Source organism: Thalassophryne amazonica, chromosome 2 (assembly GCF_902500255.1).
Source record: "Thalassophryne amazonica chromosome 2, fThaAma1.1, whole genome shotgun sequence".
NCBI lineage: Eukaryota > Metazoa > Chordata > Actinopteri > Batrachoidiformes > Batrachoididae > Thalassophryne > Thalassophryne amazonica.
In genome coordinates, this window is record NC_047104.1 from 141,244,240 (window position 1) to 141,508,719 (window position 264,480).

Here is a 264,480-nt window from a genome sequence, read left to right on the forward strand (position 1 = left end):
CGCGACGACAGGCACGAACCACCGGATCATTTCTAAATGGATGGCTGTGTGGAGCTGGGGCCGTCGTGTGCACTTTCTCTGGTTATCACAAGAGCTGGACATCAACGATTTTCTGGCAGATTTCACTTTTAACAAGAGATTTTGTCGTGGAAAGCCGCGCGGAGGCTTTGTGCGTCACAACCAATTCGCTGTTCGAGCGAGACAAAGAACGCCTCCGTTTCGGCGTGTCAGAGGACGGACATGCCCAGCTCTCCACAATTTCTCTTATAACTCACTCGACTGGTAAGCATTGAAAGCCGAGATAGGCATGTCGCAACTTGTCCTCTGGCACGCTGAAACGGAGGTGTTCCTCTGTCTCGCTTCCAAAGCGAATCGGTCGTGACACGCGAAGCCTCCGCGCGGCTTTCCATGACAAAATCTTTTGTTAAAAGTGAAATCTGCCGGAAAATGGCTGATGTCCAGCTCTTGTGATAACCAGAGAAAGAGCACAGGATGGTCTCGTATCCACAGAGCCATCCATTTAGAAATGGTCCGGTGGCTTGTGCCACGTCTTCGCAGCTCGGAGCGCGGTGCGCCGAGCGTCCTTAAAGGGGTCCTTAAAGCTGTACTAACAGACCTTATTCTCTGTGAAGCCTGTAAAATTTTCACCAAAAGCCAGATACATTTTTCAGAATGGTTTCCAGGTGCCAGTCTCTAACAGCTTCTGAAAAAATTCTGATGGAAAAAAACCCCAAATCATTCCGCCATTTCCAGACAATGAAAATCCGACGATGGGGCGGGACCACTCCTCCCACAAGGAGTGCTCACAGACGAATGACGTCACCGACAGGCATGGAAAAACTCACGCATGCGCACGAGGGTTCAAGCTTGTCTCACGTGAAAACATATGAATCAAATCCATATAGTTTAAAAATAAATAAAAAGGTACGATACTTTATGGACAGACCTCGTATATATTGGTATCAGCTCAGTGTTTACTCTTCCTGTGGGTAGCACACTATAACATGATCATTTTCATGCAAATTTAATTTTCATAATGAAGGGTGCATTCTGTCCTCAAAACAAAACAAAAAAAAGACAAAACAAAAAACCGAAACAAAACAGATTATCACTTTTTTAAAATCAAGTTTCATCCAGTTATTTTCTCTGGGAAACATTCTTGTCTTGCACATGTCAGTAGAGGCGGGCGGATCAATCCTAATATCGATACCAACGCTGGTATTCATATTGAACGATCCTCATGTAAAAAGATTGATACTCAAGCTTTTTTCTCTCCCGCACACACTGACTGCTGTGCACGCAGATTCATCAAAGTCTACTCTCTGTCTGTAAGAGCAGCGCTGCGCTCTGTCACACAACACGGAGCAACGCAGCCTCTCACCTCTGGTCTTTTGTTGTTGCGCCATCACGTGACTCAGCAGCGCCAGCCAATTTTGTTGTAGTGTGTTAATTTTGTTGTATTGTGGTTTGTCAGCCCTCTACCTCAGGAGATTTTGTTTTAAGTTGTGTTGAGTGATATTTTTTAAACAAAAATGTTGATTGTGATAAAGAATTTAGTTGTCACGTACAATGTTTGGCAAAATTCTACCCTAGGTTGTTTGGATCTTTTGGATCTATGAAGCTTAAATATGAAAAGGTATCGGTATCGATATCGGCGATACTGGGCCTGTCTTCACTTGGTATCGGAACAATACCAAAAATCCCGGTATCGCCCACCTTTACATGTCAGGAACATTGTTCAAAATGCAATCAGACATCCAACATAATCCTCATGTTGCACCTGAAACTCTACAATACTGAAGAAATTTAGAAAGTCATAGGACACAAATCCAAATATTGCTGACAACATGTCGTCCTATATGTGAACACAGAAACTGCAACACAATCCTGGAATGAAAGGATCACCTGTGGCGCCCTCCATATGAGCAGCTCTTTTAATTATGTTTGAATTATCTTTCATTACCTTGCACACTGGCAGAAGCGCTACATGTTGTAATCGCTCAGTTTTGTCTATTGGTGTCCAAAATGACTCGGAAACAGTTGAGCAGATTTTCACCAAAGCTGGTTGAAATATTCCTTGTTTGAGGGTTTTCACTTCTGGGTCATCTTGATCAAGGTTGTCAAAGTCACTCACTCCCTCATCGTCAACCACTTACTGCAATTAAGGGTAGCGGTGGGTTGGAGCCTATCCCAGCAGTCATAGGACGTGAGGCGGGGTACACCCTGCACAGGATGCCAGTCTGTCGCAGGGCCACATATAGACAGACAAACATTCACACCTGCGCACACACCTACGGACAATTTAAAGTTTCCAATCCAGTAAACCTGTATTTCATTGGGTTTGGGATGACGCCGGAGCACCTGGAGGGAACCCACACAAACACTGGGAGAACATGCAAACTCCACACAGAAAGGTCACAGGAGGGAATCAATCCCATGACCTTCTTGCTGTGAGGCAACAGTGCTAACCACTAAGCCGCCGTGCTGCCAGGTCATCAAAATATTGTCTGAAAAAAAAAACCCCTCAGCATTTTATAGGATATCTAGGGTTCAATAGACGATGTAAAGTTTATATTAATCCGTACATAATTTGTAACAGAATAGTATGAGTGCTGTTACAATGACGTGACAAAGACATCATGAAATTGTGCCAGAATTGACTGAAACACACATTTTCTTGGCTCATACATTACATGAAATCACGAATCAGCCACCCATCAAAGCTGACTGTAGCATCATGTGAGCATGTATGTATATCAATCAATCAATCAATTTTATTTATATAGTGCCAAATCACAACAAACAGTTGCCCCAAGGCGCTTTATATTGTAAGGCAAGGCCATACAATAATTACAGAAAAACCCCAACGGTCAAAACGACCCCCTGTGAGCAAGCACTTGGCGACAGTGGGAAGGAAAAACTCCCTTTTAACAGGAAGAAACCTCCAGCAGAACCAGGCTCAGGGAGGGGCAGTCTTCTGCTAGGACTGGTTGGGGCTGAGGGAGAGAACCAGGAAAAAGACATGCTGTGGAGGGGAGCAGAGATCAATCACTAATGATTAAATGCAGAGTGGTGCATACAGAGCAAAAAGAGAAAGAAACACTCAGTGCATCATGGGAACCTCCCAGCAGTCTAGGTCTATAGCAGCATAACTAGGGGATGGTTCAGGGTCACCTGATCCAGCCCTAACTATAAGCTTTAGCAAAAAGGAAAGTTTTAAGCCTAATCTTAAAAGTAGAGAGGGTGTCTGTCTCCCTGATCCGAATTGGGAGCTGGTTCCACAGGAGAGGAGCCTGAAAGCTGAAGGCTCTGCCTCCCATTCTACTCTTACAAACCCTAGGAACTACAAGTAAGCCTGCAGTCTGAGAGTGAAGCGCTCTATTGGGGTGATATGGTACTATGAGGTCCCTAAGATAAGATGGGACCTGATTATTCAAAACCTTATAAGTAAGAAGAAGAATTTTAAATTATATTCTAGAATTAACAGGAAGCCAATGAAGAGAGGCCAATATGGGTGAGATATGCTCTCTCCTTCTAGTCCCCGTTAGTACTCTAGCTGCAGCATTTTGAATTAACTGAAGGCTTTTCAGGGAACTTTTAGGACAACCTGATAATAATGAATTACAATAGTCCAGCCTAGAGGAAATAAATGCATGAATTAGTTTTTCAGCATCACTCTGAGACAAGACCTTTCTGATTTTAGAGATATTGCGTAAATGCAAAAAAGCAGTCCTACATATTTGTTTAATATGCGCATTGAATGACATATCCTGATCAAAAATGACTCCAAGATTTCTCACAGTATTACTAGAGGTCAGGGTAATGCCATCCAGAGTAAGGATCTGGTTAGACACCATGTTTCTAAGATTTGTGGGGCCAAGTACAGTAACGTCAGTTTTATCTGAGTTTAAAAGCAGGAAATTAGAGGTCATCCATGTCTTTATGTCTGTAAGACATTCCTGCAGTTTAGCTAATTGGTGTGTGTCCTCTGGCTTCATGGATAGATAAAGCTGGGTATCATCTGCGTAACAATGAAAATTTAAGCAATGCTTTCTACTAATACTGCCTAAGGGAAACATGTATAAAGTGAATAAAATTGGTCCTAGCACAGAACCTTGTGGAACTCCATAATTAATCTTAGTCTGTGAAGAAGATTCCCCATTTACATGAACAAATTGTAATCTATTAGATAAATATGATTCAAACCACCGCAGCGCAGTGCCTTTAATACCTATGGCATGCTCTAATCTCTGTAATAAAATTTTATGGTCAACAGTATCAAAAGCAGCACTGAGGTCTAACAGAACAAGCACAGAGATGAGTCCACTGTCTGAGGCCATGAGAAGATAATTTGTAACCTTCACTAATGCTGTTTCTGAATTCTACTTGTAAAACCTGACTGAAACTCTTCAAATAGACCATTCCTCTGCAGATGATCAGTTAGCTGTTTTACAACTACCCTTTCAAGAATTTTTGAGAGAAAAGGAAGGTTGGAGATTGGCCTATAATTAGCTAAGATATATAACCCCTTCAATCCATCCAGAGGTGGGAGTTGTATTTGTGCTGGCGACCCTCCTGTCCTGTGCACCAACAGCATTTCCTGTATATTTGTTTTGTGAATTGTTCTGTAATTTATGTTTGTAGCATGGCCCAAACAGAGGGTCACCCCTTTGAGTCTGGTCTGCTTGAGGTTTCTTCCTCAGAGGGAGTTTTTCCTTACCACTGGTGCTCTGGGGGTTAGTAAGGTTAGACCTTACTTGTGTGAAGCACCTTGAGGCAACTCTGTTGTGATTTGGCGCTATATAAATGAAAATAACTTGAAATTGAAAATTCAATGTCTTTGAGATTTTATTTTTTTATTTTAATGAATTTTATATATTTGATACTGTGTGTTTGCATGTATGGGGGGGGGGGGGGGGTTAGTAGTAGAGCCCGACCAATATGGATTTTTTGAGGCCAATGCCGATAACGATATTTGGATGAAAAAAAATGCAGATAATTGATAAAGCGGCTGATCTGCCGATAGCTGATAAATCAGCCAATATATATATATATATATATATATATATATATATATATATATATATATATATATATATATATATATATTTTTTTTTTTTTTTTTTTTTTTTTTTTTTTTTCAATGAATAAAATGTTTCTTTTTTGGACCCTTAACAAAAAAGGGTATGAGCTAAAAGCTGAAGCTTTGTCCTTATATTGAAAAACTTTATAACAGAGAAGAATTTTTAAGTTCAAAAAATGCAATCAAGAATTAAACCTTTGTGAAATTAGCAAATACATATCCTTAAAAAGAGTTGTGAAATACATCTGATCTTGTACCTGTTGTTGCTGCAACTTAGATATAGGTTCAGGATAAGGATATAGATAATTATAAACTTACTTGAATGCTTTTGTCAGCCGATCAGTGCAGTTTGACGGCGAACTACGGGGGCCACTGATGAACACATTTAAGCAGGGGTGTAAGCCGCTCTCAGTTGAATGGAGTCAGAGCTCCATTTACTGGACAAATGGTGCAAGGACATTTTACATTGCCGACAAATATTATTTCAGTAGCTGTTCTGTTTATGAGAAATTATCAGCGTTCTATCGGCAAAATTTTGGCCGATAGTGAGTATTTTGCAAAGAGCTTATATCTGCAGATAATATTGGCCGGCCGATATATCGGTCGGGCTCTAATTAGTAGGGCAAACACTCTCTAAAATCTAACCATTATATGTTTACTTGAAAAATAGCTGTCTTAGTTTCCTGGTGTACAATTAGTAACACCCACATTAAATAATAAAGTTTTGCTTAATTTGTGAACAACTTTTATCAAGCAAACGCAACATGTTTTATTTCACAGTGTTGCTGAAGAAGAACTATCTGTCCAAATAAAGATGTGAATGGAGTGGACAGATAGGAGGTACTGAATACTCCCGAAACATGCGACTTTGATTCGCTTGTAATAAGTAAATCTGGCAACACTACTTATAGCGTACTCTAACGCGCGCTGTGAAGCCTTTCGCGTCTTCCACACCGCAAACTTTTGCAGTTTTGAACCATTTTTTTGTGTGTTTGTTTTTTTTTTTTTTACACCCCTCTTATAATGATCTCATATATTCTGTTCACCGCGCTGGCACTTTTGGCAATGTTGCCGTTTCTCCTTTACGCGAGAAATCCTTATGTTTGGGAAGACATAAAGTACTTCGTCGTTGGCATTAAAGTCGCCATCCGCCTTTGCGAACTCAGCATTCGAAAACCTTTCTACGGTATTCTGGACTGTTTTCTGGACAAAGTGGCGAAACATCCTCATAAGAATTTCATCGTTTTTGAGGAGCGCTGCTACACTTACAGCCAAGCCGACAAAGAAAGCAACAAAGCGGCCAGAGCTCTGAGGACGCACGGCCACCTGGAGCAGGGAGACACGGTGGCCCTGTTCCTGGGAAACGAGCCTCTCTTCGTGTGGATCTGGCTCGCTGTGGCCAAGCTGGGATGTACAGCTGCTCTCCTCAACTACAACATCAGATCCAAATCTTTGCTGCACTGTTTCTCCTGCTGTGATGCCAAAGTGCTGGTGGCTGGTGCTGGTAAGACGCACACACACACACACTGGACCATGAGCCTCCTCCTTGACATTGAAGGCAAGAACAATCAGAGATTTCTGACGTCCACCAAATCCAGATCTGGATCACCTCTAAATTTCAGTGGAGTCTTCCATGGCCTATCTGTGGTGCAAATCCATGAAGTAGTTTTGATGTAATCCTTCAAAGCCTATACAAAGTGAAATCTTGATCCAGAATCCGGATCACTTCCAAAATTTAATGGAGTCTTCCATGGCCTAATATCTATCTGTGTTGAAAATTTCATCAAATTCCGCGCAGTAGTTTTGACATAATCTTGCTAGAAGACAGACAGACCGACAAATAAATAAACACTGATGATTTTATATTTTCTTTATGCATCAGATTGTGGCTCCTTTGATTAAAGTCATTCATATGTTCAAACTGTTAGTGTCATATCAGACATGGGGCCAAATACAAAAGTATTTGTATTTGAAAATACTTAAATACATTTTTTTGGAGTATTTGTATTTTCTGATTTTGAATTCAAAGTATTTGTATTTGTAATTCAAATACATCGCCGATCCCAAGTATTTCCAAATACTTTTCAAACTTGGGAATCTCTGCAACACCGTGTTGAGACACACCAGAAAACTATAAGCTCCGCGTTATTGTGATTGAGATACAATAATACAATATGCTGAGACGAGAAGATATGACATTTTATTATTGTTTTGTGATATGGTGGATACAAAAGGATGCAATATTGATGGAAACAGAATATATATTGTGATAGTTTGATTATTGCCTGTGATATTATAATAGTGAATTTGTGATAAAACATTCAATCCTTTACTTATCAATAGTATTTGGTCATGCTATTTTCACAATAAATTGTCACCGGTTTATCAGTTTTTGTGTTGATTTGTTGTTTATAGTTCATAGAAAGTATTTGTGTTTGAAATACTCAAAATATAAAGTATTTGTATTTGAAAAAGTACAAAGTATTTGTATTTGGAATTCGAAAATCTAAAGTATTTGTATTTAAATACAATGCAAAGTATTTGACCCCATGTCTGTGTAATATTATACTGTAGTAAGTCTCTTCAGCTGTCCTTCCTGACACACACACACACACACACACACACACACACACACAGGTTCCACATGTATATTTCATCAGATATATTTCATTAGTATCGGTCACGGACCCGTAGTGGTCCGCGGACCACTCTTTGAGAAAGGCTGCGCTCAGGGGACCTTGCTCACAGCTTTGCTTCCGACCCCGCCTTTTCTGTGTGGCGTTTGCTTGTTTGCCTGAGGGAAGGCCCACGTTTCACCTGACTGCAGCAGATAGGTGGTTATTTCAGAGATGTGGGAACGGATCAGTTGTCCAGCTGGGTGGTTGCCATCCAGGACCCAAGGTTGTTGTGTGGTTTCATGGATGGAGCAAAGTGCAGCATCATCGCATGCTTCCAGGCTTGACTTGAGTTGTCTTCTAACTGAGCTGTAGCTTTCAAACAAGAACCAAATCATCCAGCAAAATGTTCTGTGCAGCTTTTTGAAGGCACATACAGTCTTTAACATCAATGAAAAGGTAGATAGCAACTGAGATCAAGCTTCTCCAAAAAAAAAAAAAAAAACTTCTCCTCTATTGTGTCTGGGGATGAACACTGGCCTGATGTGCCGAAGTGTCGGTCAAAGATGGACGTTGGAATAGCTGCACAAGGATGCGCTTATGTCACTGTATACCTCCCTACTTAGATCACACTTGGACTACAGCCACTCCATCTGGACTCCATATCATAGCCAAGACATATCTGCTCAAAGAAGAGCAACCAAAAGTGCATGAAAATACACGACTTTTGCATACCAAAGACTCAAGCATGATACGATTAACACATAGAAGATTTGTACAACCCAGATTTGACAGCAACATTGTGGAGAGATAGGAGGTGTGAGAAGAGGAAATGTGTTAGGGTTAGGTGTTCGGGTGGAACCGAACAGTTTCAGACTGTGGATCCACACGCAGGGAGCTGGACAAGGAGAGGAGTTCAAAAGGAAAAAATATATTTATTTGCAATAAATAAATGAAATGCTGTGCTGGGATGCCTGCAGTATAGAGAGTGACCCGCCTCCTAGTGGTGAAATAAGGGAGGTGCAGTTTCCCAGGCCAGTCTTGTAAGGAATAATGTCAACTAAGGATTCTATGACAAGGGCCAGGTGGAACGCTCGCCTCAGCAACCAGGAACTAAGGAAGAAGACACACGGGGTGAGTGAAAAGCATTCGTAACGCTGTACTCCAAAACAGTCACAGTTCAACACAGGCTGCTTCAGGAAATGAAGTTCTCTTCTTAAGAAATAAAGTTCACTGTTCAGTAATTGTTCATCTATATACGTAAAGGGCTGTCTGTCTGTCTGTCTGGGATACTATATGTATTCTAAATCCTCATGACTTGGGGAACAAACTGGTACCATTTTTTTTTAAAAAGTTGAACTGAAAATTACCCCCAAAATAGCCGGCTGTGGGTGTGACCAGACAGGTTCAGATTTCCAGCCCTGTATATGTGTTGTCCATCTCTGTTTATTTAATCCCTTTTTTCAGCTACTTTATGTTCTCAACTGTTAAGCACCTGACTGTCCTATACAACCCAGTTTGCCTTCTTGTCTGAATACATTCATTTTATGTTTGTAAAATTGCAATGTAAAAACAGTGAAATACACCACTACTTCAATTTTGATTCATTGATATTTACATTTACTGTTACCTACCTTTTGTGTGTAATTTTGTTATAAATTTGATTGCAAAACAAAGTCTGCATGAAGGACTTCAAATGTATTTGTCTTTTAACCAAGTATTTCCACTTAGTTTGGGGAGTCCACCTCTTATAGTTCTGCTGGACAAACTTTAGCCCATTAACTATTATATTTATAAGACATCAGCATTACAAAAAAAAAAATGTTGGGCAGTTGTTTTGATTAAAATGATTGGCATTTGGCTTATGTCTAAACCAGGTTAACCCAGGCAGTGCCGGGTACCCCAGCTAGTAGTTTATAAGTTGTGCTCAAAGGTCAGAGGTCAAGTGCTGCATGTTGTAATGCAGTTCCAATTAAGCAGGACTTGATACAGCTGGGATCTCAATGGTTTGATATCAGAGTTTATGCAGTTATTAGGGAGCGTTCTTGGCACAGTTCTTTATCATAGCACAGTCACAAACAGGAACGAGTGAGAACGGGATCTCATTGTGATGAGAAGAACTTAAGTGGCGTGTAGTCAAGACAGCACTCTATGCCGAGAGCCAAGGAGTTCCCAAAGTGACGTAGCTGTGCTGGTAGTCACAGGATCCATGTCCGCTTGGAAGCTGTCCTGGAATAGTCTGGAACATCAGGAAAAGACAGTTTGCTCTAATACGGGAATTAGAGGGGGAGGTCAGCGTTATCTGAGCATAAGGTGCAGGAAGCTTCGGTGTTTTGAGCGCACAGCTGGAAGACGCGGTCAGGGGCATGGGACGGCAATCAGGTTTGGTCCTCCTGGTATCTGTCTGGATCATGGAAAGTAGGCTCTGAAAGCTGGCGAGGCAGAAACGAGGAAAGCAAGGCGACAAACAAGTCTCTGGCCAGGCTCTGAGAGCTTAGAGAGATGCATCTGGAGCTCATGGAAAGTCATTCAAGAATCTGGCAACTACTGAACGAAAAGTCAGGGTTTAAATCAGGGGTGGGCAATCATGTGCCATAAAGGGCCGAGACACTGCAGGTTTTCCATGCAACCAATCGCCTCAGCAGGTGATTTCATTAAAGATCAGGTGTTTCAGCAGGTGATTTCATTGACAACCAGGTGTTTATGTTCAGAGCAGAAGCTCATCAGCAACCCACCTGCTGAGGTGATTGGTTACACGGATAACCTGCAGTGTCTTGGCCCTGACGCCCACCCCTGGTTTAAATAGTCTGTCAGTAATCAATCACTATCTGATCCAGGTGTGGAAAATAAGAGGGTGCCATCTGGTGGAGAAACTAACACATGACAAGTTAAAAGACAGTTAAAACCAGGATCCATGGGAAATCCTGACAAATGACCTTAAACTTTAGGAGTCATAGAACTAATATCAGAAAATGCAGCCTGAGAAATAGGACAAACACAGGAAGAGCTTGATCAAAAATGTGGCGTCAGCATGTAGGTTGAACTCTTAAACATCCACTTGACAAACACTGGGAACATCATCCAGTGAAATACAGCACTGATGAGTAGCTGGGATCATATCAGCTAAATGGTGTATACATAAGTAGCTCCTCAGATTAGGACAAAGAGGTTTTGTAGAAAACATATGTCCAAAATACAACTGAAGATATTTTTTGTTACAAATTAATCTGCTTTCTGACACAGTCTTGCTTTTGACTGTGATAAACTCTAACTTTTGCTCTGTCCTTTCCTCTTTAACTGTCTTTCAGACCTGCGAGGAGCTATAGAGGAGGTGCTGCCGTCTTTGCGGCAGCAGGGCGTCCGTGTGTTCATCCTAACTGAGAGCTGTGATTCCGAGGGCTTAGAAAGTCTCTGCGACAAGATCGAGAAGGAGTCAGACCATCCTCTGTCACCTCAGCTCAGGTCCAACACCCATCTAAAGAGCCCTGCACTGTACATCTACACCTCAGGAACCACCGGTAACTTCACCACTACCTTTTCTCATCTGCATAAAATAAACAGTTTGTATTGCTGGTCTTGAGGTACATAGTCATGGCAGTAAAGAAGTGTTACAATGATATCTTGTAGGGCTTCCAAAAGCAGCAGTAATTCACCAATTGAGGGTTTGGATGTTGGCGAGTGTTCAGACTTACACTGGCACAACCTCTGATGACATCATCTATGTTTGTCTGCCTCTGTACCATGGTTCTGCCTTTCTGCTTGGACTTTGTGGAGCTATAAATAAAGGTAACTTCTGAGCATATTCCACTGTACGTAGGCTATGGACAGGATTGTTTACAGCACTGTATCACACAAAATTTTGCAGCGTCCATTAAATTCTCTCATCCTAGTCAAAACACTAGCAGCCATGTTCTTGGATAACTTGAAGACTCCTGACATTCGAGCTTAGAAAGTCACTAAATAAGACCACTGCTGCAGATACAAACGCTTTAGTTACTCTGTCAATATTAGTCATAAATTAGATTAGATAGAACTTTATTGATCCCTTGGAAAGACTCCCTCGGGGAAATTGAGGTTCCAGCAGCATTGTTTATGTAGCAGCACACAGGGCAAGAAGCACACAGTATCAAAAGTGAAAGTAAAAAAAAAAAACAGCTGCAATATAAATATCAGAAATACTGATCAAAACTGGTTTACTGGCCATTTCAATTTCAGTTTATTTCATTTATATAGCGCCAAATCACAACAAAATTGCCTCAAGGCGCTTTACACAAGTAAGGTCTAACCTTACCAACCCCTAGAGCAAGCACACAGGTGACAGTGGTAAGAAAAAACTCCCTCCGATGATTTGAGGAAGAAACCTCAAGCAGACCAGACTCAAAGGGGCGACTGTCTGCTTGGGCCATGCTGTCAACACAATAGACAGAACACATATACAGCAAATTTTGTGAGCCCATGCTGGTGTCCAGGACGGGAGGCCTGCAAAAGAAGACACCTACTTCCACTTCCGGATGGAGCCGCACCTCAAACAGAGAGAAAAAACAGAATCAGGCGGCAGAAAGACAACAAATACGGTATAATTTGTCAGCATTAAGCAACAAAGCTACTCCTGTCCCTCTCAGTCCCACAATAGACAGAATTGGTGTCATCCTTGCGGTGTAACAAAAATGAAAGTGTATTTTTTGTCACCTCTTTAATATCTTCTTCTTTGTCTTTCGGCTGTTCCCGTTAGGTGTCGCCACAGCAGATCAATTGTTTCCATCTCACCCTGTCCTCTGTATCTTCCTCTGTCACACCAACCACCTGCACGTCCTCTCTCAGCACATCCATGAACCTCCTATTTGGTCTCCCTCTTCTCCTCTTACCTGGTGGCTCCATCCTCAGCATCCTTCTCCCTATATACCCTGGGTCCCTCCTCTGCACATGTCCAAACCATCTCAATCTCGCCTCTCTGACTTTGTCTCCAAACCGTCCCACCTAAGCTGTCCCTCTGATATGTTCATTCCTAATCTTGTCCATTCTTGTCACTCCCAAAGAGAATCTCAACGTCTTCAGTTCTGCCACCTCCAGCTCTGCCTCCTGTCTTTTTGTTAGTGCCACCGTCTCTAAACCATACAACATAGCTGGTCTCACTACTGTTTTGTAAACTTTCCCCTTCACTCTTGCTGATATTCTTCGGTCACAAATCACTCCTGCCACCTTTCTCCACCCACTCCACCCTGCCTGTACTCTCTTCTTCACCTCTCTACCACACTCTCCATTACTTTGAACAGTTGACCCCAAATATTTAAACTCATCTACTTTCACCACTTCTACTCCTTGTAACTGCACTATTCCACTGGGCTCCCTCTCATTCACACACATGTACCGTATTTTCCGGACTATAAGTCGCACTTTTTTACATGTTTTGGCCTGGGGTGCGACCTATACTCCGGTGCGACTTATAAATGAAAAATATACCGGTAGGATCTCAATTAATTTACTGTAACAAAACAATTTTACGTGACAGAGTCGATCTATGTTTTAAAATGGTCACCGGAAAAGGAAATGCAATGCATCATGGGCACTGTAGTATGACGGCCATCCTATAGTTCACGCTGGTCGCGATAACCAATCAGAGAACAGAACTTTGGATGCGTATTCCTCACCTCACCCACAGCGTGTGAAGCTGACGAACACGGTGCTTGCTGTTATTCCGGCTTGGCGAACAGAACAGCTTCAACCCTTGGATATCAATGTGAGCAGAGTGTTTAAGTTGACGCTGAGAGCTGCGTGGGAGCATTGGGTGAGCGACGGCGGAGGATTAGCGTGTGCACTTGGAAGGAGCTGGCGTTGATGATTGTGAAAAGCGTTTGAAGCAGACGAACATGGTGTTTATTCCGGGACGGCTAACAAGACAGCTTCAACCCTTGGATATCAGTGTGAGCAGAGTTGACGCTGAGAGCTGCGTGGGAGCACTGAGCGACGGCGGAGGATTAGCGTCTGCACTTGGAAGGAGCTGGATCGACACCGCTGGGTGGTCATGAGCTGCGCAGGTAGGCGCTGCATGGTTCGGCTCGCAATGTGGTCCGCAAAATACAAACATATCCGTAGGTAAAATGCAGCTCACGAGAGGGCACTCGAGGCTTGTGTAACTGTTCCTGCGACTTCTGACTACCATAGAAAAATAAAAATTTTAACGTTACTGATAACATAACAAGACAATGGAGAAGGCCCGAAAAAATGCCACCAAAAAGAAAATCATACTCTGCAGATTACAAGTTGCGACTGGTGAAATATGCATCCGAAAACGGTAGCCGTCACAATATTATCATCTGAACTTTTCATGTTAACATACCTGTATGTCCATGGGACTTATAGTCCAGTGGACCTTATTTATGGTTTATTTTTCTTTATAATGGATAAAGTGGCTGGTGCGACTTATACTCCGGTGCGACTTATTTATGGTTTGTTTTTCTTTATAATGGATAAAGTGGCTGGTGCGACTTATACTCCGGTGCGACTTATAGTCCGGAAAATACGGTACTCAGTCTTGCTTCTACTGACTTTCATTCCGCTTCTCTTCAAAGCATATCTCCACTTCTCCAGACTAGACTCAACTTGCTCTCTACTCTCACTACAGATCACGGTGTCATCTGCAAACATCATAGTCCATGGGGACTCCTGTCTGATCTCATCTGTCAACCTGTCCATCACCACTGCAAACAAGAAAGGACTCAGAGCTGATCCTTGGTGTAACCCCACCTCCACCTTGAATGAGTCTGTCATTCCAACTGCGCATCTCACCGCTGTCACACTATTCTTGTACATGTCCTGCACTACCCTAACATACTTCTCTGCCACTCCAGACTTCCTCATACAATGCCACAACTCTTCTCTTGGCACCCTATCATAAGCTTTTTCTAAGTCCACAAACACACAATGTAACTCTTTCTGTCCTTCTCTGTACTTTTCCAACAGTATTCTCAGAGCAAACATTGCATCTGTAGTGCTCTTTCTCGGCATGAAACCATATTGCTGCTCACAGATCTTCACCTGTTTTCTAAGCCTAGCTTCTACTACTCTTTCCCATAACTTCATGCTGTGGCTGATCAGCTTTATGCCTCTGTAGTTACTGCAGCTCTGCACATCACCCTTGTTCTTGAAAATAGGAACCAGCACACTTCGTCTCCACTCCTCAGGCATCCTTGGGATGGAGAAGTGAGGGACTTTCCAAGATTTTATTAAACAATCTGGTTAGAAACTCTACTGCCATCTCTCCTAGACATTTCCATGCTTCCATTGGAATGTCATCTGGACCAACTGCCTTTCCACTCTTCATCCTCTTCATAGCAGCCCTCACTTCTTCCTTGCTAATCTCTTTTACTTCCTGATTTACTCTCACCACATCATCCAGCCTTTTCTCTCGCTCATTTTCTTTATTCATCAACTCTTCAAAATATTCCCTCCACCTTCTCAGCACACACTCCTCACTTGTCAGCACATTACCATGTGCATCTTTTACCACCCTAACCTGATGCACATCCTTTCCAGCTCTGTCCCTTTGTCTGGCCAATCGGTACAAGTCCTTTTCTCCTTCCTTACTATTCAACTTCTTGTACAGCTCGCAATATGCCTTTTCCTTTGCTTTTGCCACTTCTCTTCTCACCTTACGCCGCATCTCCTTGTACTCCTGTCTACTTTCTTCATCTCTCCGACTATCCCAAAACTTTTTCGCCAACCTCTTTCTCCTTATGCTTTCCTGGACCTCTTCATTCCACCACCACGTCTCCTTGTCTTCCTTCCACTGTCCAGATGTCATACCCAGTACTGCCCTAGCTGTCTCCCTCACCACATCTGCAGTACTTTTCCAGTTGTCCAAAATTGCTTCCCCTCCAACTAGTGCTTCTCTTACCTGCTCACTAAATTTCACACAACAGTCTTCCTCCTTCAGCTTCCACCATCTGATCCTTTGTTGAGCTCTCACTCGCTTCTTCTTCTTTACCTCTAAAGTCATCCTACAAACAACCATCCTATGCTGTCTAGTGACCCTCTCTCCTGCTACCACCTTACAGTCTGTGATTTCTTTTAGCTTGCATCTCCTCTAAAGAATGTAGGCCACCGTGCACCTTCCTCCTCTCTTATATGTTACCCTGTGCTCCTCCCTTTTCTTAAAGTAGGTATTCACCACAGCCATTTCCATCCTTTTTTCAAAATCAACTACCATCTGTCCTTCCCCATTCCTATCCTTGATACCATATCTACCCATTACGTCCTCATCACCTCTGTTCCCTTCACCAACATGCCCATTGAAGTCTGCTCCTATCACCACTCTTTCATGCTTGGGCACACTCTCCACCACCTCATCTAACACACTCCAGAAATCTTCTTTCTCCTTCATCTCACAACCTACCTGTGGGGCATATGCACTGATGATATTCATCATCACCCCTTCAATTTCCAACTTCACACTCATCACCCTGTCAGACACTCTCTTAACCTCCAACACACTTTTAACATACTCTTCCTTTAAAATGACCCCAACACCATTTCTCTTCCTGTCCTCACCATGGTACAACAACTTGTACCCACCGCTGATGCTCCTGCTCTTATTTCCCTTCCACTTGGTCTCTTGCACACACAATATGTCTACTTTTCTCCTCTCCATCATATCAGCCAGCTCTCTCCCTTTACCAGTCATACTACCAACATTCAAAGTCTCCACTCTCATTTCCACCCTTCTAGTTTTCTTCTTCTCCCGCTGTTCGTGGCAACGTTTTCCTCCTCTTCTTCGTCGTCTTCGCCCAGCAGTAGCCCAATTTCCACCGGCACCCTGTTGGGCAATGGCACCGGTGGCGGACGTTGTTAACCCTGGCCGCGACCAATCCGGTATGGGAATTCGATTCTGAGTCTGCATAGTTGGGTTGGCTTGTTTTACACCGGATGCCCTTCCTGACGCAACCCTCCTCATTTATCCGGGCTTGGGACCGGCACTCAGAATGTACTGGCTGCACACCCCATGTGGCTGAGTTTGTCACCTCTTTAATATGCACATCAAAATATAAGAACTGATCAAATATTACACCAAGATTTTTTCCCTCATTCACAGTCTTGACTCATACAGGCATCAAGAGATGTGATCCAACGACTGTCTCATTTTTCAAGATTACACCGGTGTTTTGGTGCGCATGCTTTAGTTTCTTTTTGTGTGTTACTTTTGTGATTTGCAACGGTTCCCAGATCTCTTTCACTCACACAGAGCTCACAAAATCAGGGGAACAACACAATTTTCAATTTCAATTTATTTTCATTTATATAGCGGCAAATCACAACAGAGTTGCCTCAAAGCGCTTCACACAGGCTAGGTCTAACGTTAGCAACCCCCAGAGCAACAGTGGTAAGGAAAAACTCCCTCTGAGGAAGAAACCTCAAGCAGACCAGACTCAAAGGGGTGAACTTCTGCTTGGGCCATGCTACAAACATAAATTACAGAACAATTCACGGACAAATATACAAGAAATGCTATTGGCGCACAGGACAGGAGGATCGCCAACACCAGTTGATTTGTTTCCCATTTTTCTCGAGCCTTCAGTGGATTTCTTGGGCATCTTGGCCAGTGGTGCCCTCACCAAGGCCCGTGCAGTGAAACGCTGTTGCGGCCACCGTACACCACTACCAGGAATATTTCTCTCCAATGTCCACTCTCACTTCAAATACTGATATCTAAGAAAGTAAAAAAGACTTGTTTAAAGAAAATTTGACTTAATTTTTGTCTAAATAGAAAAATAATTTTGGCAAGCATTTTTTTTAACATAAGAAAAAATGTCTTATTTTTGGGAAATTGCATCTCACTTTTTCTTAAGTTTTCCAGCTAATATCAAACTGTATTTAACTAGTAACAAGGAAAAACAATGGATTTCAAATCATCCAAGCAAAGGAAGAAAATTGTTTTCCTTATTTTAAGACAGAGGCTCATCTTAAAATAAGGATTCTGTCTAGTTTTAAAGTAGACCTGCATTGAAATAAATGCAGTCAGATCTTTGGACCAAAAAATGACTTATATTTACACATAAGATCCTTCTGAATGTAGTAAAGTAAATCTGCAAGCCCAGATCTGTCATTCAACGGAAAAATCTTCATTTGAAAATGACAAATTTACAGCTAACATGTAGCCCTCCGCAAATTGTCCCTCTCATCATGGACGCTGCCGAGACGTCAGGGACAAGACCCTCTCCCAGCATGCATTGTGCGCGCCAACTGTAATTTGTGGATTTATGTCAGTTTGCATCTGCACCTTTTTCTTGTCTTTATACGGAAGGATCTACTTTTTAAACTTTCATATTGTCTTGCTGTACGCTTGGTGAGTACACATTTCTTTTATTTGTGCTTGAAAATGATTTTTGTGGACTTTTTCATACGCCCGTTTGATTGAGTGGTGTCGCATTGAAAATCTACTGTCTTTCACCTCCGGTGTACCGTCGCGGGCTACGGAGGCGAGACCCGCAAAGAATTCAAGTCATTAAAAATATATAAACCTCTCTCAGTGGCCACGGAGCTCTGTGGCTCCGATTACCGAGACGTGCGGCGCTGCGGATTTTGCAGCAAGAAGTCTGTCCTTGCAGCAACAGGTGTCACTGCGCACACTGCATTAAAACGGCGAGCGTAGTCTCTGGACTTGTGCCAAGTTGGCTGCAACTCCATTCAATAGACAGAGAGGTGGTGCTGGCTGCACAGCAGACACGGGGGTGTGAGTGCCGCGGCAGCATTTAACGAGCGCATGCACTCGGTAAGCGTATCGGGGGCAGTGAGAGCGAGGCGTCGGGGAATAATGTCGCCCGCTGTCGATGCCGCCACTGATCTGAACCCCGGATCTGAGCAAGCAGAGCTGTATCTCACATTCATTGCAGCTTACTTTTGGATGGTGAAACCAGGATGTGTATAACAGTAACATTACTAAGAGATAAAATCAATTTCAATGCGGTATCGGACTGAAGGCGGGAACGCGTCGTCTTGTCACCGACGTCATGGAGATGATCCGGATGTACAAACTGTTTTCACAGAGGGCTAAATGTTAGCTGCAAATTTGTCATTTTTAAACGAATATTTCTCCGCTGAATTACAAATTTGGGCTTACAGATTTACATTACTGCATTCACAAGGGTCTTATAAATACATATCAGCTATTTCTTTTCTGAAATCTGACCACATTTATTTCAATGCAGGTCTCCTTTAAGGCACATTTTGATTATTCAGTGCGTAGACATTTTACTAGTTTTGAGAATTCTAACCAAGTAAATTTTTCTTACACCGTTGGCAGATTTTTTTTTTTTTTTTTTTTGCTTAATGCAAAAGAGTTTGATTAGATTTTGGCTTATTTTAAGAGGGATAGTTTTTGGCTCTGCAAAATAAAATGGACAAACTCAGAGGGATTTCACTACATCTGCAGTTTTGTGCTTCACGGAGACGTGACTTTGTGGATCGATTCTGGACTCTGTGGTGCAGCTGGCAGGCTTCCAACTTTCCAGAGTGGACGGAGACGCGGGACTCTCCGGCAAAACGAAGGGTGGTGGAATCTGTGTTTATGTCAATATGTGCTTGTAGTGTTGACTGTTAGCAGTAATTCAAGGGTTTTAATACAAACATTGCATTCACCATTTGGAAATTTAGGCAATTTGTGGAGAGGTGGGTGATACCGGGAATTTTGGTATTGATCCAATACCAAGTAAATACAGGCCCAGTATCGCCGATATCGATACCGATACTTTTTCATATTTAAGCTTCATAGATCCAAAGGATCCAAAAGACCTAGGATAGAATTTCGCCAAACATTGTACGTGACAACAAAATACTTTATTATTACAATCAACATTTTTGTTTAAAAAAATAATCACACAACACAAAATCTCCTGAGGTAGAGGGCTGACAAACCACAATACAAGGGTGCGCTGCTCCGTGTTGTGTGACACAGCGCAGCACTGCTCTTACAGACAGAGAGTAGACTTTGATGAATCTGCGTGTGCAGCAATCAGTGCGTGTGGAAGAAAAAAAGCTTGAGTATTGATCTTTTTACACGAGGATCATTCAATATCAATACCAGCGTTGGTATCAATATTATCGATATTAGGATCGATCTGCCCACCACTAGTAAATAGTGCCTCCATTTTCAGAGTCAGTAAATAAGTAAGTAAATATATAACTTCCTTCAGTTTCTCCCTTTTGTCGCTCCGGGTCACCAAAGCAGATTCAACAGGGACCTGCATGCTGATTTGGTTTTGTGTGCTAGATGCTCTTGCAACTCCACATTACATGGATAACGAGCAGGGATAGTCTTGAACAGAGAACCTTATACTCTGGAAACAAGCACAATAACCGCGTAGCCACCATGCCAGATATAACAATTATTATTAACGCAGCCTAATTTCTTTAAGTCAAGGGATGGATACATTAACATTTCCCAGTCACTGACGATGTCAGTTTCATTTACATCTAGGAAATCCCTTCGACTTCTCTCTTGTTTACTCGGGGTCGCTACAGCTGAGCTGAGGTGGATCTCCGTGTTGATTTGTCACAAGTTTTACGCTGCATGCCCTTCTCCACGCAACTCCACTTTTCCAGGGGTGTCCTTGAACCAGGACCCTTCTGATCTGGAAACAAGTACACTTGCTCCTCTTGGATTCATTTGCATCTACCATTAAGAAATATAAACAGTATGGTGTACAAACAGTATTGCCCAGAGTTCAGTCAAAAATACAGTAGTGTTCAGAGTAATAGTAGTGCTATGTGACTACAAAGATTAATCCAGGTTTTGAGTATATTTCTTATTGTTACATGGGAAACAAGGTACCAGTAGATTCAGTAGATTCTCACAAATCCAACAAGACCAAGCATTCATGATATGCACACTCTTAAGGCTATGAAATATGGCTATTAGTAAAAAAAAGAAAAACAAAAATAGAAAAGGGGGTGTTCACAATAATAGTAGTGTGGCATTCAGTCAGTGAGTTCATCAATTTTGTGGAACAAACAGGTGTGAATCAGGTGTCCCCTATTTAAGGATGAAGCCAGCACCCGTTGAACATGCTTTTCTCTTTGAAAGCCTGAGGAAAATGGGACGTTCAAGACATTGTTCAGAAGAACAGCGTAGTTTGATTAAAAAGAATGGAGAGGTGAAAACCTATACGCAGGTGCAAAAAAATATTGGCTGTTCATCTACAATGATCTCCAATGCTTTAAAATGGACAAAAAACAAACAAACAAACAAAAAACAAACAAACAGAAAACAGAAAACAACCATCAAAATGAATAGAAGAATAACCAGAATGGCAAAGGCTCACCCATTGATCAGCTCCAGGATGATCAAAGACAGTCTGGAGTTGCCTGTAAGTGCTGTGACAGTTAGAAGATGCCTGTGTGAAGCTAAATTATTTGCAAGAATCCCCCGCAAAGTCCCTCTGTTAAATAAAAGACGTGCAGAAGAGGTTACAATTTGCCAAAGAACACATCAACTGGACTAAAGAGAAATGGAGGAATATTTTGTGAACTGATGAGAGTAAAATTGTTCTTTTTGGGTCCAAGGGCCGCAGACAGTTTGTGAGACGACCCGCAAACTCTGAATTCAAGCCACAGTTCACAGTGAAGACAGTGAAGCATGGTGGTGCAAGCATCATGATATGGGCATGTTTCTCCTACTATGGTGTTGGGCCTATATATCGCGTATCAGGTATCATGGATCAGTTTGGATATGTCAGAATACTTGAAGAGGTCATGTTGCCTTATGCTGAAGAAGACATGCCCTTGAAATAGGTGTTTCAACAAGACAATGACCCCAAGCACACTAGTAAATGAGCAAAATCTTGGTTCCAAACCAACAAAATTAATGCCTCGCAGATGTGAAGAAATCATGAAAAACTGTGGTTATACAACTAAATACTAGTTTAGTGATTCACAGGATTGCTAAAAAAGCAGTTTGAATATAATAGTTTTGAGTTTGTAGCATCAACAGCAGATGCTACTATTATTGTGAACACCCCCTTTTCTACTTTTTTTACTAATAGCCCAATTTCATAGCCATAAAATAGTTTTGAGTTTGTAGCATCAACAGCAGATGCTACTATTATTGTGAACACCCCCTTTTCTACTTTTTTTTTTACTAATAGCCCAATTTCATAGCCTTAAGAGTGTGCATATCATGAATGCTTGGTCTTGTTGGATTTGTGAGAATCTACTGAATCTACTGGTACCTTGTTTCCCATGTAACAATAAAAAATATACTCAAAACCTGGATTAATGTTTTTAGTCACATAGCACTACTATTATTCTGAACACTACTGTAGTTTCTTACCACCATCCACCCTAATTACACAGACTGTAATCTGACCAATATGTATGTGATAATTTGAAGTTTACATTTCTGAAACATGCACTTCTTTTTTTTGTAGGTAACACCATTGTTTTAAAGCGAAAATTCTCTGCCTCTCAGTTCTGGAATGACTGTAGAAAGTACAATGTGACAGTCATTCAGTATATAGGAGAGATCATGCGCTACCTCTGCAACACACCAAAGGTAAGCCTCAGTATTCAAAACAACAGTTAGAGCCAGTGGTATTTTGCCTACCTATGGCTGGTCTCACATTGCCGGTTTTCGGACCTGATGGATGTCCGGATTTCAAATACGAGGTAATTGGGTCAGATTGGTCACAACAGCAGTCTAAAATTGTGTGCTGCACATTTATCACCAGATTACTGCCAATTATAAGCGGCATTGGCCATAGCACGATGTAGCTTATAAATGTATATTGTGATTCTTTGAACTGCACATGCATGAGAACGAAATAAACACCAAAGCCATCTGTAAAATTAAAGTAAAAGATGCATATGCACAAATTAGAATTTGATTAATCATGATGTCACGACAGTAATTTATGTTCAGAATTGCTATGATTGGTTGCAGTGTTCTACAACGCCACTATGAGCACCGGCTGCACACGTGACATGCCCTGTTTGAGTATTCGATTGTTTGTTTTTTCTTAGTGACTATTATAACCAGTCCGGTGCCAAAAACTGGCAGTGGGAGACCAGCTTAACTAACAGTATGTGGTGTATTAATGGCATTTATGGACCCTAAATGAGCAGAAGAGCTGAAATAAGTATTTATTATCCTTCTCATCCTTTCATCTCTCCATCAATCCTTTCAGAGAGACAATGACAGAGATCATAAAGTGCGACTTGCAATTGGAAACGGGACGAGAGCTGACTCCTGGACTGAATTTCTGCAGCGTTTTGGTGCCATTCGTGTCTATGAATTTTATGGGGCTACAGAAGGAAACGTTGCCTTTTTCAACTACATTGGGAAAATTGGCGCCATTGGTAGAGAGAATTTTTACCACAAAGTAAGAGGGGAATGAATAGATTCTCTTTTCAGTATTTAGATAGACAGACTTCATGCCAAGACTGTGTTTTATCCAATTTATAAAAGTATTTTGCGTGACAAGCTTCACAAGTTTAAGTTGCATTATTAAAATGTAAAATGTGTATTTGCAGAACTGTGAAATTAAGTATGTCCAGTGATTGTGTGTTTACACACACACACACACACACACACACACACACACACACACACACACACACACACACACACACACACACACACACACACACACACACACATACATATATACACACACAGTGGTGAGCACAGTCATACTAACTGCTAAATAGTGAAGCTACCTTTTTTGTTATATGCCATGAATACTTCCATCTACTGGATGGCCACACATTATACATGCTAAATCACACTTCACACTAAATCAAAAACAGAATTTTCAGTTTTTAAATTGCCTTTTTTTTTACAAATAAAAAATTACATATTTACAAATACAGATTTATTTGTTAAAACCAACACACGTTACAGTAACTTGTGTGTTGGTTTTACATATAAATAACCAATCAACCACTGATGACAGGAAGCTCATTTTCTCATAATGCCTTTTGACATGTGTGTCAGTAAACGCTCAAACCTTCAAAATTAGTGCATTACTTTAAAACTAAAAGATATAGCTGATATTTTCAGGAACAAAAATGATAGAGGTGACATTAATTTTGATAACTTGTCCGGAATTGGTTTGTTTAACATTTTAACCATAAGTCAAAACTGTGCATGACTCTATGACATGTCTGCAAGACTGTATGGCTGTGAAAATAAATTATCTTTTTTCCTCTCTCTCCTTCCTTTGTCTCTTGTCATCAGATCTCTTTTGCTGAGAGAAGGCTGATTGTAGACAGAAGCGCTGTCTTGTTGTTGTTTGTGATTGCCTTTGAATTTACCCAGAAGTATCAGTAGCTGCCAGTGTACTGGAGTCAATACTAAAAGTTATCAGTTTAGCTTTTAGCTGTAATTTCTGATAAATGTTTTAGGGGTTTATCAGTTTAGCTTTATAAAAGTTAACTTTTTACTTAGCGGATTAACAGTTATCGAAGCTAACTTTTTGGTTAGCTGTGCCCACCATTGTATATATGTGTATGTATGTATATATTCAGTGTATATTTCTTTATATGGATTCTAACTTAAATTTGCATTTATTCTTTCAGATTATGTTTCCATATGAAATAATAAAGTATGACACAGACAAAGAGGAGCCAGTCAGGGATCCTCAAGGATTCTGCATGAAAGTTCCTCGAGGTGAGTCTTCATGAAAAATCAGGATTATCATGCAACCAGCAGTTTTTATAGTTTTTGTGGTTCACTTAACTACAGGAGAGACTGGGTTGCTGATTGGCAAAATTCGAAAATCAGCACCTTTCACTGGCTATGCCAAGAATGAGCAGCAGACAGAGAAGAAGAAGCTGCGGGACGTGTTCGTGAAAGGAGATCTGTATTTTAACAGTGGAGACCTCTTAAAGGTAGACAACGATGGATTTATCTACTTTCAAGACCGCATTGGAGACACCTTCAGGTCAGTGGTTCTCCACTATCACCATTTTAGCATATGTGCCTGACACGGGTTTACATGACCATTATAATCAGATAACTGTTAGTAATCAGATAGCTGAAATAATCTGATTTCTCGCATTTACATCCACTTCAGTAATCCGGTAAATGGAAAAACCGGGTTTACGTGGTTTCACTTCATTAGGTTGATTTCTTTGGGAGTGGAGAAAGAAAAAAGTACAACTCCTGAAGAAAAACCATAGACTGAAAACAAGAGCTCTCTCTCTCTGTCTCTCTCTCTCAGTGTGGAGGTTCATGGAGTTGATGTCTTCGCTGCCTAAATATATGACATCATGGTTTTAGGAAACTCTGCTCAACTTTAATATATTTGCATATAGACCTCATAGTAGATCACCAAGAAATTTGCTGTTCAGAATGCTGAAACAACACACAGGGATGTTCAAGGACAGGTGTTCTGTCAATTTATTTATTTATTTTTTGGGGACACAACGGACTTTGTAAACTTTATTATCTGATGAAGGATGTCACGAGGTGTGACGCGACAGCAGCCCGCCCTGCTGCACCTCTGGAAATGACAACTGCTTTTACACATGTGCAGATGTAAAACAATGAAATAAATCTGATTTAAAGGTACACACTGTATGTACTGAAGAAATCGGAGTATTGGAGAGAAATCCAGATGTGTTAATGTCAAGCAATGTATATTTTTATTTTTGGTCCCGCTTGAAACTCAGCATTTAACACTTTTATTGTTTTTATCAGTGCAATATGCAGGTTGAAAACCAGAGAAAAAGAAAGGAAAAAGTAGAAAATGCAGATTAGAGCAAGAAACGGGTAATCTCATCTATATTTACCGCCACTATGAACTTCCTATTTTAATTTACAAAGAGTTTTAGCCTACAGTTTTCCAAATTCCAACTGCAATCTCCAAACTGTAATTTGACATTAGGTTTTTTTTAATCCAAAATTGTAACCTCCAAAAACTAAGAGTTTTTGAATATATATATATATATATATATATATATATATATATATATATATACAAGAATTTTCTATTTTACGATTCCACTACTTTTTTACATGCATTTCAGTTATTTTTAATTATGGATTTTATATACACATTAATTAAAGAAACACTTTAAAGATAAGAGTGTTTATTTCAAAGGGATCTTCATGTTTCCACTTCTATTATGAGATAAAATGCCATTATATCCATTATATGCCATTATATATATATATATATATATATATATATATATATATATATATATATGAATTGCTGGCTGTCTGAGTGGTGTCCAAAAAATGAGGTGGGCTTCATAGATAATTGGCAAAGCTTCTGGGGAAAACCTGGTCTTGTTAGGAGAGACGGCATCCATCCCACTTTGGATGGAGCAGCTCTCATTTCTAGAAATCTGGCTAATTTTCTTAAATCCTCCAAACCGTGACTATCCAGGGTTGGGACCAGGAAGCAGAGTTGTAGTCTTATACACCTCTCTGCAGCTTCTCTCCCCCTGCCATCCCCTCATTACCCCATCCCCGTAGAGACGGTGCCTGCTCCCAGACCACCAACAACCAGTAAAAATCTATTTAAGCATAAAAATTCAAAAAGAAAAAATAATATAGCACCTTCAACTGCACCACAGATTAAAACAGTTAAATGTGGTCTATTAAACATTAGGTCTCTCTCTTCTAAGTCCCTGTTGGTAAATGATATAATAATTGATCAACATATTGATTTATTCTGCCTTACAGAAACCTGGTTACAGCAGGATGAATATGTTAGTTTAAATGAGTCAACACCCCCGAGTCACACTAACTGTCAGAATGCTCGTAGCACGGGCCGAGGCGGAGGATTAGCAGCAATCTTCCATTCCAGCTTATTAATTAATCAAAAATCCAGACAGAGCTTTAATTCATTTGAAAGCTTGACTCTTAGTCTTGTCCATCCAAATTGGAAGTCCCAAAAACCAGTTTTATTTGTTATTATCTATCGTCCACCTGGTCGTTACTGTGAGTTTCTCTGTGAATTTTCAGACGTTTTGTCTGACTTAGTGCTTAGCTCAGATAAGATAATTATAGTGGGCAATTTTAACATCCACACAGATGCTGAGAATGACAGCCTCAACACTGCATTTAATCTATTATTAGACTCTATTGGCTTTGCTCAAAATGTAAATGAGTCCACCCACCACTTTAATCATATCTTAGATCTTGTTCTGACTTATGGTATGGAAATAGAAGACTTAACAGTATTCCCTGAAAACTCCCTTCTGTCTGATCATCTTTCTTTTCAGCACTGTAGCCAGGCTGACAAAGAGTCAGAGCTCTATTGAGCCGAGTATTCCTTTAACTTTAACTAGTAATGACTTCATGACTTTCTTTGCTAATAAAATTTTAACTATTAGAGAAAAAATTACTCATAACCATCCCAAAGACGTATCGTTTTCTTTGGCTGCTTTCAGTGATGCCGGTATTTGGTTAGACTCTTTCTCTCCAATTGTTCTGTCTGAGTTATTTTCATTAGTTACTTCCTCCAAACCATCAACATGTCTATTAGACCCCATTCCTACCAGGCTGCTCAAGGAAGCCCTACCATTATTTAATGCTTCAATCTTAAATATGATCAATCTATCTTTATTAGTTGGCTATGTACCACAGGCTTTTAAGGTGGCAGTAATTAAACCATTACTTAAAAAGCCATCACTTGACCCAGCTATCTTAGCTAATTATAGGCCAATCTCCAACCTTCCTTTTCTCTCAAAAATTCTTGAAAGGGTAGTTGTAAAACAGCTAACTGATCATCTGCAGAGGAATGGTCTATTTGAAGAGTTTCAGTCAGGTTTTAGAATTAATCATAGTACAGAAACAGCATTAGTGAAGGTTACAAATGATCTTCTTATGGCCTCAGACAGTGGACTTATCTCTGTGCTTGTTCTGTTAGACCTCAGTGCTGCTTTTGATACTGTTGACCATAAAATTTTATTACAGAGATTAGAGCATGCCATAGGTATTAAAGGCACTGCGCTGCGGTGGTAATACTGTGAGAAATCTTGGAGTCATTTTTGATCAGGATATGTCATTCAATGCGCATATTAAACAAATATGTAGGACTGCTTTTTTGCATTTGCGCAATATCTCTAAAATTAGAAAGGTCTTGTCTCAGAGTGATGCTGAAAAACTAATTCATCCATTTATTTCCTCTAGGCTGGACTGTTGTAATTCATTATTATCAGGTTGTCCTAAAAGTTCCCTGAAAAGCCTTAAGTTAATTCACAATGCTGCAGCTAGAGTACTAACGGGGACTAGAAGGAGAGAGCATATCTCACCCATATTGGCCTCTTTTCATTGGCTTCCTGTTAATTCTAGAATATAATTTAAAATTCTTCTTCTTACTTATAAGGTTTTGAATAATCAGGTCCCATCTTATCTTAGGGACCTCATAGTACCATATCACCCCAATAGAGCGCTTCGCTCTCAGACTGCAGGCTTACTTGTAGTTCCTAGGGTTTGTAAGAGTAGAATGGGAGGCAAAGCCTTCAGCTTTCAGGCTCCTGTCCTCTGGAACCAGCTCCCAATTCAGATCAGGGAGACAGACACCCTCTCTACTTTTAAGATTAGGCTTAAAACTTTCCTTTTTGCTAAAGCTTATTGTTAAGGCTGGATCAGGTGACCCTGAACCATCCCTTAGTTATGCTGCTATAGACTTAGACTGCTGGGGGGTTCCCATGATGCACTGAGTGTTTCTTTCTCTTTTTGCTCTGTATGCACCACTCTGCATTTAATCATTAGTGATCGATCTCTGCTCCCCTCCACAGCATGTCTTTTTCCTGGTTCTCTCCCTCAGCCCCAACCAGTCCCAGCAGAAGACTGCCCCTCCCTGAGCCTGGTTCTGCTGGAGGTTTCTTCCTGTTAAAAGGGAGTTTTTCCTTCCCACTGTTGCCAAGTGCTTGCTCACAGGGGGTCGTTTTGACCGTTGGGGTTTTTCTGTAATTATTGTATGGCCTTGCCTTACAATATAAGGCGCCTTGGGGCAACTGTTTGTTGTGATTTGGTGCTATATAAATAAATATAAATAAATTGATTTGATATCCATTTATTTAAGAATAAACCTAAATTAAAGTACAATATTTGTCTAAATGATCAAACAAAGATTCTGTCCAACTGAACATTTTTTATGCTGAAGTACAGCTTACAAACAAACAAATTTATTGACCAAACAAAAGTTTGGTGAATAAATCCGCCAACTAACTCAGGTTTGGATGAGTCTTGAATCAACTTTAACTAGACTCTTGCAGTGATACAAATATCCTGATCGTATTTAAGGACTATAGTTGTTAAAGTAACAAATAAATTACAAATTTTAGCTGGATGGGGAGCGTCGGTGCACAGCCAACGTCAGATCTCTCCAGAGATGTTAAATTGGACTCAGGTCTGGGCTCTAGCTGGGGCACTCAAGGACATTCACAGAGTTGTCTTGAAGTCACTTCTTTAATATCTTGGCTGTGTGCTTTGGGAAAGATGAACCGTCGCCCCAGTTGGACGTCAAGAGCACTCTGGAGCAGGTTTTCATCCAGGATGTCTCTGTACATTGCTGCATTCATCTTTCCCTCAATCCTGACTAGTCTCCCAGTTCCTGCCACTGAAAAACATCCCCACAGCATGATGCTGCCACCACCATGCTTCACTGTAGGGATGGTGCCTGGTTTTCTCCAAACATGACACCTGGAATACACACCAAAGAGTTCATCAGACAGAGACTTTGTCTCATCAGACCAGAGAATTTTGTTTCTCATGGTCTGAGAATCCTTCAGGTGCCTTTTGACAAACTCCAGGTGGGCTGTCATGTGCTTTTTACTAAGGAGTGTCTTCTGGCCACTCTACCATATAGGACTGATTGGTGGGTTGCTGCAGAGAAGGTTGTCCTTCTGGAAAGTTGTCCTCTCTCCATAGAGGAATGCTGGAGCCCTAACAGAGTGACCATCGTCCAAACTTCTTCCATTTACAGATGATGGAGTCCACTGTGATCATTGGGACCTTCAAAGCAGCAGAACGGTTTCTGTACCCTTCCACAGATTTGTGCCTTGAGAAAATCCTGTCTACAGACAATTCCTTTGACTTCATGCTTGGTTTGTGCTCTGACATGCACTGTCAGCTGTGGGAACGTATATGTAGACACATGTGTGTCTTTCCAAATCATGTCCATTCAAATTAATTTACCCCAGGTTGACTCCAATTAAGCTGTAGAAACATCTCAAGGATGATCAGTGGAAACAGGATGCACCTGAGCTCAGTGTTGAGCTTCATGGCAAAGGGTCTGACTTCTTAGTTTTGTTTTGTTTTTTTAATTTTGAATAAATCTGAAAACTCTCAAACTTTTTTCGCATTGTCATTACGGGGTACTGTGTGTAGAATTTTGAGGAATAGGGCTGTAAAAATGTGGAAAAAGTGAAGCACTGTAAATACTTTCGGAATGCATTGTATCTGCACATTTCAGTCGTGAAATCAGACTGTGCCATTTCCTTAGGTCAAAGCAGTACATATGTGTGAGATCCCTCACTTCCACAGGACCTGCCTCTCCTTCAAAAAACACTGGAACCAATAGTCTCTCTTCATCCACCCATTCATTACCAATGGGATTCTAAAGTTGAGGTTGAGCTTGATGGTAATTTACTCATATTGCAGGTACTTTGCTCATCTTACACAATGCTTGAAAGCATTTTCTGTTGGAGGGGAAATCATTACAAGCTTTGCCAGTCTTGATTGCATGCAAATAAAGTAATCTAGTGAAGTACTTGTAGGAATGATTTATGAGAATGAGAAGTTCAACTTTCCTGACTTGAGAGAGTGCCACAAAAACCTCATCATTATGCATTTTAACAACAGCAAAAATAGCTGATTTGCCTTCTGTTTTATAGATTATTCACCACATGAGCTTTTCCATTCTTAGTCCCAAGGGGTCTGAAACAAATCACATATTTGTTTTTTATCTAGAAGGAAACAAGAGGTCTTCTCTGGTGGTTCATTACTTAAATGTTGGGTCGAAGATTGATAATGGAATATACAAAATACAGGTTATTACTATGTCTGAAAGACAGAAAAAGGAAACAAAGTGGAACTACACATTGAATTGGCACAGGTTGCCCTTCCTGACGCAACTCCACATTACATGGAGAAATGTGTCAAGGGTGGGGTTTGGACCGGGAACCTTCCGCACTGAAACCAATTGCACTAACCACTTGGCCACCACCCTGCGCTCTTATTAGCTCCAAATAAGTAAAGAATGCGAGGCTGGCTCTTAACAGTTTCATTAAGAAAACCTTAGACCACATATATTGAAAAAGTGTTTTATGGTAATTTTTAATATGTTTAGATATGTACTTTGTTAAACCTATATTCACAACATAGTGCATGAAATTAGGGTCATTTTGACACTTATGAAGTGTACTGCTCAAAAATGATCCAGACATGCAATTTTTTCTGCTTTTTGGAGGATCTTTAAAAAGTGAAAACCCATGCACACAAATGCAAGCAAAACGAGCTTGAAACACTACAAATATTTTCACAACCATCTACGTATTTCATGATCAATAGAGCCCAAGGGTTAGGAAAAATATGGTTGTGATTATAAGGACAGTACCAAATGGACTCAGCACAACCGTCTGTTCCAGCTCTATTGCATATAACGCGGCAGTTTCTGGTAGGGATGCATCGATCCACAATTTTTCACTTCCGATCCGATCCCGATACCTGAATTCGGATATCTGCTGATACCAATACTTTTCCGATCCGATATCAGAGCTCTGTTTGCTTTAACATCCATCCATCCATCCATCCATTTTCTTCTGCTATATCCGGAGTCGGGTCACGGGGGCAGCAGCTCAAGCAAAGCCGCCCAGACCTCCCGATCCACACACACCTCCCCCGGCTCCTCCAGGGGAACCCCAAGGCGTTCCCAATCCAGCCGAGAGATGTAGTCCCTCCAGCGTGTCCTGGGTCTTCCCCGAGGCCTCCTCCCAATGGGACGTGCCCGGAACACCTCTCCAGCGAGGCATCCAGGGGGCATCCGGAAAAGATGCCCGAGCCACCTCAACTGACTCCTTTCGATGTGGAGGAGCAGCGGCTCGACTCCGAGCTCCTCCTGAGTGACTGAGCTCCTCACCCTATCTCTAAGGGAGCGCCCAGCCACCCTGCGGAGGAAACTCATCCCGGCCACTTGTACTCGCAATCTCGTTCTTTCGGTCATGAGCCAAATCTCATGACCATAGGTGAGGCTCGGAACGTAGATCGATAGGTAAATCGAGAGCTCTGCCCCCCTACTCAGCTCTCTCTTCACCACGACGGTCCGATACAGCGACCGCGTCACTGCAGATGCTGCACCGATCCGTCTATCGATCTCACGCTCCATCTGTCCCTCACTCGTGAACAAGACCCTGAGATACTTAAACTCCTCCACTTGAGGCAAGGACACTCCACTGACCTGAAGAGGGCAAAGCACCTTTTTCCGGTCGAGAACCATGGCCTCGGATTTGGAGGTGCTGATTTTCATCCCGGGCACTTCACACTCGGCTGCAAACCGCCCCAGTGCATGCTGAAGGTCCTGATTTGACGAAACCAACAGAACCACATCGTCCGCAAACAGCAGAGACGAGATTCTGTGGTTCCCAAACCAGACCCCCTCTACACCCTGGCTGCGCCTAGAAATTCTGTCCATAAAAATAATGAACAGAACCGGTGACAAAGGGCAGGCCTGGCGGAGGCCAACGTGCACTGGAAACAGGTTTGACTTACTACCGGCAATGTGAACCAAGCTCCTGCTGCAGTCGTACAGGGACCGGATAGCCCTTAGCAAAGGGCCCCGGACCCCATACTCCCAGAGCACTCCCCACAGGGTGCCCCGAGGGACACGGTTGAACGCCTTCTCCAGATCCACAAAACATATTGGGATTGAGGAGATCCTCGAAGTACTCCTTCCACCGCCCGACAACATCCCCAGTCAGGGTCAATAGCTCCCCACCCGCACCGTAAACAGTGCTGGTGGAGAGCTGCTTCTGCCTCCTGAGGCGTCGGACGGTTTGCCAGAATCTCTTCGAAGCTGACCGATAGTCCTCCTCCAAAGCCTCCCCTTTTATAGACTTAAAGAGAAAAGACAGAACTCTCTCCCTCTCTCTCTGCCTGTCTCTCGCTAGCTCTCTCTCTCACTCGCTTTCTCTCTCCCTCCGTCTCTTCACTTTTGGGAAACACGAAGCCTTTTAACTGTAAAATGTATCATCAGTGACGTTCACGGGCAGGATTTTAATGGAGACTTTTTTCCCTTTCAGCGGACAGAATCTCTGTTCAGGTTCTCCTTCTCGGCTGCATGCTGAGCTGGCATTTTACAGCCTCGGAACAGTGAAGTGGCTCACTTTTTAGCACACATTTTCAGTAACAATTCAGTTCATTTTTTGGAAAATTCGTGCTTGACGAACAGACAGTTTGAACCCAAGAGCCGGGCGGACATTTGCTGCTATCAGCATCTAGAACACTGCGGAAGAGAACTCTCTCAAACAGCCCAATTCCAGAACTCCCCCCTGCTAGGCACTAAAGAAACAGAGAGCAAACAACAGCAGTTGACAGGATTCACAGTGGCTCCTCTCTGGTATCGGAAAATGTCGCAGATTGGATCTGTATTTTCCAATATGTGAATTACGTCGGTATCGGAGCCTGATAGGTCCCATCCCTAGTTTGTGGATGGCACCTTGTGTGTTGCATCCACACAGTCAGAGAAAATGTGACGTGGCAGGATGATCTCAGTCAGATTTAGTGTGGTCACTGGAGACATTCTACTCTCCAGTACAACTGCAATAAGGTTAATAATATATGTGGATACAGTGTGGTTATGAATTTCAGTTTAATACCGAACACAACAATTGACCATCGGGGGGGGTCATTGAGCCACTCAGTGGATCTGTTCCTGCAGCAGAGTCCTTTCTGCATCACTTTGTAAATACTCAACAAAAATATAAACGCAACACTTTTGGTTTTGCTCCCATTTTGTATGAGATGAACTCAAAGATCTAAAACTTTTTCCACATACACAATATCACCATTTCCCGCAAATATTGTTCACAAACCAGTCGAAATCTGTGATAATGAGCACTTCTCCTTTGCTGAGATAATCCATCCCACCTCACAGGTGTGCCATATCAGGATGCTGATTAGACCATGATTAGTGCACAGGTGTGCCTTAGACTGCCCACAATAAAAGGCCACTCTGAAAGGTGCAGTTTTGTTTTATTGGGGGGGGGATACCAGTCAGTATCTGGTGTGACCACCATTTGCCTCATGCAGTGCAACACATCTCCTTCGCATCATCCGTGAATAGAACACCTCTCCAACGTGCCGAACGCCAGCGAATGTGAGCATTTGCCCACTCAAGTCGGTTATGACGACGAACTGGAGTCAGGTCGAGACCCCGATGAGGACGATGAGCATGCAGATGAGCTTCCCTGAGACGGTTTCTGACAGTTTGTGCAAAAATTCTTTGGTTATGCAAAGCGATTGTTCCAGCAGCTGTCCGAGTGGCTGGTCTCAGACGATCTTGGAGGTGAACATGCTGGATGTGGAGGTCCTGGGCTGGTGTGGTTACACGTGGTCTGCGATTGTGAGGCTGGTTGGATGTACTGCCAAATTCTCTGAAACGCCTTTGGAGACGGCTTATGGTAGAGAAATGAACATTCAATACACGAGCAACAGCTCTGGTTGACATTCCTGCTGTCAGCATGCCAATTGCACGCTCCCTCAAATCTTGCGACATCTGTGGCATTGTGCTGTGTGATAAAACTGCACCTTTCAGAGTGGCCTTTTATTGTGGGCAGTCTAAGGCACACCTGTGCACTAATCATGGTGTCTAATCAGCATCTTGATATGGCACACCTGTGAGGTGGGATGGATTATCTCAGCAAAGGAGAAGCGCTCAGTATCACAGATTTAGACTGGTTTGTGAACAATAATTGAGAGAAGTGGTGATATTGTGTATGTGGAAAAAGTTTTAGATCTTTGAGTTCATCTCATACAAAATGGGAGCAAAACCAAAAGTGTTGCGTTTATATTTTTGTTGAGTATACGTTAAAAAAAATACATGGATGACACAAGAAAGTGAAACTCTTTAATGCGAGGTGTAAATGGGGCTGTAGACATCAAGACAACTTATGAGTCCCCAGTGGATACAGGACATTGTCTTAATTTGAAAAAAATTCCCTGCTTTCCATCGCTGCTACATAAAGACTGCAGTAAGTGGCCCGGTGTGTTCTGTCTTTGTATTGTGTGCAGGTGGAAAGGTGAAAATGTGGCGACCACAGAGGTGGCTGATCTTTTGCACATGATAGACTGCATTGAGGAGGCTAATGTCTATGGCGTGACCATTCCAGGTAATATTTGGACATTTTCATCTGACCCCTGTATCAGTTTTACTCAAGTGGGACTTAATCCTCTGGCTCCCTCAGTGCATCCGGAGCAACACTTCTTCATATTTGTATTTATAAATCAGCAACAGAATGTCACAGAAACTTTGTTCAACCACTTCCTGAAACTGCATCTTAGTTGTAGTTTCAATCTTTTCTCGAGACAATACATCACTCCTTACCAATCCTAGAAGCTGGAAAATATCACATGATACAGCAAGTGCTGTGTTTGGGTTCTGATGTGATCACAAATGCAGAGAAGAAGGATATGTTCAAACAGTTTCCTTTAATCAAAGCCAATTTCAGTCCGAGGTCATACACAGGTGCCCACTGTTCAAAGCACAAAGTCCAAAAAATCAAACAGCAGGGTCAAAGGGCACAAAAGAATACAAGACATCCGACAAGGATGACATCAACATGAGTGATGTTACATGTTGTGCTGATGCTTCAAAGCGTGTGTTGAGTAATCCAGGAAGTGGTTCCACGATGTGCGTTTCAGGGCTTGTGTCATTTCAGATTAGTGACATCATTGATGACGTTGAGAAGCCTTGTGGTCCGGCTGCACCACGTGACTGGTTTGGGAAGTGGTTCAGATCTTGGTGTGAGGTTTTGACAGCAATATAAACCCCATAGATTCCCTTCAAAATGTGTGGTTGTAATAGAGGAGAGTTTTGGTCAGCTGAAATTGAGAGAGCTGATTGACTCAGTGGAGCTTGGAGAGGAGGAGGACAGGATTGCCTAAACCCAAACACAGTTGAAAAATTGTTAAATAAAAATGAATAAAATCTCCCCTGTACATTATTGTGCTCTTACAAATGCACAGTCACTGTCCTCTGCTTGCTTAAACAGGTGCCTTTTTCCAGAATGACACCACACATGTATATAACCATTATTATATTATGACTCTACACCACAATACAATTTTTGGCCAAATGGTTTACACATATCGGACACATTCACACAAAAAATACAGTTTATTATACAAGTATGTGATACCAATCATAATATAGTCACTAGAAAATACACTATATTGATGTAAACAAATGATATGGTCATATATTTTTCATTATTTGTAGTCATTCCCAACTGCCGCTACTGACACAAAATACAGAGCATCACATTACATGGATCACAGCTGTCTGTTTTACACACTTTGGCAAACAGGTGGTATTGTGTGCATATGAAGCCTTGAGAAATTCACCTTGTGTGAACCAATTTGCTGGAAAGCTTCAGTGCTATATGAAGCTTCAGCTCACCATCACTATATAAACATACAGAAAACATGAGGGTAAAAACAACTAACAAACCAGCAACCAGGAAGCTGAAAAGCAGAGTCAAAATAGACTGGGAGGTGATTACAATTGACTGCAGGTGCACTGATGGCTAAGTGAGTTGTGTGTGTGCGTGCTCACAGGTGTGAACGCAAACAGGAAGAAAGCAAACCAAATGAGAACAGACATGACTGTGTCAAAGTAAAGCAGGAAATAGGATAAACCTGACAAACCATTAGAATAAAACCAAAGTAGGACATTTACAAATAAACCTAACCCTCATTATCACGTAGAAAGAAGAGTGAAACAGATATACACTTAAAGAATAAACCAAAAGTAAAACAAATTTTCAAATTTCAAATGTATTTAAATTATATAGCGCCAAATCACAACAAAGTTGCCTCAAGGTGCTTCACACAGGTAAGGTCGAACCTTACCAAGCCCTAGAGCAAGCACGTAGGCGACAGTGGTAAGGAAAAACTCCCTCTGATGATTTGAGGAAGAAACCTCAAGCAGACCAGATTCAAAGGGGTGACCCTCTGCTTGGGCCATGCTACAGAGACAATTGACAAAACAATTAACAAAACTAATATACAAGAAATTTTGCTGGTGCACAGGATGGGAGGGTTGCAGAGGTAGACACAACGCCCATCTCTGGTTGGAGCCACACCTCAGACAGAGAGAAAAAACACAATCAGGCATCAGAAAGACAAATACAGTATAATTTGTCAGCATTAAGCAACAAGAAAAACAGAAGAAATACTAAGGTGATTGTCGATCACTAGCCCTAAGCTTCACTAAAACACTTTAGATAAAGTTGAGGCTGCGGCTCACTCCGTTTACTAATAAAATAAATTTAAAAGGTAAAAAGCATAGTAGCATACTATGCCAGTATGCTAGCCATATGAAAGGGAAAATTAGTGTGTCTTAAGTCTGGACTTGAAAGTCTCTACAGAATCTGACTGTTTTATTGATGCAGGGAGATCATTCCACAGAACAGGGGCACGATAAGAGAAAGCTCTATGACCTGCAGACCTTTTATTCACCTTAGAGACATGAAGTAGTCCTGCACCCTGATAACGCAGAGCCAGGGCCAGTACATAAGGTTTATTTAGGTCAGCTCGGTAGGGAGGTGCCAGTCTGTGAACAGTTTTATAGATTAGTAGCAGAACCTTAAAATCTGATCTCACAGGGACAGGAAGCCAGTGAAGAGATGCCAAAATGGGTGTAATGTGGTCAAACTTTCTGCTTCCTGACAAAAGTCTGGCAGCAGCATTTTGAGCCAATTGGAGAGCCCTAATGCTAGACTGTGGTAAACCAGACTGTGGTAAAACTACTAAAGAGTTACCCGAATGGACCCAGAAACAATTTGTAGAACACAAACTCAACCAAAACTGTAATTACATACAGACATCTTACATCTTCAGCCGCTTATCTGAGATTGAGTCGTGGGGGCAACAGCTCCAGCAGGGGACTTCAAAGTTCGCTGGAAACTGGAATTACTGTAGGATAAGTTCAACACTGAGAACGCACCACTAGATACCAAAAAACACCAGGGACAGAGTATGGATATGAACATGTGCGTCTCTTTTTACAATTTGCCACAGTGTGTGCCAATCTGGGAAACTCAGTAAAACATTCCATTAAACTCACAAAATCAAAAAGAACCTTCCCACTGACCTGAAAAAAAGTTTCACTTGAGTTTACTCTTCCACACAAATAAGATTTTTTCATCACTCAAGATGCCGGCACAGCAGTAGCTCGCAGCGGCCGCTCCGGATACAAAATGGGGCTTTTCGTTTATTTACGTGTGTTTTTCCTCAAGTTCTTTGGCACATGGACATAAGAACCACCTGTGTCCATGTGTACGACTGACAGACACTGCTGCACCACCGAAAACAAACAAGCAACACCGTAAATCATGAGCTGTGAAACACGCTGCATGGTTTCGGACTACTACGGCAACCAGACCCCCAACCCCCCCAGACCGTGGCCTCGCCTGAAGCCGGGGCCGACAGAGGGGGCACCGCAAGCGGTGTGCGCGACTATGGAAGCATGGCAAGCGGGCTGGAGTTCGTGCTAGGCTAAGACAAAGCCAACTTAACCAGCTCTCCCGTCCATCCAATGTCTGCTCCCTGGAGAATAAGATAGACTGCGTCCGACTTCAGAGAACCACAAGACGAGAATCTGGAGACTGTTGCGTCTTTGTCTTCACAGAGACGTGGCTGAGTGACAGAGTTCCCAAGGCCGCCATTCAGCTAGATGGACTAGCTGCGTTTCGAGCCGACAGAAACTTATCCCTGTGTGGTAAGACTCGCGGTGGAGGACTGTGTGTCTGCATCAACACAGAATGGTGCAAGAACTCTGTACTAGTCTCCAGTCACTGTTCATCTATGGTGGAGTTCATGGTTGTCAGATGCAGACCTTTTTATCTCCCGAGGGAATTTACCACAGTGCTGATCATCAGCGTTTCATCCCACCCGCCGCCAACGCTAAAGACGCGCTCTGTGAGCTGTACAGCACTATCAACGGACTGCAAAACACACACCCCGAGGGACTGGTTATTGTTGCTGGAGATTTCAACCATTTGAATCTCAAGTCAGTTCTCCCTAAATTCCACCAACATGTGAACTTTGCAACGAGAGGAGTGAACGCACTGGACGTCGTTTACACGAATGTTCCCACCGCGTACCGGGCAGAGCCCCGCCCTCACCTCAGATATTCAGATCACATCTCTGTTACGCTGATTCCAGCATACATGATGTGACTGTCTCCAAGACCATCATTGCACGTCCCAGTCAGAAGCCGTTGATGACTGCAGAGGTGCCTTGCTCTGCTGAAGTCTAGAGACTCTGCCTTCAAAGCAGGAGACAAGGCAGCTCTAAAAAAAGCAAGGGCCAAACTGTCCCGGGCCATCAGAGAGGCAAAGCGCGCACACAGTAAGAGCATCCACAGCCACTTCAGAGACAGCGGGGACACACGGCGCATGTGGCAGGGCATCCAGGCCATCACCAACTACAGGGAAACACCACCTGCCTGTGACAGTGAAGCCTCCCTTCCAGATGCGCTGAATGACTTCTACGCTCGTTTTGAGACACAGAACAGTGTGGCAGCGAGGAAGACCACCCCTCCTCCTGACTACCAGTTGTGCCTCACAGCAGCTGACGTGAGGAAAACTCTATGCAGAGTTGACCCACGGAAAGCTGCTGGACCAGACAACATTCCTGGTAGAGTGCTCAGGGAATGTGCAGTGAGCAGTGCCACCATTGCAACATGTCTCAAGGCAACCACCATCATACCTGTGCCAAAGAAGTCTTCAGTGTCCTGCCTCAATGACTACCATCCCGTCGCACTCACATCCATCATCATGAAGTGCTTCAAGAGGCTTGTCATGAGGCACATCAAGACCCTGCTGCCTCCTTCACTAGACCCACTGAAGTTTGCGTACCGTCCCAACCGCTCAACGGACAATGCCATAGCCACCACCCTTCACCTGGCGCTCACCCATCTGGACAACAGAGACACTTATGTTCGAATGCTGTTCATAGACTTTAGTCCAGCATTCAGCACAATCATTCCCCAGCACCTGATCAGGAAGCTGAACCTACTGGGCCTGAACACTACCCTCTGTAACTGGATCCTGGACTTCCTGACTGGGAGACCTCAGTCAGTGCGGATCGGACATAACACCTCCAGCACCACCATGCTGAGTACTGGGGCCCCCTGTCCACAATTTCTCGGATAGTCACACGACTGAAAAGCCACCGAATGCCGTCTGAATCTTCCGAATGGTGCAAGAGGTGGGCATGTCACAACATGTCCTGTGAGACTTCAACACAGAGGCGCTTTTGCTGCGCCATCAGCTTCGTGCCGATGAATTTTGCTGAAACTCTTTTCATGGCAAAATCTTCTGTCACAGTGGAATGTGCCGAAAAAGTGCTGATGTCCACCTCTTCCACAATTTCTCAGATAGTCACACGACGGTCCCACATCACCACTGCATTCACTTTGGAAATGATCCGGTCATTTCAGCGTGTTGATGGAAGCCCGGAGCGCGGCTCGCTCTCCACCGTTGTGTGGCCGTCTTTAAACCGGTTGTACCGCTCCTTAATCTGTGTGATGCCATAGCATCATCACCGAAAGCCGTCTGAATAATTTGAATGGTTTCCACCTGGCTGTCGCCCAGTTTCTGGCAAATTTGATGCAGTCGCGCTGCTCCAGTCGTTCCGCCATTTCCTTACAAAGAAAAAACGACGAGAGACTCCACCCATCTTCACACAAAGGCTGCTTACAAGCAAATGACACAGTCGACAGGCGTGAAAAAAATCACGCATGCGCACGGAGGTTCAAGGTTGGCTCATGCAGGCACACATGATTCAAATCCATCAGGTTTTTGAAAAAAATAAAAAGGACCGATACTTTTCTAACAGACCTCGTACATAAGTATTCACAACCTTTGCCAACCCAGTCTCACGGCAAGTCGTGATTCAGCAGCACGAAATATACATTAATCTATTGCTTCGTGATATTGCGACGAAAAGTGCCTCATTTTCATCACAGCAGCACAAATTCATTCTAATTAATTTCGTGATGGCTGCACGAAATTAAAAGTGAACCGCGGGGGGGAGTGGTTATGGTTAGGGTGGGGGGAAGGAGTAGGGTTAGATTATGGTTATGGTTGGGGGTAGGAGTCGGGTTAGTAATAGTGATTTAAAAAAAGAAGCCCCGTCACAAAAGTTTGACTCATTTCGTGATGTGAGCAGTAAAAAAAAAAAAAAAACAACAACAACAAAAAAAACGTGAGACTGGGCTGCCTTTGCTCAATACTTTGTTGATGCACCTTTGGCAGCAATTACAGCCTCAAGTCTTCTTGAATAATGTCACAAGCTTGGTGCACCTATTTTGGGCAGTTTTGCCCATTCCTCTTTGCAGCACCTCTCAAGCTCCATCAGTTTGAATGGGGAACGTTGGTACACAGCCATTTACAGATCTCTCCACAGATGTTCAGTTGGATTCAGGTCTGGGTTCTAGTGGTTAAGTGTTGGGTTTGAGACCAGAGGATCCTCAGTTCAAACCCCAGCCTGACCAGAAAATCAGTAAGGGCCCTTGGGCAAGCTCCTTAATCCCCTAGTTGTTCGCTGTGTGTAGTGAGCATCTTGCATGGCAGCACCCTGACATCAATGTGTGAGTGTGTCTGTGAGGCATCTATATAAATGCAGTCCATTTACCATTTTAGAGCAAAAAGATAGGTTCGATATTGATCTATAGTTTTCCAGTTGACTAGGGTCAAGGTTAGATTTCTTAAGTATTGGCTTAATCACTGTGAATTTTAAAAGATTTTGGAGCAGATCCAAAGGTTAGTGGCAGATTAGTAATTTCCAGTACAGTAGGCCCAAGTGTAGGCCATACGTCCTTAAACAGTTTAGTTGGTATCAGGTCAAAAAGACAGGTTGTGCATTTAGAGGAGGTTTTGTCAGCATACCCAGCAAAATAGTATAAAATGTAGTAAATCTTGTCCTATCACTGATAACGTCTCAATCCACCCTGGTATATACTGCTAGTTGAAGTTGTACAGTAATGGTGAAATCCTCTACACTTTGTCTAATCAGATCTTGAAGCTGTTTATGGTAATATCACATCTCCTAGACATTTATAGATCTGTGCAGAGTACTATAAAGTAAATGCAAATTTTTTAATATTATGGTTTGGCCTAAGCCATTCTAATTTCCATTCATATCCATAAGTTAGGTTGTTATTAGGTACATGAAAAAAATTAAGAAACTGCTGGATCATATTTTCCAAAGAAGATCTTATGGTCCTCTATCATGTCTCATCTAAGTCTTCTATAAACCAGCATTGACAGTTGTAACTTTCTTCATCATTCTGAATATGTAAAATCCTTAAAACATGGAATTAGTTTTGTTGCCCTACACTGTTAATTTTCCAGTAGAATAATAATTTTTTTTTTTTTAAACGTACTTCACTAACAGACCCAAAATTTATATGGTGAGGCTTAGACCTGTTCCATTGTTAATAATATCAATTTAAAAGGAGAGGAAACATGGTTCCATACTACACCAGTATTCTAGCCATAGATGAGGGAGAATAGATGCATTTTTAGTCTGAACTTGAATGCCTCTATGGAATCTGACCGTTTTTCTCTGCAACGAGATCTTTCCACAAAACATGTGCATAGTGGCCTGCTGACTTTTTTAACCTCAGGGATACAATCCAGTCCTGCGTTCTCAGAATGCAGATCATGGGCCGGTACATTGAATTCGGTACATGTAATTAGGTCAGCTAGGTAGGGAGGTGCTAGTCCATGAATAATGTTATGTTAGTAACAGAACCTTAAAATCTGAGCTCAAGCAGTTAGTGCGATTGCTTTTAAAGCAGAATGTTCCTGATTCAACACCACCCGTGCCCAGTCCCCAAGTAACGCAGCATTGCACCTGGTGTAAAACGTGTGTCAAATCAATATGCACATATGTCACTGCAATGTAGCTGAGACTCTACAATTATGTCATGACAACACCACTATGTAATGTAATGGTGACCATAAAGTGCCATTTTCACAACTTCGTACCAGCATAGAAACGTTTGCTGGCCAAGATCCAGAATGGGAACACCAACCCTGTTCCTGGAGATCAGCTGACCAGCTGACCGGCTTTCCAACTCTTCCTGCTCCACCCACTGCTAATTAAGTACATCAGATGTGTCAGCTAGTCAAGAGCTAGGAACACCAGACTCGACTAATGAGCAATGATTACAGCAAGTAGATATGGAAAAGTTACAGGGCAGGTGATGTCCAGCAGCAGGGTTGGCAGCCCCTTCCTAGACCTTACCCAACCCATGAGCAAACACACTAGTGACAGTGGTAAGTAAAAATTCCCTCAGGTGTTAACTTATTTATTGTTATAGGAAGAAACCTTAAGCAGACCATATTTAATTGGCTGACCAAAGTGCACATGTTAATGCAGTTGTGAAAGAACATTCTGTCGATATACATGATTGCAATTTGAGTCTGGTCTGCTTGAGGTTTCTTCCTCAAATCATCAGAGGGAGTTTTTCCTTACCACTGTTGCTCTGGGGGTTGGTAAGGTTACACCTTACTTGTGTGAAGCGCCTTGAGGCAACTTTGTTGTGATTTGCTGCTATATAAATGAAAATAAATTGAAAATTAAATTAAATGAAACTGCCAGCAATGATAAAATTCCCACAAGGTTCATGATGTGCACCTTGTTGAGTCGTTACTAGAAAGTGCCGCTTTTAAAATGACATCAGTGGATCTGAATGCCGCTGTGATAACAGCAGTAAACCCCCTCTGCAGGAACCAGGGGCTGTGTGTCATTATTACAGACCCCAGCACTCACAGATTATGGACATCAGTTTAATTATGGGGAAGACACACTAAGCTTGTCAAACACACACTGCTCTTTCTGTAGGCTCCAATGAAGCCACTGTATCTACCGGGGCCACCTACTTTTTTAATTTCTTGAACTTCTTAGTCATTTCAAAACAGTTCTGTTTTAAAACTCTCATTCTTGTATTATAACTCTGCTGTGGATTCCCTTAAAGCTCTTGTAGTTTATTCCTGTCATGATATGAACCACATGATTCCATATTGACAAGTTCTGCTTTGTTCTCACTTTGGCTTTTACATATTAGGTCATGAGGGAAGAATTGGAATGGCTGCACTGAAGCTGAAGGACAACATGGACTTTGACATGAAAGCTACATACCAACATATCAAAAAATACCTCCCCATCTATGCAAGACCACAATTCATTCGCATACAGGTAAAGTAGACCTTGTTGAGTTTATTCTCACATTATCACATCTTACAATTTCTCCAGAGAGATCTCTAGGTTTTTCCAGGCTCGACAGGAGATATAATTGCTCCAGCATGTTGAGTCTTCCTCTGAATTTCCTCTGGGTTTAATATGCCCTGAAAATCTCCAAAACAAGGCATCCATGAGGCATTCTTGTCAGATGCCCAAATGAACCAAGATGGTTCCTTTCAACGTGAAGTAGACATTGTTCCCTGAGTTCTTCTAGTGTCAGTGCTTCTCACTCTATCCCAAGAACCTACATGGGAAACTCATTTCTGCCTCATCTACCTGTTATTTTGGTCAAAATTATATAGACTTTTCCATAAATAATTGGGCAGTGATGTACTTTTATCTCTTTACACCACAGCAATTGAGTTAAAACTCCCCGTTTTTTTTACTCCTTAATATCTATATCATATCACTCCCCCACACCAAAATCTGTATCAGTCAGGCTCAGATAATGACTTTCATAGCCAGTTTTCTTTGTAGAAGTCGGTGGATGGATGTTATTGAAGTGCAGGAAGGGTGGACTCAATTTCAAGCAATAAACTGGCAGGATTAGGAAGGAAGAAGGAGATTTATTAAAATCTATTAATTAGTAGTGCATTGGTGGACATGACCAGCAGGGGGAGGACAAGCTAAAGTGTTGTGAGAAGATCAAGGCCAGGGTACATGAACCGCAAGGAAAACCACTTATATTAAGAGTGAAACATTGTCAAGTAAACAAGTCCAGTAGATCTGATTCAAAGTACCATGACCTGGATGAGTGAAGCATTATTCAGACTGCCAGTAAAAATCAGATTTATGTACAGTGGCTTGCAAAAGTATTGAGCCCCTTGGTATTTCATGCATTTTAATTTGTTTATGGCATTTTAAATACAAAAAGTAAATCAGGCTTCTCAGTATAAAAAATTCTAAAATGATCTTCCTTAAACTCAAACTGAAAGTAAATCTCTACAACCTGATATAAATTAATTAAAAATATAAAAGCCAAGATGATGGGTTGCATAAATAATCGGCCACTTTGGTATAATACCTGTAAATAATCAGTTTTATTGCCAGTTTTCTTCAGATGAGTCAGGGGATGGATACATGAACATTTCCAAGTCCCTGAATATGTCTTGGACTTTATTTGGGGGAGGTGATGGTCTAGTGGTTAAGGTGTTGGGCTTGAGTCCAGAAGATCATGGGTTCAAATCCCCACCTGAATGGAAAATCACTAAGGGCCCTTGGGCAAGGCTAAAGGCGGAGCAGAGGAGGATTTTCTTAAAAAGAAGACCTGAAAGTTCAGCTACAATTTGCCAGAAGGTACATCTGAGATGCAAGCCTAGATTTGATGTTTTAGTGACAGAAGACCCTCCTCTGTACCACTTCATCATGAAGCTGTATAACTGGAGATACAAAATGCAGAATTTGCACTGTGCACAATTTCTTCAATCACAGCCACAGCAGCCTAAAACTTTTTCTGGGTTGTCTGGGTGTCTTGGTGGTTTTCCTCACTGTTCTGCTTCTTGCACAGTCACTCAGTTTTTGAGAACTGTCTACTCCACACAGATTTCCCATAGAGTTCCATACTGTTTGTATTTCTTCATAACTGATGTAAATAATGTTCAAGACATATTCAGTGACTTGGAAATGTTCATGTATCCATCCCCTGACTTGTCTGAAGAAATCTGGAAATTAAACTGATTATTTACAGGTATTATACCAAAGGGGCTGATTACTTATGCAACCCATCATCTTGGCATTTATATTTGTAATTAATTTATATCAAGTTGTAGAGATTTGTTTTCAGTTTGAGTATAAGGAAGATAATTTTAGAAATTTTTATATTGAGAAGCCTGATTTACTTTTTGTATTTGAAACGCCATAAACAAATTAAAATGCGTGAAATACCAAGGGGCTGAACACTTTTGCAAGCCACTGTACATATTGGATTTGAATCTAATTCCATGCTGCACATTTGGAGAATAAAAAGATGCATGAAATTCATTTTTTCCAAATTCACTTCAAGCCTCATTCATAGGTAGTGTAAAATGCGACTCAAATCTCATTTTTGCAAATCTATTTTTGATTAAACGCACACATGAAATTCTGACACATTTTACACTACATGAAGCTCCACGTAAAGCTCCCCCTGTGAGTGGGGTCCGAGATGGTGGCATTCTTCTTCTCCTGCTGCTCATAGCCGGGTGACAGGAAAAAAGATTAAAAACAGAACCTTACACGCATGTATATACATGGCAGTGTTTCTGTTACTCAGTCTGTCCACATTGTTTGTCTTTGTTAAAGCCTTTTATTATACACTGCATGACTGTCTCTGGACGTGATATTTGTAGTGCACATTCAATTTGGACTTTTGTGTGTGTGCACATATTTTTTGCTATGGCTTGTGTGGCCATCAGACTGTCACCCAGCAGCTCACCTCATGTCATTTTATGACATATAAACTTAACAAAATAAATATACAAATAATCCCACCAGTTTTTATTATAATCCAGCACTGTGTAACTTGCAGAATTTGGAGGTTCAGACACAGGAAATCATTCACATGACTCTTTACATGTGTGTGACTTTCATTACTATAGCAACCAATGTGGATTAGACTGTACATGAGGACTGCAATACAGACAGAGATCACAACTGGTCACTTGCTAAATATAATGTGGACAGTCATCCTTATTCAATGATATCAGATTTGAATCAGCTTTACATCCAGTTTAAACTGGCATCCTGGCTACGAATGACATTTTAAGCATTAATATAGCACCTAACAACTATTTTCTTTGTAACTATTTAATGGATTAGTGGCAGTCTATGCAAAGAATGAAGCAACACTCCCTCTGTGCTTTGAGCTTTTCTATCCCATTCACATTTTCTGTCTTGCCGCACATGTATACTTAGTGCATGAGCTTTCAAAAAGTGCACATTTAGAGCATGCGAGTTCTCTCCTCTTAAACTGTTGACCATCGTGACATTTATGAGACAACAGTACTCTGTACTCAAGGCATAGTTATTGTTTTTAAAGAGGTTAAAAATACCTCTGACCAACAACATGAACTTACTATAATCCACATACATGGGTGATTCTTTAACTACGGGCACTATTGGCCTTGTAAATGTAATTTCCACCACACCATTGCCTTACAATATAAAGCGCCTTGGGGCAACTGTTTGTTGTGATTTGGCGCTATATACATGTGCTCTGATGTCACTGTTTATCTCCATAGAAACTACCCAAACAATCTTTCATACAAACTGTTTAAAGGGACATTACAGTGTTGTGGTGGAAATTACGACAATAGTGTGGGACAACTACATTTTGTTTAAAAAAAAATCACAACAGTTGTATGACATTGAATACCCCAATTATGTTTTGATTATTTTACTGATATTTTATTCAGAGATATTTTAAAACGTTAGAAAAAACGTTTTTTACCATTAATTTTTATCATTGAAGATCAAAAGTCTGGGTGTGGGACAAGCACAAAACGGCAATATTTGCATATAATGATGCTGAAAAAAGGTGAAAAAGGTCATCATAGACTACTAGAACAAATTTCTTAAAACACTTTCATTGTAAAGATAACTATAAAAGTGTGAAATTTCCCCTTTTTTCTGTTTTTCATACAATATGATCATAGGACATAATAAGTGCCCGTAGTCTAAGAATCACCCACATCTGGCTTTTTGCTCAGAGAGCTGTTGAAAGGCTCCAACTGCCATTCACTGTGCTCAGTTTGGAGGGGGTGGAGTGGATAAGGAAGGAGGCTTTGTTTATTTCTTGAAGTATGGCAAAAGTCTGACATCTGCTGGCATAAAAAAAAAAAATCATAGCTCTTTTAAGTGATACAAACGGTAAGGAAATATGTGCTAAATCTGGCATATGCAATTCTGTCCCAATTTCAGTACTCTCCCTTTGCCCTACCATTTTGTCCAGATGTGCAAAATAAAGGGAAAGCACAAATAAAATTGTGAATTCAGAGGAAAATTTGCAGGGGGTCTGGGGGGGCGCAACCCCCCATGGAGTTGGGGTTTAGGGCCCGCGGGGCCCCAGAAACCAAATTAATTTTGTATCTAATGATATATTTTCAGCATCTCCTGGAAGAAAAAAAATCTCAAAAGAAGTGCATATTAAAATGATCCTAGATTCAACCTTTCATATGAACTGTCAATGATCATGTTGAAATAACAGAATATGACATGGAAGTAGGACCTGGAATGATTTTCCTTTTAATTGTAAACCAAATTATACATTAACTCAGAACAATTAAACAACATGAAATTCATGAAGACTTGAAAAGACTTAAAGCATTTCAAAAACCACAGCTAAAGGTTGTAGAATATTTTGAAAATCATGGTAAAATATCAATAACATACCTTATAGTACAAAAGTCACTTATATTCTTGTGTAAATCCTTGTAAATCCATTCAAAGCCACAATGTCTTTTTTTTCCAATGAAAGAACGTCTACATTAATAAAAACTCAAATTATATTCTTGTGTAAATTCTTGTAAATCTATTCAAAGTCACAGTATCTTTTTTCTAATGAAAGAAAACCTACATTTGTTTTATCTTTCGGATGTTGCTGTTCATTTGGCTGCTCCCAGTTTTGTTCGGGGTCGCCACAGTGGATACAGCCAGATCCGCATCGGAAATTGGCACAGGTTTTACGCCGGATGCCCTTCTTGACGCAACTCCAGTTTTACCTGGAGAAACACACACAGCCGCTGGTGTTCCATAGAGGTCTCCCATTCAAGTACTAAGCAGATCCTGCTCTGCTTGGCTTATGGAATCTGACGGGATCAGACTAACACAGAGCAGACCGGCTGCTAATAACTGTAAATTCAAGCTAGCGCCAGTTCCATAGATTCTTGAGTCCATAAACCTTTTCACACAGTCTTTCTCTGCATGTTCTCTCTGTCCGACGTCGCCCGTGACACAGACATCCCGCAAAATTCTTCTTTTAAAAAAATAAAAATATGCGATGTCCACATGCTACTTTTAGCCTAAGAACAGCGTCTTAGGCTAAAAGCGGAAGGCACACAGCATCACCGTAGCAACCAACCAGTCCCGCTTTCCGACAATTGTTGTAATAGCCACACTTTGAGTAAGGCACTTTTCTCCATGGAGTTCCACGGATCCGTGGACACTGATTTGTATCTGTTATATAGACCGCATATAGTCCGGTATTTATAAAACTTGAACGATGTCATTAAAAAAAGAGAATGCTTTGCAATAGGCATTTTAAAAACTCAGTGCCAATGCAGAGTACAACACTAACCCCCCCCCATGACAAATTCCGCAAATCCTCTGAGTTTTCACAGCCCTGGTCTTAAGTGACCATGAAAGGGAGGAAAGCCACCAAGACACCCAGACAGTGATGAAGAGGAATGGATTTCTGTGTGGATGTGACAGGAGCAAGTATGAATGCAACTTTTTTTTTAATCTCTCTTGCATAGTCAGTTATACAGCTTTATAGTGGGGTAGCACAGAGAAAGAAAAAAGTCTTACTTGTAGTCAGTTGTGCAGACTAAAATAAATTTGTCCAAAACTTGATGATTTTCATAAGAATATGAAACACTTCCTACGTAGGACGTAAGTCTGTTAGCAATGGTGCTTATCCTCAGATTCAGTAAACATGAAGTGGATCAGAATTTACACTCCCCCTGGATAGGATGCCAGTCAGATGCAGGTTACTTCTACATCCAAGGTTGATACCCATTTACAGCTGGGTGGACTGGGACAATGCAGATGAAGTGTCTTGTCCACAGACAGACAGGTAGCAAGACTGGGAATCAAACTCAGGTATACTTATTGGTTGCCCAATTCCTTATCTACTGAGCTACTAAAATGAACTGGTAGATCTAGGTCTAATCTAGGTCCTTTTAAAATATGGCTCAAAAGTAAAATCAAATGACTACATAATGTTTACAACAGAGTATTTTAAATGTTCAGAACAGATCAAGGTAATATAATAAAACAAAATAAAATATGGTCTTTGGGGAGTGGCTAACAGTGGCTGTGGGTTCTTGGTTGGGTGATATTTGGTGCTTGTGAGTTCTTTATGGTAGAACATCTCCCAGCCACAGGCACTTATTGTGAAGGGAACATGGGCTTCGGATGGGTCGAAATGGGTTTAATTTTTTTCAAGTGTTTGTTTTGTGTTTGTGATTGCATTTGAATTTACCTAGCAGCCCCTGTGGCACTTACACTCTAAACTGGCTTAGCAGTAGCCGACACTGCACTGAGTCAATACTAAAAGTTAGCAGTAACTTCCGCTAAATTATTTTTGTGGTTTATCAGTTTAGCATTATAAAAGTTAACTCTTCACTTAGCGGTTTAATGGTTATCAAAGCTAACTTTTTGGTTATCTGTGCCCAAGGGTGCAATTTAGAACTAGAAATTGGGGGGACAAAGCGCGAGGCCTGCAGGGCCGAAGCCCATAGGCCGGGGGTCTAAGCCAACGGTTTCTAGGTAAGCTCAGATGCATTCTGAGCATCCAGAACAGTAATTTTAATGTTTTGAGAAGACCGTAAAGTGGACACCATTTGACTTATACAATTTGAAACTGTGGATATAAGTACTTTATTCTGAGAATAACCAGCATTGATTTTATTAACATCCTGGTGTAAATAAGGTATCACCACATGTTTAGAACTCAAAAAGAATGATAGGTTGAGTTCTCATTAAAACAACAACTGCAGTGTGGTGAAATGTATTCATAAATATGCATACTATATCGCATACTATTTTTTTTTTTCAAGATTTGTTTTTGCATAAGTTTGAAAAAACAACAGATCATAAGTTTAGGGTAAATTACTTATCATGAATTTAATTTTTGAAGTGGCACTAATGACAACACTTATACTGAACATAATTTCGCTTGCATAGACTGATTTTGGAGATCAAGCAATAATTGCAGATGGGCTTTCTGAGGTCCCAGATAGCTTTTCTGATTTTCTTTTCTAACTTTCAGAATTTAGTAAATTAGTATATGGTCCATTGATACTTATGTGTAGACACTAGTCCCTAGAGGCAACTATTTTTGGTTTCAAATCTGGGCAAATGCAGTCCCAGAAAATTCCAAATGTGACAAACAAGAAACAGGTGTTGTAAACAAGTCAATGCTGCTAAAAATACAAACTTGCAGAAACAAAGATACTATTCTGACATGGTTTTGCACATAAGACGGACATGGTTTGCACATAAGACTGGCATAGCATGTTTCAAGTACACACATATATGTCAGAAGGTGGTGGGGACATACCATATTCTGTCCCCCCTGGTTGAAAAGGTGTGTGTGTGTATGGGGGGGGCATGTTCCCCCTATCCCCCATCAAATTGCACCCATGGCTGTGCCCACCACTGTTTCTTGCCTGTGAGTGTTGAAGTCCATCCACAGAAATGAAACACACCTCCTGCATTTACTGTGTACTTATGTTTCTTTTACAAATCCTCTCTCTGACAGGATTCAATGCCAGTGACAGGAACATTTAAGCAAATGAAGGTTAAACTTGCAGAGGAGGGCTTCAATCCAGCAGCCATCATGGACCCTTTGTTCTTCTTGGAGGACAACAATGGCTACATTCCCATGACTCAGCAGAAATTTAACTCCATCTGCGATGGATCAATAAGACTCTGAATGACTCTTGTCTTGTTGCAAGATTGTTGCATGGTTAATAACAGAATTAGGTGAAACAGGTGCAAACTGGTTATAAACTTCTTCAGAAATTCATTTGAGCATTTATATGCATTTTCTGAGGTTTCTGTGTAGGCTCTCAGTTGTCCACAGTCATCGGCAAACAGCAGGTTACGGCTGATGGTGTTTTTCTCTTTGGTCAAGGCTTAGGAAAAAAAGGGGGGCACAAAACTGGGCAGTCTTTTTTACAATTAGGCTGTTTGTTTTTTTGTTGTTGTTTTTAACTACAACAGTATTATGTCACATAAATTCTTGGAAATAGAGTAATCGCCTCTGAATGAGCAGAGTACTTATTGTAAGGGGAAAAGTTCAATGTAGTCCATAAAGGAACTCCAGGTCGCAGAAAAGTCCTTGCTTCTTTTGCTTGTCTGGTATCTGAGCTTTTCCAGAGGCAGAAAGGAAAGCACCTCCCTCAACCACTGGAGAAACGATGGGAGTTTCTTTGCCTTCCAGTTCAAAAGAATCGGTCTGTGAGCAAGTAATGAAGCAAATGCCAAAGCATTCACCTGTAAATTTGTGACCTCACAATTCGGGGAGGCTATGCCGAAAATGGCTGTGTGGAAATCCGGGACTGTATGGTCTTTTTGCACATATGCGAGAATACCTCAAAAATACTGACTCAGTAACTGTTTAGACAGGGGCAAGCCCAAAACATATGTCCCACTGAAGCTGGGCTGTTACTGCATCTCAGGCAGGCAGAGTTTGTAGTGAGAAAAATTCTGGCAAGTTTGTCCTTTGAGTAGTGGAGACAATGGAGCACCTTAAATTGAATTAATCTGTGGCATACACACAATGAAGAGGTGTGTACTCGAGAAAAGCTGTCCCTCCACGCCTCCTCTGACAGCACCAAATCACTCTCCCATGCAGTTTTAGTTATCTCCCAGGATACCTGATTTAAAACCCTTATCAAAGTGTATATTGCCGAAACCTGTTTATTCTCAAAAGGCTTGAGCTCCAAGATGTTGTCTAATTGGCTTTTAGATCAAATCAATTTTATTTATATAGCGCCAAATCACAACAAACAGTTGCCCCAAGGCTCTTCATATTGCAAGGCAAAGCCATACAATAATTACAGAAAAACTCCAATTGTCAAAACGACACCCTGTGAGCAAGCACTTGGCGACAGTGGGAAGGAAAAACTCCCTTTTAACAGGAAGAAACCTCCAGCAGAACCAGGCTCAGGGAGGGGCAGTATTCTGCTGGGACTGATTGGGGCTGAGGGAGAGAACCAGGAAAAAGACATGCTGTGGAGGGGAGCAGAGATCGATCACTAATGATTAAATGCAGAGTGGTGCATACAGAGCAAAAAGAGAAAGAAACACTCAGTGCATCATGGGAACCCCCAGCAGTCTAAGTCTATAGCAGCATAACTAAGGGACGGTTCAGGGTCACCTGATCCAGCCCTAACTATAAGCTTTAGCAAAAAGGAAAGTTTTAAGCCTAATCTTAAAAGTAGGGTGTCTGTCTCCCTGATCTGAATTGGGAGCTGGTTCCAGAGGAGAGGAGCCTGAAAGCTGAAGGCTCTGCCTCCCATTCTACTCTTACAAACCCTAGGAACTACAAGTAAGCCTGCAGTCTGAGAGCGAAGCGCTCTATTGGGGTGATATGGTACTATGAGGTCCCTAAGATAAGATGGGACCTGATTATTCAATTCTATTCTAGAATTAACAGGAAGCCAATGAAGAGAGGCTAATACGGGTGAAATATGCTCTCTCCTTCTAGTTCCTGTCAGTACTCTAGCTGCAGCATTTTGAATTAACTGAAGGCTTTTCAGGGAACTTTTAGGACAACCTGATAATAATGAATTACAATAGTCCAGCCTAGAGGAAATAAATGCATGAATTAGTTTTTCAGCATCACTCTGAGACAAGACCTTTCTAATTTTAGAGATATTGCGCAAATGCAAAAAAGCAGTCCTACATATTTGTTTAATATGCGCATTGAATGACATATCCTGATCAAAAATGACTCCAAGATTTCTCACAGTATTACTAGAGGTCAGGGTAATGCCATCCAGAGTAAGGATCTGGTTAGACACCATGTTTCTAAGATTTGTGGGGCCAAGTACAATAACTTCAGTTTTATCTGAGTTTAAAAGCAGGAAATTAGAGGTCATCCATGTCTTTATGTCTGTAAGACAATCCTGCAGTTTAGCTAACTGGTGTGTGTCCTCTAGCTTCATGGATAGATACAGCTGAGTATCATCTGAGTAACAATGAAAATTTAAGCAATGCTGTCTAATAATACTGCCTAAGGGAAGCATGTATAAAGTGAATAAAATTGGTCCTAGCACAGAACCTTGTAGAACTCCATAATTAACCTTAGTCTGTGAAGACGATTCCCCATTTACATGAACAAATTGTAATCTATTAGATAAATATGATTCAAACCACCACAGCGCAGTGCCTTTAATACCTATGGCATGCTCTAATCTCTGTGATAAAATTTTATGGTCAACAGTATCAAAAGCAGCACTGAGGTCTAACAGAACAAGCACAGAGATGAGTCCACTGTCTGAGGCCATAAGAAGATCATTTGTAACCTTCACTAATGCTGTTTCTGTACTATGATGAATTCTAAACCCTGACTGAAACTCTTCAAATAGACCATTCCTCTGCAGATGATCAGTTAGCTATTTTACAACTACCCTTTCAAGAATTTTTGAGAGAAAAGGAAGGTTGGAGATTGGCCTATAATTAGCTAAGATAGCTGGGTCAAGTGATGGCTTTTTAAGTAATGGTTTAATTACTGCCACCTTAAAAGCCTGTGGTACATAGCCAACTAATAAAGACAGATTGATCATATTTAAGATCGAAGCATTAATTAATGGTAGGGCTTCCTTGAGCAGCCTGGTAAGAATGGGGTCTAATAGACATGTTGATGGTTTGGAGGAAGTAACTAATGAAAATAACTCAGACAGAACAATCGGAGAGAAAGAGTCTAACCAAATACCGGCATCATTGAAAGCAGCCAAGGAGAATGATATGTCTTTGGGATGGTTATGAGTAATTTTTTCTCTAATAGTTAAAATTTTATTAGCAAAGAAAGTCATGAAGTCATTACTAGTTAAAGTTAAAGGAATACTCGGCTCAATAGAGCTCTGACTCTTTGTCAGCCTGGCTACAGTGCTGAAAAGAAACCTGGGGTTGTTCTTATTTTCTTCAATTATTGATGAGTAGTAAGATGTCCTAGCTTTACGGAGGGCTTTTTTTTATAGAGCAACAGACTCTTTTTCCAGGCTAAGTGAAGATCTTCTAAATTAGTGAGACGCCATTTCCTCTCCAACTTACGGGTTATCTGCTTTAAGCTGCGAGTTTGTGAGTTATACCACGGAGTCAGGCACTTCTGATTTAAGGCTCTCTTTTTCAGAGGAGCTACAGCATCCAAAGTTGTCCTCAATGAGGATATAAAACTATTGACGAGATAATCTATCTCACTCACAGAGTTTAGGTAGCTACTCTGGCCTGTGTTGGTATATGGCATTGGAGAACATAAAGAAGGAATCATATCCTTACACCTAGTTACAGCTCTTTCTGAAAGACTTGTACTGTAATGAAACTTATTCCCCACTACTGGGTAGTCCATCAGAGTAAATGTAAATGTTATTAAGAAATGATCAGACAGAAGGGGGTTTTCAGGGAATACTGTTAAGTCTTCAATTTCCATACCATAAGTCAGAACAAGATCTAAGGTATGATTAAAGTGGTGGGTGGACTCTCTCTCCCTCAGCCCCAACCAGTCCTAGCAGAAGACTGCCTCTCCCTGAGCCTGGTTCTGCTGGAGGTTTCTTCCTGTTAAAAGGGAGTTTTTCCTTCCCACTGTAGCCAAGTCCTTGCTCACAGGGGGTCGTTTTGACCTTTGGGGTTTTAGATAATTATTGTATGGCCTTGCCTTACAATATAAAGCGCCTTGGGGCAACTGTTTGTTGTGATTTGGCGCTATATAAAAAATTGATTGATTGATTGATTGATTTACATTTTGAGCAAAGCCAATCGAGTCTAACAATAGATTAAATGCAGTGTTGAGGCTGTCATTCTCAGCATCTGTGTGGATGTTAAAATCGCCCACTATAATTATCTTATCTGAGCTAAGCACTAAGTCAGACAAAAGGTCCGAAAATTCACAGAGAAACTCACAGTAACGACCAGGAGGACGATAGATAACAACAAATAAAACTGGTTTTTGGGACTTCCAATTTGGATGGACAAGACTAAGAGACAAGCTTTCAAATGAATTAAAGCTCTGTCTGGGTTTTTGATTAATTAATAAGCTGGAGTGGAAGATTGCTGCTAATCCTCCGCCTCGGCCCGTGCTACGAGCATTCTAAGGTCACGCAGGTAACCATTAAACCAAGGTGAGCATGCCTTGGGAAGGCGTGTCCTCAAGAGAGGAGGCACAACCTTGTCCAGTGTGGCCTTGAGCGCTGAGTTCAAGCCATCCGCAAGACTATCTACTGATTGAATATTCTCTAACCCTGAGGCCAAAATTTCAGGCAGTCTGGCCTCAAGTTCTATCATAATTAAAGGAGTAATGCGTCGCCGCAAAGAAAGACAAGGCTTTCGATCCACTAGGCGCGGCAACATAAATGCACACTTAACAAATGAGTGGTCAGAGATCACCAAGGCAAGAGGCAAAATGTCAATGTTTGTGACAGCAAGGCCACGTGTGAGTACCAGATCAAGGGTATTTCCACTAATATGTGTTGAATCCTGAATACATTGCTGGAATCCCAGCGCATCCACAAGTTCCATAAATGACTTACAAAGGGGATCAGAGGGCTTATTTATGTGAATATTAAAATTAAAATTAAAGCTCTGTTTGGGTTTTTGATTAATTAATAAGCTGGAATGGAAGATTGCTGCTAATCCTCCGCCTCGGCCCATGCTACGAGCATTCTGGCAGTTAGTGTGACTCGGGGGTGTTGACTCATTTAAACTAACATATTCATCCTGCTGTAACCAGGTTTCTGTAAGGCAGAATAAATCAATATGTTGATCCATTATTATATTATTTACTGACAGGGACTTAGAAGAGAGAGATCTAATGTTTAATAGACCACATTTAACTGTTTTAGTCTGTGGTGCAGTTGAAGGTGCTATATTATTTTTTCTTTTTGAATTTTTATGCTCAAATAGATTTTTACTGGTTGTTGGTGGTCTGGGAGCAGGCACCGTCTCTACGGGGATGGGGTAATGAGGGGATGGCAGGGGGAGAGAAGCTGCAGCGAGGTGTGTAAGACTACAACTCTGCTTCCTGGTCCCAACCCTGGATAGTCACGGTTTGGAGGATTTAAGAAAATTGGCCAGATTTCTAGAAATGAGAGCTGCTCCATCCAAAGTGGGATGGATGCCGTCTCTCCTAACAAGACCAGGTTTTCCCCAGAAGCTTTGCCAATTATCTATGAAGCCCACCTCATTTTTTGACACCACTCAGACAGCCAGCAATTCAAGGAGAACATGCGGCTAAACATGTCACTCCCTGTCCGATTGGGGAGGGGCCCAGAGAAAACTACAGAGTCCGACATTGTTTTTGTAAAGTTACACACCGATTCAATATTAATTTTAGTGACCTCCGATTGGCGTAACCGAGTGTCATTACTGCCGACGTGAATTGCAATCTTACCAAATTTACGCTTAGCCTTAGCAAGCACTTTCAAATTTCCTTCAATGTCGCCTGCTCTGGCCCCCGGAAGACAATTGACTATGGTTGCTGGTGTCGCTAACTTCACATTTCTCAAAACAGAGTCGCCAATAACCAGAGTTTGATCCTCAGCGGGTGTGTCGCCGAGTGTGGAAAAACGGTTAGAGATGTGAACGGGTTGGCGGTGTACACGGGGCTTCTGTTTAGGACTACGCTTCCTCCTCACAGTCACCCAGTCGGCCTGCTCTCCCGGCTCCTCGGGATCTGCCAGGAGGGAACTAACGGCGGCTAAGCTACCTTGGTCCGCACCGACTACAGGGGCCTGGCTAGCTGTAGGATTTTCCAAGGTGCGGAGCCGAGTCTCCAATTCACTCAGCCTGGCCTCCAAAGCTACGAATAAGCTACACTTATTACAAGTACCATTACTGCTAAAGGAGGCCGAGGAATAACTAAACATTTCACACCCAGAGCAGAAAAGTGTGGGAGAGACAGGAGAAGCCGCCATGCTAAACCGGCTAAGAGCTAGTAGCTGCGCTAAGCTAGCGGATTCCTAAAAACACGCAAAGTGAATAATGTGTAAATAATTTAGAGGTGATTCAGCAGAGGGAGTGCTTTAGTTAAGGCACGTGAAGATTACACTGTGAAACAAATCATTATCTAGTTAACTAGATCAATCTAACTGCGCAGATTAAACAGCTAACAGATACAGCAATACACCACTGTGCTCCGGAACAGGAAGTGATAGTGGAGGAGTTTAAGTATCTCGGGGTCTTGTTCATGAGTGAGGGACGGATGGAGCGTGAGATTGATAGACGGATTGGTGCAGTATCTGCAGTGATACGGTCACTGTATCGGACCGTCGTGGTGAAGAGAGAGCTGAGTAGGGGGGCAAAGCTCTCGATTTACTGATCAATCTATGTTCCGATCCTCACCTATGGTCATGAGATTTGGCTCATGACCGAAAGAATGAGATTGCGAGTACAAGCGGCCGAGATGAGTTTCCTCCGCAGGGTGGCTGGGCGCTCCCTTAGAGATAGGGTGAGGAGCTCGGTCACTCGGGAGGAGCTCGGAGTCGAGCCGCTGCTCCTCCACGTCGAAAGGAGTCAGTTGAGGTGGCTCGGGCATCTTTTCCGGATGCCCCTGGACGCCTCGCTGGAGAGGTGTTCCGGGTACGTCCCATTGGGAGGAGGCCCCGGGAAGACCCAGGACATGCTGGAGGTACTACATCTCTCGGCTGGCTTGGGAACACCTTGGGTTTCCCCCGAAGGAGCTGGGGGAGGTGTGTGTGGATCGGGAGGTCTGGGCGGCTTTGCTTGAGCTGCTGCCCCCGCGACCCGACTCCGGATAAAGCGGAAGAAAATGGATGGATGGATGGATGGATGGCAGGTAAGGAAACGAGAACACTTTGTTAGTGAAACTGCGTACTTGGAGATATCTAAAGAAACAAGTGTTGTATAAATTGTGGTCTTTCCTGAGTGTCTGAAATGAGAATGTCATTTTGTAAACAAGTTACTGAAAATTGTCAATCCCTTACCATGCCAATGTTGAAATACATTATCCAACACAGACAGGGGGAAGAAGGGATTATTTGCTACTGTAAAAAACCAACTGCCCTGTTTTAATCCAAAATGTCTCCTGAACTGGAGCAGCATTTTGACGCAAAAAACTCACAGAGGAAAAAGACTTCAAGGAGCTTTCGCTTTCTCTACAAGTTTTCTGGGAAACATAAATTCTGTGAAAAAGGACACATTCTTACATCAGCCACCTAACTGACAGTGAAAGTGAGTTGATGCTGCGCCACAAACTTGAAAAAAGTTTTCAGCTTTGTAGCTAGCTAAAAGTTTTGGTAGGTATGGTGCGATATATGCTAATTAGGATCAATGTGATTTAACTACTAGTAAAGTAGAAGGTTAATTTACTTTCAGATATTTATTTCTTGCTATTTGTGCCATTTAAAGGCATACGAACGAAGTAGTCTGGCAGAATTAGCGTTAAAGTGTTGCTGTTGTTATTGTTGCTAACTAACTTCAGATGGCTGGAGACTCTTTAGGCACCTCTAAATATATTTTCTTCATTCTGGGGTTCGAATTCTTCCAAATAAATGATGCAATTAACCTATCTAGCTGTTGAAATGTTATCTTTGGTATAAATACTGGAATCATCTGAAAGAGACAGAGAAATCGGGGTAGCACTGTCATCTTCACAATGTTGATTCGGCCCACTAAAGAAATTGGCATTGCTGACCACTTCTTAAAATCTTCCGTGATATGTCCTACACCCCCCCACCCCCCCCACACAAAAAAGACTTTGTGCACTTCCTCAGGCCAGTGAAAAATCGCGTCGGAATTATGTACAGATGGATTATGGCGTAGTGGATTTGGTTTTGTGTGTGTGGGTGTTAGAAGAATTAGCACAGTCAGTTAGCTCGTTCAAATCGTTGTCCATCAGCAAAACAAACTCTGCCATGTTTAGCTAAACGCCACCCCCACTATTGTGTGAGTGTGCGAGGTTAGCAGTATGCAATGGTACAAAACGTATGGAACCAAATTTGCAAGGTACATTGGAACCACATTTGCACGCTAAATCCAACGCAACACAACACACACACGAATAACCCATGTCACGTGACATACAAAGCACCAATCAAATGACAAGGATCCATTTAGCCACTATATAAAATGGGATATTAGCAACAAGCAAAGGCAAGGTGAGTTTATTTATAGGGCACAATTCATACACAAGGCAATTCAAACTGCTTTACAGTTGCATAAATTTAGATATAATCAATTCATGGAAGGAGTATTTCGAGGATCTCCTCAATCCCATCGTCATGTCTTCCGAAGAGGAAGCAGAGACTGGGGACTCAGAGGCGGACTCATCCATTACCGAGGCCGAAGTCACCGAGGTGGTTAGAAAGCTCCTCGGTGGCAAGGCTCCTGGGGTGGATGAAATCCGTCCTGAGTACCTTAAGTCTCTGGATGTTGTGGGACTGTCTTGGCTGACACACCTCTGCAACATCGCATGGCGATCGGGGACAGTGCCTCTGGATTGGCAGACCGGGGCGGTGGTCCCTCTGTTTAAGAAGGGGGACCGGAGGGTGTGTTCCAACTATAGGGGGATCACACTCCTCATCCTCCCCGGTAAGGTCTATTCCAGAGTACTGGAGAGGAGATTTCGACCGATGGTCGAACCTCAGATTCAGGAGGAGCAGTGTGGTTTTCGTCCTGGTCGCAGCACACTGGACCAGCTCTACACACTCCATCAGGTGCTCGAGGGTTCATGAGAGTTCGCCCAACCAGTCCACATGTGTTTTGTGGATCTGGAGAAGGCGTTCGACCATGTCCCTCGGGGCACCCTGTGGGGAGTGCTCCGGGAGTACGGGGTCCGGGGTCCTTTGCTAAGGGTTATCCGGTCCCTGTACGACCGCAGCAGGAGCTTGGTTCGCATTGCCGTTAGTAAGTCAAACCTGTTTCCAGTGCACGTTGGCCTCCGCCAGGGCTGTCCTTTGTCACTGGTTCTGTTCATTATTTTTATGGACAGAATTTCTAGGCGCAGCCAGGGTGTAGAGGGGGTCTGGTTTGGGAACCACAGAATCTCATCTCTGCTGTTTGTGGACAATGTGGTTCTGTTGGCTTTGTCAAATCAGGACCTTCAGCGTGCACTGGGGCGGTTTGCAGCCGAGTGTGAAGCATCCGGGATGAAAATCAGCACCTCCAAATCCGAGGCCATGGTTCTCGACCGGAAAAAGGTGCTTTGCCCTCTTCAGGTCGGTGGAGTGTCCTTGCCTCAAGTGGAGGAGTTTAAGTATCTCGGGGTCTTGTTTACGAGTGAGGGATGGATGGAGCATGAGATCGATAGATGGATCGGTGCAGCATCTGCAGTATTGTGGTCGCTGTATCGGACCGTCGTGGTGAAGAGAGAGCTGAGTAGGGGGCAAAGCTCTCGATTTACCGATCGATCTACGTTTCGATCCTCACCTATGGTCATGAGATTTGGCTCATGACCGAAAGAACAAGATCGTGAGTACAAGCGGCCGAGATGAGTTTCCTCCGCAGGGTGGCTGGGCACTCCCTTAGAGATAGGGTGAGGAGCTCAGTCACTCGGGAGGAGCTCGGAGTCGAGCCGCTGCTCCTCCACGTCGAAAGGAGTCACTTGAGGTGGCTCAGGCATCTTTTCCAGATGCCCCCTGGATGCCTTGCTGGAGAGGTGTTCCGGGCACGTCCCATTGGGAGGAGGCCCCGGGGAAGACCCAGGACACGCTGGAGGGACTACATCTCTCGGCTGGCTTGGGAACGCCTTGGGGTTCCCCCGGAGGAGCTGGGGGAGGTGTGTGTGGATCTGGAGGTCTGGGCGGCTTTGCTTGAGCTGCTGCCCCCGCGACCCGACTCCGAATAAAGCGGAAGAAAATGGATGGATGGATGGATGGATATTCATAAAATCAATTCATAAAATCTAAATAATCATTAAAAATGACATTAAAAGGAAAAGGTGCAGATAAAATACTTTCAACTGTCATATGTACAGGTAAAATAAACCGTTTTCAGCCTGGATTTGAACATTGTCAGAGTTGAGGTCTGTCTAACCATTTCTGAAAGTTTGTTCTAGATTTTAGCTGCATAAAACAGAAACGCAGCCTCTCCGTGTTTAGTCCTGACTCTGGGAACCAACAGGAAACCACTTCCTGAGGTTCTCAGAGCCCAAGATGGTTCATATGGTTCTAATAGGTCACAGATGTACTTTGTGGCTAGATCATGAAAACAAGCAGAGCTGTTTTGAAATCTATTGTCTGAGTGACAGGAAGCCAGTGCAGAGACCTGAGCACTGGACTAATGTGGTCGTATTTCCTGGTTCTAGTCAGGACTCGAGCAGCAGCATTCTGAATGTACTGCAGCTGTCGTACAGTTCATTTAGAGAGGCCAGTGAGTAGGCCATTACAGTAATCTAATCTACTGGAGAGGAATGCATGAATTAATCTCTCCAAGTCTGGTTTAGACACTATGTTTCTAATCTTAGCAATGTTTTTCAGATGGTAAAAAGCTGTTGATGTTATTGATTTAATGTGGCTGTTTGGATTCAGGTCTGAGTCCATGATTACGCCTAGATTTCTGACCTGCTTTTTAGGTTTTAGAGACAGAGACTCAAGGTGACTGATAACACCTTCCCTTTCTTTCTGTGGCCCAAAAACAATGATCTCAGTTTTGTCTGAGTTTAGCTGGAGAAAGTTGTTTTGCATCCACACTTATCTGTTCAGTGCATCTACAGAGTGAATCTACAGGCCCATGTTCACCTTCCTTCAGTGACACATAGATCTGAGTGTCATCTGCATAATTGTGGTAGGACACATTGCTACATATTAGCTGAGCCAATGGAAGCATATATAGGTTGAACGGGGGGGGGGGGGGGGGGGGGGCCCAAAATAGCCCCTTGGGGAACTCCACAGGTCACAGCCATTTTGTCTGAGACCAGTGGTGGCGCCAGGAAATTTTTGTTGGGGGGGCTAGGGTAAAAGTTGGAGGAGCTCCACAAAATGTCTTTGAAATGAACAATATATAGTAAATTGCTTTATAAATACCAAGGTATATGTTTTAGTCACCCATGCTCCTCTAAAGTGTGGTATCAATGCACACACACATCACTTAGAATGATTGCAAGTTCAGTAAACTTGCACATAGGTATACAAATTGAATTCATTGAAATGGTGCTCAAGACAATGCATGGAATCAACCTTACACAAATTGTCTATATCAAAGATTTATTGCCAATTTAACACAGAGGTTTTGGCCGAAAAACAATATACAGCTTGTGTGTATTCTGTGTTAGTGCGCGGCTGTGGCCGACATGCTTAATGAATTCCTGTGCAAAAAGTAGTTCCCAGATAATTGTGATATATCCCTGTGAGATAAGTATATCTCATCTAAATCAATTCTAAAATTTACCAGTAATAAAATTATAAAGATAAGTGAAGTTTTAAGAGTGGCCGTAATAAATATTTAGGAAACCTAAATTTTTGGAGTATGGAGTAAAATTTGTCTCATTAATACTTGCAAATGCACAGAGGGTGATTTACAAATATCCTTTGATTTGTACACCTGCTTTGTGATCCTCAAACACAAATTTCTGATTTGTAACTTGTGTGTGGGTTTTTACAAATAAATGTTTATTTGCAAAACTGAAAATTCTGTTTGTGAAGGGTGATTCAACATCGGTGGATCACCGAACACACGTAATCATCACATTGCTCAGTTACACAATATTGAGACATTCTCAGCGTAAAACTGCAGTTGAGATCCACAAATATGTCAGTCGCTATTCACATTATTAGCAGAATTATTGGGGGGGGGGGGGGCTTAAGCCCCTCCAAGCCCCCCCTTGTCACCGCCACTGTCTGAGACATAGTTACCCATTTCAACAAAGTATATCCTGTCCTCCAGGTAGGACTTAAACCAGCATAGAGCAGTGCCTGAGATTCCCACCCAGTATTCTAACCTGTGTAGTAAGATCACATGGTTCACTGTGTCAAAAGCAGTGCTCACGTCCAGCAAAACCAGAACTGAGGCTTTACCTGCATCGGTGTTCAGGCGGATATCATTTATGACCTTGATTAAAGCTGTCTCAGTGCTGTGATGGGGTCTGAAACCTGACTGGAAAGTATGATACATTGTTTTGAAGGACAAAATTAGTAAGTTGTTGGCAGACTACTTTCTCCAGGACTTTACCCAAGAATGGCAGGTTTGAGATGGGTCAGTAGTTATTTAAAATTGTAACATCGAGACTGGTGTGTTAGTTTAGTCTTTGTTTCTCAGGTGGGATTGTAAATTATAAACTGATCTTTTTCCTGTTGGTAGGAATAATTAATGAGTTAAATTAAAGAGTACAGCTTGTCCTGCCTGAAGATTAATTAGATGTTGACCTTTGGACTTAGTAAATGGGCTTTGGTTAGGGCCCCTTCACACATAGCAGGAATAAGTACAAATCAGGTTGAATCACAGTGAACAGCTCATATGAGCAAACCACGAAAACATTGAGCCCGCGGGCAGGCGTGAATGATCCCACTGCAACGGTTTTGTGCACGCGACGGTGTCATGCATGAGTGGACGAAAAACCGTCACAGTGGGAACACAGTGCCAGCAGTTGGAGCATGTGTAACCACATCGCGCAGCTGCTGTTAAAAAAAACAACAAAAACATGCCACCACGGGATTTGAACCTGCAATTTACAAAAGCTCTGATTACCAGACGGAAACTTTACCACTGCCTTATTACAGGAGCATGAAATGGCTAAAATCAACAAAGTGATAAACATATTTTTTTTAAAAAAAAGAGAAAAAAGTGCCGTGATAACTGACCAAACAGTGTTTGTTACGGCGTATTTCTGCTGATACATGACTGAAAGTGGCGTATTTGTCGCACTGTTGGCGTGTCATATAGTCCTGCAGCACGCCACTCACATGACACGTGTGTCAGGCCGGCCCCACACGTCTGGCCCAACACGCGTGTCCTGTCAGACAGACAGATTGCCTGCTGCGTGTCCACATGTACTGATGGTCCGTTTCAGCTGGGACAGCCTGTCAGTGTGCGCGCGGTGCAAACTCTACAGCCCATGGCAAAAGCGATATATGTTTTTATGTATTTCCATGTGAGGACAGCAAGCACACACACTGCATTTTCGTCAAAACACGGTACATGTTCTGCAGCTGTGACGTCCAGGACCACAGATGTCAACAGCTGCTGCTGTTGGCAGCCAGCCACTCCTCCTGTCCAGTCAGCGCACAGACCAAGGTGTCACTCTGTGATCAGATGAGAAGTGCCTCACCTGCCAAGGGCAGGGTGGGGGCATATTTGGCATATTTTGACAGGCTCTGCAGTTTTGTGTCATAAAAATGTGACATTTTATTGAATTTTGCACAATCCACCAAACCAAGGAAAGCCAGCTCACCAAAATGATCAAACCTAGCCTTCATTTGACAGCTTATGTTATCCAGAATGTTACAGAACACTCATTTTTATTCATATGTAATGGACTGTCTGCTTCCACTCTCTGTCAGGCCAAGTGCGCGACATTTCTTCTGAAGTCGGTCATAGAAACTGTCAAATTCCAGTCTCATGCGCTCGGGAGTTGCAAAGGTGTGTGTGCAAGGCAATATTCAATGTCCATCCCTTTGTTTTGCAGCACTCTAATAAGTGCATTAGTTTAATTGAAAATGTCCTCATATGCCATAAGGAGAAAGCAGGTTGATGCTTTTGACAGCCACCGATCATATCCTACTGCCATTGTCAGCGTGTCATTATCCCAGCTGTCAGGATTTTCAATGATGATATGAAATACGAGGTCTGTCCGTAAAGTATAGGTCCTTTTTATTTTTTTCAAAAACTATATGGATTTCATTCATATGTTTTTACGTCAGACATGCTTGAACCCTCGTGCGCATGCGTGAGTTTTTCCACGCCTGTCGGTGACGTCATTCGCCTGTGAGCACTCCTTGTGGGAGGAGTCGTCCAGCCCCTCGTCGGAATTCCTTTGTCTGAGATGTTGCTGAGAGACTGGCGCTTTGTTTGATCAAACCTTTTTCAAAACCTGTGAGACACATCGAAGTGGACATGGTTTGAAAAATTAAGCTGGTTTTCAGTGAAAATTTTAACAGCTGATGAGAGATTTTGAGGTGATTCTGTCGCTTTAAGGACTTCCCACGGTGCGAGACGTCGTGCAGCGCTCTCAGGCAGCGTCATCAGCCTGTTTCAAGCTTAAAACCTCCACATTTCAGGCTCTGTTGATCCAGGACGTCGTGAGAGAACAGAGAAGTTTCAGAAGAAGTCGGTTTCAGCATTTTATCCGGATATTCCACTGTTAAAGGAGATTTTTTTAATGAAAGATGTGCGGGAGGATTGCAACGTCGGCTCGCAGCCGCCGCGACGCTCCGTCACAGGAAAAACACCTCCGTTGGAAGCCTTAAGGACAAGTTGGAACATCTCCAGCTGATAAACAATTTCTCATATACTCACTCCACTGAAAGCCATCAAAAGCCAACTGGATTTTAACAAATGGTTATCAACACGGAGGTGTTTTTCCTGTGCCGCCGCGTCGCGTCGGCTGCGTCCCGACGCGCGGACCCGTCCGCACGTCTTTCATTAAAAAAATCTCCTTTAACAGTGGAATATCCGGATAAAATGCTGAAACCGACTTCTTCTGAAACGTCTCTGTTCTCTCACGATGTCCTGGATCAATAGAGCCTGAAATGTGGAGGTTTTCAGCTTGAACAGGCTGATGACGCTGCCTGAGAGCGCTGAGCGACGTCTCACACCGTGGGAAGTCCTTAAAGCGACAGAATCACCTCAAAATCTCTCATCAGCCGTTAAAATTTTCACTGAAAACCAGCTTAATTTTTCAAACCGTGTCCACTTCGATGTGTCTCACAGGTTTAGAAAAAATTTTGATCAAACAAAGCGCCAGTCTCTCAGCAACTTCTCAGACAAAGGAATTCCGACGAGGGGCTGGACGACTCCTCCCACAAGGAGTGCTCACAGGCGAATGACGTCACCGGCAGGCGTGGAAAAACTCACGCATGCGCACGAGGGTGCAAGCATGTCTGACGTAAAAACATATGAATGAAATCCATATAGTTTTTGAAAAAAATAAAAAGGACCTATACTTTACGGACAGCCCTTGTATTGCATGCAGATCATTTTGGTGCATGCTTATTGTCTGCAGCAACCTGGAGTTAGAGTTCCTGGAGTTAGAGTTCCTGGAGTTAGAGATAGCCCTGCTCTGGTAAACTTGACAACTTGACACTTGACAACATCATCCAGCAAGTGGGTGTGTTTTATGAACTTGCTTAAAAATTACGATAGTCCCTCAGCTGTTTTAAAAAACGTGCGAGACTCAGGCATGCAACAGCACCAAGTTAAGCTTGCATGCATAATAGTGAGTAAACATGGCTTCAGGCACTCTTTCTTTAATTTTAGCTTGCACGCCATTAAGCTCTGAGGCCATTACAGTGGCGCCATCATAGGTCTGAGCTACAAGCTTTTCAACATTCCCAGGAGATACTCAGCAATAGCAGGAGCATGTCTGTCAGCACTCACGTCGTCCAAGCCCAAAAAATGCCTCCTTCACCTCACAGTCTGCTTCAGTTTTAGCCACATAGCACAATATGACAGAAATCTGAGCTTGGTTTGTAACATCTGTGGTCTCGTCTACTTCTACAGCAACAAATGGAGTTGCACTGATCTCCTTTTTAATGTCATTTCTAATGACATCACCGACTGCATCGATTAAATCATTCTGTATTCTATTTTACAAGCCAGAAAATACAGTGGATGTCTCCAAATGTTGAGCTAGCCTGTCTAAATTTCAGATAGTAAGTCCCTTCAGCTGCTCCCTTACACTCGGGGTCACCACAGCAAATCCGAGGTACAGATGTTCTTATTCCTTGTAAGATTTTAATAAATTCACAAAAAGATAAGTGCTTTGATTCACGTCTATGTTGTTACACAGATTTCCACCACACAAGACATATTTAGTAGTGTTCAGGTTACATTGGATTACTCACTCATCTTTGACCGCTTACTCCAATTAAGGGTCGGAATTAAGGGGGATTAAGGGGGAACCCATGCAAACATGGGGAGAACGTGAACAAGTCCACACAGAAAGGCTACAAGTGGGAATCCATCCCATGACCTTCTTGTTGTGAGGCAACAGTGCTAACAACTAATCTACCGTGCTGCCACATTGGATTACTGCAAAAATGTATTTTATCTCTCCCAGAATGCAGAGATAATGTGACCACCCCGTATGTCTGCTTGTGTGCAGGATATCTTAAAAATTGATAAATAAATAAATAAATAAATATGGTTTCAGTTCATTTTTTTTTTCTTTTTGGCTGGTGTTGTGCAACAGTGGTAATCTAGCTCTACTTCCAAACATTAGTTTATTAACATTTTAATGTAGGTTCTCTTGCCTTGTGATGTGACATCACAGACATGGATGGATGGTTGGATGGATGAGATTTATTGTCATTGTCATTACACTAGTGCAACAACTACTAGATTACATCCACACTCAAATTACCACAGACAAGATACAGCAATTAAATCACAATTTACTATTACTTGTTTACCGTAATAATGGCACACATCAGAATTAAGACAACACATATGCATTTCAATCAATCAATCAATCAACTTTTTTTTTATATAGCGCCAAATCACAACAAACAGTTGCCCCAAGGCGCTCTATATTGTAAGGCAAGGCCATACAATAATTATGAAAAACCCCAACGGTCAAAACGACCCCCTATGAGCAAGCACTTGGCTACAGTGGGAAGGAAAAACTCCCTTTTAACAGGAAGAAACCTCCAGCAGAACCAGGCTCAGGGAGGGGCAGTCTTCTGCTGAGACTGGTTGGGGCTGAGACATTGTTTATGTGCACTAAACTTGAAACAGTCCGTTTTCCGAATTGAGGCGATGTCAGTGTGGGTGAGCCACAGCAACATGTAGTTGCGCCGCCGCCAGCTTAGGGGGAAACGGGGACCTACAGCAGTTAAAACTGGATAGCACCCCGGAGGGGGAAAGGGGTGGCGTGAGCAGGGGCCGAGATGGTGTGTAGGATGAGGACAGGAGGGGGGTAGGTGGGAGCATGCTCTCAGTCTCTGTCCTTGTGTGAATCAGTTTCTGTCCGTGAGTACTGGAGTTGGAGAAGATAAGAAGGCAGCCGAATGTTCACCAAGGCCGTAGAAATTCTTCTGGAGGAAAACAACAGGGCATTTTGTCCTTCAGAGGCTGATAAGCCTGCCATGTTTATGGTTGAGCAGTGAAAAACACCTTTACAGCTTCACATGAACAACCAGATCCAGTTATGAATATTCTGTGGTCTCCGACATCTTCCTTTGCAAAGTGTGCATTTGCTCCAAGATGTTATCCATTTTGCGTCTGAGTTCAAGGGTTAACGCAATCTGAGAATGTATCGCCTTGCCCGACTCATTAATCATGATGGACAAGTGAGGGGTCCTGGTTCTGGTGGCAGCCGTCTTGCCAATTTTCCTGTAGGTCAGGACAGCACATAAGCCAATAAGTACCAGCCCTCCTACAATGAAACCAAATATAAATAAATCCTGGACGTCCTCCACAGAGAAAGGCGCAAAGCATGCGACACGCCAAGTCTCCCAGGCGTTAAGAACATAGCCCGCAGGGTAGGTTTCATCTGGGCATGTAGGGTCCCCCAGCCCTGATGTCCTTGTTGAAAAAATGGTGTCAATAGCATTCAGAGACCAGCTGATTGATTCCATCATTAATCCAATATAGTTTGAAGAATTCACAGTCTGGTGAAGTAGGGGACTTGGAGGTTGGAGCAGAGATAGAGGAGAGAGGAGGAGATGCAACTGCCCTCGCCGGAGTCCCAAGCATCTCTAGTTACCTGTGTCTTCTGTGGGTTGGTGGAAGTAATGGTTGTCACCTGAATTACTCTGTGTCGTTGTTGAGGGTGTTTGTTTGTAGAAAGATTAAAAAAAAATAAAAATAAAGAAGAATATAAAATCAAACCTTCACTGTGCCCTGTGATGGAATCACTACGATGACCAGTCCAAGATGGCGGCCGCATTTCTTGCACTTCAGCAACCAATGCGGTGTCTACTCTTTATAATGTCTCTGGGCTGGGGACCTTCTCAGCTGGGGAAAAGAGGCCATTAATCAGCAGCTAGTTGCTCCATTTCATTGGCTGAGAGCTCTTTGCACTGAGCGCTTCTGATTGGCTCACATAGATGCAAGCTATTTATAGTACTGGCTGGTTCCTTCCTCCTCTGTGCTCATTTTTATGCATTTTTTATTTTTGTCACATAAAATTCTATTCATAAATAGTTTTTAGCCCAAGTGTTAAGTGTTGTGGTAGAAGGGACTTAGTCAAGGAGGTGACCAAGAATCCAATGGCCACTCTATCAGAGCTCCAGTGTTCCTCTGTGGAGAGAGGAGAACCTTCCTGAAGGACAACCATCTCTACAGCAATCCACCAATCAGGCCTGTACGGTAGAGTGCAAACAAACAAAAAAAAAAAAGAAAGAAAATCCGCACACTTCAATGGGAGACATACTGGATTTATTCTCTCAATACAGTGTCACCTAATGGTTTAAATGAGGACTTTGATCTCAAGCCCTTCCTATGATTTTCAGGAATTGGGCTGTTTTAACTCCTATGGGTTGGTTTTTCATGATAAATGATATACTCTTATACCAACATTAGGAAATATGTTTTTATATGAAATGTGAATGTATTCTTGTGGGAGATGCGTGTTTCTGTGAAGGATGGTTATTGTTCAGTTTGTTCTTTTTTTCATTCCTTCCACTGCATACTTATGCCCATGTATGGCGTTTTTGTGTTGACAGCTGATGCTAATTAAGACACAGCTGGTGTGAATTATCTAGTTTATGAATACACTGTTTCTGCCATGCTTTTTCTACAGTTGCCTGAAGAAGACCTCAGGGTCCAAAACATTGCTTTTTTGGTCAATTAAAGATTTTGGGAGCTCTACCGGTGTGCCGATTTTCTTTCTTTTTTGTCTGATATTCTCAAATATCCTGCACCTGGTCTAATCAGGATTGGATGTGTGCACAAGACTAATTTTACTGTATGGTAGATTGGCCAGACGGAAGTCACTTCTTAGTAAAAGGCACATGACAACCCACCTGGAGTTTGCCAAAAGGCACCTGAAGGACTCTCAGACCATGAAAAACAAAATTCTCTGGTCTGATGTGACAAAGATTGAACTCTTTGGTGTGAATGCCAGACATCATGTTTGGAGGAAACCAGGCACTATCCCTACAGTGAAGCATGGTGGTGGCAGCATCATGTTGTGGGGATGTTTTTCAGCAGCAGGAACTGGGAGACTAGTCAGAATTGGGGGAAAGATGAATGCAGCAATGTACAGAGACATCCTGGATGAAAACCTGCTCCAGAGCGCTCTTGATCTCAGACTGGGGCAACGGTTCATCTATCAACAGGACAATGACCCTAAGCACACAGCCAAGATATCAAAGGAGTGACTTCAGAACAACTCTGTGAATGTCCTTGAGCAGCCAAGCCAGGAAGTGCAAGTAACAATAAAAATGCAAGTGATGGTAGAGTCAGGCAGGTGTAATTTAAACAGATAACAGCGTTAAAATGCAGGCTGGAATGTTATAGCAATAAAGCAATATACCTGATGTTGCACAAAAGAACTAGAAGGTGAAAAGTGCAACGCCTATAAAAAGTAATCAAATTCTTTGTGTGTCACAAGCTTTTGTGGTTTTGCAATGGTTTGTGAAAGGTGTGACCCCAGCCTGTTTAGAATGAGCAGCTCTAGTATCACCACCATGAAAAAGAAAACACATTAATAATAATAAGAAGAAGAAAAAACATATTTGAAGGCACACATGCCCAGATGTTCCCGCCCTGCTTTTCATTTGGAACAATTACACGAATAAACTATTTATTTACCCACGCACCCATCCATTGCGCATCGTGCCAGCCTGACTGTTCCCTACTCAACCCAATACATTTGCGCATCACATATGATTTGACCATTGATAGAATGAAAAACTTTCCTATTAACAAAAACAAATTCATCATGTGATGGCGCCTGTATAGCAATACGTGTGCAGTCAATAGCTCCGATGGATGTCGCTGCAAATTGCACTTTAATGTTGGAATGTGATGTACCCGGATGACATTCGGATGATTGCGTTACATACACCTGGCATGGCATGGCAGCACCTGTGTGGGCACAGACAACTGCCTGGCTCCTCGCTCTATTGTGCTCTTTGCTGGCCACAGTTCTGCATGCAACACCAGTAACACTGGCCTTGGTAATCGAGGTCAGCTTATGAGCCAATTATTGTCATTTGCAAGTAAATCCTTGTGTTCCCTCACAACCTGGTCTTATGGCGAGTCGTGATTCAGCAGCACGAAATATACATTAATCTATTGGTTTGTAATATTGTGAGGAAAGGTGCCTCATTTTCATCACGGCAGCACAAATTCATTCTAATACATTCCGTGATGGCTGCACGAAATTAAAAGTGAAGTGGGGGGTTGGAGTGGTTATGGTTAGGGTGGGGCAAGGAGTAGGATTAAGTTATGGTTAAGGCTGGGGTTGGGGGTAGGAGTAGGGTTAGGTTATGGTTAAGGTTGGGGTTGGGGGTAGGAGTAGGGTTAGGTTATGGTTAAGGTTGGGGTTGGGGGTAGGAGTAGGGTTAGTAATAGTGAGTTTAAAAAAACCCAGTCACGAAAATTTGACTCATTTCATAACAGGAGCACGAAAAAAAAAATGAGACTGGGTTGTCCCTGAATACATGCTCACATCGGATTGCACCATTTGCAAGGTCCTCTAACAACGCTAACACAGCCATTGTTAGTGCCATTTTACACATCACTTTGTGTATACTTTTATGTCTGCCTATATACAGTAGTGTTCAGAATAATAGTAGTGCTATGTGACTAAAAAGATTAATCCAGGTTTTGAGTATATTTTTATTGTTACATGGGAAACAAGGTACCAGTAGATTCAATAGAGTCTCACAAATCCAACAAGACCAAGCATTCATGATATGCACATGCTTAAGGCTATGAAATTGGGCTATTAGTAAAAAAAAAAGTAGAAAAGGGGGTGTTCACAATAATAGTAACATCTGCTGTTGACTCTACAAACTCAAAACTATTATGTTCAAACTGCTTTTTTAGCAAGCCTGTGAAGTATTTAGTTGTATAACCACAGTTTTTCATGTTTCTTCACATCTGCGAAGCATTAATTTTGTTGGTTTGGAACCAAGATTTTGCTCATTTACTCATGTGCTTGGGGTCATTGTCTGGTTGAAACATCCATTTCAAGGGCATGTCCTCTTCAGCATAAGGCAACATGACCTCTTCAAGTATTTTGACATATCCAAACTGATCCATGATACCTGGTATGCGATATATAGGCCCAACACCATAGTAGGAGAAACATGCCCATATCATGATGCTTGCACCACCATGCTTTACTGTCTTCACTGTGAACTTGAATTGAATTCAGAGTTTGGGGGTCGTCTCACAAACTGTCTGCAGCCCTTGGACCCAAAAAGAACAATTTTACTCTCATCAGTCCACAAAATATTCCTCCATTTCTCTTTAGGGCAGTTGATGTGTTCTTTGGCAAATTGTAACCTCGTCTGCACGTCTTTTATTTAACAGAGGGACTTCGCGGGGATTCTTGCAAATAAATTAGCTTCACACAAGCGTCTTATAACTGTCACAGCACTTACAGGTAACTCCAGACTGTCTTTGATCACCCTGGAGCTGATCAATGGGTGAGCCTTTGCCATTCTGGTTATTCTTCTATCCATTTTGATGGTTGTTTTCCGTTTTCCTCCACGCATCTCTAGTATTTTTGTCCATTTTAAAGCATTGGAGATCATTGTAGATGAACAGCCTATATTTTTTTGCACTTGCGTATACGTTTTCCCCTCTCCAATCAACTTTTTAATCAAACTACGCTGTTCTTCTGAACAATGTCTTGAACATCCTATTTTCCTCAGGCTTTCAAAGAGAAAAACATGTTCAACAGGTGCTGGCTTCATCCTTAAATAGGGGACACCTGATTCACACCCGTTTGTTCCACAAAATTGACGAACTCACTGACTGAATGCCACACTACTATTATTGTGAACACCCCCTTTTCTACTGTTTTTTACTAATAGCCCAATTTCATAGCCTTAACAGTGTGCATATCATAAATGCTTGGTCTTGTTGGATTTGTGAGAATCTACTGAATCTACTGGTACCTTGTTTCGCATGTAACAATAAGAAATATACTCAAAACCTGGATTAATCTTTTTAGTCACATAGCACTACTCTTATTCTGAACAGTACTGTAACTACATACACGTGGATGTGTTAATTATTCATAAGTGTGTCTCTGATGTGCACATCACTCTGATGACTTCATGTTTTCACACTATTCACTATTTCAAACTGAATTCTGTAGTATAATCAGCAGGACACCAGTGTTATGTGCAGTAAATTTTGTGTCACTACACCTTATGACTTTGATGCTGCTGAAAATTTAAACAATGAAAAATTCTCTAAATGTTTTTAAAATTAGTTTTTTTTTCAAACTGAGTTCTGTAGTGTAATCAGCAGGGTATCACTGTTGTGTGCAGTAAATTTTGTGTCACTACACCTTTTGACATTGATGCTATTGAAAATTTAAACAATAAAAACTTCTCCAAAATTTTTTAAAATGACTTTTTTTTCAAACTGAGTTCTGTAGTGTAATCAGCAGGGTATCACTGTTGTGTGCAGTAAATTTTGTGTCACTACATCTTATGACATTGATGCTATTGAAAATTTAAACAATAAAAACTTCTCCAAAATTTTTTAAAATGACTTTTTTTTCAAACTGATTTCTGTTGTGTAATCAGCAGGACACTAGTGTTATGTGCAGTAAATTTTGTGTCACTACACCTTATGACTTTGATGCTGCTGAAAATTTAAACAATGAAAAATTCTCTAAATGTTTTTAAAATTAGTTTTTTTTTTCAAACTGAGTTCTGTAGTGTAATCAGCAGGGTATCACTGTTGTGTGCAGTAAATTTTGTGTCACTACACCTTTTGACATTGATGCTATTGAAAATTTAAACAATAAAAACTTCTCCAAAATTTTTTAAAATGACTTTTTTCCAAACTGAGTTCTGTAGTGTAATCAGCAGGGTACCACTGTTGTGTGCAGTAAATTTTGTGTCACTACCCCTTATAACACTGATGCGATTGAAAATTCCAACAATAAAAAAAAAAAAAAAATTCTCCATTTACCCCCCCCCCCCCAATCTCTCTTCAGGTCATTTGTCTTGTTTTGGTGTGGGAGGGCTTTGTGGGTGGGCAGAAGGATTTGTGTGTGTATTGTGTTCTTTTTCTTGAAAAAAAGAGAAAAGTTATAAAGTATAAAAACAAACAAACAAACAAAAATATCCAAGATTTTTTTTAAAGTTACATTTTTCCAAACTGAGTTCTGTAGTGTAATCAGCAGGGTACCACTGTTGTGTGCAGTAAATTTTGTGTCACTACACCTTATGACATTGATGCTATTGAAAATTTAAACAATAAAAACTTCTCCAAAATTTTTTAAAATGACTTTTTTTCAAACTGAGTTCTGTAGTGTAATCAGCAGGGTACCACTGTTGTGTGCAGTAAATTTTGTGTCACTACACCTTTTGACATTGATGCTATTGAAAATTTAAACAATAAAAACTTCTCCAAAATTTTTTAAAATGACTTTTTTTCAAACTGAGTTCTGTAGTGTAATCAGCAGGGTACCACTGTTGTGTGCAGTAAATTTTGTGTCACTACACCTTATGACATTGATGCTATTGAAAATTTAAACAATAAAAACTTCTCCAAAATTTTTTTAAAATTACTTTTTTTTTCAAACTGAGTTCTGTAGTGTAATCAGCAGGGTACCACTGTTGTGTGCAGTAAATTTTGTGTCACTACTCCTTATAACACTGATGCGATTGAAAATTCCAACAATAAAAAAAAAAAAAAAAATTCTCCATTTACCCCCCCCCCCAATCTCTCTTCAGGTCATTTGTCTTGTTTTGGTGTGGGAGGGCTTTGTGGGTGGGCAGAAGGATTTGTGTGTGTATTGTGTTCTTTTTCTTGAAAAAAAGAGAAAAGTTATAAAGTATAAAAACAAACAAACAAACAAAAATATCCAAGATTTTTTTTAAAGTTACATTTTTCCAAACTGAGTTCTGTAGTGTAATCAGCAGGGTACCACTGTTGTGTGCAGTAAATTTTGTGTCACTACACCTTATGACATTGATGCTATTGAAAATTTAAACAATAAAAACTTCTCCAAAATTTTTTAAAATGACTTTTTTTCAAACTGAGTTCTGTAGTGTAATCAGCAGGGTACCACTGTTGTGTGCAGTAAATTTTGTGTCACTACACCTTTTGACATTGATGCTATTGAAAATTTAAACAATAAAAACTTCTCCAAAATTTTTTAAAATGACTTTTTTTCAAACTGAGTTCTGTAGTGTAATCAGCAGGGTACCACTGTTGTGTGCAGTAAATTTTGTGTCACTACACCTTATGACATTGATGCTATTGAAAATTTAAACAATAAAAACTTCTCCAAAATTTTTTTAAAATTACTTTTTTTTTTCAAACTGAGTTCTGTAGTGTAATCAGCAGGGTACCACTGTTGTGTGCAGTAAATTTTGTGTCACTACACCTTATGACATTGATGCTATTGAAAATTTAAACAATAAAAACTTCTCCAAAATTTTTTAAAATGACTTTTTTTCAAACTGAGTTCTGTAGTGTAATCAGCAGGGTACCACTGTTGTGTGCAGTAAATTTTGTGTCACTACACCTTATGACATTGATGCTATTGAAAATTTAAACAATAAAAACTTCTCCAAAATTTTTTTAAAATTACTTTTTTTTTCAAACTGAGTTCTGTAGTGTAATCAGCAGGGTACCACTGTTGTGTGCAGTAAATTTTGTGTCACTACACCTTATAACACTGATGCGATTGAAAATTCCAACAATTAAAAAAAAAAAAAAAATTCTCCATTTACCCCCCCCCCCCCCCCCAATCTCTCTTCAGGTCATTTGTCTTGTTTTGGTGTGGGAGGGCTTTGTGGGTGGGCAGAAGGATTTGTGTGTGTATTGTGTTCTTTTTCTTGAAAAAAAAAAGAAAAGTTATAAAGTATAAAAACAAACAAACAAACAAAAATATCCAAGATTTTTTTTTAAGTTACATTTTTCCAAACTGAGTTCTGTAGTGTAATCAGCAGGGTACCACTGTTGTGTGCAGTAAATTTTGTGTCACTACCCCTTATAACACTGATGCGATTGAAAATTCCAACAATAAAAAAAAAAAAAAAAATTCTCCATTTACCCCCCCCCCCCCCCCCCCCCCCCAATCTCTCTTCAGGTCATTTGTCTTGTTTTGGTGTGGGAGGGCTTTGTGGGTGGGCAGAAGGATTTGTGTGTGTATTGTGTTCTTTTTCTTGAAAAAAAGAGAAAAGTTATAAAGTATAAAAACAAACAAACAAACAAAAATATCCAAGATTTTTTTTTAAGTTACATTTTTCCAAACTGAGTTCTGTAGTGTAATCATCAGGGTACCACTTGTGTGCAGTAAATTTTGTGTCACTACACCTTATGACATTGATGCTATTGAAAATTTAAACAATAAAAACTCCAAAATTTTTTAAAATGACTTTTTTTCAAACTGAGTTCTGTAGTGTAATCAGCAGGGTACCACTGTTGTGTGCAGTAAATTTTGTGTCACTACACCTTTTGACATTGATGCTATTGAAAATTTAAACAATAAAAACTTCTCCAAAATTTTTTAAAATGACTTTTTTTCAAACTGAGTTCTGTAGTGTAATCAGCAGGGTATCACTGTTGTGTGCAGTAAATTTTGTGTCACTACACCTTTTGACATTGATGCTATTGAAAATTTAAACAATAAAAACTTCTCCAAAATTTTTTAAAATGACTTTTTTTCAAACTGAGTTCTGTAGTGTAATCAGCAGGGTACCACTGTTGTGTGCAGTAAATTTTGTGTCACTACACCTTATAACACTGATGCGATTGAAAATTCCAACAATTAAAAAAAAAAAAAAAATTCTCCATTTACCCCCCCCCCCCCCCCCCCCCAATCTCTCTTCAGGTCATTTGTCTTGTTTTGGTGTGGGAGGGCTTTGTGGGTGGGCAGAAGGATTTGTGTGTGTATTGTGTTCTTTTTCTTGAAAAAAAAAGAAAAGTTATAAAGTATAAAAACAAACAAACAAACAAAAATATCCAAGATTTTTTTTTAAGTTACATTTTTCCAAACTGAGTTCTGTAGTGTAATCAGCAGGGTACCACTGTTGTGTGCAGTAAATTTTGTGTCACTACACCTTATGACATTGATGCTATTGAAAATTTAAACAATAAAAACTTCTCCAAAATTTTTTTCAAATGAGTTTTTTTTTTTTTTCAAACTGAGTTCTGTAGTGTAATCAGCAGGGTATCACTGTTGTGTGCAGTAAATTGTGTGTCACTACACCTTATGACATTGATGCTATTGAAAATTTAAACAATAAAAACTTCTCCAAAATGTTTTAAAATGACTTTTTTTTCTTCAAACTGAGTTCTGTAGTGTAATCAGCAGGGTATCACTGTTGTGTGCAGTAAATTTTGTGTCACTACACCTTATGACATCGATGCTATTGAAAATTTAAACATTAAAAACTTCTCCAAAATTTTTTTAAAATTACTTTTTTTTTTCAAACTGAGTTCTGTAGTGTAATCAGCAGGGTACCACTGTTGTGTGCAGTAAATTTTGTGTCACTACACCTTATGACATTGATGCTATTGAAAATTTAAACAATAAAAACTTCTCCAAAATTTTTTTAAAATTACTTTTTTTTTCAAACTGAGTTCTGTAGTGTAATCAGCAGGGTACCACTGTTGTGTGCAGTAAATTTTGTCACTACTCCTTATAACACTGATGCGATTGAAAATTCCAACAATAAAAAAAAAAAAAAAAATTCTCCATTTACCCCCCCCCCCCCCAATCTCTCTTCAGGTCATTTGTCTTGTTTTGGTGTGGGAGGGCTTTGTGGGTGGGCAGAAGGATTTGTGTGTGTATTGTGTTCTTTTTCTTGAAAAAAAAAAGAAAAGTTATAAAGTATAAAAACAAACAAACAAACAAAAATATCCAAGATTTTTTTTTAAGTTACATTTTTCCAAACTGAGTTCTGTAGTGTAATCAGCAGGGTATCACTGTTGTGTGCAGTAAATTGTGTGTCACTACACCTTATGACATTGATGCTATTGAAAATTTAAACAATAAAAACTTCTCCAAAATGTTTTAAAATGACTTTTTTTTCTTCAAACTGAGTTCTGTAGTGTAATCAGCAGGGTATCACTGTTGTGTGCAGTAAATTTTGTGTCACTACACCTTATGACATTGATGCTATTGAAAATTTAAACAATAAAAACTTCTCCAAAATTTTTTTCAAATGAGTTTTTTTTTTTTTCTTCAAACTGAGTTCTGTAGTGTAATCAGCAGGGTACCACTGTTGTGTGCAGTAAATTTTGTGTCACTACACCTTATGACATTGATGCTATTGAAAATTTAAACAATAAAAACTTCTCCAAAATTTTTTAAAATGACTTTTTTCAAACTGAGTTCTGTAGTGTAATCAGCAGGGTACCACTGTTGTGTGCAGTAAATTTTGTGTCACTACACCTTATGACATTGATGCTATTGAAAATTTAAACAATAAAAACTTCTCCAAAATTTTTTAAAATGACTTTTTTTTTCAAACTGAGTTCTGTAGTGTAATCAGCAGGGTATCACTGTTGTGTGCAGTAAATTATGTCACTACACCTTATGACATTGATGCTATTGAAAATTTAAACAATAAAAACTTCTCCAAAATTTTTTTAAAATTACTTTTTTTTCAAACTGAGTTCTGTAGTGTAATCAGCAGGGTACCACTGTTGTGTGCAGTAAATTTTGTGTCACTACTCCTTATAACACTGATGCGATTGAAAATTCCAACAATAAAAAAAAAAAAAAAATTCTCCATTTACCCCCCCCCCCCCAATCTCTCTTCAGGTCATTTGTCTTGTTTTGGTGTGGGAGGGCTTTGTGGGTGGGCAGAAGGATTTGTGTGTGTATTGTGTTCTTTTTCTTGAAAAAAAAAGAAAAGTTATAAAGTATAAAAACAAACAAACAAACAAAAATATCCAAGATTTTTTTTAAAGTTACATTTTTCCAAACTGAGTTCTGTAGTGTAATCAGCAGGGTACCACTGTTGTGTGCAGTAAATTTTGTGTCACTACACCTTATGACATTGATGCTATTGAAAATTTAAACAATAAAAACTTCTCCAAAATTTTTTTCAAATGAGTTTGTTTTTTTTTTCAAACTGAGTTCTGTAGTGTAATCAGCAGGGTATCACTGTTGTGTGCAGTAAATTGTGTGTCACTACACCTTATGACATTGATGCTATTGAAAATTTAAACAATAAAAACTTCTCCAAAATTTTTTAAAATGACTTTTTTTTTCAAACTGAGTTCTGTAGTGTAATCAGCAGGGTATCACTGTTGTGTGCAGTAAATTTTGTGTCACTACACCTTCTGACATTGATGCTATTGAAAATTTAAACAATAAAAACTTCTCCAAAATTTTTTTCAAATGAGTTTGTTTTTTTTTTCAAACTGAGTTCTGTAGTGTAATCAGCAGGGTACCACTGTTGTGTGCAGTAAATTTTGTGTCACTACACCTTATGACATTGATGCTATTGAAAATTTAAACAATAAAAACTTCTCCAAAATTTTTTAAAATGACTTTTTTTCAAACTGAGTTCTGTAGTGTAATCAGCAGGGTACCACTGTTGTGTGCAGTAAATTTTGTGTCACTACACCTTATGACATTGATGCTATTGAAAATTTAAACAATAAAAACTTCTCCAAAATTTTTTAAAATGACTTTTTTTTTCAAACTGAGTTCTGTAGTGTAATCAGCAGGGTATCACTGTTGTGTGCAGTAAATTATGTCACTACACCTTATGACATTGATGCTATTGAAAATTTAAACAATAAAAACTTCTCCCAAATTTTTTTCAAATGAGTTTTTTTTTTTTTTTCAAACTGAGTTCTGTAGTGTAATCAGCAGGGTACCACTGTTGTGTGCAGTAAATTTTGTGTCACTACACCTTATGACATTGATGCTATTGAAAATTTAAACAATAAAAACTTCTCCAAAGTTTTTTTCAAATGAGTTTGTTTTTTTTTCAAACTGAGTTCTGTAGTGTAATCAGCAGGGTATCACTGTTGTGTGCAGTAAATTGTGTGTTACTACACCTTATGACATTGATGCTATTGAAAATTTAAACAATAAAAACTTCTCCAAAATTTTTTAAAATGACTTTTTTTTTCAAACTGAGTTCTGTAGTGTAATCAGCAGGGTATCACTGTTGTGTGCAGTAAATTTTGTGTCACTACACCTTATGACATTGATGCTATTGAAAATTTAAACAATAAAAACTTCTCCAAAATTTTTTTTCAAATGAGTTTTTTTTTTTTTTTTTCCAAACTGAGTTCTGTAGTGTAATCAGCAGGGTACCACTGTTGTGTGCAGTAAATTTTGTGTCACTACACCTTATGACATTGATGCTATTGAAAATTTAAACAATAAAAACTTCTCCAAAATTTTTTAAAATGACTTTTTTTCAAACTGAGTTCTGTAGTGTAATCAGCAGGGTACCACTGTTGTGTGCAGTAAATTTTGTGTCACTACACCTTATGACATTGATGCTATTGAAAATTTAAACAATAAAAACTTCTCCAAAATTTTTTAAAATGACTTTTTTTTTCAAACTGAGTTCTGTAGTGTAATCAGCAGGGTATCACTGTGTGCAGTAAATGTTGTGTCACTACACCTTCTGACATTGATGCTATTGAAAATTTAAACAATAAAAACTTCTCCAAAATTTTTTTCAAATGAGTTTGTTTTTTTTTCAAACTGAGTTCTGTAGTGTAATCAGCAGGGTACCACTGTTGTGTGCAGTAAATTTTGTGTCACTACACCTTATGACATTGATGCTATTGAAAATTTAAACAATAAAAACTTCTCCAAAGTTTTTTTCAAATGAGTTTGTTTTTTTTTTCAAACTGAGTTCTGTAGTGTAATCAGCAGGGTATCACTGTTGTGTGCAGTAAATTGTGTGTTACTACACCTTATGACATTGATGCTATTGAAAATTTAAACAATAAAAACTTCTCCAAAATTTTTTAAAATGACTTTTTTTTTTCAAACTGAGTTCTGTAGTGTAATCAGCAGGGTATCACTGTTGTGTGCAGTAAATTTTGTGTCACTACACCTTATGACATTGATGCTATTGAAAATTTAAACAATAAAAACTTCTCCAAAATTTTTTTCAAATGAGTTTTTTTTTTTTTTTTTTCCAAACTGAGTTCTGTAGTGTAATCAGCAGGGTACCACTGTTGTGTGCAGTAAATTTTGTGTCACTACACCTTATGACATTGATGCTATTGAAAATTTAAACAATAAAAACTTCTCCAAAATTTTTTAAAATGACTTTTTTTTCAAACTGAGTTCTGTAGTGTAATCAGCAGGGTACCACTGTTGTGTGCAGTAAATTTTGTGTCACTACACCTTATGACATTGATGCTATTGAAAATTTAAACAATAAAAACTTCTCCAAAATTTTTTAAAATGACTTTTTTTTTCAAACTGAGTTCTGTAGTGTAATCAGCAGGGTATCACTGTGTGCAGTAAATGTTGTGTCACTACACCTTCTGACATTGATGCTATTGAAAATTTAAACAATAAAAACTTCTCCAAAATTTTTTTCAAATGAGTTTGTTTTTTTTTTCAAACTGAGTTCTGTAGTGTAATCAGCAGGGTACCACTGTTGTGTGCAGTAAATTGTGTGTCACTACACCTTATGACATTGATGCTATTGAAAATTTAAACAATAAAAACTTCTCCAAAATTTTTTTCAAATGAGTTTGTTTTTTTTTCAAACTGAGTTCTGTAGTGTAATCAGCAGGGTATCACTGTTGTGTGCAGTAAATTGTGTGTTACTACACCTTATGACATTGATGCTATTGAAAATTTAAACAATAAAAACTTCTCCAAAATTTTTTAAAATGACTTTTTTTTCAAACTGAGTTCTGTAGTGTAATCAGCAGGGTATCACTGTTGTGTGCAGTAAATTTTGTGTCACTACACCTTATGACATTGATGCTATTGAAAATTTAAACAATAAAAACTTCTCCAAAATTTTTTCAAATGAGTTTTTTTTTTTTTTTTTCAAACTGAGTTCTGTAGTGTAATCAGCAGGGTACCACTGTTGTGTGCAGTAAATTTTGTGTCACTACACCTTATGACATTGATGCTATTGAAAATTTAAACAATAAAAACTTCTCCAAAATTTTTTAAAATGACTTTTTTTCAAACTGAGTTCTGTAGTGTAATCAGCAGGGTACCACTGTTGTGTGCAGTAAATTTTGTGTCACTACACCTTATGACATTGATGCTATTGAAAATTTAAACAATAAAAACTTCTCCAAAATTTTTTAAAATGACTTTTTTTTTTCAAACTGAGTTCTGTAGTGTAATCAGCAGGGTATCACTGTGTGCAGTAAATATTGTGTCACTACACCTTCTGACATTGATGCTATTGAAAATTTAAACAATAAAAACTTCTCCAAATTTTTTTTCAAATGAGTTTGTTTTTTTTTCAAACTGAGTTCTGTAGTGTAATCAGCAGGGTACCACTGTTGTGTGCAGTAAATTGTGTGTCACTACACCTTATGACATTGATGCTATTGAAAATTTAAACAATAAAAACTTCTCCAAAATTTTTTAAAATGACTTTTTTTTTCAAACTGAGTTCTGTAGTGTAATCAGCAGGGTATCACTGTTGTGTGCAGTAAATTTTGTGTCACTACACCTTATGACATTGATGCTATTGAAAATTTAAACAATAAAAACTTCTCCAAAATTTTTTTCAAATGTTTTTTTTTTTTTTTAAACTGAGTTCTGTAGTGTAATCAGCAGGGTACCACTGCTGTGTGCAGTAAATTTTGTGTCACTACACCTTATGACATTGATGCTATTGAAAATTTAAACAATAAAAACTTCTCCAAAATTTTTTAAAATGACTTTTTTTTTTCAAACTGAGTTCTGTAGTGTAATCAGCAGGGTACCACTGTTGTGTGCAGTAAATTGTGTGTCACTACACCTTATGACATTGATGCTATTGAAAATTTAAACAATAAAAACTTCTCCAAAATTTTTTAAAATGACTTTTTTTTTTCAAACTGAGTTCTGTAGTGTAATCAGCAGGGTATCACTGTTGTGTGCAGTAAATTTTGTGTCACTACACCTTCTGACATTGATGCTATTGAAAATTTAAACAATAAAAACTTCTCCAAAATTTTTTAAAATGACTTTTTTTTCAAACTGAGTTCTGTAGTGTAATCAGCAGGGTATCACTGTTGTGTGCAGTAAATGTTGTGTCACTACACCTTATGACATTGATGCTATTGAAAATTTAAACAATAAAAACTTCTCCAAAATTTTTTTCAAATGAGTTTTTTTTTTTCAAACTGAGTTCTGTAGTGTAATCAGCAGGGTACCACTGTTGTGTGCAGTAAATTTTGTGTCACTACACCTTATGACATTGATGCTATTGAAAATTTAAACAATAAAAACTTCTCCAAAATTTTTTAAAATGACTTTTTTTCAAACTGAGTTCTGTAGTGTAATCAGCAGGGTACCACTGTTGTGTGCAGTAAATTTTGTGTCACTACACCTTATGACATTGATGCTATTGAAAATTTAAACAATAAAAACTTCTCCAAAATTTTTTAAAATGACTTTTTTTTTCAAACTGAGTTCTGTAGTGTAATCAGCAGGGTATCACTGTGTGCAGTAAATGTTGTGTCACTACACCTTCTGACATTGATGCTATTGAAAATTTAAACAATAAAAACTTCTCCAAAATTTTTTTCAAATGAGTTTGTTTTTTTTTTCAAACTGAGTTCTGTAGTGTAATCAGCAGGGTATCACTGTTGTGTGCAGTAAATTTTGTGTCACTACAGCTTATGACATTGATGCTATTGAAAATTTAAACAATAAAAACTTCTCCAAAATTTTTTTCAAATGAGTTTTTTTTTTTTTTTTTCAAACTGAGTTCTGTAGTGTAATCAGCAGGGTACCTGTGTGCAGTAAATTTTGTGTCACTACACCTTATGACATTGATGCTATTGAAAATTTAAACAATAAAAACTTCTCCAAAATTTTTTAAAATGACTTTTTTTTTCAAACTGAGTTCTGTAGTGTAATCAGCAGGGTATCACTGTTGTGTGCAGTAAATTTTGTGTCACTACAGCTTATGACATTGATGCTATTGAAAATTTAAACAATAAAAACTTCTCCAAAATTTTTTTCAAATGAGTTTTTTTTTTTTTTTTTCAAACTGAGTTCTGTAGTGTAATCAGCAGGGTACCTGTGTGCAGTAAATTTTGTGTCACTACACCTTATGACATTGATGCTATTGAAAATTTAAACAATAAAAACTTCTCCAAAATTTTTTAAAATGACTTTTTTTCAAACTGAGTTCTGTAGTGTAATCAGCAGGGTATCACTGTTGTGTGCAGTAAATTGTGTGTCACTACACCTTATGACATTGATGCTATTGAAAATTTAAACAATAAAAACTTCTCCAAAATTTTTAAAATGACTTTTTTTTCAAACTGAGTTCTGTAGTGTAATCAGCAGGGTATCACTGTTGTGTGCAGTAAATTTTGTGTCACTACACCTTATGACATTGATGCTATTGAAAATTTAAACAATAAAAACTTCTCCAAAATTTTTTTCAAATGAGTTTTTTTTTTTTTTCTTTCAAACTGAGTTCTGTAGTGTAATCAGCAGGGTACCACTGTTGTGTGCAGTAAATTTTGTGTCACTACACCTTATGACATTGATGCTATTGAAAATTTAAACAATAAAAACTTCTCCAAAATTTTTTAAAATGACTTTTTTTCAAACTGAGTTCTGTAGTGTAATCAGCAGGGTACCACTGTTGTGTGCAGTAAATTTTGTGTCACTACACCTTATGACATTGATGCTATTGAAAATTTAAACAATAAAAACTTCTCCAAAATTTTTTAAAATGACTTTTTTTTTCAAACTGAGTTCTGTAGTGTAATCAGCAGGGTATCACTGTGTGCAGTAAATGTTGTGTCACTACACCTTCTGACATTGATGCTATTGAAAATTTAAACAATAAAAACTTCTCCAAAATTTTTTTCAAATGAGTTTGTTTTTTTTTCAAACTGAGTTCTGTAGTGTAATCAGCAGGGTACCACTGTTGTGTGCAGTAAATTGTGTGTCACTACACCTTATGACATTGATGCTATTGAAAATTTAAACAATAAAAACTTCTCCAAAATTTTTTTCAAATGTTTTTTTTTTTTTTTTTTAAACTGAGTTCTGTAGTGTAATCAGCAGGGTACCACTGCTGTGTGCAGTAAATTTTGTGTCACTACACCTTATGACATTGATGCTATTGAAAATTTAAACAATAAAAACTTCTCCAAAATTTTTTAAAATGACTTTTTTTCAAACTGAGTTCTGTAGTGTAATCAGCAGGGTACCACTGTTGTGTGCAGTAAATTTTGTGTCACTACACCTTATGACATTGATGCTATTGAAAATTTAAACAATAAAAACTTCTCCAAAATTTTTTAAAATGACTTTTTTTTTCAAACTGAGTTCTGTAGTGTAATCAGCAGGGTACCACTGTTGTGTGCAGTAAATTGTGTGTCACTACACCTTATGACATTGATGCTATTGAAAATTTAAACAATAAAAACTTCTCCAAAATTTTTTAAAATGACTTTTTTTTTCAAACTGAGTTCTGTAGTGTAATCAGCAGGGTATCACTGTTGTGTGCAGTAAATTTTGTGTCACTACACCTTCTGACATTGATGCTATTGAAAATTTAAACAATAAAAACTTCTCCAAAATTTTTTAAAATGACTTTTTTTTCAAACTGAGTTCTGTAGTGTAATCAGCAGGGTATCACTGTTGTGCAGTAAATGTTGTGTCACTACACCTTCTGACATTGATGCTATTGAAAATTTAAACAATAAAAACTTCTCCAAAATTTTTTTCAAATGAGTTTGTTTTTTTTTCAAACTGAGTTCTGTAGTGTAATCAGCAGGGTATCACTGTTGTGTGCAGTAAATTTTGTGTCACTACACCTTATGACATTGATGCTATTGAAAATTTAAACAATAAAAACTTCTCCAAAATTTTTTTCAAATGAGTTTTTTTTTTTTTTTTTCAAACTGAGTTCTGTAGTGTAATCAGCAGGGTACCACTGTTGTGTGCAGTAAATTTTGTGTCACTACACCTTATGACATTGATGCTATTGAAAATTTAAACAATAAAAACTTCTCCAAAATTTTTTAAAATGACTTTTTTTCAAACTGAGTTCTGTAGTGTAATCAGCAGGGTACCACTGTTGTGTGCAGTAAATTTTGTGTCACTACACCTTATGACATTGATGCTATTGAAAATTTAAACAATAAAAACTTCTCCAAAAATTTTTTCAAATGAGTTTGGTTTTTTTTCAAACTGAGTTCTGTAGTGTAATCAGCAGGGTACCACTGTTGTGTGCAGTAAATTTTGTGTCACTACACCTTATGACATTGATGCTATTGAAAATTTAAACAATAAAAACTTCTCCAAAATTTTTTAAAATGACTTTTTTTTTTTCAAACTGAGTTCTGTAGTGTAATCAGCAGGGTATCACTGTTGTGTGCAGTAAATTTTGTGTCACTACACCTTATGACATTGATGCTATTGAAAATTTAAACAATAAAAACTTCTCCAAAATTTTTTAAAATGACTTTTTTTTCAAACTGAGTTCTGTAGTGTAATCAGCAGGGTATCACTGTTGTGTGCAGTAAATGTTGTGTCACTACACCTTATGACATTGATGCTATTGAAAATTTAAACAATAAAAACTTCTCCAAAATTTTTTTCAAATGAGTTTTTTTTTTTTTTCAAACTGAGTTCTGTAGTGTAATCAGCAGGGTACCACTGTTGTGTGCAGTAAATTTTGTGTCACTACACCTTATGACATTGATGCTATTGAAAATTTAAACAATAAAAACTTCTCCAAATTTTTTAAAATGACTTTTTTTCAAACTGAGTTCTGTAGTGTAATCAGCAGGGTACCACTGTTGTGTGCAGTAAATTTTGTGTCACTACACCTTATGACATTGATGCTATTGAAAATTTAAACAATAAAAACTTCTCCAAAATTTTTTAAAATGACTTTTTTTTTCAAACTGAGTTCTGTAGTGTAATCAGCAGGGTACCACTGTTGTGTGCAGTAAATTGTGTGTCACTACACCTTATGACATTGATGCTATTGAAAATTTAAACAATAAAAACTTCTCCAAAATTTTTTAAAATGACTTTTTTTTCAAACTGAGTTCTGTAGTGTAATCAGCAGGGTATCACTGTTGTGTGCAGTAAATGTTGTGTCACTACACCTTATGACATTGATGCTATTGAAAATTTAAACAATAAAAACTTCTCCAAAATTTTTTTCAAATGAGTTTTTTTTTTTTTTCAAACTGAGTTCTGTAGTGTAATCAGCAGGGTACCACTGTTGTGTGCAGTAAATTTTGTGTCACTACACCTTATGACATTGATGCTATTGAAAATTTAAACAATAAAAACTTCTCCAAAATTTTTTAAAATGACTTTTTTTCAAACTGAGTTCTGTAGTGTAATCAGCAGGGTACCACTGTTGTGTGCAGTAAATTTTGTGTCACTACACCTTATGACATTGATGCTATTGAAAATTTAAACAATAAAAACTTCTCCAAAATTTTTTAAAATGACTTTTTTTTTCAAACTGAGTTCTGTAGTGTAATCAGCAGGGTACCACTGTTGTGTGCAGTAAATTTTGTGTCACTACACCTTATGACATTGATGCTATTGAAAATTTAAACAATAAAAACTTCTCCAAAATTTTTTAAAATGACTTTTTTTTTTCAAACTGAGTTCTGTAGTGTAATCAGCAGGGTATCACTGTTGTGTGCAGTAAATTTTGTGTCACTACACCTTCTGACATTGATGCTATTGAAAATTTAAACAATAAAAACTTCTCCAAAATTTTTTAAAATGACTTTTTTTCAAACTGAGTTCTGTAGTGTAATCAGCAGGGTACCACTGTTGTGTGCAGTAAATTTTGTGTCACTACACCTTATGACATTGATGCTATTGAAAATTTAAACAATAAAAACTTCTCCAAAATTTTTTTCAAATGAGTTTTTTTTTTTTTCAAACTGAGTTCTGTAGTGTAATCAGCAGGGTACCACTGTTGTGTGCAGTAAATTTTGTGTCACTACACCTTATGACATTGATGCTATTGAAAATTTAAACAATAAAAACTTCTCCAAAATTTTTTAAAATGACTTTTTTTCAAACTGAGTTCTGTAGTGTAATCAGCAGGGTACCACTGTTGTGTGCAGTAAATTTTGTGTCACTACACCTTCTGACATTGATGCTATTGAAAATTTAAACAATAAAAACTTCTCCAAAATTTTTTTCAAATGAGTTTGGTTTTTTTTCAAACTGAGTTCTGTAGTGTAATCAGCAGGGTACCACTGTTGTGTGCGCAGTAAATTTTGTGTCACTACACCTTATGACATTGATGCAATTGAAAATTCCAACAATTAAAAAAAATATATATATTTTTTTTTGCCCCCCCCCCATCTCTCTTCAGGTCATTTGTCTTGTTTTGGTGTGGGAGGGCTTTGTGGGTGGGCAGAAGGATTTGTGTGTGTATTGTGTTCTTTTTCTTGTAAAATGAAAAGGTATAAAGTATAAAAACAAACAAAAAAAAAAATCCAAGATTTTTTTTAAAGTTACATTTTTCCAAACCGAATTCTGTAGTGTAATCAGCAGAACACCACTGTTGTGTGCAGTGAATTTGATGACGTCACACATTAGCATATTGATGCTATTGAAAATTTAAAAAAATAAAAAAAAATCTCCACATTTTCCAAACTGAGCAGTGGAGTATAACAAACAGGAGACCACTGATGTGTTCAGTTAATGCGGTGACACCACACCTTTTTACAATGAATTCAGTGAATATTTTTGAGGCGTCTTTTTTTTTTTTTCTTTTTTTTTTTTTCGTGTTTGCACTTTGTAGACGCTCCCTAAACTCTCTGTCGCCTCCCCGATCAGATCAGTTATTTTTCCAGCTCCGAGGACGCGCCTCATATGGATAAAAATAAGGTTGTTTCTCCTTGTCTACCTTCCTGTGAGGTTAGAAACTTGTGTTGCTTGTTTTTCTACAACGTGTCTCTTAAGATTAATTGAGCCGTGAACTTCGAATCGAACTTTACTGGAGTTTGAAAAGCGGCCGGTTCAGTTCGAGTCCCGCGATTAAAGCTCCGATCGACCCGCGGTGCAAAAATAATAGTAAAGCGCAGTGACTTGGAGAAGTAACTTTAATCTGATTACCGATTTGGAAAGATTAACGCGTTAGATTAATCGTTACTGAAAAAAGCGGTCAGATTATAGTAACGTTTTACCACGTTTATGTAAACTTTACAATTAATCTGCGGCTCTCTTCTTAATCTTAGCAGCTACGTTGAATTCAAGCGGGGTTCTGGGATTTTTTTCACGTAAAATCTCAGTCGGAAACACTCGGAAAAACAAGTAACTTTGTTTTCCGCAGTTTTATAGGTATTTGTTTGGCAGTCGCTGACGGATGTGCACGAACTAATCCCAATCTATCATCGGATGAGGACTAACATCATAAATCTAAATAGTTGTGATTTCAGTGTGACACATCCTTTAAAACAATTTTTAAGCAATCAAAAGAAACACTGGTCCAATTAAAATGGTGAAAAGTTTAACTTGGAGACATATAACCAAAACATAAATATATAAATAAAATAAAAAGAACAATGCGTTTCAAATTTCAGTTCCTCATTCGTGGCAGATGTATTCATTCAAAGTACATTCTGTTTTCAGCACAAATTCAGTTTTAATTCCATGTCATCTTAATTCTTCAATACATTTGGAACCCATTTGGTTAAGGGTTATATAAAGGTAAATCTAAGTGCAGTTTTTTGAGGTTGTAAAAATATTGCAGATGTCTTAATCTCAGATAGTAAAGTTCACACAGTGTGTCATTCCTGCACAGACTGGACCTGCGGTCAGCTCAAAAACACTTCACAAAGATAACAGCCAAACCTTGAGTACAGGACACAGAGTAAAAGTGAAGAAAATGTTCTCTTTTTATGACGTGATGATTGCTGCTTTGTTTCAGCCATACACAGACCGGCTAATCTGATACACCCACACACACACACACACACGCACACAAAAAGTTGCTCAAAGTTCAAGAGGAGTAAATAGTTTGTGTGTACACAGCGGTAATGTAAACCCAGTAGAAGCAAGTAGAAACCTTTGCAGGACTGAAACCAGTTTTCTCTTTTATAATGATCTCATATTTTCTTTACACCGTGTTTGCAGGTTTGGCAATTTTGCCGTTTCTGCTTTACGCAAGAAATCCTTATATTTGGGCAGATTTGAATTATGCATTCACTGTCATTAACATCGGGTTCCACCTAAATAGATACAGTAAAAGGAAGCCTTTCTACAGCATTCTGGACTGTTTTCTGGACAAAGTAGCGAGACATCCTGACAAACAGTTTCTAGTTTTTGAGGAGCGCTGCTACACTTACAGCCAAGCCGACAAAGAAAGCAACAAAGCGGCCAGAGCTCTGAGGACGCACGGCCACCTGGAGCAGGGAGACACGGTGGCCCTGTTCCTGGGAAACGAGCCTCTCTTCGTGTGGATCTGGCTCGCTGTGGCCAAGCTGGGATGTACAGCTGCTCTCCTCAACTACAACATCAGATCCAAATCTTTGCTGCACTGTTTCTCCTGCTGTGATGCCAAAGTGCTGGTGGCTGGTGCTGGTAAGACGCACACACACACACACACACACACACACACACACACACACACACACACACACACACACACACACACACACACACACACACACACACACACACACACACACACACACACACACACACACAGGACCATGATCCTGCTCCTTGACATTAAGAAGAAAATATACTTCACCTTTTATGCATCAGAATGTTTCTCATACAGTAGTGTTCAGAATAATAGTAGTGCTATGTGACTAAAAAGATTAATCCAGGTTTTGAGTATATTTCTTATTGTTACATGGGAAACAAGGTACCAGTAGATTCAGTAGATTCTCACAGATCCAACAAGACCAAGCATTCATGATATGCACACTCTTAAGGCTATGAAATTGGGCTATTAGTAAAAAAGTAGAAAAGGGGGTGTTCACAATAATAGTAGTGTGGCATTCAGTCAGTGAGTTTGTCAATTTTGTGGAACAAACAGGTGTGAATCAGGTGTCCCCTATTTAAGGATGAAGCCAGCACCTGTTGAACATGCTTTTCTCTTTGAAAGCCTGAGGAAAATGGGACGTTCAAGACATTGTTCAGAAGAACAGCGTAGTTTGATTAAAAAGTTGATTGGAGAGGGGAAAACTTACATGCAGGTGCAAAAAATTATAGGCTGTTCATCTACAATGATCTCCAATGCTTTCAGATGGACAAAAAAAAAACAGAGACGCGTGGAAATGGATAGAAGAATAACCAGAATGGCAAAGGCTCACCCATTGATCAGCTCCAGGGTGGTCAGAGACAGTCTGGAGTTATGTGTAAGTGCTGTGACAGAAGACGCCTGTGTGAAGCTAATTTATTTGCAAGAATCCCCCGCAAAGTCCCTCTGTTAAATAAAAGACGTGCAGAAGAGGTTACAATTTGCCAAAGAACACATCAACTGGCCTAAAGAGAAATGGAGGAATATTTTGTGGACTGATGAGAGTAAAACTGTTCTTTTTGGGTCCAAGGGCTACAGACAGTTTGTGAGACGACCCCCAAACTCTGAATTCAAGCCACAGTTCACAGTGAAGACAGTGAAGCAAGCATCATGATATGGGCATGTTTCTCCTACTATGGTGTTGGGTCTATATATCGCATACCAGGTATCATGGATCAGTTTGGATATGTCAAAATACTTGAAGAGGTCATGTCGCCTTATGCTGAAGAGGACATGCCCTTGAAATGGGTGTTTCAACAAGACAATGACCCCAAGCACACTAGTAAATGAACAAAATCTTGGTTCCAAACCAACAAAATTAATGCCTCGCAGATGTGAAGAAATCATGAAAAACTGTGGTTGTACAACTAAATACTAGTTTAGTGATTCACAGGATTGCTAAAAAAGCAGTTTGAACATAATAGTTTTGAGTTTGTAGAGTCAACAACAGATGCTACTATTATTGTGAACACCCCCTTTTCTACTTTTTTTTTTTTACTAATAGTACAATTTCATAGCCTTAAGAGTGTGCATATCATGAATGCTTGGTCTTGTTGGATTTGTGAGAATCTACTGAATCTACTGGTACCTTGTTTCCCATGTAACAATAAGAAATATACTCAAAACTTGGATTAATCTTTTTAGTCACATGGCACTACTGAGTTAAAAAAACCTGTCACGAAAATTTGACTCATTTTGTGATGGAAGGACGAAAAAAATGTGAATACAGATAGGTTATAAGATTGTTCTTAAAATATATTTTTGATAACACTTTACAATAAGAGTGCATTAATTAATTGGCATTGGTTAACCTGGTAATAAGCATTAAGTAACAATTAAATGTTAATAATCCATCCATTAATTGTTTATTAATGGTACTTGTGTTAGTTAATGCTGCAGTTAGCAATATCCCACAGTGATTGATGAGTTGAGTGTGTTTTGTAATGCTTTATTAATGGTGTTATTATCTTTATAAATTATTAAATGATGCATTAATTTGCCAGAAGGCTATCACTAGTATTTTCTCCACTTTCCCGTCAATTTACTGCTGATGAATTGTACGTTAGGTGGAGTTTTCCGGGAGACTGATTCTGCTTTTTTTTTTTTTTTTTTCCGTCTGAGATATGGATAGCGGGGTGGCTACTGAACACAGGATGCCGGATTGACAGACTGCACACTGCAGTCTGCGTTTGGAATGGACATTGCCGTGGGAACAGGCCCACTGATGGCATGAGGATTGCTGGATGACCCCTGCCAGTGGCATAACTCCCTGTGTGGATTTCTCATCAAATACATATTCTTTTGTTTTTATGTCACCTTTTGATTTCCTGTCTTCTGTTTCTTCACCTTTGTATACACTTGTAAAAACCTTGTAATTGAGGGTCACCCCTCTGAGTCTGGTCTGCTTGAGGTTTCTTCCTCAACATCGTCATGTTGCCTGTGATGTTGCTCTATGGGTTGGTAAGGTTAGACCTTTCTTGTGTGAAGCTCCTTGAGGCAGCTTTGTTGTGATTTGGTGCTATATAAATTCAGTGAATTGAACTGAATTGTGACTGAAGACTCTACCGTACGTTACAGCCTTATTCCAAAATGGAGTATATTCATTTTTTCCTCAAATTACTGCTCACAACACCCCATAATGAGAAAATGGAAAAAAAAATTTTTTTAAGTTTTTACAAATTTATTTTATAAAACCCCAACAAGAAATCACATGTACAGAATTTTTCAGTTTATTTTTCAATTTATATCACACCAAATTGTGACAACGTCGCTTCAAGGCGCTTCACATAAAACAGCTCAAAAACAATATAAAATAATAAAAACAATGTAAAATAAAATTAAAACATCAAAAACACAATTAAAAGTTCACAATTAAACACAAGAAAAAGTAAAATAACTCAAAAGAATTAAAAAGGATGCCAGGAGAGCATTACACAAAACAGGAGCACAGTACGAAATGCTTACATGTGTGAACATTCACAGCGTTTGCTCAATACTTTGTTGATGCACCTTTGTCAGCAATTACAGCCCCAAGTCTTCTTGAATATGATGCCATAAGCTTGGTGCACCTATCTTTGGGCAGTTATGCCCATTCCTCTTTGCAGCACCTCTCAAGCTCCATCAGGTTGGATGGGGAGCGTCAGTGCACAGCCATTTTCAGATCTCTGCAGAGATGTTCAATCAGATTCAGGTCTGGGCTCTGGGTGGACCACTCAAGGACATTCACAGAGTTGTCCTGAAGCCACTCCTTTGATATCTGGGCTGTGTGCTTAGGGTCATTGTCCTCCTGAAAGATGAGCCATCACCCCAGTCTGAGGTCAAGAGCGCTCTGGAACAGGTTTTCATCCAGGGTGACTCTGTAAATGGTAATGGTAAATATTAAATGGGCTGCATTTATATAGTGCTTTTCCATCTGCATCAGATGCTCAAAGTGCTTTACAATTATGCCTCACATTCACCCATTCACACAGACACACTCACACTGATGTCAGGGTGCTGCCATGCAAGGTGCTCACTACACACCGGGAGCAACTCAGGGATTAAGGACGTAGCCCTCTGGTCTGAAACACAATGTTTAACCACTAGACCAGTGGTTTTCAACCTGTGAGGTGTGCCCCTCCAGGGGGCGCCAGAGTTCTTCAGGGAGGTGCAGAAAATAACTGTAAACACTGTGAAGAAGAAGGGGGAAAAAGGAAAAAAAAAACTTGTTAGGTAACATACCAGGAGCAAATTGGATACATTGTAATGCATAAATCTACCAGTGAGGAGTTTGTGGCAACCAAAAAAGAAGAAAGTAGAGGATGATCTACGTTTGCTCCTCTTCACAGTGTTAAAAAAGTTGAATTAATATTTATGTTAAAATGTGTTAGTTATGCCAAAGACGCTTAAAAACACACAGAAATGTAAAAAAAAAAAAAAAAAAAAAAAAAAAACAGTTTAAAATATGACAAAAGGTAAAAATAGAAGAATAGAAAGTTTTTAAAAAAACACGTTTAAAATGTTTTAAAAGGGTGTAAAATGTGTGAAAAAATAGAAAGTACTTTAAAAACATGTTTAAAATGTTTACAAAGGCTGTAAAATGTGTAGATCCATAGACAGTTCCTTAAAAACACACATATATATATATATATATATATATATATATATATATATACATATATATATACATATATATATATATATATATATATATATATATATATAATGTGTTTAACATGTGTAAAGACTAAAAAGAAACACACGAAGATGTTGAAATTGTGTGTCGTTGAGGTGTGCAGCTATTCATTTGTTCTCTGGGGGGGCTCACTCTCCTGCACTAGACCATCCCCTCCCCTCTGTACATTGCTGCTTTCATCTTTCCTTCAATCCTGACTAGTCTCCCAGTTCCTGTTGCTGAAAAACATCTCCACAGCATGATGCTGCCACCACCATGCTTCACTGTAGGGATGGTGCCTGGTTTCCTCCAAACATGACGCCTGGCATTCAGTCCAAACAGTTCAACCTTTGTCTTATCAGACCAGAGGATTTTGTTTCTCATGGTCTGAGAGTCCTTCACGTAGTTTTTGGAAAACTCCAGGTGGGCTGCCATGTGCCTTTTACTAAGGAGTGGCTTCTGTCTAGCCACTCTACCATACAGGCCTGGTTGGTGGATTGCTGTAGAGATGGTTGTCCTTCTGGTAGGTTCTCCTCTCTCCACAGAGGAATTCTGGAGCTCTAACAGAGTGACCATCAGGTTCTTGGTCACTTCCTTGACTTGACTTGACTAAGGCCCTTCTCCCCCAATCGCTCAGTTTAGACGGGCGGCCAGCTCTAGGAAGAGTCATGGTGGATGTGAACATCTTCCATTTACAGATGATGGAGGCAACTGTGCTCATTGGGACCTTCAAAGCAGCAGAAATTTTTCTGTACCCTTCCCCAGATTTGTGCCTCGAGACAATCCTGTCCTGGAGGTCTACAGACAATTCCTTTGACTTCATGCTTGGTTTGTGCTCTGACATGCACTGTTAACTGTGGGACCTTATATGTAGACAGGTGTGTGCCTTTCCAAATCATGTCCAATCAACTAAATTTTCCCCAGGTGGATTTCAATTAAGCTGTAGAAACATCTCAAATAGGATCAGTTGAAACAGGATGCACCTGAGCTCAATTTTGAGATTCATGGAAAAGGCTGTGAATACTTACAGTATGTACATCATGGGATTTCTTAGTTTGTTTTGTTTTGTTTTATAAATTTGCAAACAAAAAAATTGACATTGTCATTATGGGGTACTGTGTGTAGAATTTTTGGAGAAAAAAGAATTTCATCCATTTTGGAATAATGCTGTAACTTAAAAAAATGATAAGCGCTGTGAATATTTTCCGGACCCACTGTAACTACCATATGCATAGAAGAACATTTGATGCTGCAATACTCACAGTTTCATGGTTGACTGAGCAAGAAAAAAACACTATCAAAACAAAGACATGTAATATAAGGTCGGCTCTTCCGTGTACCTTTTAGAATTGAATAGAATATCTTTGTCTATCCCAAAAAGGTCACAGAAATTCTTTTTCAAGTGGCTCATAAAACACATTAAATACTCACACAAAACATCACTGTTCACTTTTTTAAAAAAAGGACAGTTGACAACACAAGTGTCTATCTGGTCTTGTTGAGGATGGCTACAGCAGAGGGGATTAAAGATTCCTTCTAAGTATTTTTGCAGGCCAGAGGGACTTTGTATCGCTTGCCTGATGGCAGAAACTGGAAGGAGTGGTGAAACGGGTGTGAGGGGTCCTCAGTGATCAGGGTGGCTTTCCTGATTACAGAGCGATTATATAGTTCAGACTTCAGAGGGGTTTGGAGTGAACCAAATAGTTTGTGAGAATGACTGATAATGCGGAAAAGTTTATTTTTGTGTTTAATCGTGATGAGGTTGCACCAGGATAAAATATTGAAGGTAAGGAGTGATTCAATGAGCGAGAAATGTCCTTGCTGACATGGAACGTCCTCGGTTTCCTCAGCAGGTAGAGACACTGTTGTGCTTTTTTATAAACAGTGCCCAAGCAGAGGGTCACCCCTTTGAGTCTGGTCTGCTTGAGGTTTCTTCCTCAGAGGGAGTTTTTCCTTACCACTGTTGCTCTGGGGTTGGTAAGGTTAGACCTTGTGTGAAGCCCCTTGAGGCAACCTTGTTGTGATTTGGTGCTATATAATGAAAATAAATTGAAATTGAACTTGTCACTGTGTGTTGAGAAGGACAGGCAGGTGTTGATCTCTGTTCCGAGGTACTTGAATGACTGAACCTACTTCACCATCTGACCCTCGACACTGAGTGGCTGGAACAGTGAATATGGTGTTTTGTCTCTGCCCCCACAGCATAGCTCCTTGATCTTAGAAACGTTCAGTTCCAGGGAATGCTCAGAAAATGTCTGGACCAAGTTGCTGACTGTGTGCTGGTCGTGGAACAGAGCGTCAGTGTCAAGTGTACCACCAAAGCCATGTCATCAGCATATTTAAGAAGAGTCATTCTGAGTCATTCAGAGCTGCAGGAGATGCTATTGGTATAGACCGAGAAGAGAATGGGAGATAAAACACAGCCTTGTGGGAGTCCTATTTTTAAATCAATATAAAAATAAAGCCAGCAACACTCAAGTGTCCTTATTAATAAAGGTTTTAATGACTCACGGCAAGGTGACAGGATCAGGAGCACAGACGCATTTCAACTAGGTCTTCCTCAGTGTGTGCAAGTTCAAAAAATGCAATTTGGAGCAGTTAGGAGGCTATTCAAACAGGCCAACTAGTAAGATATCTCTCCTGAAAATGATCTTTGCCATATCACGTGAGGTAAACCTGGCCTACGATTGGATTTTGGAAAACCATGTGACAGACATCATCACACATCTTCTATGAGGAGTACTAAGATGGCCGACGGTGGATCGAAAGTCCGCGGAATTAACTTTTCCAGCAAATAAAGTACATTTGTATCTCATATTAAAAAGTTATTTACAATTTAGTAATGCGTCGGCCCCAGAGGGGTTAATGGCGAATGGCAGTAATTCCCAGAACCCTTCCGGACGACCAGTGAATCTGAATGTTTCAACTTCTTAGCAGTAAACGAAAGTTTTTCATGCTAGAAATAAGGTCTATACAACGTGAGCTTAATAAAAGCGTGAACGACGCAATGAAGCACAATTGACACATTACTACATAAACTGAGTTAATCAATTGAATTGAACTGAAACGGGAGAAATGTGGGGTGAATGTATCGCAAAATTATTACAAACAACATCCTTATAAACTTACTTCTATGCTTGTGTCAGCCGATCAGTGCAATGTGACGGCGAACTACCCGGGTGTTGTGAAAGTGTAGGCGATGAGGCACGGGCAGAGGCTGGAGGAGGCCTTGGGCCTTGTGGTGGTCGGCTTTGCCCCTGGCACTGCTGGGGCAGGCCTGGACATACTCTCGGATGTCGGCATTCCATAGACGCCCACCAATAAGCGCTGGCCGGACCACTGCACGGTCCTTCGCACCCCTGGATGACAGGAGAGCTTGGAACCGTGACAGAAGTCTAAGACCGAAGCCCCTGGCCTCTGGTGGGACGTACAATTTGTCCTTCGGACCTGTCCCCGGGTCCAGGGTCCGTGTCAGGGCCTCCCGGACGGTCTTCTCCATGTCCAGGTGAGGGTGGCCACGACAGTGGACTCGGGGATGATGGTTTCCGTCGGGTCGACAGCTCGGTCTTGACCTCCTCTTCATGCACCCGGACAGGGCGTCAGATCGGTTGGTTTTTCATCCCGGGTGGTAGGTAATCCGAAAGTCAAAACGCCCGAAGAACAGTGACCAGCGGGCTTGCCTGGGGTTCAGACGCCTGGCGGTCCGAATGTACTCAAGGTTCCGATGGTCCGTGAAAACCGTAAATGGTACCGATGCTCCCTCCAACAGGTGTCTCCACTCCTCAAGAGCCTCCTTCACCGCAAGAAGTTCCCTATTGCCGACGTCATAGTTCCTTTCAGCCGGGGTCAACCTGCGGGAAAAGTAGGCACATGGATGGAGAACCTTGTCGGACTCCCCGCTCTGGGATAGCACGGATCCTATCCCGGAGTCAGAGGCGTCCTCTTCAACTACAAACTGGCTATTGGGGATCGGGCCTGCACCAGAACCGGTGCAGTCGAGAACCGGCATTTCAACTCCCTAAACGCGGCTTCGCACCGATCCGACCAGGTGAAGGGGACTTTCGTGGAGGTCAGGGCTGTCAGGAGGCTAACTACCTGACTGTAGCCCTTGATGAACCTCCGGTAGAAATTTGCAAAACCGAGGAACTGTTGCAGTTTCCTACGGTTTGTTGGTTGGGGCCAATCTCTCACCGCCGCAACCTTGGCCAGGGGCGACGGAGTTGGAGGAGATTATGAACCCCAGGAAGGACAAAGAAGTGCGGTGGAACTCGCATTTCTTGCCCTTCACAAACAGCCGGTTCTCCAACAACCACTGTAGACCTGACGTACATGCTTGACATGGGTCTCAGGATTCCGAAGAAAAGATGAGTATATCGTCTAGATATACGATGACAAACCGATGCAGGAGTCCCACAAGACGTCATTAACCAACGCTTGGAACGTCGCGGGCGCATTGTGAGGCCGAACGGCATGACCAGGTACTCAAAGTGACCTAACGGGGTGTTAAATGCCGTCTTCCACTCGTCTCCCTCCCGGATCCGAACCAGGTGATAAGCATTCCTAAGATCCAATTTGTTGAAATTGGGGCTCCATGCAAAGGCGTGAACACTGAATCCAACAGAGGTAACGGGTATCGGTTATGAACCGTGATCTCGTTCAGCCCTCTGTAATCAATGCATGGACGGAGTCCGCCGTCCTTCTTGCCCACAAAAAAGAAACCAGCACCCATCGGGGAGGTGGAGTTCCGGATCAACCCGGCAGCTAACGAGTCCCAGATGTAGGTCTCCATTGATTCGCGTTCCGGACGTGAGAGGTTGTACAGCCTGCTGGACGGGTACTCAGCGCCCGGTATCAAATCAATGGCACAATTGTACGGACGGTGTGGGGGCAGCGTGAGTGCCAGATCCTTGCTGAAGACGTCAGCAAGGTCATGGTACTCAGCTGGCACCGCCGCCAGATTGGGGGGGACTAAAATCTCCTCCTTAGCTGTCACACCGGGTGGAACCGCGGATCCTAAACACTCCCGGTGGCAGGTTTCGCTCCACTGAACACACAACCCCAGACGGCCATCAATCCGGGGATTGTGTTTTAACACCCATGGAAAACCCAAAATCACTCGGGAGGTAGATGGTGTTACATAAACACAATCTCCTCCTGTGATTCCCAGATACAACCAAAGTCACGGGCTGTGTCTGGTGTGTGATTAGTGGAAGAAGGGTGCCATCTAGTGCCCGCACCGACAATGGTGACGGTAAGGCCAACTAGAGGGAGCCCAACCTCCTTTGCCCATCTGCTATCCAGCAGATTCCCCTCCGACCCCGTGTCCACCAGTGCTGGGGCGTGAAGGGTTAGATCCCCACTCAGGATCGTGATTGGGATACGTGCAGATTTTCGGGGTCTCCCCATGTGGGTATTGTAACCCACCCTTAGCCCAGTCTCTAAGGACGAGTACTGCTGTTTTGACCGTTTGGGGCATTCTCTCTGTGTGTGCTCGGGTTGAGCTGCAGAGAAAAACACTCTCCACGGATCAGCCTCCTTTGTCTCTGATCTGATCGCTTTTTGGCCCTGCTCGTTTCCATAGCAACGTCAGCAGGGGGAGCTGTCATCATGTGGAGAGCCCTGGCTGTGGAGCGTGGGGAAGTCGGCTCCCTTTCGGACCTGGGAGGAAGAGGGACGGCTTGTGCCTGACCACGCCCTTCGTCTCGCTCCCGTCGGTGTTCTGTTAATCGGTTGTCTAACCGTATAACCAGGTCGATAAGCCCGTCTAAATCCCGCGGCTCGTCCTTCGCCACCAGGTGCTCCTTAAGGACCAGAGACAGTCCGTTTACAAAGGCGGTGTGGAGCGCAACAGCATTCCAGCCGGCTCGCGCTGCCGCGATGCGGAAGTCGACTGCATACTTCGCCCCGCTCTGACATCCCTGTCTTATCGACAGCAGCATGGCTTGAAGCGGTCTCGCCTCTATGAGGGTGGTCGAACACCTGTCGGAACTCCCTCACAAACTCAGTGTAAACCGTTAGGAGCCGTGAATTCTGCTCCCAGAGCGCCGTAGCCCAGGCACGTGCCTCTCCTCGAAGCAAATTTATAACGTAAGCCACCCGGCTAGCGTCTGACGCGTACATGACGGGACGCTGTGAAAAGACGAGCGAGCACTGCATCAAGAAGTCCGCACACGTCTCCACACAACCTCCGTACGGCTCCGGAGGGCTTATGTATGCTTCAGGGAAGGTGGGGGGTTCGTTGAACGACCAGTGGAATGTCTGTCTCTGGCATTCAGTCAGCAGGAGGAGGTGCTGCAGCAGCGCCCTGAGCGTGCGCTTCCACCTGGGTGGTGAGAGCCTCCATCCTTTGATTGAGAACAATGCTCTGCTCGGTAACTAAGTCCAACCGAGCAGTAAAAGCGGTTAAAATGTGCTGCAGCTCACCTAACACGCCTCCTGCTGGCGCCTGTGCACCTCGCTCTTCCATTGGCTGTTCAAGCGATGGTTGACGCCCCTCGGGATCCATGACGCTGGCCGAGAAATCCTGTTGTGAAAGTGTAGGAACACGGACCCACAACAGGGGGCGTAAAAGAACGGGCAATGGTTAAGCCAAACAGTAACAATTTAATGTTGTAAATTGTGCACAACGGAATACAGACAACAATCAGTTTGGGACTACAGTCAATTACACGTTGGGTGACGTGTGGGCAGGCTTGAGGATAGGAGACGTCCGTCCAGAACCGAGCCGGATCCCACACGGCCCGCACTGCCAACGGACCTGAAGAACACCGGAGCCGCCAAGTCCTGGGTCCCCAGGTGGTCACCGTCTTCAGCTGTCAGACCTGGTACTGCTTCCAAGGTAGCTGATTTCTCGGCGGGGAGGTGGAGTTGCAGTCCGGCCTTTATGGTGATGGTGTTGAGTAGTGGATGAGTGACAGCTGGTACGGATGATGAGTGACAGCTGTCACTCCCGGTCGCTCCGACGCCCTCTCGTGCTTGAAGCCCGCACTTCAAGCAGGGCGCCATCTTGTGGTGGTGGGCCAGCAGTACCTCCTCTTCAGCGGCCCACACAACACCGGGGCTGGTGATAAACACATTTAAGCAGGGATGTAAGCAGCTCTCAGTTGAATGAAGTCAGAGCTCCATCTACTGGACAAACGGTGCAAGGACATTTTACATTGCCGACACAAACATTGTTTCAGTAATTGTTCTGTTAATGAGAAATTATCTGCGTTCTGTTGGCAGAATTTTTGCCGATAGTGAGTACTTTGAAAGAGCTTATATCGGTCGGGCTCTACCAAGAATAAATCCTCGTGTGTGGGTTGCAGGGTTCCAGATGTTTGGTGATGCCGGGTCTAAAAGGGTGAGACTTCTACACCTTCGTATGTATCGTTTATGTTTTCTTTTAATGGTTGAGCTGGGATGGAAAAGTAGCAAATAAAACTTGTCCATGTCCAGGCTCCGAATGGTGTGCTCTCTTAATTAATTTCAAATCACTGAAGCACACAACCCTCCTCACATAAGCAGGTAATGGTCCATAAGACAACGTGGCTGTGAAACAGTTGAGCACCAAATTGTCCAGTTAGCATTGAGTTATTAAAATGAGAAACAGCAGAAACTGAAATAGATGCATATGCAGATTGTATACCCATCGAGTGTGTCATGCATATGGTCTCTTGGATGCCTGTCTGGTGTGGATTGTCTCATAATAAAAAAATAAAAAAGTGTTCCACAGACATGTTCTAACAACACGGAGATGATGATGATAATAATATAAGTTGTTTCAGCTTCTCCTTTTTTCATTTGGGGTCACTGCAGCCGATATCGAGCTGTGTGTTTATTTGGCACAAGTTTTACACTGGATGTTCTTCTTGACTCATAGGCAGGGGTGGCCCTTGAACCTGGAACCTTCTGCTCTAGAAAGAAGTGCACTGCCTAATAGTATTACTACTAATAATAATATAGTAATAATAATAACAATAATGATGACTAAGAAGAAGATGACAATGAAGACAACTAATAATAATAATAAGAAGAAGAAGAAGAATACAAAGACCAGAGTCAGGTCTGGGAACATGTGTTGATGCTGCACCCACCACACTGCAGAACTGTCTTGGTTCCTGGATAGAAACCACCCACCCAGACAAGCTGTCCATCTCAACCCTCACACTCCTTCCTCAAGACTGAGGCACCTGCAAGTCTGATCTTACCCAGGGAATTATCAAAATGTCATAACTGATATTCCTTCACAATGCAAGTGGCACTGTTCCTCCGAGTCTCCTTAAGCAGCCATTAAACATTCACAGTTGACCATCTTGAAAAATTCGTCATTACAAACAGGTGTGTCTGTTCCAGGCTATTTTCTGTATTAATGGGTGTTTTGAGCTTGGATTTGCTCAGTCTTATCTTTGTACTACGAGTACTCGTAATTGAAGTTTTCACCTGATTTCTTGACTAGACTTTTCAATGTTTCTTTTTCAGAATTGCGAGGAGCTGTAGAGGAGGTGCTGCCGTCTTTGGGGCAGCAGGGTGTCCGCGTGTTTATCCTCAGTGAGAGCTGTGACTTAGAGGGTTTAGAAAGTCTCTCTGACAAGATCCAGCAGGCATCAGACCAGCCTCTGTCACCTCAGCTCAGGTCCAGCATCCATCTAAAGAGCCCTGCATTGTACATCTACACGTCAGGAACCACAGGTAACTTCACTGCTTTATCTCATCTGCACTTTTACTTCTAGTAAGCATTTGAAATGTGCTGTGTTACTAACCTAAAAATGTTTCTTTGACATGTTGTGGTCTTCCCAAAGCAGCTGTGATTAACCATGAAGCTATGGATGGCATCTTTTCTTCAGTCTTTTGCTGGCATTTGCTCAAATGATGTTATCTACCTTAATCTTCCCCTTTACCACAGTGCTGGCTTTATGATGGGACTTTGTGGAGCCATAGAGAGAGGTATTTTACAACCAAGTCCAATTTAACACAACCGTCCTTTCAGTGTAGTGCACAGAAGTAACTTCATACTGTTAAATAAGGCCGACAGTGCATCCAGAAAGTATTCACAGCACTTAACTTTTTCCCACATTTTGTTATGTTACAGCCTTATTCCAAAATGGATTAAATTAATTTTTCCCTCAAAATTCTACACACAATAATGACCCATATGACAATGTAAAAAAATAAATAAGATTTTTGGAAATGTATTAAAAATAAAAAACTAAGAAATCACGTGTACATAAGTATTCACAGCCTTTACCATGAAGTTCAAAATTGAGCTCAGGTGCATCCTGTTTCCACTGATCATCCTTGAGATGTTTCTATGGCTTAATTGGAGTCCATCTGGTGTAAATTCAGCTGATTGGACATGATTTCGAAAGACACACACCTGTCTATATACAGTAGTGTTCAGAATAATAGTACTGCTATGTGACTAAAAAACATTAATACAGGTTTTGAGTATATTTCCTATTGTTACATGGGAAACAAGGTACCGGTAGATTCAGTAGATTCTCACAAATCCAACAAATCAAATCAATTTTATTTATATAGCACCAAATCACAACAACAGTTGCCCCAAGGTGCTTTATATTGTAAGGCAAAAGCCATACAATAATTACAGAAAAACCCCAACGGTCAAAACGACCCCCTGTGAGCAAGCACTTGGCGACAGTGGGAAGGAAAAACTCCCTTTTAACAGGAAGAAACCTCCAGCAGAACCAGGCTCAGGGAGGGGCAGTCTTCTGCTGGGACTGGTTGGGGCTGAGGGAGAGAACCAGGAAAAAGACATGCTGTGGAAGACAGCAGAGATCAATCACTAATGATTAAATGCAGAGTGGTGCATACAGAGCAAAAAGAGAAACACTGATCCGAATTGGGAGCTGGTTCCACAGGAGAGGAGCCTGAAAGCTGAAGGCTCTGCCTCCCATTCTACTCTTAAAAACCCTAGGAACTACAAGTAAGCCTGCAGTCTGAGAGCGAAGTGCTCTATTGGGGTGATATGGTACTAAGAGGTCCCTAAGATAAGATGGGACCTGATTATTCAAAACCTTATAAGTAAGAAGATGAATTTTGAATTCTATTCTAGAATTAACAGGAAGTCAACGAAGAAAGGCCAATATGGGTGAAATATGCTCTCTCCTTCTAGTCCCCATCAGTACTCTAGCTGCAGCATTTTGAATTAACTGAAGGCTTTTCAGGGAACTTTTAGGACATCCTGATAATAATGAATTACAGTAGTCCAGCCTAGAGGAAATAAATGCATGAATTAGTTTTTCAGCATGACTCTGAGACAAGACCTTTCTAATTTTAGAGATATTGCGCAAATGTAAAAAAGCAGTCCTACATATTTGCTTAATATGCGCATTGAATGACATATCCTGATCAAAAATGACTCCAAGATTTCTCACAGTATTACTAGAGGTCAGGGTAATGCCATCCAGAGTAAGGATCTGGTTAGACACCATGTTTCTAAGATTTGTGGGGCCAAGTACAATAACTTCAGTTTTATCTGAATTTAAAAGCAGGAAATTAGAAGTCATCCATGTCTTTATGTCTGTAAGACATTCCTGCAGTTTAACTAATTGGTGTGTCCTCTGTCTTCATGGATAGATAAAGCTGGGTATCATCTGCGTAACAATGAAAATTTAAGCAATGCTTTCTAATAATACTGCCTAAGGGAAGCATGTATAAAGTGAATAAAATTGGTCCTAGCACAGAACCTTGTGGAACTCCATAATTAACCTTAGTCTGTGAAGAAGACTCCCAATTTACATGAACAAGTTATAATCTATTAGATAAATATGATTCAAACCACCGCAGCACAGTGCCTTTAATACCTGTGACATGCTCTAATCTCTGTAATAAAAGTTTATGGTCAGCAGTATCAAAAGCAGCACTGAGGTCTAACAGGACAAGCACAGAGATGAGTCCACTGTCTGAGGCCATAAGAAGATCATTTGTAACCTTCACTAATGCTGTTTCTGTACTATGATGAATTCTGAAACTTGACTGAAACTCTTCAAATAGACCATTCCTCTGCAGATGATCAGTTAGCTGTTTTACAACTACCCTTTCAAGAATTTTTGAGAGAAAAGGAAGGTTGGAGATTGGCCTATAATTAGCTAAGATAGCTGGGTCAAGTGATGGCTTTTTAAGTAATGGTTTAATTACTGCCACCTTAAAAGCCTGTGGTACATAGCCAACTAATAAAGAGATTGATCATATTTAAGATCGAAGAATTAATTAATGGTAGGGCTTCCTTGAGCAGCCTGGTAGAAATGGGGTCTAATAGACATGTTGATGGTTTGGAGGAAGTAACTAATAAAAATAACTCAGACAGAACAATCGGAGAGAAAGAGTCTAACCAAATACCAGCATTACGAAAGCAGCCAAAGATAACGATATGTCTTTGGGATGGTTATGATTAATTTTTTTCTCTAACAGTTAAATTTTATTAGCAAAGAAAGTCATGAAGTCATTACTAGTTAAAGTTAAAGGAATACTCGGCTCAATAGAGCTCTGACTCTTTGTCAGCCTGGCTACAGTGCTGAAAGGAAACCTGGGGTTGTTCTTATTTTCTTCAATTAGTGATGAGTAGTAAGATGTCCTAGCTTTACGGGGGGCTTTTTTTATAGAGCAACAGAGTCTTTTTCCAGGCTAAGTGAAGATCTAATTAGTGAGATGCCATTTCCTCTCCAACTTACGGGTTATCTGCTTTAAGCTGCGAGTTTGTGTGTTATACCACGGAGTCAGGCACTTCTGATTTAAGGCTCTGTTTTTCAGAGGAGCTACAGCATCCAAAGTTGTGCTCAATGAGGATGTAAAACTATTGACGACATAATCTATCTCACTCACAGAGTTTAGGTAGCTACTCTGCACTGTGTTGGTATATGGCATTGGAGAACATAACAAATAAGGAATCATATCCTTAAACCTAGTTACAGCGCTTTCCGAAAGACTTCTGCTGTAATGAAACTTATTCCCCCTGCTGGGTAGTGCATAAAGTAAATGTAAATGTTATTAAGAAATGATCAGACAGAAGGGGGTTTTCAGGGAATACTGTTAAGTCTTCAATTTCCATACCATAAGTCAGAACAAGATCTAAGGTATGATTAAAGTGGTGGGTGGACTCATTTACATTTTGAGCTTAGCCAGTTGAGTCTAATAATAGATTAAATGCAGTGTTGAGGCTGTCATTCTCAGCATCTATGTGGATGTTAAAATCGCCCACTATAATTATCTTATCTGAGCTAAGCACTAAGTCAGACAAAAGGTCTGAAAATTCACAGAGAAACTCACAGTAACGACCAGGTGGACAATAGATAACAATTGGGACTTCCAATTTGGATGGACAAGACTAAGAGTCAAGCTTTCAAATGAATTAAAGCTCTGGCTGAGTTTTTGATTAATTAATAAGCTGGAATGGAAGATTGCTGGTAATCCTCCTCCTCGGCCTGTGCTACGAGCATTCTGACAGTTAGTGTGACTCGGGGGTGTTGACTCATTTAAACTAACATATTCATCCTGCTGTAACCAGGTTTCTGTAAGGCAGAATAAATCAATATGTTGATCAATTATATAATTACTAACAGGGAGTTAGAAGAGAGACCTAATGTTTAATAGACCACATTTAATTGTTTTAGTCTGTGGTGTAGTTGAAGGTGCTATATTATTTTATTTTATTTTTTAATTTTATGCTTAAATAGATTTTTACTGGTTGTTGGTGGTCTGAGAGCAGGCACCGTCTCTACGGGGATAGGGTATTGGGGGGATGGCAGGGGGAGAGAAGCTGCAACAATAAAAACTTCTCCAAAATTTTTTAAAATGACTTTTTTTCAAACTGAGTTCTGTAGTGTAATCAGCAGGGTATCCACTGTTGTGTGCAGTAAATTTTGTGTCACTACACCTTATGACATTGATGCTATTGAAAATTTAAACAATAAAACTTCTCCCAAATTTTGTAAAATGACTTTTTTTTTCAAACTGAGTTCTGTCGTGTACTCAGACAGGGTACACTGTGTGTGCAGTAAATCTTTGTGTCCACTACACCTTATGGGACATTGTGCTATTGAAAATTAAAACAATAAAAACTTCTCCAACATTTTTTTTCAACTGAGTTTGTTTTTTTTCAAACTGAGTTCTGTAGTGTAATCAGCAGGGTACCACTGTTGTGTGCAGTAAATTTTTGTTGTCACTACACCTTATGACATGATGCTATTGAAAATTTTAAACAATAAAACTTCTCCATTTACCCCCCCCCCCCCCCAATCTCTCTTCAGGTCATTTGTCTTGTTTTGGTGGGGAGGGCTTTGTGGGTGGGCAGAAGGATTTGTGTGTGTATTGTGTTTTTTCTTGAAAAAAAAAGAAAAAGTTATAAAGTATAAAAACAAACACAAACAAAAATATCCAAGATTTTTTTTTAAGTTACATTTTTCCAAACTGAGTTCTGTAGTGTAATCAGCAGGGTACCACTGTTGTGTGCAGTAAATTTTGTGTCACTACCCCTTATAACACTGATGCGATTGAAAATTCCAACAATAAAAAAAAAAAAAAAATTCTCCATTTACCCCCCCCCCCCCCCCCCCCCCCAATCTCTCTTCAGGTCATTGTCTTGTTTTGGTGTGGGAGGGCTTTGTGGGTGGGCAGAAGGATTTGTGTGTGTATTGTGTTCTTTTTCTTGAAAAAAAGAGAAAAGTTATAAAGTATAAAAACAAACAAACAAACAAAAATATCCAAGATTTTTTTTAAAGTTACATTTTTCCAAACTGAGTTCTGTAGTGTATCATCAGGGTACCACTTGTGTGCAGACAATTTTGTGTCACTACCCTTATGACATTGATGCTATTGAAAATTTTAAACAATAAAACTCCCAAAATTTTTTAAAATGACTTTTTTTTTTTCAACTGAGTTCTGTAGTGTAATCAGCAGGGTACCACTGTGTGTGCAGTAAATTTTGTGTCACTACACCTTTTGACATTGATGCTATTGAAAATTTAAAACAATAAAACTTCTCCAAAATTTTTTAAAATGACTTTTTTTTCAAACTGAGTTCTGTAGTGTAATCAGCAGGGTATCATGTTGTGTGCAGTAAATTTGTGTCACTACACCTTATGACATTGATGCTATTGAAAAATTTAAACAATAAACACTTTCTCCAAAATTTTTTAAATGAACTTTTTTTTTCAAAACTGAGTTCTGTAGTGTAATCAGCAGGGTACCACTGTTGTGTGCAGTAAATTTGTGTCACTACACCTTATACCCACTGATGCGATTGAAAATTCAACAATTAAAAAAAAAAAAAAATTCGCCATTTACCCCCCCCCCCCCCCCCCCCAATCTCTCTTCAGGTCATTTGTCTTGTTTTGGGTGGGAGGGCTTTGTGGGTGGGCAGAAGGATTTGTGTGTGTATTGTGTTCTTTTTCTTGAAAAAAAAGAGAAAGTTATAAAGTATAAAAACAAACAAACAACAAAAATATCCAAGATTTTTTTTTAAGTTACATTTTTCCAACTGAGTTCTGTAGTGTAATCAGCAGGGTACCACTGTGTGTGCAGTAAATTTTGTGTCACTACACCTTATGACATTGATGCTATTGAAATTTAAACAATAAAAACTTCTCAAAATTTTTTTTCAAATGAGTTTTTTTTTTTTTTCAAACTGAGTTCTGTAGTGTAATCAGCAGGGTATCACTGTTGTGTGCAGTAAATGTGTGTCACTACACCTATGACATTGATGCTATTGAAAATTTAAACAATAAAACTTCTCCAAAATGTTTTAAAATGACTTTTTTTCTTCAAAACTGAGTTCTGTAGTGTAATCAGCAGGGTATCACTGTTGTGTGCAGTAAATTTGTGTCACTACACCTTATGACATCGATGCTATTGAAAATTTAAACATTAAAAACTTCTCCCCAAATTTTTTAAAATTACTTTTTTTTTTTCAAACTGAGTTCTGTAGTGTAATCAGCAGGGTACCACTGTTGTGTGCAGTAAATTTTGTGTCACTACACTTATGACATTGATGCTATTGAAAATTTAAACAATAAAAACTTCTCCAAAATTTTTTTTAAAATTACTTTTTTTTTTCAAACTGAGTTCTGTAGTGTAATCAGCAGGGTACCACTGTTGTGTGCAGTAAATTTTGTCACTACTCCTTATAACACTGATTGCGATTGAAAATTCCAACAATAAAAAAAAAAAAAAAATTCTCCATTTACCCCCCCCCCCCCCAATCTCTCTTCAGGTCATTTGTCTTGTTTTGGTGTGGGAGGGCTTTGTGGGTGGGCAGAAGGATTTGTGTGTGTATGTGTTCTTTTTCTTGAAAAAAAAAGAAAAAGTTATAAAGTATAAAAACAAACAAACAAACAAAATATCCAAGATTTTTTTTTAAGTTACATTTTTCCAAACTGAGTTCTGTAGTGTAATCAGCAGGGTATCACTGTTGTGTGCAGTAAATTGTGTGTCACTACACCTTATGACATTGATGCTATTGAAAATTTAAACAATAAAAAACTTCTCCAAAATGTTTTAAAATGACTTTTTTTTCTTCAACTGAGTTCTGTAGTGTAATCAGCAGGTATCACTGTTGTGTGCAGTAAATTTTGTGTCACTACACCTTATGACATTGATGCTATTGAAAATTTAAACAATTAAAAACTTCTCCAAATTTTTTTTTCAAATGAGTTTTTTTTTTTTTCTTCAAACTGAGTTCTGTAGTGTAATCAGCAGGGTACACTGTTGTGTGCAGTAAATTTTGTGTCACTACACCTTATGACATTGATGCTATTGAAAATTTAAACAATAAAAACTTCTCCAAAATTTTTAAAATGACTTTTTTTCAAACTGAGTTCTGTAGTGTAATCAGCAGGGTACCACTGTTTGTGTGCAGTAAATTTTTGTTGTCACTACACCTTATGACTTGATGCTATTGAAAATTTAAACAATAAAACTTCTCCAAAATTTTTTAAAATGACTTTTTTTTTTCAAACTGAGTTCTGTAGTGTAATCAGCAGGGTACACTGTTGTGTGCAGTAATTATGGTCACTACACCTTATGACATTGATGCTATTGAAAATTTAAACAATAAAACTTCTCCAAATTTTTTTTAAAATTACTTTTTTTTTCAAACTGAGTTCTGTAGTGTAATCAGCAGGGTACCCTGTGTGTGCAGTAAATTTTGTGTCACTACTCCTTATAACCACTGATGCCGATTGAAATTCCAACAATAAAAAAAAAAAAAATTCTCCATTTACCCCCCCCCCCCCAATCTCTCTTCAGGTCATTTGTCTTGTTTGGTGTGGGAGGGCTTTGTGGGTGGGCAGAAGGATTTGTGTGTGTATTTGTGTCTTTTTCTTGACAAAAAAAGAAAAGTTATAAAGTATAAAACAAACAAACAAACAAAAATATCCAAGATTTTTTTTTTAAGTTACAATTTTTCCAAACTGAGTTCTGTAGTGTAATCAGCAGGGTATCCACTGTTGTGTGCAGTAAATTGTGTGTCACTACACCTTATGACATTGATGCTATTGAAAATTTAAACAATAAAACTTCTCCAAAATTTTTTTCAAGAGTGCTTTTTTTTCTTCAAACTGAGTTCTGTAGTGTAATCAGCAGGGTATCCACTGTTGTGTGCAGTAAATTTTGTGTCACTACACCTTATGACATTGATGCTATTGAAAATTTAAACAATAAAAACTTCTCCAAAATTTTTTAAATGACTTTTTTTCAAACTGAGTTCTGTAGTGTAATCAGCAGGGTATCACTGTTGTGTGCAGTAAATTTTGTTGTCACTACACCTTATGACATTGATGCTATTGAAATTTAAACAATAAAACTTCTCCAAAATTTTTTTTCAAATGAGTATTGTTTTTTTCTTTTTTTTTTTTCAAACTGAGTTCTGTAGTGTAATCAGCAGGTACACTGTTGTGTGCAGTAAATTTTGTGTCACTACACCTTATGACATTTGCTGCTATTGAAAATTTAAACAATAAAAACTTCTCCAAATTTTTTAAAATGACTTTTTTTTCAAACTGAGTTCTGTAGTGTAATCAGCAGGGTACCACTGTTGTGTGCAGTAAATTTTGTGTCACTACACCTTCTGACATTGATGCTATTGAAAATTTAAACAATAAAAACTTCTCCAAAATTTTTTCAAATGACTTTGTTTTTTTTCAAACTGAGTTCTGTAGTGTAAATCAGCAGGGTATCACTGTTGTGTGCAGTAAATTATGTCACTACACCTTATGACATTGATGCTATTGAAAATTTAAACAATAAAAACTTCTCCCAAATTTTTTTCAAATGAGTTTTTTTTTTTTTTTTTTTTCAAACTGAGTTCTGTAGTGTAATCAGCAGGGTACCCTGTGTGCAGTAAATTTTGTGTCACTACACCTTATGACATTGATGCTATTGAAAATTTAAACAATAAAAAACTTCTCCAAAGTTTTTTTTCAAATGAGTTTGTTTTTTTTTCAAACTGAGTTCTGTAGTGTAATCAGCAGGGTATCACTGTTGTGTGCAGTAAATTGTGTTTACTACACCTTATGACATTGATGCTATTGAAAATTTAAACAATAAAAACTTCTCCAAAATTTTTTTTAAAATGACTTTTTTTTTTTTCAAACTGCGTTCTGTATTGTAATCAGCAGGGTATCACTGTTGTGTGCAGTAAATTTTGTGTCACTACACCTTATGACATTGATGCTATTGAAAATTTAAACAATAAAAACTTCTCCAAAATTTTTTTCAAATGAGTTTTTTTTTTTTTTTTTTTTCCAAACTGAGTTCTGTAGTGTAATCAGCAGGGTATCACTGTTGTGTGCAGTAAATTTTGTGTCACTACACCTTATGACATTGATTGCTATTGAAAATTTAAACAATAAAAAACTTCTCCAAAATTTTTTTAAAATGACTTTTTTTCAAACTGAGTTCTGTAGTGTAATCAGCAGGGTACCACTGTTGTGTGCAGTAAATTTTGTGTCACTACACCTTATGACATTGATGCTATTGAAAATTTAAACAATAAAAACTTCTCCAAAATTTTTTTACAATGACTTTTTTTTTTCAAACTGAGTTCTGTAGTGTAATCAGCCAGGGTATCCACTGTGTGCAGTAAATGTTGTGTCACTACACCTTCTGCCATTGATGCTATGAAAATTTAAACAATAAAAACTTCTCCAAAATTTTTTTCAAATGGAGTTGGTTTTTTTTTTCAAACCTGCAGTCTGTAGTGTAATCGCAGTGGTCACACTGTTGTGTGCAGTAAATTTTGTGTCACTACACCTTATGACATTGATGCTATTGAAAATTTAAACAATAAAAAACTTCTCCAAAGTTTTTTTCAAATGAGTTTGTTTTTTTTTTCAAACTGAGTTCTGTAGTGTAATCAGCAGGGTATCACTGTTGTGTGCAGTAAATTGTGTGTCACTACACCTTATGACATTGATGCTATTGAAAATTTAAACAATAAAAACTTCTCCAAATTTTTTTTCAAATGACTTTTTTTTTTTTCAAACTGAGTTCTGTAGTGTAATCAGCAGGGTATCACTGTTGTGTGCAGTAAATTTTGTGTCACTACACCTTATGACATTGATGCTATTGAAAATTTTAAACAATAAAAACTTCTCCAAAATTTTTTTCAAATGAGTTTTTTTTTTTTTTTTTTTTCCAAACTGAGTTCTGTAGTGTAATCAGCAGGGTACCACTGTTGTGTGCAGTAAATTTTGTGTCACTACACCTTATGACATTGATGCTATTGAAAATTTAAACAATAAAAACTTCTCCAAAATTTTTTAAAATGACTTTTTTTCAACTGAGTTCTGTAGTGTAATCAGCAGGGTACCACTGTTGTGTGCAGTAAATTTTGTGTCACTACACCTTATGACATTGATGCTATTGAAAATTTAAACAATAAAAACTTCTCCAAATTTTTTTTCAAATGACTTTTTTTTTTTTCAAACTGAGTTCTGTAGTGTAATCAGCAGGGTATCACTGTGTGCAGTAAATGTTGTGTCACTACACCTTCTGACATTGATGCTATTGAAAATTTAAACAATAAAAACTTCTCCAAAATTTTTTTCAAATGAGTTTGTTTTTTTTTTCAAACTGAGTTCTGTAGTGTAATCAGCAGGGTATCACTTTTGTGTGCAGTAAATGTGTGTCACTACACCTTATGACATTGATGCTATGAAATTTAAACAATAAAAACTTCTCCAAAATTTTTTTCAAATGAGTTTGTTTTTTTTTTTCAAACTGAGTTCTGTAGTGTAATCAGCAGGGTATCACTGTTGTGTGCAGTAATTGTGTGTACTACACCTTATGACATTGATGCTATTGAAATTTAAACAATAAAAACTTCTCCAAAATTTTTTAAAATGACTTTTTTTTTCAAACTGAGTTCTGTAGTGTAATCAGCAGGGTATCACTGTTGTGTGCAGTAAATTTTGTGTCACTACACCTTATGACATTGATGCTATTGAAAATTTAAACAATAAAAACTTCTCCAAAATTTTTTTCAAATGAGTTTTTTTTTTTTTTTTTTCAAACTGAGTTCTGTAGTGTAATCAGCAGGGTACCTGTGTGCAGTAAATTTTGTGTCACTACACCTTATGACATTGATGCTATTGAAAATTTAAACAATAAAAACTTCTCCACAATTTTTTAAAATGACTTTTTTTTCAAACTGAGTTCTGTAGTGTAATCAGCAGGGTACCACTGTTGTGTGCAGTAAATTTTGTGTCACTACACCTTATGACATTGATGCTATTGAAAATTTAAACAATAAAAAACTTCTCCAAAATTTTTTTAAAATGACTTTTTTTTTTCAAACTGAGTTCTGTAGTGTAATCAGCAGGGTATCCACTGTTGTGTGCAGTAAATTGTTGTGTCACTACACCTTCTGACATTGATGCTATTGAAAATTTAAACAATAAAACTTCTCCAAAATTTTTTTCAAATGAGTTTGTTTTTTTTTTCAAACTGAGTTCTGTAGTGTAATCAGCAGGGTATCACTGTTGTGTTGCAGTAAATGTGTGTCACTACACCTTATGACATTGATGCTATTGAAAATTTAAACAATAAAAACTTCTCCAAAATTTTTTAAAATGACTTTTTTTTTCAAACTGAGTTCTGTAGTGTAATCAGCAGGGTATCACTGTTGTGTGCAGTAAATTTTGTGTCACTACAGCTTATTACATTGATTGCTATTGAAAATTTAAACAATAAAAACTTCTCCAAAATTTTTTCAATGAGTTTTTTTTTTTTTTTTTTTTTCAAACTGAGTTCTGTAGTGTAATCAGCAGGGTACCACTGTCTGTGTGCAGTAAATTTTGTGTCACTACACCTTATGACATTGATGCTATTGAAAATTAAACAATAAAAACTTCTCCAAAATTTGTTAAAATGACTTTTTTTTTTCAAACTGAGTTCTGTAGGTAATCAGCAGGGTACCACTGTTGTGTGCAGTAAATTGTGTGTCACTACACCTTATGACTTGATGCTATTGAAAATTAAACAATAAAAACTTCTCCAAATTTTTTAAAATGACTTTTTTTTTTTCAAACTGAGTTCTAGTAGTGTAATCAGCAGGGTATCACTGTTGTGTGCAGTAAATTTGTGTCACTACACCTTCTGACATTGATGCTATGAAAATTTAACAACCTAAAAACTTCTCCAAAATTTTTTAACTGACTTTTTTTTCAAACTGAGTTCTGTAGTGTAATCAGCAGGGGTATCACTGTGGTGCAGTAAATGTTGTGTCACCTACCCCTTATGACATTGATGCTATTGAAAATTTAAACAATAAAACTTCTCAAAATTTTTTTCAAATGAGTTTTTTTTTTTTTCAAACTGAGTTCTGTAGTGTAATCAGCAGGGTACCACTGTTGTGTGCAGTAAATTTTGTGTCACTACACCTTATGACATTGATGCTATTGAAAATTTAAACAATAAAAACTTCTCCAAAATTTTTTAAAATGACTTTTTTTCAAACTGAGTTCTGTAGTGTAATCAGCAGGGTACCACTGTTGTGTGCAGTAAATTTTGTGTCACTACACCTTATGACATTGATGCTATTGAAAATTTAAACAATAAAACTTCTCCAAAATTTTTTAAAATGACTTTTTTTTTCAAACTGAGTTCTGTAGTGTAATCAGCAGGGTATCACTGTGTGCAGTAAATGTTGTGTCACTACACCTTCTGACATTGATGCTATTGAAAATTTAAACAATAAAAAACTTCTCCAAAATTTTTTCAAATGAGTTTGTTTTTTTTTTTCAAACTGAGTTCTGTAGTGTAATCAGCAGGGTATCACTGTTGTGTGCAGTAAATTTTGTGTCACTACAGCTTATGACATTGATGCTATTGAAAATTTTAAACAATAAAAACTTCTCCAAAATTTTTTTCAAATGATTTTTTTTTTTTTTTTTTCAAACTGAGTTCTGTAGTGTAATCAGCAGGGTACCTGTGTGCAGTAAATTTTGTGTCACTACACCTTATGACATTGATGCTATTGAAAATTTAAACAATAAAAACTTCTCCAAAATTTTTAAAATGACTTTTTTTTTCAAACTGAGTTCTGTAGTGTAATCAGCAGGGTATCACTGTTGTGTGCAGTAATTTTGTGTCACTACAGCCTTATGACATTGATGCTATTGAAAATTTAAACAATAAAAACTTCTCCAAAATTTTTTTCAAATGAGTTTTTTTTTTTTTTTTTTCAAACTGAGTTCTGTAGTGTAATCAGCAGGGTACCTGTGTGCAGTAAATTTTGTGTCACTACACCTTATGACATTGATGCTATTGAAAATTTAAACAATAAAAACTTCTCCAAAATTTTTTAAAATGACTTTTTTTCAAACTGAGTTTCTGTAGTGTAATCAGCAGGGTACCACTGTTGTGTGCAGTAATTGTGTGTCACTACACCTTATGACATTGATGCTATTGAAAATTTAAACAAATAAAAAACTTCTCCAAAATTTTTTAAAATGACTTTTTTTTCAAACTGAGTTCTGTAGTGTAATCCAGCAGGGTATCACTGTTGTGTGCAGTAAATTTTGTGTCACTACACCTTAGGACATTGATGCTATTGAAAATTTAAACAATAAAAACTTCTCCAAAATTTTTTTCAAATGAGTTTTTTTTTTTTTTTTTCTTTCAACCTGAGTTCTGTAGTGTAATCAGCAGGGTACCACTGTGTGTGCAGTAATTTTGTGTCACTACACCTTATGACATTGATGCTATTGAAAAATTTAAACAATAAAACTTCTCCAACATTTTTTAAAATGGACTTTTTTTTTCAAACTGAGTTCTGTAGTGTAATCAGCAGGGTACCACTGTTGTGTGCAGTAAATTTTGGTGTCACTACACCTTATGATCATTGCTGCTATTGAAAATTTAAACAATAAAAACTTCTCCAAAATTTTTTAAAATGACTTTTTTTTTCAAACTGAGTTCTGTAGTGTAATCAGCAGGGTATCACTGTGTGCAGTAAATGTTGTGTCCTACACCTTCTGACATTGATGCTATTGAACATTAAACAATAAAAACTTCTCCAAAGTTTTTTCAAATGAGTTTGTTTTTTTTTCAAAACTGAGTTCTGTAGTGTAATCAGCAGGGTACCACTGTTTGTGCAGTAATGTGTGTCACTACACCTTATGACATTGATGCTATTGAAAATTTAAACAATAAAAACTTCTCCAAAATTTTTTTTCAAATGTTTTTTTTTTTTTTTTTTTTTTTTAAACTGAGTCTGTAGTGTACTCAGCAGGGTACCACGGCTGTGTGCAGTAATTTTGTGTCACTACCACCTTATGACATTGATGATATTGAAAATTTTAAACAATAAAAACTTCTCCCAAAATTTTTAAAATGACTTTTTTTTTCAAACTGAGTTTCTGTAGTGTAATCAGCAGGGTACCACTGTGTGTGCAGTAAATTTTGTGTCACTACACCTTATGACATTGATGCTATTGAAAATTTAAACAATAAAAAACTTCTCCAAAATTTTTTTAAAATGCCTTTTTTTTTCAAAACTGAGTTTCTGTAGTGTAATCAGCAGGGTACCACTGTTGTGTGCAGTAAATTGTGTGTCACTACACCTTATGACATTGATGCTATTGAAAATTTAAACAATAAAACCTTCTCCAAAATTTTTTAAAAATGACTTTTTTTTCAAACTGAGTTCTGTAGTGTAATCAGCAGGGTATCACTGTTGTGTGCAGTAAATTTTGTGTCACTACACCTTCTGACATTGATGCTATTGAAAATTTAAACAATAAAAACTTCTCCAAAATTTTTTAAAATGACCTTTTTTTTTCAAAACTGAGTTCTGTAGTGTAATCAGCAGGGTATCACTGTGTGCAGTAAATGTTGTGTCACTCACCCTTCTGACATTGATGCTATTGAAAATTTAAACAATAAAACTTCTCCAAAATTTTTTTCAAATGAGTTTGTTTTTTTTTTTTCAAACTGAGTTCTGTAGTGTAATCCGCAGGGTATCACTGTTGTGTGCAGTAAATTTGTGTCACTACAGCTTATGACATTGATGCTATTGAAAATTTAAACCAATAAAAACTTCTCCAAAATTTTTTTCAATGAGTTTTTTTTTTTTTTTTTTCAAACTGAGTTCTGTAGTGTAATCAGCAGGGTACCTGTGTGCAGTAAATTTTGTGTCACTACACCTTATGACATTGATGCTATTGAAAATTTAAACAATAAAAACTTCTCCAAAATTTTTTAAAATGACTTTTTTTTCAAACTGAGTTCTGTAGTGTAATCAGCAGGGTACCACTGTTGTGTGCAGTAAATTGTGTGTCACTACACCTTATGACATTGATGCTATTGAAAATTTTAAACAATTAAAAACTTCTCCAAAAATTTTTTCAAATGAGTTTGTTTTTTTTTTCAAAACTGAGTTCTGTAGTGTACTCAGCAGGGTACCACTGTTGTGTGCAGTAAATTTTGTGTCACTACACCTTATGACATTGATGCTATTGAAAATTTAAACAATAAAAACTTCTCCAAAATTTTTTAAAATGACTTTTTTTTTTCAAACTGAGTCTGTAGTGTAATCAGCAGGGTATCCACTGTTGTGTGCAGTAAATTTTGTGTCACTACACCTTCTGACATTGATGCTATTGAAAATTTAAACAATAAAAACTTCTCCAAAATTTTTTAAATGACTTTTTTTTTCAAAACTGAGTTCTGTAGTGTAATCAGCAGGGTATCACTGTTGTGTGCAGTAATGTTGTGTCACTACACCTTATGACATTGATGCTATTGAAAATTTAAACAATAAAAACTTCTCCAAAATTTTTTTTCAAATGAGTTTTTTTTTTTTTTTTCAAACTGAGTTCTGTAGTGTGATCAGCAGGGTACCACTGTTGTGTGCAGTAAATTTTGTGTCACTACACCTTATGACATTGATGCTATTGAAAATTTAAACAATAAAAACTTCTCCAAATTTTTTTAAAATGACTTTTTTTCAAACTGAGTTCTGTAGTGTAATCAGCAGGGTACCACTGTTGTGTGCAGTAAATTTTGTGTCACTACACCTTATGACATTGATGCTATTGAAAATTTAAACAATAAAAACTTCTCCAAAATTTTTTAAAATGACTTTTTTTTTCAAACTGAGTTCTGTAGTGTAATCAGCAGGGTACCACTGTGTGTGCAGTAAATTTTGTGTCACTACACCTTCTGACATTGATGCTATTGAAAATTTAAACAATAAAAACTTCTCCAAAATTTTTTAAAATAACTTTTTTTTTCAAACTGAGTTCTGTAGTGTAATCCAGCAGGATATCCACTGTTGTGTGCAGTAAATGTTGTGTCACTACACCTTATGACATTGATGCTATTGAAAATTTAAACAATAAAAACTTCTCCAAAATTTTTTTTCAAATGAGTTTTTTTTTTTTTCAAACTGAGTTCTGTAGTGTAATCAGCAGGGTACCACTGTTGTGTGCAGTAAATTTTGTGTCACTACACCTTATGACATTGATGCTATTGAAAATTTAAACAATAAAAACTTCTCCAAAATTTTTTAAAATGACTTTTTTCAAACTGAGTTCTGTAGTGTAATCAGCAGGGTAACCACTGTTGTGTGCAGTAAATTTTGTGTCACTACCCTTATGACATTGATGCTATGAAAATTTAAACAATAAAAACTTCTCCAAAATTTTTTAAAATGACTTTTTTTTTTCAAACTGAGTTCTGTAGTGTAATCAGCAGGGTACCACTGTTGTGTGCAGTAAATTTTGTGTCACTACACCTTATGACATTGATGCTATTGAAAATTTAACAATAAAACTTCTCACAAAATTTTTTTAAAATGACTTTTTTTTTTCAAACTGAGTTCGTAGTGTAATCAGCAGGGTTATCACTGTTGTGTCAGTAAATTTTGTGTCACTACACCTTCTGACATGATGCTATTGAAAATTTAAAACAATAAAAACTTCTCCAAAATTTTTTTAAAATGACTTTTTTTCAAACTGAGTTCTGTAGTGTAATCAGCAGGGTACCACTGTTGTGTGCAGTAAATTTTGTGTCACTACACCTTATGACATTGATGCTATTGAAAATTTAAACAATAAAAACTTCTCCAAAATTTTTTTCAAATGAGTTTTTTTTTTTTCAAACTGAGTTCTGTAGTGTAATCAGCAGGGTACCACTGTTGTGTGCAGTAAATTTTGTGTCACTACACCTTATGACATTGATGCTATTGAACATTAAACAATAAAAACTTCTCCAAAAATTTTTTAAAATGACTTTTTTTTCAAACTGAGTTCTGTAGTGTAATCCGCAGGGTACTCACTGTTGTGTGCAGTAACTTTGTGTCATACACCTTCTGACATTGATGCTATTGAAAATTTAAACAATAAAAAACTTCTCCAAAAATTTTTTTTCAAATGAGTTTGGTTTTTTTTTCAAACTGAGTTCTGTAGTGTAATCAGCAGGGTACCACTGTTGTGTGCGCAGTAATTTTGTGTCACTAACCCTTATGACATTGATGCAAATTGAAAATTCCAACAATTAAAAAAAATATATATATTTTTTTTTTGCCCCCCCCCCATCTCTCTTCAGGTCATTTGTCTTGTTTTGGTGTGGGAGGGCTTTGTGGGTGGGCAGAAGGATTGTGTGTGTATTGTGTTCTTTTGTCTTGTAAAATGAAAAGGTATAAAGTATAAAAACAAACAAAAAAAAAAATCCAAGATTTTTTTTAAAGTTACATTTTTCCAAACCGAATTCTGTAGTGTAATCAGCAGAACACCACTGTTGTGTGCAGTGAATTTGATGACGTCACACATTAGCATATTGATGCTATTGAAAATTTAAAAAAATAAAAAAAAATCTCCACATTTTCCAAACTGAGCAGTGGAGTATAACAAACAGGAGACCACTGATGTGTTCAGTTAACTGCGGTGACACCACACCTTTTTACAATGAATTCACGTGAATATTTTGAGGCGTCTTTTTTTTTTTTCTTTTTTTTTTTCGTGTTTGCACTTTGTAGACGCTCCCTAAACTCTCTGTCGCCTCCCCGATCAGATCAGTTATTTTCCAGCTCCGAGGACGCGCCTCATAGGATAAAATAAGGTTGTTTCTCCTTGTCTACCTTCCTGTGAGGTTAGAAACTTGTGTTGCTTGTTTTTCTACAACGTGTCTCTTAAGATTAATTGAGCCGTGAACTTCGAATCGAACTTTACTGGAGTTTGAAAAGCGGCCGGTTCAGTTCGAGTCCCGCGATTAAAGCTCCGATCGACCCGCGGTGCAAAAATAATAGTAAAGCGCAGTGACTTGGAGAAGTAACTTTAATCTGATTACGATTTGGAAAGATTAACGCGTTAGATTAATCGTTACTGAAAAAAAGCGGTCAGATTATAGTAACGTTTTACCACGTTTATGTAAACTTTACAATTAATCTGCGGCCTCTTCTTAATCTTAGCAGCTACGTTGAATTCAGCGGGGTTCTGGGATTTTTTTCACGTAAAATCTCAGTCGGAAACACTCGGAAAAACAAGTAACTTTGTTTTCCGCAGTTTTATAGGTATTTGTTTGGCAGTCGCTGACGGATGTGCACGAACTAATCCCAATCTATCATCGGATGAGGACTAACATCATAAATCTAAATAGTTGTGATTTCAGTGTGACACATCCTTTAAAACAATTTTTAAGCAATCAAAAGAAACACTGGTCCAATTAAATGGTGAAAAGTTTAACTTGGAGACATATAACCAAAACATAAATATATAAATAAAATAAAAAGAACAATGCGTTTCAAATTTCAGTTCCTCATTCGTGGCAGATGTATTCATTCAAAGTACATTCTGTTTTCAAGCACAAATTCAGTTTTAATTCCATGTCATCTTAATTCTTCAATACATTTGGAACCCATTTGGTTAAGGGTTATATAAAGGTAAATCTAAGTGCAGTTTTTTTGAGGTTGTAAAAATATTGCAGATGTCTTAATCTCAGATAGTAAAGTTCACAACAGTGTGTCATTCCTGCACAGACTGGACCTGCGGTCAGCTCAAAAACCTTCACAAAGATAACAGCCAAACCTTGAGTACAGGACACAGAGTAAAAGTGAAGAAAATGTTCTCTTTTTATGACGTGATGATTGCTGCTTTGTTTCAGCATACACAGACCGGCTAATCTGATACACCCACACACACACACACGCACACAAAAGTTGCTCAAAGTTCAAGAGGAGTAAATAGTTTGTGTGTACACAGCGGTAATGTAAACCCAGTAGAAGCAAGTAGAAACCTTTGCAGGACTGAAACCAGTTTTCTCTTTTATAATGATCTCATATTTTCTTTACACCGTGTTTGCAGGTTTGGCAATTTTGCCGTTTCTGCTTTACGCAAGAAATCCTTATATTTGGGCAGATTTGAATTATGCATTCACTGTCATTAACATCGGGTTCCACCTAAATAGATACAGTAAAAGGAAGCCTTTCTACAGCATTCTGGACTGTTTTCTGGACAAAGTAGCGAGACATCCTGACAAACAGTTTCTAGTTTTTGAGGAGCGCTGCTACACTTACAGCCAAGCCGACAAAGAAAGCAACAAAGCGGCCAGAGCTCTGAGGACGCACGGCCACCTGGAGCAGGGAGACACGGTGGCCCTGTTCCTGGGAACGAGCCTCTCTTCGTGTGGATCTGGCTCGCTGTGGCCAAGCTGGGATGTACAGCTGCTCTCCTCAACTACAACATCAGAATCCAAATCTTTGCTGCACTGTTTTCTCCTGCTGTGATGCCAAAGTGCTGGTGGCTGGTGCTGGTAAGACGCACACACACACACACACACACACACACACACACACACACACACACCACACACACACACACACACACACCACACACACACACCACACACACACACACCCCACACACACACACAACACACACACACAGGACCATGATCCTGCTCCTTGACATTAAGAAGAAAATATACTTCACCTTTTATGCATCAGAATGTTTCTCATACAGTAGTGTTCAGAATAATAGTAGTGCTATGTGACTAAAAAGATTAATCCCAGGTTTGAGTATATTTCTTATTGTTACATGGGAAACAAGGTACCAGTAGATTCAGTAGATTCTCACAGATCCAACAAGACCAAGCATTCATGATATGCACACTCTTAAGGCTATGAAATGGGCTATTAGTAAAAAAGTAGAAAAGGGGGTGTTCACAATAATAGTAGTGTGGCATTCATCAGTGAGTTTGTCAATTTTGTGGAACAAACAGGTGTGAATCAGGTGTCCCCTATTTAAGGATGAAGCCAGCACCTGTTGAACATGCTTTTCCTCTTTGAAGCCTGAGGAAAATGGGACGTTCAAGACATTGTTCAGAAGAACAGCGTAGTTGATTAAAAAGTGATTGGAGAGGGGAAAACTTACATGCAGGTGCAAAAAATTCTAGGCTGTTCATCTACAATGATCTCCAATGCTTTCAGATGGACAAAAAAAAACAGGACGCGTGGAAATGGATAGAAGAATAACCAGAATGCCAAGGCTCACCCATTGATCAGCTCCAGGGTGGTCAGAGACAGTCTGGAGTTATGTGTAAGTGCTGTGACAGAAGACGCCTGTGTGAAGCTAATTTATTTGCAAGAATCCCCCGCAAAGTCCCTCTGTTAAATAAAGACGTGCAGAAAGAGGTTACAATTTGCCAAAGAACACATCAACTGGCCTAAAGAGAAATGGAGGAATATTTTGTGGACTGATGAGAGTAAAACTGTTCTTTTTGGGTCCAAGGGCTACAGACAGTTTGTGAGACGACCCCCAAACTCTGAATTCAAGCCACAGTTCACAGTGAAGACAGTGAAGCAAGCATCATGATATGGGCATGTTTTCCTACTATGGTGTTGGGTCTATATATCGCATACCAGGTATCATGGATCAGTTTGGATATGTCAAAATACTTGAAGAGGTCATGGTCGCCTTATGCTGAAGAGGACATGCCCTTGAAATGGGTGTTTCAACAAGCAATGACCCAAGCACACTAGTAAATGAACAAAATCTTGGTTCCAAACCAACAAAATTAATGCCTCGCAGATGTGAAGAAATCATGAAAAACTGTGGTTGTACAACTAAATACTAGTTTAGTGATTCACAGGATTGCTAAAAAAGCAGTTTGAACATAATAGTTTTGAGTTTGTAGAGTCAACAACAGATGCTACTATTATTGTGAACACCCCCTTTTCTACTTTTTTTTTTTTACTAATAGTACAATTTCATAGCCTTAAGAGTGTGCATATCATGAATGCTTGGTCTTGTTGGATTTGTGAGAATCTACTGAATCTACTGGTACCTTGTTTCCCATGTAACAATAAGAAATATACTCAAAACTTGGATTAATCTTTTTAGTCACATGGCACTACTGAGTTAAAAAAACCTGTCACGAAAATTTGACTCATTTTGTGATGGAAGGACGAAAAAAATGTGAATACAGATAGGTTATAAGATTGTTCTTAAAATATATTTTTGATAACACTTTACAATAAGAGTGCATTAATTAATTGGCATTGGTTAACCTGGTAATAAGCATTAAGTAACAATTAAATGTTAATAATCCATCCATTAATTGTTTATTAATGGTACTTGTGTTAGTTAATGCTGCAGTTAGCAATATCCCACAGTGATTGATGAGTTGAGTGTGTTTTGTAATGCTTTATTAATGGTGTTTATTATCTTTATAAATTATTAAATGATGCATTAATTTGCCAGAAGGCTATCACTAGTATTTTCTCCACTTTCCCGTCAATTTACTGCTGATGAATTGTACGTTAGGTGGAGTTTTCCGGGAGACTGATTCTGCTTTTTTTTTTTTTTTTTTCCGTCTGAGATATGGATAGCGGGGTGGCTACTGAACACAGGATGCCGGATTGACAGACTGCACACTGCAGTCTGCGTTTGGAATGGACATTGCCGTGGGAACAGGCCCACTGATGGCATGAGGATTGCTGGATGACCCCTGCCAGTGGCATAACTCCCTGTGTGGATTTCTCATCAAATACTATTCTTTTGTTTTATGTCACCTTTTGATTTCCTGTCTTCTGTTTCTTCACCTTTGTATACACTTGTAAAAACCTTGTAATTGAGGGTCACCCCTCTGAGTCTGGTCTGCTTGAGGTTTCTTCCTCAACATCGTCATGTTGCCTGTGATGTTGCTCTATGGGTTGGTAAGGTTAGACCTTTCTTGTGTGAAGCTCCTTGAGGCAGCTTTGTTGTGATTTGGTGCTATATAAATTCAGTGAATTGAACTGAATTGTGACTGAAGACTCTACCGTACGTTACAGCCTTATTCCAAAATGGAGTATATTCATTTTTTCCTCAAATTACTGCTCACAACACCCCATAATGAGAAAATGGAAAAAAAAATTTTTTTAAGTTTTTACAAATTTATTTTATAAAACCCCAACAAGAAATCACATGTACAGAATTTTTCAGTTTATTTTTCAATTTATATCACACCAAATTGTGACAACGTCGCTTCAAGGCGCTTCACATAAAACAGCTCAAAAACAATTAAAACATCAAAAACACAATTAAAAGTTCACAATTAAACACAAGAAAAAGTAAAATAACTCAAAAGAATTAAAAAGGATGCCAGGAGAGCATTACACAAAACAGGAGCACAGTACGAAATGCTTACATGTGTGAACATTCACAGCGTTTGCTCAATACTTTGTTGATGCACCTTTGTCAGCAATTACAGCCCCAAGTCTTCTTGAATATGATGCCATAAGCTTGGTGCACCTATCTTTGGGCGTTATGCCCATTCCTCTTTGCAGCACCTCTCAAGCTCCATCAGGTTGGATGGGGAGCGTCAGTGCACAGCCATTTTTCAGATCTCTGCAGAGATGTTCAATCAGATTCAGGTCTGGGCTCTGGTGGACCACTCAAGGACATTCACAGAGTTGTCCTGAAGCCACTCCTTTGATATCTGGCTGTGTGCTTAGGGTCATTGTCCTCCTGAAAGATGAGCCATCACCCCAGTCTGAGGTCAAGAGCGCTCTGGAACAGGTTTTCATCCAGGGTGACTCTGTAAATGGTAATGGTAAATATTAAATGGGCTGCATTTATATAGTGCTTTTCCATCTGCATCAGATGCTCAAAGGGCTTTACAATTATGCCTCACATTCACCATTCACACAGACACACTCACACTGATGTCAGGGTGCTGCCATGCAAGGTGCTCACTACACACCGGGAGCAACTCAGGGATTAAGGACTGTAGCCCTCTGGTCTGAAACACAATGTTTAACCACTAGACCAGTGGTTTTCAACCTGTGAGGTGTGCCCCTCCAGGGGGCGCCAGAGTTCTTCAGGGAGGTGCAGAAAATAACTGTAAACACTGTGAAGAAGAAGGGGGAAAAGGAAAAAAAAAACTTGTTAGGTAACATACCAGGAGCAAATTGGATACATTGTAATGCATAAATCTACCAGTGAGGAGTTTGTGGCAACCAAAAAAGAAGAAAGTAGAGGATGATCTACGTTTGCTCCTCTTCACAGTGTTAAAAAAGTTGAATTAATATTTATGTTAAAATGTGTTAGTTATGCCAAAGACGCTTAAAAACACACAGAAATGTAAAAAAAAAAAAAAAAAAAAAAAAACAGTTTAAAATATGACAAAAGGTAAAAATAGAAGAATAGAAAGTTTTTAAAAAAACACGTTTAAAAGTTTTATAAGGGTGTAAAATGTGTGAAAAAATAGAAAGTACTTTAAAAACATGTTTAAAATGTTTACAAAGGCTGTAAAATGTGTAGATCCATAGACAGTTCCTTAAAAACACACATATATATATATATACATATATATATATATATATATATATATATATACATATATATATTACATATATATATATATATATATATATATATAATGTGTTTAACATGTGTAAAGACTAAAAAGAAACACACGAAGATGTTGAAATTGTGTGTCGTTGAGGTGTGCAGCTATTCATTTGTTCTCTGGGGGGGCTCACTCTCCTGCACTAGACCATCCCCTCCCCTCTGTACATTGCTGCTTTCATCTTTCCTTCAATCCTGACTAGTCTCCCAGTTCCTGTTGCTGAAAAACATCTCCACAGCATGATGCTGCCACCACCATGCTTCACTGTAGGGATGGTGCCTGGTTTCCTCCAAACATGACGCCTGGCATTCAGTCCAAACAGTTTCAACCTTTGTCTTATCAACCAGAGGATTTTGTTTCTCATGGTCTGAGAGTCTTCACGTAGTTTTTGGAAAACTCCAGGTGGGCTGCCATGTGCCTTTTACTAAGGAGTGGCTTCTGTCTAGCCACTCTACCATACAGGCCTGGTTGGTGGATTGCTGTAGAGATGGTTGTCCTTCTGGTAGGTTCTCCTCTCTCCACAGAGGAATTCTGGAGCTCTAACAGAGTGACCATCAGGTTCTTGGTCACTTCCTTGACTTGACTTGACTAAGGCCCTTCTCCCCCAATCGCTCAGTTTAGACGGGCGGCCAGCTCTAGGAAGAGTCATGGTGGATGTGAACATCTTTCCATTACAGATGATGGAGGCAACTGTGCTCATTGGGACCTTCAAAGCAGCAGAAATTTTTCTGTACCCTTCCCCAGATTTGTGCCTCGAGACAATCCTGTCCTGGAGGTCTACAGACAATTCCTTTGACTTCATGCTTGGTTTGTGCTCTGACATGCACTGTTAACTGTGGGACCTTATATGTAGACAGGTGTGTGCCTTTCCAAATCATGTCCAATCAACTAAATTTTCCCCAGGTGGATTTCAATTAAGCTGTAGAAACATCTCAAATAGGATCAGTTGAAACAGGATGCACCTGAGCTCAATTTTGAGATTCATGGAAAGGCTGTGAATACTTACAGTATGTACATCATGGGATTTCTTAGTTTGTTTTGTTTTGTTTTATAAATTTGCAAACAAAAAAATTGACATTGTCATTATGGGGTACTGTGTGTAGAATTTTTGGAGAAAAAAGAATTTCATCCATTTTGGAATAATGCTGTAACTTAAAAAAATGATAAGCGCTGTGAATATTTTCCGGACCCACTGTAACTACCATATGCATAGAAGAACATTTGATGCTGCAATACTCACAGTTTCATGGTTGACTGAGCAAGAAAAAAACACTATCAAAACAAAGACATGTAATATAAGGTCGGCTCTTCCGTGTACCTTTTAGAATTGAATAGAATATCTTTGTCTATCCCAAAAAGGTCACAGAAATTCTTTTTCAAGTGGCTCATAAAAACACATTAATACTCACACAAAACATCACTGTTCACTTTTTTAAAAAAAGGACAGTTGACAACACAAGTGTCTATCTGGTCTTGTTGAGGATGGCTACAGCAGAGGGGATTAAAGATTCCTTCTAGTATTTTTGCAGGCCAGAGGACTTTGTACCGCTTGCCTGATGGCAGAAACTGGAAGGAGTGGTGAAACGGGTGTGAGGGGTCCTCAGTGATCAGGGTGGCTTTCCTGATTACAGAGCGATTATATAGTTCAGACTTCAGAGGGGTTTGGAGTGAACCAAATAGTTTGTGAGAATGACTGATAATGCGGAAAAGTTTATTTTTGTGTTTAATCGTGATGAGGTTGCACCAGGATAAAATATTGAAGGTAAGGAGTGATTCAATGAGCGAGAAATGTCCTTGCTGACATGGAACGTCCTCGGTTTCCTCAGCAGGTAGAGACACTGTTGTGCTTTTTTATAAACAGTGCCCAAGCAGAGGGTCACCCCTTTGAGTCTGGTCTGCTTGAGGTTTCTTCCTCAGAGGGAGTTTTTCCTTACCACTGTTGCTCTGGGGGTTGGTAAGGTTAGACCTTGTGTGAAGCCCCTTGAGGCAACCTTGTTGTGATTTGGTGCTATATAAATGAAAATAAATTGAAATTGAACTTGTCACTGTGTGTTGAGAAGGACAGGCAGGTGTTGATCTCTGTTCCGAGGTACTTGAATGACTGAACCTACTTCACCATCTGACCCTCGACACTGAGTGGCTGGAACAGTGAATATGGTGTTTTGTCTCTGCCCCCACAGCATAGCTCCTTGATCTTAGAAACGTTCAGTTCCAGGGAATGCTCAGAAAATGTCTGGACCAAGTTGCTGACTGTGTGCTGGTCGTGGAACAGAGCGTCAGTGTCAAGTGTACCACCAAAGCCATGTCATCAGCATATTTAAGAAGAGTCATTCTGAGTCATTCAGAGCTGCAGGAGATGCTATTGGTATAGACCGAGAAGAGAATGGGAGATAAAACACAGCCTTGTGGGAGTCCTATTTTTAAATCAATATAAAAATAAAGCCAGCAACACTCAAGTGTCCTTATTAATAAAGGTTTTAATGACTCACGGCAAGGTGACAGGATCAGGAGCACAGACGCATTTCAACTAGGTCTTCCTCAGTGTGTGCAAGTTCAAAAAATGCAATTTGGAGCAGTTAGGAGGCTATTCAAACAGGCCAACTAGTAAGATATCTCTCCTGAAAATGATCTTTGCCATATCACGTGAGGTAAACCTGGCCTACGATTGGATTTTGGAAAACCATGTGACAGACATCATCACACATCTTCTATGAGGAGTACTAAGATGGCCGACGGTGGATCGAAAGTCCGCGGAATTAACTTTTCAGCAAATAAAGTACATTTGTATCTCATATTAAAAAGTTATTTACAATTTAGTAAATGCGTCGGCCCCAGAGGGTTAATGGCGAATGGCAGTAATTCCCAGAACCCTTCCGGACGACCAGTGAATCTGAATGTTTCAACTTCTTAGCAGTAAACGAAAGTTTTTCATGCTAGAAATAAGGTCTATACAACGTGAGCTTAATAAAAAGCGTGAACGACGCAATGAAGCACAATTGACACATTACTACATAAACTGAGTTAATCAAATTGAATTGAACTGAAACGGGAGAAATGTGGGGTGAATGTAATCGCAAAATTATTACAAACAACATCCTTATAAACTTACTTCTATGCTTGTGTCAGCCGATCAGTGCAATGTGACGGCGAACTACCGGGTGTTGTGAAAGTGTAGGCGATGAGGCACGGGCAGAGGCTGGAGGAGGCCTTGGGCCTTGTGGTGGTCGGCTTTGCCCCTGGCACTGCTGGTGCAGGCCTGGACATACTCTCGGATGTCGGCTTCCATAGACGCCCACCAGAAGCGCTGCCGGACCACTGCCACGGTCCTTCGCACCCCTGGATGACAGGAGAGCTTGGAACCGTGACAGAAGTCTAAGACCGCAGCCCTGGCCTCTGGTGGGACGTACAATTTGTCCTTCGGACCTGTCCCCGGGTCCAGGGTCCGTGTCAGGGCCTCCCGGACGGTCTTCTCCATGTCCCAGGTGAGGGTGGCCACGACAGTGGACTCGGGGATGATGGTTTCCGTCGGGTCTGACAGCTCGGTCTTGACCTCCTCTTCATGCACCCGGGACAGGGCGTCAGATCGTTGGTTTTTCATCCCGGGGTGGTAGGTAATCCGAAAGTCAAAACGCCCGAAGAACAGTGACCAGCGGGCTTGCCTGGGGTTCAGACGCCTGGCGGTCCGAATGTACTCAAGGTTCCGATGGTCCGTGAAAACCGTAAATGGTACCGATGCTCCCTCCAACAGGTGTCTCCACTCCTCAAGAGCCTCCTTCACCGCAAGAAGTTCCCTATTGCCGACGTCATAGTTCCTTTCAGCCGGGGTCAACCTGCGGGAAAAGTAGGCACATGGATGGAGAACCTTGTCGGACTCCCCGCTCTGGGATAGCACGGATCCTATCCCGGAGTCAGAGGCGTCCTCTTCAACTACAAACTGGCTATTGGGATCGGGCTGCACCAGAACCGGTGCAGTCGAGAACCGGCATTTCAACTCCCTAAACGCGGCTTCGCACCGATCCGACCAGGTGAAGGGGACTTTCGTGGAGGTCAGGGCTGTCAGGAGGCTAACTACCTGACTGTAGCCCTTGATGAACCTCCGGTAGAAATTTGCAAAACCGAGGAACTGTTGCAGTTTCCTACGGTTTGTTGGTTGGGGCCAATCTCTCACCGCCGCAACCTTGGCCAGGGGCGACGGAGTTGGAGGAGATTATGAACCCAGGAAGGACAAAGAAGTGCGGTGGAAACTCGCATTTCTTGCCCTTCACAAACAGCCGGTTCTCCAACACCACTGTAGGACCTGACGTACATGCTTGACATGGTCTCAGGATCCGAAGAAAAGATGAGATATCGTCTAGATATACGATGACAAAACCGATGCAGGAAGTCCCACAAGACGTCATTAACCAACGCTTGGAACGTCGCGGGCGCATTGGTGAGGCCGAACGGCATGACCAGGTACTCAAAGTGACCTAACGGGGTGTTAAATGCCGTCTTCCACTCGTCTCCCTCCCGGATCCGAACCAGGTGATAAGCATTCCTAAGATCCAATTTTGTGAAAATTTGGGCTCCATGCAAAGGCGTGAACACTGAATCCAACAGAGGTAACGGGTATCGGTTATGAACCGTGATCTCGTTCAGCCCTCTGTAATCAATGCATGGACGGAGTCCGCCGTCCTTCTTGCCCACAAAAAAGAAACCAGCACCCATCGGGGAGGTGGAGTTCCGGATCAACCCGGCAGCTAACGAGTCCCAGATGTAGGTCTCCATTGATTCGCGTTCCGGACGTGAGAGGTTGTACAGCCTGCTGGACGGGTACTCAGCGCCCGGTATCAAATCAATGGCACAATTGTACGGACGGTGTGGGGGCAGCGTGAGTGCCAGATCCTTGCTGAAGACGTCAGCAAGGTCATGGTACTCAGCTGGCACCGCCGCCAGATTGGGGGGGACTAAAATCTCCTCCTTAGCTGTCACACCGGGTGGAACCGCGGATCCTAAACACTCCCGGTGGCAGGTTTCGCTCCACTGAACCACAACCCCAGACGGCCAATCAATCCGGGGATTGTGTTTTAACACCCATGGAAAACCCAAAATCACTCGGGAGGTAGATGGTGTTACATAAAACACAATCTCCTCCCTGTGATTCCCAGATACAACCAAAGTCACGGGCTGTGTCTGGTGTGTGATTAGTGGAAGAAGGGTGCCATCTAGTGCCCGCACCGACAATGGTGACGGTAAGGCCACTAGAGGGAGCCCAACCTCCTTTGCCCATCTGCTATCCAGCAGATTCCCCTCCGACCCCGTGTCCACCAGTGCTGGGGCGTGAAGGGTTAGATCCCCACTCAGGATCGTGATTGGGATACGTGCAGATTTTCGGGGTCTCCCCATGTGGGTATTGTAACCCACCCTTAGCCCAGTCTCTAAGGACGAGTACTGCTGTTTTGACCGTTTGGGGCATTCTCTCTGTGTGTGCTCGGTTGAGCTGCAGAGAAAACACTCTCCACGGATCAGCCTCCTTTGTCTCTGATCTGATCGCTTTTTGGCCCTGCTCGTTTCCATAGCAACGTCAGCAGGGGGAGCTGTCATCATGTGGAGAGCCCTGGCTGTGGAGCGTGGGGAAGTCGGCTCCCTTTCGGACCTGGGAGGAAGAGGGACGGCTTGTGCCTGACCACGCCCTTCGTCTCGCTCCCGTCGGTGTTCTGTTAATCGGTTGTCTAACCGTATAACCAGGTCGATAAGCCCGTCTAAATCCCGCGGCTCGTCCTTCGCCACCAGGTGCTCCTTAAGGACCAGAGACAGTCCGTTTACAAAGGCGGTGTGGAGCGCAACAGCATTCCAGCCGGCTCGCGCTGCCGCGATGCGGAAGTCGACTGCATACTTCGCCCCGCTCTGACATCCCTGTCTTATCGACAGCAGCATGCTTGAAGCGGTCTCGCCTCTATGAGGGTGGTCGAACACCTGTCGGAACTCCCTCACAAACTCAGTGTAAACCGTTAGGAGCCGTGAATTCTGCTCCCAGAGCGCCGTAGCCCAGGCACGTGCCTCTCCTCGAAGCAAATTTATAACGTAAGCCACCCGGCTAGCGTCTGACGCGTACATGACGGGACGCTGTGAAAAGACGAGCGAGCACTGCATCAAGAAGTCCGCACACGTCTCCACACAACCTCCGTACGGCTCCGGAGGGCTTATGTATGCTTCAGGGGAAGGTGGGGGGGTTCGTTGAACGACCAGTGGAATGTCTGTCTCTGGCATTCAGTCAGCAGGAGGAGGTGCTGCAGCAGCGCCCTGAGCGTGCGCTTCCACCTGGGTGGTGAGAGCCTCCATCCTTTGATTGAGAACAATGCTCTGCTCGGTAACTAAGTCCAACCGAGCAGTAAAAGCGGTTAAAATGTGCTGCAGCTCACCTAACACGCCTCCTGCTGGCGCCTGTGCACCTCGCTCTTCCATTGGCTGTTCAAGCGATGGTTGACGCCCCTCGGGATCCATGACGCTGGCCGAGAAATCCTGTTGTGAAAGTGTAGGAACACGGACCCACAACAGGGGGCGTAAAAGAACGGGCAATGGTTAAGCCAAACAGTAACAATTTAATGTTGTAAATTGTGCACAACGGAATACAGACAACAATCAGTTTGGGACTACAGTCAATTACACGTTGGGTGACGTGTGGGCAGGCTTGAGGATAGGAGACGTCCGTCCAGAACCGAGCCGGATCCCACACGGCCCGCACTGCCAACGGACCTGAAGAACACCGGAGCCGCCAAGTCCTGGGTCCCCAGGTGGTCACCGTCTTCAGCTGTCAGACCTGGTACTGCTCCAAGGTAGCTGATTTCTCGGCGGGGAGGTGGAGTTGCAGTCCGGCCTTTATGGTGATGGTGTTGAGTAGTGGATGAGTGACAGCTGGTACGGATGATGAGTGACAGCTGTCACTCCCGGTCGCTCCGACGCCCTCTCGTGCTTGAAGCCCGCACTTCAAGCAGGGCGCCATCTTGTGGTGGTGGGCCAGCAGTACCTCCTCTTCAGCGGCCCACACAACACCGGGGCTGGTGATAAACACATTTAAGCAGGGATGTAAGCAGCTCTCAGTTGAATGAAGTCAGAGCTCCATCTACTGGACAAACGGTGCAAGGACATTTTACATTGCCGACACAAACATTGTTTCAGTAATTGTTCTGTTAATGAGAAATTATCTGCGTTCTGTTGGCAGAATTTTTGCCGATAGTGAGTACTTTGAAAAGAGCTTATATCGGTCGGGCTCTACCAAGAATAAAATCCTCGTGTGTGGGTGTGCAGGGTCCAGATGTTTGGTGATGCCGGTGTCTAAAAGGGTGAGACTTCTACACCTTTCGTATGTATCGTTTATGTTTTCTTTTAATGGTTGAGCTGGGATGGAAAAGTAGCAAATAAAACTTGTCCATGTCCAGGCTCTCGAATGGTGTGCTCTCTTAATTTAATTTCAAAATCACTGAAGCACACAACCCTCCTCACCATAAGCAGGTAATGGTCCATAAGACAACGTGGCTGTGAAACAGTTGAGCACCAAATTGTCCAGTTAGCATTGAGTTATTAAAATGAGAAACAGCAGAAACTGAAATAGATGCATATGCAGATTGTATACCCATCGATGTGTCATGCATATGGTCTCTTGGATGCCTGTCTGGTGTGGATTGTCTCAATAAATAAAAAATAAAAAAGTGTTCCACAGACATGTTCTAACAACACGGAGATAATGATGATAATAATATAAGTTGTTTCAGCTTCTCCTTTTTTCATTTGGGGTCACTGCAGCCGATATCGAGCTGTGTGTTTATTTGGCACAAGTTTTACACTGGATGTTCTTCTTGACTCATAGGCAGGGGTGGCCTTGAACCTGGAACCTTCTGCTCTAGAAAGAAGTGCACTGCCTAATAGTATTACTAATAATAATAATAGTAATAATAATAACAATAATGATGACTAAGAAGAAGATGACAATGAAGACAACTAATAATAATAATAAGAAGAAGAAGAAGAATACAAAGACCAGAGTCAGGTCTGGGAACATGTGTTGATGCTGCACCCACCACACTGCAGAACTGTCTTGGTTCCTGGATAGAAACCACCCACCCAGACAAGCTGTCCATCTCAACCCTCACACTCCTTCCTCAAGACTGAGGCACCTGCAAGTCTGATCTTACCCAGGGAATTATCAAAATGTCATAACTGATATTCCTTCACAATGCAAGTGGCACTGTTCCTCCGAGTCTCCTTAAGCAGCCATTAAACATTCACAGTTGACCATCTTGAAAAATTCGTCATTACAAACAGGTGTGTCTGTTCCAGGCTATTTCTGTATTAATGGGTGTTTTGAGCTTGGATTTGCTCAGTCTTATCTTTGTACTACGAGTACTCGTAATTGAAGTTTTCACCTGATTTCTTGACTAGACTTTTCAATGTTTCTTTTTCAGAATTGCGAGGAGCTGTAGAGGAGGTGCTGCCGTCTTTGGGGCAGCAGGGTGTCCGCGTGTTTATCCTCAGTGAGAGCTGTGACTTAGAGGGTTTAGAAAGTCTCTCTGACAAGATCCAGCAGGCATCAGACCAGCCTCTGTCACCTCAGCTCAGGTCCAGCATCCATCTAAAGAGCCCTGCATTGTACATCTACACGTCAGGAACCACAGGTAACTTCACTGCTTTATCTCATCTGCACTTTTACTTCTAGTAAGCATTTGAAATGTGCTGTGTTACTAACCTAAAAATGTTTCTTTGACATGTTGTAGGTCTTCCCAAAGCAGCTGTGATTAACCATATGAAGCTATGGATGGCATCTTTTCTTCAGTCTTTTGCTGGCATTTGCTCAAATGATGTTATCTACCTTAATCTTCCCCTTTACCACAGTGCTGGCTTTATGATGGGACTTTGTGGAGCCATAGAGAGAGGTATTTTACAACCAAGTCCAATTTAACACAACCGTCCTTTCAGTGTAGTGCACAGAAGTAACTTCATACTGTTAAATAAGGCCGACAGTGCATCCAGAAAGTATTCACAGCACTTAACTTTTTCCCACATTTTGTTATGTTACAGCCTTATTCCAAAATGGATTAAATTAATTTTTCCCTCAAAATTCTACACACAATAATGACCCATAATGACAATGTAAAAAAATAAATAAGATTTTTGGAAATGTATTAAAAATAAAAAACTAAGAAATCACGTGTACATAAGTATTCACAGCCTTTACCATGAAGTTCAAATTGAGCTCAGGTGCATCCTGTTTCCACTGATCATCCTTGAGATGTTTCTATTGGCTTAATTGGAGTCCATCTGGTGTAAATTCAGCTGATTGGACATGATTTCGAAAGACACACACCTGTCTATTACAGTAGTGTTCAGAATAATAGTACTGCTATGTGACTAAAAAACATTAATACAGGTTTTGAGTATATTTCCTATTGTTACATGGGAAACAAGGTACCGGTAGATTCAGTAGATTCTCACAAATCCAACAAATCAAATCAATTTTATTTATATAGCACCAAATCACAACAACAGTTGCCCCAAGGTGCTTTATATTGTAAGGCAAAAGCCATACAATAATTACAGAAAAACCCCAACGGTCAAAACGACCCCCTGTGAGCAAGCACTTGGCGACAGTGGGAAGGAAAAACTCCCTTTTAACAGGAAGAAACCTCCAGCAGAACCAGGCTCAGGGAGGGGCAGTCTTCTGCTGGGACTGGTTGGGGCTGAGGGAGAGAACCAGGAAAAAGACATGCTGTGGAAGACAGCAGAGATCAATCACTAATGATTAAATGCAGAGTGGTGCATACAGAGCAAAAAGAGAAACACTGATCCGAATTGGGAGCTGGTTCCACAGGAGAGGAGCCTGAAAGCTGAAGGCTCTGCCTCCCATTCTACTCTTAAAAACCCTAGGAACTACAAGTAAGCCTGCAGTCTGAGAGCGAAGTGCTCTATTGGGGTGATATGGTACTAAGAGGTCCCTAAGATAAGATGGGACCTGATTATTCAAAACCTTATAAGTAAGAAGATGAATTTTGAATTCTATTCTAGAATTAACAGGAAGTCAACGAAGAAAGGCCAATATGGGTGAAATATGCTCTCTCCTTCTAGTCCCCATCAGTACTCTAGCTGCAGCATTTTGAATTAACTGAAGGCTTTTCAGGGAACTTTTAGGACATCCTGATAATAATGAATTACAGTAGTCCAGCCTAGAGGAAATAAATGCATGAATTAGTTTTTCAGCATGACTCTGAGACAAGACCTTTCTAATTTTAGAGATATTGCGCAAATGTAAAAAAGCAGTCCTACATATTTGCTTAATATGCGCATTGAATGACATATCCTGATCAAAAATGACTCCAAGATTTCTCACAGTATTACTAGAGGTCAGGGTAATGCCATCCAGAGTAAGGATCTGGTTAGACACCATGTTTCTAAGATTTGTGGGGCCAAGTACAATAACTTCAGTTTTATCTGAATTTAAAAGCAGGAAATTAGAAGTCATCCATGTCTTTATGTCTGTAAGACATTCCTGCAGTTTAACTAATTGGTGTGTGTCCTCTGGCTTCATGGATAGATAAAGCTGGGTATCATCTGCGTAACAATGAAAATTTAAGCAATGCTTTCTAATAATACTGCCTAAGGGAAGCATGTATAAAGTGAATAAAATTGGTCCTAGCACAGAACCTTGTGGAACTCCATAATTAACCTTAGTCTGTGAAGAAGACTCCCAATTTACATGAACAAGTTATAATCTATTAGATAAATATGATTCAAACCACCGCAGCACAGTGCCTTTAATACCTGTGACATGCTCTAATCTCTGTAATAAAAGTTTATGGTCAGCAGTATCAAAAGCAGCACTGAGGTCTAACAGGACAAGCACAGAGATGAGTCCACTGTCTGAGGCCATAAGAAGATCATTTGTAACCTTCACTAATGCTGTTTCTGTACTATGATGAATTCTGAAACTTGACTGAAACTCTTCAAATAGACCATTCCTCTGCAGATGATCAGTTAGCTGTTTTACAACTACCCTTTCAAGAATTTTTGAGAGAAAAGGAAGGTTGGAGATTGGCCTATAATTAGCTAAGATAGCTGGGTCAAGTGATGGCTTTTTAAGTAATGGTTTAATTACTGCCACCTTAAAAGCCTGTGGTACATAGCCAACTAATAAAGATAGATTGATCATATTTAAGATCGAAGAATTAATTAATGGTAGGGCTTCCTTGAGCAGCCTGGTAGAAATGGGGTCTAATAGACATGTTGATGGTTTGGAGGAAGTAACTAATAAAAATAACTCAGACAGAACAATCGGAGAGAAAGAGTCTAACCAAATACCAGCATTACTGAAAGCAGCCAAAGATAACGATATGTCTTTGGGATGGTTATGATTAATTTTTTTCTCTAATAGTTAAAATTTTATTAGCAAAGAAAGTCATGAAGTCATTACTAGTTAAAGTTAAAGGAATACTCGGCTCAATAGAGCTCTGACTCTTTGTCAGCCTGGCTACAGTGCTGAAAGGAAACCTGGGGTTGTTCTTATTTTCTTCAATTAGTGATGAGTAGTAAGATGTCCTAGCTTTACGGGGGGCTTTTTTTTATAGAGCAACAGAGTCTTTTTCCAGGCTAAGTGAAGATCTAAATTAGTGAGATGCCATTTCCTCTCCAACTTACGGGTTATCTGCTTTAAGCTGCGAGTTTGTGTGTTATACCACGGAGTCAGGCACTTCTGATTTAAGGCTCTGTTTTTCAGAGGAGCTACAGCATCCAAAGTTGTGCTCAATGAGGATGTAAAACTATTGACGACATAATCTATCTCACTCACAGAGTTTAGGTAGCTACTCTGCACTGTGTTGGTATATGGCATTGGAGAACATAACAAATAAGGAATCATATCCTTAAACCTAGTTACAGCGCTTTCCGAAAGACTTCTGCTGTAATGAAACTTATTCCCCACTGCTGGGTAGTGCATTAAAGTAAATGTAAATGTTATTAAGAAATGATCAGACAGAAGGGGGTTTTCAGGGAATACTGTTAAGTCTTCAATTTCCATACCATAAGTCAGAACAAGATCTAAGGTATGATTAAAGTGGTGGGTGGACTCATTTACATTTTGAGCTTAGCCAGTTGAGTCTAATAATAGATTAAATGCAGTGTTGAGGCTGTCATTCTCAGCATCTATGTGGATGTTAAAATCGCCCACTATAATTATCTTATCTGAGCTAAGCACTAAGTCAGACAAAAGGTCTGAAAATTCACAGAGAAACTCACAGTAACGACCAGGTGGACAATAGATAACAATTGGGACTTCCAATTTGGATGGACAAGACTAAGAGTCAAGCTTTCAAATGAATTAAAGCTCTGGCTGAGTTTTTGATTAATTAATAAGCTGGAATGGAAGATTGCTGGTAATCCTCCTCCTCGGCCCGTGCTACGAGCATTCTGGCAGTTAGTGTGACTCGGGGGTGTTGACTCATTTAAACTAACATATTCATCCTGCTGTAACCAGGTTTCTGTAAGGCAGAATAAATCAATATGTTGATCAATTATTATATAATTTACTAACAGGGAGTTAGAAGAGAGAGACCTAATGTTTAATAGACCACATTTAATTGTTTTAGTCTGTGGTGTAGTTGAAGGTGCTATATTATTTTATTTTATTTTTTAATTTTTATGCTTAAATAGATTTTTACTGGTTGTTGGTGGTCTGAGAGCAGGCACCGTCTCTACGGGGATAGGGTATTGGGGGGATGGCAGGGGGAGAGAAGCTGCAGAGAGGTGTGTAAGACTACAACTCTGCTTCCTGGTCCCAACACTGGATAGTCACGGTTTGGAGGGTTTAATAAAATTGGCCAGATTTGTAGAAATAACAGCCGCTCCATCCAAAGTGGGATGGATGCTGTCTCTCCTAACAAGACCAGGATTTCCCCAGAAACTTTGCCAATTATCTATGAAGCCCACCTTACCACAAGACCAAGCATTCATGATATGCACACTCTTAAGGCTATGAAATTGGGCTATTAGTAAAAAAAAAGTAGAAAAGGGGGTGTTCACAATAATAGTAGTGTGGCATTCAGTCAATCAATCAATCAATCAATCAATTTTTTTATATAGCGCCAAATCACAACAAACAGTTGCCCCAAGGCGCTTTATATTGTAAGGCAAGGCCATACAATAATTATGTAAAACCCCAACGGTCAAAACGACCCCCTGTGAGCAAGCACTTGGCTACAGTGGGAAGGAAAAACTCCCTTTTAACAGGAAGAAACCTCCAGCAGAACCAGGCTCAGGGAGGGGCAGTCTTCTGCTGGGACTGGTTGGGGCTGAGGGAGAGAACCAGGAAAAAGACATGCTGTGGAGGGGAGCAGAGATCGATCACTAATGATTAAATGCAGAGTGGTGCATACAGAGCAAAAAGAAAAAGAAACAGTGCATCATGGGAACCCCCCAGCAGTCTACGTCTATAGCAGCATAACTAAGGGATGGTTCAGGGTCACCTGATCCAGCCCTAACTATAAGCTTTAGCAAAAAGGAAAGTTTTAAGCCTAATCTTAAAAGTAGAGAGGGTGTCTGTCTCCCTGATCTGAATTGGGAGCTGGTTCCACAGGAGAGGAGCCTGAAAGCTGAAGGCTCTGCCTCCCATTCTACTCTTACAAACCCTAGGAACTACAAGTAAGCCTGCAGTCTGAGAGCGAAGCGCTCTATTGGGGTAATATGGTACTACGAGGTCCCTAAGATAAGATGGGACCTGATTATTCAAAACCTTATAAGTAAGAAGAAGAATTTTAAATTCTATTCTAGAATTAACAGGAAGCCAATGAAGAGAGGCCAATATGGGTGAGATATGCTCTCTCCTTCTAGTCCCCGTCAGTACTCTAGCTGCAGCATTTTGAATTAACTGAAGGCTTTTTAGGGAACTTTTAGGACAACCTGATAATAATGAATTACAATAGTCCAGCCTAGAGGAAATAAATGCATGAATTAGTTTTTCAGCATCACTCTGAGACAAGACCTTTCTGATTTTAGAGATATTGCGTAAATGCAAAAAAGCAGTCCTACATATTTGTTTAATATGCACTTTGAATGACATATCCTGATCAAAAATGACTCCAAGATTTCTCACAGTATTACTAGAGGTCAGGGTAATGCCATCCAGAGTAAGGATCTGGTTAGACACCATGTTTCTAAGATTTGTGGGGCCAAGTACAATAACTTCAGTTTTATCTGAGTTTAAAAGCAGGAAATTAGAGGTCATCCATGTCTTTATGTCTGTAAGACAATCCTGCAGTTTAGCTAATTGGTGTGTGTCCTCTGGCTTCATGGATAGATAAAGCTGGGTATCATCTGCGTAACAATGAAAATTTAAGCAATACCGTCTAATAATACTGCCTAAGGGAAGCATGTATAAAGTGAATAAAATTGGTCCTAGCACAGAACCTTGTGGAACTCCATAATTAACTTTAGTCTGTGAAGAAGATTCCCCATTTACATGAACAAATTGTAATCTATTAGACAAATATGATTCAAACCACCGCAGCGCAGTGCCTTTAATACCTATGGCATGCTCTAATCTCTGTAATAAAATTTTATGGTCAACAGTATCAAAAGCAGCACTGAGATCTAACAGAACAAGCACAGAGATGAGTCCACTGTCCGAGGCCATAAGAAGATCATTTGTAACCTTCACTAATGCTGTTTCTGTACTATGATGAATTCTAAAACCTGACTGAAACTCTTCAAATAGACCATTCCTCTGCAGATGATCAGTTAGCTGTTTTACAACTACCCTTTCAAGAATTTTTGAGAGAAAAGGAAGGTTGGAGATTGGCCTATAATTAGCTAAGATAGCTGGGTCAAGTGATGGCAGTCAGTGAGTTTGTCAATTTTGTGGAACAAACAGGTGTGAATCAGGTGTCCCCTATGTAAGGATGAAGCCAGCACCTGTTGAACATGCTTTTCTCTTTGAAAGCCTGAGGAAAATGGGATGTTCAAGACATTGTTCAGAAGAACAGCATAGTTTGATTAAAAAGTTGATTGGAGAGGGGAAAACTTATATGCAGGTGCAAAAAATAATAGGCTGTTTATCTACAATGATCTCCAATGCGTTAAAATGGACAAAAAAAACAGAGACGCGTGGAAGAAAACGGAAAACAACCATCAAAATGGATAGAAGAATAACCAGAATGGCAAAGGCTCACCCATTGATCAGCTCCAGGATGATCAAAGACAGTCTGGAGTTACCTGTAAGTGCTGTGACAGTTAGAAGACGCCTGTGTGAAGCTAATTTATTTGCAAGAATCCCCCGCAAAGTCCCTCTGTTAAATAAAAGACATGAGCAGAAGAGGTTACAGTTTGCCAAAGAACACATCAACTGGCCTAAAGAGAAATGGAGGAATATTTTGTGGACTGATGAGAGTAAAATTGTTTTTTACCCCCAAACTCTGAATTCAAGCCACAGTTCACAGTGAAGACAGTGAAGCATGGTGGTGCAAGCATCATGATATGGGCATGTTTCTCCTACTATGGTGTTGGGCCTATATATCGCATACCAGGTATCATGGATCAGTTTGGATATGTCAGAATACTTGAAGAGGTCATGTTGCCTTATGCTGAAGAGGACATGCCCTTGAAATCGTTGTTTCAACAAGACAATGACCCCAAGCACCCTTGTAAACGAGCAAAATCTTGGTTCCAAACCAACAAAATTAATGCCTCGCAGATGTCAAGAAATCATGAAAAACTGTGGTTATACCACTAAATACTAGTTTAGTGATCCACAGGATTGCTAAAAAAGCAGTTTGAACATAATAGTTTTGAGTTTGTAGCGTCAACAGCAGATGCTACTATTATTGTGAATAACCCCTTTTCTACTTTTTTTACTAATAGCCCAATTTCATAGCCTTAAGAGTGTGCATATCATGAATGCTTGGTCTTGTTGGATTTGTGAGAATCTACTGAATCTACTGGTACCTTGTTTCCCATGTAACAATAAGAAATATACTCAAAACCTGGATTAATCTTTTTAGTCACATAGCACTACTATTATTCTGAACACTACTGTACAAGGTATTGTCTGTAGACCTCCGAGACAGGTGACCAAGAACCCGATGGTCACACTGTCAGAGTTCCAGGCATATTTGGAGGAAGCCAGGCACCATCCCTACAGTGAAGCATGGTAGTGGCAGCACCATGCTGTGGGGATGTTTTTCAGTGTCAGGAACTGGGAGACTAGTCAGGATTGAGGGAAAGATGATTGCAACAATGTATACACAGTCTAGATGAAAACCTGCTCCAGATGCTCGTGACCTCAGACTGGGGTGAAAGTTAGGGTTAGGACTTCAGGACAACTCTGTGGATGTCCTTGAATGACCCAGCCAGAGCCCAGACCTGAATCTGATTGAACATCTCTGGAGAGATCTGAAAATGGCTGTGCACTGACGCTCCCCATCCAACCTGATGGAGTCAAAGAGGTGCTGCAAAGAGGAATGGACAAAACTGCCCAAAGATAGGTGTGCCAAGCCTGTGGCATCATATTCAAGAAGACTTGAGGCTGTAATTACTGCCAAAGGTGCATCAACAAAGTACTGAACAAACAATGTGAATACTTGTGCATGTGATTTCTTAGTTTATTTTTTTTAATAAATTAGCAAAAATTAAAAAAAAAAACTTTTCATGTTGTTATTATGGGGTATTGTGAGTAGAATTTTGAGGAAAAAGGAATTTACCCCATTTTGTAATAAGGCTGGAACATAAAATGTGGAAAAACTGAAGCGCTGTGGATACTTTTCGGATACACTGGATGTTCAGCTGCAAGGCAACAAGGATTTGTCCCCAGTACAGACCCTGAGGTTAAAGCTGACAGAATAAAAGTGCTTTACATGAATCAAGAGAACAAAAGTGGAAAGTAACAATACAAAACCTGATGGTAGAGTCAGGCAGGTGTAATTCAAACAGATAACTGCTTTGGAATAAAGGCTGGAATGCTACAGCAATAAAGCAATACACCTGATGTTGTACGAAAGAACTAGAAGGTGAAAAGTGCAATGCCAATAAAAGTAATTATCTTCTTGGTCTATCACAAGCTTTTGTGGTTTTGTGAAAGGTGTGACCCTAGCGCAGAGAGCAGACCAGATGATTTGAGTCCAGAGATCTTTATTTAACAAAAACAGGATTCAGTCCATCATCAATAACACAGGAGATCAATCCAAAACAGTCTTTTACGCGAGGCAGCTGAGGGTAATCCTAAAACAAGCAAAGTTCAGTTACAAGAGGTTTTCATCAGGGCTTTGAACCAGAATTTTTTAACCAACTGGTTTGTTACGAACAGAAATCGTATTTAACGTTTCCCGTTTTGCATTCCACCCCAAAATTGACATTCTTGAACCTGTTAGAACAAAAAAATAATCTTTTCCGAACCAGTTAATAATGTTCCATGTCAGCTGTGGGGCACTAAAAACACTGTATGCCAGACCTGCATGTAGCGCTGTTAAAAAAAAAAAAAAAATGAAGACAACAGCGCAAACTGTAGCAGGCATCAGAAGTGGGCTCAGCAGCAAAAGCTCCAGTCCTCACATGACCATTTATACAGTTTGACCGTTTAAAATATTAAAACCACTCACACACTGAGTAAATGTAAAGTCTTCATCTGACCTATTACGTCGTTTCAGTCAGATTCATCATCACAGCCTGTTTTGGAAGACAACATCTGGGAAACACTTTAATTACTGAATCAATGCAGCATTTTAAAAAGAAGTCCCTCTGTTTTTTCTGCTCCGGGTGTTTCTCAGCCAGAACCAGACAACTCCAGAGCTTTGTCCCATCAACAACAAGATATACAAGAGGCAGAAGTGATCCTCGCCAGGTCTTCTTCTTCTCTTGAGTTTATTAGCGGTTTTCAAACCAACACAGTGCATTACCGCCATCAGCTGTTTGGATGTGGAGCATTAAGTCTGACTCCCTCACCGGGTCTTTGCAAATGGAAATCTTTTCAAGAACAAAAAATATAACGGTATTAACTGGTTACCATTCTTTTAAATAGACAGTTCTGTTCCTGTTCTGGAACATAAAAAATATGAAGTTTCTGATTTGATTGTTACTAGCAAAATACCAAAAGTTTCTGTATTTTGTTCCACGAACTGGTTCAAAGCCTTGGTTTTCATAACAATCACTTTAAATGCCAAGTGAAAAAACAAGCAAGCAAACAAACAAAAAACAGGAGAGCAGCAACATGGAACATGACAAGAAACACCAGATATGACAAAACCCTTAATCCAACAAGAAATGACGTGAAATCAGTGAGGGAGGAGATGACAAATTAGAAATGGCTGGCAAGGCATGCAGGTTAGGTGAATTGGTGACTCTTTTGACCGAATGTGTGAGTGTGAATGTGTTTGACTGTTATATGTCTCGGCCCTGTGATAAACTGGCAGCCTGTCCAGGGTGTACCCCAACTGGGACTCCTAACTGGAATTAGCAGGTTTAATTATTTATTTAAGAAAACATGATAAACAAAACAAACAGAAATGACAGACAAAAAGTAACATAGAAAACAATTAGCATTACAAAACAGAAATATAACACACACACACACACATATATACAGACGGTTGCTCAGTTCTGGATCACCTTTTTTAAAGTCCCGCTATACGGAGCCATAATGCAACTGAATGTCCTTTATTGTGTATTGGGTATTTGGATGTTATTTAGCTGAAAAAGTCTGGGTGGAGTAGCCCTTCTACTTAAAGTGTGAAGCCACTTTATGTGTGGCGCAAACATTTGTCAGAAATGGATCACTTTTGCCAGTTCCGGATCACTCTGCGTCACTTTGGGTTCATTCCTGGCATCTGGCTGGAGCCCTTCTAATGCAGAATGATACACACTGTGCCCGAGAATGTGTTTTGAACACAAAATGATAGAAATAATACTTATTAAATGAGAATTTACTTCATTTCGAAAAGCGCAGTTATATGTTTTTACAAGCAAAAAATGAAGTGTGGAGGTGAGATTTCTCCCGAATTAAAAAGTAAAAGCCCCCACATTCATGTCCATTCATGATGTCGAGATGACCCCCAAAGTCCACATGACTCACAACTACAGACACGAAGCTGCTGCTTCAAGTGATCCGGAACTGGCAAATGTTCGCGTCGGAGATAAATGTGTGCAGCAATTAAACAGCAAGACATAACACACTGACATTTTCTACCCAAGTAAGTAAGTATTTGCCCACTCTAGAACCAAAAACACCGAACGGCTAACTCACCTTTGCTACATTTTAGAGATCGTTACTTTAAAACTTGCAGGAATGAGTGAGTCAGAAAAAGCGCGCACACCGCAGACACCGGGAAGTTTTGATTCCTCTGCTGGTCACAAGGATGGCTGGATCCGGTCGAGCGTGTGGTCGTTTGTAGACAAAACATCAATCTTTCCATTGGTACCAAGTATTAGCTTATTCATGCTGATTACGAGAAACGGCGGCACAAAAACTACAGCAGTGATCCAGAACTGGCAATGATCCGGAACTGGGCAAGTGACTGTATATATAGATATATATAGATAGATATAGATATAGATATAAAACATTAAGGGTATAACCAATAATTTGTATCACATTTTGCCAAAATTGGAGCAACTTTAACTTTTGACCTCTGTACAAACACAAATTGACCTTAGTCACCATTCTTGCTTTTTTTAACGCCATAACTCCATAACATTCAGTCACGGGATAGTCCAAACTATACCTTTTTGGAATCTTTATGATCAGACAAGTCATGTGGCATAGTTTTCAATTTGATTGGAGCATTTTCAAATTTTGACCCCTGTGTAATTCTTCAATTGGCCCCTACCTGGCTCCCTGTTGAAAATTCAAGTGGCCAGTCAGTTTTTTTCAAGAGTAATATCTCAGGTGTATTTGTACCAAATTTGGTGCTTGTATCACCATTTGAAGGATTGTTTCAGTTATCACCTGCACTATGGAATCAGCATTGGAGATATTGTGACATATGAAGTATGATATGATGTTGTTTTCATATAGGCTGTGAGCTTTCCCAAGTTTGAGTGATCTGTCAATAAAATAGAGCCAGTGAGCTGTGGATATCTTTGTTAAATTGTTCCAGTTCAGTGGCAAACCAGAATAGAACACCAAAAAATGTGATATATGTCAGTTTTATGATATAAAAATTGTGACTCATTGAGCCCTATATTGTTGATCTGTGGCACATGACATATTTACATATGTCATGTGCCATGGATGCATTTGCACATAGGGGAACGTCCAACTTCACTTTGCTGTTTATGCAACGGAGCACAAACCACTTGGAAATCGATCAGTTCATGTCAGGAATCCTCCAGCAAACATGACCTTGGATAAGTTCTTCCACAGTATCAAACAAGAATCTGAAATTATTACTACTACTCTATTATCTGAAGAATGACATTTAACACTCGAGCTTCCAGCAATTAGTCCTTATGGCATGTAGTTCCTCTGTAAACTGAGGTATATCAAATCAATTTTATTTATATAGCGCCAAATCACAACAAACAGTTGCCCCAAGGCGCTTTATATTGTAAGGCAAGACCATACAATAATTACGGAAAAACCCCAACGGTCAAAACGACCCCCTGTGAGCAAGCACTTGGCAACAGTGGGAAGGAAAAACTCCCTTTTAACAGGAAGAAACCTCCAGCAGAACCAGGCTCAGGGAGGGGCAGTCTTCTGCTGGGACTGGTTTTTTTTCTTATGGTTGTTTTTATTGTGTTTTAAATTTTTAACTGTTTTTATGTTGTGAAGCGCCTTGAGACGATATTGTCGTGAATTGGCGCTATATAAATTAATAAATTTGAATTTTTGAATTTGACTGGTTGGGGCTGAGGGAGAGAACCAGGAAAAAGACATGCTGTGGAGGGGAGCATATATGATATGCCCCTCTCTATGATATGACTACGCCTTCACAGTTTAATGCATCCAAGAGGCCAGGAAGTGCCAAATCAGATTCTCAGAAAGGCAATCTGCTAAGGAAGCATGCTTTTGAAATGACTCCAGCACCAATAGCTTTAAACTAAGACACCTTAAAGCTCACTGCCCAATATTACACACATATGTTGTGGTCTTTTCTACATTAGCTGGGTCAAGAAATTGTCATGCTCAAAGCAGTGAATGAGATGTGTAACATACATATTACACAATTTCAAATCGTAAAAGTATTCAGCCCCTTGGTATTTCACACATTTTAAATACATGACATTTCAAATACAAAAAGTAAATCAGGCTTCTCAATATAAAAATTTCTAAAATTGTCTTCCTTAAACTCAAACTGAAAGTAAATCTCTACAACCTGACATAAATTAATTAAAAATATAAAAGCCAAGATGATAGGTTGCATAAGTAATGGGCCCCTTTGGTATAATACCTGTAAATAATCAGTTTTATTGCCAGTTTTCTTCAGACAAGTCAGGGGATGGATACATGAACATTTCCAAGTCACTGAATATGTCTTTGACTTTATTTACATCAGTTATGAAGAAATACAAACAGTATGGCACTCTGTGGTAAATCTGTGTGGAGTAGACACTTCTGAAAAACTAAGTGACATTGCAAGAAGGAGAAGAGTGAGGAAAACCACCAAGACACCTAGACCCAGAAGAAGTTATAGGTTTCTGTGACTGTGATTGGAAAAATTTCACAGTTATCCATGGACAAAATTGTGGAATACTACAGAACATTATTAGGATTTCATAACAGTTATACTGAACAACTGAAAGACATTTATACTTCATGAAGAAAGCTTTGATGCATGTGTGATTTGAGTCCATGACCGGTGTACTGTATTTTCCAGACTATAAGTTGCACCGGCCTATTAGTGCCTTAATTGTAACCGCAGACAACAATACATTATTTTTTCATATATAATTCACTTCAGAATATGTCAAAAATCCTCCCAATCTAGTATTTAAAATGTGATTTATAATACAGAAAATACAGTTGTCCTCTTACTGTATGTGTCAAATCCATAATTAATTTGAATATGTTCATGTTTGTGAATGTTGATCAAATCTGACCAGTTCTAAAATTCCTCATTCTTACCCTGTTGGGGATAATTAACTGTGTGGTCAAGGTCAAATCTGGATATTAGCCAGAAGATATTTTGTGTCTTTTTGTATTGTTTGCATTTCACAGTAGTAAAGTTTAAATGTTTATTACACTTCAACATGTATAAGATGAGTAAATCATACGCCTCTTTATTTTTAGGTGCCAGTATTATTTTAAAGCGTAAATTTTCTGCTTCTCAATTCTGGAATGACTGCAGAAAGTACAATGTGACAGCAATTCAGTACATAGGAGAGATATTGCGCTACCTCTGTAACACACCAAAGGTAAGGTTCAGTATTAAAAATGTTAGAATTAATGTTGCCTACATGGTAGTATGTGGATTTTAAAATGTTATTGTTTATTTATATATATATATATATATATATATATATATATATATATATATACACACACACACACACAACTCCAATTCCAATGAAGTTGGGACGTTGTGTGAAATGTAAATAAAAACAGAATACAATGATTTGCAAATCCTTTTCAACCTAGATTCAATTGAATACACCACAAAAGCAAGATATTTAATGCTCGAACTGATAAACATTTTTGTGCAAATATTTGCTCATTTTGAAATGGATGCCTGCAACATGTTTCAAAAAAGTTGGGATGGGGCAACAAAAGACTGAGAAAGTTGATGAATGCTCAAAGAACACCTAATTGGAAACAGGTGAGTGTCATGATTGGGTATAAAAGGAGCATCCCCAAAAGGCTCAGCCATTCACAAGCAAAGATGGGGCGAGGATCACCACTTTGTGAACAACTGCGTGAAAACAACAGTCCAACAGTTTAAGAACAATATTTCTCAACATTCTGTTGTAAGGAATTTAGGTATTCCATCATCTACAGTCCATAATATAATCAGAAAATTCAGAGAATCTGGAGAACTTTCTGCACTTAAGCGGCAAGGCCGAAAACCAACATTGAATGCCCGTGACCTTTGATCCCTCAGGCGGCACTGCATTAAAAACCGACATCATTGTGTAAAGGATCTTACCGCGTGGGCTCAGGAACACTTCAGAAAACCATTGTCAGTTAACATAGTTCGTCGCTGCATCTACAAGTGCAAGTTAAAACTCTACCATGCAAAGTGAAAGCCATACATCAACAACATCCAGAAATGCCGCCGCCTTCTCTGGACCTGAGCTCATTTGAAATGGACAGACGCAAAGTGGAAAAGTGTGCTGTGGTCTGATGAGTCCACATTTCAAATTGTTTTTGGAAACCATGGACGTTGTGTCCTCCAAACAAAAGAGGAAAAAGACCATCCAGTTGTTACCAGCGCAGAGTTCAAAAGCCAGCATCTGTGATGGTATTTGGGTGTGATAGTGCCCATCGCATGGACAACTTACACATTTGTGTTGGCATCATCAATGCTGAAAGGTACATTCAGGTTTTGGAGCAACACATGCTGCCATCCAAGCAACGTCTATTTCAGGGACGTCCCTGCTTATTTCAGCAAGACAATGCCAAGCCACATTCTGCACGTGATACAACAGCGTGGCTTCGTAGTAAAAGAGTGCTGGTATTAGACTGGCCTGCCTGCAGTCCAGACCTGTCACTCATTGAAAATGTGTGGCACATTATGAAGCGTAAAATACAACAACAGAGACCCTGAACTGTTGAACAACTGAAGTCGTACATCAAGCAAGAATGGGAAAGAATTCCACCTACAAAGCTTCAATAATTAGTGTCCTCAGTTTCCAAACACTTATTGAGTGTTGTTAGAAGGAAAGGTGATGTAACACAGTGGTAAACATACCACTGTCCCAGCTTTTTTGAAACGTGTTGCAGGCATCCATTTCAAAATGAGCAAATATTTGCACATAAACAATAAAGGTTATCAGTTTGAACATTAAATATCTTGTCCTTGTGGTGTATTCAATTGAATATAAGTTGAATAGGATTTGAAAATCATTGTATTCTGTTTTTCATTTACATTTTACACAACGTCCCAACTTCATTGGAATTGGGGTTGTGTGTATATATATATATATATATATATATATATATATATATATATATATATACACACACACACTCAACAAAAATATAAACGCATCACTTTTGGTTTTGCTCCCATTTTGTATGAGATGAACTCAAAGATCTAAAACTTTTTCCACATACACAATATCACCATTTCCCTCAAATATTGTTCACAAACCAGTCTAAATCTGTGATAGTGAGCGCTTCTCCTTTGCTGAGATAATCCATCCAACCTCACAGGTGTGCCATATCAAGATGCTGATTAGACACCATGATTAGTGCACAGGTGTGCCTTAGACTGCCCACAATAAAAGGCCACTCTGAAAGGTGCAGTTTTATCACACAGCACAATGCCACAGATGTCGCAAGATTTGAGGGAGCGTGCAATTGGCATGCTGACAGCAGGAATGTCAACCAGAGCTGTTGCTCGTGTATTGAATGTTCATTTCTCTACCATAAGCCGTCTCCAAAGGCGTTTCAGAGAATTTGGCAGTACATCCAACCAGCCTCACAACCGCAGACCACGTGTAACCACACCAGCCCAGGACCTCCACATCCAGCATGTTCACCTCCAAGATCATCTGAGACCAGCCACTCGGACAGCTGCTGAAACAATCGGTTTGCATAACCAAAGAATTTCTGCACAAACTGTCAGAAACTGTCTCAGGGAAGCTCATCTGCATACTCGTCGTCCTCATTGGGGTCTCGACCTGACTCCAGTTCGTCGTCGTAACCGACTTGAGGCGGCAAATGCTCACATTCACTGGCGTTTGGCACATTGGAGAGGTGTTCTCTTCACGGATGAATCCCGGTTCACACTGTCCAGGGCAGATGGCAGACAGCGTGTGTGGTGTCGTGTGGGTGAGCGGTTTTCTGATGTCAATGTTGTGGATCGAGTGGCCCATGGTGGTGGTGGGGTTATGGTATGGGCAGGCGTCTGTTATGGACGAAGAACACAGGTGCATTTTATTGATGGCATTTTGAATGCACAGAGATACCGTGACGAGATCCTGAGGCCCATTGTTGTGCCATACATCCAAGAACATCGCCTCATGTTGCAGCAGGATAATGCACGGCCCCATGTTGCAAGGATCTGTACACGATTCTTGGAAGCTGAAAATGTCCCATTTCTTGCATGGCCGGCATACTCACCGGACATGTCACCCATTGAGCATGTTTGGGATGCTCTGGACCGGCGTATACGACAGCGTGTACCAGTTCCTGCCAATATCCAGCAACTTTGCACAGCCATTGAAGAGGAGTGGACCAACATTCCACAGGCCACAATTGACAACCTGATCAACTCTATGCGAAGGAGGTGTGTTGCACTGCATGAGGCAAATGGTGGTCACAACAGATACTGACTGGTATCCCCCCCAATAAAACAAAACTGCACCTTTCAGAGTGGCCTTTTATTGTGGACAGTCTAAGGCACACCTGTGCACTAATCATGGTGTCTAATCAGCATCTTGATATGGCACACCTGTGAGGTGGGATGGATTATCTCAGCAAAGTGCTCACTATCACAGATTTAGACTGGTTTGTGAACAATATTTGAGGGAAATGGTAATATTGTGTATGTGGAAAAAGTTTTAGATCTTTGAGTTTATCTCATACAAAATGGGAGCAAAACCAAAAGTGTTGCGTTTATATTTTTGTTGAGTGTAGCTTATCTGCATGGATGGCTAAACAATCAGTGGAGCTACAGCAATTTGTTGTTATTGTGCTTTTTATCTCTCCCTCACTCCTATCAGAGGGACAATGACAGAGATCATAAAGTCCGAGTTGCTTTTGGAAACGGGATACGAGGTGACATCTGGACTGAATTTCTGCAGCGTTTTGGGGACATTCATATCCTCGAAAGCTACGGAGCTACAGAATCAAATATTGGCTTTTTAAACTACAGTGCTAAAGTTGGAGCTATTGGAAGAGAGAATTTTTTCCATAAAGTAAGTGAACACTACAATAAATGGTGTACTTCCCAAGTAAATCATTTTTGGAGTGATCGCTGACACTGTCATTAGATGAACTTGTTGGGCTGGACAATCTGTTTGGTCTGACTTCTGAGGTCTGAGTTCTAAATTAACATGCTTGCATCATGAGTGTCTAAGTCTGTGAGTATAGTTCCCCTCAAAGCATTTTCTTCATAGCTACAAACATACAACTTAGCACAAATGCTTAGTATTTGATAAAACTAATTACATTGGTAAGTAATATTATATTTTAGTCGGGTAATTGATGACCATTCAATCCATCATGTCACTACAGTCTTAAAGGATGAAACATGTTTGACTAAATGGTAAACTATTTGAAATTTGAATTGAGCTATCAATGTCTTGTTTCAAATAAGTATTTCCATATTTTAGCAGACACTGTAGTAGAAAGTCTAAACTAGGAAAACTGGGATAATAAGTCAATTAATGCGCACATTGATTAGGTCAGTAGGTCAATGAGACATGGAGTGCTGTCATAGTTTGCTTCCAAACAAGCTTCCAAATTCATAGGGTTAGAGAACACAGCTGCATCAGTAGGCATATACAGCTGCATATCATCAGCATAACTATGGACATGGCATGAACAGGGTGAACACAAAAATACCCCTTGGTTTCAAATATTTATAATATCAAAAGTCACATGAATAATTTTACAATTTTGAAGAAGAAGAATCTGCAAAAGAGAAAAAAAAACTTGAGTTTCTGCAACTGCTGATACCAAAATTGTAAAATTATTCATGTGACTTTGTCAGGATGTGAGTTTTTTCCTGGTTTTATTTTCACGTTTTGGTTTATTTTGTCTTGTTCTGTTGCTTTCTTGTATGTTTATTCTCTTGCTGGGTCTTTTCCTGCTTGGGTTTGTCTGTCCCTGTCTTTCTTGTATGTCTCTTGGTTCTTGGTTGGCGTTTCACTCTTTCTGGCCACATCCTCTTTATGGTGCTTTCCACGCTCACCTGTTCTCAATTTGCAACTCATTACCTGGGTGTATAAAAGCTCATCATTCTGCTCTGCTCCTTCGCCAGATTGATGCACCTTGTGCCTTCTCTCCACCTTTATTTTGTGTATTCTCTACCTGCTTGCCTCTCGTGTGTTTTGACCACCTGCCTGTATTACCGATCAACCTAAGCCTGATGTTCCATGCACTTTTGCTTTTGTTTGACTGCCTTTAAGTGTACCGGACCCTGCTTACTACTTTAGTAAACTATTTTTACACAGACAGGTCTTTGTTCGAGTCCTGCATTTGTGTCCAGCCATTCCTGTTCACCAGACTTGATAGACCTTTGATATTATAAATATTTGAAACCAAGGAGTGTTTTTGTGGTCACCATGTATATATACACATATAATCAGACACAGAAGTGCTAAATGAACCAATCAAGACTGTAACCCTGTGGTACTCACGTTTCATGACATCAGACATCAAAACATGGGCATTGGACAAAAATGATCAAGGCAGTGTCTGTAGATCTGGAGTTGCACATTAGAGGGTTCCTGCCCACTGCTCCTTAGATTGTGTCTGACTATAATTCAAATGCAGAGAAGAAACGTTGAAGTATGTAAGGTACAATGAGAGTTCAAATATGGTACTATTTTATGATAATCACAGTAATAGTGTAATAGATGAGATTGGCAAAATCTCAAAATAAATAACCTGACCAGAAATACTGTCATAATCTTCCAATCCTTCAACAATATGTAATGGTGAAAGGTGTCAAAAGCTACAATCAGTTCGAAAGACAGCAACACTAACATCAATTCAATTCAATTTTATTTATATAGCGCCAAATCACAACAAACAGTTGCCCCAAGGCGCTTTATATTGTAAGGCAAGGCCATACAATAATTACGTAAAAACCCCAAAGGTCAAAACGACCCCCTGTGAGCAAGCACTTGGCGACAGTGGGAAGGAAAAACTCCCTTTTAACAGGAAGAAACCTCCAGCAGAACCAGGCTCAGGGAGGGGCAGTCTTCTGCTGGGACTGGTTGGGGCTGAGGGAGAGAACCAGGAAAAAGACATGCTGTGGAGGGGAGCAGAGATCAATCACTAATGATTAAATGTAGAGTGGTGCATACAGAGCAAAAAGAGAAAGAAACACTCAGTGCATTATGGGAACCCCCCAGCAGTCTAAGTCTATAGCAGCATAACTAAGGGATGGTTCAGGGTCACCTGATCCAGCCCTAACTATAAGCTTTAGCAAAAAGGAAAGTTTTAAGCCTAATCTTAAAAGTAGAGAGGGTGTCTGTCTCCCTGATCTGAATTGGGAGCTGGTTCCACAGGAGAGGAGCCTGAAAGCTGAAGGCTCTGCCTTCCATTCTACTCTTACAAACCCTAGGAACTACAAGTAAGCCTGCAGTCTGAGAGCGAAGCGCTCTATTGGGGTGATATGGTACTATGAGGTCCCTAAGATAAGAAGGGACCTGATTATTCAAAACCTTATAAGAAGAAGAATTTTAAATTCTATTCTAGAATTAACAGGAAGCCAATGAAGAGAGGCCAATATGGGTGAGATATGCTCTCTCCTTCTAGTCCCCGTTAGTACTCTAGCTGCAGCATTTTGAATTAACTGAAGGCTTTTCAGGGAACTTTTAGGACAACCTGATAATAATGAATTACAATAGTCCAACCTAGAGGAAATAAATGCATGAATTAGTTTTTCAGCATCACTCTGAGACAATCAATCAATCAATCAATCAATCAACTTTTTTCTTATATAGCGCCAAATCACAACAAACAGTTGCCCCAAGGTGCTCCATATTGTAAGGCAAGGCCATACAATAATTATGAAAAACCCCAACGGTCAAAACGACCCCCTATGAGCAAGCACTTGGCCACAGTGGGAAGGAAAAACTCCCTTTTAACAGGAAGAAACCTCCAGCAGAACCAGGCTCAGGGAGGGGCAGTCTTCTGCTGAGACTGGTTGGGGCTGAGGGAAAAAACCAGGAAAAAGACATGCCGTGAAGGGGGGCAGAGATCGATCACTAATGATTAAATGCAGAGTGATGCATACGGAGCAAAAAGAGAAAGAAACAGTGCATCATGGGAACCCCCCCACAATCTACGTCTAAAGCAGCCTAACCAAGGGATGGTCCAGGGTCACCCGATCCAGCCCTAACTATAAGCCTTAGCGAAAAGGAAAGTTTTAAGCCTAATCTTAAAAGTAGAGAGGGTATCTGTCTCCCTGATCTGAATTGGGAGCTGGTTCCACAGGAGAGGAGCCTGAAAGCTGAAGGCTCTGCCTCCCATTCTACTCTTACAAACCCTAGGAACTACAAGTAAGCCCGCAGTCTGAGAGCGAAGCGCTCTAATGGGGTAATATGGTACTACGAGGTCCCTAAGATAAGATGGGACCTGATTATTCAAAACCTTATAAGTAAGAAGAAGAATTTTAAATTCTATTCTAGAATTAACAGGAAGCCAATGAAGAGAGGCCAACACGGGTGAGATATGCTCTCTCCTGCTAGTCCCCGTCAGTACTCTAGCTGCAGCATTCTGAACCAACTGAAGGCTTTTTAGGGAACTTTTAGGACAACCTGATAATAATGAATTACAATAGTCCAGCCTAGAGGAAATAAATGCATGAATTAGTTTTTCAGCATCACTCTGAGACAAGACCTTTCTGATTTTAGAGATATTGCGTAAATGCAAAAAGGCAGTCCTACATATTTGTTTAATATGCGCTTTGAATGACATATCCTGATCAAAAATGACTCCAAGATTTCTCACAGTATTACTAGAGATCAGGGAAATGCCATCCAGAGTAACGATCTGGTTAGACACCATGCTTCTAAGATTTGTGGGGCCAAGTACAATAACTTCAGTTTTATCTGAGTTTAAAAGCAGGAAATTAGAGGCCATCCATGTCTTTATGTCTGTAAGACAATCCTGCAGTTTAGCTAATTGGTGTGTATCCTCTGGCTTCATGGATAGATAAAGCTGGGTATCATCTGCGTAACAATGAAAATTTAAGCAATACCGTCTAATAATACTGCCTAAGGGAAGCATGTATAAAGTGAATAAAATTGGTCCTAGCACAGAACCTTGTGGAACTCCATAATTAACTTTAGTCTGTGAAGAAGATTCCCCATTTACATGAACAAACTGTAATCTATTAGACAAATATGATTCAAACCACCGCAGCGCAGTGCCTTTAATACCTATGACATGCTCTAATCTCTGTAATAAAATTTTATGGTCAACAGTATCAAAAGCAGCACTGAGGTCCAACAGAACAAGCACAGAGATAAGTCCACTGTCCGAAGCCATAAGAAGATCATTTGTAACCTTCACTAATGCTGTTTCTGTACTATGATGAATTCTAAAACCTGACTGAAACTCTTCAAATAGACCATTCCTCTGCAGGTGATCAGTTAGCTGTTTTACAACTACCCTCTCAAGAATCTTTGAGAGAAAAGGAAGGTTGGAGATTGGCCTATAATTAGCTAAGATAGCTGGGTCAAGTGATGGCTTTTTAAGTAATGGTTTAATTACTGCCACCTTAAAGGCCTGTGGTACATAACCAACTAACAAAGATAGATTGATCATATTTAAGATTGAAGCATTAAATAATGGTAGGACTTCCTTGAGCAGCCTGGCAGGAATGGGGTCTAATAAACATGTTGATGGTTTGGATGAAGTAACTAATGAAAATAACTCAGACAGAACAATCGGAGAGAAAGAGTCTAACCAAATACCGGCATCACTGAAAGCAGCCAAAGATAACGATACATCTTTGGGATGGTTATGAGTAATTTTTTCTCTAATAGTCAAAATTTTGTTAGCAAAGAAAGTCATGAAGTCATTACTAGTTAAAGTTAATGGAATACTCAGCTCTATTGAGCTGAGTCTCTTTGTCAGCCTGGCTACAGTGCTGAAAAGAAACCTGAGGTTATTCTTATTTTCTTCAATTAGTGATGAGTAGAAAGATGTCCTAGCTTTACGGAGGGCTTTTTTATAGAGCAACAAACTCTTTTTCCAGGCTAAGTGAAGATCTTCTAAATTAGTGAGACGCCATTTCCTCTCCAACTTACGGGTTATCTGCTTTAAGCTACGAGTTTGTGAGTTATACCACGGAGTCAGACACTTCTGATTTAAAGCTCTCTTTTTCAGAGGAGCTACAGCATCCAAAGTTGTCTTCAAAGAGGATGTAAAACTATTGATGAGATACTCTAACTCCCTTACAGAGTTTAGGTAGCTACTCTGCTCTGTGTTGGTATATGACATTAGAGAACATAAAGAAGGAATCATATCCTTAAACCTAGTTACAGCGCTTTCTGAAAGACTTCTAGTGTAATGAAACTTATTCCCCACTGCAGGGTAGTCCATCAGGGTAAATGTAAATGTTATTAAAAAATGATCAGACAGAAGGGAGTTTTCAGGGAATACTGTTAAGTCTTCTATTTCCATACCATAAGTCAGAACAAGATCTAAGATATGATTAAAGTGGTGGGTGGACTCATTTACTTTTTGAGCAAAGCCAATAGAGTCTAATAATAGATTAAATGCAGTGTTGAGGCTGTCATTCTCAGCATCTGTGTGGATGTTAAAATCGCCCACTATAATTATCTTATCTGAGCTAAGCACTAAGTCAGACAAAAGGTCTGAAAATTCACAGAGAAACTCACAGTAACGACCAGGTGGACGATAGATAATAACAAATAAAACTGGTTTTTGGGACTTCCAATTTGGATGGACAAGACTAAGAGACAAGCTTTCAAATGAATTAAAGCTCTGTCTAGCTTTTTGATTAATTAATAAGCTGGAATGGAAGATTGCTGCTAATCCTCCGCCACGGCCCGTGCTACGAGCATTCTGACAGTTAGTGTGACTCGGGGGTGTTGACTCATTTAAACTAACATATTCATCCTGCTGTAACCAGGTTTCTGTTAGGCAGAATAAATCAATACGTTGATCAATTATTATATCATTTACCAACAGGGACTTAGAAGAGAGAGACCTAATGTTTAATAGACCACATTTAACTGTTTTAGTCTGTGGTGCAATTGAAGGTGCTATATTATTTTTTCTTTTTGAATTTTTATGCTTAAATAGATTTTTGCTGGTTATGGTGGTCTGGGAGCAGGCACCGTCTCTACGGGGATGGGGTAATGAGGGGATGGCAGGGGGAGAGAAGCTGCAGAGAGGTGTATAAGACCACAGCTCTGCCTCCTGGTCCCAACGCTGGACAGTCACAGTTTGGAGGATCCAAGAAAATTGGCCAGATTTCTAGAAATGAGAGCTGCTCCATCTAAAGTGGGATGGATGCCGTCTCTCCTAACAAATGATGGCAAAGGTGACAAGACCTTTCTAATTTTAGAGATATTGCGTAAATGCAAAACATCATAACGAGAGTCAGCCTACATCGCAGGCAGTAAGTTGTTAATCATTCTAGTAAGTACAGTTTCTCTAGAATGATGTGCCCCTAACTCTGGTTCAAAATGTTTAAATGAAGAATGATGTATTTCTGAAAAGTTAATTGAAACTAGATAATATATTTTGCCAAAAACGGACGTTCCTGTCTAGGTTTCTTAAAGAGGGTTTAACCCAGCACAAACACTGTCACTAGTAAGAGTAACACTAAGTAGTGTAAATAAAGCACACTTTGCTCAGGAAATCTCAGGAAACCTTAAATCCTTAAAAGGTTTGTTTGGTCCCCTCAGCCCCAACCAGTCCCAGCAGAAGACTGCCCCTCTCTGAGCCTGGTTCTGCTGGAGGTTTCTTCCTGTTAAAAGGGAGTTTTCCTTCCCACTGTTGCCAAGTGCTTGCTCATAAGGGGTCGTTTTGACTGTTGGGGTTTTTTCTGTAATTATTGTATGGCTTTTGCCTTACAATATAAAGCGCCTTGGGGCGACTGTTTGTTGTGATTTGGCGCTATATAAATAAAATAGATTTGATTGATTTGATTTTGTAATAAAGCAAGAAAATGAGTAACAGACTTCACATCCTTAGACATTAAAGGGAGATTGTGCTCAATTCATCCAGCGTTGATTTGTGTCATATATCATATTCAATTTATTACATCTGCCAAGAATGTAATAAAATCATCAGCATTTATTTATTTGTTTGTCTGTCGTTCAGCAAGATTACATCAAAACTACTGCATGGATTTTGACTAAATTTTCACTACAGATAGATGTTAGCCCAAGGAAGACTCCATTAAATTTTGGGTGTGATCCAGATCTGGATCAAGTTTCACTTTATATATGCTTTGAAGTATTACTGTTAGCAGGATTACATAAAAACTACTGCACTAATTTTGACAAAATTTTCAACACAGATACATATTAGGCCATGGAAGACTTCTTTAAATTTTGGAGGTGATCTGCATCCAGATTCTGGATCAAGTTTCACTTTATAGAGGCTTTGAAGGATTATGTCAAAACTACATCACAAATTCTCACCAAATTTTCACCATGGACACATATTAGGCCATGGAAAACGCCTCTGAATTTTGGAAGTGATCCAGATCCGGATTCTGGATCAAGATTTCCCTTTTATAGGCTTTGAAGGATAACTTCAAAACTACTTCACGGATTCTCACCACACTTGCACCACAAATAGATATTAGGGGATGGAAGACTCCACTAAATTTTGGACGTGATCCGAATCCGGATTGGTGGACATCAGAAATCTCTATTTGCTCTTGTTGTACATAACATTTTACAGTGTATGCACCTCCAGTATACATTCCATATGTTTTATTCCTGAAATATGTTTCAGGCCATGTGTCCTTATGCCCTCATACAATACGACACAGAGAAAGAGGAGCCAGTCAAGGACTCTAGAGGATTTTGTATTAAAGTCCCCAGAGGTGAGTCGACAATAGCACAACATCTCTAAAATGAACACAATCGTTTTTTTCTGAATTTTTTTTTTTTTTGCACACAGGGGAGACAGGCCTGTTGGTTGCCAAGATTGTAAAGTTGTCACCTTTCATCGGCTATGCCAAGAATAAGCAACAGACAGAGAAGAAGAAGATGAGGGATGTTTTTGTGAAAGGAGATCTCTACTTTAATACTGGAGATCTCCTAAAGATTGACAAAGAGGGATTTGTCTACTTTCAAGACCGTATCGGAGACACCTTCAGGTCAGTGGAACCCTGCCACTTCCTTTATGAAAACTAAAAAAGTGTCATTGCATAATTGTAATCCCATCAGAAACAGGCAGCACAACTGATTTTTTTTTTTTATTTCAGCTCATCAAGAATCTAGGAAATGCTTTTTGAAATGAAAAATAATATTCACTCACCTTCAACTGCTTACTCCAATTAAGGGTCACGGGGGGATGGAGTCCCAGCAGTGATGGGACATGAGGCAGGGTACAACCTGGACAGGACGCCAGTCTGTCCACGGGGAGAACTTGCAAACTTCACACAGAAGGCCACAGGTGGGAATCAATCCCATTACCTTCTTGCTGTGAGGCAACAGTGCTAACCACTAAGTCACCGTGCTGCCCTGAAAAATAACATTAAAGAAAATTAATAGTTAATAAAGGTAATTTCAAAATAACTAAAACTCTGTTAAATGGAATTTGGCCTGGGGATTTCATTATGTTCTAAAAGTATGACTTATTTCACAGATTTGCAAATATGGTAGAAAAACTGCTTGGAACTACATAGTTTATTCATAATAATGCTACTAAAGTGGTTACAATTAAAACTGTAGAATTTGAATTTTATGTGACGATCTACTGTTGTCATATTGAGGTATTCTTTAAAAACAAGGCAGTGCACACTGACTTTTATCCCCCGATTTAGTTGAGTATAAATAATGGCCTATAAGGAACAAGACAGATTCCTTCAGGAATGTCAGATTTTTCCATAAAATCAAAATAATATCTCTGAATGTGCAGGTGGGTCAGGCAACAGTTAAACTGCTTTTTTTGGTCATCCAGTTTTGTGTTACTGCTTTACCTAACATTCTTTTTTTAATCATATAGTTATCCTGCAACAAATAACCAACTATTAAATTAATTAACACCTATTTTATTCATTCATTCTCTATACATACCCACTTATTCAACTTAGGGATCATGGGGAGCTGGACCCTATCCCAGCACTCATTGAATTAAAGGTGGGATACACAATGGACAGGGCGCCAGTTTATCGCAGGGCCACATATAGACAGACAAACATATTCACACACGCACTTACACCTACAGTCATTTAGGGTCGGCACTTCACCTAGTCTACATGTCTTTTGAAGTGGGGGAAGCCGGAGCACCCATAGGGAATCCGCACAGAAAGGACCGGGGGGGAAGCCAGCCCAGGAATCACTACATTCCTGGAACTATTTTAATGATTGATTCATTTAATTTAGTCATTAAAATCAAAAAAAAAAAAAAACAAGTACTTTGATTTCATGTTCTTAAATGTGAATATTCTCTGGTTTATTTTAATGAGTAAACTGAATATCTTTAAGCTATGGACAAAATAAATTTGAAGGCATTTTGTTGTGGTATAGAAAATACTGATTGATATTTTCACCACTTGCTAACAGTTTATGGACCTACCAACAAATCGACTCATCCAGACCATAATCGCTTGCAGTTATGAAAAGGATTTAGTTGCAGCCCCAGTTACCAACTTGTAGACCTGGGTTCAATTCCTATTCACACTACCTGACTGTGTACTTAGAAATGACACTTCATCTACCAGGTGGAAATGGGCACCAGCCTTGGCTGGGCAAGTAACCTGTGATGGACAGTCACACCCATCCAGGAGGAGCTGTAGGCTCTCATCCCCATCATGCCATGGGATCTAGGATTATGACCAAACACCAATGGGTTACAGTGCCAGTACGACTCTGCCAACGTTCTTTTAATTAGTAATTTACTTATGAATTCATTTCCTCCGGGGAACAGCTGTGTTTTGCTCGCTGAGAAAATTTGCAAATGCTCTTCAACCTATATTCAACTGAATACACCACAAAGACAAGATATTTAATGCTCAAACTGATAACTTCATTGTTTTTGTGCAAATATTTGCTCATTATGAAATGGATGCCTGCAACATGTTTCAAAAAAACTGGGACAGCGATATGTTTACCACTGTGTTACATCACCTTTCCTTCTAACAACACTCAATAAGTGTTTGGGAACTGAGGACACTAACTGTTGAAGCTTTGTAGGTTCTTGCTTGATGTACCACTTCAGTTGTTCAACAGTCCGGGGTCTCCGTTGTCGTATTTTGCGCTTCATAATGCGCCACACATTTCAGTGGGCAACAGGTCTGGACTGCAGGCAGGCCATTCTAGTACCCGCACTCTACTACGAAGCCACGCTGTTGTAACACATGCAGAATGTGGCTTGGCATTGTTTTGCTGAAATAAGCAGGGACATCCCTGAAAAAGACGTTGCTTGGATGGCAGCATGTGTTGCTCCAAAACCTGGATGTACCTTTCAGCATTGATGGGTGCCATCACAAATGTGTAAGTGTCCATGCCATGGGCACTAACACACCCAAATACCATCACAGATGCTGGCTTTTGTACTTTGAACTGGAACAATCTGGATGGTCTTTTTCCTCTTTTGTCCGGAGGACACGACGTCCATGATTTCTAAAAACAATCTGAAATGTGGACTCAGACCACAGAACACCTTTCCACTTTGCGTCTGTCCATTTCAAATGAGCTCGGGTCCAGAGAAGGCAGTGGCGTTTATGGATGTTGTTGATTTATGGCTTTCACTTTGCATGGTAGAGTTTTAACTTGCACTTGTAAATATAGCGACGAACTGTCTTAACTGACAATGGTTTTGAAGTGTCCTGAGCCCATGCAGTAAGTAAAACAGAGTGCCGGGCACCTGGCTGAAGCTGGATTGGAAGTTGGAAGGTTGGCCCAGGCACTGACTGATGGAACCGGCAAAGATCGGTGTAAAAACGTATGGCTGGCTATGAAACACAGAAGGAATTGGATTCGGGCTCTTTGGCCAGCAGGAGTTCATAGAAGAAGAGGCTAAGCGTCTCGTTGGCTGACTGAACATATGGGAGGAAGCAGATAGGATTCCCGGATGCCACACGTTCACCTTCGCTGTGCTTACAACTGGGATGTCCAGCCCCCTCCACTGCTGTGTACCAAAGTGGGGACATCCAGCCCCGCCCCACCATCGTCCTTGGAAGTGGAGAACAAATGCTCTGGGATCACAGCAGATGTAGCGAGAACTGACAGCTCCTTTGAGACGTCAGACGTAGTGGACACTGAAACACTACTGTGATGTTAACAGGCACCGGAGTAGGCCACTCCTCTGAGGCGTTGGATGTAGTGCTGAAAACACTTCGGTGGCCACCTCCGCTATGTCATCCTCTGAAGCTGGAGCTGATGGTTCCCTGGTGATGTCATTAAATCCGACAGCTGCATCTCCGTTCTGATCATGGCTGCCTCGGGGGGGGAGTGCAGCGCCGTTGCGCTGCTCTTTGCTGCAGTGACAAACGGTTTATGGTGCCATTCCCGGGCATTGATGCAGACCACTTCTCTGTGAAATCATCAGGTGCTGGAACACGACACTCCTCAGTGATGTCATTGGAAAGAAGACTGTCAGGGCTCGCGGCACTACTCCCATTCATGGAGGTGGACAGCTCCTCTATGACATCATCAGGCTGTGGAGCGAGTTGCTCCCAAGCGATACCATTGAGAAGGAGACAGGTCCTGTTCGCCGACTCCTGGGCACAGCCAGACCCACATTCCAGCCTGTAACATATGGCACAGTGATTAACGTGGCCCCCCTCCCACCCACCTGGAGCCAAGAGGCGGCCCTGTACAGGTGCACAGAGGCTCCGGCGGAACTGGTCCCGCTGACAGTGCTGACGGGCAGATGGTGGCCCCTGTGCCATCCTCTAGTTCGTGAGATAGCTCTGGTGCCGGGACTGGCAGTTCCATGGAGATGTCCACTGGAACTGCGCAGACCTCGTCAGTCGCCACTGCCTGTATAAGGCTGGAACTGCAACAAAAAAGAGACATTACTGTCCCCACACCCCCCCAGAGTCCCCAGCCTGCTCAGTTGGGGAGATGGAACTCCCTTCCAGGTTCGGCCCAGTGATCAGCATTGATGGGACATCCGAAGCCTCCGGAGCTCGCTGATGACCCTCCCGGGACCGACGTTTCCTCCTCTTTTTCCCGGCTCTGCCCATGCCACCAGTCGTTACTGGCAATGGTGGTGAGCGTGGAGGACTAGCTGGTTCCTCAGGTTGTGATGGAATGGGAGACCTTGTTGGCAGTGACAGGGTTAAACTCAGAACTCAGATCAGGGGCTGGAATGCTGGTACGAGGACCGTCTGGAGAAAGGGTAATGACGGTGTGCAGACTATCAATGGCATGTCTGAGGGCTGAGAGGGCAATAGTTCTGGAGACCATGTCATGAAAAACAGCTGGTCAGTCAGTAGTTTATTGATAGTGACAGAGAGGGAATGCAGAGCTGAGTTGGATTCTGCTAACTCTGAACAGAAGAGAGGAAATCTTGAGTGGATTTAATGAAACTGTGCAGACTCACTATATCAGGAACAGAGGGTGCATCTGTCGGAGTTGTAGGTGTTGCTGAGAAGGAAGGTTGGACAAAGGAGGTATGGAGGTCTGTACTGCACAGGTGGAATGGAGAGTGTGGCTATCCACCTGCACTGAGTCAGGAGTTAAACAGTCAAAATGATGAGGAAAAAAAATCCACTGGGTCACGTGCCCAATCTGGGGGATCCTGGTCCAAAAGTCCTTCTAAGGAATAAAGTTCTGGAAAAAGTCAAAAGCTCAGTTATTGTTATCCAGCATATCCCAGGTCTGATTAAAAAAGACCTCTTTTTCTTGGGGTTGGAACAACAATGAACAGAATTGAAACAAAGGCAGAATTGTTCACCAAATCTTTTGAAGATCACCAGGTCAGGACAACTGCCTGCGAGATTCTGTTTTGGCGGGCTCATTTCTGTTACAGTTAGTGCAAATCAGTCTGAATAGAACCCCAGAAAATGCAAGTCAGTGAGGACTCAATAGTGAAGTCAAAAACCATCAATATTTATTCATCCAAAAATGTGGTTGAAACACAAAAGCCAGGGAGGTGACAAGTCCAACAAATATACAATTCAAACGTCTCGGGTTGAAGGGAATTAGGAAGGTGACATGAAGAGAACCAGGATAACTTAAGATACTATACAAGAAAGACCACAAAATCTTAACCAAATACACCTAGAAGGAACAACTAGTGACACAGGAGAGGGTTAACAAACAACAATGAGCCCGCAAGGTAGATGAGGACAAGGGTGTGGTTTAAATACACAAACACATTAACACACAGGTGCGGTAACCCACAGGTAGTTGGAAACGTATGATAATTAGAGTTGGCTGCAACAAGTAATAAAAGAACAAATCACAAGAGGGCGGCAGAGAAGAACTAACATAAGCAAAGGTGACTGAACCATGTGAATAATGAACCAAAACACAAGAGGGCGACAGACTAAGACAAAGCATAAACTGCACAAATGACTGTGTTGACTTTACAACATAAAAGGGTGATTCTTTAACTACGGGCACTATTGGCCTTGTAAATGTAATTTCCACCACACCATTGCCTTACAATATAAAGCGCCTTGGGGCAACTGTTTGTTTTGATTTGGTGCTATATACATGTGCTCTGATGTCACTGTTTATCTCCATAGAAACTACCCAAACAATCTTTCATACAAACTGTTTAAAGGGACATTACAGTGTTGTGGTGGAAATTACGGCAATAGTGTGGGACAACTACATTTTGTTTAAAAAAAATCACAACAGTTGTATGACATTGACTACCCCAATTATGTCTTGATTATTTTACTGATATTTTATTCAGAGATATTTTAAAAACATTAGAAAAAACGTTTCTTTACCATTCATTTTTATCATTGAAGATCAAAAGTCTGGGTGTGGGACAAGCACAAAACGGCAATATTTGCATATAATGATGCTGAAAAAAGGTGAAAAAGTCATCATAGACTACTAGAACAAATTTCTTAACACACTTTCATTGTAAAGATAACTATAAAAGTGTGAAATTTCCCCTTTTTTCTGTTTTTCATACAATATGATCAAAGGACATAATAAGTGCCCAAAAACTCATTCTGAACTGAAGACCAAAGCAGGAAGGTCATCAAACTGAGAGACATCAGAAATAACCACAAAGAACCAGACAACACAGAGATTTAAGACTGGCAAAAATAAAGCAAAAATTCAATATGTGGTCACAGAAAAGACGGTGTGAAATAAACATTGCAAAACCAGAAAACAACAGGATGTTATATCACAGATGGAGAAAAGACTAAAGAGACATCACGTGCAACAGACTGGGGAGAACATACAACCTCAATTCCAAAGAAGTTGGGACGTTGTGTAAAATGTAAATAAAAACAGAATCCAATGATTTGTAAATCCTCTTCAACCTATAATCAATTGAAATCACCACAAAGACAAGATATTTAATGTTCAAACTGATAAACTTTATTGTTTTTGTGCAAATATTTGCTCATTTTGAAATGGATGCCTGCAACACGTTTCAAAAAAGCTGGGACAGTGGTATGTTTACCACTGTGTTACATCACCTTTCCTTCTAACAACACTCAGTAAGTGTTTGAGAACTGAGGACACTAATTGTTGAAGCTTTGTAGGTGGAATTCTTTCCCATTCTTGCTTGATGTACGACTTAATTTGTTCAACAGTCCGGGGTCTCCATTGTATTTTGCACTTCATAATGTGCCACATTTTCAATGGGTGACAGGTCTGGACTGCAGGCAGGCCAGTCTAGTACCCGCACTCTTTTACTACGAAACCATGCTGTTGTAACACGTGCAGAATGTGACTTGGCATTGTCTTGTTGAAATAAGCAGGGACGTCCCTGAAAAAGACGTTGCTTGGATGGCAGCATGTGTTGCTCCAAAACCTGGATGTACCTTTCAGCATTGATGGTGCCATCACAGATGTGTAAGTTGCCCATGCCATGGGCACTAACACACCCCATACCATCACAGATGCTGGCTTTTGAACTTTGCACTGATAACAGTCTGGATGGTCTTTTTCCTCTTTTGTCCAGAGGACACGGCATTCATGATTTCCAAAAACAAACTAAAATGTGGACTCATCAGATCACAGCACACTTTTCCACTTTGTGTCTGTCCATTTCAAATGAGCTCGGGCCCAGAGAAGGCAGTGGCATTTCTGGATGTTGTTGGTGTATGGCTTTCTCTTTGCATAGTAGAGTTTTAACTTGCACTTGTAGATGTAGCGACAAACTGTGTTAACTGACAATGGTTTTCTGAAGTGTTCCTGAGCCCATGCGGTAAGATCCTTTACACAATGATGTCGCATTTAAATGCAGTGCCGCCTGAGGGATCGAAGGTCACGGGCATTCAATGTTGGTTTTCAGCCTTGCTGCTTACATGTAGAAAGTTCTCCAGATTCTCTGAATCTTCTGATTATATTGTGGACTGTAGATGATGGAATCCCTAAATTCCTTGCAATTAAATGTTGAGAAACATTGTTCTTAAGTTGTTGGATTGTTTTTTCATGCAGTTGTTCACAAAGTGGTGATCCTCGCCCCCATCTTTGCTTGTGAACAGCTGAGACTTTTGGAGATGTTCCTTTTATACCCAATCATGAGTTTCCTCAGTTTCCAAATGCTTATTGAGTTGTTAGAAGGAAAGGTGATGTAACACAGTGGTAAAAATACCACTGTCCCAGCCTTTTTGAAACGTGTTGCAGGCATTTCAAAATTAGCAAATATTTGCACAAAAACAATAAAGTTTATCAGTTTGAACATTAAATATCTTGTCTTTGTGGTGATTTCAATTGATTATAGGTTGAAGAGGATTTACAAATCATTGTATTCTGTTTTTATTTACATTTTACACAATGTCCCAAATCATTGGAATTTGGGTTGTATATGACAACTGACAGGTCAGATCTAACGACAACCTAACACACCACATATGGGTAAAGGTGGAGATAACGTGCATAGCAAACACACGCAAGCTGAGTGCACAAGAGCACACACACACACACACACACAACACAGCAGGGAGGTGAATGCACACAAGGGAACATACCTGACAGACACTACCAGCTGAGACATGAAAAACAATACCCAAAGAGAAAATAATATATAAATAAGATTCAAATCTATACTGAACTCACAAAACCCCAGAACGGACAGGACAGTAACAGTGTTATTGTTTTTGTCAAGAAGCTTTATGGTAGTTGGTAGTCAAGGAAAACATTACATACTACATCCCTGAAATGCCCCTGCAGGGGCCTCACGGCGATTGCCTGAAATAATGTACATAATCAACGTATTCCACATATTCTGGAAGATAAAATGAATGTTATGATACCTGTTTGTTGATCTTTGACAGACGATTTGAAAGCTTTTCACGGACATACATAGATACATACATGCATGTGCATACAGCTGAATTTTCTATATGGACCAGTGGTGATTGGCGGTCTTAATTTTTAAGAGTTTGGACCTTCACTTCTTCATGAAGGGAGATTTACTGAAGGGCCACATTACTTTTCCTGCAGTGTATCTATAAACTGGTAAATGAACAGCGTTAAGCTGTTCAGGCTGCCTTACAGAGCATGTTATTACTATATCAGAGCATGTCTAACGTATATGAACCATGGAAATGCTTTAAAACTCACCATTCAATGAAACTGTTGAAATGTGATGAAGTTACTGCAGGCTGCTAACCACTGGCTGCTTGTTCAGAATTCAGTCTGCAAGGCTAGTTTCAATTTAAAGCTTTGATGCAAAGCTTTCAATACTCCTGAGTGCTTCAGCTGCAATCTTTGCACCACATTATGTGATATCCTATCTTGATATCAAGCATTATCAATCAATAGGTTTGTACTGTAGCTTAGTTAGTCCACTTTTGGCTTCTTGTTTTGAATTCAGCCAGTGAAATGTTTTCAGTCAAAGCTTCAAAGCTTGCTTGAAGATACCAAACAGGGCTCCACGGTGAGCTTTGCTTCAAATCGTGATGTGTGTGATGATCATAAAAGCACACAGATGAAATAAGACTTAAATAGCTGGAAGTTGGTCTTGGGAAACAAAGGCTGTGGCACTTGTTGGCAAACCAGTATCTTTTCAAGGTATTACAGTCAAAGTAACGATGGGTGAGTGTTTGTCCATTGGCCAATAGAATTTGATTAAAACTTAAGAAATTATAACAATTGGTCCTGGAAGCCCAGCGCTGTATCCCTGATTGAAAGTTTAATGTGCAAATTAAAACTCAGCCTCAGGTCATAAATTATGAAATGTTTATGACCTTCCATAGATTTTCTCATCCACCCTTTTCAGGTTTCAAATCCCGCAAAACCTCGGAGAGGTCACCGCGCTGCGAGATCTCAGTAACATTGAGAACTGCATTGAGACGCTCTGATCACGCTGCACTTTAACCGCTGCACACGGACAACACAGTTAACATCGCAACATAAAACTATTTTTATTGTGCCTAAAACTCTCAGGAATATATTCTCTAGGTTTATAGACATTGTTATTGCGTTTGTTTTATGTAAACATGTGAGAATCACAGGCTGTCTCTCCGTTATTTTCAATGGGAGCTGCTGTGAGCTCCGTTCGCTTCCTGATCATGTCGTTCTGGGGGAAAGTGAAGTTTGCTCTTTAACGTCTTGATTATTGTTCTTTACAGTGCTGTTTGTCCTCTTTGTTCCAAACTAATATAATATGTCTGAAATTCAGTTTGCGTTTATTAAATTCCACGCAGATTAAATGTAGCAGACACGGATTATTCGTTATAATTGTTTTAGCAAGTTTTCAGGATAACATGCATGCAGTCTCTTATTAACGTGACGAAAAGCATAAAAAAATAAATTTTTTGTAGTATAATATTCATTTACAATTGTCATCGTGTGGATTCTCTATGTTGTTTTGACTGCAGCGACTCTCTGGTGCGCAAGGGATTATGGGATACATGTAAAACCTGGATAGCCAGCAACCCAACCAGGAGGTGGGCTTCATTGCCACACATTAAAATGAAATTGAATGAAGTAAAAACACTGAAATTAAGTCTTGGAACTCATTTAAATGCATACTAACACTGACAGGCACTTGTATGCTCTGACTGAGCAAACTATACTTATTTCTGATAAATTTATTATGTTGAGTATTGTATTTTCCCATCACCCTCTAGTGACCAGCTCTCCCTGGTGGATACCACTATCCCCTCACACTGAGAGGGTTCAGGTTTGGACTTGGTCTGGTTGGTTAGTAGGGTTTGGACAACTAATGAAAATCATTAGTCGACTGTCGGGTACCATTAGTCATCGACTAGTAGACTAGTTGGGTACCATTAGTCATCGACTAGTCGACGATTAAATTTGACATTGTATGAATTAAGCCAATTTCGAATCTTCATGGTGAACACTCAAATGTGACATTCATATATAAGCACAAAATCACACACAAAAAACAGCATTAGCATGAAACCAATACCTGCATTCATTTATTAGGCATAGACTACCTATTTGAGCTGACTAATTCACCTGCCAAGGTTCACACACTGTCTTCACTGAGTTAAGGTAGTGGTGGCACCTCCAGCAGGTCTATTCTTTTAAGGGGTAAATTAACTTAATAAATGGCTTTCCTACTAGTCGACTAATAAAAATACTCGACTAGTTGGATTTCAGGTAGTCATAGTCGACTATTACGACTAGTCGTCCCATCCCTATTGGTTAGACCTAACGATCTCAGCCTGCATGCAGATTATTTGTATTGTCATCAAATACAGGTGGAAAGGTGAAAATGTGGCAACCACAGAGGTAGCTGATGTCTTGGTCATGGTGGACTGCATTGAAGAGGTTAACGTCTATGGTGTGAAGGTGCCAGGTAATTTTTATCATTTAATTAAAAGGTGTCATCTTGAGCCACATTGATTGGATCTACATTTTACAGTTTATATGGTCAGGGTTTTATACATCAGAAAATTCCCACAATTCTGTGACTGCATAAAGAAATTCTCTCAGTAAAAGCAAAATGTCAGCATGGAATGGCTTAGACATAAGTGACATATGCAATGGAAGTTCATATATAGCATCCTACTTGTAGAGACACATTGAATAAACTCATCTGAATCAACACTAAATCAGACCCTACAAAAAAATCAATGCAGGCTGCAAAAAAGCACTGCTGATATTCACAGTTGCATTCAGTGAGTATTTACTGAGCAAGAATGTGATCAATGGTTGACGTCTTGGGTCTGAAGCCAGACTGCTGCAGTCGCTGATATGAGTTTCCTCAAACATGTGCTCAGACGTTTACATACCCTGGCAGAATATTTGATTTTTTTGGTTACCATTGATAACCATAGAGTGTCATACTGTTTATATTTCTTTATAATTGATGTAAATAAAGTCCAACACATATTCAGTGGCAGCTTCACCATCAGAGAGCCTCATCCACAAACTACCACACAAGACTCCAAGCTGTCGTTGATGTTAAAGGGGGCAACACATGGTAGTAATAACGGGTATGTAAACTTTTGATCAGGGTCATTTGGGTATTTTCTCTTGTCATTATGATTTAAAAAGAGGAAACAGTTATTTGACAATAAATGGCTTCACCCAACCACTAACAATGAGTGGAAAAAAAGTTTTTGTGTTATCATTCATATTCTCTGAAAAATGGCCAAATAAACAAAAGTTCTGCCAGGGTATGTAAACGTTTGACACAACTGTTTGTTAATTACTGTTTCGCTGCATTTCAAGTGTAAATGTGTCATCACACACTGCTATAGTTTAAAAAAAATGCTGACATGTAAATGAAGCAGCTTCCACCGCTGTTGCCACGCACGCATGCGATGACGTGAACAGTATCCATAGGAGCAGTGTATATGTGTGTGTGTGTGTATACTATCACTGCATCTATTTTCAACTGTAACAGGAACAGTAGGTGAGAGAAACACTGTTGCCATGGAAATATATATATATATATATATTTTTTTTCTTTCTTTCTTTATAGCAGCAGCTGAACTCCACCTTCATGTTTATGGTTTTGCTGATAAGATGTACATTGTTAAAATGCTAAAAGGGAGGTTTGGTATTTAACAAAAATAAATAAATAAGTAAACAAAAACTCTCCCTCTTTGTCACCTGATTATCTCTGAAAAGGAGGAAATGTTATGACTGGTTTGTTTGTGAGCTCCTTAGAAATGTTAGTGACTATCAAAATCAATTTTCACTAAATGTGGCTCTGAATTCAACAAATTGAGACATGACAGAAATATGCACTCTGAGATGTGCCCTTGTAATTATTTAATGAGTTTTATTCATGAGCGGGAATTTATATGGTACAGACAAGCAAGTGCAGTACCTTGACTGGCCGCTTGAGGCTGGCTCTGAAACAGAACACTTTGCCAAAGAACAGCTGTATGTAAATTTTGATCAGGGCCATTTGGGTAGTTACTGTTGTCATTCTGATTTAAAAACAGGAAACACAGTTGTTTGACAATAAATGGCTTCACCCAACCACTAACCATGAGTGAAAAAAGTTTTTGTGTTAACATTCATATTCTTTGAAAAATGCCCCCCCAAAAAATCACAAATTCTGCCAGAGTATGTAAACTTTTGAGCACAACTGTATTAGGACTCTTTTAAATGAGTAAATATTCTTGTTTGGTTATATTACATTGTCAATAATGTAAAATATTTATTGCAACATTGCAAAAATGTTGTCTCCAGTTGTAAATCTTACATAAATGTTTACAAGTAAAATGGCACCTTTATAATTCTGTAATAAAAATGGAAAAATCACAATGAATTCAAAAACACTCTTCATTTATTATGTATTTATTTTGTCAACAAGGGAAACATGTTTACGGTATAAATTCATTCCTGTGTTCATTGTGAGTCAGAAAAGCTCGCACACCGCAGACACCGGGAAGTTTTGATTCCTCTGCTGGTCACAAGGATGGCTGGATCCGGTCGAGCGTGTGGTCGTTTGTAGACAAAACATCAATCTTTCCATTGGTACCAAGTATTAGCTTATTCATGCTGATTACGAGAAACGGCGGCACAAAAACTACAGCAGTGATCCAGAACTGGCAATGATCCGGAACTGGGCAAGTGACTGTATATATAGATATATATAGATATATAGATATAGATATAAAACATTAAGGGTATAACCAATAATTTGTATCACATTTTGCCAAAATTGGAGCAACTTTAACTTTTGACCTCTGTACAAACACAAATTGACCTTAGTCACCATTCTTGCTTTTTTTAACGCCATAACTCCATAACATTCAGTCACGGGATAGTCCAAACTATACCTTTTTGGAATCTTTATGATCAGACAAGTCATGTGGCATAGTTTTCAATTTGATTGGAGCATTTTCAAATTTTGACCCCTGTGTAATTCTTCAATTGGCCCCTACCTGGCTCCCTGTTGAAAATTCAAGTGGCCAGTCAGTTTTTTTCAAGAGTAATATCTCAGGTGTATTTGTACCAAATTTGGTGCTTGTATCACCATTTGAAGGATTGTTTCAGTTATCACCTGCACTATGGAATCAGCATTGGAGATATTGTGACATATGAAGTATGATATGATGTTTTTCATATAGGCTGTGAGCTTTCCCAAGTTTGAGTGATCTGTCAATAAAGAGCCAGTGAGCTGTGGATATCTTTGTTAAATTGTTCCAGTTCAGTGGCAAACCAGAATAGAACACCAAAAAATGTGATATATGTCAGTTTTATGATATAAAAATTGTGACTCATTGAGCCCTATATTGTTGATCTGTGGCACATGACATATTTACATATGTCATGTGCCATGGATGCATTTGCACATAGGGGAACGTCCAACTTCACTTTGCTGTTTATGCAACGGAGCACAAACCACTTGGAAATCGATCAGTTCATGTCAGGAATCCTCCAGCAAACATGACCTTGGATAAGTTCTTCCACAGTATCAAACAAGAATCTGAAATTATTACTACTACTCTATTATCTGAAGAATGACATTTAACACTCGAGCTTCCAGCAATTAGTCCTTATGGCATGTAGTTCCTCTGTAAACTGAGGTATCAAATCAATTTTATTTATATCGCCAAATCACAACAAACATTGCCCCAAGGCGCTTTATATTGTAAGGCAAGACCATACAATAATTACGGAAAAACCCCAACGGTCAAAACGACCCCCTGTGAGCAAGCACTTGGCAACAGTGGGAAGGAAAAACTCCCTTTTAACAGGAAGAAACCTCCAGCAGAACCAGGCTCAGGGAGGGGCAGTCTTCTGCTGGGACTGGTTTTTTTTCTTATGGTTGTTTTTATTGTGTTTTAAATTTTTAACTGTTTTTATGTTGTGAAGCGCCTTGAGACGATATTGTCGTGAATTGGCGCTATATAAATTAATAAATTTGAATTTTTGAATTTGACTGGTTGGGGCTGAGGGAGAGAACCAGGAAAAAGACATGCTGTGGAGGGGAGCATATATGATATGCCCCTCTCTATGATATGACTACGCCTTCACAGTTTAATGCATCCAAGAGGCCAGGAAGTGCCAAATCAGATTCTCAGAAAGGCAATCTGCTAAGGAAGCATGCTTTTGAAATGACTCCAGCACCAATAGCTTTAAACTAAGACACCTTAAAGCTCACTGCCCAATATTACACACATATGTTGTGGTCTTTTCTACATTAGCTGGGTCAAGAAATTGTCATGCTCAAAGCAGTGAATGAGATGTGTAACATACATATTACACAATTTCAAATCGTAAAAGTATTCAGCCCCTTGGTATTTCACACATTTTAAATACATGACATTTCAAATACAAAAGTAAATCAGGCTTCTCAATATAAAAATTTCTAAAATTGTCTTCCTTAAACTCAAACTGAAAGTAAATCTCTACAACCTGACATAAATTAATTAAAATATAAAAGCCAATGATAGGTTGCATAAGTAATGGGCCCCTTTGGTATAATACCTGTAAATAATCAGTTTTATTGCCAGTTTTCTTCAGACAAGTCAGGGGATGGATACATGAACATTTCCAAGTCACTGAATATGTCTTTGACTTTATTTACATCAGTTATGAAGAAATACAAACAGTATGGCACTCTGTGGTAAATCTGTGTGGAGTAGACACTTCTGAAAAACTAAGTGACATTGCAAGAAGGAGAAGAGTGAGGAAAACCACCAAGACACCTAGACCCAGAAGAAGTTATAGGTTTCTGTGACTGTGATTGGAAAAATTTCACAGTTATCCATGGACAAAATTGTGGAATACTACAGAACATTATTAGGATTTCATAACAGTTATACTGAACAACTGAAAGACATTTATACTTCATGAAGAAAGCTTTGATGCATGTGTGATTTGAGTCCATGACCGGTGTACTGTATTTTCCAGACTATAAGTTGCACCGGCCTATTAGTGCCTTAATTGTAACCGCAGACAACAATACATTATTTTTTCATATATAATTCACTTCAGAATATGTCAAAAATCCTCCCAATCTAGTATTTAAAATGTGATTTATATACAGAAAATACAGTTGTCCTCTTACTGTATGTGTCAAATCCATAATTAATTTGAATATGTTCATGTTTGTGAATGTTGATCAAATCTGACCAGTTCTAAAATTCCTCATTCTTACCCTGTTGGGGATAATTAACTGTGTGGTCAAGGTCAAATCTGGATATTAGCCAGAAGATATTTTGTGTCTTTTTGTATTGTTTGCATTTCACAGTAGTAAAGTTTAAATGTTTATTACACTTCAACATGTATAAGATGAGTAAATCATACGCCTCTTTATTTTTAGGTGCCAGTATTATTTTAAAGCGTAAATTTTCTGCTTCTCAATTCTGGAATGACTGCAGAAAGTACAATGTGACAGCAATTCAGTACATAGGAGAGATATTGCGCTACCTCTGTAACACACCAAAGGTAAGGTTCAGTATTAAAAATGTTAGAATTAATGTTGCCTACATGGTAGTATGTGGATTTTAAAATGTTATTGTTTATTTATATATAATATATTATATATATATATATATATACACACACACACACACAACTCCAATTCCAATGAAGTTGGGACGTTGTGTGAAATGTAAATAAAAACAGAATACAATGATTTGCAAATCCTTTTCAACCTAGATTCAATTGAATACACCACAAAAGCAAGATATTTAATGCTCGAACTGATAAACATTTTTGTGCAAATATTTGCTCATTTTGAAATGGATGCCTGCAACATGTTTCAAAAAAGTTGGGATGGGGCAACAAAAGACTGAGAAAGTTGATGAATGCTCAAAGAACACCTAATTGGAAACAGGTGAGTGTCATGATTGGGTATAAAAGGAGCATCCCCAAAAGGCTCAGCCATTCACAAGCAAAGATGGGGCGAGGATCACCACTTTGTGAACAACTGCGTGAAAACAACAGTCCAACAGTTTAAGAACAATATTTCTCAACATTCTGTTGTAAGGAATTTAGGTATTCCATCATCTACAGTCCATAATATATCAGAAAATTCAGAGAATCTGGAGAACTTTCTGCACTTAAGCGGCAAGGCCGAAAACCAACATTGAATGCCCGTGACCTTTGATCCCTCAGGCGGCACTGCATTAAAAACCGACATCATTGTGTAAAGGATCTTACCGCGTGGGCTCAGGAACACTTCAGAAAACCATTGTCAGTTAACATAGTTCGTCGCTGCATCTACAAGTGCAAGTTAAAACTCTACCATGCAAAGTGAAAGCCATACATCAAAACATCCAGAAATGCCGCCGCCTTCTCTGGACCTGAGCTCATTTGAAATGGACAGACGCAAAGTGGAAAAGTGTGCTGTGGTCTGATGAGTCCACATTTCAAATTGTTTTTGGAAACCATGGACGTTGTGTCCTCCAAACAAAAGAGGAAAAAGACCATCCAGTTGTTACCAGCGCAGAGTTCAAAAGCCAGCATCTGTGATGGTATTTGGGTGTGATAGTGCCCATCGCATGGACAACTACACATTTGTGTTGGCATCATCAATGCTGAAAGGTACATTCAGGTTTTGGAGCAACACATGCTGCATCCAAGCAACGTCTATTTCCATGGACGTCCCTGCTTATTTCAGCAAGACAATGCCAAGCCACATTCTGCACGTGATACAACAGCGGGGCTTCGTATAAAGAGTGCTGGTATTAGACTGGCCTGCCTGCAGTCCAGACCTGTCACTCATTGAAAATGGTGTGGCACATTATGAAGCGTAAAATACAACAACAGGACCCTGAACTGTTGAACACTGAAGTCGTACATCAAGCAAGAATGGGAAAGAATTCCACCTACAAGCTTCAATAATTAGTGTCCTCAGTTTCCAAACACTTATTGAGTGTTGTTAGAAGGCAAGGTTGATGTAACACAGTGGGAAACATACCACTGTCCCAGCTTTTTTGAAACGTGTTGCAGGCATACCATTTCAAAATGAGCAAATATTTGCACATAAACAATAAAGGTTATCAGTTTGAACATTAAATATCTTGTCCTTGTGGTGTATTCAATTGAATATAAGTTGAATAGGATTTGAAAATCATTGTATTCTGTTTTTCATTTACATTTTACACAACGTCCCAACTTCATTGGAATTGGGGTTGTGTGTATATATATATATATATATATATATATATATATATATATATATATATATACACACACACACTCAACAAAATATAACGCATCACTTTGGTTTTGCTCCCATTTTGTATGAGATGAACTCAAAGATCTAAAACTTTTTCCACATACACAATATCACCATTTCCCTCAAATATTGTCACAAACCAGTCTAAATCTGTGATAGTGAGCGCTTCTCCTTGCTGAGATAATCCATCCAACCTCACAGGTGTGCCATATCAAGATGCTGATTAGACACCATGATTAGTGCACAGGTGTGCCTTAGACTGCCCACAATAAAAGGCCACTCTGAAAGGTGCAGTTTTATCACACAGCACAATGCCACAGATGTCGCAAGATTTGAGGGAGCGTGCAATTGGCATGCTGACAGCAGGAATGTCAACCAGAGCTGTTGCTCGTGTATTGAATGTTCATTTCTCTACCATAAGCCGTCTCCAAAGGCGTTTCAGAGAATTTGGCAGTACATCCAACCAGCCTCACAACCGCAGACCACGTGTAACCACACCAGCCCAGGACCTCCACATCCAGCATGTTCACCTCCAAGATCATCTGAGACCAGCCACTCGGACAGCTGCTGAAACAATCGGTTTGCATAACCAAAGAATTTCTGCACAAACTGTCAGAAACTGTCTCAGGGAAGCTCATCTGCATACTCGTCGTCCTCATTGGGGTCTCGACCTGACTCCAGTTCGTCGTCGTAACCGACTTGAGGCGGCAATGCTCACATTCACTGGCGTTTGGCACATTGGAGAGGTGTTCTCTTCACGGATGAATCCCGGTTCACACTGTCCAGGGCAGATGGCAGACAGCGTGTGTGGTGTCGTGTGGGTGAGCGGTTTTCTGATGTCAATGTTGTGGATCGAGTGGCCCATGGTGGTGGTGGGGTTATGGTATGGGCAGGCGTCTGTTATGGACGAAGAACACAGGTGCATTTATTGATGGCATTTTGAATGCACAGAGATACCGTGACGAGATCCTGAGGCCCATTGTTGTGCCATACATCCAAGAACATCGCCTCATGTTGCAGCAGGATAATGCACGGCCCCATGTTGCAAGGATCTGTACACGATTCTTGGAAGCTGAAAATGTCCCATTTCTTGCATGGCCGGCATACTCACCGGACATGTCACCCATTGAGCATGTTTGGGATGCTCTGGACCGGCGTATACGACAGCGTGTACCAGTTCCTGCCAATATCCAGCAACTTTGCACAGCCATTGAAGAGGAGTGGACCAACATTCCACAGGCCACAATTGACAACCTGATCAACTCTATGCGAAGGAGGTGTGTTGCACTGCATGAGGCAAATGGTGGTCACAACAGATACTGACTGGTATCCCCCCCAATAAAACAAAACTGCACCTTTCAGAGTGGCCTTTTATTGTGGACAGTCTAAGGCACACCTGTGCACTAATCATGGTGTCTAATCAGCATCTTGATATGGCACACCTGTGAGGTGGGATGGATTATCTCAGCAAAGTGCTCACTATCACAGATTTAGACTGGTTTGTGAACAATATTTGAGGGAAATGGTAATATTGTGTATGTGGAAAAAGTTTTAGATCTTTGAGTTTATCTCATACAAAATGGGAGCAAAACCAAAAGTGTTGCGTTTATATTTTTGTTGAGTGTAGCTTATCTGCATGGATGGCTAAACAATCAGTGGAGCTACAGCAATTTGTTGTTATTGTGCTTTTTATCTCTCCCTCACTCCTATCAGAGGGACAATGACAGAGATCATAAAGTCCGAGTTGCTTTTGGAAACGGGATACGAGGTGACATCTGGACTGAATTTCTGCAGCGTTTTGGGGACATTCATATCCTCGAAAGCTACGGAGCTACAGAATCAAATATTGGCTTTTTAAACTACAGTGCTAAAGTTGGAGCTATTGGAAGAGAGAATTTTTTCCATAAAGTAAGTGAACACTACAATAAATGGTGTACTTCCCAAGTAAATCATTTTTGGAGTGATCGCTGACACTGTCATTAGATGAACTTGTTGGGCTGGACAATCTGTTTGGTCTGACTTCTGAGGTCTGAGTTCTAAATTAACATGCTTGCATCATGAGTGTCTAAGTCTGTGAGTATAGTTCCCCTCAAAGCATTTTCTTCATAGCTACAAACATACAACTTAGCACAAATGCTTAGTATTTGATAAAACTAATTACATTGGTAAGTAATATTATATTTTAGTCGGGTAATTGATGACCATTCAATCCATCATGTCACTACAGTCTTAAAGGATGAAACATGTTTGACTAAATGGTAAACTATTTGAAATTTGAATTGAGCTATCAATGTCTTGTTTCAAATAAGTATTTCCATATTTTAGCAGACACTGTAGTAGAAAGTCTAAACTAGGAAAACTGGGATAATAAGTCAATTAATGCGCACATTGATTAGGTCAGTAGGTCAATGAGACATGGAGTGCTGTCATAGTTTGCTTCCAAACAAGCTTCCAAATTCATAGGGTTAGAGAACACAGCTGCATCAGTAGGCATATACAGCTGCATATCATCAGCATAACTATGGACATGGCATGAACAGGGTGAACACAAAAATACCCCTTGGTTTCAAATATTTATAATATCAAAAGTCACATGAATAATTTTACAATTTTGAAGAAGAAGAATCTGCAAAAGAGAAAAAAAAACTTGAGTTTCTGCAACTGCTGATACCAAAATTGTAAAATTATTCATGTGACTTTGTCAGGATGTGAGTTTTTTCCTGGTTTTATTTTCACGTTTTGGTTTATTTTGTCTTGTTCTGTTGCTTTCTTGTATGTTTATTCTCTTGCTGGGTCTTTTCCTGCTTGGGTTTGTCTGTCCCTGTCTTTCTTGTATGTCTCTTGGTTCTTGGTTGGCGTTTCACTCTTTCTGGCCACATCCTCTTTATGGTGCTTCCACGCTCACCTGTTCTCAATTTGCAACTCATTACCTGGGTGTATAAAAGCTCATCATTCTGCTCTGCTCCTTCGCCAGATTGATGCACCTTGTGCCTTCTCTCCACCTTTATTTTGTGTATTCTCTACCTGCTTGCCTCTCGTGTGTTTTGACCACCTGCCTGTATTACCGATCAACCTAAGCCTGATGTTCCATGCACTTTTGCTTTTGTTTGACTGCCTTTAAGTGTACCGGACCCTGCTTACTACTTTAGTAAACTATTTTTACACAGACAGGTCTTTGTTCGAGTCCTGCATTTGTGTCCAGCCATTCCTGTTCACCAGACTTGATAGACCTTTGATATTATAAATATTTGAAACCAAGGAGTGTTTTGTGGTCACCATGTATATATACACATATAATCAGACACAGAAGTGCTAAATGAACCAATCAAGACTGTAACCCTGTGGTACTCACGTTTCATGACATCAGACATCAAAACATGGGCATTGGACAAAAATGATCAAGGCAGTGTCTGTAGATCTGGAGTTGCACATTAGAGGGGTTCCTGCCCACTGCTCCTTAGATTGTGTCTGACTATAATTCAAATGCAGAGAAGAAACGTTGAAGTATGTAAGGTACAATGAGAGTTCAAATATGGTACTATTTTATGATAATCACAGTAATAGTGTAATAGATGAGATTGGCAAAATCTCAAAATAAATAACCTGACCAGAAATACTGTCATAATCTTCCAATCCTTCAACAATATGTAATGGTGAAAGGTGTCAAAAGCTACAATCAGTTCGAAAGACAGCAACACTAACATCAATTCAATTCAATTTTATTTATATAGCGCCAAATCACAACAAACAGTTGCCCCAAGGCGCTTTATATTGTAAGGCAAGGCCATACAATAATTACGTAAAAACCCCAAAGGTCAAAACGACCCCCTGTGAGCAAGCACTTGGCGACAGTGGGAAGGAAAACTCCCTTTTAACAGGAAGAAACCTCCAGCAGAACCAGGCTCAGGGAGGGGCAGTCTTCTGCTGGGACTGGTTGGGGCTGAGGGAGAGAACCAGGAAAAAGACATGCTGTGGAGGGGAGCAGAGATCGATCACTAATGATTAAATGTAGAGTGGTGCATACAGAGCAAAAAGAGAAAGAAACACTCAGTGCATTATGGGAACCCCCCAGCAGTCTAAGTCTATAGCAGCATAACTAAGGGATGGTTCAGGGTCACCTGATCCAGCCCTAACTATAAGCTTTAGCAAAAAGGAAAGTTTTAAGCCTAATCTTAAAAGTAGAGAGGGTGTCTGTCTCCCTGATCTGAATTGGGAGCTGGTTCCACAGGAGAGGAGCCTGAAAGCTGAAGGCTCTGCCTTCCATTCTACTCTTACAAACCCTAGGAACTACAAGTAAGCCTGCAGTCTGAGAGCGAAGCGCTCTATTGGGGTGATATGGTACTATGAGGTCCCTAAGATAAGAAGGGACCTGATTATTCAAAACCTTATAAGAAGAAGAATTTAAATTCTATTCTAGAATTAACAGGAAGCCAATGAAGAGAGGCCAATATGGGTGAGATATGCTCTCTCCTTCTAGTCCCCGTTAGTACTCTAGCTGCAGCATTTTGAATTAACTGAAGGCTTTTCAGGGAACTTTTAGGACAACCTGATAATAATGAATTACAATAGTCCAACCTAGAGGAAATAAATGCATGAATTAGTTTTTCAGCATCACTCTGAGACAATCAATCAATCAATCAACTTTTTTCTTATATAGCGCCAAATCACAACAAACAGTTGCCCCAAGGTGCTCCATATTGTAAGGCAAGGCCATACAATAATTATGAAAAACCCCAACGGTCAAAACGACCCCCTATGAGCAAGCACTTGGCCACAGTGGGAAGGAAAAACTCCCTTTTAACAGGAAGAAACCTCCAGCAGAACCAGGCTCAGGGAGGGGCAGTCTTCTGCTGAGACTGGTTGGGGCTGAGGGAAAAAACCAGGAAAAAGACATGCCGTGAAGGGGGGCAGAGATCGATCACTAATGATTAAATGCAGAGTGATGCATACGGAGCAAAAAGAGAAAGAAACAGTGCATCATGGGAACCCCCCCACAATCTACGTCTAAAGCAGCCTAACCAAGGGATGGTCCAGGGTCACCCGATCCAGCCCTAACTATAAGCCTTAGCGAAAAGGAAAGTTTTAAGCCTAATCTTAAAAGTAGAGAGGGTATCTGTCTCCCTGATCTGAATTGGGAGCTGGTTCCACAGGAGAGGAGCCTGAAAGCTGAAGGCTCTGCCTCCCATTCTACTCTTACAAACCCTAGGAACTACAAGTAAGCCCGCAGTCTGAGAGCGAAGCGCTCTAATGGGGTAATATGGTACTACGAGGTCCCTAAGATAAGATGGGACCTGATTATTCAAAACCTTATAAGTAAGAAGAAGAATTTTAAATTCTATTCTAGAATTAACAGGAAGCCAATGAAGAGAGGCCAACACGGGTGAGATATGCTCTCTCCTGCTAGTCCCCGTCAGTACTCTAGCTGCAGCATTCTGAACCAACTGAAGGCTTTTTAGGGAACTTTTAGGACAACCTGATAATAATGAATTACAATAGTCCAGCCTAGAGGAAATAAATGCATGAATTAGTTTTTCAGCATCACTCTGAGACAAGACCTTTCTGATTTTAGAGATATTGCGTAAATGCAAAAAGGCAGTCCTACATATTTGTTTAATATGCGCTTTGAATGACATATCCTGATCAAAAATGACTCCAAGATTTCTCACAGTATTACTAGAGATCAGGGAAATGCCATCCAGAGTAACGATCTGGTTAGACACCATGCTTCTAAGATTTGTGGGGCCAAGTACAATAACTTCAGTTTTATCTGAGTTTAAAAGCAGGAAATTAGAGGCCATCCATGTCTTTATGTCTGTAAGACAATCCTGCAGTTTAGCTAATTGGTGTGTATCCTCTGGCTTCATGGATAGATAAAGCTGGGTATCATCTGCGTAACAATGAAAATTTAAGCAATACCGTCTAATAATACTGCCTAAGGGAAGCATGTATAAAGTGAATAAAATTGGTCCTAGCACAGAACCTTGTGGAACTCCATAATTAACTTTAGTCTGTGAAGAAGATTCCCCATTTACATGAACAAACTGTAATCTATTAGACAAATATGATTCAAACCACCGCAGCGCAGTGCCTTTAATACCTATGACATGCTCTAATCTCTGTAATAAAATTTTATGGTCAACAGTATCAAAAGCAGCACTGAGGTCCAACAGAACAAGCACAGAGATAAGTCCACTGTCCGAAGCCATAAGAAGATCATTTGTAACCTTCACTAATGCTGTTTCTGTACTATGATGAATTCTAAAACCTGACTGAAACTCTTCAAATAGACCATTCCTCTGCAGGTGATCAGTTAGCTGTTTTACAACTACCCTCTCAAGAATCTTTGAGAGAAAAGGAAGGTTGGAGATTGGCCTATAATTAGCTAAGTTAGCTGGGTCAAGTGATGGCTTTTTAAGTAATGGTTTAATTACTGCCACCTTAAAGGCCTGTGGTACATAACCAACTAACAAAGATAGATTGATCATATTTAAGATTGAAGCATTAAATAATGGTAGGACTTCCTTGAGCAGCCTGGCAGGAATGGGGTCTAATAAACATGTTGATGGTTTGGATGAAGTAACTAATGAAAATAACTCAGACAGAACAATCGGAGAGAAAGAGTCTAACCAAATACCGGCATCACTGAAAGCAGCCAAAGATAACGATACATCTTTGGGATGGTTATGAGTAATTTTTTCTCTAATAGTCAAAATTTTGTTAGCAAAGAAAGTCATGAAGTCATTACTAGTTAAAGTTAATGGAATACTCAGCTCAATAGAGCTGTGACTCTTTGTCAGCCTGGCTACAGTGCTGAAAAGAAACCTGAGGTTATTCTTATTTTCTTCAATTAGTGATGAGTAGAAAGATGTCCTAGCTTTACGGAGGGCTTTTTTATAGAGCAACAAACTCTTTTTCCAGGCTAAGTGAAGATCTTCTAAATTAGTGAGACGCCATTTCCTCTCCAACTTACGGGTTATCTGCTTTAAGCTACGAGTTTGTGAGTTATACCACGGAGTCAGACACTTCTGATTTAAAGCTCTCTTTTTCAGAGGAGCTACAGCATCCAAAGTTGTCTTCAAAGAGGATGTAAAACTATTGATGAGATACTCTAACTCCCTTACAGAGTTTAGGTAGCTACTCTGCTCTGTGTTGGTATATGACATTAGAGAACATAAAGAAGGAATCATATCCTTAAACCTAGTTACAGCGCTTTCTGAAAGACTTCTAGTGTAATGAAACTTATTCCCCACTGCAGGGTAGTCCATCAGGGTAAATGTAAATGTTATTAAAAAATGATCAGACAGAAGGGAGTTTTCAGGGAATACTGTTAAGTCTTCTATTTCCATACCATAAGTCAGAACAAGATCTAAGATATGATTAAAGTGGTGGGTGGACTCATTTACTTTTTGAGCAAAGCCAATAGAGTCTAATAATAGATTAAATGCAGTGTTGAGGCTGTCATTCTCAGCATCTGTGTGGATGTTAAAATCGCCCACTATAATTATCTTATCTGAGCTAAGCACTAAGTCAGACAAAAGGTCTGAAAATTCACAGAGAAACTCACAGTAACGACCAGGTGGACGATAGATAATAACAAATAAAACTGGTTTTTGGGACTTCCAATTTGGATGGACAAGACTAAGAGACAAGCTTTCAAATGAATTAAAGCTCTGTCTAGCTTTTTGATTAATTAATAAGCTGGAATGGAAGATTGCTGCTAATCCTCCGCCACGGCCCGTGCTACGAGCATTCTGACAGTTAGTGTGACTCGGGGGTGTTGACTCATTTAAACTAACATATTCATCCTGCTGTAACCAGGTTTCTGTTAGGCAGAATAAATCAATACGTTGATCAATTATTATATCATTTACCAACAGGGACTTAGAAGAGAGAGACCTAATGTTTAATAGACCACATTTAACTGTTTTAGTCTGTGGTGCAATTGAAGGTGCTATATTATTTTTTCTTTTTGAATTTTTATGCTTAAATAGATTTTTGCTGGTTATTGGTGGTCTGGGAGCAGGCACCGTCTCTACGGGGATGGGGTAATGAGGGGATGGCAGGGGGAGAGAAGCTGCAGAGAGGTGTATAAGACCACAGCTCTGCCTCCTGGTCCCAACGCTGGACAGTCACAGTTTGGAGGATCCAAGAAAATTGGCCAGATTTCTAGAAATGAGAGCTGCTCCATCTAAAGTGGGATGGATGCCGTCTCTCCTAACAAATGATGGCAAAGGTGACAAGACCTTTCTAATTTTAGAGATATTGCGTAAATGCAAAACATCATAACGAGAGTCAGCCTACATCGCAGGCAGTAAGTTGTTAATCATTCTAGTAAGTACAGTTTCTCTAGAATGATGTGCCCCTAACTCTGGTTCAAAATGTTTAAATGAAGAATGATGTATTTCTGAAAAGTTAATTGAAACTAGATAATATATTTTGCCAAAAACGGACGTTCCTGTCTAGGTTTCTTAAAGAGGGTTTAACCCAGCACAAACACTGTCACTAGTAAGAGTAACACTAAGTAGTGTAAATAAAGCACACTTTGCTCAGGAAATCTCAGGAAACCTTAAATCCTTAAAAGGTTTGTTTGGTCCCCTCAGCCCCAACCAGTCCCAGCAGAAGACTGCCCCTCTCTGAGCCTGGTTCTGCTGGAGGTTTCTTCCTGTTAAAAGGGAGTTTTCCTTCCCACTGTTGCCAAGTGCTTGCTCATAAGGGGTCGTTTTGACTGTTGGGGTTTTTCTGTAATTATTGTATGGCTTTTGCCTTACAATATAAAGCGCCTTGGGGCGACTGTTTGTTGTGATTTGGCGCTATATAAATAAAATAGATTTGATTGATTTGATTTTGTAATAAAGCAAGAAAATGAGTAACAGACTTCACATCCTTAGACATTAAAGGGAGATTGTGCTCAATTCATCCAGCGTTGATTTGTGTCATATATCATATTCAATTTATTACATCTGCCAAGAATGTAATAAAATCATCAGCATTTATTTATTTGTTTGTCTGTCGTTCAGCAAGATTACATCAAAACTACTGCATGGATTTTGACTAAATTTTCACTACAGATAGATGTTAGCCCAAGGAAGACTCCATTAAATTTTGGGTGTGATCCAGATCTGGATCAAGTTTCACTTTATATATGCTTTGAAGTATTACTGTTAGCAGGATTACATAAAAACTACTGCACTAATTTTGACAAAATTTTCAACACAGATACATATTAGGCCATGGAAGACTTCTTTAAATTTTGGAGGTGATCTGCATCCAGATTCTGGATCAAGTTTCACTTTATAGAGGCTTTGAAGGATTATGTCAAAACTACATCACAAATTCTCACCAAATTTTCACCATGGACACATATTAGGCCATGGAAAACGCCTCTGAATTTTGGAAGTGATCCAGATCCGGATTCTGGATCAAGATTTCCCTTTTTATAGGCTTTGAAGGATAACTTCAAAACTACTTCACGGATTCTCACCACACTTGCACCACAAATAGATATTAGGGGATGGAAGACTCCACTAAATTTTGGACGTGATCCGAATCCGGATTGGTGGACATCAGAAATCTCTATTTGCTCTTGTTGTACATAACATTTTACAGTGTATGCACCTCCAGTATACATTCCATATGTTTTATTCCTGAAATATGTTTCAGGCCATGTGTCCTTATGCCCTCATACAATACGACACAGAGAAAGAGGAGCCAGTCAAGGACTCTAGAGGATTTTGTATTAAAGTCCCCAGAGGTGAGTCGACAATAGCACAACATCTCTAAAATGAACACAATCGTTTTTTTCTGAATTTTTTTTTTTTTTGCACACAGGGGAGACAGGCCTGTTGGTTGCCAAGATTGTAAAGTTGTCACCTTTCATCGGCTATGCCAAGAATAAGCAACAGACAGAGAAGAAGAAGATGAGGGATGTTTTTGTGAAAGGAGATCTCTACTTTAATACTGGAGATCTCCTAAAGATTGACAAAGAGGGATTTGTCTACTTTCAAGACCGTATCGGAGACACCTTCAGGTCAGTGGAACCCTGCCACTTCCTTTATGAAAACTAAAAAAAGTGTCATTGCATAATTGTAATCCCATCAGAAACAGGCAGCACAACTGATTTTTTTTTTTTATTTCAGCTCATCAAGAATCTAGGAAATGCTTTTTGAAATGAAAAATAATATTCACTCACCTTCAACTGCTTACTCCAATTAAGGGTCACGGGGGGATGGAGTCCCAGCAGTGATGGGACATGAGGCAGGGTACAACCTGGACAGGACGCCAGTCTGTCCACGGGGAGAACTTGCAAACTTCACACAGAAAGGCCACAGGTGGGAATCAATCCCATTACCTTCTTGCTGTGAGGCAACAGTGCTAACCACTAAGTCACCGTGCTGCCCTGAAAAATAACATTAAAGAAAATTAATAGTTAATAAAGGTAATTTCAAAATAACTAAAACTCTGTTAAATGGAATTTGGCCTGGGGATTTCATTATGTTCTAAAAGTATGACTTATTTCACAGATTTGCAAATATGGTAGAAAAACTGCTTGGAACTACATAGTTTATTCATAATAATGCTACTAAAGTGGTTACAATTAAAACTGTAGAATTTGAATTTTATGTGACGATCTACTGTTGTCATATTGAGGTATTCTTTAAAAACAAGGCAGTGCACACTGACTTTTATCCCCCGATTTAGTTGAGTATAAATAATGGCCTATAAGGAACAAGACAGATTCCTTCAGGAATGTCAGATTTTTCCATAAAATCAAAATAAATATCTCTGAATGTGCAGGTGGGTCAGGCAACAGTTAAACTGCTTTTTTTGGTCATCCAGTTTTGTGTTACTGCTTTACCTAACATTCTTTTTTTTAATCATATAGTTATCCTGCAACAAATAACCAACTATTAAATTAATTAACACCTATTTTATTCATTCATTCTCTATACATACCCACTTATTCAACTTAGGGATCATGGGGAGCTGGACCCTATCCCAGCACTCATTGAATTAAAGGTGGGATACACAATGGACAGGGCGCCAGTTTATCGCAGGGCCACATATAGACAGACAAACATATTCACACACGCACTTACACCTACAGTCAATTTAGGGTCGGCACTTCACCTAGTCTACATGTCTTTTGAAGTGGGGGAAGCCGGAGCACCCATAGGGAATCCGCACAGAAAGGACCGGGTGGGAAGCCAGCCCAGGAATCACTACATTCCTGGAACTATTTTAATGATTGATTCATTTAATTTAGTCATTAAAATCAAAAAAAAAAAAAACAAGTACTTTGATTTCATGTTCTTAAATGTGAATATTCTCTGGTTTATTTTAATGAGTAAACTGAATATCTTTAAGCTATGGACAAAATAAATTTGAAGGCATTTTGTTGTGGTATAGAAAATACTGATTGATATTTTTCACCACTTGCTAACAGTTTATGGACCTACCAACAAATCGACTCATCCAGACCATAATCGCTTGCAGTTATGAAAAGGATTTAGTTGCAGCCCCAGTTACCAACTTGTAGACCTGGGTTCAATTCCTATTCACACTACCTGACTGTGTACTTAGAAATGACACTTCATCTACCAGGTGGAAATGGGCACCAGCCTTGGCTGGGCAAGTAACCTGTGATGGACAGTCACACCCATCCAGGAGGAGCTGTAGGCTCTCATCCCCATCATGCCATGGGATCTAGGATTATGACCAAACACCAATGGGTTACAGTGCCAGTACGACTCTGCCAACGTTCTTTTAATTAGTAATTTACTTATGAATTCATTTCTCCGGGGAACAGCTGTGTTTTGCTCGCTGAGAAAATTTGCAAATGCTCTTCAACCTATATTCAACTGAATACACCACAAAGACAAGATATTTAATGCTCAAACTGATAAACTTCATTGTTTTTGTGCAAATATTTGCTCATTATGAAATGGATGCCTGCAACATGTTTCAAAAAAACTGGGACAGCGATATGTTTACCACTGTGTTACATCACCTTTCCTTCTAACAACACTCAATAAGTGTTTGGGAACTGAGGACACTAACTGTTGAAGCTTTGTAGGTTCTTGCTTGATGTACCACTTCAGTTGTTCAACAGTCCGGGGTCTCCGTTGTCGTATTTTGCGCTTCATAATGCGCCACACATTTTCAGTGGGCAACAGGTCTGGACTGCAGGCAGGCCATTCTAGTACCCGCACTCTTACTACGAAGCCACGCTGTTGTAACACATGCAGAATGTGGCTTGGCATTGTTTTGCTGAAATAAGCAGGGACATCCCTGAAAAAGACGTTGCTTGGATGGCAGCATGTGTTGCTCCAAAACCTGGATGTACCTTTCAGCATTGATGGTGCCATCACAAATGTGTAAGTTGTCCATGCCATGGGCACTAACACACCCAAATACCATCACAGATGCTGGCTTTTGTACTTTGAACTGGAAACAATCTGGATGGTCTTTTTCCTCTTTTGTCCGGAGGACACGACGTCCATGATTTCTAAAAACAATCTGAAATGTGGACTCAGACCACAGAACACCTTTCCACTTTGCGTCTGTCCATTTCAAATGAGCTCGGGTCCAGAGAAGGCAGTGGCGTTTATGGATGTTGTTGATTTATGGCTTTCACTTTGCATGGTAGAGTTTTAACTTGCACTTGTAAATATAGCGACGAACTGTCTTAACTGACAATGGTTTTTGAAGTGTTCCTGAGCCCATGCAGTAAGTAAAACAGAGTGCCGGGCACCTGGCTGAAGCTGGATGTGGAAGTTGAAGGTTGGCCCAGGCACTGACTGATGGAACCGGCAAAGATCGGTGTAAAAACGTATGGCTGGCTATGAAACACAGAAGGAATTGGATTCGGGCTCTTTGGCCAGCAGGAGTTCATAGAAGAAGAGGCTAAGCGTCTCGTTGGCTGACTGAACATATGGGAGGAAGCAGATAGGATTCCCGGATGCCACACGTTCACCTTCGCTGTGCTTACAACTGGGATGTCCAGCCCCACTCCACTGCTGTGTACCAAAGTGGGGACATCCAGCCCCGCCCCACCATCGTCCTTGGAAGTGGAGAACAAATGCTCTGGGATCACAGCAGATGTAGCGAGAACTGACAGCTCCTTTGAGACGTCAGACGTAGTGGACACTGAAAACACTACTGTGATGTTAACAGGCACCGGAGTAGGCCACTCCTCTGAGGCGTTGGATGTAGTGGATGCTGAAAACACTTCGGTGGCCACCTCCGCTATGTCATCCTCTGAAGCTGGAGCTGATGGTTCCCTGGTGATGTCATTAAATCCGACAGCTGCATCTCCGTTCTGATCATGGCTGCCTCGGGGGGGGGAGTGCAGCGCCGTTGCGCTGCTCTTTGCTGCAGTGACAAACGGGTTTATGGTGCCATTCCCGGGCATTGATGCAGACCACTTCTCTGTGAAATCATCAGGTGCTGGAACACGACACTCCTCAGTGATGTCATTGGAAAGAAGACTGTCAGGGCTCGCGGCACTACTCCCATTCATGGAGGTGGACAGCTCCTCTATGACATCATCAGGCTGTGGAGCGAGTTGCTCCCAAGCGATACCATTGAGAAGGAGACAGGTCCTGTTCGCCGACTCCTGGGCACAGCCAGACCCACATTCCAGCCTGTAACATATGGCACAGTGATTAACGTGGCCCCCCTCCCACCCACCTGGAGCCAAGAGGCGGCCCTGTACAGGTGCACAGAGGCTCCGGCGGAACTGGTCCCGCTGACAGTGCTGACGGGCAGATGGTGGCCCCTGTGCCATCCTCTAGTTCGTGAGATAGCTCTGGTGCCGGGACTGGCAGTTCCATGGAGATGTCCACTGGAACTGCGCAGACCTCGTCAGTCGCCACTGCCTGTATAAGGCTGGAACTGCAACAAAAAATAGAGACATTACTGTCCCCCACACCCACCCCAGAGTCCCCAGCCTGCTCAGTTGGGGAGATGGAACTCCCTTCCAGGTTCGGCCCAGTGATCAGCATTGATGGGACATCCGAAGCCTCCGGAGCTCGCTGATGACCCTCCCGGGACCGACGTTTCCTCCTCTTTTTCCCGGCTCTGCCCATGCCACCAGTCGTTACTGGCAATGGTGGTGAGCGTGGAGGACTAGCTGGTTCCTCAGGTTGTGATGGAATGGGAGACCTTGTTGGCAGTGACAGGGTTAAACTCAGAACTCAGATCAGGGGCTGGAATGCTGGTACGAGGACCGTCTGGAGAAAGGGTAATGACGGTGTGCAGACTATCAATGGCATGTCTGAGGGCTGAGAGGGCAATAGTTCTGGAGACCATGTCATGAAAAACAGCTGGTCAGTCAGTAGTTTATTGATAGTGACAGAGAGGGAATGCAGAGCTGAGTTGGATTCTGCTAAACTCTGAACAGAAGAGAGGAAATCTTGAGTGGATTTAATGAAACTGTGCAGACTCACTATATCAGGAACAGAGGGTGCATCTGTCGGAGTTGTAGGTGTTGCTGAGAAGGAAGGTTGGACAAAGGAGGTATGGAGGTCTGTACTGCACAGGTGGAATGGAGAGGTGTGGCTATCCACCTGCACTGAGTCAGGAGTTAAACAGTCAAAATGATGAGGAAAAAAAATCCACTGGGTCACGTGCCCAATCTGGGGGATTGTCCTGGTCCAAAAGTCCTTCTAAGGAATAAAGTTCTGGAAAAAGTCAAAAGCTCAGTTATTGTTATCCAGCATATCCCAGGTCTGATTAAAAAAGACCTCTTTTTCTTGGGGTTGGAACAACAATGAACAGAATTGAAACAAAGGCAGAATTGTTCACCAAATCTTTTGAAGATCACCAGGTCAGGACAACTGCCTGCGAGATTCTGTTTTGGCGGGCTCATTTCTGTTACAGTTAGTGCAACTCAATCTGAATAGAACCCCAGTGAATGCAGGTCAGTGAAGACTCAAAAGTAAAGTAAAAAAACAGCAATATTTATTCATCCAAAAACGTGGTTGAAATACAAAAAAACAGGGAGGTGACAAGTCCAACAAAAATACAATTCAAACCTCTCAGATTAAAGGGAATTAGGAAAGTGACATGTAGAGGACCAGGATAACTCAAAAATACAATACAAAAAGGACCAAAAACTCTCAACCAAATACTCACAACTGGAAGGAACAACTGGTGACACAGGAGAGAAGTAACAAACAACAATGAGCCCGCAAGGTAGATGAGGACAAGGGTGTGGTTTAAATACACAAACACATTAACACACAGGTGCGGTAACCCACAGGTAGTTGGAAACGTATGATAATTAGAGTTGGCTGCAACAAGTAATAAAAGAACAAATCACAAGAGGGCGGCAGAGAAGAACTAACATAAGCAAAGGTGACTGAACCATGTGAATAATGAACCAAAACACAAGAGGGCGACAGACTAAGACAAAGCATAAACTGCACAAATGACTGTGTTGACTTTACAACATAAAAGGGTGATTCTTTAACTACGGGCACTATTGGCCTTGTAAATGTAATTTCCACCACACCATTGCCTTACAATATAAAGCGCCTTGGGGCAACTGTTTGTTTTGATTTGGTGCTATATACATGTGCTCTGATGTCACTGTTTATCTCCATAGAAACTACCCAAACAATCTTTCATACAAACTGTTTAAAGGGACATTACAGTGTTGTGGTGGAAATTACGGCAATAGTGTGGGACAACTACATTTTGTTTAAAAAAAATCACAACAGTTGTATGACATTGACTACCCCAATTATGTCTTGATTATTTTACTGATATTTTATTCAGAGATATTTTAAAAACATTAGAAAAAAACGTTTCTTTACCATTCATTTTTATCATTGAAGATCAAAAGTCTGGGTGTGGGACAAGCACAAAACGGCAATATTTGCATATAATGATGCTGAAAAAAGGTGAAAAAGTCATCATAGACTACTAGAACAAATTTCTTAACACACTTTCATTGTAAAGATAACTATAAAAGTGTGAAATTTCCCCTTTTTTCTGTTTTTCATACAATATGATCAAAGGACATAATAAGTGCCCAAAAACTCATTCTGAACTGAAGACCAAAGCAGGAAGGTCATCAAACTGAGAGACATCAGAAATAACCACAAAGAACCAGACAACACAGAGATTTAAGACTGGCAAAAATAAAGCAAAAATTCAAATATGTGGTCACAGAAAAGACGGTGTGAAATAAACATTGCAAAACCAGAAAACAACAGGATGTTATATCACAGATGGAGAAAAGACTAAAGAGACATCACGTGCAACAGACTGGGGAGAACATACAACCTCAATTCCAAAGAAGTTGGGACGTTGTGTAAAATGTAAATAAAAACAGAATCCAATGATTTGTAAATCCTCTTCAACCTATAATCAATTGAAATCACCACAAAGACAAGATATTTAATGTTCAAACTGATAAACTTTATTGTTTTTGTGCAAATATTTGCTCATTTTGAAATGGATGCCTGCAACACGTTTCAAAAAAGCTGGGACAGTGGTATGTTTACCACTGTGTTACATCACCTTTCCTTCTAACAACACTCAGTAAGTGTTTGAGAACTGAGGACACTAATTGTTGAAGCTTTGTAGGTGGAATTCTTTCCCATTCTTGCTTGATGTACGACTTAATTTGTTCAACAGTCCGGGGTCTCCATTGTATTTTGCACTTCATAATGTGCCACATTTTCAATGGGTGACAGGTCTGGACTGCAGGCAGGCCAGTCTAGTACCCGCACTCTTTTACTACGAAACCATGCTGTTGTAACACGTGCAGAATGTGACTTGGCATTGTCTTGTTGAAATAAGCAGGGACGTCCCTGAAAAAGACGTTGCTTGGATGGCAGCATGTGTTGCTCCAAAACCTGGATGTACCTTTCAGCATTGATGGTGCCATCACAGATGTGTAAGTTGCCCATGCCATGGGCACTAACACACCCCATACCATCACAGATGCTGGCTTTTGAACTTTGCACTGATAACAGTCTGGATGGTCTTTTTCCTCTTTTGTCCAGAGGACACGGCATTCATGATTTCCAAAAACAAACTAAAATGTGGACTCATCAGATCACAGCACACTTTTCCACTTTGTGTCTGTCCATTTCAAATGAGCTCGGGCCCAGAGAAGGCAGTGGCATTTCTGGATGTTGTTGGTGTATGGCTTTCTCTTTGCATAGTAGAGTTTTAACTTGCACTTGTAGATGTAGCGACAAACTGTGTTAACTGACAATGGTTTTCTGAAGTGTTCCTGAGCCCATGCGGTAAGATCCTTTACACAATGATGTCGCATTTAAATGCAGTGCCGCCTGAGGGATCGAAGGTCACGGGCATTCAATGTTGGTTTTCAGCCTTGCTGCTTACATGTAGAAAGTTCTCCAGATTCTCTGAATCTTCTGATTATATTGTGGACTGTAGATGATGGAATCCCTAAATTCCTTGCAATTAAATGTTGAGAAACATTGTTCTTAAGTTGTTGGATTGTTTTTTCATGCAGTTGTTCACAAAGTGGTGATCCTCGCCCCCATCTTTGCTTGTGAACAGCTGAGACTTTTGGAGATGTTCCTTTTATACCCAATCATGAGTTTCCTCAGTTTCCAAATGCTTATTGAGTTGTTAGAAGGAAAGGTGATGTAACACAGTGGTAAAAATACCACTGTCCCAGCCTTTTTGAAACGTGTTGCAGGCATTTCAAAATTAGCAAATATTTGCACAAAAACAATAAAGTTTATCAGTTTGAACATTAAATATCTTGTCTTTGTGGTGATTTCAATTGATTATAGGTTGAAGAGGATTTACAAATCATTGTATTCTGTTTTTATTTACATTTTACACAATGTCCCAAATCATTGGAATTTGGGTTGTATATGACAACTGACAGGTCAGATCTAACGACAACCTAACACACCACATATGGGTAAAGGTGGAGATAACGTGCATAGCAAACACACGCAAGCTGAGTGCACAAGAGCACACACACACACACACACACAACACAGCAGGGAGGTGAATGCACACAAGGGAACATACCTGACAGACACTACCAGCTGAGACATGAAAAACAATACCCAAAGAGAAAATAATATATAAATAAGATTCAAATCTATACTGAACTCACAAAACCCCAGAACGGACAGGACAGTAACAGTGTTATTGTTTTTGTCAAGAAGCTTTATGGTAGTTGGTAGTCAAGGAAAACATTACATACTACATCCCTGAAATGCCCCTGCAGGGGCCTCACGGCGATTGCCTGAAATAATGTACATAATCAACGTATTCCACATATTCTGGAAGATAAAATGAATGTTATGATACCTGTTTGTTGATCTTTGACAGACGATTTGAAAGCTTTTCACGGACATACATAGATACATACATGCATGTGCATACAGCTGAATTTTCTATATGGACCAGTGGTGATTGGCGGTCTTAATTTTTAAGAGTTTGGACCTTCACTTCTTCATGAAGGGAGATTTACTGAAGGGCCACATTACTTTTCCTGCAGTGTATCTATAAACTGGTAAATGAACAGCGTTAAGCTGTTCAGGCTGCCTTACAGAGCATGTTATTACTATATCAGAGCATGTCTAACGTATATGAACCATGGAAATGCTTTAAAACTCACCATTCAATGAAACTGTTGAAATGTGATGAAGTTACTGCAGGCTGCTAACCACTGGCTGCTTGTTCAGAATTCAGTCTGCAAGGCTAGTTTCAATTTAAAGCTTTGATGCAAAGCTTTCAATACTCCTGAGTGCTTCAGCTGCAATCTTTGCACCACATTATGTGATATCCTATCTTGATATCAAGCATTATCAATCAATAGGTTTGTACTGTAGCTTAGTTAGTCCACTTTTGGCTTCTTGTTTTGAATTCAGCCAGTGAAATGTTTTCAGTCAAAGCTTCAAAGCTTGCTTGAAGATACCAAACAGGGCTCCACGGTGAGCTTTGCTTCAAATCGTGATGTTGTGTGATGATCATAAAAGCACACAGATGAAATAAGACTTAAATAGCTGGAAGTTGGTCTTGGGAAACAAAGGCTGTGGCACTTGTTGGCAAACCAGTATCTTTTCAAGGTATTACAGTCAAAGTAACGATGGGTGAGTGTTTGTCCATTGGCCAATAGAATTTGATTAAAACTTAAGAAATTATAACAATTGGTCCTGGAAGCCCAGCGCTGTATCCCTGATTGAAAGTTTAATGTGCAAATTAAAACTCAGCCTCAGGTCATAAATTATGAAATGTTTATGACCTTCCATAGATTTTCTCATCCACCCTTTTCAGGTTTCAAATCCCGCAAAACCTCGGAGAGGTCACCGCGCTGCGAGATCTCAGTAACATTGAGAACTGCATTGAGACGCTCTGATCACGCTGCACTTTAACCGCTGCACACGGACAACACAGTTAACATCGCAACATAAAACTATTTTTATATTGTGCCTAAAACTCTCAGGAATATATTCTCTAGGTTTATAGACATTGTTATTGCGTTTGTTTTATGTAAACATGTGAGAATCACAGGCTGTCTCTCCGTTATTTTCAATGGGAGCTGCTGTGAGCTCCGTTCGCTTCCTGATCATGTCGTTCTGGGGGAAAGTGAAGTTTGCTCTTTAACGTCTTGATTATTGTTCTTTACAGTGCTGTTTGTCCTCTTTGTTCCAAACTAATATATAATATGTCTGAAATTCAGTTTGCGTTTATTAAATTCCACGCAGATTAAATGTAGCAGACACGGATTATTCGTTATAATTGTTTTAGCAAGTTTTCAGGATAACATGCATGCAGTCTCTTATTAACGTGACGAAAAGCATAAAAAAATAAATTTTTTGTAGTATAATATTCATTTACAATTGTCATCGTGTGGATTCTCTATGTTGTTTTGACTGCAGCGACTCTCTGGTGCGCAAGGGATTATGGGATACATGTAAAACCTGGATAGCCAGCAACCCAACCAGGAGGTGGGCTTCATTGCCACACATTAAAATGAAATTGAATGAAGTAAAAACACTGAAATTAAGTCTTGGAACTCATTTAAATGCATACTAACACTGACAGGCACTTGTATGCTCTGACTGAGCAAACTATACTTATTTCTGATAAATTTATTATGTTGAGTATTGTATTTTCCCATCACCCTCTAGTGACCAGCTCTCCCTGGTGGATACCACTATCCCCTCACACTGAGAGGGTTCAGGTTTGGACTTGGTCTGGTTGGTTAGTAGGGTTTGGACAACTAATGAAAATCATTAGTCGACTAGTCGGGTACCATTAGTCATCGACTAGTAGACTAGTTGGGTACCATTAGTCATCGACTAGTCGACGATTAAATTTGACATTGTATGAATTAAGCCAATTTCGAATCTTCATGGTGAACACTCAAATGTGACATTCATATATAAGCACAAAATCACACACAAAAAACAGCATTAGCATGAAACCAATACCTGCATTCATTTATTAGGCATAGACTACCTATTTGAGCTGACTAATTCACCTGCCAAGGTTCACACACTGTCTTCACTGAGTTAAGGTAGTGGTGGCACCTCCAGCAGGTCTATTCTTTTAAGGGGTAAATTAACTTAATAAATGGCTTTCCTACTAGTCGACTAATAAAAATACTCGACTAGTTGGATTTCAGGTAGTCATAGTCGACTATTACGACTAGTCGTCCCATCCCTATTGGTTAGACCTAACGATCTCAGCCTGCATGCAGATTATTTGTATTGTCATCAAATACAGGTGGAAAGGTGAAAATGTGGCAACCACAGAGGTAGCTGATGTCTTGGTCATGGTGGACTGCATTGAAGAGGTTAACGTCTATGGTGTGAAGGTGCCAGGTAATTTTTATCATTTAATTAAAAGGTGTCATCTTGAGCCACATTGATTGGATCTACATTTTACAGTTTATATGGTCAGGGTTTTATACATCAGAAAATTCCCACAATTCTGTGACTGCATAAAGAAATTCTCTCAGTAAAAGCAAAATGTCAGCATGGAATGGCTTAGACATAAGTGACATATGCAATGGAAGTTCATATATAGCATCCTACTTGTAGAGACACATTGAATAAACTCATCTGAATCAACACTAAATCAGACCCTACAAAAAAATCAATGCAGGCTGCAAAAAAGCACTGCTGATATTCACAGTTGCATTCAGTGAGTATTTACTGAGCAAGAATGTGATCAATGGTTGACGTCTTGGGTCTGAAGCCAGACTGCTGCAGTCGCTGATATGAGTTTCCTCAAACATGTGCTCAGACGTTTACATACCCTGGCAGAATATTTGATTTTTTTGGTTACCATTGATAACCATAGAGTGTCATACTGTTTATATTTCTTTATAATTGATGTAAATAAAGTCCAACACATATTCAGTGGCAGCTTCACCATCAGAGAGCCTCATCCACAAACTACCACACAAGACTCCAAGCTGTCGTTGATGTTAAAGGGGGCAACACATGGTAGTAATAACGGGTATGTAAACTTTTGATCAGGGTCATTTGGGTATTTTCTCTTGTCATTATGATTTAAAAAGAGGAAACAGTTATTTGACAATAAATGGCTTCACCCAACCACTAACAATGAGTGGAAAAAAAGTTTTTGTGTTATCATTCATATTCTCTGAAAAATGGCCAAAAAAACAAAAGTTCTGCCAGGGTATGTAAACGTTTGACACAACTGTTTGTTAATTACTGTTTCGCTGCATTTCAAGTGTAAATGTGTCATCACACACTGCTATAGTTTAAAAAAAATGCTGACATGTAAATGAAGCAGCTTCCACCGCTGTTGCCACGCACGCATGCGATGACGTGAACAGTATCCATAGGAGCAGTGTATATGTGTGTGTGTGTGTATACTATCACTGCATCTATTTTCAACTGTAACAGGAACAGTAGGTGAGAGAAACACTGTTGCCATGGAAATATATATATATATATTTTTTTTTTTTCTTTCTTTCTTTATAGCAGCAGCTGAACTCCACCTTCATGTTTATGGTTTTGCTGATAAGATGTACATTGTTAAAATGCTAAAAGGGAGGTTTGGTATTTAACAAAAATAAATAAATAAGTAAACAAAAACTCTCCCTCTTTGTCACCTGATTATCTCTGAAAAGGAGGAAATGTTATGACTGGTTTGTTTGTGAGCTCCTTAGAAATGTTAGTGACTATCAAAATCAATTTTCACTAAATGTGGCTCTGAATTCAACAAATTGAGACATGACAGAAATATGCACTCTGAGATGTGCCCTTGTAATTATTTAATGAGTTTTATTCATGAGCGGGAATTTATATGGTACAGACAAGCAAGTGCAGTACCTTGACTGGCCGCTTGAGGCTGGCTCTGAAACAGAACACTTTGCCAAAGAACAGCTGTATGTAAATTTCTGATCAGGGCCATTTGGGTAGTTACTGTTGTCATTCTGATTTAAAAACAGGAAACACAGTTGTTTGACAATAAATGGCTTCACCCAACCACTAACCATGAGTGAAAAAAGTTTTTGTGTTAACATTCATATTCTTTGAAAAATGCCCCCCCAAAAAATCACAAATTCTGCCAGAGTATGTAAACTTTTGAGCACAACTGTATTAGGACTCTTTTAAATGAGTAAATATTCTTGTTTGGTTATATTACATTGTCAATAATGTAAAATATTTATTGCAACATTGCAAAAATGTTGTCTCCAGTTGTAAATCTTACATAAATGTTTACAAGTAAAATGGCACCTTTATAATTCTGTAATAAAAATGGAAAAATCACAATGAATTCAAAAACACTCTTCATTTATTATGTATTTATTTTGTCAACAAGGGAAACATGTTTACGGTATAAATTCATTCCTGTGTTCATTTTACTTTGGCTTTGATTAATTAGGACACGAGGGAAGAATCGGAATGGCAGCACTGAAGCTGAAAGAAAACATGGAATTTGACAGAAAAGTTACGTACGAGCACGTTAAAACATACCTACCCAGCTACGCGAGACCACGATTCATTCGCATACAGGTAAACTAGGTTCTGCTGAGGGTATGATACTTTTACACATAAAATGACATTTTTCTTTTATAAATCTCTCTGTGACAGGATGTACTGGCAGTGACCGGCACATTTAAACAAACGAAGCTCAAGCTCGCAGAGGACGGCTTCAACCCAGCGGTCGTCACCGACCCGTTGTTCTACCTACAGGACAACCAGGGCTACATACCCATGACTCAGCAGATATTTGACTCTATCCAGGATGGAATGCTCCGGCTCTGAATTAATGCTGGGTTTATTGTTGCAACATTCCAAGCAGTGTATTTGATTGTCAATATTAGATGAAACAATTTGAAGTGATAACTACCAAAACAGCATTTTGAGCATTTATGTTGCATGAAATTTGGCTGAATTATTTTTTACCTTTTTAAAGAATATCTGTGAAGTGAAATAATTCAGTTTGATAGATTCTGTGATTATCAAGTTCCAAAAACTATGCTTGTATACGAGTGTCACAGCTCATAATCCTCAATGCAGAAATGAATCTTTGTGGTTTCTCATTGGAGAGCAGTGTTGCCACAGTTACTTTGAAAAGTTACTTTATTATTTAATTTTTACAGTTACATTTTACAATTACTTTATACACACTGAAAAAGAGAATGTTTGAACCAACTTAAAAAAGTGTTACAATTTGTAAAAAACCTGAATGAATTAAGTTAGAATTAATTAAGTTGTTTGAACTTAAGATTGAAAGTTAAATCAACTCTAACTTACAAACTTAAGTTCAAACAACTTAATTTAAGTTTTTAAGTTGGTTCAAACAAGTTTTTAAGTTGGTTCACACATTCTCTTTTTTCAGTGCAGTTATTTCATTAGCAGCTGCGGACAACTTGTCAGCAGCTGCTGAATGTAACTATGTAATATATTACTATATAATAAAGTAACTAGGAATCTAACTTGGTTATTTTAAAGATTGAGTACTCAGAAGGTAAGTATTAGTTACTTTTCTGTTTAGTTACTTTGCTGATTACTCAGTCTTAAGAGTAACCAAGTTAGATTACTAGTTACCTTATTAGTTACATTACTTATTAGTTGCATGTTGTTGGCAGCTACTAATAAAGTAACTGCATAAAGCTGCTAATGAAGTAACTGTATAAAGTAACTAATAAAGTAACTTTTCAAATAACTGTGGCAACACTGTTGGAGAGTTTTCTTCAATTTACCAAAAGCTGCTTACTCCAGCTTAGTAGGAACAAGTCTAACACACCAGAAAGTAAGTTGACATGTCAACAGCTAAACAGCTTTCATTCCAGAATCTTGTGCACTGCGGTCGCATCCCATGAGGTAGGAGTTGGAGCTGTATTTGTGACGGGAGACGACGGTGTACAGTTTGTTTGTCTGCAGGTGGAGGAGAACTGTTTTTGAGTTCCCTGCGAGACTTTCACTGGACGACAAAACTGGTGACAGCCGCACTGCACCCACTGGTTGCAGAAACTGGGAACACTGTAGAACTTCGTCAGCTTTTTGAGGACCTCTTTACCCATAAGGTTTGATGACATCGTGATTTTGTCCACGTGGTCAGACGCTGAGGGGGCAGACAGGAGATCTGCTGGATCCTCTGGATTTGGGCTGATTTCTAAGTTGTATCCTGACAGCGGCCCACAGTAAGGCAGCGGCTCACTGTTACAGCTAAGAGAGCGCATTGGTCTCCTTGATAGATTCCACACCTTGTCAATCCACAGATCCACTTCAGCCTTTTTCAGGCTAACGGCAGCATCTTCTTTCTTGTCCGGACCAGCGTCTGAGTCGTCTTGGTTTTCTTCTTCTATCACCTCATCTTCCCCTGGTTTTAGAAGTTTAGAGTTATTCATTGCTGGATTCTCAGCCATGAGATCGGATGCCGTTTTGGAGATAATGCTCCAGTCCTTCAGGATGTCATCTGCCGTAGTGAGCTGTGAGGTCACTGTAAATCGGATGATGCGTTTAGTGTGAATATCTGCAGGGATGAGGTACATGGTGCCAGACCTCGTCAGTCTCCTCAAAAGCTCCTGGGTTAAAGCATTTCCCCCCTGGAATAAAAAAGTGATTGCAGAAGGAGGATTTTTCAGCTTTTCTTATTATTCATTGTGTAGCCTTAAAAATTACAAACTACTTCTAAGCTAAATAGCATTTTTAGCTGTAGCCTGTGATTGATTACAAACCTCTGAATGATGTATCACACTATGAGATGACTTATGTTGTAATTTGATGAGATATAAATGAACTGAATTGATGACTTGTATGCTTGTACAGATTACCAGTGAACAGCATGTCAATTAACATAGATAAAAGCTAAATTTAAAACAGAACTGTGCATTTTTTTTCAAAGAAACCACATATAATTATGCAATATTTACAGTCACGTCCAAAGTAATTTGACAGTGACACAAGTTCATAAAATTTTCCCCTCTGTGGATCACCACAATGGACTTGAAACAAAACAGTCATGATGTGCTTGTACTGTAGACTTTTAGGTTTGGTTCAAAGGCTTTAACAAAAGAGTGCATCCGCAAAGTATTCACAGTGCTTCACTTTCCCAACATTTTATTATGTTACAGCCTTATTCCAAAATGGATGAAATTGTTTTTTATTTCCTCAAAATCCTACACACAATACCCTATAATGACAATGTAAAAAAAGATTTTTGAGATTTCTGCTAATTTATTAAAAAGCAACAACAAGCCACATGGCAGCCCGCCATGAGAAACAAAATTCTCTGGTCTGATGAGACAAAGATTTAACTTTTTGGCTTAAATATCAGGTGTCATGTTTGAAGGAAACCAGGCACCATCCCTACAGTGAAGCATGGTGGTGGCAGCATCATGCTGAGGGGGTGTTTTTCAGCAGCAGGAACTGGGAGACTAGTCAGGATTGTGGGAAAGATGAATGCAGCAATGTACCGAGACATCCTGGATGAAAACCTGCTCCAGAGGTTCATCCAGGTTCATTGTTCAGCAGGACAATGACACTAAGCACACAGCCAAGGTATCAAAGGAGTAGCTTCAAGACAACTCTGTGAATGTCCTTGAGTGGCCCAGCCATAGCCTACAACTGAATCCAAATGAACATCCATGGAAAGATCTGAAAATAGCTGTGCACCGAAGCAGCCCATCCAACATGATGAAGCTTGAAAGGTGCTCCAAAGAGGAATGGGCAAAACTGGCCAAAGATAGGTGCTCCAAGTTTGTGGCACCATATTCAAGAAGACTTGAGGCTGTAATTGCTGCCAAAAGTGCATCAACAAAGTCTTGAGTGAAAGGTGTGAATGCTTATGTACATGTGAACTGAATCCAAATGAACATCCATGGAAAGATCTGAAAATAGCTGTGCACCGAAGCACCCCATCCAACATGATGAAGCTTGAAAGGTGCTCCAAAGAGGAATGGGAAACACTGGCCAAAGATAGGTGCGCCAAGCTTGTGGCAGCATATTCAAGAAGACTTGAATGTACATGTGATTTCTTAGTTTCTATTTTTAATACTTTTGCAAAAAAAGAAACTTTTTTCATGTTGTCATTGCAGGAGTGGTGGCCAAGTGGTTAATGCACTTGGTTTCAGTTCAGAAGGCTCCGGGTTCAAATCCCATCCCTGCCACATTTCTCCATGTAATGTGGAGTTGCATCAGGCAGGGCATCCGGCATAAAACCTGTGCCAATTCAACATGCAGATCCACCTTGGATTTGCTGTGGTGACCCAGAGTGCAAACAAGGGAGGAGCCAAAGGGACTTACTTTCATGTTGTCATTATGGGGTGTTGTGAGTAGAATTTTGAGGGGAAAATTAATTCACTCTGTTTTTGAATAAAGCTGTAACATAACAAAATGTGAGAAAAGGGAAGCACTGAATACTTTACAGATGCACTGTAAATATACTGTTGTAGTCTTACACACCTCTCTGCAGCTTCTCTCCCCCTGCCATCCCCTCATTACCCCATCCCCGTAGAGACGGTGCCTGCTCCCAGACCACCAATAACCAGCAAAAATCTATTTAATCATAAAAATTCCAAAAAAAAAAATAATATAGCACCTTCAACTGCACCACAGACTAAAACAGTTAAATGTGGTCTATTAAACATTAGGTCTCTCTCTTCTAAGTCCCTGTTGGTAAATGATATAATAATTGATCAACATATTGATTTATTCTGCCTAACAGAAACCTGGTTACAGCAGGATGAATATGTTAGTTTAAATGAGTCAACACCCCCGAGTCACACTAACTGTCAGAATGCTCGTAGCACGGGCCGGGGCGGAGGATTAGCAGCAATCTTCCATTCCAGCTTATTAATTAATCAAAAACCCAGACAGAGCTTTAATTCATTTGAAAGCTTGTCTCTTAGTCTTGTCCATCCAAATTGGAAGTCCCAAAAACCAGTTTTATTTGTTATTATCTATCGTCCACCTGGTCGTTACTGTGAGTTTCTCTGTGAATTTTCAGACCTTTTGTCTGACTTAGTGCTTAGCTCAGATAAGATAATTATAGTGGGCGATTTTAACATCCACACAGATGCTGAGAATGACAGCCTCAACACTGCATTTAATCTATTATTAGACTCTATTGGCTTTGCTCAAAAAGTAAATGAGTCCACCCACCACTTGAATCATATCTTAGATCTTGTTCTGACTTATGGTATGGAAATAGAAGACTTAACAGTATTCCCTGAAAACTCCCTTCTGTCTGATCATTTCTTAATAACATTTACATTTACTCTGATGGACTACCCAGCAGTAGGGAATAAGTTTCATTACACTAGAAGTCTTTCAGAAAGCGCTGTAACTAGGTTTAAGGATATGATTCCTTCTTTATGTTCTCTAATGCCATATAACAACACAGTGCAGAGTAGCTACCTAAACTCTGTAAGGGAGATAGAGTATCTCGTCAATAGTTTTACATCCTCATTGAAGACAACTTTGGATGCTGTAGCTCCTCTGAAAAAGAGAGCTTTAAATCAGAAGTGCCTGACTCCGTGGTATAACTCACAAACTCGTAGCTTAAAGCAGATAACCCGTAAGTTGGAGAGGAAATGGCGTCTCACTAATTTAGAAGATCTTCACTTAGCCTGGAAAAAGAGTCTGTTGCTCTATAAAAAAGCCCTCCGTAAAGCTAGGACATCTTTCTACTCATCACTAATTGAAGAAAATAAGAACAACCCCAGGTTTCTTTTCAGCACTGTAGCCAGGCTGACAAAGAGTCAGAGCTCTATTGAGCTGAGTATTCCATTAACTTTAACTAGTAATGACTTCATGACTTTCTTTGCTAACAAAATTTTAACTATTAGAGAAAAAATTACTCATAACCATCCCAAAGACGTATCGTTATCTTTGGCTGCTTTCAGTGATGCCGGTATTTGGTTAGACTCTTTCTCTCCGATTGTTCTGTCTGAGTTATTTTCATTAGTTACTTCATCCAAACCATCAACATGTTTATTAGACCCCATTCCTACCAGGCTGCTCAAGGAAGCCCTACCATTATTTAATGCTTCGATCTTAAATATGATCAATCTATCTTTGTTAGTTGGCTATGTACCACAGGCTTTTAAGGTGGCAGTAATTAAACCATTACTTAAAAAGCCATCACTTGACCCAGCTATCTTAGCTAATTATAGGCCAATCTCCAACCTTCCTTTTCTCTCAAAAATTCTTGAAAGGGTAGTTGTAAAACAGCTAACTGATCATCTGCAGAGGAATGGTCTATTTGAAGAGTTTCAGTCAGGTTTTAGAATTCATCATAGTACAGAAACAGCATTAGTGAAGGTTACAAATGATCTTCTTATGGCCTTGGACAGTGGACTCATCTCTGTGCTTGTTCTGTTAGACCTCAGTGCTGCTTTTGATACTGTTGACCATAAAATTTTATTACAGAGATTAGAGCATGCCATAGGTATTAAAGGCACTGCGCTGCGGTGGTTTGAATCATATTTGTCTAATAGATTACAATTTGTTCATGTAAATGGGGAATCTTCTTCACAGACTAAAGTTAATTATGGAGTTCCACAAGGTTCTGTGCTAGGACCAATTTTATTCACTTTATATATGCTTCCCTTAGGCAGTATTATTAGACGGTATTGCTTAAATTTTCATTGTTACGCAGATGATACCCAGCTTTATCTATCCATGAAGCCAGAGGACACACACCAATTAGCTAAACTGCAGGATTGTCTTACAGACATAAAGACATGGATGACCTCTAATTTCCTGCTTTTAAACTCAGATAAAACTGAAGTTATTGTACTTGGCCCCACAAATCTTAGAAACATGGTGTCTAACCAGATCCTTACTCTGGATGGCATTACCCTGACCTCTAGTAATACTGTGAGAAATCTTGGAGTCATTTTTGATCAGGATATGTCATTCAAAGCGCATATTAAACAAATATGTAGGACTGCTTTTTTGCATTTACGCAATATCTCTAAAATCAGAAAGGTCTTGTCTCAGAGTGATGCTGAAAAACTAATTCATGCATTTATTTCCTCTAGGCTGGACTATTGTAATTCATTATTATCAGGTTGTCCTAAAAGTTCCCTAAAAAGCCTTCAGTTAATTCAAAATGCTGCAGCTAGAGTACTGACGGGGACTAGAAGGAGAGAGCATATCTCACCTATATTGGCCTCTCTTCATTGGCTTCCTGTTAATTCTAGAATAGAATTTAAAATTCTTCTTCTTACTTATAAGGTTTTGAATAATCAGGTCCCATCTTATCTTAGGGACCTCGTAGTACCATATCACCCCAATAGAGCGCTTCGCTCTCAGACTGCAGGCTTACTTGTAGTTCCTAGGGTTTGTAAGAGTAGAATGGGAGGCAGAGCCTTCAGCTTTCAGGCTCCTCTCCTGTGGAACCAGCTCCCAATTCAGATCAGGGAGACAGACACCCTCTCTACTTTTAAGATTAGGCTTAAAACTTTCCTTTTTGCTAAAGCTTATAGTTAGGGCTGGATCAGGTGACCCTGAACCATCCCTTAGTTATGCTGCTATAGACGTAGACTGCTGGGGGGTTCCCATGATGCACTGTTTCTTTCTCTTTTTGCTCTGTATGCACCACTCTGCATTTAATCATTAGTGATCGATCTCTGCTCCCCTCCACAGCATGTCTTTTTCCTGGTTCTCTCCCTCAGCCCCAACCAGTCCCAGCAGAAGACTGCCCCTCCCTGAGCCTGGTTCTGCTGGAGGTTTCTTCCTGTTAAAAGGGAGTTTTTCCTTCCCACTGTAGCCAAGTGCTTGCTCACAGGGGGTCGTTTTGACCGTTGGGGTTTTACATAATTATTGTATGGCCTTGCCTTACAATATAAAGCGCCTTGGGGCAACTGTTTGTTGTGATTTGGCGCTATATAAAAAAAATTGATTGATTGATTGATAAGGATTAATTTTCTTGCAAATCATTTTCCAGCCAAGTGTTTATTTATTTTTTTTTCTTTCTTCTTCCTTTTTTAAAGATACGTCAGTGGATGGATACATGAATATTTCTTAGGAACTGTTTTGGACTTTATTTAATAATAATAGCAATAATAATAATAATAATAATTTTATTCATACAACACTATAACAAAAAGAAAGTGCTTCACAAACCAAACCCACTATCACAAAAATAAATCAATCATTAAGAAATACACACAGTATGGTACTGCATGGTAAATCTGTCTGGAGTAGTCAGTTAGGGAAGCCATCAAGGTGCCCATGACAACTCTGAAGGAGTTACAGATTCCTGTGGCTGTGATTGTAGAAATTGTGCAGAGTGCAACTTCTGCCTGTTGCATCACCTCTTATACAGCTTCATAGTGGAGTGGTCCAGTGAGGGATTTTGTCAAAAACATGATGTGACATTTCAGCACATGCACCACTCTGCATTTAATCATTAGTGATTGATCTCTGCTCCCCTCCACAGCATGTCTTTTTCCTGGTTCTCTCCCCTCAGCCCCAACCAGTCCCAGCAGAGGACTGCCCCTCCCTGAGCCTGGTTCTGCTTGAGGTTTCTTCCTGTTAAAAGGGAGTTTTTCCTTCTCACTGTCGCCAAGTGCTTGCTCACAGGGGGTCGTTTTGACCGTTGGGGTTTTTCCGTAATTATTGTATGGCCTTGCCTTACAATATAAAGCGCCTTGGGGCAACTGTTTGTTGTGATTTGGCGCTATATAAATAAAACTGATTTGATTTGATTCAGGTACAGTTTGAAGTGACAACTGAGCCTAGATTTGATTTGTTTTTATGTATGAAATTCCCATTTATTATAATTCCTATTTATTTTGCCCACTTACTTATGGGATCACAAACCCGATGGAATATGGACAAAAATGTCTACAATAATATAAGCAGAGCTTTTACACTACAAATACATCTTGATTGTTTCATTTCAGCTCAATTATGGTGACGTAAAGCATCAAAAATTACAAAAACTATGTCACTCCCCAAATACTTAAGGACCTGACTATATAAACTGAGTAATACCTACTTTCAAACAGAAGACCACCAGACCCAGGTGCCTCTCAGCAGCAACCTCAAAGTTTGGGTCCTTCCTTATCTGAGACTCTAAGAGCCTTGCCATCTCAACACCCTGAAATTGACCAGGAAAAAACAAAACAAGCTCCCTGACACTGACATTGATGTGCTGACATTGGTTCAAGCATTGACAGAATTGTTCAGAGTAAATCTTGCATTTCATGATATTTCTAAGTTACATGTCTGATGTGAGCCTGGAGGTTTTTCAATCCGAATGAGCGCATGACGAACCAGAGCTTGAGAGAACGGAACCGTCGGCTGAGAGGAATTTGCCAGTGCTGAAAAACATTGATATTGTTGTATTGTAACTTGAAAAATGATATTCTGTGATAGCTGAAATCTTAATTGCAAGCATATGAAGTGATTATACCATAAAGTCAGTGGCAACCTCTGTATTTTCATGTCTGAGGTACACGGGATCAACACTAAAGGCCTGCTGAAGTTTATATTTGTCCTTTACCCTGAGGCGACAAAATTAAGCCATGTTACCAGTCAGCAGGCAGCCTTCATGATTTTTTTTAATTAAAATTTTCACAGTTTTATTGCTTTTTTAAAAAACTTTTTTTAAACAATACTTTAACTCACCAGAAAGCTGTGCAGTCAAAATGGACCATCATCCATTTGGAAGGGTTAAAGACAAAAGACTGTGCAAATCCAATGCCGTGTAAAGACCAACGTAGCTCAGGACAGAAGTAGGCTGAGCCCGCATACGCGGCATCGACGTGGAGCCAGAGGCCCTCTTCTGCACCTGTTAAAATATAAGCAACCACTGTAGCTTTCCAAGCATTTGGACATTTTTTATTTATTTATCATTTTTCTAGTATTCATGAAGACTTACACACGGGTCCCAGTTCAGAAAGTTTGTCAAAGGCACATACTCCTGTAGTTCCTAAAGTGGCACACAGCTGAACACAACAAATCAAACATTAGATCAAATTAAACACACTGTAAACCCAAACAAGTTAGCAGACGTCAGTCACATTGTTAGGAGGAACAGCTTCCCTGTCATTAGGAGGGTGCTAACTAGAGCACAATAGGTACTACTTAGAGCAATTGTTTAGTCACTAGCCTATAGCAGTCTGCCTCTCAGTAGGAGGGGTCAGGTTAGGTTTAAAACTCCAGCTTTTTGGCTTCTGTTATTCTTCTGTTATTCATCAAGACGGAAGGCAGACTACCAGAGCAAGAATTTTACCTGAAGAAGCTTCTGTGATTTGAAGCGAAACGTCCTCACGTCAAGCAACCCAGTCCAGTCGAAGATTCAAGCTTCTCTACTATTAAAGTGTTCGGTAAGTCTTTTTTGGCTGCTCCCTTGTTTTGCACTTTGGGTCGCCACAGCAGATCCGAAGTGGATGTGCAAGTTGAGCTGGGTCAAAATACATAGAACACTGCCATCTACTTGATGGTAGTGTGAATGATGCCTGGTTATCTCACACGGTTGTTGCGGAATTACAACTTAACAAAGAAAGTTTTCAGTTTTGCAAATGGCTTTTTTTTAACAAATGAAAAAATAAATATTTTACAAATACACATTTATGTGTAAAAACCAATGCTCACGTTAACTTGCGTGTTGGTTTTTACATATAATGAATCAACCAATCAGTGATCGGAGGTTCGGTTTACCCATAATGCATTTTGGCATCTGTGTGTTAATGTTAAAAACTTCAGAAATAGTGCATTATTTTAAAATTAAAAGAAATGTGTTATATTAACACTTTGTACAAATGACAGACTTGACATTAATATAGTTAAACTATCTGGATTAATTTGGTTTATAAATCAAAACCATAAGTCAAACTTGCTTCGGCCTCACGGCTGGACCACTGTATGCTGTGAAGAGAAGTTACTTTTTGTAGCAGCCTGGCAGTCAGGCTCCTTCTGGTGGGGTAGAGTTGACCTCAGCTCCTCTTAGCTACCTAACTGCTGCAAAATACGTAGCAGACAGGAGCCAATATGCATGATTTTAGGGTTTCTAAATGTTTTTCACCCTTACTGTGTAAAAAAAAAAGTTACCAGACTAAATTAGCGGAACTAAATTTAACAGAAGCTAACTAGTCCGCTGATGGTTTTTGAAGTTAGCTGAAAAGCTAATCCGCTAACAAAAAAGTTAGCTTCGCTAATTAGCAGATTAGTGGAACTGTAACCACCACTGACTGCAAGTATTTCTTGCATTGGGAAGAAAAAATTGGTTACCTCTGGTTAAATTTGGTTTATTTTTATGAAAAACAGTCCATGTTTTGATCTACATCACTGTAGTGCAAAAATGTAGCTTGAGCAGTAAATAAGACTGTATTGGCATGGACTGAGAACACTCAGGGTTCTCCCCAGAAAATTTTAATATAGTGGTGCTGTTGGCAAATATCACCCAAAGCGGCATGCAACACTCCCACTAGGGGTTCTATCCAACCTTGTGTCCTGAAGTCTTAAAACAAAAATTAAAATCTTTTAATACTGATTCTGGTCTGACTCTGTGCTGAATTGTTGATTCATGAAATGAATGTAAAATGTTTGTCTTTTATTGACACACTGTATACATGTCACAAATGTGCAATAAACTAATTTTAAAGAAAAAAGAATGTACAAATAAACCATTGAAAATGTGTGAGGTTCCACACTTTTGTACACATTTCCCCTGCATAATTTTTAATTAGAAAATTTTGAATAACCAAGTCACAATATCACCAGGCTGGGGGCATTCACTTCAAAGTGTGAAAATGTCACCTTGTCTTTGTGATTCAAATTGTGACACCCCTCTATATTGTAAAAAAAAAATAAAATTAAATAAAAAAAACAACAACAAAAAATAATGATCCCGCTTTCCTCCTCCTAAAAAAAAAAGGAAGTGCTAATGACGAACTTGCAAGATAAGAAATAACTGAATTTGACACAGAAACCAATATACACAGACTAAAAAGTACTTATGCCTTCCTTCTTGTAAGAAGAAAGGAAAAAATGGAATGGAAACTAAAGTGCCAGAAATGTGACAGAACTTTGTGAGGAGCTCCTCACAAAGCTCCTGGCAATCACGTGCATGGGGACTCCTTTGGTGGAGTGGACTTTACATGTTTAATCTAGGATAATCTAGGATAATCTAGTTTTTTTATTTTGTATTTTGTTCTTCTCAGTGGAGCTGGTAGGCTTTATTTTTATTTGAAGGAGTCTGTCTTGATGTGAGTCTGTTCTGTAATGGAGCAACACGCACCATGCACACTGCACTTGCACACCATACACACGGACCTCTCAGCTGTTTTTCAGGCTGATCTGTCTGAGCACACGTGTTTCTCTGATTTTTCACAGTTATACTGATGACAATACGCGTGTACAAAGCTGAGCATGTAACAAACTGTTTCTAACAGGCTGCGGTCATGATAAATGGACGTGTACACGCACTAAGTTTTCTTACAGTGGAAAATGGCTGCTGTTTTTACCATGACTGCATCAAAATTAACAGCTATCACTTAAAAGCGAGTCATCATGGCATAACATCACAATTATGGAAACGTTAAACGATCAATCTGCCGGTCCATTCTTAACGTTAGTGACTACATTCCAGTCGAGCGCACGCTGGGATGTTTTTCTTGAAGAAACGCTGTCAGAAACACTCGGAAATGTTATGATTTCGGTGTGACATATCCTTTAAAACAGAAGAATGGAAGTGTGTCTCCATACCTGAAGAATTTTGATTCCCGTTAAGCCATTGTCTTCATTAAATCCTCCCTGTTCACTGCAGCATTGTTGTTAGCCTGCGATCTGATCAGTCCCGCGGCAGACAGCGTCGATCGAGTCGGCTGTGCACTGGCCTCAACCTCTGTGACACTCGGCGCCGGCGTGCCCCCTCCCCAGATGGACCGGCGATCGCAGCACCCCCGCATGGGCTGTGGTTACTGCCAAAACAAAAAAATAAAAAAAACGCAGAGATCGTTCTCTGATCACTGGGCTTCATGTAACGCTTGTGTTTTGACATGGTTTGTGTTCTCTGGATGTAAACAGGATACAATAAAGAGCTGAAGTTTCCTGCAAAAATGGGTTTGCGCGCAGTCAGATTCTCACTAGTCTTGCACTAAAACATCGAGAGATGATGCCACAGTATAGCGGTGCAAGATGCCAGTAAAATGGTGCAGCGCTGTTATTCCATTGTCTGGGAAGAACCCCGACACTAATATCTTTTTAGGTGTATACTGTATTTTAGATCTTTAGATGTAAGGAAGGAAATTGTCATGAAGGCCGACATTGTGAATTTGTAAAAAGTTAGAGAAGTAAAATATATTCATTCATTTTCTATGCCTACTTACTTTAATCAAAGGTCAGGGAGGCTGGAGCCTATGTCAGTAGTCATAGGCCATGTCATGAGGTACACCCTGGACAGAACGTCACTCTATCACAGAGCCATATATGGGAAAACAAGAACATTCACACTTGCGCTCAGATCTACAGTCAATTTAGAATCACCAGTTCACCTAGCCTGTATGAGGAAGCAGGAGCACCCAGAGGGAACCCACACAAACACAGAGAGAACATGCAAACTCCACACAGAAAGGACCAAGTGGGGAATGATCCCACGACCTTCTTTGCTAACCACTAAGCCACTGTGCCACCGGTAAATTATATGTCATGTACATCACATATAATTGTACAGTCCACCACGTACACTCCACCATGACTCATCAGTCCTTCAATTCTAGGTACTTACCATGAAGGGGACCAGTCCCCTCCTCCTGTCTTCTTGTATGGTTTGTTTCAAAGTGTCTCCTCTCAGAGAAAACTGTTCATCAGTTGGAAGAAACCTGATCTTCACAAGAGAGATCAGCCCTGCTTTCTCAACTGATGAATGTGCCTGTAATCATATCAGCACATCAGTGACTCACTTTTCACCATCAGATTCATGGAGCCGTAATTCAAATGCAGGAAACTGACCTGATCTGAAGCATAGGCCACCAGTCTGGAATTGAGGATGGAATCATCCAGATCCTGGTTGAGTTCTGTTCGCAGCTGCAGAATTTTGTCTTTCCTGGCTGCCAGCAGAGCCACCAACGTACTCTCACTGACTGTATTCTAAGAGACATGTCAGATAGAGATCAGTAAGGACAGCCCACTTGCACAGTGTAATGTCAGCTGTGATTTGAGGAGGAGCAAACCTGGAGTATGCCTCCACCTCGGCTGTCAGGATGATGGTGCAGGAAGAAGGTTGGAAGGCCCAGAGCTTTACACAGCCAGTCCATCATACACATTTCCAACTCGGTGCAAGCAGGACTGGACGCCTACCCAATACCAACATCACATTCAACCTTCTGCTTTTACACAGTGCTTACAGGAATGGTGCAATGTTGCATTTCTGTTATAGGAGAGCAAAGTGTTGGTTCCTTTACCCAGGTGAATCCAAGACAGTTGATGGCATCAGCGAGCATATCCCCGAGTATGGAGGGCCATGAGGTCAAACAGGGATAGTAGGCGTGCATATGAGGGCTCTGCCAGTGAACCACCTGAGGAGAAGAAATCACTAATCACTTTCTGCTTTAACTTCTGTTGTGTAGAATGATTAAAGCTCAATCAAGGAACTCACCCCAGGCATGATGACTTTCTCGATGTCATTAAAAATGCTCTCCCACTCCTCTGGTTCCACTGGTGCTGAGTCAGGGATAACATCCTTCATGTATCCTGGCTTCACATCAGGAATCACCCTCCTCTCCCTGATAGTGCTCAGGTAGTGTGTGATATAGTCGATCAGTTCTTTCCCTGATCAGAAACACACACATCTCAACTGCTTGAATTTGTCATTTTTGTTTGAGGTGGTGGTCACATTCTTCTGAAAAAACAAAAATAAGTCACAGTAGAATATAACATTTATTTATGAAACATAGTCACAGTTACCTCTGCGGTTGTATTCATCAGCCTGCATGTTGGAGATGGGTTGTGTGTATCAGGTGGTTGCAGTGATGCAGTCTGTAGTGAGCAGCACTGAATACAGGACAATATAAACCCTGCTGTGACAAACACGCCCTGATACCGTGACGCATTTGATCCATCAAAGAAACGCTCTCCTTGTGCTCTTTCCATCTGTTTGACATCATTGCTTGCATCACCCAGTCATTTCATATCTGATGATCATATTTAGCTTCCAGCGGTAATATTAAGTTATTCATTATGTTGTTTAAACAGTGAAGAAAAAAAATGGAAATCCAAAATTTCCATTGTTTTAACAGAAAAAACACTGGCAGCTGTGTCTGCCAGAATAATTCTGTAAAAAACTATAGTAAAAGTAAAAGGCTTATTCTGTTTCAAATGAAGCACATTAACTGTTTACACCACTATTGTCCTATGTGAATTAGTCTGAAAATGTGTTGAACTGCAGAATGTGTTTTAATCTACAAACCCATTTCCAATGAAGTTGGGACGTTGTGTAAAATGTACATAAAAACAGAACACAATGATTTGCAAATTCTCTTCAACCTATATTCAATTGAATACACCACAAAGACAAGATATTTAATGTTCAAACTGATTTTGTTTTTGTGCAAATATCTGCTGATTTTGAAATGGATGCCTGCAACATGTTTCAAAAAAGCTGGGATGGGGCAAAAAAGACTGGAAAAGTTGATGAATGCACAAAGAACACCTGTTTGGAACATTCCACAGGTGAACAGGTTAATTGGAAACAGGTGAGTGTCATAATTGGGTATAAAAGGAGCATGGGGTGAGGATCACCACTTTGTGAACAATTGCATGAAAAAATAGTCCAACAGCTTAAGAACAATGTTTCTCAATGTTCAGTTGTAAGGAATTTAGGGATTCCATCATCTACAGTCCATAATATAATCAGAAGATTCAGAGAATCTGGAGAACTTTCTACACATAAGCAGCAAGACCGAAAACCAACATTGAATGCCCGTGACCTTCGATCCCTCAGGCAGCACTGCATTAAAAACCGACATCATTGTGTAAAGGATCTTACCGTGTGGGCTCGGGAACACTTCAGAAAACCATTGTCAGTTAACACAGTTCGTCGCTACATCTGCAAGTGCAAGTTAAAACTCTACCATGCAAAGTGAAAGCCAAACATCAACAACATCCAGAAATGCCGCCGCCTTCACTGGGCCTGAGCTCATTTGAAATGGACAGACGCAAAGTGGAAAAGTGTTCTGTGGTCTGATGAGTCCACGTTTCAAATTGTTTTTGGAAATCATGGAGGTTATGTCCTCCAGACAAAAGAGGAAAAAGATCATCTAGATTGTTACCAGCGCAAAGTTCAAAAGCCAGCATTTGTGATGGTATGGGGTTGTGTTAATGCCCATGTCATGGGCAAGTTCCACATCTGTGATGGCACCATCAATGCTATCAATGCTGAAAGGTACATCCAGGTTTTGGAGCAACACATGCTGCCATCCAAGCAACATCTTTTTCAGGGACGTCCCTGCTTATTTCAGCAAGACAATGTCAAGCCACATTCTGCACGTTGCTGCGTTCACACTGGGCACGACGCGAGTGACTGCAGCCACAGGTTGCCATGTAATCCCTATGTAAGGACGCGTTTTGGTGCCAAACCGCGCAGCGCGACACGATGGACGCGAGTGAAGCGATGCGAGTGAAGTGATTTTGAGCATTTTGCGCGTTTGTGGCGCGATATTGCGTCGCATCACGTCGCGTTGCCCTCCTCCCCAAGTTCAAAAATCTGAACTTTTTCATCTCGTCGCGCCGCGATGACCAATCAGGGACTGAATATGTAGTGACGTGGAGATGTCTGGAGTTTGACTGAAGATGTGAACATGTCCTCTATCTGGTAGCAGCCTGTGAGCAGGACTTATGTCTCTTTTGTCCTTTATTTCACATTCATGACAGAGTTTTTGGAACGAACAGCAGCCCTACTTGCAGCAGCAGGGAGCGGAGCTTTTTCCTTTTCTTTTTTTTTTTTTACGTGCGCGCGCAATCGTCTGAAGAGAATATTTTATTAATTAACTACACAGATGTAAACAAATGGTGACTGGTTTCTAAACACAATTATAACAGAGTTTTTTGAACGCGGCACTACAACAGCGTGGCTTCGTAAGAGTGCGGGTACTAGACTGGCCTGCCTGCAGTCCAGACCTGCCACCCATTGAAAACGTGTGGCACATTATGAAGCGCAAAATACGACAACAGAGACCCCAAACTATTGAACAACTGAAGTCGTACATCAAGCAAGAATTCCACCTACAAAGCTTCAACAATTTGTGTCCTCAGTTCTCAAACACTTAAGTGTTGTTAGAAGGAAAGGTGATGTAACACAGTGGTAAACATACCACTGTCCGAGCTTTTTTGAAACGTTTTGCAGGCATCCATTTCAAAATGAGCATATATTTGCACAAAAACAATAAAGTCTATCAGTTTGAACATTAAATATCTTGTCTTTGTGGTGTATTCAATTGAATATAGGTTGAAGAGGATTTGAAAATCATTGTATTCTGTTTTTATTTACATTTTACACAACATCCCAACTTTATTGGAATTTGGTTGTATTAATCTATCGTACTGCCACAGACTGGCATCCTGTCCTGGGTGTACCCCGCCTTACGCCCTATGACTGCTGGGATAGGCTCCAGCCGCCCGCAACCCATAGCTGGATTAAGCAGTAGAAGATGAATGAATGAATGAATAATCTATCGTAACCTGCAGGGCCGTATATAGGAATGTGAAAGGGGGGGTTCAAATCCTTGAGTTGGGGGTCAGTGGGCCGTAGGGCCCCCGGTGGGGTTGAGCAGCAACGCCCTCGTGGAGGGCTCAGGGGGGCGAAGCCCCCCGAAGCAGAAGCTTTTTGAGGATTTCAAGGGGTAAAAAGCTACATAAATTTCATTTGAAACCCAAAATGTATCATTTTAGGAAATACATTTTTATATACAAATAGTCCTTGCTTGGGATTGGATCAGTTGCCATAAGAACCACCCAGGAAGAACCAAGATAACATTAATGCAAACTTTATACCTGCCTGTCGGTTGCGAATGACGCAACCGCCAGGTGTGAAAAAACTCACGCATGCACACAAAGGTTCAAGCTTGGCTGATGCAAGCACACATGATTCAAATCCATATAGTTTTTGCAAAAAATAAAAAGGTCGGATAGTTTTCTAACAGACCGTGTATTTAGCGGTATTAATATTCGCGTTTACATTATGAATATGTACGTATATGTACGTTATGTATTAAAAAAGCGGTATTTAATTTGGCGACCTTGTTTAACTCACGAAATTCGCATAATAAATCCCACGTGAATATTTGCACCTTTACAGTATTTGCAACAGGAAGGAGAAGCTCCCTTTATTTCTCAGCTTATACATACAAACATGTTTTTACAAACCAGACAAGTGTAATTGTATGTCAACATGGGTATTTACAAGCCTACTAATCTGTTTGATATCAGCGGAGGATAGGGACCAGGGAGCAAAAATTCTCAACCCCCATGGGAAAAGTTTATCTAGCAGTTTCCCCTTTCATCACTTAAGGGATTACTCTGGCAGAGGAAATTGAAACTTGAGGGTGTGTGATAATAGCTGTGTAACAGTTAGTGCTTGTTGCTTATTATCAATGAAAAGAAAATACATAACGTTGATATCCAGATCAGAAAAAAATCAGCAGAATTCTCGGGGGGGGGGGGGGGGTCGGTTGAACCCCCTGAACCCCCTCTATATACGGGCATGACCTGGTAGACCTTGTTTGTGTTTGTGCAGTGTATGGTTTGCAGTGTTTGCAGTGTTTGTGGGGTTTGCGGTGGGTGTGTCTCTGGAGCAGGACGGGTGTGTTTGTGGAGCGACACAGGTGAGCACAATTAGTCCTGAGAACACACCCTTTATAAGGAGCAGGAAGCAACACCCCACTCTCTGTTTTGCTGTGTTCACCTGAGGTCAGGTCAGGCCAGGTGCTGAATGGAGTTTCTGGGCATCGCCCAGGAGGAGGAAAACCCCGGGACATTGGGCCGTGGTTACCTGCTGCGCAGCCCTGCCAAATAATAGGCAGACCCTACCTCCTCCATTTGCTTCTCCCTCAAATAACAATCAGCACCTTAGTTGAGCACACGACTCTCTGTTTTAATGGACTTGTGAACAAACATTTTTTAACTTTGGAAATAAAAACTTGTGATTTGTAACTTTCTGGGTCTGTACATTTGTCCACCTCTTCAAAACTGGTTGGTCAGATTGAACAGCGGGTGTTACACTATACTCTACTCAATTCTAAACACACGTGATAATGTCAGAATTGCTCATATTAATGTGACCATAGGACCTTCGTGGCAGGGACGTCGGTGGGATCGAACCCCGGACTGCTCAAACTAAAGACCAGAACTCTACCAGGTCAGCCAAAGGGAAATTCCTTGTTAGCCAAGCTAGCGGGAACATTTTTTCAATCTGGACTTCACCTTGCTACATTAACATACTTTGTACAATAAAAACATGACACAATTCGTGATATTTCCAGAGTAGCTACCATTGTGTGACGATGCAGTGGCAGAAATAATAAGCCTCCCAAGTGACCCATCACACATTCAAGGCTCCCCGAGGCTCACGTTGTGTCAACAAAAACTGCACCATAATGTAGATCCCATGGTAAACCTCCAGTGGTGGCCCTGAGCAAAACAGTGGCAGCTCAATAAAATTTCCTTGGATGGGATTCAAGTAAACACTGCCTTTAAATTCTACAGAAATAATTAACTTAACAACAGCATGATAATGTTAATTTAGAAAAAAGATGTTGGATTTATGTGTTTAAAATGTAAAGTTTTGTAAATTACAGTATCTTTATACTATAAATTTTCAGTATTTTCTCAAAACGTCTTTACATACAAGGTCTGTTAGAAAAGTATCGGACCTTTTTATTTTTTGCAAAAACCTGATGGATTTGAATCATGTCAACCTTGAACCTTCGTGCGCATGCATGAATTTTTTCACGGCTTTCGGTGACTTTTCAGTCGTGTGACTATCCGAGAAAGTGTGGAAGAGGTGGGCATGTCACAGCATGTCCTGTGACCACAGCGCTCACTTTGGAAATGATCTGGTCATTTCACCATGTTGATGGCCGACCGGAGCATGGCTCGCTCTCCAGCCTTGTGCGGACGTCTTTAAACCGGTTGTACCGCTCCTTAATCTGTGTGACTCCCATAGGATCGTCACCGAAAGCCGTCTGAATCTTCCGAATGGTTTCCACCTGGCTGTTGCCCAGTTTCTGGCAAAATTTGACGCAGTAGCGCTGCTCCAGTCATTCCGTCTTTTTCCTTGCAATGAAAATCCGCTGAGCGCACAACACACAACCGCACACAAAGGCTGCTTACCAGTAAATGATGCAATCGACAGGCATGAAAAAATTCACGCATGCGCACGAAGGTTCAAGGTTGGCTCATGCAAGCACGCGTGATTCAAATCCATCAGGTTTTTGCAAAAAATAAAAAGGTCCGATACTTTTCTAACAGACCTCGTATTTTTAATGTGTTCTTTACAGAATTATTCTGGCAGCCACAGCTGTTGATTTTTTTTCTTTTAACCACAAAAACAATGAATTGTTTTTGTTCACATTGTAGTTGTAGTCACTGGTAACCTCAGGTATAATTAATTCTGTTGATGAAATGTACAGTTTTGCAAATTCAGAATAAAGCTGTTATATACTATTGTTACAGCAAAGCATTGACAAAAGGATTAGCTGTTAATTAATGTTTATTTAATGAGGACAAAATTAAGACATTTAACATTTGCTTCAAAATTTTCCCAAGTGCTTTTTAGTAGAGCAAGGAATTTTCAACACAGCATTTCTAGCCTTCCTAGTTTTATGCCACGCCCGGCGTGGCAACCCGAAGTCAGTCCAGTGCCCTGGGGTGCAGGGCCAGGATCAGTCATTGGTGTTGTCAGTGCCTCAGACAGAGAGCAGAATCAGTCGGCTGGAAATAACTGCACCTAAGGCATTTATTCACCAGCAGAATCAGAATCAGAATAGGCTTTATTGTCTTGTAATTTACATTGCAACAAGATTTGAGTGCAACTCCAAAAGGTGCTTTTCTGAGGTGCGAGTAATTATTAACCAAATGAAAAGATAATAAAAATTAACAAAATAAATTATTTAAATATATGTACAACTAAAAATAAAATGTGGACAAGATATAAAACAGAAAACGAGAATTATGTACAACTGTGGAATGATATTGCAGGGGAAAATATTGCACAAGGGTACAGATATTGCACAAGAAACTTTGAAAAGTGCAAATTAATGTGGTTTGTTATTGTTCAGTGAAGTGATTGCTCCGGGGAAAAAGCTGTCCCTGAGTCTGTTTGTCCTAGTTTTGGTTGACCTATACCGTTAGCCCGAGGGTAGTAGGTAAAACATGTGGTTGCTGGAGCGGGATGTGTCTCCAGGCTGGGCAGACAGCAGCCAGTGATCCTCTGGGCCATGTTGATCACCCTCTGCAGCGCTCTCCTGTCTGCTGCTAAGCACCCCTGTACCATGCTGTAATGCAGTACGCCAGTATGCTTTTGATGGTCGCTCTGTAGAACAACACCAGCAGCTTCTCCTCTAGATTGTTCCTCCTGAGCACCCTCAGGACGTGGAGTTGCTGCTGGGCTTTCTTCACTACCACTGTGGTGTTAGCAGTCCAGGAGAGGTTGTCAGAGAGCTGCACTCTCAGGAACCTGGTGCAGCTGACCCTTTCCACACAGTCCACATGGATGTAAAGCGGGGCCGGGTCAGCCTGCCCTTCCTGAAGTCCAGGATTATTTCTTTTGTTTTTGTGGTGTTCAGCGGCAGGTTGTTAGCTGAACACTATGCTGTCATTCAGTTGACCTTGTCTCTGTAATGAGACTCATTACCCCGTGAGATGAGCCCAACCACGGTGGTATCATCCGTAAATTTTATGATGGTGTTTGAGAGATGGGTTGGAGAGCAGTCATGAGTGTAAATGGTGAACAGGAGGGGGCTCAATACACAGCCTTGAGGGGAACCGGTGCTGAGTGTGATGGTGGAGGAAAGGTGGGGGCCAAGTTTCATGGACTGTGGGTGGTTCGTGAGGAAGTCTTTGATCCACTGGCAAATGAGGGTGGAGATGCCCAGATGTGTCATTTTCTGGACCAGAATCCCCGGGATGATGTGGTTGAAGGCTGAGCTGAAGTCCAGGAAGAGCATCCTCACATAGCTCCCGGGTACTCCAGGTGGCTCAGCACGGTGTGGAGCGCTGTGGTGATAGCATCCTCTGTGGAACGATTTGCCCTAGAGACAAATTGGTGGGGGTCCAGAGTGGGAGGCAGACAGGCCCTGATGTGCTGAGAGACCAGTCTTTCAAACCACTTCATGACCACAGACATAAGTGCAATAGGTCTGTAGTCATTTATGCTCTCCACTGCTGACTTCTTTGGGACTGGGAAGATGGTGGAAGATTTGAGGCAAAGTGGAATGATGGCCTGCGACAGAGACAGGTTAAAGATGCAGGTGAAAACTCCAGCCAGTTGGTCAGTACACACTTTGATTACCTTGCTAGGTACACCTTTTTCTTCTTAATTTCTGCACCAAGCAACAAAGGAAAGACGTCAACGTCACCAGCCTTGAGGCTGGCAACTGAGAACATCAGAACTATGTGTCCTGGCTTCTCTGATGACCTCCAGGAAATAAAAGATGCCAGGAAACAGCAGTCATCGACTGCAAGCTAAAGAGCCTCAACACTGACATTGCTGCACTACAGGATACAAGGCTTCCTTCCAATAGCAGCCTTAAGGAGAAGGATTGAAAATTCTTCTGGCAGGGACAGGAGACAGATGAGCATTGACTCTATAGTGTTGACATTGTAGTGCAAAACTCGCTCATATCCTTTGTCGAACCACCAACTGTGAGATCAGCATGAATCCTCTCATCACAACCTCCTCCAGAGCAGTGAACATCCTTAGCGGCTATGCCCCCACACTCTCCTCTACAGCTGATGCTGAGGATGCATTGTATGAGGAACTCAAGGCCAGGATTCAAGAGATTCCTGAAAAGGAGCATCTCTTCCTGCACGGCATCTTCAATTCCTGAGTGGGTGCAGACCACAGCTCCTGGACTCAATGCATCAGATACTTTGGCATCAGTAAGCTCAACAAGAACAGTCAGTGGCTAGCTCTGCTACTACCTCAACATTTGCCTCACAAACACCTTTGTCCCCACCAAGCCACAACACAGAGTGTCTTGGAGGCATCCCAGGGCCTGACACTGGCACTAACTGGACTTTGCTATCACCAGGAGATCCCTAGTGAAAAAGGTGCTCATCACGCACAGCTACCACAGTGCTGACTGTGACACCGACCATTCCCTGGACCTCAGCAAAGTGCATCTTCACCCCAGATGAATCTCCCACTCCAAGTAGAGGAGCCATCCCCACATACTTTGCCAGAGCCATTGATAGTGCCCCTGAGAACTGCCCCACCAACAGTGCCACATCGTGGTGGAACTACATCCATGATGCTGTGTACCAGGCCACCCCAGACACTTTTGGAAAGACAGAGAGGAGGAGTGAGGACTTTTTTGAGGCAGGAATTGTTGAGATGTAGCCCAAGCAAGCTGCTCTCCTCGTGTATAAGAGAGAGCCCCCAGAGAAGATTCTCAATGCTCTACGTGCCACCTGGAGAAACACCCAGCAGACAGCCCAGAGATGCACCAGTCAGTACTGGTAAGAGCTGTTTCAGGACCTCCAGACATCGACTGTCTGTGATAGCACCTGTGCCATGTGCGATGGCATGATGAAAGCTTTTGGACCAAGTGCCATCAAGACTGCTCCCCTCAAGTCTGCCTCTGGGCAAGTCCTTATTGACTGCAACTGACAGATGGTGAGGTGGGCGGTACACTACCAGGAGTTGTATTCCAGGGAGAATATTGTCACTCTCAAAGCCATCGAGGAGACCACCCCATTGCCCATCATGGAGGAGGTGGACACTCCCTCAACATAGAGGAGCTCTGTTAGGCCATCAACTCATTGACCTGTGGCAAGGGTCCAGGCAGTGACAGCCCCACCTGAGGTTATCAAAGCTGGCAAGGACAGCTCATTCCTGGACCACCTACATGAGCTATTATTATAGTGCTGGGAGGAAGGAACAGTACACCAGGACATGCGTGATGCCAAGATCATCATGCTGTATAAGAAAGGAGACCACAGCAACTGTAACAATTATCATAGCATCTCGCTTCTCAGCAGCGTTGGCAAAGCCTTCGCCCACATTGTCCTCAACAGACTGCAGCTACTCACTGAGCGGGTGTACCCAGAGTCCCAGTACAGCTTCAGAGCCACCAGGTCGACTATCAACATGGTATTCTCTCTGAGGCAGCTGCAGGAGAAGTGCCGGGAGCAAAGACGACCCCTGTTCATGGCCTTCATAAATCTGACCAAGACATTCAGCCTCGTCTGTTGAGAAGGGCTCCTTGTCCTCCTGCACTGGATTGGATGTCCCCTCAAGTTCCTGAGGATTATTATGTCCTTTCATGACTATATGAGCGGCATGGTTCAGTAAAATGGGTCATCCTCTGACCCCTTCCAATCATGAGCAGTGTGAAGCAGGGGTGTGTCCTTGTCCTGACCCTCTTTGGTGTATTCTCTCTGCTGCTGCACTACACCTTCCAACAGTCCAAGGATGGCATCTTCCTTCACACCAGGAGTGATGGGGGTCTCTTCAACCTTGCACGCCTCCGAGCAAAGATGATGGTGCAAAAGGTGCTCATCAGGGAGATGCTGTTCGCAGATGATGCCGCCCTAACCACTCACACCAAGGAAGCACTACAGAGACTGATCACTCACTTTGCGGACACCTGCAGTAAGTTTGAGCTTACCATAAGCCTAAAGAAGATCCAGGTCATGGGCCAGGATTCTAGCAGAGGTCCCTGCATCTCCATCACTGACCACACCCTGGAAGTGGTTTAGCGATTCACCTACCTGGGCTCCACCATCTCCACCAACCTCTCCCTCAATGGGAAGCTGAACGTGAGGATCGGCAAGGCAGCAACAGCAATGGCCTACCTGACAAAGAGAGTCTGAGACAACACCATGACCAACACCAAGATGAGGGAACATCAGGAATGCGTGCTGAGCACTCTCCTTTATGGAAGTGAAGCGTGGACACTCTACTCCTGCCAGGAATGCAGGCTGAATGCCCTCTACATGCTCAGCCTCAGAAGACTGCTTGGCATCACCTGGCAAGACCGTGTCACCAACTCTGATTTCCTGACCCAGTATGTTTGCAATGCTGATCCAGAGACGCCTGTGCTGGCGTGGACATATTAGATGAATAGAAGACAGCCACATCCCAAGGGATGTACTGTACGGCGAGCTGGCCACAGGCTCCAGAGGAATAGGACTACCAGCACTTCACTTTAAAGATGTTTGCAAACATGACATGAAGGCAGGTGGCTTCAACCATGCGGACCTGGAGTCAGCAGCTGCAGATCATGCCGGCTGGTGGCCCACCACCAGAGCCATCATTAGGGAATTGGAGGAGAGGAGAGAGGACCGGTGGCGGGGAGCGAAGGCTCCGCCAACACCAGAGACTCCATCCAGCACCCACTACCACAGACACCCAACCAATGGATTACACCTGCAGCAACTGTTGCAGACCATGCTGGCCCTGCATTGGCCTGTACAGCCACACCAGATGCTGCAACTGAACAACCTGATGGACGTCCTCTGGTGCAGAAACCATGATCTCACAGGATCGATGGAGCCAACAATATCTTTGTAGGTACATCATTCCGCAACCTTAGGGACACAAAGTGGTCCTGTGCCATGGGAACACAGAGCACAGGCTGTACATAGCGTGCAATCAGTTCAGATAGGTAGGGAGGCGCCACTCCATGAACAATTTAAGAGAGAACCCTTAAATTACACCACACAGACAGGAAGTCAAGGGAGGCCAAAATTTGTGTAACGTGGTCAAACTTTCTGCTTCTAGTCAAAGTTCTTGCAGCAGCATTTTGAACCAATTGGAGACCTCTAATGCTGGACTGCAATAAACCAGAGAATAGAATAGAATAGAATATGCTCTCCACTCCTATGTGTGGCATGCATGCAGCATATGTGACCAGCATGCCACACAAGTGGCAAGACCGAGTACATAGGAGAGATTGTGTAGCATCTAGCTTTGTAAAAGGGATTATATTCTATAGTACGCACCAATTTCCCCCCATAATCTGACACATTTTCTCTTTGTTTTTGTTTTAGGATAGATTAAATTAGATTATATAGAATTTTATTGATCTCTTGGGAAATTAAGGTTACCGCAGCATTGTATAGCAGGACACAGGGTAAAAAGCACACAGAGTATCAAAAGTGAAAGTAAACTAGAGACATTTGTCACAAAATGCCTCACGTGGAGAACTATTTTCCATGTAAAGTGCAGTAATATGTACATATATGGGGTAGATATTTGGTTAAACCCTCATGTGTTTGATGTAAACTGGGATACACAGTGGAAAAATTGGAGATTGACATTATAATTATTTAGAGGATGTGGCCAACAGTGACCATAAAAAGTCGGTAGCCTTCGAACAAATGCAACTATTGGTAATTTTTTAAAAGTACGTCAAGGTCACCAGCCTTCAAACCTGTTGTGTGGGCCGCCGAAGAGGAGGTACTGCTGGCCCACCACCAGAGGGCGCCCTGCCTGTTGGCGGGTTTCAGGCACCAGAGGGCGCAGTGGCCTGGTTGGATCACCAGGAGCACCTGAGCTGTCAGCTGTCATCCATCACCTCATCACACCATTCCATAAAAGCCTGGGAGAGACACCATAACTCTGCCGAGTTATCAGCTTACCTTACAAGTAAACCAACTCAGCCGTTTTGTGCCGTATGCACATGTTTTTGCTTCTGAACTCTTTGCAGTCATAACCTTGTGTATACTTGCAGCTTGGAGCTGGTTTTGTGGAGGTTTGGAGGAGCTGGCATTTCCACTCCTCAATTTCCTAAGTATTACATTAGGCACTGCACGTACTCAGTTTTCCTGCTCTCTGGGAGTGGAGGATTTACCATCAGGAAGGAACTGTGTTTTTGCTGATTGTTTGCTGGGTGTACACACACCCACCATTAACCTGTGTTTGCTCCTGCCAGCAGTACCGGATCTGACAGCTGGAGCGGTGGCCACCTGGGGATTCAGGACTTGGTGGCCCCGGTGTGTTGCAGGTCTCTGTTGGCGGTGGAACTTCATGGGTCCCGACTCTTCTCTGGATAGGTGTCTCCTACCCTTGGGCCTGCCCACGCGTCATCATTTTTGGATTGACATGTCTAAAGCATATTTGGTTATTTGTGCACTTTTGCAAAATAAATTGTATTTATTTGGGAAATCTATTGACCGTTCATTTACGCCCCCTGGCGTGGGTCTGTGCATTCACTTTCCCCAACAAAACCCATGCAAAGTACTCCTCCAAGGCATGTACCCACCAAATATGAAGTTTCTGTGAGCAATGGGTGCAGAGTTACTTTGCGGCAAAGGATATGACAGTTGCGACCATTGGTGACCTTCAAAAGTAGGTCAAGGTCACTGGTCTTCAAACCCATGCAAAGTACTCCTCCAAGGCATGTACCCACCAAATATGAAGTTTCTGCGAGCAATAGGTGCCGAACTACGTTGTGGCGAACGAATTGCAGCCGGACAGACAGACGGACAGACGGATGGACAGACAGACAGACGAACGGACAGACAGACGGAAGGACGGGCAGACAGATAACTTGGATGCTATATGCGCCGGCATAAAAAGAGAAAAAGTGTTGGGAAAGTGTAGTGACACGGACCCACAACAGGGGGCGTAAATGAACGGACAATGGAAGGAGTCAAATTATAACACTTTACTGTTGTGAATGTCACAACCAAACACAGCAGATTCAGAATGTGCAACAGTCAATTAATAAAGGTGTCGTGTGGGCAGGATCGACGATAGGAGACGCCCGTCTGGAAACGAACCGGAACCACACGATTTCCACCGCCACCTGAACCCGAGGAATACTGGAGCCGCCAAGTCCCGGAGTCCCCAGGTGGCCACCTTCCCGGCGTGTCAGATCTGGTACTGCTGGCAGAAAGCAAAAGACAGTCAAAGGGTGGGTGTGTGAACACCCAGTAACAATGGTGGGAATGCCACCTCCACCTCTCACTCAACACGTTGCAGCGGTCTCAGATGAAGAGGAGCGCCGTCTTGCACAGCCTCCGCAAAAACGACCGGTTCTCCTGCAAACACTCACAATAACAGATTTATAAATCTCACAAAAAGGCTGAGAGTATTACCTCCAGATGAAGATGATATCTCGGCAGTTTGGTGGAGGTGTCTTCCTGCTTTTATACCAGATGTGATGATTAGTGACAGCTGTCACGGATGATGGGTGACAGCTGTCACCACGGCTTGTTCCTGAGGCGGCAGCGCCCTCTCGTGCCTGAAGCCCGCACTTCAGGCAGGGCGCCTTCTGGTGGTGGGCCAGCAGTACCTCCTCTTCAGTGGCCCACACAACAAAACGTTTGCAAATATAAATATAAATGCACAATATAAATACCAGACATACTGATCAATACAGGTTTACTGGCAACTACTGTCTCCTTCCCGACCTCTGTCTTCCTGTTACTGCTCCTCTTCCTGAGTGACGAGTTGTACAGTCTGATGACCTGAGGGACAAAGGGGTTTTTCAGTCTGTTGGTCCTGCACTTGCGAAGGAGCAGTCTGTGGCTGAATAGGCTCCCCTGGTTGCTGATGACAGTGTGGAGAGGCTGACTAGCATCATCCATAATGTCCAGCAGTTTGTCCAGTGTTCTCTTCTCTGCCACCGTCAGAGTCCAGATTCATGCCAACCACAGAACTCGCACGCCTGAGCAGCTTGTCCAGCCTGGATGTGTCCTTCTTAGATGTGCTGCCCCCCCGCCCACCATGGTGTAAGAGAGGGCATTGGCTACTACGGACTGGTAGAACAACCACGGGAGTTTCCTGCAGATGTTAAACAACCGCAACCAGCCTGCTCTGTCTCATCCTGTATAGGTGGTTGATGTGGGCTGTCCAATCCAATCTGCTGTTCAGCCACAGCCCGAGGTTCCTGTAGCAATCCAGAGCCTCCAGCTCAGCCCCCTCAATCAGAACCGGTTGCGGACTTGGTCTGGACTTCCCAAAGTCAATGACAAGCTACTTTGTCTTCAAGGTGTTGAGTTTGTGTGGCACCAGGCAGCAAATGGTTTGTGTCGCACCAGGCAGCAAAGTCCTTCACTAGGGTCCTGTATTCCTCCTCTCTGCCATCCCTGACATTCCATTTGTGAATTTCTGGATGTGACACAGCTCAGAGTTGTAGCAGAAGTCAGAGGTGTACAGGGTGAAGAGAAGAGGGGCCAGCACCGTGCCCTGGGATGCTCCAGTGCTGCTGATCACAGTGTCAGATGTGGTGTCCCTCAGCCTGACATACTTTAGACATGCTGTGACATGCCCACCTCTTCCACATTTTCTCAGATAGTCACACGACTGAAAAGCCACCGAAAGCCATCTGAATCTTCCGAATGATGGAAAAGGTGGGCATCATTTTTCGGAGTCCAGCATGTCCTGTGAGACTTCAACACGGAGGTGCTTTTGCTCCACCGTCAGAAGCTTCAGGAAAGAATTTCGCCGCCACTCTTTTCATGGCCAAATCTTCTGTCACGGTGGAATGTACCGAAAAAGTGCTGATGTCCACCTCTTCTGCAATTTCTCGGACAGTCACATGATGGTCCCGCATCACCACAGCGTTCACTTTGGAATGATCTGGTCGTTTCAGCATGTTGATGCCCATAGAATCGTCACCGAAAGCCGTCTGACTCTTCTGAATGGCTTCCACCTGGCTGTCGCCCAGTTTCTGGCAAAATTTGATGCAGTCGCGCTGCTCCAGTCGTTCCGCCATTTTCCTTGTAATGAAAATCCGACGAGAGACAACACCCGTCCTCACACAAAGGCTGCTTACCAGAAAATGATGCTATCAACAGGCGTGAAAAAAATTCACGCATGCACACGAAGGTTCAAGGTTGGCTCATGCGAGCACATGTGATTCAAATCTATCAGGTTTTTGCAAAAAATAAAAAGGTCAGATACTTTTCTAACAGACTTTGTATAGCACCAAATCACAATAAAGTTGCCTCAAAATACTTCACACAAGTAAGGTCTAACCTTACTAACCCACAGAGCAACAGTGGTAAGGAAAAACTCCCTCTGAGGCAGAAACCTCAAGCAGAAATTGTTCACGGACTGGATGATTTTCCAGCCTATCAAGTAGAATATGATGAGCCACAGTAACAAATGCAGCACTGAGATCTAACAGCACAAGAACCATAGTGGTGTCCAAATCCACTGCAAGCAGAAGATCATTCACCACTTTAGTTAGAGCCATCTCTGTGGAATGATATGTTCTAAAAGCAGACTGCAGTGGCTCAAAGAAATTATTCTCAGTAAGATAGGCCACGAGCTACCGTGAAACCACTTTTTTCCAGAATTTTAAAGCAAAATGATAGATTTGATATCGGCCGATAGTTTTTCAATACACTAGGGTCAAGATTAGGATTCTTAAGTAATGGTTTAATCACTGCAGATTTGAAACATTTAGGAAAAGATCCAGAAATTAAAGAAAGATAAATCATTTCCAGCAGAGCTGGCCCAAGAGTGGCTTAGCTTATTTCTACAGGCAAAATATACAATGAAAAAATACAATGTACTCACTGTAGGAGTAAATACTCTGAATACAATTCATATAAAACTTACCTTCTCGTAACTTGGGGTAGCTTATTTTTACAGGCAACTTACTTTAAAATGTAAGAACTCCTAACATTGTAGGCCTATATAGTATAGGAAAAGTATCCAGCATAGAAAAGGCTAAAGAGAAATTTATCAATGAATGATCATTATTGTAGTTAATGTCGGCTGTTCTATGTATTTACTTAGCATGTATTGTCATATACACATAAATATACAGAATTCATTTCGTTTGTATGTTCATTAATTTTTTCTTCATTTCCAGACACTCAAAATACATAGTTTTTACAGAGCTCTTCTAAAGTAATTGAACATGCAGTAGGATTCAAAGGATTCAAAAGGATTCAAAAGAATTTTATTGTCATATGCACAAAGGAACATGTTCCCTGCACAATGAAATGTGTTTACTGCATTTAACCCATCCTAATTGCCAGTTAGGAGCAGAGGTCGCCTTTAGGCGCCCGGGGACCAGCTCCAGATGTATGTCCTGCCTTAGGTCAACAGCAGGGCTGAGCAAACCATGACCGGCCTCATGACGACAGATGACACACACAAACAACACACATAAGCCGGCCCGGTACATGAACACATGTAAAAAGCACACACAAGGTAATACTTGGGAAAGAAAAACATTCATTGCTGCTGCATGATTCAATACAGCAGCAATGCAGGAAAAAACCCATCAGCACAATGAACAATGATCACACACAACAACAGGAGGAGAAACGATGACCGAGATTTGTAAGAGTCCAGTTATCAGACAGAACACCCGGAGGCTGCCTTTAGGCGCCATCAACGGCCTTGTTCGTCCGTTCTGGAGGGAAGAAGGGCCCAGCCCTGAACAGTCCACTGTCCACAGTCAACGTCAGAGCTGGAGAAGCTGAGGGCGGGGGAAGACCAGGGGAGTGAGGCATGAGTGTTGTTCTTCTCCAGGAGGTTTTTATCACAGCGGCCTTGAAGTGCAGCTGTGTTTTGGGAAGCCGAATGAAAATCCAGATTAGTAGACGCCTGAAAGATTCCACAGTCTGAGACAGAGTGGCTTCCAATACATCTGAATTAGGAGAGGAGATGTGGTCATTACTGACGATCAGTGCGGTTTTCCAATGCAGCCATCCTACCAGAGATGGTTTCCAATGTGTGGTTAACACCCGCCGACTGAGCTGACACTGCTCTTTCAATCGAATCAATCATGTGGGGTAGCCTGGACGGGCCAATTATTGCCGCTTCCACTTTCTTAATTTTCCGGTAAACCAGCGCTATGCCCGCTCCACACAGCAGGAACCCGGTCACCACCATGCCAAATATATACACATCTTCGACGTCCTCCACAGACAGCGTGTAAAGGCACATGACCTGCCATTTCCTCCAACTGTCCATCACGTAACCCATCACATGTGTCCCGGCAGGACAGGTCGGGTCCTCCGTTCCCGAGTGTCTTGTAGAAAAAATAGTGTCAATTGCGTTCAGAGACCACTTTAACAGATCCATTTTTGCTGTTTCCAGAAGAGCAAAGCTGGCAGCCTCACAGACAACACGCCACAGAAGCAGGAAAGATAAGGAGGGAGGGAGAAGAGAAAAAAAAATGTTGAATGTTACAGATTAATTTATTTGTGCCATTTGTGACCGGAGGTCCTATTTTTGTGGCCGGGACGGCATTGGGATTTGAGCACCAGACTGCTTGAACTGAAGACCAAAACTCTACCAGGTCAGCCAAAGGAGAATTCCCCACCATTTTACAAAAATACACAAAATCAAATTTTCTACAATTACCTTCCTTAAAGTCAAACTGAGAGCACATTTTTACAACTTCATATAAAGTAATTACAAATATTAAAGCCAAGATGATGAGTTGAATGGAATGCTTTGGTATAATAACTGCAAATAATCACTTTTATTGCCAGTTTTCTTGAGACAGGTGAGGGGATGGACCCATTAACATTTCCAGTCACTGAATATGTCTAGAACTTTATTGACATAAATTCCGAACAAATATAAACAGTATAGCACTCTACAATAAATCTGTGTGGAGTATTTCTTTTTTTTTTCTTTTTTCTTTTTTTTTTATTTCATGCCAAATCACAACAAATCACTGCTTCCTCGCCAGGAGTAGATTACCATGGGCTTAATGATATTACTGTCAAAAATCGCAATCCGTTGATACTCATTTTGTCAGCATTTGAGCTATTAGAAGGATTAAATCACTAAACAAGATCTGCGTAATGTTTACCATCTGGTCAGAATAAAGCAGGGTGATGAATGGAAAACTGCTTTTCATACCCCTTCTGGCCATTACGAATATCTAGTCACGCCTTTTGGTCTTACCAATGCTCCCGCAGTCTTTCAAAATTTAGTCAATGACGTACTGAAAGCTCCCCCTCTAGCTGCCACCTTATCGTGGTGGGGTAGTTTGCGTACCCGGATGATCCTAGGAGCTATGTTGTCGGGGGCTTTGTGCTCCCTGTAGGGTCTCCCAAGGCAAACAGGTCCTAGGTGATGGGTCAGACTAAGGGCAGTTCAGAACCTCCACGACCAGTAAAAAATCAAGGACCAAGACGTTGCCCGGTATGGCGGAGCTGGGTTCCCACCCTGGAGCCAGGCCTGGGGTTGGAGCTCGCGTGCGAGCGCCTGGTGGTCGGGCCTTGGCCCATGGGGCCCGGCCGGGCTCAGCCTGAAAGAGCAACGTGGGCCCGCCCTCCTGTGGGTTCACCACCTGCAGAGGGGGCCATGGGGGTCGGGTGCAGAGAGGATTGGGTGGCGGTCGAAGGTGGGCGGCCCGGCGGCCCGGTCCATGCTCACAGCCCATGGCTGTTGGGACGTGGAATGTCACCTCGCTAGGGGGGAAGGAGCCTGAGCTTGTGCGGGAGGTTGAGAGATACCGACTGGAAGTTGTCCAGGACGGGATGTTGTCGGGCGGTGGAAGGAGTACTTCGAGGATCTCCTCAATCCCATTGTCACGTCTTCCGAAGAGGAAGCAGAGACTGGGGACTCAGAGGCAGACTCATCCATTACCCAGGCCAAAGTCACCGAGGTGGTTAGAAAGCTCCTCGGTGGCAAGGCTCCTGGGGCGGATGAAATCTGTCCTGAGTACCTTAAGTCTCTGGATGTTGTGGGACTGTCTTGGCTGACATGCCTCTGCAACATCGCGTGGCGATCGGGGACAGTGCCTCTGGATTGGCAGACCGGGGTGGTGGTCCCTCTGTTTTGAGAAGGGGGACCGGAGGGTGTGTTCCAACTATAGGAGGATCACACTCCTCAGCCTCCCCAGTAAGGTCTATTCCAAAGTACTGGAGAGGAGAATTTGACCGATGGTCGAACCTCGGATTCAGGAGGAGCAGTGTGGTTTTCGTCCTGGTCGCGGCACACTGGACCAGCTCTACACGCTCATCAGGCTAAGTCGGCTATCTCTTTCAGCTGTTTTGATTTCGTTCTCTCTTATCTGCCGGGCTCTAAAAACGGGAAACTGGACGCGTTATCTCACCAGGGCTGCACTCCATCCGATCTGGGCACCATCCTACCAGCATTGTGCTTCATCTCAGCATTAACCTGGGACATTGAATCCAAGGTCGGGTCCACTGTAGGGGACGCTCCTGTTCCTCTGGGTTGTCCTGCAGACAAATTGTTTGTTCCAGCTCCTTTCAGGGGGGATGTGATCAGGTGGGTTAATGACAGCCATTTCTCCTGCCATCCAGGTATTAGGTAGACCATGTTTATATTATAGCAAAGATTCTGGTGGCCAGGTTTCTCTAAAGATGTTACAGAATATATCAATGCTTGTCAAACCTGTGCAATGCATAAATCCTCTAACTGTCCTCCTGCAGGTCATCTACTGCCGTTGCCTGTGCCCACTCGTCCCTGGTCACACATTACTGTAGATGTTGTCACTGGTCTGCCGCCCTCTCAGGGTAATACTGTTATACTCACGGCCGTTGATTGGTTGTCAAAGATGGTTCATTTTATTCCCTTACCTAAACTGCTTTCAGCTAAAGAAACTGCAGAGGAAATGCTAACTCATGTCTTTAAAATTCATGGATTTCCTCAAGATATTGTGTCCGATCGGGATCCCCAGTTTGTCTCCCATTTCTGGAGGGAATTCTGCCGTCTTCAAGTGGTCACTGCCAGTCTCATGTCGGGCTACCATCCACAGGCCAATGGACAATCTGAGAGACTTAACCAAGAACTTGAAAAGAGATGTATACTTGTCTCACAACACCCAGCCACATGGTCTTCACAGTTATCATGGATTGAACTTGCTCATAACCACCTACCGTCAGCTTCTAGTGGATACTCACCATTTCATGTTGTTTTTGGTCATCAACCTTCTTTGTTTCCTCCCTCAGAGTCCACCTTGTCCTTCCCATCAGCACTTAGCCTCAATCTCCACTGCCACCGAACCTGGGAGGGGGCAAGAACCGCTAGGTTCATCTCAAGCCTACAGATCAGCAGTGGATCAAAGACGTACTCCTGCGCCTCTGTATGCACCTGGTCAGAAGGTTTGGCTCTGGACTCGCCATCTCCCATGATCTCAAAGACTGTTAACCCTGTGTCTGTTCGTCTCAGTCTTCCTCTGTCCATGCGCATCCATCCAACATTCTACATCAGCCATATTAAACCAGACAGATCCAGCCCTTTGTGCTCTCCAGCCATTCCCCTGCCTACCGTTTTGTGTGTGGATGGTGTCCCAGTGTTTTCTGTGCGCGCGCGGGCTCCTGGACTCTTGCCGCCATGGATGTGGCTTTCAATATCTCATGGACTGGGAGGGCTATGGTCGCAAGGAGCGGTCAGGAATGTGGCTCTCGAGGACCGAACTTGGCCACCACTGATGTAGAGGAAGAAGAGGAAGAATCACCTTTTTTGTCATTGTAATTTGCATTACAATGAGATTTGAGTGCAACTCCAAAAAGGTGCTTTCCGTGGTGTGAGTAATTTTTAGCCAAATAAAAGAGAGTGAAATTTAACAGTAAATTATTCAGAGAATATGTACAACTAATATAAACATAAGGTAAAATAAAATAAAGTGAAATGAAATGTGGACTAAGTAATGTAAAATGAGAATTATATACAACTGTGGAATCATATTGCACGGGAATATTGGACATGGTTTACAGATGTTGCACAAGAAACTTGAAGGTGCGGATTAGAGTGATTTGTTTTTGTTCAGAGCAGTGATCGCTCTGGGGAGAAAGCTGTCCCTGAGTCTGTCCTAGTTTTGATTGACCTATACCGTCGGCCGGAGGGTAGTAGGTCAAACAGGTGGTTGCTGGGGTGGGATGTGTCTTTGCAGTTGCTGGCAGCTCAGCTGAGGTAGTGAGAGCTGGCAATGTCTTCCAGGCTGGGCAGAGAGCAGCCAGTGATCCTCTGAGCTGTTTTGATCACCGTCTGCAGCGCTCTCCTGTCTGCTGCTGTGCACCCCCCGTACCACACTGTGATGCAGTACATCAGGATGCTCTCGATGGTGGCTCTGTAGAACAACACCAGCAGCTTCTCCTCCAGATTGTTCCTCCTGAGCATCCTCAGGAAGTGGAGTCGCTGCTGGGCTTTCTTTCCAGGAGAGGCTGTCAGAGAGCTGCACTCCCAGGAACCTGACGGAGCTGACCCTTTCCACACAGTTCCCTTGGATGTAGAGTGGGACTGAGTCAGCCCTGTTCTTCCTGAAGTCCAGGATTATTTCTTTTGTTTTAGTGGTGTTCAGCGGCAGGTTCTTAGCTGAACACCACGCTGTCAGTCGATTTACCTTGTCTCTGTAGTTGGTCTCATCCCCCCCTGAGATGAGCCCAATCACGGTGGTATCATCCGCAAACTTTATGGTGGTGTTTTTGGGATGGGTCAGAGAGCAGTCATGCGTGTAAAGGGTGAACAGGAAGGGGCTCAGTACACAGCCTTGAGGGGAACCGGTGCTGAGTGTGATGGTGGGGACCAAATTTCACGGACTGTGGGCAGTTTGTGAGGAAGTCCTTGATCCACTTCAGCACACATCTCACTTCGTGTTCCTGAAGTGTTAGCGTGCTAGTGCTGGAGGGTGGTGGGTGTGGAGTTACTGCTGGTCTGTCTGCTTCGAAGCGGGCAAAAAAGCGGTTCAGCTCCTCTGCCAGCGAGGCGTCAGACCTAGCATTTCCTGGGTTGCTGCTTCTGTACTTGGTTATATGATATATTCCCTGCCACATCCTTCTGGGGTCATTTACAGCAAAGTGGTCCTCTATCTTTTCCTTGTAGGCAGCCTTGGCCTCTCTGATGCCTCTTTTCAGATCGGACCTGGCCGCGCTGTACAGGGCCCTGTCCCCTGATTTAAAGGCGTTGTTGCGGCTTTTTAATAGGGACTGGACTGCACTGTTCATCCAGGGCTTCTGGTTTGGAAAAACCTTGACCCTTTTGTTGACGGTGACAGTGTCAACACAGTTCTTAATGTAGGAGAGTACGGTGTCAGTGTACTCCTGCAGGTTGTGGCTAGAGAATAAATCCCATACAGTCCATGAGAAGCAGTCCTGTAGCTGGGAGAGTGCTCCTTCAGGCCAGGTTTGGATTGTTTTCTGCTGTGGATTTGTTTGCCTCAGCAGGGGGGTGTAGGTGGGGGTGAGGGACAGGCAGAGATGGTCAGATCCAGCGAGATGGGGGAGGGGAGTGACTTTGTACGCGTGTTTAATGTTTGAGTAAACATGGTCCAAAGTATTTTCCCCTCTGGTGGCACACTTCACGTACTGGACGAACTTAGGGAGCACAGTCTTTAAACACGCTTGGTTGAAGTCACCAGCAACAACACAAACGCCATTCGGGTGGGCCAACTGCTGTTTATTTACACAGGCAAGCAATGTTAGCATCGGGTGGGATGTAAACAGTAAACACAACGACTACTGTGAACTCCCTTGGGGGATAAAAAGGTCTGCACGAGACTGCCAGCACCTCTAAATCAGGAGAACAGTGAGAGTCAATGACCCTGCTGCTACAGCACCACTCGCAGTTCACATAAACACAGAGCCCTCCACGTCTGCACTTACCCGAATCACTGGTTCTGTCCTGCCGGTGTAGCGTGCGGCCTGCTAGCTCGACTGCAGCGTCGGGGATCAGCGGGTGAAGCCACGTCTCTGTGATGAAAATAACACTGCGGCTCTGCACAAAGCTGTTTGTGGCCATCTGTAGCTCCAATTCGTCCATTTTGTGTGTGATGGATCTGGCGTTTGAGAGGAAGAGGCTTGGTAATGCTGGCCTGTGTGGTTGTTTACGTAGCCTAGCATCGGAGCCGGAACCGACATCCTCACTTCTGCTTCCTGTCTCTACGCCACCTTCCTCGCCTGCTGGGCAGGCTGGTAATCCACAGAGAGCCCGGTGTTCTTGCTATGTCCTCTGGGATGTTGTGATACTGGTGGAATTTGCTCGTAACCGAGTTTGTACCTCAGACCGAGGTCGATAAGGTTCTGGCAGCTGTAGGTGTGGGTCGCTTTACAAAACTCGAAGAATATTGTAACATCCAACCCCAAGGCGTTCCCAAGCCAGCCGAGAGATGTAGTCCCTCCAGTGTGTCCTGGGTCTTCCCCGGGGTCTCCTCCCAATGGCATGTGCCCGGAACACCTCACCAGCGAGGCGCCCAGGGGGCATCCGGAAAAGATGCCTGAGAAAACTCAACTGACTCCTTTCGACGTGGAGGAGCAGCGGCTCGACTCCGAGCTCCTCCCGAGTGACCGAGCTCCTCACCCTATCTCTAAGGGAGCGCCCAGCCACCCTGCGGAGGAAACTCATCTCGGCCGCTTGTACTCGCGATCTCGTTCTTTCGGTCATGAGCCAAATCTCATGACCATAGGTGAGGATTGGAACGTAGATCGATCGGTAAATCGAGAGCTTTGCCCCCTACTCAGCTGTCTCTTCACCACATGGTCCAATACTGCGACCGCATCACTGCAGATGCTGCACCGATCCGTCTATCGATCTCACGCTCCATCCGTCCCTCACTCGTGAACAAGACCCCAAGATACTTAAACTCCTCCACTTGAGGCAAGGACACTCCACCGACCTGAAGAGGGCAAAGCACCTTTATCCAGTCGAGAACCATGGCCTCGGATTTGGAGGTGCTGATTTTCATCTCGGACGCTTCACACTCGGCTGCAAACCGCCCCAGTGCACGCTGAAGGTCCTGATTTGACGAAGCCAACAGAACCACATCATCCGCAAACAGCAGAGACGAGATTCTGTGGTTCCCAAACCGGACCCCCTCTACACCCTGGCTGCGCCTAGAAATTCTGTCTATAAAAATAATGAACAGAACCAGTGACAAAGGGCAGCCCTGGTGGAGGCCAACATGCACTGGAAACAGGTTTGACTTACTACCGGCAATGCGAACCAAGCTCCTGCTGCAGTCGTACAGGGACCGGATAGCCCTTAGCAATGGACCCCAGACCCCGTACTCCCGGAGCACTCCCCACAGGGTGTCCAGAGGGACACGGTCGAACGCCTTCTCCAGATCCACAAAACACATGTGGACTGGTTGGGCGAACTACCATGAACCCTCGAGCACCCGATGGAGCGTGTAGAACTGGTCCAGTGTGCCGCAACCAGGACGAAAACCACACTGCTCCTCATGAATCCGAGGTTCGACCATTGGTCGAATTCTCCTCTCCAGTACCCTGGAATAGACCTTACCGGGGAGGCTGAGGAGTGTGATCCCCCTATAGTTGGAACACACCCTCTGGTCCCTCTTCTTAAACAGACCAAACAAACAAACCCTGGTCTGCCAATCCAGAGGCACTGTCCCCGATCGCCACGCGATGTTGCAGAGGCGTGTCAGCTAAGACAGTCCCACAACATCCAGAGACTTAAGGTACTCAGGACGGATTTCATCCACCCCAGGAGCCTTGCCACCGAGGAGCTTTCTAACCACCTCTGTGACTTCGGCCTGGGTAATGGATGAGTCCGCCTCTGAGTCCCCAGTCTCTGCTTCCTCTTCGGAAGACGTGACGATGGGATTGAGGAGATCCTCGAAGTACTCCTTCCACCGCCCGACATCATCCCCAGTCAGGGTCAACAGCTCTCCACCCGCACTGTTTACAGTGCGGGTGGAGCTGCTTCCGCCTCCTGAGGCGTCGGATGGTTTGCCAGAATCTCTTTGAGGCCGACCCATAGTCCTCCTCCATGGCCTCCCCGAACTCCTCCCAGACCCAAGTTTTTGCCTCTGCGACTGCACAGGCTGCGGCACGCTTGGTCTGCCGGTACCAGTCAGCTGCCTCTGGGGTCCCACCTACCAACAAAGATAAGTAGGACTCCTTCTTCAGCTTGACGGCATCCCTTACATCCGGTGTCCACCACCGGGTTCGGGGATTCCCGCCGCGACAGGCACCAGAGACCTTGCGACCACAGCTACGAGCGGCCGTATCGATAATGGAGGTGGAAAACATGGTCCACTCGGACTCCATGTCTCCAACCTCCCCCGGGATCTGGGAGAAGCTCTCCCGGAGGTGAGAGTTGAAGACATTGCTGACAGAGGGTTCCGCCAGTTGTTCCCAGCAGACCCTCACGATACGTTTGGGCCTGCAAGGTCTGACCGGCTTCCTCCCCTCCCAGCAGATCCAACTCATCACCAGGTGGTGATCGGTCGACAGCTTTGCCCCTCTATTCACTCGAGTGTCCGAGACAAGTGGTCGAAGGTCAGATGATACGACTACAAAGTCGATCATCGACCTCCGGCTCAGGGTGTCCTGGTGCCACGTGCACTTATGGACACCCTTGTGCTCAAACATGGTGTTCGTGATGGACAAACTGTGACTAGCACAGAAGTCCAACAACTGAACACCACTCGGGTTCAGATCGGGGAGGGCATTGCTTCCCGATCACCCCCTCCAGGTCTCACTGTCACCGCCCACGTGGGCGTTGAAATCCCCCAGGAGAACAATGGAGTCTCCAGTCGGAGCGCTATCTAGTACCCCTCCCGGGGACTCCAGGAAGGTCGGGTACTCTGCACTGCCGCTCGGCCCGTAGGCCGAGACAACGGTGAGAGACCTGTCCCTGACCCGAAGGCGTAGGGATGCGACCCTCTCGTTCACCGGAGTGAACTCCAACACATGGCGACTGAGCTGGGGAGCAATAAGCAATGTGACCCCAGCTCTCCGCCTCTCCCCGTGGGCAACACCAGAAAAATGAAGCATCCAGCCCCTCTCCAGGAGTTGGGTACCAGAGCCCAAGCTGTGCGTGGAGGTGAGCCCGACTATCTCTAATCTGCATCTCTCAACCTCCCGCACAAGCTCAAACTCCTTCCCCCCCAGCGAGGTGACATTCCACGTCCCAACAGCCAGGGGCTGTGAGCATGGACCGGGCTGCCGGGCCACCCGCCCTCGACCGTCACCCAATCCTCTCTGCACCCGACCCCCATGGCCCCCTCTGCAGGTGGTGAACCCACAGGAGGGGTTGTAACAGTCCATTTTAATAGTCATTACCATGGTATTACAGTATTACGCCTCAAGAGGGCGCCCCTGTGTTTTACCATAGATAATGGTCCTTTTTTCTCTCTTCTTCACTCTCATGTCATGGACTCGGCCGTGTGTACTCGGACCACTGTGCAACCTCCAGTAACTTGTGGTAAAGCTGGCAACTTCTCTCTTTTTTTGGTAAATAAACCGGTGTTTTGTGGAAATCTACAAATACAAGTGGTGCTCTTTTGCTATCCATCAGCACCTGTCCATGAGTAACTACAGCCCGCACAACCACACGTTACAACTGGCGCCCGAACATTGTTTTCTCTGGACCTCAATCAAGTTTTTGGATCCCAAAAACGGATTCTTTTGCCTCACGTATACGTTTTTTTAGTGATCCCAGTGCTTTTGTGGATGCTCCGGACGACGTTTCCCAGTCATAGCTGCAGCCTCGTGCAGGCGGGACCCGAATATTTCCTGGATGCCCGTGAGTGCAATACAGTTTTACTTGACTGGATGAAGCTAACTCCACCAAAAAAATGCAACCTGTGGATCAGTTATGTGGAAATCATCATGTGGATTTGTTTCTACAAATGCCCACATCCATTGGAAGACAAAAACTGACCTTTTCACGCTGTTTTGGCACTGCAAGGGAATCTTTTTGTCCACATTAAAGTACCCAGACATTTACCCCTCTGCTGAAATTAGACAGACCCTTGACTGTGAGTAGTGACTTTTTTGACCACAAACAGTAGTGTTAGTCACATATTATCGTAAAATACTGTTGTGTGGGCCGCCAGAAGAGGAGGTACTGCTGGCCCACCACCAGAGGGTGCCCTGCCTGAAGTGCGGGCTTCAGGCACGAGAGGGCGCTGCCGCCACGGACACAACCGGGAGTGACAGCTGTCACACATCGACTCATGACAGCTGTCACCCATCTTCATTTCATCACTCCATAAAAGCTGGATGTCATCTCCACCTCGCTGCCGAGATATCATCACCTGTGAAGGTAATATTCTCTGCCGTATTAAGTAATTGTAACTTACGTGTGATCTGTTAGCAGCCGTTGTCCTGTGGTGCCTTGTCAGCTGGGTTGGCGGTTTGTGAGAGTGCCGACGTCTTCGCCTCTCACTCCTTCCAGATAAGTGATTCAACAGGAACTGCATGAGTGTGTGATTAGAGGTGGAGGTGACTTTCCACCTTCTGACTGTTTTTGTTACTGGGTGTGCACACACCCACGTCTCACTGTTTGTGCTCCTCGCCAGCAGTACCAGATCCGACAGTCAGGGACGGTAATCACCTGGGAATTCGGGACTTGGCGGCTCCAGTATTCACCGGGTTCTGTGGCGGTGGAAATTGTGTGGTTCCGGCTCTTCTCAGGACAGACGTCTTCTATCCTCGAGCCTGCCCACACGTCACCTTTGTGGATTGACTGTTATCAGATTCTGAGATTGTCTGTATATTCGTTGTGCACATTCACAACATTAAATTGTTACCTTTTGGCTCATCTATTGACCGTTCATTTGTGCCCCCTGTTGTGGGTCCGTGTCACTACACTTTCCCCAACAGGATATCTCGGCCAAGGTCATGGATCCCAAGGGGCGTCAACCATCTGTTGGACAGCCAATGGAAGAGCAGGGTGCACAGGCGTCGGCTGGAGGCGTGATTGGTGGGTTGCAGCACATCCTCACCGCCTTTACCGCTCGGATGGACCTGATGACCGAGCAACACATCATCCTTAATCGCAGGATGGAGGCTCTCACCGCACAGGTGGAAGCGCGCGCTCAGGGCGCTGCTGCAGCTCCTCCTCCTGCCGACCCGGTGCCGCATACAGACATTCCACTGGTCATTCAACGACCCCCCCCCCCCCACCATCCCCTGAAGCATACATAAGCCCCCCAGAGCCATACGGAGGTTGTGTGGAGGCGTGTGCGGACTTTCTTATGCAGTGTTCGCTCGTCTTTGCACAGCGTCCCATGATGTACGCGTCTGATGCCAGCAAGGTGGCTTACGTGATTAATTTGCTTCGAGGTGAGGCACGCACTTGGGCTACAGCGCTTTGGGAACAAAGTTCACGGCTCCTTGCCTCTTATACTGGGTTTGTGAGGGAGCTCAGAACTGTTTTTGATCACCCTAACAGAGGCGAAACCGCGTCTACCGTGCTGCTGTCAATGAGACAGGGGTGCCGGAGCACAGCCGAATATGCAGTCGACTTCCGCATCACAGCTGCGAGATCCGGCTGGAATATGACTGCGCTCCGCGCCGCATTCATAAACGGACTGTCGTCGGTCCTGAAGGAGCACCTGGTGGCTAAGGAGGAACCGCGGAATTTGGCTGAGCTTATCGATTTGGTTATACGATTGGACAATCGGTTACAAGAATGCCGACGGGAGCGAGGCAAAGGACATGGTCAGGCACAAGCCGTCCCTCTTCCTCCCGGGTCCGAAAGGGAGCCGTCTTCCCCACGCTCCACAGCCACAGCGCTCCGTGTGGCTACAGCTCCCCCTGCTGACGATGCTAGGGACACGAGCAGGGCCACATTCAGACAAAGGAGGCTGGTCCGCGGGGAGTGCTTTCTCTGCGGCTCGAGTGAGCATCAGCAGAGAGACTGCCTCAAACGGTCAAAACACAAACGCCCGCCCTTAGAGACTGGGCTGAGGGGGGGTCAAAACATTCACGTGGGTCATACTCATCTTTCAACACGACTCCCAGTTACAATCCTGAGTGGGGATTTAACCCTTCAAGCCCCAGCACTGGTGGACACGGGGTCAGAAAGGAATCTGCTGGATAGCAGATGGGCAAGGGAGGTAGGGCTCCCTGTAGTGGCGCTTTCTTCCCCAGTGAAGGTGCGAGCACTAGATGGCACTCTTCTCCCTTTTATCACACACAAGACACTACCTGTAACCCTGGTAGTGTCTGGGAATCACCGGGAGAAGATTGAGTTTTTTGTAACTCCTTCTACCTCCCGCGTGATTTTGGGCTTCCCATGGATGATTAAACACAATCCCCGGATTGATTGGCCATCTGGGGTTGTGGCTCAGTGGAGCGAAACCTGCCACCGGAATTGTTTAGGATCCTCGGTTCCTCCCGGTGTAAACGCTAAGGAGGAGGTTAAAGTCCCCCCCAATCTGACGGCGGTGCCGGTTGAGTACCACGATCTTGCTGACGTCTTCAGCAAGGATCTGGCGCTCACCCTTCCCCCACACCGTCCGTACGATTGTGCCATTGATTTGGTCCCGGGCGTTGAGTTCCCGTCCAGCAGGCTGTACAATCTCTCACGTCCCGAGTGCGAATCAATGGAGACCTACATCCGGGACTCATTAGCTGCGGGGTTGATCCGGAATGCCACCTCCCCAATGGGTGCAGGTTTCTTTTTTGTGGGCAAGAAAGATGGCGGGGGGGGCTGAACGACATAACGGTTCGTAATCGATGCCCTTTACCCCTGTTGGATTCAGTGTTCACGCCCCTGCATGGAGCCCAAATTTTCACCAAACTGGACCTTAGGAATGCATACCACCTGGTTCGGATCCGGAAGGGAGACGAATGGAAGACGGCATTCAACACCCCATTAGGTCATTTTGAGTACCTGGTCATGCCGTTCGGCCTCACTAATGCCCCCGTGACATTCCAAGCATTGGTAAACGATGTCTTGCGGGACTTCCTGCACCGATTCCTCTTCGTATATCTGGATGACATACTCATCTTTTTCCCGGACCGTGAGACTCATGTCCAGCATGTACGTCAGGTCCTGCAGCGGTTGTTGGAGAACCGGCTGTTTGTGAAGGGTGAGAAGTGTGAGTTTCACCGCACCTCTTTGTCCTTCCTGGGGTTCATCATCTCCTCCAACTCCGTCGCCCCTGATCCGGCCAAGGTTGCGGCGGTGAGAGATTGGCCCCAACCAACAAGCCATAGGAAGCTGCAACAGTTCCTCGGCTTTGCGAATTTCTACAGGAGGTTCATTAAGGGCTACAGTCAGGTAGTTAGCCCCCTGACAGCCCTGACCTCACCAAAAGTCCCCTTCACCTGGTCGGATCGGTACGAAGCCGCGTTCAAGGAGTTGAAACGCCGGTTTTCGTCTGCACCAGTTCTGGTGCAGCCCGACCCTAGCCGCCAGTTTGTGGTTGAAGTGGACGCCTCTGACTCAGGGATAGGAGCCGTGCTATCCCAGAGTGGAGAGACCGATAAGGTTCTTCACCCATGTGCCTACTTTTCTCGCAGGTTGACCCCAGCTGAACGGAACTATGACGTCGGCAATCGAGAACTCCTTGCGGTGAAAGAGGCTCTTGAGGAGTGGAGACACCTGTTGGAGGGAGCGTCTGTGCCGTTCACGGTTTTCACTGACCATCGGAACCTGGAGTATATCAGGACCGCCAAGTGGTTGAACCCCAGGCAAGCCCGCTGGTCACTGTTCTTCGGGCGTTTTGACTTCTGAATCACCTACCACCCTGGGACCAAGAACCAGAGATCGGATGCCTTGTCCCGGGTGCATGAAGATGAGGTCAAGACTGAGCTGTCGGATCCACCGGAGCCCAACATTCCGGAGTCCACTATCGTGGCCACCCTCACCTGGGATGTGGAGAAGACCGTCCGGGAGGCCCTGGCATGGATCCCGGACCCCGGAACTGGACCAAAGAACCGTTTATACGTCCCACCAGAGGCCAGAGCTGCAGTCTTGGACTTCTGTCATGGGTCCAAGCTCTCCTGTCGTCCAGGGGTGCGTAGGACCGTGGCAGTTGTCCGGCAGCGCTTCTGGTGGGCGTCCATGGAGGCCGACATCCGGGAGTATGTCCAGGCCTGCACCACCTGTGCCAGGGGCAAGGCAGACCACTCCAAGACACAAGGGCTTCTGCAACCGCTTCCGGTGCCTCGTCGCCCCTGGTCTCACATTGGCCTGGACTTTGTCACGGGCCTCCCGCCGTCCCAAGACATGATGACCATCTTCACAATAGTGGACCGTTTCTCCAAGGCGGCCCACTTCGTGGCCCTCCCGAAGCTCCCTACGGCCCAGGAGACAGCAGACCTCCTGGTCCACCACGTCGTACGTCTGCATGGGATACCAACGGACATTGTCTCGGACCGTGGTCCTCAGTTCTCCTCACAGGTTTGGAGGAGTTTCTGCAGAGAACTGGGGGCCAACGTGAGCCTCTCGTCCGGGTATCACCCTCAGACGAATGGACAGGCAGAGTGGGCCAACCAAGAACTTGAACAGGCCCTCCGCTGTGTTACATCTGCGCACCCGTCGGCCTGGAGTCACCATCTGGCCTGGATCGAGTACGCCCATAACAGCCAGGTGTCCTCTGCCACCGGCCTCTCCCCATTTGAGGTGTGTCTGGGATACCAGCCCCCATTGTTCCCCGTGGTGGAGGAAGAGGTCGGTGTGCCCTCGGTCCAGGCCCACCTGCGAAGATGCCGTCGGGTGTGGCGCACCGCCCGTTCTGCCTTGTTGAAGGCCCGGACGAGGGCTAAGGCCCATGCAGACCGCCGGCATTCCCCGGCCCCTGCTCACCAGCCCGGGCAGGAGGTGTGGCTTTCAACGAAGGACATCCCCCTCCAAGTGGACTCACCCAAACTCAAGGACAGATATATCGGTCCATTCAAGATCCTCAAAGTCCTCAGTCCGGCCGCAGTGAAGCTCCAGCTCCCAGCTTCACTGCGGGTCCACCCAGTTTTTCATGTTTCCCGGATCGAGCCACACCACACCTCACCCCTCTGTGCTGCCGGACCGGCGCCGCCTCCTGCCCAGATCATCGATGGGGAGCCTGCATGGACGGTTCGCAGGCTCCTGGACGTCCGTCGGAAGGGCCGGGGGTTTCAGTATCTGGTGGATTGGGAGGGGTATGGACCTGAAGAACGCTCCTGGGTGAAGAGGAGCTTCATCCTGGACCCGGACCTCCTGGCCGACTTCTACCGACATCACCCGGACAAGCCTGGTTGGGCGCCAGGAGGCGCCCGTTGAGGGGGGGGGTCCTGTTGTGTGGGCCGCCAGAAGAGGAGGTACTGCTGGCCCACCACCAGAGGGCGCCCTGCCTGAAGTGCGGGCTTCAGGCACGGGAGGGCGCTGCCGCCACGGACACAACCGGGAGTGACAGCTGTCACACATCGACTCATGACAGCTGTCACCCATCTTCATTTCATCACTCCATAAAAGGTGGATGTCATCTCCACCTCGCTGCTGAGATATCATCACCTGTGAAGGTAATATTCTCTGCTGTATTAAGTAATTGTAACTTACGTGTGATCTGTTAGCAGCCGTTGTCCTGTGGTGCCTTGTCAGCTGGGTTGGCGGGTTTGTGAGAGTGCCAACGTCTTCGCCTCTCACTCCTTCCAGATAAGTGATTCAACAGGAGCTGCATGAGTGTGTGATTAGAGGTGGAGGTGACTTTCCACCTTCTGACTGTTTTTGTTACTGGGTGTGCACACACCCACGTCTCACTGTTTGTGCTCCTAACCAGCAGTACCAGATCCGACAGTCGGGGACGGTGATCACCTGGGAATTCGGGACTTGGCGGCTCCAGTATTCACCGGGTTCTGTGGTGGTGGAAATCGTGTGGTTCCGGCTCTTCTCAGGACAGACGTCTGCCCACACGTCACCTTTGTGGATTGACTGTTATCAGATTCTGAGATTGTCTGTATTTTCGTTGTGCACATTCACAACATTAAATTGTTACCTTTTGGCTCATCTATTGACCGTTCATTTGCGCCCCCTGTTGTGGGTCCGTGTCACTACACTTTCCCCAACAAAATACGACTATATAAAACTACTTTACACTATTTACAGGTTGTACTTTGTCATGCTTATAGTAATACAGTGATAATGACCATTCTGGTCTCAGTCTAATTTTGGGTAACATTTTTTTGAGTGGCTTTCTCTAAATTTAGTCTTGACCAGCCCCTTTAGGCGTGTTTGTTTCACTTTTGGTCAGCATAGCTTAGTCTGACTGATTCTTTTTGCTTACTATTAAGGCCCTGTGCTGTGTTTAAGTGTGCTTTATTTTTGGAAAGCACAGTGGCACGTTACCCACACAATTTTGACTCAGATATGGGACTCACCCCTTTACCGAGATACAGTATTGTTGAAAATAAAATTCCTGACCTTAACCAACAAGTAGTGGATTTGAGAACAGAAGTTGACAGACTTAGTGACTGTTTACAGGACTCACTGAACATGCAGCAGATTTTCCTGAAGCAGTGGGGCCATCTCAACGAGGAAAACCCTTTTCCTCCTGCAGTCATACAGTCTCCTGTTTTCCAAATGGCTACGTCCACGCCTCACATCCATACGGCAGTTGGAGCTGAACCTACAATCAATGCTAACGGTACTAATCCTACCATGGTATTACAGTATTACGCCTCAAGAGGGTGCTCCTGTGTTTTACCATAGATAATGGTCCTTTTTTCTCTCTTCTTCGCTCTCATGTCATGGACTCAGCCGTGTGTACTCGGACCGCTGTGCAACCTCCAGTAACTTGTGGTAAAGCTGGCAACTTCTCTCTTTTTTTGGTAAATAAACCGGTGTTTTATGGAAATCTACAACTACAAGTCATGCTCTTTTGCTATCCAGTAGCACCTGTCCATGACTAACTACAGCCCGCACCACCACACATTACAATATACACGCAAGAAGTAAGAAAAACAAGCACCAGGTCACATTAGGCCTAGAGGGTGCCTGCAGGGTGTGTGTATGTATCAACCCATTCTCACGGATTGTCATGATTCAGCAGCATGAAATATACATTAATCTATTGGGTTGTCATATTGTCAAAAAAAGTACAAAATGTTCATCATGGCAGCACAAATTCATTCTAATACATTCCATGATGTTTGCATGTAATTAAAAGTGCAGCTGGGGGTGGGGTCGGGGGTCAGGAGTGGTTATGGTTAGGGTTATTTTCATTGATAATAAGCAACAAGCACTAACTGTTACACAGCTATTATCACACACCCTCAAGTTTCAATTTCCTCTGCCAGAGTAATCCCTTAAGTGATGAAAGGGGAAGCTGCTAGATAAACGTTTCCCATGGGGGTTGAGAATTTTTGCTCCCTGGTCTCTATCCTCCTCTGATATCAAACAGATTAGTAGGCTTGTAAATACCCATGTTGACACACAATTACACTTGTCTGGTTTGTAAAAACATGTTTGTATGTATAAGCTGAGAAATAAAGGGAGCTTCTCCTTCATGTTGCAAATACTGTAAAGGTGCAAATATTCGCGTGGGATTTATTATGCGAATTTTGCGAGTTAAACAAGGTCGCCAAATTAAATACCGCTTTTTTAATACATAACGTACATATACGTACATATTCATAATGTAAACACGAATATTAATACCGCTAAATACGAGGTCTGTTAGAAAACTATCTGATCTTTTTATTTTTTGCAAAAACTATATGGATTTGAATCATGTGCGCTTGCATCAGCCAAGCTTGAACCTTCGTGCGCATGCGTGAGTTTTTTCACGCCTGGCGGTTGCGTCATTCGCAACCGACAGGCAGGTATAAAGTTTTCATTAATGTTATCTTGGTTCTTCCTGGGTGGTTCCTATGGCAACTGATCCAATCCCAAGAAAGGACTATTTGTATATAAAAATGTATTTACCAAAATGATACATTTTGGGTTTCAAATTAAATTTATGTAGCTTTTTACCCCTCGAAATCCTCAAAAAGCTTCTGCTTCGGGGGGCTTCGCCCCCCTGAGCCCCCCACGAGGGCATTGCCCCTCGACCCCACCGGGGGCCCTGCGGCCCACTGGACCCACAACTCAAGGATTTGAACCCCCCCCGTTCACATTCCTATATACGGCCCTGCACAGCACATGCACTCTACATCTGAAAGTCACTTGCGCCGGGAGCCCATTCGAATGGCGGGCAAGATGAGGTCGCACTGCCATCTGATCGTGCTTGCAACATTTGCAAGGCATATCATACACAGGTCGGACAAATCGTGCCACAGCCGAGGGGCTACACAAAATAATTGGCCATGTCGAGTCCTGGCCAAATGGCGTTATCGAGGCAGCCTTCACACCAGTGGCCAAATGATGACGAATGCCGGGCGAGTGGTCATTCGACCCACTCTTGGCTGGTGTTGGCCGGAGTCCAGGTGCCACCCATGAACATCCAACACCCTTGCGGGGCACTTAGAAAAGGTGGGGCCATTCATGCTGCCAGCATGAATGTAGAGAGCAGGCAGAGCATTTTAGAGCTGGCTGTGCGAATGGCCCCGTATTTTCTAAGTGCCCCATGAGTGTGCTGTTCCCCCTCTCCCCCAAGCAACACATGCCATGCGAGTGTGTCGTGTGTCTTCCCCCTCCCCCAAAACACAATCCAACATTGCTGAAGTGTGGCTGAGGTGGAAAATGCTTGACCAGCGGCCGGAGTGCGGTGCAATTGCTGTCCAGCGCAGTGTGCACATCTGGACAGCCTGTCATGTCCATGATGGATGTCATGTAACACATACATTGCCATTCCCTCCCATTACACAATGTATATGGGACATTACGATCATTACGGTTGTAATACCAAACGTACAGGTGCGCCCAGCATGCTGCGTGCCATGCCCACGCGAGTAGATGCATGTGACAGGTTCGCGCACACAGCTGACCTGAATGTTAGAGTTGTGAACCACCCATCATGACATATTCAGCATGTCCTTCTAGAGATGGGATCACCAGGCAGCAGTGCACACATGCTGGCGCTACAGAGTTAAAAATAAAAAAGGCTCACAACTGTCCCATATGACTCATGTAGATCCCATTTAAACCCCATATGGCATGGCAGGTCACGGCCAGCGCGACAATCGAGCAAATAGCCACATGACACGTGATTGCAACATTCATCTGTCATGTGGTGTTTTGAGTGACTAGCCAGCCGTGAGCCCAAGGGGGTGTGTCACTCAGATCATGTCAGCGCAGGAGCACCGAAGCTGTCAGATGATAACACGCATGTTGTCAGGGGATAGTGTGAGTAACAGCGAGGTGTTCAATTAAAAGCAACAGTGGTAAACTAAAAAATACAGACATACAATAAGGAGAATGGCGTGATCTCGTTGGTGTCTCACTTCACAGTTATTGCGTACACCACTTATCTTTCGTTTTTGTCTGTCTTCGTATTGTTTTGGTGGTCAGTCCCTCCTGATATATACATATATCATGTGCATCGTAGTGGCATGCTGAGAGGTGATGTTCTTCATGGCAGATATATGTTCTCCAGCTGTGAGTTGCACCCGGACAGGTGGGCGTGTCACGGGCGAGCTGTTGCAACTCGGAGCTGTGTCTTCGCTACTCACAGCTTTAGAACACATATCGTGCCATGTAGAACATCACCTCTCAGCATGCCACTATGATGCACATGTGTCAGCATGCTTTCCTGAGATGCTAAAAAATAAAAACACGTATCAGCTTTGCAGCGCCTTCAGCAGTACCTCACTGTGCAATGCAGACGCCATCAATCAGGCTGCACCATGTGAATATAGCCATCTGATCATATGAAAGCTCAGCTGGAAATCCAAATGTCACGTCCACCACGCGAGTGATAGTCCCTATGATGCGAGGTCTTTTGGCGCGCCGTATGCTGGACAGCTGGACATGTGGAGCCGCTGATGTGTTCATGATATGAGCATTCATTTAGATATACTTTATTGATCTCACGGTGGAGAAATTATGTTTACACTCCAGTTACCTCAGACAGCAATTAGTCCACAGTTATTACTTGTTTACTGTAATAATGGCACACATCAGAATTAAAGACAGCACATTCACATTTGACATTGTTTATGTGCACTAAGTTTGAAAAAGTCTGTTATCCGAATTGAGGCAAATGGGTGAATGCCACGCAGCAACCCTGAGATGTGCCACCGTCAGCTTGGGGGGAGGAACGGAGGCCAGCTGCAGCTAAAACTGCACCGCCCCTGCAAAAGGGGAAAGAAGTGATGTGAGCAGACGCCGGAGTGGGGGGTGTTTGATGGGGGGTAGGAGGGGGTAGGGGAGAGAATGGAGCATGCTTCAGTCCTGTGAAAACAGTTTATTGTCTTTGTGAGTTGAGATAAGAAACAGCCAATGTTCCCCAGGCTGAAGAAATTCCTCTGGAGGGAAAACAGTCGGGCAATTTGACCTTCAGGCTTGATAAGCCTGTAATCTTGTGGTTTGAGCAGTGAAAAACACTTTTAACAGTTCCACTTGAACAACCAAATCCCAATTATGAATTAAGAATATTCCCAATTATGAATTAAGAATATTCACCGGCCTCTGAAATCTTCAACTTCAACTGCAAGGCACGCATCTGCTGCAAGATGTCATCCAATTTGTGTCTGAGTTCAAGAGTCATCGCAGTCTGAGAATGCACTGCCTTTCCAACCTCGTTAATCATGACGGACAAGCGAGGGGCCGTGGTTCTTGATGCCGCTGTCTTGCCAATTTTCTGGTAGATCAGGGCAGCACATAAGCCAAAAAGTACCAGCCCTGCTACCATAAGACCAAAAATGAATAAATCCTTGACGTCCTCAATAGAGAAAGGCGCAAAGCATGCCACACGCCAAGAACTCCAGGAATCGAGAACATAGCCCGCACAATGCATTCCATCTGGGCAGGTAGGATCTCCCGGTCCTGACCTTCTTGTAGAAAAATTGGTGTCAATAGCGTTCAGAGACCAGCTGATCAATTCCATGGTTAAACCAGTAGTAGTCCAATAGATCCAGTATCCAATATAATTTGAAGAATTCACAGTCTGGTGAAGTAGGGACTTGAAGGTTAAAACATAGAGAACAGAGATAAGGGAGCAGTGTTGTATAAAGTACGGGAAAATCACACTTAAGTAAAAGTACAGATACCCATTAAAAAAAAAATTACTTTGGTAGAAGTTCAAGTAACCGATTGAAATGCTACTCAAGTAAAAGTCTTAAAGTATCTAGTATTTATTGTATTTAAGTGTGACAAGTAATGTACAACTAAATGTACTCAAGTATTGAAAGTAAAAGTACAAGTAAATGTTAATAATCAAAAACGGACTGATTTTTTTTATATATTACAAAGTTTATCTAGGCTTGTAAATGACTGGTAGTATTAGTCAAAATACTGAAAATTGTGCACATCACACAAAAACACTTCAGAAACAAGGTTTCAAAACCTAAACAAGAGTAGGCTACTCATTAGGTGTTCACAGGAAACAGTTATTTATTTCTATATGTATTTATTTATTTTCATTGTTACATGGTTTTATCTTTTCTGTTGTGTTTTTTTCCATTAGGGTCTTTTTGTCTCTTCTCTAAAATTGTATTGTAACATTATTAGTCTATTATTATTGACTATTATTGTCTATTATGTAGACTGTTATTGTTGTTGCTATAATATATGAATAAAAATAAATATAAAAAATTACAATTTGACTCTTTTACGACAACGAACGCTGAGCCATTAATTATACAGAAAACAAATCAACACAAACGTGCTGATGCAAACAGCTTAATGCTAACTTTAACATTGAAAATGCCATAGACATGCTAACGCGTTAGCATCGGTCCCGTTTTTAAGTTATAAAATACATCTATCAACTGTTTCAGAAGACCATAACAGGTCGGTTTAACATAAAAATATTAAATATTACTCACAGACATATGCTCTTCAGGGTTTTAGCGGGAAAAAAAATAGGATAAAGCGAAATAAAATCCACGAATCATAGATCAAAGCATTGCTTCGACCTGCGAATCACTGCTTCGATTGGCTCAATGTTCAAAGCAAAGCCGCGCTGCAGAAAAGTTGATTACAGACCTGCTGCAGGTCTGTAATCAATGCAGAGAAATTATCATTTTCCTGACAGACACCCCCCAAGTGCACAACTGCAAAAAAGCCTATTGGACACGCCTCATGACAAATTGGCCTGACTTCATTGCAGTCACTAGTAATCAGTGGTGTCTCTGGGTAAAAACACGACTTTTTTGTGTGTGCGTGTCTGTGTGTTTGTGGGGTTTTTTGTAACGAGTAACGGCATGGCGCGTAGAAAATGTATCGGAGTAGAAGTATGCAATTAAGGTTGGAAATGTAGTGAAGTAAAAGTGAAAGTAAGCTGAATTAAAAAACTCAAGTAAAGTACAAAGTCTCCCAAAACGTACTTAAGTACAGTAGTGAAGTATTTTTACTTCGTTACTATACAACACTGTAAGGGAGAGTGGACGAGATGCGACTGCCCTTGTCGGAGTCCCAAGCTGTTATTTGTGTCAGTTCATTAATTCCTTGTTTACATCCATGGCCATGGTTCATGAACATGATGGAACAGAAGGACATTAATTCTTGTATTGTCTACTCTTTATTACAGGTATTAAATATTTTAAAAGACAAAACGCAATCCATTTGTGTTGTCATTTCCAACACAGATTGTCAATTCATCAGGCATCAGTTACACATCATAAGAATAATAATAAGAACTTTATTAACCCCGAAGGAAACTGTTTTGCCAGAGTGCCGAAACAGTAACAGTGAACATTGTTTTCTTTTGTTTTTTTTACTGTTTTTTTACAGTGAGACCAGAATCATTACCAGTAACATGATTGTGTTACATTTAAACAGTACATTCATTGTCCTTATAATGTTACATCTTTCTCATTATTTTGTCCTTACACATTTTTGGCAATTTATGTACATTTGTCCAACATGTAATTGCTGCTGCTGCTGTGTGAGCACGATGTGGTATCACACCTCTCACGTGCTCGCACTGTGTTCGTGCACATGCGCACGAGCATGCACAAAACTGTCGCTGTGGAATCGTTCATGCCTGTCCGATCGTCTGTTCCTCCCAACAGAGGCTTGGATTTTTCGCGGTTTGCCAATTCAGGGTTTTTTTGTTGGGTTTTTTTTTTTTTGCCCTTTTTTCGGACGGTTTCTGCTTCCTTTCTGCAACTTCGTGTTATGTGTGAAGGGTCCATAACATTTGACATTTCCTGTTTCACTATGGACTCAAAATTTGGCACTTCCTTTTTGGGACTCCCTGTACCATGAGCAAGCTCACACCAATTGCTCGGTGCTTCACTCGTAGTATTTTGGCACCTTGTGTGCTGTTGTACTATTTAATTTCACAAAGGCATTAAAAATCAAACATCAGCATCTCTGAATGACTGGTTATTATATGAGCATGAAAAACGTGCAAAACAGTGTCATTCCTCTTCTCTTCTCCGAGAACATTACAGGTGGAATATTTGCATTGAATGACTGTAAAGCAGACATGTCACATTCTAAATATGAACAACTGATGAATCCACAGTAAAAGAAAAGAGGATGATAAGGACAGTCCATTATCTCATAGCTTATCGCAGCCTTTTAAGCTCTGACAAAAAGCTCAAGCACCACCTGGACATATCCCATCGTGCATTGCTCACTGTGCATTGTGTTCCACATGCACAAGCTCTTATCCATCATAGTAACAATTGAGAACATGAAATCAAACCTCAGTTCAAACACAATGTATTCACACTGATGTTGAAACACAGAAATGATGATGGGAGTCACTCCATATTCCCTACATGGGGCTTGTACTGCAAAACTGTCAATGAGTGGGTGACTGGGTTATCCGATCCAAGCGAGCTTGTGTAAATAACATCTCAAAAACCAATAAATGCTATCATCTTGTAGGTCTTCATCTTAAAAAAAAAAACATATTACTTCCAAATGGTTAAAAATGTGGTGAACTTTAAAGTGACAGTGTGTAGGATTTGGACGTGTTTATGAGCAGAAATGGAATATAACTTTCATAACCCTCTGTTTATTAGTATTTAATTACATGCAACAACAAAAGGATGTGTTATCAAAAGCTTAGAATGAGCCCTTCATTGTTATGTACTCATGGAAAAAACTGGAAACATTTAAAACCTTTGAGATACCAGTGTTTCGACCATTTTTTAGCCTTGGCATGAAAAGGAACACATCCCTATTAAACTGTGTCACTAGTTTTCACTTTTAGAAATACATTAATATATTTTGGGCGATAAAATGATATTTTAGATCATAGAAAATCTACAATTTTCAGTGGTCTTCTGCAATTTATTTTTTTAAAAATCAGGCTGTATTTAATTAGGGACTAACCCTGTTGTGTCTGATGATTTGAGGACATTCATGCTGGTTATATGGTTGCAAATAGAGCTTTACAAAAAGGAGTTTTACAGCGACACATTAGCGGAGCCATAAAATGGCTATTTGCAACCAACAGCATGAACTTCCGCAAATCATTAAAGACAAGGGGGTTATTCCCATTCTAATTCAGTTACATTATTTGCATGGTTTATTTTTCTGTTCAGTCGGCGAGGCTTACCGTCGAGCCAAGGCAGCGTCGCTCCTACAGCGGTCAGGGCGCTGAGTAATCCGTCAAATGTGAAAATCCATCAAATCCATCAAATGTGAAACCGTAATTCTGTATCAGAATCCACATCAATACTTTCATATGGTAGCTTAAATTCACCCATTTCGGGGGTGGCATCAGTATGCAACTTTCTCTCGCTCTCAGCTAACAGCACTAATAGCTAGCAGCGAGCGCAGCCGGTGTTCTGTCGAATTGCGCATCTCGTCACATAAATCAACAGTTCCACGTCCCGACTATACTGCACATGAATGACATTCGACAGGAATGACGTCTCGTTAGAACACTGGTCAGGGCGCGGAGTAATACATCCAAATGTGAAACAGTCAAATATTTTGCCACTGTTACCCCGATATTATAAAGTCTGAAATCTCACACGCTTAACCAATCAGATTTGTGGAAAAAATGTAATTGGATTAGAATCACATTTTAACAATCATTTTATTATTCAGTGATCATCTGTAATTTTTTTGTTTCTATATGCAGTACAGTACATCTACAATAATTAAATTAAGGTTTTTAAAATAAAAATGTATGTAAATTCATAATTGTGTCATCAATGAAATTTTAAAACAAATCTCATTTCAGATTTGATTTTCTGTTGATCCAGTAACAAGCAAAAACCAGCATCATACATTACATTTTAATCACAATTCTGAATGGCCTAAAATGTTTGTGCGGCATTCTACCTATTCATTAATTTAACAAAAACATCTGCAGCCTCACACGCTTCATCAGAAAAAAACCTCTAAAGCATGTAGGCTGAAACATCGCCTACACTCAAAAAAAAAAATGAACCGCTGTCTCAATGAGAAAAAGTGATGTAACAATTTGCATAGATTTTTTTAAAAGTTATTTCAACTTAACTGAAGTTATTTCAACTCTTGTGACATTAACTCAGTTGAAAGTTGAAATAACTAAGTTGAAAATAACAAATCTATGCAAGTTGTTACATCAATTTTTCTTGTTGAGAGAGCAGTTCCTTTTTAGAGTGTACATGCAATGGAAACTAAAGAGCTGCATAGATATATCAAAACTTGCCACATTCCAAAATCCACATTATGTTCTTTTTTCTTTACAGTTACGTTGACTGTCACATGCCCCTTGACATATACGAGCAATGAATTTCTGCAGATGTTTAAATCCACTAACAGCAAGAAGTCTGCCCTGAGAGTGATGGCAATGTTGTGGCACAGTACACAAGAATAATCATCAAATATCATGTGAAATGGAACCGTGCACACTGTGGTTATTGTGCTCCGTCTACGGTTTTATGTCTGGGAGTCAGAGGTTGATGAAAGCAGGTTTAGTGGTAATTTGTCCAACTGAAGCTGCAGGGTGACATCAAAGTGCTTCATGATTAAACCTATTTTTTTATGCTTTTATTCAAAACAGCTGACTGTAACATCAAATTTCAATCCAGTATCACAAGGCACATTCGAGACTGGAACTTTAAAGCAACTACGCAAATGTAGCACTCGGGGACCACATACCTCTGTCAACACAGGGCAATACTGCATTTGTTTTTAGCAGTATTCCCCCATTAAAAATAAATAAATAAAATTAATGAATTAATTAAAATAAAATAAAACAGGAGCCCAACCCAATAGGTAAATGGCAGGGTGTCACCTTGTTTGGGAAAATGGTGGCTTCTGCTGTTTTGTGAGTGTCGTGCTTTTGCTTGTGTGTAAGATTGTTTTTAGTTGCCCTTATCTAAAACTATGTGACATTTCTAAAGGTGTGACAGTGTGTGCAGTGAACCTTACAAACACTCAAATAATTTTATGTAATTTATCCCTTCATCACATGTGTGGGTGTGTGGCTTCTTTGTAATATTCTCCAGAATATTTGGCTGGCTATGTATCATATCTGCATGATCAGCATATGGTATTTAGTTATGGTGCTTAGTTTGCACTGTGAAATAACAGTTATTTTATTTTACTTTTTAACTTTACAATAACATTTGCCACTCACTGTGGCAATTGTTATTGGAGAAACTTGGAGAGTTGGAGAAACTTTGCATAGTGCAACATTTGATTGTTGCATCACCAGTCAGAGCTTCACGGTGGAGTGGGCCAAAGAAGGATTATACAAGAAAACAGGTTAAATCGAGGCTTCAGTCTCCCATGTGCCTTCTGGCAAACTTTAGCTGAAATTTCATGTTTTTTTTTAAAGAAATTTCTTGTGTGGGTCGCTGAAGAGGAGGTACTGCTGGCCCACCACCAGGGGGCGCCCTGCCTGCTGGCAGGTTGCAGGCACTAGAGGGCGCAGTGGTCATTAGGAATCCACCAGGTGCACTTGCAGCTGTCATCACCTGTCTCACATCTACTCATCCCATCATCCATAAAAGCCTGGGAGAGACACCATAACTCTGCCAAGTTATCTGCTTACCTTTCAGGTAAACCTACTCAGCCGTTTTGTGCCGTACGCACATTCATTGTTACTGAAATCTTTGCAGTTGTGACTTATACTTGCAGCTTGTAGCCGAGTTTGTGGAAGTTGGAGGAGTTGGTGTCTCCACTCCTCACTTCTGACTTACTGAGTATAACCATTGACACTGCACGTTCTCCAGTTTTCCTCTGCACTCTGGAAGTATCTGGATTTATTCCTTCAGGAGGTTTTCTGTGAGTTGCTGACTGTTTGCTGGGTGTACACACACCCACCTTAACCTGTGTTTGTTCATGCCAGCAGTACCGGGTCTGACAGCTGGAGCGGTGGCCACCTGGGGATTCGGGACTTGGCGGCTCTGGTGTGTTGCAGGTCTCCGTTGGCGGTGGCCTGCCCACGCGTCACCGTTTTGAAATTGACTGACTAAAGCATATTTGAGTGTTTGTGCACATTTGCAAAATAAGTTATTTATTTGGAATCTCTATTGACCGTTCATTTACGCCCCCTGGCGTGGGTCCGTGCATTCACTTTCTCTCACAAAATTTCTTCTATTTGCACTCAAATATGAAGGTGTACAACTATGATTGCCTTTAATCTTGCTACCACACTCCTGCAAAACTTGATCTTTTTTTTTTTTTTTGGAAAAATTAAATAAAAAAATTAACTACTTTTCACAGAAACATACACGTCATTTTTATATTAAGAAATACCCACAGACAAGAATCAACCAGTTATAGCATCAATAACTTTCCCATGACCACCTGCATGGGGACATACAATGCACCCACTTTTTTCTTCAAGGATTAGGTTCAAACACTGAGATTAAACAATGTCCACAGAAGAGCAGGCTAGGCCAAATGTGACCCACAGGGCACAAATTAGCACCCCAGCTTCAGTGCACCACAGCAGCTGATTTAACAAGCTCCTGTCCAACAAACCCATTATGCAGATCTAATTAAGAATCACAACTCATTTAGCACTCTTGTGAGTGCCGTCTCGGTCAAACCCTGACTGCAAAAGCTCAAAAAACATAATACCCTGATAAACATGCACAAAGTTGCTTAGTGGCCACTTTTTCCCAATAACAGCAGAGTTTCAACAGTGCCTGATGAAGGAACTCCCCACCACATACTTCCCAGCTCCAAAACATTGGGAGGAGCTCAAGACAGCCATAACAACAGCCTGCCAAGAAACACCTGGATAACAGAAGAGGAAGCACCAGGGCTGGTTTGATGAGAATGATTAGGTCCTCCAACAGCTCATGGAACAAAAGCAAAAAGCTTTCCTCACCCTCCAGCAAGATCAGACCTCATGAGACAAAAAGTCTCGACTACAGCAAAGCAAAGCAACTCAAGTCAGTGGTGGATCAACAAAGCTTCTGAAATCCAAGCCTTTGCTGACATGACAGCAGAGGCTTTATCAATGTCACCAAAGCAGCTCTGCCACCCAAGAACAAGCACATATATGAAGCAAGGATGGCCTGATCCTGTTTAAGACCAAAGGTGACACCAGTGCTCAATGGAAAGAACACTTTCCTCCAACTTTGTTGGAGGAGGTTATGTTTTCGCCCGTTTATTTAGATAGATAGGTAGATATTTTATTCACCATAAGAAAAAACATAAAAATCAATATAAAATCAAGGGGTGTATTGACATTAACTCCCCCTACCTCATAAATTTAACTATCTTAAAGCATTCTTAAATAAAAATGACATTATTACAATTCACAATATTTCTATCTAATGAGTTCCAAATTTTTACAATCCTATTAGACCAAAAATGTTTACGAATATCAGTTCTACTATAAAAATGGAACAAATTGTGTTCATGATCTCTGCTACTTCTGTAAGGTTTTATACAATTGTTGCTGTTTAGTGTAATGAGACCATTCAGCACCTTAAAATACAATAACAAATCTGCTTTAGTGCATCTGCATTGCAAGGATTCCAACTTCAAAAGTCTAAGTCTATCTGGGTAAGACAGCCCTGTACAAACACTTAATCTACAAGTGAAATACCGCTGGACTGCTTCAATGTTGTCTACATTTGTTTTCAGCCTAGGTGACCAAACACAATTGGAGGTTTCCCGGATAGGCCGAACATAACTTTTGTACAATGATACATAAAACATATAATTGTGCCCCTTGAATGTGTTAAAAATATTTCTAATTACAAAATGAGCTTTTCGAATAATAGAATTACAGTGGTTTGAAAATTACAAATTACATTGTATAACAACTCCAACATCACAAATACTGTCAACGTTGTCAATAACACAATTGTCCATCTTACAGAGGTATGGATATTTCACATTGCCAATCTGTAAGTACTTGGTTTTGTTTGCATTAAGTTTTAGTTGCCAACTAGTAGCCCATTCATGTATCCTTAATAAATCAGCTTGTAATGATTCACAATTATTAATAGAGTTGACAGCTTTGTTTGTTTGTTTGTTTATCTGTTTGTGAACAGACTGTTCACAAACAGCCCACAATTTTTCATATATCATTAAAAGTTTTTAACTGAAGATTCATATCCTGATAGGCAAGAACTGATTCTAATTTCAAGGTCAAAGTCAGGAAAAAGCTTGGAAAACTGGACAAGTCCCTATCTTTAACATTGAACAAATTTTCAAAAATTCATAATTCTGTCAAAAAAGATCACATTGTTGAATGTTTGATCCAGATCTAATCCAGATTACAGATTTTGTGGCCATTTAAATTTAACATTGAAAACCCACAGCATGGTGCTCTAGCTGATTGATTGCAATGAGAATATTTTGCTACCATGTCATATGTGATTAAATCTAACATTCTTTTATTTGGTTTGCTGAGGTACCATATCACATAAACAAAGAAGGATCCAGAGAACCAATGCACAGTAACTTAAATGTTCTTTGTTTGTTTGCTTGACTGATTTTTTTTTTTTTTTTTTTTTTAGTAAATACAGCCAGAGACCTACAATCATGATTCACA

At 41.2% G+C, this 264,480-nt stretch overlaps 3 protein-coding genes and 1 long non-coding RNA gene across 4 annotated transcripts; 2 read left to right on the top strand and 2 right to left on the bottom strand.

Moving 5' to 3' along the window:
• The first annotated feature begins 6,083 nt into the window (after window positions 1–6,083).
• LOC117531822 (very long-chain acyl-CoA synthetase-like) lies at window positions 6,084–51,955 on the top strand. Its single transcript, XM_034194990.1, has 10 exons — window positions 6,084–6,587; window positions 11,007–11,216; window positions 11,326–11,484; window positions 22,116–22,240; window positions 22,872–23,066; window positions 24,265–24,355; window positions 24,431–24,629; window positions 34,937–35,034; window positions 44,007–44,137; window positions 51,642–51,955. Exons 1-10 carry the CDS (start codon window positions 6,107–6,109, stop codon window positions 51,813–51,815), a joined length of 1,863 nt encoding a protein of 620 aa, XP_034050881.1. The 5' UTR covers window positions 6,084–6,106; the 3' UTR covers window positions 51,816–51,955.
• LOC117531848 lies at window positions 34,934–54,044 on the bottom strand. Its single transcript, XR_004566748.1, has 3 exons — window positions 54,032–54,044; window positions 51,587–51,591; window positions 34,934–35,055 (listed from the first exon to the last, which is right to left on the bottom strand). It is a non-coding gene; the product is annotated as an uncharacterized LOC117531848 (long non-coding RNA).
• A 36,287-nt stretch (window positions 54,045–90,331) lies between these two features.
• On the top strand, window positions 90,332–203,508 carry LOC117531833 (very long-chain acyl-CoA synthetase-like). Its single transcript, XM_034195017.1, has 10 exons — window positions 90,332–92,078; window positions 104,639–104,848; window positions 137,257–137,415; window positions 150,741–150,865; window positions 154,337–154,531; window positions 162,294–162,384; window positions 162,462–162,660; window positions 173,329–173,426; window positions 203,097–203,227; window positions 203,306–203,508. The coding sequence occupies exons 1-10, from the start codon at window positions 91,598–91,600 to the stop codon at window positions 203,477–203,479; spliced, it is 1,863 nt and encodes a 620-aa protein (XP_034050908.1). The 5' UTR covers window positions 90,332–91,597; the 3' UTR covers window positions 203,480–203,508.
• A 779-nt stretch (window positions 203,509–204,287) lies between these two features.
• Window positions 204,288–217,610, bottom strand: hdc (histidine decarboxylase). Its single transcript, XM_034195041.1, has 12 exons — window positions 217,583–217,610; window positions 217,275–217,447; window positions 217,081–217,194; window positions 216,850–216,972; window positions 216,629–216,766; window positions 216,405–216,548; window positions 212,556–212,622; window positions 212,303–212,465; window positions 212,088–212,178; window positions 211,897–211,995; window positions 211,671–211,772; window positions 204,288–205,266 (listed from the first exon to the last, which is right to left on the bottom strand). Exons 1-12 carry the CDS (start codon window positions 217,608–217,610, stop codon window positions 204,502–204,504), a joined length of 2,007 nt encoding a protein of 668 aa, XP_034050932.1. The 3' UTR covers window positions 204,288–204,501.
• Between the last annotated feature and the right edge of the window lie 46,870 nt (window positions 217,611–264,480).

Bases quoted from the DNA above. Each gene is read 5' to 3' on its own strand.
- hdc (XM_034195041.1), bottom strand. From the start codon at position 217,610: ATGCAGGCTGATGAATACAACCGCAGAG. The intron at 216,973-217,080 runs GTAAAGGAACCA...GGTATTGGGTAG, and splicing joins ACTGTCTTGGATTCACCTGG to GCGTCCAGTCCTGCTTGCAC. The intron at 216,767-216,849 runs GTTTGCTCCTCC...CATGTCTCTTAG, and splicing joins GAGGTGGAGGCATACTCCAG to AATACAGTCAGTGAGAGTAC.
- LOC117531833 (XM_034195017.1), top strand. From the start codon at position 91,598: ATGATCTCATATTTTCTTTACACCGTGTTTGCAGGTTTGGCAATTTTG. The intron at 104,849-137,256 runs GTAACTTCACTG...GACATGTTGTAG, and splicing joins CTACACGTCAGGAACCACAG to GTCTTCCCAAAGCAGCTGTG. The intron at 150,866-154,336 runs GTAAGGTTCAGT...CACTCCTATCAG, and splicing joins ACCTCTGTAACACACCAAAG to AGGGACAATGACAGAGATCA.
- LOC117531822 (XM_034194990.1), top strand. From the start codon at position 6,107: ATGATCTCATATATTCTGTTCACCGCGCTGGCACTTTTGGCAATGTTG. The intron at 6,588-11,006 runs GTAAGACGCACA...ACTGTCTTTCAG, and splicing joins AGTGCTGGTGGCTGGTGCTG to ACCTGCGAGGAGCTATAGAG. The intron at 24,356-24,430 runs GTGAGTCTTCAT...ACTTAACTACAG, and splicing joins CTGCATGAAAGTTCCTCGAG to GAGAGACTGGGTTGCTGATT.